The sequence below is a fragment of the Haemaphysalis longicornis genome, unplaced genomic scaffold, assembly GCF_048455015.1.
Source record: "Haemaphysalis longicornis isolate Haplotype H1 unplaced genomic scaffold, Haemaphysalis longicornis Haplotype H1 scaffold_7, whole genome shotgun sequence".
Lineage (NCBI taxonomy): Eukaryota > Metazoa > Arthropoda > Arachnida > Ixodida > Ixodidae > Haemaphysalis > Haemaphysalis longicornis.
The window spans coordinates 59,941,804-60,220,070 of NW_027526422.1; the positions used below are offsets into that span (position 1 = coordinate 59,941,804).

Sequence of the window (278,267 nt, forward strand, 5' to 3'; positions counted from 1 at the left end):
CTTCTGCAACCGTCATATCTTTGGTATATATTGAGTGAGGCATACGCAAAAAGGTTGCTTCTGGTGGTAGCCACGATGATGGCGTACTGCTACCCACGATGTTGGGAGGCGTCTGTGTAGATAACTGCATTATCCACGCCAGGGGTGGTGCTGAGCGCTTGTGCCCGCGCTTGTCGGCGACCCTCGTGGTGTGAGGAGACCATATTTTTAGGTAAAGGGGGGATCATCTTAGTTCTTGTCGCCAAGAGTCCGGGAGTACATCACGCAGAGTGACATTTTGTGCTGCCCAGCCAATCTGGTGAAGGATGCGGCGACCCAGCACAGTTCTGCTCAATAGCGGCTTCTGGTTAGAAAGATGGCTCTCTATGAGCGCTTCCACCGTGTAGTGGAGCCCCATCCTAAGCAGCCTCTTCGTGGACGCAATCATGGAAAGGCCAATGGCCCGCTTAACCGCCTTTATAATCATTATATCAAGCATCTTTATGTCCTCTTTGCCAAGAAGAAGATAGAGCGTGACGTAAGTGATTCTCAAGAGGACAAAAGCTTGAGTTAATCGAAGGGTATTGACTTCCTGGAGGCCTCGCGTCTTGGTGGAAACTCGCCTGATCGTGTATGATTTGATTGGTGCTGTGTTTGAGGCGCTGCAAGGATCGTCACTCTTGGTGTTGGACTGGAGATGTAGGTCCAGGATCTTGATGATGGGGCTTGGGGTGATGGCCTGGCCATCAAGGAGTATTTGAGTGTCTTCCTTGATGTGTCGTTTGACGTGAGGGCGACGAAAAGGAGCTCAGATTTTTTAGGTGAACAATGGAGGCCAGAGGTATTAGCATATTGGCGTATACTGGAAGTGGGATTGCATGCGTTGGTGTGAGCTTCCTTTAATTTTTGCAAGTCCTAGCGCATATTCAAGTTGCGGAAACGGCCACGAGCCGCGTACGGAGTTCACAGCAGCGAGAGGGGTCGAGTGACGCTATCACATGGCATTGAGCGAGAACCCAGGGAGTAAACCCGCAGATGTGCTTGGTGAGCGCACCGCCGGTCTTCCCCGTTTCCTGGTCGGCTCGTAGCTCAATCGGTAAGGCAACGGGCTCACGCTCCGTTACGGTATTAGTTCCAGGTTAGATTCCTGACGGTGCCCGTAACTTCTTTTATTTGTTCGCGGGAGTTTTCTGTTGACACCAACGGTCGCGAAAGAACCCTTGGGGGTAGAGGTAAAAAGCTTTGCTTTAAAGTGCGCGCCAATCCACCCTGTGAATGTGCTTGGAAAGCAAAGCTGTAAGCGGCACCCACAACGATTACCCATGCGACATCACTTCAATTCACTCACGTGGCTTTACAAACAGTGAAACCAGAGACAAGTGAAATGCACTTAACCACACCCTTTATTACTTCAGAGAGATATTCTTGGCTAAGGTTAAATCAATGCATGGTCCATAAACCATAGTTGGTTGAGTTGTTTTGGTGTAGCACATGAGTGGCAACATTTTTAAGAAATTAAAGGAAGCTCAGACCCGGTGTTAGACTATCTCTCTTCGTTGTCTCTCCCTCCGCCGACAAAGGCGACCAAATCGGCGAGAGATGGAGGGGGGAGGAGTAGGAGGAGGAGGGAATACTTTTATTCAGATTCCTCAACGGCCCAGAGGGCGGGAGAGGGGAGTGGTTGCTTTTTCACTGGAGCCCATTAGAGTTCCTGTATATGCTCCCTACATATACAGGAACTCTAGAGCCCATATGCGTCCCGCGCCACCTGTGCTTCGTCCACCAGCTGAAGCTGGGTAGGCAGAGAGAGCTGGACAGTAACATCTCCCACTGCTGTTGTTGGGTGGTTGACGGGAAGAGAGGTGGGTGCTCAGTGATGAAGCCGCACACCTCGATTATATGGCAGAGTGTTTCTACTTCTGAGCAAAATTTACATTCAGCGTCGTTGGGCTGCATTGATTGAAGACGCGTCGGATGGTATGAACCGTAGGGTAGGTGTTCCGTGGAAAGTTCAGGGTGCGGTGAGGGTAGGGTCTGTCTCTGAAGGCGATAATGCTGGGTTATGTACCTGAACGTGACAAGCGGGTGAAGCGGGTGACTGTCCTCGTGCAGCTCCATAGCATAGGGGGGGGGGTACAAGCGCAGGCCTGTTGGTGGGCGAAATCGTTGCCCTCCATGGGAGCGTGAGCAGGCGTCTATAGATTAGCTCAATGGAACCGGTTGGGCAGTGTTTTTTTAGCACACGCAGTGCAGCTCGGGACACCCACTCTGACTGGTATTTCTGCTAGGCTTGTTGGGAATCGGTGACTACCTTTCGAACCCATGGTTCAGCGAAAGCTATAGCGATGGCTGCCTCTTCTGCACCCGTCATGTCTTTGGTATTGAGTGAGGCACACACAATGAGGTTGCTTCTGGTAGTAGCCACGACGATGGCGTATTGCTGCCCTCGATGTTGGGAGGGGTCTGTGTAGATAACTGCATTATCCACGCCAGGGGTGGTGCTGAGCGCTTGTGTCCGCGCTTATCGGCGACCCTCGTGGTGTGAGGAGTCCATATTTTTACGTAAAGGGGGGATCATCTTAGTTCTTGTCGCCAAGAGTCCGGGAGTATACATACATCACGTGGAGTGACATTTTGTGCTGCCCAGCCAGCCTGGTGAAGGATGCGGCGACCCAATACAGTTCTGCTCAATAGTAGCTTCTGGTTAGAAAGATGGCTCTCTATGAGCGCTTCCACCGTGTAGTGGAGCCCCATCCTAAGCAGCGTCTTCGTGGACGCAATCATGGGAAGGCCAATGGCCCGCTTAACCGCATTTATAATCATTATATCAAGCATCTTTATGTCCTCTTTGTCGAGAAGAAGATAGAGGGTGACGTCAGTGATCCTCAAGAGGACAAAAGCTTGAATTAATCGAAAGGTATTCGCTTCCTGGAGGCCTCGCGTCTTGGTGGAAACTCGCCTGATCATGTGTATGATTTGATTGGAGCTGTGTTTGAGGCGCTGCAAGGATCGCACTCTTGGTGTTCGGCTGGAGATGTAGGTCCAGGATCTTGATGATAGGACTTGGGGTGATGGCCTGGCCATCAAGGAGTATTTGAGTGTCTTCCTTGATGTGTCGTTTGACGTGAGGGCGGACGACAAGGAGCTCAGATTTTTTAGGTGAACACTGGAGGCCACAGGCATTAGCATATTGGCGTACTGGAAGTGGGATTGCATGCGTTGGTGTGAGCTTCCTTTAATTTTTGTAAGTCCTAGCGCATGTTTAAGTTGAGGAAACGGCCGCTACACGAGCCGCGTGCAGAGCTCACAGCAGCGAGAGGGGTCGAGTGACGCTATCACATGGCATTCAGCGAGAACTCAGGGTGTAAACCCGCAGATGTGCTTGGTGAGTGCACCGCCGGTCTTCCCCGTTTCCACGTCGGCTCGTAACTCAATCGGTAAGACAACAGGCTCACGCTCCGTTACTGTATTAGTTCCAGGTTCTATTCCTGACGGTGCCAGTAACATCTTTTGTTTGTTCGCGGGAGTTCTCTGTTGACACCAACGGTCGCGAAAGAACCCTTGGGGGTAGAGGTAAAAAGCTTTGTTTTAAAAGAATGTGCCCTAAATTTAAGCGCAAATAGCCCGTTCGGCAAGCTTATAAGTCCTGCCTAATTTGCGTTTGCTTTTCCCGGCCTCAGCCAGTCGCAGAGCTGGCACATATGACATCATAGGTTCTGTTGCGGGAAATGAGCTAATGGGTCGCGTAGCATTTCCTTTTTGTTCCCTAATTATATACCCTATTTGAGCGAAGTGTGCGTTAAAAGTTGGGTCAGTATGATTCTAACGTGGCAATCTTTCGAATGAACCAAACTTATTGTGTTTTGTCTGCATGGCCCCTTTAACTTCAGTTTCCGGCTTTGCGCATGCTCGCCGAAACATTCGCGCGGTTTCGCCTCGGACAGCTGAACACCCTGGCTGGTGAGACAGACTGCTAGACATTTAGCGCACGTTAAAAATCCCCAGCACTGCCCTTCAATACGGCCACTTCGGCACGCCCCATAGCTCGGGTGTAGATTCAGCTGATACCCCTCCCAGTCTGTCCGCTGGAGCAGTGTGCAGTTGCCCCGCGCGTCACAGGGCAATTCCCACCTGGTACGCGAGCCCAGCTGGGATGCAGTGCTCAGTGGCTCCCCTGGAGCACCCCAGGGCGGACGACCCGGGACACCCTTTCCAAAGCGACAGTCATACGACGGAGAAAACAAGACTTTCTGGCCCGCGGAGCCCGCTCAAGTGACCAGTTTTAAGCTCCGCCCCTCGGCGGGGATCGGCCGCGGTTGGTCCGGTAAAGAAAATGCCGCCGTATCTTTTCGGTCGACCGCGGCGGACCTCCGCCCAAGCAACCACCGGAAGTCCGTCGGCCGCCCAACGTACGGTATGTCCATTCCAGCTTTAGTGGGCATCCGCAGGGTTTCAGGACAGGTGGACATACCACGTATGTCCGTGGGATGTCCGGATTCAAAATTTCCGTACGTCCATTCGGACGTCCGAAATGGGATGTATTTTGGATGTTCAGAAAAAATTACGGAAGCACAAATGTTTCATTAACGAGAAGCTTGTGCTTATGCGACGAATAGTACACCGCACAACACCAACGCATTACCGGGAAAACAGGATACATGAACAACGTGAATTTGCTTCACATGTTTCGTCAGTGATTCTCAATGCTTATATGCCCCTCCCGAAAAAGATAATCGTTTAAGTCAGTGAGGTTCTTCAAAAAATTGGGTTTCATTTTAATAATAAACAGATGAAACTTGCAATATACAAGCCATGGCGTCGATGTACAAAATGTTAATTGAAAACCAGAGTAGCGTTTTTGTTGTTGCTTTTATATTCCATTTACGCCATTATTTGAAGTTTTGTGGTAACTTTGTGCGTGCAAGGGCCGATGTCCGTCGAACATGCGCGAATGTACATCCTTGTGCGTTCGTTGCTGCATGTTCACTGTACGTCCGCAAATGCACATCCGAACATGGACGCACAGGGCCGTCCAAACTTGGCATTGGATGTCCGTCTGTTTTTCAGACGGCCCACGAACGTCCGTGGTTGCTTGGGCGCGGGGAATGAAACCTGCAGGGACAGCGGAGGCAACCTAACTGTAACATGCGCAAGACAGAAACGTGTCTCTCGGTGTGTGCGTGTGTGGGCGTCACTCTCAGCGCCATGGTTTCTGGGAATGGTGCGTTCCAGGCAACAGCAGAGAGAAAGGGAAAAGGGGACAGACACTACTAGTTTATTGAATCACGTGTGCGCAGGAGAGCACTTCCTATTCTCCGAGATCAAGATTAAATACTCGTACATAAAGTTTTCTTCTTTTCAACTTCGTCCTCATGACTGCCCCGGCACGGCACCAACCACGGTCCACTTCGACCACGCTACCCCGGTCCGCAACAGTGGATGGCAGCTCGGCGAGATCGGCCAGCGTCAACAACCTTGGTGGGGTGAGTGCCTGAAGATTACCTCTCGTATTGCCAGACCTTGCTGGTGCAGGGCCGTGCGTTCTGGGTATTGACTGTTCGTCACTGCTTTTCACTTCGTTGCAGCGAGTCGACGAGGGTAAAGATTTGGGGTGCAGTTTTACGATGGACAAGTTCAGAGAACCGGTCTTGTTCAGAATTTGCAAAGAGCTGGGTATTTCTGTTGGCCCCACGAGGCGAAAAAACCAGATCCTCAAGTTAATGGAGGCGGAGGAAGTGAGCGTCAAGGAAGTCGATGAGGCTCATGAGGTAATTCTAGAGAGACTAGAACGAGAATTAGCCCAAAGACTATGAGAGCGAGAGTGTAAGCTACGGGAGGAACAAAGGCACCACCAGCACGAGAAAATGCTCCGCGAGCACTATGCGAGCATGGACATTTTGTGCGCTGGGCGCGAAACAAACGCCGATCGAGTATCGCGAAAAAGGCGATTCGCGGAGTTGCAACAACTCGAACAACAGGGTTGCGAACATGAATGTGATTTGCCAGTTCTTGATGAAGGAATCGGTCATCTTAAAGGACAGATCGCAGGCAAGAAAATGCATTATGTAACCAGCAACGACGTCCCAAGCAGCGAGGAGCAAAGTGCGAATTTGGCAACGAAACCCTTGCAGGAAAGCTTGCAACGCGCAGTTTTCGTCCCACTTTCAAGTAAACGTACTGGACTTTTTTGGAGGCCATTTCTTCTCAGGCAAAGGTGTTTGCGTGGTGCCGATGAGCTCGCAGATGTGTTTACTCTCTCAGAACATAGAGTTACTCTCCCAGAACACGAAGTTCGCGTTATTAGAAGAGCCTCCCATGGAACAGGCAGAGGGCGCAGTGGCTGAACCCGTAGCCGCTCAGGAAAGTAGTGAGCCGACAGCCTCGCCGGGTCGCAAAGCGCGAGCTGAACCAGTAGTTGCGCAGATTGGTTCGGCGGATTGCGATGCCCAAGCTGTACGCGTAGCCGCTCAGGATAGGAGCGAGCTGATCGTGTCGGCAGATCGCACAGAGCGGGTTAAACCCGTAGCCATTCGAGATAGTAGCGAGTCGACTGCGTCGGCTGATCGCGAAGCGCGAGCTAAATCCGCAGCCCCGCAAACAAGTAGCGAGTCGACTGCATCGGCAAATCGCGAAGCGCCAGCTAACTCCGTAGCTGCTCAGGAAAGTAGCGAGTCGGCCGCGTCGGCATATCGCGAAACGCGAGCTAACAGCGTAGCTGCGCACAAAAGTAGCGGTGCATCGGCATGCCCACGCAAGGAGCAAGCTCGCCCAGCCACAGCCTGCCTCAAGGCAGCCTGCCGATAACAATGCAATCGTGCCAGTTGAGGTACGCCGCCAAGTGACGCGACACCGCCGAACCAGCATCATCGACTGTGCACGCAGCCTAGAACTCCCCTTAGCCGGGTGAAGCGATATCCTGGCCGGCCACGCAAGCGCCACTGAGCTGCTTCAAGCTCGGGGCAGGACGCCGCAGGAGACATCTCCCTCTTGGCGCTGTATCGACCACTGTGCAGGCGTCGAAACGCAGCGCAGCCCTCTCGACGCCGATGCAGACGACCAGGTGGTCAGTATGGACTCTGCGCCGCCCCAAAAAACGCGGCCGAGACCCCGCCGACGGTTCGGGAGAAGAACAAGAGTACGCCGAGGATAGAGCTGGTGACATTTCAGCAGTGGACCCAGAGACGGCGGCCAATTCGCGCGCCCCCACCCCTAAGCGCTGCAACCAAACCAGACCAGCGATGCTTCGCAAGGAGTGACAACGTCCCACGCTGCGCAGACCGGCAAAAAACGAAAGGCCAAGTCACGCTCTCACGTGAGCTCCCCTGCGCATTACCGGCCCCTTGCTACCTCCACTGGACAGGTTGCGATGGCAGCTGCTACGGAGGAGTTGCCTCAGCGCCCCGTTGCCTCGTCGAATGTTGCCCCCGCTACCTCGCCGAGTGGCGCCGCGCGCCGCTGAGCTGCATGAAAGAGCGGCGGCCGCGTCCGCTCTTCTGGCCGAGGAAGAAGATGGTAATGCGGCGCAATGCGTGGTCACAGCGATGGATTTTGCGGCCACAGGGGTCCGCACAGAAGGGCGATCCAACGCCGGACCTTCCTCGGTCGACGTGGAGGACCAGTGGACGCAGTAGATCTCAGAGGCACGCCGCCGCAAAGCGCGGAAGCTTGTTGCCAGGCGACCGATACACCATGCCTTCTGTCGGCACCTGCCTGTTCCGCCGCACTGACCGCTCTGCCTCCTTCCTTGCGGTATCGAGGGGGGCAGTCGCCCGTGAATTGGCCGCTGTCGCCAGTGTTTCCAAAGTCAGGATGAAAACTCGCTTAAACGTTGTTGCCGCCGATGCCGAGACTACTGAGTGCCTTTCTTCTCTGCTGGCAACAGAGCAAATATGCAGTATAGCCGTACGAGCCTACCGACCCGTCGAATGCGGCACAAGTCGTGGCCTGATCTTCGGCGCGGACCCGCAACTCACGTCGGACGAGATATTGGCCAACATTAAATCCGACTTGCCGATAAGTGAAGTGTCCCGGCAGCGCGATGGTGCAGTGGTGGTGCACTTTGCGAGACCGGTCCCACCCCCCTTCTTTGCTGTATACAAGCAGCTGCTCCCCGTGAGAACCTGCCGCCCAGAACTATCCAGTGCGGCCGATGTGGGAGACCTGACCATGTGACGGCCGGCTGCAAGGATACCGTGAGGTGTGCGCGTTGTGGGGGAGGACACAACTCACAACAGTGCACCGCATCTGTTGCCCGCTGCTCCAACTGTAGTGGCCGCCCCAGTGTGACGGACCCCCGTTGCCCCCGCTGGCATCACGAGCGCCGTGTGGCCACAGGCATGACCCAGGCGCTGCAGCCAGTGCCACATGCTGAGGTTGAGGCGTCGGTTCGACCGGTGCAGCCCAGCTACGCCGATATGGTCAGGCAGAGCAGCACCCAGCAGCAGTCACGGCTTGGTCCACAGACGTCCCAGGGACAACTGCAGCCCCGGTCTGCAGCACAGCGGAAAGCAGCCAGGCTCCCCACTGCCCAGCAGCCCGCCCCGCCCACAGCCCCAGTCGTTCCGCTTGCAGCCCCCGGCCAAGAGCAGCTGATGCCCGTGCTCGTGGCCCTGACGCGCACCTTGGTGGGCCGACTGCCCGCCGATGACCCTGCAAGGATGGCGGCCACAAATGCCCTGGCCCTCCTGAGCCCCCCCCCCTCCCCCCGCCCACCTCCACTTTGGCTAGCAGACCCTGTGGGAAAGGCCAGTGGCCACGCATCCTGCAGTGGAACTGCAATGGCGAAGGCCGTCGCAGCGCGGAGCTGATTGAGCGCCTGCTGCGGGAGTCTTTCGACATGCTGGCACTGCAGGAAATGTACATCTACAGCGACACGCCGCGCCTGCCGGGCTACGTGTGTCATCTCAGCGCCTCCGGCTGCCGCCTGAGATCTTGCAGCAGCACACCGTGCCGCGACGCCACCCACTCACCGGGAAAGTCGCGGGCAGCGGCCTCTCTGCGCGCATTCTCAACAGCGCTCCTGTTGACCTGGCCCCAGTTGCTGACGGCCCAATGGAGTGTGCCGCCGTGAGAGTACACATGGGGACAACGGACACTACCGTGGCCAGCGTCTACATCCGACCGCAGAAACCATGGGACGCCGTGGCGCTGTGCCGGCTGCGCGCAAACTTGGGCTCGGACGCTGTACTGTGCGGCGACTTCAACGCACATCACCCGGCCTGGGGGAGTCACCGAGTCACCCGAAGGGGACGAGAGCTGTTGGACGCCGCCACCTCCTGTGGACTCCACGTGGCCAACACCGTCAGCCCTACTTTTGTCCACCCTTATCGTCGTCGTGGCACGGTCCAGCAGTCATGCATCGACTTTAACCCTGGTGACGCAGCGGTGCGCCTATTCCTGGGAGACCGCCGCCAGCACGTGGGGTTCTGACCACTACCCCATCACCCCCGGGAACCACCACAAGCGAGCCGACACAAGGGTTTACGCAGTCACTAGCTGGGTCGACTTCCGCAAGGAAATGACCAAATGCACCAAAGACCCGGAAGTCGACTTCCTCGCAGCAGTCGTGCGGAGCGCCGACAGGCAACGGTACGGGGAGAGGTACCTCTTTGCACGCCACTCCCGAACATGGAGTTGCTTCGGCTTCGGGCCCGCCGGAACCAGCTACAGAGAGAGCTTTGCGAAGCAAGCGCCTAGAGGACTGGAAGGAGTACTGGCGGGCGGACGCCCGTTGCCGCCGACAGGCACGGCGGCGTCGCAGGAGGGCTGGGAGTCGGTGTGTTCGTCCATGGACTCTCGCAGGGATCCGGGCAGAGCCTCGTGTATGTTTAAGTGAAAGGACCATGTTGCTTCCGCTTGCAAGGACTGATGCCGCTAGGCTGCTTCGTCAGTTCGCGCGGAGGACCTCCAGTACTCAATGGAAACACTGGACTTTGTGCACCCGCGCCTCCACAACCAGGACCCTCTACTCCAGCGTCGTCTTCCGTGTGGGCTGACTCGATCACAGTCTACTTTACTATGTAGGCTGTGGTTGGGAGTGGCCTTCACGAAAGCCTACTCCTTCCTCGTCAGGATGGCCAGTAGTGCCCACTGCGACGCCTGCGAGGTTGAAGAGACAATCGACCATGTGCTTTGTTGTTGCCCCGAGTATTCATCGGAAAGACGCGTTTTGGCAGCCGAGCTCAGAAGATTGGACAATCAACAGTTCAAGCTAGGGACTATTCTAGGACAAAGACCCCTACAATCGACTTCGCAGATGGCAACAAAAGCCCTTCTGCGTTTTATGAAGGACACAGGTTTAGCTGAGAGACTCCAGTGCCCACGAAGGGACTAAAGTGTGTGCGCGACCCCGCTCCTATCCCCCTTTTTCGCCTGCCATCTCTTTTATCCCCTGAACACCCCTTCCCCAGTGCCGAGTAGCAATCCGGGCTCTAAGCCTGGATAACCTCTCGGCCTTTCATTTCGCTTTTCTCCTCCTCCTTAAGGCTCTGCTGGGGCCTACCACCACCAGCCGGCGTCCCCTGCTCGCGGTCGCCATATCCCTGGACATCACAGAAGGGGCTCTGGCGGAGCTGTTCGCCGAACAATTTACCAGGACCGCTCAAGCCCTGCCTCCAGTTCCTGCGGCCTCACCGGACACGGCACCAGCCGCCCCACACGACCAGAGAATGGTGTCCCTCTGCTCGACGGACATCACGCTCCGTGAGCTGCAAGCCGCCCTGAATTGCTGCCCCAAGCGGCGGAGCTCTCCTGGTATGGACCGGGTGACATACCAGATTCTGCGCAACCTGGACGTGACTCAGCTGGAGTCGCTTCTGCGACTGTTCAGTCGGGTCTGGCAGACTGGTGTCCTCCCGCCACCCTGACTCGTGGGGCTCATCTCGCCCATTCTCAAGGTCGGCAAGCCCCCGACGGAGCCAGAGTCCTAGACCCGTGTCTCTGGCGTCGGCTGCTGGGATGGTCATGGAGAGTGCAGCCCTGGCCCATCTTGAGTGGATCGCGGACCACAGCGGCGTCTTCCGGGAGCAGCAAAGGGGCTTCAGGTGGAAACGCTGCATGGCTGATTCCCTCGGGGACGTCATCTGCATGCTGGAACAGGCCCGCCACGACAGGGAGATGGCATTCCTGCTCTTCCTAAACATGCGGTCGGCATTCCACACGGTTGCCCACGGGGCCATCCTGGAGGCCTTGGATGGCATGGGCGTTGTGGGACGCCTAGGAGGCTACATCCGAGCGTTCCTGCGTGACTGGAACCTGCGGATGAAGGTCGGCCGGGCGACCAGCAGTCCGCGAGACGTCCGCTCCGGGGTGCCCCAGGGAAGCATGCTGAGCCAATTCCTTTTCAACTTGGTGCTGGCTCCTCTCCCCGACTGCATCCCTCTAGTCTTGCGACACCCAGTGGAGATGGCGGTGTACGCTGACGACGTGGCACTCTGGGCCCATGGCCCCACCAAAGACTGCCACACAGTCAAGGCGTGACTCCAGGAAGCTCTGGGAGCGGTTGCAGTCATCCTCGAGAGCCGTGGCCTGCAGCTTTGAAAGGCCAAAACGGAGGACCTTATGCCGCACCCGGGAGGATGCAGGGCTAGACGGGCAACACCGTCCATCACACTCAACGGACGGCCTCTTCCCTAGCGGCTGACCGTGAAGTACCTGGGGCTGCTCATTGTCTGGCGGCTCACATGGCTGCCAGCTGTCAAGGCCCTCCGGGCACGCAGCGTACGGGTGCTCCAAGGGGTGCTGCAGCTTCTGGCTCGAGCCAATGGCTGCTCACACCAAGTGGCGCAGTGCGTGTTCCACGGAATGGCCTCCGCAGCTCTGCTGTACGCGCTTTCACTCGCCTACCTGGGAACTCGACGCTGGCAGGAGCTGGAGATCGACCAGCGCCGCGCCATCCACCTCTGCCTGGGCCTCCCCTCCCCGTCCCTTGTGGCGGGCACTTACACAGATGCGGGAACCTAGACCATCGAGATGCGGGCCTTGCAGACGGGGCTGCGGCACATCCAGCGCCTGCTGGCCGCACGCGACGGGGCTGCGCTCCAGCGCTCCGTCCCAACTCGCACATGGGAGCGCTCCTCACTACTTTCCAGGAGGACATCGATGTTCCGAACCGACCCCGCCTGGAGCCGCCACCACCAGGCACCGGGGAGGCCCTGCAGATCACCACGACCCTACGCGCGGTCCGCAACAAGCGGACCACACCACCCAAGGCCATCCACCCTGCTGCAGGACGAGCTAAACAATTACCTGCATCTCTTCACGGATGGCTCCGTCAAGCACAGCACGTGCGAGGGGGCGGCTTCGTGCGTGGTGCCTGAGCTGGGAGGCAGCCGGAGCCGCCGCCTGCCCTTCCCCACTTCCTCCACACGAGCGGAGCTGGCAGCGCTGCACCTGGCCACCGACTTCCCCCTCGAGAGGGGGCCCCATAGCCCCACCGGGGCGGTCATCCTCACGGACTCCAGGACTGCCCTGCTGTGACTGCACGCGGCCGATCAGCCCACCAGCAGCAGCGGCTACCCGGAGCGCTCCCTTGCAACCGAGCTGCGCACTGTGGCCTCCCGAGGCCACAATGGCATCCGGGGCAATGAGGACGCCGACGCCCGAGCAAGGGAGGCCCACCAGGAGGGCACCCCAGTCTTCCACGACGTCACCGCGTTCGACGAGGCCCGCACCGCCCTGGCCCGCATGGTGTGGTGCAGACGATGCACCCCGACCCTCGGGTCGGGAGTGGCCTGGCGCCCAGACCGTTGCCCGCACGGAGCAGCAGGGACGCCCGCTGCCTGCTTCTCCGCATGCGGCTCGACTGCTGCAATGTGGCAGAGCGTCTGCACCGACACGGGTGCATGGACTCCTCTAGATGTGCGGACCATCCCCGGACTGACAGCTCTCTTTATACCTCTCTCTCTCTCTCTCTCTCTCTCTCTCTCTCTCTCTCTCTCTACTTTATCCTATCACTCCCCTCTACTTCCCTCCCCTGCACTGGGTTGTATGCAAATGAGCCCCCTGCCGAGCTCAAAATATCCCCAGTGCATCGTCTTTCCTTTTCCTGTCGCAAATCACAACCACCAACCAGTAGCGAGCCGACTGCGTCGGCAGGTCACGAAGCGCGAGCTGAACCCGTACCCGCGCAAGTTGGCAGCGAGCCGCTTTTGGGTAGCATTTCGGCTGGCGTACCCGCAAATTTTCCCGCGATTTTTTCGCGGGGCTACCATGGTTGCCACTTTTGTCGGTCGATCGCAATGTGCGAGGCAAAAGCAGGAAATCTGTTAATCGGTACGTGGAGTGTCCGAACCGTGACGAAAGCCCAGTTTTGGACCCCTCGCCGGAAACTTCCCAGCAGTTTAGCAACGCTGAGAAGGAGGCGCTTGTTACACTCTACGCTTGTCAAACAGAACACGTGTTTGACGCGAAGCGCTCTCCACGAGAACGTGGAAGGCTCAGCGGCTTCAGACAGGGGCGGGCCGAACGCGAAGGCGAGTGAAGACGTATATCTTGTAGCGCTGACGAAACAACTTGGGTCACAACCCATTAGTGTGAGCAACGGCCAGACTTTGGAGATTGCAGAAGCTAGGGATGACTCATGTCACCAAGAGGGGCTATTGCCAGGGAAATGCGGAAAAGATGCGTGCTCTCGCGATCCATACGGAAAAGAATGTTCAGCGCGAGTAGCGGCTCAGCACAGGAAAGTAAGCTATGCCAGCTTAGAACAATTTGTGGGCCCGGGTAGGCAGGAGAGCAACGGCGGCTACAGGCCACAAAAGTTGCATTGTAGGTCATCAGTGCATTGCCGCTCGAATGTACCGCGATTCCCAAGACAAGCAAAACGCAGCAGCAGCGTCGGCCACGGCCGGGACAGAGCGGCGGACGCCTCCGCTGTAGCCCGGGCGTGCGTCGGGAGAAAACGGAGAGGAGCGTCTTTCCAAGGGTGAGATAGCGGAACCTAGCCATCCTGCTGTGCTAACTCGGGGCTACACCACCATGCGACACAAGCGCAGACACCGAAAGAATCCGGCATGTGAGCTTAGTGATTCCCATTTATACCGACTAAAGCTAGTAAGTTTAGTAAGTTTGAGAATTGCGAGACAGCTGAGGGACCTTTTATAATCGCTATTTATCAGAACCAGTCGCTCCTTTGGCCTTTTGTAATAACTCTTAAAATGCAACCAAATTGGTATTCACCAATTTAGAAATAAATTGTGTTATCTGATTTTTTTTTCTTACAGGCTGTCCAGAGCTCGCCGCGTTGCAATGTTGAAAATGCCTTCGGCATATTGTCCAGCCGGTTCAGGTGTCTGCTGAACATCATCAATGCCGAGCCAGATAGAGCAAAAGCCATCGTGGACGCCGCATGTGTACTGCACAATTTCCTCTCCCAAGATGTGGTGCGTGCTCCCGAAGGAAACAAGGACGTGATAGGAGATACTACCCTGTTTGGCTTTCGTCCACGCCGTGGACGCACGAATGCATACGGGGCTGCCATACGAGAGGAAATGTGTGCATTTTTCAATGGCAGGGGTGCAGTCCCGTGGCAGCGAGAGAGCGCGCATGTGGAAATTCCCGGCAGCCGCATGCTCCGCGACCAAAGCTAAAAGCAAGCTTTCCTCGCAACAATCTGAACTGGCTGTCATAACTTAAGTGTTTTTAAACTTATTCCCCCTACTCTGCATTTGGGAGCGGGGGCATTTTTTCCTGGCTCTGAGCAGTCTGATTTCTTTTGTTCCGTCCGCTACTGTGGACGCGTATTGAACGAAAACACCAGAAATCAATAAAGAAACAACAAAGAAAGTTTATTGCCTATGTTTTAATTTTAGTTTGTATTGGCAGCACCGTAAAACCTTTTGTAAACAGCGAACACTTCCATCTGGAAGGGCACCCAGCTGGGTTCTGGCAGTTGCCTTATGTACGAAGCCAAAAGCTGACCGAACTGCTCCGGAGCACCGTTTGGCTGCCGGTCTGTTTGCATGGCGTCGGCTATTTTTTCCAGAACACCCTGCCTCTCAGACCACTCTTTTGACGGCGGAGAAGTTTTTGAGTGACTTGGCCCGGAGTCTCTGTCGGAATTCGTGGACGGAGTGCTCGATGTTGTCGCTGGACTTGCCGCGGGCTGGAGTTCTCGTCCTCGGATAGCACCGGCTCCTCGGGGCACTCTTCCGAACATGGTTCCTCTGACTACAATGCAAACGCGCGAAATAAGGAATAAAAAAGAAGGCAACAAGTAGTACAAAAGTAAACGCTTTTTAGTCATTACCTCTCCGGCCTACCTTTAGAAAATTTAGAAAAAGAAAATAAACATTCGAATGCACGTTTACACGTATTTGCAACACTTTCTAAAACAAGAGTACGCGTTGAGGTGTTGGTTGAAACGTAGCGAACTTCATAGTAGCTGTTACCATGAAATTAGCAGTTTTAGGAAATACGAGTAGCATCCTTGCTGCAAAAGTAGCATGGAAGCCACGCAGCTGTAAGAAAAAAAATCTGGCGGGTTAAAAGAATATTCTTTTAACCCGCCAGATTTTTTTAAAACTTAAAATGGGTGGTTACCTGGTCAAGATCTGGGTTCTCTTCAAAGGTTTCGCTGAACGATCGGTCAGCTGACACTATGACCGCATCCAGAAAGCGCAGACATCTGAAAAATCTCCACTTCCCGGTGTACACTTCTTTGAGGCTTTGGCCGCTCTTGACGTACTGAATTTTCTTCCTTTCGGCGCGGTAGGTGCGCCGCTTGTTGGCGAACGCACCTTTGAGTGCATCTGCAAAGCAATAAATCAGTGTTCACAAGCACCTTTGTATACATATATTATAGAAACTCATCAAGAAGAACATAGCATTTCTCTAGTAACGTGGCTTGCACGCGATTGCTGGTCGGACCATGTGGGCGCATTGTTCGCTCTTGGAAAAGTATCGTGACAAGCACTTCGCCGTTTCTTTCTGTCCCAACAATGTTAAGCTTTCGGAGAAATCGTGCACAAAATATCCTGACCCTGCAGTCTCTCCGGCACTCACCCGTCACCCCTACCTTTCACATGAATGTCATGAAAGCAGGCGCACGTTCTCGTGACTAATCTGCAGTGTTCGAAGCGCCCTTTCCTGATTTTTTTTTTTTTTTTTTCATTTTCGTTACCCCCTTACTGGCAGCCATGTGCTGGCAGCGTGGTCAGCCTCAAACATCTTTGCCCCTTTTCTTAGAAAGCCATTATTGTGTGCACGTACGAACCCACCACGAGGTGTCGAAAGAGAGAGAAAAAAAGAAAACCTGCAGCCGCTCCCTAGGCAGAGAACTGAGGGGCGCCCTTTTGTTTATTTTGCCCGAGGCGCCTGCCAAGAATGGCAGACCGGCAGACCGCGCATGCGCAGATCGTTACTGGAAAAAGGTCCGTAAGGAATGCAGAATAGAATGCGGTCGCGACGGCGGCAGCGGTCTCGCGAGCACAATAGCTGCGAGGCGCACTGCACGGAATTAAGTCTAAGCTCGAGGGGGGGGGGGGGGGGATCACCAGCCAAAACACTTTCGGTAATGTGGCTTCAATATAACGTCTGTCGATTAAACGGCATTCGGCAAACTGTCAGGGCCCCGGCGACTGTTGCGTGCATCACAAACGCGCACACACGAAAACAATTCTGGCTACGAACTGCATACGAGATCTATTACTGCAATCAAAATCGGGTTAGGTAGTAACCTAAATTTAACACAATGTGAAAGGGACTGACATACCTGTGGTGTACGATGCATAAGCCGGCCACGCTGCAGTCATCTCAGTCGCAACGCTTTCCCAAAGCGTTTGTTTAAGCTAGGTATTAGCGTAATCGTTCCGACTGAGGTCCCAAATAGTGGGGTGCTCTTCTATTAACGAGAACAAATAAAACAATGCGTTGTCGTTCATTGTGCGCTTGTGGAGACATCCGCAGCTATATCCCAAGCGGCGCCCGCACCTGTCACTTCGCCAACGTGGAGACCACACCGCTCCGAAAAAACCGCCCGCTTCAACCTGCTACGACATAAAACCACGTAACCGCAATGAGCACGCGTTGCCAGACTCCGTGCCGCCCTATGTGCCAAAAACTGGTTTCATTCCCTACGGAGGGCCACCGCCGCCGAGCGAAAACATGCGGTGGCTCCCGGAGCATCCGCGGGCGATCCCCACCGAGGGGCGGAGCCTAAAACCGGTCACGTGAGTGGCTCCTGCGGGCCAAAAAGAGAGGGGTTCTCCGTCGTTGGAATCCCGCTTTAGGGGAGGTCAGTCAGAAACCTCCAATCAACGAGGCTTGGGCAAACTGAGCTCCTTAATTCTCTTTATGACACAGACCATGCGTACATTCCTGGCCTCGTTTTCCTCACCAGAAGCTGAAGCCCTCATCACCCTCATAGACTTTGCGGCTCGCTTCCTCACTCAGTGGCTGTAGGGGTTATGTCTCCAGCCAGTACTTCTACAATGCAACAAATTCGCAATGCAGCCACAATTTTTCAGTGGAATGCGGGTGGGCTGCAGTCTCGACTACCAGATTTCCGGAGATTTGTAAACAAGCACCGTTTTCCCTGTGATCGCAATATCGGAATCACGCCTATCTGAAGACTACCGCCTATCAAGATACACATTACTGCGTTCCAAAACTGATGTGCCTTCAACAAGAGCACTTTTACCTCTCAGAAAGGACCTCACCATTATACACCATGATTTGACGCCAAGTGCACAAAACGAATACGTAGCAGCCACTGTGCAAATCGAAGGTCTGTCTTTCACCGTCATTGCCGCCTACATACCACCACGAAAGGCGTTAGATAGCGACCGTTTGGAGAGTATCCTTCATGCTACGCCGCTCCGCATATACTCACTGGTGATTTCAATGCGCATCATCCGTCAAGGGGAAGCCGCAGAACAACAATTAAAGCGCAGCACTTGCTAGATATTGCTTATCAATAAGCACAACATGACTGTACTTAATACCGGAGAACCAACATTTTTTCCGTAAAGGCGTTTCAAGCGCTCTTGACGTCACCCTCGTTTCCTCTACGCTGCTTTCCAGATTAAGCTGGTCTGTGGATTTTGAATCCCACGGCAGCGACCACCTCCCTACCTACATAACACTGGACGGTGTTCCGGATAGTTATAGAAAACATGAGGTCCGATTCACAAACTGGGAGGTATTTACCACAGCAGTCCAAGAGGGCCTGAGTTCAGTGTTATCCTACGACGACTTTGTAAGCACGATGGCTAATGCCCGCAAAACAAGCACGACGACTTTTATTTTACCCAAGTTATTTTCTGTCGCCGACGCAGAGTTTGAAAGGTTTCGTGCCATACTCCGGCGAGCAGAAAGAAGAGCGCGTAAAACGCTGGCACCTGAAGACATTCGAGAATCCGGACGAGTGCAGAAGCGCATTCAACGGCACATGGGCAAATTGGCTAAGCGAGAATGGACATCTTTCTGCTCAAAGTTGGACCCCAGGAATCCACTCACTAGTATATGGAGCCTCGTCAGAAGTATTCGCACACCACCGACGTGTCTCCACCCATGTAACTCAGTTTCATTACGTACCAATTCTACATTCTTAGACGTCGCTGAGATGTTCTGAGCAAAAATTGCGGCCACATCAACGTCACCTCCGTCACTTCCATTTTTTCACATCACACGCCCCTTACGGATGCCCCGTTTACTATACCGGAACTCGTCATGGCTTTATCTGCAGTTAACAAGTCCGCTTCCCCTGGTCCAGACGGCATAACTTATACTGCTCCGACCCATCTGGGAGAAGAGGGAAAGAGATTTTTCCTGGAAATTTTCAACTAATCCTGGAGGAATTTTCAACTTACCCTGGAGGACCGGTCGTCTGCAGCCCAGCTGGAAGACTGCTTGCATTGTGCCTATATTGAAATCAGGAAAAGATCCCACAAACATTCAATCGTATCGACCCATTGCGCTTTTGAGCTGCGTAGGCAAGCTGATGGAAAAAATGGTGCTGCTTCGGCTAGATGGGGATCTAAGTACTAGAAATATTTACCCGCCACAAATGTCCGGTTTCTGCAAAGGCAGGAGCAGTATGACAATGTATTAGCCCTTGCTAATTGCGTCAAGCGCGAAAAGGCACTGTGTTACATCGTTATAGCGGTGTTTTTGGACATCAAGGCTGCGTATGACTCTGTCACGCATGACGCTATCCGCTTTCAAATGCACTCATTGGGTACTGTTGGTCGGATGTACGATTGGCTGTCGAATAAACCTTAGTGACAGAAGCATCTTCATGACCACCTCTGATGGCAACACATCGAAGCACACCGTAACTCGTGGCGTTCCACAAGGAGGATGTGCTCAGCCCAGCGCTTTTCAATATTTCCCTTATCGGCATTGAAAAATGTTTGCCCCCTCATATCGCGATTTCCTTATATGCCGATGATATTTGCATATGGTGCTTCGGCCGCTATAGGCGTGTGCTTCGTGCGAGGCTTCAGCGGGGAATAGATTCTATCTCAGAATTCTTCGCAGTGCGTGGACTCGAAATCTCGGCAACAAAATCAGCCGCCATCGCTTTTACGAAACGAGATGTCACACGGTACGAGCTCACGGCAATGAGGATACCAATACCTTATGTCACAAATCATAAATTTCTCGGCGTCACATTCGACAGATTGTTGACATGGGCACCCCATATTCGCAGTTTGAAAGAAAAGTTCTCGTCATTTTTCAACATCTTCCGAATGCTTTCCAGCAACACTGGTGGCTGCACAGTTTACTCGATTCTTCGTCCCTACGACGCTTTTTGCGAAGGTCTTTTACGCTACAGCCTTCCTGCGTTGTTTCCCCTCTCAACAGGAAATCTCAAGACTTTCGAAAGCATGCAGGCGCGCATACTCCGGGTGTGTATCGGCGTCCCAAAAACAACATCCACCCTCGGAACTGTCATGGAATGTAGACGATTGACGCCGGTAGCGCTGCGCAAACAGGAACTGCTTTGGGCATGTTTGCGTTTTGTCACGAGACAACGTCACCATCCATTGGCTGAGACCTCTGCCTCAGATCTGCAGAACCTTTTACCGCGCATTACGAGATCCCATCTCTGCCTTCGTACCCGCTATGGTTGCTCCCACCCATAAGTATTCACACAGCCGTGCCAGGAGTGACGCGAAGAGTAAATGTTCCCGCTCCAGCTCTGATGTTTTACACTCTACAACCTCTAGACAGCAAATACACCGGCCATAAACATACATACACTGATGGCTCAGTGACAGAAGGATCTTCCACGATTGGTGTTTGGATACCTGCGTCGTGCACTACGATAACCAAAAAAAAAAAAAGAAATCAGACACAGGACGTCATCAACAGTGACTGAGCTCGCCGCCATCCGCGCTGCGCTTGAATACATCTCCACGCAGTCACCCAGCCAATGGGCTATCTTTACGGTTCCCGCGCGGCCCTTCAATGCCTTCAGTCTTTTCCTACTGACCAGCTAGTCTGGGACATTCGGTTTTTACATCACCAAGCCGTCAGTGCTTCCGATTTCGTCGAACTACAGTGGATACCGGCACATTGCGGTGTATCGGGTAATTCTACAGCAGACGCTGCAGCTTCCCACGCTCACAATTGCCAAGTGCCCACTGCGGCAATACCGTTCTATATGAAGGATGCGGCCGCACTTGCGTGTCGTGTTGCGCGGCAGGTACAGCTTTCAATATGGGGGGATCCACCACGTCGCTATACCCCGCTCTATTCTGTCGACCCAGAATGTACTTTCAAGTTGCCCTCTAATCTCACCAAACACGACGCAGCCGTAATACACCGCATACGCCTGAACGTCGCCTACACTCGCCTTTTTCGTTTCAAGCTTCAGCAGACCAGCTCACCCCTCTGTCCAGACTGTGAATGTCCCGAAGATATTCACCATGTCTTATGTGCGTGTAAACGATATGACGAACCAAGACGCTCCTTGACAGTGACTTTGGGCAGGCTACCCACATCGTGTCTTACTTTGAATGATGTGTTTGGCCCCTGGTCATGTGCAAAGATGGCTTCACGTGCGACGAGAGCCTTACTAAGCTTCCTTCGCAGTTCAGGCCTAGTTCACAGCCTTTAACAGTGCCGAGCATTGATTCGACATGTCCTACAGGACCGTCACCGTCACCTTTGCGCTCTCAAACTCTCAGTGTTGTCCCAGTGAACATTTCGGGGCTGTGATCACCGTGACTGCTAGGTTATCTTTCAACGTGCCATGATCGCTTGTGATCGCTCCGCGGTTTCCTGAACTGTGCTCAAATTAAAAATGAACCTTTCTCCAGTGCGTGTTTACCACTTCTTTTATTTTTAACCTGACCTAGTGATCTCATGACCATGTGTAGTCGCTCCGCGGTTGCCTGAACTCTACTAAAATTGAAAGCGAACATTTATCCAGTGTTTTTTAACACTTCTTTTATTTTTACCTCGAACTACTGAACTGTCTCCAGACCTCATGTCGTTTTTTTTCATTTGTGTCATTATTCACCTGACGTAGCATGTTAGGCTTTCTGCTGGACAGACCTCGTCAGCATCATTAAACTGCGTTCTCTCTCTCTCTCCCTCCCCGTAGGGCGCCAAGTGTGACTGCGGAACTCGAGCTTCAACCGCCGTGCCAGTGAGAGTTGATCCCTGGAGAAGACGATAGACCGCAGTCAGAGATGACACGGTGAAAATCAGGCTGCCATCCTTGCTGAGGCGATGAGTCAAAACTTTTTCTCGTGCCGCTGTACTGACCTCCACTGCGACGACGTTAGGGTTGGCTCTCCAGAGACTGCACCCTGTTTGTGCCGGTTTAGACACGACGGGGATTCCCGTGGTTCGCTTTTTCTTGTACGAGACAGGTGTGAAGGCCTGGTCAATTTCTTCCACGTTGTCATCAGGAGCGACAGCACCGTCCGGAGCATGGGCGATAGCACGCTTTTAGGAGGCTGGTGGACAGTCGGGGTCTGTATGGCTCGGTGTGCTGCACGACGCAGCTGAAGCAGGCTCATTCAGTCCCGGTGGAGCGGACATGCTCTGGCCGATAGAGTCCATTACAGCGGCATAGAGCGCAGGCAGTGGCGGCACCCTGCCGAGCAGCAGGGTACGCTCGCCGGCCTCAGAAAGCCGTTTGATGCGATGTTTCCGCCGCCTGGGCGTCTCCGGGAGATTAACAGGAGGCAGCGCGAAGGCGGGAAGGGGTTGAAGGCTGGGAACAGCACAAAACTCAAAGAAATTGCGGGGCAGCTAGGATAACCGGCAGCCCGAACCGACTTTACTTGTAGAAAGTAGCACAATCCGTAGGCGTCGACCCTGACGACTACGGCTCTGGAGATGCGGTGTGCGACGTGAACTTGTTGCTGTGCGTCGATTTTGCTGACATCAGCAGCTACATCGCACATGATATCAGCTTTGTTACGGGGGCATGCCTGAAAGCATACAAAAGTTTGGAATCGCAAAATTACGTGACATGTGGATGGGCGCACAAGTCATGCGTCAAAGGGCTAGTTGATGGCCGTCGCGTCGTTGCCGGCAAAGTTGTTTACGCTGTCTTCCTGCAGCTACCGCATGAAAGACGTTTACTGTGTGCTGCCAGGCGTAAGCGGTGACTAGCTCTAGCGTGACGCCTAGCTCAACAACAGAGCATGTTTTGCTGCGGCGACTAACGTCGCCCCTAGCTGACAGCAAAGCTTGGAAAAATTTCGCTTTATGTGATTGATGGATAACCATTTGCAGGTGCTAGTGATTAAAGGCATTGTATGAAACTCTATGATTAAAGGGGCCCTGAGATGAATTTCAAAGTGGTTTTGTTTGCGTTAGAAATCTACTCTCGTACTTGTAGAGGTAAGTATAAAAATTGTAGGCATATCCGCTCCCGCCAACAAAAGCTATTACTCGGACAAGACAGGACTATTTGTTGCCTCATCGATTTGCAATGACGTAGTCCTAAGCGGAGCACGAATTTGATGGTTGCCCGCCTGAATTAACCTCTATATCCGCAATTTTTGACGGCGACGTTTCAGCCCGCATTCGTTTGAAGCGTCGTCGTTACCGTGGTTACTTCATCAAGTAAATCACACATGGTACGACAACGCTTTGCAGCTTGGCATGCATCTCTCGCATTGCATCGAGACGATGAGCTAGCTTCCCGGTCCTTACTTACAGCGTCCTCGATAAACACGGGCCGGGGTTACCTCCAAAAACGGCCCGGTGCAGTGTCCCACGACGGTGCGCATCGACACGGAGCGTTAATCGAGGAAAAACTGAGCGGTTCGACACTAGCGCCATCTCTTGGGCTATCACAACAACTGATGAAAGCGTCAAAAAGTTCCAATAAAGCAGTTCAATATGAGACAGCGCTGTTACAAACTGGTATTTATTGAAATCCACCACACAACATTTACCCCTCTCACATGCCCGACAACGTATACTAAAAATCCATCTACAAGCTGCTTCTCGTCTTCTCAGAACCATACATAACGCGAGTGCCTACCGCCACGGCCTGCCCCTCAGCTACGGCAAGATACATCTAGGCCCTTCATGGTCAATGCACTCCAGTCGCTGAGATGATACGTTATTGATAATGTATTCGAACAAAACGAATGCAAAGCTTCAATATTTACTCATACTGCATGGCCATGCAGTCTAGCGTCTTTGCAGTAAGCAAAATTCCTATACTGCACATAACGCTTGCGTGCTCATATGCGCTCTCTGGCCGTTATGAGCGCCCGTCCAGAGCCCGTCGCATCGCTACCTGATGAATATGTAAGCAACTCATCCTTGTCAGCAACAATAGTCCTCCTCGATTTACCAGTCCACGATTTACCAGTCCTGGACGTCCATGGGTAGTCTGAGGACTGCGTTCGGACCAGAAGTTTCTTAGGAATACGGGCGTTTCGGGCAATCCGCGGAAGATCCGGGACTGATAATCGAGGAGCCCCATATACAGCCGTTTCTGCCTTCAAACGTGTGCGTCTATATATGCGCTGTCGCTGCAGCAGACGTCGGAGGAAGCCTCTTCCTCGGCGAGGTTCACGATGCATCTTGGGATTGCACCTAGGCTCCCCGTCGACTCTCTCGGTGCGCGACCGGGTAACCAAAAATTGCCCCACTACGCCGCGGCCCGGTTTATCGAGGATAGATGGTGTGCACAGCGTGCAATTCATCGCGGATGCTATTACATTGAGCAGGAGGTACTGCGGATACAATGATTAGGGAGCCATAGCATATTGTTACCGTGTTTGAGCGTATCGTTACCGCTACCGTGACGAATCAGTATAAAAGAAATCACGCAAAATTTTGTTCCTCAGAGATATTCGCTTTCGTTCAAAATAGCGCGAATTTCAAACTTTTCAGATTACGCGTTCCCAATACAATTATTTGTTCTGAGAATACTGTAGTCGCCTGCTGTAGAACTTTAAAAAAGAACATTGTGTTGGTGTCGCCATCTGCCCGAGACAGTTGGAATCATAAGGTGAACTAGAATTCCCGCTATACGCTAAATATTCAGGCATGAAATGAGTAAAATATGTTGTAATAATTATGTAATAACCTACACTAACTTGCCTAGAACAATGGAGGCGTAAGAGTGCTTTTTCAGCTCAGAAACTTGTCTGAAGTATTTGAGGCGGTCAAGGCTTAGAAAGAGTAGGGACGGCCATTTTGCTCGCCCATGTGAGCGAAATCGTCGCTTGTCGTACTCCTGGGCATCATACAATCGCAAAAAGGAAGGGAGTCAAAAGGGAGTCGCGCTGCAATGACTCCCTTTGACTACTGAAACGCTCTTTTACACTCCACGACTCTATTTAAAACGGGGGGGGGGAGGGGGTGTCACAGGAACCTTTGCACTTTGCAATGGGAGTCACATGTCAACAGCATTTTTATTGGCTAATTTTATTTCCACAGTGCTAGTTAGGTGTGTTGGCACCGTATAGCAAAATTTTGTGCGCTGATACAAAAACATACAGAGTAAGGGTACACAGGTGTGTGTCCCCTGGCTTTGTTCGCTTCTGCGTAAGCGGTAGAAAATTTGATTTTCTAGGGGCGCAAAGCATAAAAAATGTAACGCCTGTTTCTGGAAAAAAACATGGTTCACACAAAACACAAGTTAGCCTGAATGGGAGTTTTTTGGCTGGAATACGTCTTTTAAACTCCTCACGGCAGGCGGCCTGCACCCACGTGTGGTAGTACGATGGTGGAAAAACTGCCAGTTTACACCGTGGGCCACAAGCCGTCGTAAATATGTGCATTTACCACGATTATACCTCTTCACAAAACGCAGTATCTAGCTGTGAATGCTGCGTTTGTCCTAATGGTAGTATTAAAAAATTACACCATCTTCCCGTGGGAAACCCGGCATCGTGGCGGTTCCGTGTGGTTCCATTGTGTTGCCCTTATGTTGAGTGATCTGGTTTTTACTAGCGCCAGAGGGAATTCCGCGTCCGGGTCCACACCGGTGGCAAAGGCACGCAAGTGCTGTTGTGTTACGGTGAGTAGGCGGTGGTTCTCGAGGCGCCGAAACTCGTCCATCATGTTCTTGTCGATGTTGTCTCTGTGGTAGAATCGGTAGTCTCCGTCAGCTTTGGGGAGGTAAAGGTTGTTGACATTGGTGCACCGGCTGAGAGCAATGTACACGCCCTCCTCTTCGCAGCTTTGGTGTTGTTGTTCCTTCACTACATTGTCTTCTCGTTCTTCTTCTTCGGCGGTTCCCCTACGGGAAGATGACGACGGTGGTTGAACGCGAACCTATCTCGTGATGGATTCTTTGGTTGGACAATCCCTAGGGGCATCCTGCCACAATCAGCATCAGAGGCGCTGCGGACGGGGCTGGTCGAGCTGCAAGGCGCGTGGCGCTTCCCGCCACAGCTTTCCCACGGGAAATTCAGCATCCCCCTCTAGAGTTTTCAGTTCGTCGTTTCCGTTGACGTTCAGCTTCGCGTGCCTTCGTTGTATCAGTAGCTTCTTGACGTAGTTTGAATGAGTCAAGGACATAAGGCGCGTTCGTAGCACTTGCTCCTGTCCCGGATTTGTAGCGTAGTGGGAAGAGCACCGCGTACCTCCCGTTGCGGCCAGAGAGTCGTGGGATCGAAACCGTGCGCCTAATTATTTCTTTTTTTATAGTGTAGTATCGCGGAGCTGTGGGTGTAAGGAGGAGAGTTGCGCATGCGCAGTGAGCGTGTGGACGGCGCCGCCATCAACGACGGAGGACCAGGCGAGCCTAAGAAATGCTCCTCATTTAAAACTCCCACGCCTCCTCCATATCCTTCTCCTCCTCCTTTACCCCTTCCTTCTCTACGCCTCTTTACAAAATGGCTGCCAGTTGGTGTCGTGTGAGCTCCAGCGTCCCCGAAAATTTATTGTCGATGTGAACTTGCGGCCGCACGAACGAATGTGAAGTGCTTCCCGACAATCGAAGCTCGTTGCGAACATTGTGGAACCATCCTGCACCGACGTGCGACACACTGCAACGTCGCCTCCATGTCACCGACCTTGGAGCCGACCTGAATACGCGAGTGAGCCGACGCGAGGCCTAAATGCAGTGATCGCTGAGAGTGGCTCGTTAAAAACAACGCGGTTGTGCCTCTGCGAGGTGGTTGAAGGTAAGATTTTCACGTTGTTTATTGTACCCAACATTTTGGGAGACTTGTGCCCCTTCTAGTGTCAAATAAACTCAGCGCGTTTCCCGTGTCACTGCACGGGCGATTCTCCGCCACTGGAGGTGAGCGTTGTGCGTGAAAGTCGGCGTCATGCCCGGAACGTCATTGGGGAGGCCGAACGGTGTGAAAGCAATGCGTATTTGCGCGGGTCTCGAGCAGAATACTCACTCATTCACACTCGCGAGCAGACTGAAAACTGTCCGAACTCTGAACGGCTATTAGGTGTTTTTGTTAGGCTGTGTCTGTGGCTTACTGGCAGGTGAAGGTGAAGTTCGCCGGTCAAACGTCGCAGGGCGACCGCTTTTCTTGAGAAGTACGCCTGGGGCCAGCCGTGCCTGCTATGAGGAGGGTGACTGCCGCGTGCCGCCGGCGATTAATTGCTTTCACTGGAAAGGGAGAAGGTAGTGGCACCGTGGGAGCTCTCCGTACGCTAGGTGCGTGTAACATAACCAGCAAACGCCATTCGAGGGAGCATCCTGTAGAATCGACGGACGACTGCTTATTATTTTTTTTTTTTTGAAGGGGAGGGGCAGGCGCAGGCGTCACACCGACCGAAATTTTTCCTTACCTTTGGCTGAGGGGAGAGAGGGGCAGTGCGGGTGGACGTTCCGGACATGACGCCGACTTTCACGCACAACGCTCACCTCCAGTGGCGGAGAATCGCCCGTGCAGTGACACGGGAAACACGCTGAGTTTATTTGACACTAGAAGGGGCACAAGTCACCAAAAATGTTGGGTACAATAAACAACGTGAAAATCTTACCTTCAACCACCTCGCAGAGGCACAACCGCGTTGTTTTTAACGAGCCACTCTCAGCGATCACTGCATTTAGGCCTCGCGTCGGCTCACTCGCGTATTCAGGTCGGCTCCAAGGTCGGTGACATGGAGGCGACGTTGCAGTGTGTCGCACGTCAGGGCAGGATGGTTCCACAATGTTCGCAACGAGCTTCGATTGTCGGGAAGCACTTCACATCCGTTCGTGCGGCCGCAAGTTCACATCGACAATAAATTTTCGGGGACGCTGGAGCTCACACGACACACGACACCAACTCGCTCCCAGAACACTACACGCGAGGAAAAGAGGGAAAGGAAGCATTCTGAGAAGTTGGTTGCCACAAGGGCCGGGCTGACAAGTTCAGCGTCTTTACAGTGCCGTTTCTTTTTTTTAGATGCGACGCATCTCTTGCTCGCCGGCATGTTCCTCCATCGGCGTTGTCGTTGTCCCGGCGTTGTCCGCACGCTCACTGCACAGGCGCAACTCTCCTCCGTTCTTCTCTCTGACAGCTGTGCGCAACACTCTCACTCCGTCTCATTATCATAACAACAGTTGCGCGTGTGCGCTTCGCTGCTTGGGTGCGCGCATGTGTGCGCACTCTCACTCCGTCTCATTATCATAACAGCTGCGCGTGTGCGCTTCGCTGCTCTGGGTGCGCGCATGTGTGCGTATGCGCGCGACTCTCCCCCCCGGCTCCATTCCTTTCAAAAGCGGATATATAAGCGGGGGAGCGCACGGCGCCGGATCAGTCCAGCGCTCGCTCTCGCACTTGACTTGACTTTGCTTGACGATACCTCCGTGCAAGATCTTCCGATGAAGACGTGATGGAAGCGACAGTCCCTTCAGCGAGTGGACTGACGCAATCCAATGCCAGCGTCAGTCCAAACGCTCCCCCCTGATGCGTCGCATCACATCAGGGTTCCCTCGCGGGAAGATGGGCGTAATTTTTTTTTTCAGGTCAGATGCCCAATATGTTTCTGTATTTGTTGCCACAGATTTAAAGCGTTTTGCTATCCCTCTAAACCATGTGCTGCTGTGGCTTCCTGGAGAACGTGCCAGGAGGTGCGGCAACGCCAGCGTTTGGGAGGCAGGTGCAAGCAAACAACGCACCGACGTCATGCTGACCTCGTTGTTTGCAAATGGCTTAATTTTTTTTCGATGAGGAGTGTTCCAGTATAGATAAAGTTCTTATCAAGATACCTTGTGTTCTCGATGTAGGTGTTTTGTTGATTCAGTGTTTTTATTGTCTTATTAACGTGTTCACACGTATACCGTATTTATGTAATGTTTATGCAATAAATTGACTGTGCTGAAAACTAACTTTTCCCTTTTCGCCATTCAACGTTTGAAGCGGAAAAAGACTAGAAATTACAGAATCCTAAACCATTAAGAACACCCAAATACAGTAATAAATTCCTCTGCAGCGCTTATATCAAGCGCACACAAACAAAAACAAAACCTCGAATGTAGGTCAATACTGCTCCCAACGCGTCCCCTGAAAACTCCCAGTTGGAGGAAACAATACACTCCCAATGGTACTCCTGGAAACTCCCATTGTAGTGGCAGTAAAATGAAACTCCCATATGCTACTGAAAAAAAACTGCGGAAATATTGGGAGTAAGGCTAAACTCCCATTGGAAGGAGTTTTGGAAACTCCGAATTGGTACTGAGTTATGCAACAAGCCATTTACTCCCATTCCGGCTTATTTGTGTTCTGTGTGTTGAAACGTCAAGCTTTCTCCGATACAAATGTAAAGTCCACAATGCAAAGTGCTTAGCTAAGCAAATGTGGTGTTATGATTTTTCGTGCGTAATTGGGTCATCTGAATATGCTGCTTCGTTTAGTTCTCGTTGATTTGGACTTTGGCTGATTGAATTGTGGGCTTTGCACGAATGACGCGGGAGTTGGTCTTGGGGGTTTGTTATATAGGTGCTCCTGAGCGTTGGTAAGGGATGTGTGATCAAGGGGGATAGCGGCGCCTGGCGAGACGGTGATGCTCCGTGACTTCTTGGAGCGAGAGCAGTCGACCGCGGGCCGACCGAGCACCGCGGTAGGGCACCCCGGGTAAGTTTATGATTACAGAAAACGGCTCCAAATTTGGTGTTACTGAGTTAACAGTGAAGTTGTAATCGACACAGAAAAACTGTCCGATGTGCATAAATGGCCATCTACGGAGGGAGTTTGGTTACAGAAAACGTCCGTGACTGTTGTTTTACCGGCACTATCGGGAAATAAATTATAACGACTAGCCGCTCAGACGACTCTAACATTACACACCACAGCTCTGCTGGTCATCCTTCACAAAGTGCCGGGAAGAGCACTGAATTTTTATAACGGCGCGTGTCGAAGCATCAACTAATTAATATTTTCTGGTAACCATCAACCTAACAGCGCCAAAAGGTTTAAAAGCTCTAAAATTTTCTCTTTACAGGTGCTCGATAAAAATAACAACGTTGGTTCCCTTTACATACCGTAAAAAAAGAAAAATGTGCCAAATTTACCAAAAATGTTTTTCTCTCAATTTGTAGAGCTCCTTGTCCTGAAGAAAACGGCATCATTACTGCGATTAGATAAAATAGCTTCCTTTTATTTCTTTAACTGTGTAATTAATAACAATCTTATTTCTTTAACTGTGTAAGAAAGATTTCCTTCACATGGCTTGACACGGCACCGTTATTTCGATAAAGTAATAACGTTCTTTTATTTCGTTGTAAGTGTAAAAAAAATTGCTGGAATATGGCTTCACCGCATGGTCTCAGTGTCTTGCAAAAAAGCGCCGTCAGGGCTCCAAAATGACAGGTGACGACCATACTCGTCATCGGTAATTTTGGTAAAAAATCTCATGACGACTATACTCGTAAACGGGAGCGATAGGGTTAATGCGACAACAAAATAGGCGCCCTATGAGGTCCGCTGTAATAAAAGACGACTGTATTCATTCTTTACGGCATTCTTTAACAGAAAATTTCCACCACATGGGCATTTTGCATTTTCCCTTCTTTAGAACAGACCTGGACTAAGTGGCAGCAGTAACTTGGGGGAAACCCAAAATTTAAAAAAAAATCAGTGTTTGAAGCAGATTTTTTTTTTCCGAACAACAAACATTTCTGTGAATGTGCTTTCTAAATTGTCCAGGGCAGTTTTGTTGCCGGCTTACAATGAATTATATCGCAAGAACACGTTATGGGAAACCGCAGCTGCCTACAATTTTATGCCGTCCTTTTTTTTTTAGCGCGCAACAAGGCCCGTTTCCGAGCGCGCGTAGCTTCTACGTACGTACGTCTTACGTGAAGCGGCCAGTTTCTCGTCCGTTTTTTGCATGCGGTTGCTTCATGGACAACATATATTCCGTAAGAATTACGTGTTCGCGATATTTTATCGCGCATTTAACTGTGCGCGATGTTGCTAGGCGGGCGCGAGGTGCATCCGGGGCCGGTAGACCTGGCTTGATGCCCCGAGCACGCATGTATTTGCTTCGCTACCTTATTTAACTGAGCGCTCACTGGGGTATGATTTCAACGTGGCTAAATGAGCGTCAGATTCGGCCACGTTTGCCAACTTTCAATAAGCTTCGCTGTTGTGCGCTGTTGAGGATGGTGAAAATTATAAACCCTAACTCATATTCATGCTACCACCGCGTCCCTTTGTGGGGATACTTTTACGCGAGAGTTGTCAGAGCGCCTTGCGATGCAAGAACACAACACATTATGGTAAGAGCTCTTTATTTTCCGGTATCACACTACGGGTTTCCGAGTGATGTGGGCCCCGAGAAAAAAAAAAATGGATTGCAGCCATCAAGAGGGATGAGGGGTTACTATTTCGTGTCTCCAAGGCAACTAAAGTGTGCTCCTTTCATTTCCTCGCGACAGACTTCTACAAAAAGGTGGCAAGTGGCCATCGCCTGCTCCTGTAATCAGCCGTGCCGTCCATTTTCTCATTCCGTACGACCAAGCCTCCTAGAAGAATGAAATGCCGCATCAGTGAACTATTTGTGCCTCCACGTCGAAGAAACAAGTTCATACAGTCTGACGGCCAGCCTCCCATCTGCTTTGAATGCCGCGAAACAGGCACACCTGATAAGAACCAGCTACCACTACACGAGGTTGTTTTAGAAGACGACGAGAATCTATCTCAGCCGCGCACTTCTGCCAGCCACTGCGAGTGAAAAAAACAATTGCTGCGCTTGAGGCTCAGCTCGCCCCATCCAAAGACAGGGAGGGAAAGCTTTGGGTGGACCACGGGGGTGGACGTACAGGCACTGGCACTGGCAACGCACGCCTTCAAGCTAAGCCAGGCACGTGCTGAACTCGCTAGTGCCCAGTCAGAGCTAGCATGCAGATGTAAGAGAGAAGCTCAAAGCAAAGCGCCTGGAGCTCAACATGCTTCAAGTTGAGCTAGTCACTGCACAGCAGTGCTTGCAAAAGTTGGAGGAGGAGTGTGGGGCATTCGGAATTTAAAAATCCCAGCAAACAAATGACGACATCCAATTTTACGCTGGACTGCCTGACTACGAGACTTTTTCATTTCATTTCATTTTTATTTCCTTAAGGACCCCACTGGGGGGGTATTACATAAGGGGTGGATACACAGGAAAAGAAAACATTTGAACAGATTAATTTTCGTAAAAGATCCCCAGGTGGTCAAAATTAATCCGGAGCCCTCCACTACGGCGCGCCTCATCGCCTGCGTTGCGTCGGCGCGTTAAAACCCTACAATCAATCAATCAGATTAATTTTCGCAGCACAGGTGATTTGTAACATTTGCAATGAAGGATGATGGGCAGGTGGTTGAAACAATGGAGCAGGGAAGGTCGTTCCAATCCTTGACGGCGCGGGGGAAAAAAGGAGCGGAAAAAGTGACAGTTCTGTTGCGATAATGGGACACTTGAAGTGGATGGCTTGTGCGGTGTGAAATGTATGTCGGGGGGAGGATGTAAGGAGCTGCATTGAGGGAAGAATTAAAAAAAATTATGAAAGAGGGAAAGGGTGGCGATACGACGGCGAACAGAGAGGGGTGATAAACCGGATTGTGCTTTCAAGGATGAAACGCTGATGTCGTACGAGTACGAATGAATGAATCGAACGGCGCGATTTTGGACAGATTCGAGGTCGTTAATGAGGTATGTTTGGGGCGGGTTCCATATGGGGGAGGCATATTCGAGTTTTGATCTGATGAGGGACTGATATGCCAGCAACTTCACATGTTTTGGTGCATGACGTAGGTGACGCTTCAAGAAGCCCAGAGTTTTATTTGCCGATGAAATGACGTTAGTAATATGCGCATTCCAAGTAAGATCGCAATGCAATGTGACACCAAGATACTTGAACGATAGTTGTGACTGTACAGGGACGTTGGCGATATGATATGAAAAAATGAAAGGATTTTTACGGCGGGAAAACGTAACAAGTTTGCATTTGTTAGGGTTAAGAGACAAAAGCCAATTATCGCACCATTCTTGAATGTGGTTAAGATCTTTCTGGAGAAGAGTTTGGTTGTGAGTGTTAGTTACTGTCCGATAGATTACACAGTCATCTGCAAACATGCGGATTTTGCAGGATACGCTGAAAGGCAAGTCGTTAATATATATTAGAAACAGGAGGGGGCCAAGAACTGAACCTTGAGGTACACCTGATGTTACTTTGAGATACGCGGAATATTTATTATTGACATGCACGAACTGAGAACGGTTAGTTAGAAATGCTTTGATCCAATTTAGTACACTTGGGTCTAAGTTTAACTGGGATAGTTTTAGCATTAGTCCTTGGTGGGGTACTGTGTCGAATGCCTTTGCGTAATCAAGAAAGATTGCGTCAGTTTGTAAGTTGTCAAGGTTAGCATGCAGATCGTGTAGAAATATTGCTAGTTGTGTTTCGCAGGAGAATCCTTTCCTAAAACCATGCTGGCTGGGGTGAAAAAAGTTGTTAGAATCTAGAAAGTTCACAATCTGAGAGTAGATGACATGTTCTATGATTTTGCACGGGACGCTTGTTAAAGAAATGGGATGGTAGTTCAATGGACAGTTCTTATCACCTGATTTGTAGATGGGAACGATCTTGCCCATGTTCCAGTCATCTGGAAGAATGCATGTGGAGAGCGACTGCGCATACATCAAGCACAGAAATGGGGCGATGGTTTCATAGATGTTTTTTAACACTTCTGAATTAATATAGTCGACGCCACCTGATGAGGACAGTTTCATGTTTTGAATAACACATGAAATACCATCTGCGCAAAAAACAATTGAACACACACAGGATGTCAACAGCACCGGGGCAGGAGGGGAAGGTACGCTAGATTCGTTAGTAAATACAGATGAAAACGCGGTGTTAAAAACATCAGCGCATTGATTATCTGAAAGCACGTGACCGGAGTCATTAGTAAAGTGGATGGTGCTGGTAGACCGAGGGTTCACGATTTGCCAGAATTTTCGTGTGTTATCGGTTAGCATGTCTGGTAAATCATTGTTCAAAAACGTATATTTCGCGTTACTAATAGCGGTGGTATATTCTGTTTCGCCTGTGTGGTATTTCGCCCAAGCGTCAGGCGTTTCTTTTGCTTTTTCTTTGCGAAAAAGGCGCTTTTTTTCTATTCGCTAGTCTATTTAGTTTGTTTGTAAACCACGGTTTCTGCGGCGTGCTACGGAATATTGTGGGGATAAATTTGCCAGTTAGCTCATTCATCTTTCTTTTAAAAATCCCCCAGTTATCGTTCACAGATCGGGAATGAAAGCCATGTTCGAAGACTGGAAAGAAGTTTTCGAGCTCGTTGTTTATAACCTCATAATTACCTTTATCGTATAAGGTAATTGTTTTCTTGAGTTTGTCGCACCGCTCAAGAGGGCAGGAAAAATCTGCATGTATTACTTTGTGGTCACTAATTTCGGGTAGGTATGAAATTGACGATAAGGAAACCGGACGATCGGTTAGTATTAAATCTAGGATGTTAGCACAGCCACCTGCTATGCGCGTGGGCTCTGACACTACTTGAGATAAGTTAAAATTCAAACAAACGTCTATAAAATCTCTCGTAGACTTGCTTGAGTTCCTGGACCCTGGCGACAACGGCAAAACTATAATACGCCACCACAACACCAGCACCACACAAAATGAAGATTATAGGGGCCGACCACAGAAAGTCAACATACAGAACCAGTTGTTCATGGTTCTCTTAAAGCTCCGTATTGGCATCTTTCACCAACATCTTGGACATTTGTTTGCTGTTTCCACGAGAACAGTGTCTAGGATATTTTCTCTTTGGGTGGCTTTTATCTACTGAGAGAGCAGACCTTACGGCTGTCGCGGAAAGCAATTGACGAGGCAATATGCCTTGGGCTTTTGTGGAGAAGTACGCATCTACGCGCGTGTTGCTTGATGAAAGAGAAATAAGGTTTGCAGTGCCATCGTCATTTGTGACGCAGTCTGGCCTATACTCTCATTATAAATCAACACACATTCAAGGGACTGGCTGGAGTGGCTCGTCATGGGTACTTTACGTTTGTTTCAGAGCTCATTACAGGATGCACATCAGACAGGAAATGCGTGATACGAAGTGGCTTTCTGGAGCGACAGTTCGAGGAGGGAGACTCCATTATAGCGGACAAGGGCTTCCGGATTTATGACCTTGTGGAGGAGGTAGGTGTGAAGCTGAACAGTCCACCCTTCCTTCGACGCGAGCAATTCACAGCCGAGGAGACCCAAGAAACCCAGGATGTTGCTGCACTTAGGATACATGTGGAATGGCGGATACAGCGTATCAAGTGCTACCACATATTTGATCACCCAGTTCCTATTTCATTGGCCCCGTTGGCTAAATTTTTGCTTAAGCATGTCATCGTGCTCTAAGCCAATAACCATTTGGCCCAGTCATTCTCATCGTCCATCCTGTTTTTGTGTTCATCCCGATGCATCAACGGCCCTATCTGGCAACGTCTTAAAAGTGATAAACTTTGCTTTCATTGTTTTCAGAGCCCAGTTTGCTGTAGCGGTAACCACATGAAGCAATTTTTGCGAGGGACGCGATAGGGATCTGCAATTGCTGCTCGTCCAAATTGCTCACCGATGCAGCCACGAGGGATAGCATCAGTGATGAAGAAATGCGATCCCAATATTGCCACCCTGCGCCCAACAGGATTATCAAAGTACACTCAGCTGCAGTGTTTTTTGTGTGCATTTATCACAAAAACTGAAAATAAATGCATTTCATTAAGCACAGGGTCGCACTTTTCAAGGATGCACTGTGCCACCACTCGCCCCTTCCTCTTGTTCTCTCCCTAAGCAGGAAGCTGCACCCTTTAGCGCTCTCCTATTGGCTAGTCGCTCAGGCAACTTCCTGACGATTAGCAGGTTTTCTGGCGAGCCAAAAATGAGCGAAGCGATGAGCGATTTCCTCCGCAGGAAAAAGTAGTTTGTCGCTTGTCGCATCGTTCCCATTTCACTTGCAAAATTGCTCTATGTGGTTAGTGTTTGTCTCACTGATGGCATGTCGTGTTAAAAATGCACTGCAGGAAAGTCAACCTTTCCTGACGATGATAATTGTGGGTGAACAAAAAAGTGCTTCCCATGAGTCAGCATGGAATCTGAATCCCTTACGGCATGAAGCCGACGTCTAACTGCGCCATCCCAACATGGTCGAAGACGTTTGGTTTTCAAGAGGGGCGCATGAACGTGCACATATAGAAAAATCATGCACCATTCCATTCAATGATGATAATTGAATGCAAAGCTTTCATGTAAAATCAAATAACAAAGATTCGAAGACGAAGCCACAGTGACAAAAACTCTAAACTGCAGGCAAGTCACAGCCCTGTCTGTGAGTCCAAGTACAAATTCAGATGACAACCAAGCAATTCCCGACTAGAAAGCTTCATGTTCAACCATCATCATTAAATTGAGAGAGCGCGATTGTTTTTTCTCGCAGTAAAAGCACTACTAGCATATGTCACTCGCACGTACCCATTATGTCTGAGAGCACTTCAGCACCACTGCACATGATCAAATCATGACGCAAATAATTTGGCTTCAACTAGGCTGAAATAAATGCCCTAAACTTAACAAGTCACACTGTCACAGGAATTGAGCATTGTTTTATTGCCCTCAGTTAGGTAAGTGTTGTGATGTTAAGCAGGTCCCACTACCTATCCTGAACTGAAATCAACTGACCAATTGACTGCCACCATGTCTTCAGGACCATGCACAAGGCCACTCATGACCTGCGAGTGCAATGTGGGCAGTCCACTTCAGATCTGGGCTTTTCGTTACAACATACGGCGGCACTGAGTCAAAGCAAGATGCTCAAAGAGCCCTGATCAAGTTAATAAGTGGGCGTAGAAGCTCAGCAGGTGTCGTCCAAACACTGCAAAAATTCTTAACACTTTCACAAAGAAAATTCAATGTTGACTCTAAATATAAGCTATGCCACAGATGGTGCCACAATACCAGCATAACAATTACCATGCAGTGCGGTATTGCACATTTTAGTCCAGCAAAGAAAGGGAACTTTAGAGGATGAGATTGAGAGCACTCGTTACACCATTGCTGAAGGGGGAGCAAGAGCCTTTATTCACCTCGTGCATTCAGCATTACACTTACATTGTAAAATGTCACCACCATTCAAACCAAAACTAAGCCAGCAAGGCATGTACAGGCATATTGTTCAAGGTGCAGGATGGTCCCAAACACTCTATATGTGACAAGTAGGATTGCTGTAGCTCGCGACATCAACTAGAAATTTGACACCAGGCTTCCAGTCTCATGTAATTGGGCTTCTTTTACACCTGTTGTCATTACTACCTGTTGTAGGGTAGTGGTCACTACCCTGTTGATTATGTGGCCTGCATAAGAAGTCATCGTATTCTTTAGCAATGCAGATTCATTCAACAGGTAAAATGTAAACCACTTTATATATTGTGTCATCTGCATGGACAGTGATGATGAACAGCTTTGTATGGTATGAAAACTATGAAAGGAAGGAAGGAATGCGTGTGGGAGATCTCAGAAACACCTCCCATCCCCAAATGGCAAGCCTCTTGAGCCCAGGTGGTGCCTCGGGCACAAGAAATTTTTTAAAGTTACCATCGAGGCAGAATATACATCATGTTTTACGCTGCTCTAGTGTGATGGGTCCCCTAAAAACCACCAACAGTCATCACATTAACATTTATTCCTCCTCCTCTAGTGTGCTGAGCTGATCTGTACTCATTATGTAACTGTGGAGGGTATAGAAGATTCTCGTATATTGAGTGAAGGATGCATGGTTATGGCACCATTTACATGTCCATTATAGGTGTCAGGTCAGGGTATCTGTGAACCCAGGCTATGCGATAGGGAAAAGTACCAGCCTGCAACTGTCTCCAGGTAGTGGATTGGCACCTGTTCGGTGTGCAATGGGGCATACCCAACAATCTTGTAAGTCAAGTGGCAAGTCAGCTTTCTAGGGTGAAGAGTGTATAAGATATGAGTGGCTTAACTAGGAGACATTGACCCATCTTGGTCTAGGCCAAACATGCAGGGGTGAGACAGTTGAATCAGATTTGGGAGCAGTTTTTGGAGCAGCAATATATGAATTTTGGAGCAGAAGAACCTTGATTTGGAGCAGAACGACATTTATTATATCACCTTAGGAGCCAGAAAAATTAAATATTTGGCAACTCACGGGTGAAAAGTGCACTTTTTAATTGATTTTGAACGTACATAACACTGAAACAGCCTTTCAATAAAGTTTTTTCTACCACAGTATCACAAGGTACGAACTGCACTACCTTTTTACTAGCCATTTTTGGCTCTATGCATAGATAGCGTGGAGTTCCACTGATAATATCGAATTGAAAAACTAAGCGATCGTAAGGCATTTTTATTATCATGTGAATGCCAAAATTGTTACTTTTGTAATCCTATGCAGACTCGTTTTTATGCACAAGTGTAGAGCCACAACCAAAGCGTGGTCACAGTCGTTGCACCCCACCAGCCCTCCCATTTCAATCCCCAAGGTGCATGTTCACTACGATCGTAATCTGAGTAACGTTGGTATGTTTATCCACCTCCCTTCTTTTGGCAACAAATTTCACTTCAGATAAAAGAACCATTATTACTAGCGTGTAATAATAGCCCGTCCCACTATCGAAGACTGCTTGAACATTTCGCAGCGATGTAGCCTGTGCCGCCACTTCTGCAGCGTCGATCGTCCCATTCCCGTCGCTCGCAAGTCTGCTGGGAAAGGCATCAATAACTCAGAGTTTTATAACACCGCAATGAGTCCGAAATTTCACTTCAAGCATGTACCGGCCTCACACTCAAGGCCGAAACACGGCGAGTTCGCGGGCGCCATGTTGTTTTTGATGAGCTCCTGTCTTTTGAGTCGCGCCCCTTCCAGCAACCGGTCAAACGACTAAATGTAAACCCAGCCACCCCCATAACTAAAACCAAGGTAGATATTGGCGAAGAGTGCTCTGCCTGAACCACAATGAACTGCTTCGCCCGGCGGCCACGTTTTCATATCTTCTTCACACCAAGGTGGCGGTGCCAAGTAATGTAGTTCCGGAGATACGGCGCTCCAAAAATTGCCGTTTTTTCATCAACTTGCACAAGTGGTTTGACGGCTACGTACACCTAAGCATTTTTTCTACAGGACTTTGCAATGGTTTTCAATGGGAAAATTTTAAAAACGCACAGAATATAACATGTGCAACCAGACATTGTGACTTTCGAAAAAATCTACCACGGGGACAATTTTAAGCAGGTTTTTCATGGAATGATCAATCAATTAAACTTTTACAAACAGCATCACCTTGGGGGTGCTGGAAAATTATGCCGTCAGTAAGCATTTTTCTGCACTGGAACTGACGGGAGCGAGAGCCAGACTGTTTTGGAGCAGTTTGGCGCAATTTTTGCGATTTTCAAGCTTTTGGAGCAGCCTGGCACAGGAAAACAAATTTGTATCAAATCTGCGCAATATGCGCAGCTGCCTCACCCCTGAACATGGCATATGGGCATAGGTCTTGTAGAACTACATTGTTAAGCTGAGCACAAATGATAGGCTCCCAAAGTTTCCCTAGGCACGATGCAAGATAAATCAGGCGAATATGTTTAATACTAAGCTCCTTTCTGGGCTTTGGTATGGCAGGTCTGGCCATTTGGTTAGAATAAATTTCTCAGACCAGCACTGATTCATGTATTAGGTGGCGGTTTTGTTAAAGGGGTTGTCCACATTGAAGAGAATATTCTTTGTTACACGGCCAATGCGCAATGTAAATTCTGCACAGAGCAAAATTAGCCTCACTTTGACCAAAGTAATAGGACAGTCAAATGCATTGTTTGGGAGGCCTTGGGAGAGGGAGAGGGGAAAGTCTTCTCATACAGATGATGGAGTTCATGCAGAAATTACATGGCAAGGCCACCAAACTCGCAAATTAGAGCATGAAGGTTCTGCTGAACACTGGGGATTTCGGAGGGTTCATGTAGAATGTGGAGCATATGGCATGTATGGGCAATGCTCATTTTATGATCTGTGCTGCATGTGGGATCAAGATTCTTGGTGGTGTCCAAACCACGACCACCTATATTTTGTACGACCTGCTCAGTCCGCTGTCTACTACAGCAGTGCGCGTCCCAAGAAATGTCCCACGGGCTCACTCTGGTGTCGGGCGCCCCGCCAGGTGGCTCTCAGCTTGATCCTCAGCTTCGCTTGCTTACGCAGGGCCCGTCATGGTTTAAATACAGTTGCCGAGGTAAATATATATGTAAGTGGCATGCAATTTCTGAAAGCATACAGTGAAATCGCGTTAATTTGTATATCTAGGGAGTAAAAAATATACGAATTAGCCAAATGTTGAATTATCGGATGAACAACAAAAACAGCCTATTTACAATTCTTTTATCATACTTATCGTACCTTTACTTTGCGAAGAGGTTGGTGATGCGAGTTTGTCTACTGGCACATAGCTGGGCAGAAAGAAGTTTTCAGATGATCGGCAGCCCGTTATTGCAAGCATCCGCAGCTTTTTTTCGCAGTATGACCCGCCGGGAGTAGGGCATTGCACAGTCCTTTTCATGAGACACCTTCTTAATCTGCCACACCAAGGGCATCATTGACAATCTCATCATTCCTGAACATGGCTGGAGACACCACCACCATTACCTATGGCAACTTAATCAGAAAGCTGAACTTCAGAGGAGAACAGATCAATGATTGTCTTGTCCTCTTTTGGCGCTGTAGACTCGGGGCTTTCACGTTTTGGGCAGAACAAATCCGCCATTCTTGAAATGGTGCCACAGCTTTCGGCATATCACCCACACGTATGCCAGAATATTGCAACAATATTTATCACCGTCGGCCATTGACTGGCCGTGATGTACACTCACTGCCTCGCCACCACAAGAGGGGTGGGGTGAGTGGAGAGCAGAGCATTCAGGTTTTGAGGTGTTCATCCGAATTAAGCAGCCCATGCGTAAATTCACGCTGAAACAACAATGGACCACAGCCATAGGGCAATGTTTATTTTTCATGTAAGGGAGTAGGAACTCCCAATTATCAAAATTTCTAATATAACGAGGGCCAAATTATGAGGTTGTTTTACTGTACAAACTACCTGTCTATTAACGGGGACTCAACCTGTTAATATTCCCATGGGACCTACTAATACATGACCCACAAGCTCAAAAACCATCATGCCCCAGTACGGAAAGTTTTACAAAGCAGTACACCATTGTCAACAACCGAAGCGAGATGGCACACTGCGGTAAACTGCATTGGGCCTAACAGTACACATGGTCACATGAGGACAGGCGAAAATAGTAGTAATCAAACACTAGGGATAACACAACCATGCACGACCTATGTGAATCAATGCAACCTTCCCGGGACTTGAGGATCAAATGCAGCGCCGTGGCTTGCAGTGGCACTCCAGTGAACTAAAGTGAACCAGACAGGCAAAAACAAATTGTGCACGCGGGAAAGTGGCAGCATGAGCAGGTCGTACAAAATATACCCGGTCGTCGTCCAGACCAGGGGGTCATTAGTAAAACTTCATCTTGTGGGGCAGCCTCTAATACCAACTATGCCACAGAGGGGAGTTCTCGAAGGCCAGCAAATCAAAGGCCAGCAAATGGAAATAGAGGTACACATGCTGCTTAGTTAATGTTTCTGCTAGTGTGGAGATTATTGGTTCAATTTTACCAAGTCCAGTGCATGTGAGGCTATTATTTTCTTCAAAGGAGGGAGTTTTAGGGATTATTTGTAGTAGCATAGCAGTCACCCTGGGATTCTGCCACTGCCCAAGTGCCTCAAGTGCAAAACTGAACGAGTGCCAAAAGTGGGGACTTGACAGGAGTTGTGGAGGGTGCGCTTTGATGCGCTTGTGTCGGGTGCCTGGACTACCTCCTGCTTAAGCTGCATGGTATCCAGGCATGCCAGTCTGGGTGTATAAATACCATTGTCAGTGAGGATATCTGGGGTAGAAAGTGTTGGTCAGGTGAAAGGATGACACAACTAGCCCAGCTCACCTTGCTAAAAGTAGATGAAGAGGAGTTGTCCTGGAGGTCTTGGACGACCAGCAAACTGACAGAGGAAGATAGAAGGTACTACTGTTTTGAAGTTTCTAGACTGAAGTGTGGGTCGGTAGCATGGAAAACTCCAGCCCTGCAGACCAGAAAACAACGGGGAGGAGCCACTAGTAAACGAATCAAGACCAGCGGTGAGAGGCGTCACTGGAGCAGCGGCAATTAGTGGTGGATTGAGCATTTGTGTCACAAACTGAGGCTGCACTTGCGTCGGCATATGGGATCACCAGAAAGATGGCCTTTGCCACACAAAGCACAACCCTGTTTGCAGGTATTACCTGGTGGAGGGCTCAGGACACAGCACTGCCAGCAAGATTTGAGGGTGGTGTCGGGTCGTAAGCAAGCATCATCATGATGTCCAACTTCCCAAGCGGCAGTGGCCGATGGCCAATGGTTGGAAATTCAATGGGCTTCCGTTGGCTTCCAAGCTGTCAGCCACCCGTCACTACACTAGCTGAAAGAATTGGGCATCAAGTAAGCTCTGACTGGAAGTAGCATCACACAAAAAGCACATTGGAGGCCAAGCAATAAAAGTGGGTAATGGCCATGCGCATGCCGAACATGTCCAAACATGGTGGTTCTCAATGGTCAACAGTGCAGCAAAAATTACCAAAACCACTGCAGTACCATGTGATGAAACAAGGCCTATTTAAACTAGAATGCAATGCACTTGAAATAGTGTGCTAGATTTTAATGCAAGTTATTTACTACTCGCCCATAGAGGTACAAACTGCAAGTCAGCCTACCGTCCCGCCATCCATCTTGTTACATATGAAGATTACTAGCATTTGCAGTTCAAACACGTTTCTCTACACTGATGAGTCCCATGCTGTTCGTCACTTGGTACATGTTTACAGTGAAGCCACTGACCAAAGAACTGAGGTGCACGGTACATTGCTTGCCGGCCCAATGGGCCCGCCTCAGTGGGCCGGGTGGTGGCTCGCTGCTGTTTGGAATGCCAGATGTGAACAAACATTTTGTTTCCAGAAGTCGTCGCACGATGAGGGATTTCAGACCGAGAACAATCAGCTCCGCCATCGCAAAGCGACGGCGGGCTCATTGCTTTGCGACATCGCACGTTACAACTCGCCAGCAGGAATGTGCCTTTAGTTCACTGCACCACGACAAAACTAGATACTGTGCAGAAACAACCTGTATACTACACTGAGACCCAACCTTTGTGTCACATCAATGTTTTCTACTTGATTTGAAGGATTCCTGGTTGGTTGATTGAAAATTTCTTGAACAACAGTTGCGCATTACGGTTCCATAAAGCCCGCACCATAGCTGACCTCCTGCAACAGCACTGTTTCTGCTGCGACTGCGATTTCGCCCTGCAAGAATAGTGCTCGCCGTGTTTGTGTTTTATGTTTCACGTTAAAACCTTTGTCAGTATAGATTTCTTCTTAGCTAATAAACCTTCAATAACTCCCCTTTTTCTTTTAAATGAGCTTATATTTTCTACAAGCATTGCTGGTTGCACATGAATATGCAGTTTGCAACTCCAGGAAATTAATTGTCGCCAAAGCAAATGGCTCAATGTGTTCATGCTTCGCGTCGCCGTCATGTGACAAGGGGGTCTACCAACTCGGAAGTCAGCATCACTGTCGTGTCAGCCTAGCCAACGTGCCTCAACGAGAAGCATAGTATAAATTTAAAAAGATACAGACGAGCTTGATAGCGTTAAAGGAGCCATGAAGAGAAAATACAAGTTGGGTTTATTAGGAAGACTGCTTAGTCCCGATAACAATGATACCAATATCATCGCAATCTTCGAACAAATAATGGAGATATTAACGAAAACGTGTGAAGCCGTGGCGACCCCCTAGCCAATTTCCTGCAACTTTTCTATGACGTCACGGAACCTTGTTTGTGCAATTGGCGCCCCCCTAACTGACCTGTCGCGACGACACATGACTGGACGTCTGTAATGGGGTCTCTAGTTACATTTTACCGCATCACTTGAATGCTAACGTGCAGTTAACGGACTGAAAATTATGTTTTATTGTTGGCCCGTATGACGTCAATCTCGCTCATAACACGTCACTGTGGCGCAAAATTTGAAAGTTATTAAATACTTCTTGCTTTTTTTTCGTTAAAAAAACATCTTTTGGGGCTGCAATGGAGCTGAGTGAGATACTGTATCCTAGTTCTTTCAAATTAAACGAAGTTGTATTTTCTCTTCATGGCTCCTTTAAGCGTGCTGCAGGAAGCGCTAATTAACCACAGGCGCTGCCGTGACCCGTCAACGCTTCTTTTCAGCGGAAGTGAGAAAAAGTCATCCAAGTGCAAGATTTCTGCTCTGTGATGCACGCGGGAGAATCGATAATGTACATGTGGGAAGATGGTGGAGCCCAAAAACACGCATAAATAGGTGGGAACGCGGCAACAAACTTTGCAACGAAAGTGTGAGCTTTCCGCTGCACGTAAAAATGTTATATTTCGCACAGATGGCATTGACCACCCAACCTAACAACTGCGCTAGTTCATTTAGTGTGCTCAGAATGCCTTTCACGGCCTCTTTAATAAGTGTTTACTGTATTGTAACATTTTTGGTTCATTATCATGTTCGCATTATGTTTAACAGAATCTTGAGGGGTTTTTCGAGCAGCTGTACTTTTATACAATTCATTTTGTATTTGTAGACAAATTCTTTTAACAAACAGATTTTATTCTTCAAATTTGTACATCATTTAACTATTTTGTTATAGCAGAAAAATGGCAGATTTTGAGTGCTTCCACAAAACTTTTTTTTTCTCATGAGATATTGGACACTAAGTGCTAAGTTGGTTACTAATGAATTCATTGTACTAGCAAACATTAACACAAAGACAAGGCTAAAGGAGAGAAAACACGCTAGAACTTCAACTCAGTTTATGCAGCAGAAAAACAGAAAACATTTATATTTACATGAAACGTAAAAAGGGTGAAGACAGTGAAAACAACCAAAACAGTATCGCACACGTCCCACTTGCTTATATCACAAAACCACACAACAGTGCCGGGATGGTGCAGTGGACTGTGCCGGTATGGGAGATTAGCCACCAAGAGACGGTGCGGTGCGATAGTGGTGGATGAGAAAGAGGAAGTTGCCAATAAAGGTGTTGGTTTGACGGACGCCATGTCTCCTGCGTTACACTAGCCGACAGGATTTACCGTGCACCCCGCATTACGACAACATCCCAGAAAGCCATCATCATCCCCAAGTATTCAAAAGCAAGCGACGATGTTTCCTTTGACAAGTGGCTTTGCATGAGGACGTTCTTGACTCTCGGGAAATCGACGATCTTCTCAATGTTAGACATCATGTCGGGTTACTGGCAAGTCAAGACGCACCCAGAAGACATCCCTAAAACAGCCTTTGTCACACGTACTGGTCACTACGAATGGTTTGTCATGCCTTTTGGCCTGCGGAATGCTCCAGCCACTTTCGAGCGGGCTGTCAAGTCCACCTTGGCAAAACATCGATTAACGCACATCATGAACTATTTTGATGATATTGTGGTGCATTCGGACACGTTTTCTGACCATCTGAACCATCTCGATGCCATCCTCAATGCTTTCAAAAGTGAAAGCGTTAGGCCGAAGCTGAAGACATGTCAGTTCTCCCAGACATCCATTGAGTACCTGGGACACAGGGTCAATGGATGTCTGGGACACAGGAAATGGCAGTCAGCCCAGAACAGAGCAACGTGGAGGCGATTCTGCGGTTTCCCAGGCCAGCACACCCAAAAGAGCTACAGCATTTTCTTGGCAGCGTCAACGTCTGCCATCGGTACATCGCCCAGTTCAGTGAAATTGCTCACCCATTGACACGCCTGCTCAGCAAAGATGCTATTTGGAAATGGGACCCTGACTGCGAGCTGGCCTTCCCAAAGCTTAAAAAATGTGGAACAAAAGAGCTGATCCTCGCGATTTATGATGCCTCCAGACCTTGTGTGCTCTACTGTGATGCGTCCAGCAAAGGTATCGGTGCCGTCTTGAAGCAAGGCGATGATGAAGGCCGGGAGCACCCAGTTCCATACCACTGATGCAAGCTGCTCAAGCATGAAGTCAATTAAGCCATCACAGAGCTTGAATGGTTGGCAATTATAGATGCTATCGACAAATGGCAGCGCTATCTACTTGGAAAACCTTTTACGGTGGTTATCGACAACGCTGCACTGCAGTGGCTTAAAAACATTAAAAATCCTTGAGGCCGTCTGTTTCGATGGTCCTCGAAGCTCTCCATGTACGATGTCAATATCAAGCACCAACAGGGCACTGACAACATCGAAGCTGATGCATTATCGCGAAACACAATTATTCAGCTTCTATCGGCTGAGCAACTGCAAGAGCATCCCGAAAAATCGCCTTGCAAGCACATCGTTGAGAATGGAATGGCCATAGTGATGTGCAGAGGGATTCGAAAAGTCTACGTTCCTGCTGCTCTGCGATCTTCTCTTCTTTAAAGGCTCATGACGCTTTTGGCCATGTCAGGGTCAAGAAGACATTGAGACTTCTGTCCCCACAATTTTATTGGCCTGAATCATCACCGATGTTTCAAAATACATTCATCACTGTGACACTTGCCAGCGCTGAAAAGATGAAGACCAAGCGTTTCGGTTCCTTTGAGTCACTACCACCAGCAGAACAACCATTTGATCTTCATGCCATAGACACCATCGGAGGTTTTGTGAACTACGGTTCTCCAAAACACTCATCCACTTGGTCGTGGATCATGCCACTCATTATGTGTGGGCTTTTGCGCACCGAAATGAGACCTGTGATGCGTACATTTCGTGCCTGAAGAGCATCTTCATTGCTGGAAAGCCTCGGAAGTTCTGCTCCGACCGCGGCACAGGATTCACCGCAGGCAAATTCAAGCAGTTCCTCAAGCACAACATTCACCATCTTTTCACAAGTTCACCACGGCCGCAGTGTAATGGCCTAAACAAGCACGCTAATCAGTCCATAGTTACTCGCTTCTGCCTCAAACTCAACAATGAACCGCGAAGGTCATGGACACGCCTCCTTCCTGACGTTGTCGATGAGTGCAAGACACCTCATGAGGTCACTGGCTACCCACCATGTTTTCTCATGTATGGCACACCATCATACCCCTGCCTCCTCTCCAACTCGCGCAAATGCAGTTCCCTGGCGTATCAAGAGAAGAATAAGCTATTCTACGACAAGAAATTTTTTCCGTCAGAGCTCCAGGTGGGAGACTGTTATATGAGACATTCTGGCATCCCAATTGCGGCAAACTCTGTGCGAGTATGGAAGGGCCGTATACTGTCCTACGCAAGATCTCCGCGGTAAACTATGAGATCGACCACAGCGTGGCTCCGCTCGGTCGTCAGACTGACATTGTCCATGTGGGGAGACTAAGACGATATTATCCGCTCCTACACCGATGACTCTTGGGGGAGGGGGAAGCGTGTGATGTCCCACAGAGGGATGGTGCAGTGGACTGTGCCGGTATGGGAGATTAGCCACCACGAGATGGTACAGTGCGATAGTGGTGGACGAGGAAGAGGAAGTTGCCAATAAAGGTGTTGGTTCGACGGACGCCATGTCTCCTGCGTTACACACACACACATATAGTCTACGCTCGTTACAGTGGATCTGGCAACAATGGACTTTCGGTTACAACAGACCACTTCAGTTGGTTTTTCTGGTCCCCATGCATGTTAAAAGGAGTCCACTCCACTTGTAACGGACCTGGCTAGAGCATACTTGGCTACAACCGACTAAATTTTAGGTGAAAGTTGTTGCGACTGAATGTTTATGGCGGACTTCCACGGGGCCGGCACCCGATATGCTTTTTCTTTGTTTAGTTTGGCAAGAAAACTTATGCCTGGCAACATTGCTGGCAGCCGGGTTGTTGGCGCAGCCAAGCTAAGCCAGTGCCAGTGGCTTTTTTTTTTTGTGCGACCAGTGGCGTGAGCCGTAGGGTAGCTGATTTCACTGTCGGATAAAATAAGCGCAATTAATGCTGTCGAACATGGGGAAAAACAGGCCGACATCACCAGAAGTGCAGGCCTGTCTAAGCAGACGGTCTGCTCTACCGTCAAGGGCAAGGCTGCTGCCGATAAACGCGATTCCGGTGAGATGGAAAACCGCGCTATCGAATACCCAAAGTGGTGCACCCAGAGGCGAGTCTGCCCTCGTCAGTTTTTTTATCTAATAAAAACTCGGGTTCAGAGGAGTTCGGTCTTTATTATTCCCACGCATGCATCATTCCCGTTCCGTTCGGTGAAAAAGGTAAGAAATGCCTCAAGTAGGGGGTTGGTTCCCATCTATTTTGTGCAATCTGCCGGTAACCGTGTGCAGTTCAACTGGTTGATTGATTGATATAGGGTATTACGCGCCGACGCAACGCAGGCGATGAGGCACGCCGTAGTGGAGGGCTCCGGATTAATTTTGACCACTTGGGGATCTTTAAATTGCGCCGAAATCTCGTACACACGGGCATTTTTGCTTTTCATCTCCATCAGAAAAGCGGCTGCCGCGGCCAGGAATTGAACCCGCGACCTCATGCTCAGCAGCGCAGTCCAACGGTCTAACTTTCGATTTCACTGCTGCCCATTATCAGATTATTTCGTAACAGCTGTTTCAATGACCACACTAAAATCATTAAAAATGTGGAAGCTGCCTTAGGGGAACGTCAGGCAGCGATCCGATTTGTTTCACGAAGGGTTTCGGGAAAACTTGCCTTGTCGTGAAGGGATTTAAAAGAGCCTAGCTAATTCTAATGGCCACGACTGATGTTTTATAGCCGGTTAATAATTGCGCCTAGTTATATTCTTGCTAGTTATATTCTTGCCATCAGAAAAGCGGCTGCCGCGGCCAGGAATTGAACCCGCGACCTCATGCTCAGCAGCGCAGTCCAATGGTCTAACTTTCGATTTCACTGCTGCCCGTTATCAGATTATTTCGTAACAGCTGTTTCAATGACCACACTAAAATCATTAAAAATGTGGAAGCTGCCTTAGGGGAACGTCAGGCAGCGATCCGATTTGTTTCACGAAGGGTTTCGGGAAAACTTGCCTTGTCGTGAAGGGATTTAAAAGAGCCTAGCTAATTCTAATGGCCACGACTGATGTTTTATAGCCCGTTAATAATTGCGCCTAGTTATATTCTTGCTTTATTTTCTCAGCTTATCATGCATCTTCACACGCTTGACCGCATGCGCTAGGCCTTTTCCGAGTGCCGGTGCTAAGCTTTGGAAACGGTGTTGACACGATTCTTTGCCCTCGCGCGAACACTGTGCAGAGGTGCTGCAGGCGTGTAGAAAGAACAAAGTGCATGTACTATGTATACGCAATATCGGTCAAAGTACCACTTTAGGGCTCATAACCCCCCCCCCAACCCCCGTCGATACTGCATACTTCAGCTATAGCGGACGTTTTTTTTTTTCAGATTAAAAGGGTCCGTTGTAACGGGCGTAGACTGTACACACATACACACATGCACGCATGCACACACACACATATCACGGCACATATCTGCTGCGTCTCAAGAAGTGATCCCGTGATCAGAGAACACATGGCAGTGTGCACTACAGTCAAACCCGGCTATAACGAACCCGGATAGAGTGAATTATGCTATATATCGAACAAAAATAATTCAGTTACGGAAATACATGGGAAACATATTCCTTATAGTGAAGTTCACATCCGATATATCGAACTCTGCGCACCTAGAATGGCCGCCAAATGCATGGCCTTGGAGCGGCGATTGAGATGTGGATTGGCCGTGACCACGGAGCAAGAGTTGCAATTTAGACATTGCGCCTCGCACGACGCGACATGACACCCGACACTTTCCGTAACTGTTTCCGGCGCGCAGGACTCTCGACGGAACCCGCGCAGTCAGCGAGTCCGGACCAAGACAGCAACATCGGTGAACTGTGGGAAGAGCTCCCCCACATTCCCGATGATGTTGCCAGTGAAAGCCGTCCGACGCACTTTCGGCAGTCAATGTGCTCCGCCAATGCTTCTTAGACTTTGGAGGATGCGGAATCAAACTTGTGCAAATAATGTTTCGTGTAGAGAATGCTATGCTAGTTGAAGCCGCCAAAACGAAAGTGAAAACAAAAATCACCGCTTTTTTCTTTGCAACGTAGGCAGTTCAGGCGGAAAGTAGCTTTATTACTTGCAATAAACGGATTTTTTTGGGTACGGTAATGGCTACTTAACTGTGTTCGTGTCTGCATGTGGGGATGGTTGAGTTCGGGAGGGGGAGGGGGGTTTCTGTGGATTGCGAACTAGTAACGATAAGTTCGTTATAGGCGGGTTTGGCTATATCGAACTAATCGCGGTGCATATTGCAATTCGCTATAAACGGGTTTGAATGTACTCTGCTGTTATCTCGCAGTGCATTGCTATCGCCGGCAAGCGTCATTGCAAATCATGTTTGAACCTTCTGCGCAAATGTCACGTGGTTCAGATTAGCCATGCAAGGGAAGCAGAGAGCATGCCGTTGCGAATTGGGTTTAAACCTCCCGCGCAAGTGTTACGTGGTTTGGATTAGCGGCGAACGAAATAGCATTTGGGGAGACGGAGGGCGGCGACACCTGAAACCAGAGTGAGGGGAAGGCAGTAAGAGAAATACACCATAGCCGCGCGTGCTGCCCCCCTCCTCACCCTTTGCTAGATGCTCCTGTTTTCCTTCGGCCGTCGTTGCTACGTTCCGTCACTCGGTTACGAGGACGCCTACACTGTGTCGCCTAGGCAACAGCTGTCAGAAAGCTGGCCATGCCTGCCAAGAGCAAAACAGCGGAGAGATCAAGATGATTTGCTGTGACCATTGCCTGCAGTCGTTTCACTACAAAGAATTGCACGATCACGTTGAAAGGACCAGTAGTTTCTCTGCTCTTTCTGTGCAGGACTTGTGCTGCAGTGAAGCAAGCGGACGCAAAGAAATGGTTTTGCGGGCCCTGCTGTGACATTTAGTCCAGTCATTATAAAACTTGTAATTTCGGATGTCGCCAGACGTTGGCAACTGCAACTTTGTAATGGATCAGTGTGTCTTATCATATTCACTGCTTTTGTACACTGCACTCATAATCAGAACCTACAATTCTCTTTAAAGGAGCCGTGAAGAGAAAACACAAGTTTGGTTCATTTGAAAGATTGCCTCGTTAGAACCATACTGACACCACTTTTAACACAAACTTCACTCAAATAAGCTACATAATTAGGAAAAAAGGGAATGACCATGCGACCCACCAGCTCATTTCCCGCAACAGAACCTATGATGTCACACGAGAATGCTCTGCGATTGGCGGAGGCCGGCAAAAGCAAACGCAATAGGCAGGGCTTACCAGTTTGCATATTGAGCTATATGCCCGTTAAACATACTGCACATTTCTTCTATGACACTAAGAACGGTAGAGTAAACGGCTGAAGTTCAGAACAAACACGCAAACGTGTACGCCAATGCATACGAAACTACCGCCAGCTGAGCTCGACATCTCGCCGTCGCGCAGACGAATTTTCGGGTTCGAGGCTCTTCGGGGCCAACGAACTGTTCCAGCACGCACAGCCGCGACCTTGCTTGGTATCTTAATCCCTTGACAGGAGGTGGGCCGTCATATCGCCAACCAGCAAAGGTAAAAATAGAAACGAGGGGAGTAAGGAACAGCAAGCAGCGACGAGATAGTGCCAGTCGCCGCAGAAGTTTCAGAATGGTGTTGGCTTGCTGCTGTCGTTACGAGCTAGTTTCCAGTTTACAACCACTGAAAGCTTCAGTTTGTTCGAGTACTTCACAATGAAATTTCGTTGCTGTGTCCTGAAATGCCCATGTAGTACAGGCAAATCGTCGAGGGAGTGCGACATCCCCGTCGGGCAAGAGATCTCCTTTCATGTGCTGCCCAACGACAAACCTCGGCGAAGCAAGTCGCTACGTTTTGTGAACTTTTCAAATGGAGGAGAAAGGGAGCTAAAGAAAGTACGAGTGTGCTCGCTTCATTTCCGACGAGGTGACTACGGCAGAGACCCTTACGTTAGCTTACTCCTGGGACATGCCGCTGCTCGTCGCCGACTTCGTCAAATCGCCGTCAAAGCACTCTGAGCTTGGAAAAAAAAATACCATACACACCACCCACTGACGCTCGTATCTTTCTGGTCGGAGCAGAGAGCTCGCGCGAATGGCTTTCCATACACGACACCAGCCAACTGGCATAAGCGATACTGCTACTGAAATTGAACTATTATTAACCGTAATAAAAATACGGCACATATGTACCAATCCGTATTCGTCCGTCGCGACGGGGCTGACGAGGCAGCAGTGCCGACGGCTGGGCGTTCGTCTGTTGTGGCTATCGCGGAATGGTCGCTTTCCGGTCCATCCGCGTATCCCACAACTCCTGCCGCTCGTGTACTTAGAAGCATCGAGCGTTCAAGTGGTGTGAGGTTGTTAAATACAAGCCCGAACTCCTCGGCGAGAGTTTTGTTCTCCGGATCAGGCGATTCCATGACTAGGGCTGCGGGTGCACTAGGTTTTACTAGTATTTTTAAAATGGCCGCTGTCTCAGTTTCAGCGCGCGTTCCGGTTCCTGTCTGACTCCCGTGTGTGGGTGCTATATGGAGTCGACATACTAAGTATCTGTTTCATGGACCGGCTCGTATGACGCCATTGTTCACATCACGAAATGTGCAATTTAGCAGGAGATTTAAAATTTTGGCTTAAATTGCCTTATTTCTCAGTGAATAAAGCATCATTTGCTTCAGGGAAAGCGCTTGGGGTACTATGAAACACCTAATCTTTCGAATAAAACAAACTTTTGTTTTCTCTTTATGGCTCCTTTAAAGGAGCACTGACACCAATTTTCGGCGTTAATATTATTGCACAGTTCGCTTCCTTCACTCAACAGAATACCCTGGCTGAAATATGAGCGGCCTCCGACGCGAAGAACATAGTTTAATTGGATCTCGTTTATTGCGCCGACGGAGCAGCGCGCGCAGCGGCACTCAGCAAATGGACATCAGCGTTACATCATCCAGTGAAAGCGAAAAAGTGACGCGGCAGCACTCGCCAAAAACTCGTGACGTCACTTTATGCGTGCAGCCCCACGAGCGGCCGCAACACCCTCTCAAGCGGGCGCCGGTGACGTCCGCACAAAGCGGTGAGGTCAGTCGGGGATTCTGTCATATGCGTCGTTCGGGATGAAAGCACGGGAATTTGAAATAAACGATTTTCAGGCTGTTCAAGTAATTAACTATCGCGTGCTGAAGTATTTGAAGCGCTGTTTCAGGTTCGCCAGGCCATTAAGCATCGATAAAAGCAATAAAAGTGTAGCAAAAAATTTTTAGTCAGTGCTTCTTTAAAGAATGCAATTAAGACAACCCATTCTCGATGTGATGCAAACTAGAAAAGATTCTTGGTCAACTTTGCAACAAAGCCATTAACTGTATATGAATTAAAAACAAACCTTTCATCTCATCCTCCAGCTGTTTTCATTTTTCAATCTTCAACATGTATGTCTACTAACCAGCCCCTTGTTCACTCTACCCACCAAATTATTTTGCATGCTAAACGTTGTCACGAAAGAGCCCTATAAGGGAACATCAAATGGTGTCCATTCTATGCTGTTGCTTCCTGCCAATATGGTGCTGTGATGGATTTTTTGGGTGGTCTTCTGCGACAATCACTTCAGTTAGAAGAAAACGTTTAAGCCCCTGGAAGTGGGTAGCAAGTGAGAATTCAAAGGTATACACCAGGGGTGTAATTATGGCAAGTTGGTACTGCCTTCATGTACTTCAAAACAAACTTACAACAGAGACAAAGAACAAGAACGACCGCTTTGTCACGTCGTTCTCATTCTCTCTTAGTCGTGAGTTTCTACTCTGAAGTGCACGTAATCCTGGGTATTAGGTGGGTGAAAGTAAAGTCTAGCAAAAAGTCGCTGTACCCGCTGCCCTTTTTGTGTGGGCACTGCATTCTCCTTACCCTTGCAAGAAGAGATCTCTTCAGTGGGCTCTAATTAATTTGAAGCTGTTTGACCAGAATTTCTGGTTAATTAGAAGTGATGCGTTAACCCCATCAATTTTGCACACATTCCAATAGAAGACACTGCTTGATAAATCAAAGTAACAAACGCTTCCTTCGATGAATTCGAAGTTTATTCTTCATCGAAAGCATTGGGGTGACCGTGATGTATAAAAAATACAAGAATTTTAGGTGCAACAGCAGTGCGTGTTCTGTACTGATGTCGGCATTATCGCAGCTGAGACGAACGCTAGCTTTATAGTAAACGGCAGAAAACTTTGTTGAGGCTCGCACCAGCTGACTCATCTCTTTCTTTGTCCTCAACCCTCTGTTATGGACAGTTGGTGTGGTGGTAATCTCTGCGTACTGCCGGACACTCCTGGCTTTGATTGTAGCTAGAGCTCTAAATGATCATGACAACGCATGGCCTGTGTACACTCGACTTGACATTTTCAGCGGTACCGCAAAAAAATTGCACCGAGGTACAGCATGTAGCCTAATAGCTTTCACATTTCGTCACTAGTAAGCACTTCGTACTCGATGCTTTTAATCAAAATAAGCTTTACATGTCCCAGAAACAAATGCACACCAGCGCTCATCTGAAGCAGCAGGAGGCGCAGCTTCTTTGCATGAAAGAAAAACATGTAGAGTTCCCCTCAATAATGAGGCTGTTTTGATGAAAGCCTTGTCGCTTGCTCCATTAATGACAATCGACGACCATGGTCTACTTTTAAAGTGCCGTGCTGTCAGCTGTATTTGTGCATTCATTTAAGTGGAAGTTCACTTAATTCGAAGTGCTTGCCATGCTGACGCACATTGGTCATATCGGACAGGGCAATCACAAAGCTGTAAAGCACCCGCCTGATCATTTTGATCATCTGATGAGTGTGATCATGAACGCCTCAGAATAAATGAACGGCATCGCTTCTTTATCGATCATTTCCGATAACAGTAGGTCACACTCTCAAACGCTTTGAAAGAACTATCGCATGCGCAGTTTAGACAGTGCAGCCGGACGGTGCAGCATGCATCTGAGGCTGTGTGCTCCGTTGTTCGTATTTCTTTTAATCCCCCCTGACATAGCACAATTCTCAAATAACACTGGGGCTTTTAGATTTACAGTCGCGAACACACTGTGGAGAGTCCGCGGGTAATCCGAGGATTCCCCGAAGCCAGAGGGGGTACATGAGACAATCGAGTGCCGGACTGCTTCTCAAGGAGTCCGTGGCGAGTCCGATTCTGTAAATCGAAGAGCCCCAGTGACTCACTGGAGAGTCACTGGGCTGGGCAGTAGCAATTTGGCCGGTTGGGTGAAAACCAAGACACACTGCTCACACCGCGATTTGTGAAGCGGGCGTGACACTGTGTTACCGAGGTAGGGGAAGATTTGGCTTCTTATATGTAGAAAAACTGCGCGCACAGACAGGACTAGGACAAAGGGGGCCCGACGGGCGCAGATTCATTGCGCTCGTCCTGACCCCTTTGCCCTAGTCCTGTCTCTTACACGCGGTTCTTTTTACTCATAAGATGTAGCCCCAACTAGCCCAACAACATGCTGTACGAAGATTTGGCGACGCCAGTGCCTTTTCTATACCTTGGTTATGGAGGAGTCACTGCGCTTATGACGCCCTAGCCGACTCCTCAAGCACCCCCAAACTTGCACCCTGTCATCATGCGACCAATTTCTTGACGACCAATTTCCATAGAAATACGTCGACATACATTAGCTGCGGCGTTGGCCACACATGACATGACACACAAATGCTCTCTTCTGTCGGCGATACGGCCTCGTTGTACTATTATGAGCAATATGAAAGGGAACACAGGAACACGTAGAAAACACCCTCAGACTCAGCTACGAGTGATACGCAGCGGCCGCCGCCTGAAAAAAAAGTGGATAGGGGGACGCTGTTCTGACAACTGTTCGCAATGTTTTCGCCGTGCGTCTCATCGGCAGTCGGACGATACCATACTATCGGCGAAAGGACGTGGAATGCTGCTTTGTAGAAATGCCAGCGTGGTGGGAGTGGCGACAGTTGGTGGAAAAGCGCCCTCCTTTCCCCCTTTGTTTTTCAAAGCGCCATTCACGTATCGCCGGAGTCTGTTTGCCACGCGTTCCTGTGTTCCCTTTCATATTTATTGCTCATAATAGTACAAGCTTGGTTCCAACCGACAAATGCAAATCATAAGACAAACGCAGTTTCAAACCATGCGCACCGCAACACAGACTCACCGTGCAAGCTTGATTCCATTCTTTAACCGCAAATCGTCAAAGGGGAGGGCGACATTTTTCACAACGTACTGCACGGCCACCCATGGGCCACCACGCCCGATGACGATTCGGGCGCTCGAGCCCGATTCCTGAAGTTTTGGCGGCCCTGCTGGACGTGCGAAACCACAGATAGACCATAATTACAAAGCAGAACAGACATATTCTACGCTTAACTATACTGACCATACATGGTAAACACCGAAACAGCAGAATGCCCTGCTGCAAAGCAAAGCGGCAAAGCTCTTCAAAATAAACTACATTGCGATGTTGATGATGGTCGGTTGTAAAAATATGTTGACGCATAATTTTGCACACGGTAAAAAGAAGCATTTAAAATTTTGAGGTAATAAAGTTAATGCGACTCTCATGGCTGTTTTTTTAGTTCACTCTATATAGCTGTTTTATTTTTTGCGTTAGTTTTTGTGGTTTTAAGAACGTTGGTTCAGTTGACGCGTGATTAGGTGCGGTGGCGCTAACAGTTGCGTGCGCGAAAACAGAACTTTTTCCTCTTTCTACTGTAAAACGTAATGCAGTTCTCTTTTTTTTTTTTCAGTAAATTTATCAGATATTTTGTACACATAAAACTTGAATGAAATTTGTTGATTTCACTTCAAGCAATGTGCGAAACAGCCGCAAGTTTTCGCGGGCTCTCGTTTGCTTGTTTTTAGCTGAAATCCAGCGCGCGCATCGCTCCTTGCCTTGCTCCCTCCCTGTTCTGTGCTTGCTCGCCTCCTGCTTCTCTACGCCGCATCGACGTTAGGTGGGTTCGAACCAGCAGCACATATTTCTTGTTCCTTGGATAAGACACGTCTACGGTTCCAAATGTCTATGCAGTATGCCTTATTTAGCTGCAGAATGCGATGTTTGTCGTTGCGAACGAACGACGTGTGCTAACGTTATGACTTCGTTGATAACTCGGTGTACTTAACATCCTCCAGTCCCTTGTTTCCGGCGCCGTCCCTAGCTGATAGGTTTTGTGCCCTCCTAGTGATGTTGCTTGCCGGAGTGTTATAATTTTACAAACTTTTCCGAAATTTCGACGGACGCGCTTGTTTGAGTCATCTAATGGTATCATTGTGCGCGTTGTCGAATAAAACAAGGGCGGCCCGACGTTAGATCCGCAAGTACCGCATTGTGCTGAAGGACAAAGGCCTCGTCATGTTTGTTGCCCTTGCAACGCGAGATATTATACTAATGACTGCATCGAACGCCGACCGTCTGCACTTGAAAACGTAAATCGCGATGAGATGGTTACTTGTGCTTACTGAAAAGCTGTGTAGTCTTCCCGTTGAATGCAAAACAATCGAGTATGTCTGGAGCTTGTGGACATCTGCACAGAAAATGGATGCGTGTAGCGACCGAATTTTCAGATGGTATTACCTTGGTACCTTGCACTTGCGTAAAAAACAAATAAGGAGAGCCCTCGGCGCCAGAGGGCAGGCTGGCGAGTGACCTGCTTGAAAGGGTATTCACATACTTTGCAGTTTGCAAGGCTAGCAAGACTCCGTGTGCCAGCTGCAAACCACTGGTATATTTTCCTCATCCAGGTAAGTTGTGCAGTGTACCAAGTGCCGTTTCTTTCAAAGCAGTCATGCATACAGGGTGGAAATTAAGAGCAAGCTATGGCAGTAGTGTCCATGTTATATTGCATTAATTAGGGTCGGCGCTATAAACAAACTTGGGGGCAGGGAGAGAGCTTTTGGACAATATTCACGAAGTCGTCGTGTGCCAGCCGTTTATACCGGTTCTGCAAAGGCTCATATAGAGAAGCAAGTGCATGCCACATGCCTCTCGGCTTGTTGCCTTTGTTTTATGCGTATGCCCAAGACCTATGTATTACTTCTAAGTGCAGTAGTTGTGCCTAAGCCTGGATAAAGAAGACGAGTTGACGCAGGCAAGTGCGTTGAGTCATAATACACTGATTCTTTTCATGCCAGCAGCCATTCCTTTGTTTAGAGCGAGGTGAATTGCCATGATTGGTCAAAGAAGCAGGCTTGAGCTCCCCAAATTGAGATCCACTTGCTAAATGTAGGAGTTATAACTGGGCTAGCATGAGAAATCGCAACCTTGAAACAAAAGAAAATAGCAATACACGAGGCCATCTGGAGACAAGGCAAGAGGACTAGCTGTGAGATGAAAGTTGTGGCCCTGTAGAATGCTGAGGGAAAAAGTCAATGTTCATACCAGAAAAATGGCACTGCCTTATTGATGTCCAGTGCTAGTATTGCTAGTTCAGAAATTAAGGTGAAGCTACAAAGTGTCGCCATGCACCTTGTCAGTGAAAAGGGCCCACAGATTGTGACGTGTCTTGAAGAGAAAATTAGTTTCTGAATTGCATTGGATGAAGAGGGACATCTTGACTGCAAAGAGCCGTTGGGAGGGACGTTATTATACATAATAAAATGGAGAATAAAATCACAGAAGACGTATGCTAAGAATGTTGGATCACAAAATATGGAAACAAAACAGTCAACTTTGCAATGGCTGGCCAACTGTTTCAATCTAAAGAACACCTGATTGCATGCGAGACTAAATTACACATAAAAAACTGCCAAAAGCAAATGTGTTTCCAGCCAATGCACAGAAATGCTGGCATTACTCGCATTAGGGAAACCAGTACTTTCCCTGAAGCGAAAGTAATGTTTAAACACTTCATAGAAGCAGGCTGAGGCTGCAGGAGGCAGAAGTATCACTCGTAGCGGGGACGTCACTTCTGCATTGAAGGGCTGGTAGTGAAAAAATACCTTGAGTATTGAAAGTTTATTGTGGGTTGTATGAAGTACGGGCTCAGTAATAAACAAAAAACTGCCAAAAGCAAATGTGTTTCCAGCCAATGCACAGAAATGCTGGCATTACTCGCATTAGGGAAACCAGTACTTTCCCTGAAGCGAAAGTAATGTTTAAACACTTGGTAGAAGCAGGCTGAGGCTGCAGGAGGCAGAAGTATCACTCGTAGCGGGGACGTCACTTCTGCATTGAAGGGCTGGTAGTGAAAAAATACCTTGAGTATTGAAAGTTTATTGTGGGTTGTATGAAGTACGGGCTCAGTAATAAACATACAGGCATGTAAACTGGGCACATAGCGGTGAGGTCTATAAGGTCCTGTGTAGGACTACAGCACCCTGTTTCAGTTTAAGAATGTTGACTGTAGCACCGCCCGTGCATAGATATTCAAGCCTAGGTAGGATTCACCACTAGGGGATTTGCACGAGTCGTTGGGCCACTGTGCCGAAATAGCTGTGAATCAGCTCAACTAGCAACCTCACCACGACATCCTATGCATTAGTTATGCCAATCTGCATCAATTGAGCCCTCGCCCATCGAGGACCAACCTTGCATCAGAAAATTGGCCTTGGAATTTTGTACAATGCTGGGGCATTGCTAAACCTAGCGCACTGAACCGTCTGTAGACCGCAGCCTCTGGCAGCTGCAGACCTCGGCTATCACTACCTTGTGAAACACTGAACTTCGATTACAACAGTGGCAGGGCCTGAAAAACTCGTGAATAGCAGTGATGCACACCATTTCCAATCTCCACCACCAACAACCCACATTCTGGGTACTACTGGTTAAAAGAAAGATTGATCATAGCAAGCAATTGACTGCACACTTGACTACCTGCAGCAATGATGCCCCACGTGCACGTTTACAGGTTCACACTTCTCCGCGTCTGCACTACGTAGAGGCTATAACACCGAACCTCTGATATGACCGTCCTGCTAGCCTTAGCACCCATCACGCAAGTGACCATGTTCCGTATACTTGACAAGCTGTCCATGCAGATGGATTGGAAACTGCCTTTCTTTCTGAACTTCTTATGGTCACCTGGCATCTCATGAACTACTCATACCCAAAATCACAGCCTCCGTGAACAAGGCATGTGCTGAGTGGTACAAACCCTCCTACCCACCAAAATCACTTAGGGCATTCTATGTCAACAACCCAAAACACACTCCAAACTAGATGACCTCATCTAAAAATCACATAAAATTGCCCTCGGCCTCCCAGCCTTTATGTCTACAAAACACCTGGTCACGTTTGGCCTTTACAACACCCTCCTTGCATTAACCGAAACACAGCCACTTGCCCATCTAGCAGTTGCCACATCTGTCATTCTGACGTAACTACACTGAGCTGCACTGCACCAACTGCCAGTGAAGCTCCCACGTGCATCCCCTCAGATATTTGCTATCACATACTTGTCTTGCCTATACCTAGTCCCATGCATTCACCTGCAACATGAGAATACAAACCCAGGTCCATGTACTAAAGTCGAAATGCTACAACAAACCCAACACTTGATACCCAAAGTTCACCCAGTGTCCCCATTGAACAGCATGTACACTGGCCGTAATCAACTCGCATCACACCATCAATGTCTCACCCTTCTCAACACCACTCTGCCACTGCCAAATAGCCATCGCCCTCGCAATCACCACGGATCGTGACCATCCTTGCAGACTCGCAGCTAGCATGCTGCAAATGTTGACAGTTTGCATCTTGCTCCCAATTTTCAAACTTCCCCAGGGAAATCGGAATCTCCCCGACATAGAACTGATGTGGCCCCCTAATAACTCCTCCCCTGGAAGGAACAAAGTCGCACATGCTGCTGACGTTGCATTTCAAGTTTTCTCTGTATGAGGAAGACAACAACCCACCCCCCACCGTTTCCATCACCCTCTGCTAGGATGACCATGAGAGCAGCAGTGCTGTGTGCAGCCAAAAGGTTCCTCTTGAAGGAGTTCTGCATCATAAGTTCCATCAGGGAGTACCTTAGAGCTGGAATCCTCAAAATAACGTTGAATACTAATGTTTGAAGGGAAGACCTAATGATAACTACACATGTTGGAAGGCCACTAATGGAAACACAAAATGGTGACAACGTGCTAGAAATGGGTGTAGCTGGACAAAGAAGCTGGATATAGTAAGCACAGAGTTCTTGTGCATATTGGGCGAGTTCTACAAAGAGGATCAAATGTCTGCATCACAGGAATGCACAAATGTACTGCCATGGTGGAGAGACAAATAATGCACAGAATTACAAAAACCAAAGATGGGGATAGATTTTATGTGCGCGCGGTTTGAAACGAAGTGAAAGAAGTCGTGAGAGAAAGCAAGCAGTTGGAATTTATGCCGAGTAGATCTGCTACTAATACCACCATTAGCTGCGGCCAAGTGTTCTAGAGTTTAAAGGATGCTACGAAGAACTGCATGGTCTCACAATCTGCAAAAAAGCTTTGGAGGCAAGTTTCAAGGCGATGCAGGTGTATTTTCAGAAGGAGTGCAACTGGGTATTATGTTTCGTGAATTGAGCAAAATGCACAGAAGCAGAAAAAGTTTTCAGTTGTCACACTCAGTTTGCAGCAACCCTAGGACACCAAAAGGCTGAGGGCTTAGCCCTCCCTTTGTTAACACTGACGGATGCTATTACTAAGTTGGTTAGAGAAAGTGTATGTGCACAGTCTGCAAATGATGTTGTCTAATGTGCATGTTCAAAAAACATTCATTCTTTGTCTAACCTGTCACATAAGATGTGGCTTTGCAGACACAGCAAGCCCTGTTGGGCGTGGTATAAAGTCAGCTCTTCAAGACATTCAGTGCAGGAAAGCACGTTTTTTTTTAAGCCAAATAAGTATAACATACAGCATGTAACACTTCCATGACGAATACTTTTTTTTTACAAGAAACTATATCTATTCTTGCAGCCACTACATATGTCATCATTGAAGCAGAGGCAGCACTAAGGAAGCAAAACACTCAGGAAGGCTGATAGGTGAGATGCTTTTCCGTTTGTTGAGCACCTGTCTCGTCTATATTTTTTTCCCAGTTGTGTCTATATTCTTTCAGAGATGCACTCTAACTGACTAGTCCCATTCGCAATTATGGTACTACTCTCGTTACAGAGGCCGTTGTGTACAGATTAAAGACCCATTCCTTTGAAAAAGCTGTCTTCTTATATCACTATATTATCCCTTTCAGTTGGGAATCATAGCCTGTTGTGGGATCATAGCAAAAGACGCGATGGCAGGGGTCCAGCAGAATGGAGGTATATTTCCGTGGACCTGTAAGTGATAGCCATGCCGTTGATCAAAGCCCTGTTGAGTGGCTGACCATTACGTAAGGCGTTTTTTAAGTATTGCTTTATGCACTCCAGCCAGTGACTGCAGAAGTTATTCGACGTTACTGTAGGATTTAATTGAGTGGTAGCATTTATTCTGTTGGCAAAGCATTTTTTCTACACTACTACGTTCCATTAAACAAATCTACCTAGGGCATTTAAGGATCCACCGCTAATGGGAAGGCAATTCAACAATACCCGGGCGTAGCTCCAGGGGTTTCAACAGAAGATAACTAAATTTACGAGGTAGCTTGTTCAAATGGTAAGTTTGAAGTGAATTCAAAGGGACAAGTGAATTGCTTTGTATATAGTTCGAAACAGAAAAGCGACATCTCAAGACTTTCTGGGCATTAGAAGCTTACAGTGAGGGGGCAAAAACACATGTGCATCCGAGTGATCCAATTTCCAACACTGCATGAAAAATATCTGGCAGGTTTGACCTGGGAGCGGCCAGTCTAGGGATCTTCTGGCAGCCAAATTGGTTCCCATATTGGGAGACGCATGCACAGACTTCCGCTGATGTGTTTAAAGGGGCACTGACACAAAATTTTGAAGGCGAGATAACTTCGGAGATAGATTGGTGGGAACACATATACATCATCTGCAAAATATCAGCGGCGAATACAGCCTAGAACATATTTAAAATCAATTTTGAAGTGTGCGAAACGCAACCGAGCAGCCAGCAGAGGACCACGCGGAATTGTAAATAAACAACATCCAAACACGTCACGAGTTTGTGTTTGCCGCTTCCGCACTAACGGCGTTTTTTGCCGGCTCGCCGCTCCAATCGGAGGGCCGGAGGGCGGAGCTTCTGCTCTCGAGAACGAACGACCCGATCGTTGGCGGCGGAGGCGCCGTGATTTCGTCAGCTCATCGGGCAGCTGGCCGCTGCCAAAGTTCTACAGCGATTCCAGGCACTCTGTTTCTATTACTGGTTATTACCATTAGATGCGAAAACGCGCCGGAGGCACGAAAAGCTGACTGAGCTAGCCGCACGGTCGCTGTGCTGGCGGCGGCCACGGCCGCGAAGTGGCCCAGGCCGGCGCAGGTAGCTCGAGTGATAGCTTGTTACCGCTGCACGAAATTGTCCCCAAGTCCTGACCATGGTGGCTTACATGAGAAAGGAGTTAATGGTGCAATGGCGGGTTGCATTAAAAATTGTCATCTGCGCCGCTTACGAGAGCGGCACTCGAACATCCGCCGCAGTGCTGAGCCGAACACATCTGTAGGCGGACCTGTAGGCAGACCGGCCGGCTGCTCCCAGCGCGCGTCTTGCCACCCACCGTCTCGAGCATCGCGCGTCGTTCTTTAGCCGCGGTAGCATTTGCACTCGCAGCGCCTGCCTCACATTCACGGTCGCTTTTTAATTAAGCGCCTCACGAGATCAGTACGTGGGGGCATTTGCAGAAACTGCCGTCGATGCGGATTCGACAGTGCTACGGCGGCTCTGCTCTGTGATATCCCTCCGACGGTCACGTGGTCAGCTTTGTTCACACAAAATCCACAAAATCCATCGTTTCGCGGCACTCGCTGAAACCGAAACTGCGACTGGCCGCATTGAAAATGCCTCTAATTAAACAACCGTCGCACGCTGAAGCAAATGAGGTTTCTACAGGTGGTAAGTAGGTCACTAGCTACTTATCGCAACAAAAAAAACAAGATGCAAAATTTTTGTGTCAGTGCCCCTTTAAAGACATCCTTCAGGCTATTCAACAAGCTTGGTGTGCATTAGAAAATAACTAAATAATGGTTTGTGAACCTTTTGCGTGGTCATAAAAAGAATCAAACAGTTTTATAACAAGCAATGAGGTTCATGTGGGTTTGTACTTGTAGTTAGGCTTGCCACGGCTCTGTCAACCAACCATGAGGCCAGGACTTGCCAATTCAATTGAGGGACTGGGAAAGATGTAGAACTGAAACGAAGTGAAGCCTTTGTAATTCAAGCCAATGTCTTCAGGAAATTGTAAAAATCTGTCATGCGTTGCCCGAGCCTCAGTGACGGAAACGCTGAGTGGGGAGAATGAGAAGTGCTGTGACGAAGAAAGGAGGCATGATGTCAACATGCACTGCTCTTGTGTATTGGCGTACCACGGTGAAAGTCTGGGGCATTGCTCAGCCCACAGGTTTTTGTGTGTGTGCACAGCATTTGCGATCAGCATTGCATGGTGACAGCTTATCACGGAGGCAGTGGTGGGTGCTTGTATGGCGCCATGTAGTGTTGCGAGCGTTTGCGGGTCACTGTGTTGAACAAAGAGACATATCCATTCTTAGGCGCCTGTAATGAACCATGTGCAGCTCATCCTCTAATATTTTGGTTCGATACCCTCGTTTATACATGCCTTGCCATGAAACCCTGCAGTGGTCCATCTTATTCCACAGAAACCACATATCCATCTGCTCAGAAACTCCACACAAGCTTCGGGCAAAAACTTCCACAAAGTGTCCACAGAAAGGAGATACACATAAGCAAACGTCTTCCCCAACTACTAGCACTGGTTGCGAGGTTCATTCATATCCACAGCAAATAACCACCAAAGATAGTGCTGTTTTTTTTAATTGAAAATATGTTGGGTTGGTTTTTACAAACAAATTAAACTCATTGCATCAAAAACAACCAAGATAATTTCAAAAAACAAACAAGAAAAGGCTGCAGTGGGGCCTTTCACAAGTGGGGCCATGCCACAAAACGTAACTCCGAAGACATAGGAGCACTTGTTACAAAATGTAAGCATTACTGTTCAAGTGAACGTCACTGAGTGTCCGATTGAACGCCGCAAGGCATTCTGTGCAGTGCAGAACACCCTGGTGGTGGTGAGTGCTGCGCTGAAGCGAAACCAAAAGTAGGGCTAGTTTGCACCTACTGGAAAGTGAAAGGTGCACATTAACGGAGGACAGGAAGAAGGAACAAACACAAATGCTGCTGGATGAGAGGAGCAAAAAGATGAAGGAAGACAGGAAAGGAGTATAATTATGTCTCTCTAAGAGATTATGTATCTGTTTCATTTCTGAAAAAAATCGAGCGGCCGGTTCTTTTCCGACGCAGCGCGACTCGTGGCGCCACCTGGAAGCGCAGCGCGGAACATTTCCGGCCACCGACGTTCGAAGTAAAACATCCCCCTCGCGAGGGGCCCGATCAAATGCAGAGCATTTCCGGGGGCGCACGACGTGAAGTAGTTTGCGTTACATTAATGTTGCACTTGTGGCAACTGCTGACGAGAGAGCGCTCGTCAGCAGTAATTTGAATGAGTCAAGGATATGAGGCGCGTCCGTAGCCTCCCATTCTGTGTCGGCTTTGTGGCGCAGTGGGTAGGGCACCATGTACATTGCGTTCCGCCCGCAGGGTCGAGGGATCGAAACCAGGCAGATAGTATTTTTTTTCTATAGTAGGGAGGGGTGCGGTGCGGACTACGGACGTCAACGCGGGTGACATCGTGAGTTACTGAAATTCTCTGCATTTAAAATGGCTGTAGTGTACAGCTTAGTGGAAGAGCGGCAGCCGACAACAGCTGCTGGTGGTACTGTCACTTCACGCATTCCCAGGTGTTTCCAACCAAAGTGCGCTCATTTTTGTGTTTTATTTCCAAGGCATGCGCTGCGGAACATGTTGCAGCCAACGGGAATTCAGATGCTGTTTCGCTGCTAGCCGACAGCACTACCTCTACACCACACAGTTGAACAGTCTGCATTGGCTAATAAGTCCACACATTCTGTGAATCCCTGCCTATGAGCATGATCAGCTACTAGCCAAGTTTCTTAGCATTTTGTGATTGGTTTGCGGGTGGAACATTAAAGTTGTTACCTTGGTTTGCGGGTGGAACATTAAAGTTGTTACCTTTCGTTTTTGATGACAATGTAGCAATAGCATCAATGCCTTGGAGCTTGGATATAACTGCTTTGTTTATGTTTACCTTGTGTCCTGACATTCTGTTCTAGGTCCTGGAACGATCACTTCCCTCAATCCTGCCCAGACCATACAGACCTGGCTGGCCACTTTATATGAATGAAAAAGTGGGCCAAGGGCGGTGGAGCAGGAGCAACGCCAGCGAAAAGCTGCGCACATGTTCTGCTGCAGCCTGTGCTCGTACCAGTCATGCGGCAAGGGCCACCTTGCTGTTCATGCTTTTATAACGCACGATGTGAAGCCTGTACCATGGTACACACAGTGCGATGAGAAGTCAGCCATCTCTGTTGAGCTCAAAGACAAGTACAAGACCTCACTATTGACAAAACAGTATGTGTGTGTTACATCCGCGAACTGCAAATTTAGGTGCCTCACAGATGGAGTGTTTTGGAGGCACATGCAGGAGACCCACCGAGACTGCAGTGCCTATGTGTGCCACCTGTGTTTTGTATCAGCTGAGACCCGCCACCTCCTACTGGAGCACTATTACAGCATCCATGACTACCATTCAGTGGAGTGCCTTTACTGTGACTTTGGTGCGAATGACAACTGGCTTGTTATGGGCCACATTATGGACAGGCACCCGGAAAGGCCTTTTAAGATGCTGGTTAGGGCGGGGAACTCCATCGATGTCCTGCAGGAATTGCGGAAATTGGTAGCAAGCCACCTCACAAAATGCACTGTGCCACCAGCAAAGCTTCCAACGCAAGACGCTCCACACGTCCCGCCAATGCCAACTGTACAATCTGAACAGGAGGATGGCAGCATCCCAGTTCAGCTACATTGCACTTCCTCACCAAGCCAGAACCAATCATGTCCTTCAGGCCATGATGAACCCATGTGTGACGCAAGTGAGCAGACACCACGCTCATGTGAACCTTTGGACGAAAGTTTGGCTATGAACCCTGTGACAAGCTCTAGTGCCACTTTATCGCATTGTGACACCGATAAACTGGTAAGCTCTGGCACAGAAGGTCTTGCAACATCTTCAGTCACATGTGCACAAGGAAGCTCAGCCGTAAGGCCCAGTTGTCAGGGGCCACCTTCACCTGTCTGCAGTGTGGAAACTTCTGGTCTTGCGAACAGCCGCTTTTTTGTTTGTAACGTGCATATGTGCGGAATGCAAATAGAGGGCATCTTTGACTTCATGAATCATCTTGCAGAGTGCCATCCTTTAGAGTCATCGTTTGGCTGCCCAAAATGTGGGCTCTTTGTCACTTCTTCTGCAGATCTCCTAGCGCACCTTGTCGACAACCATAGTGGTCTTTTGTTCTGCCCCTACAAGGATTGTACATTTGGAAGTGTGCATCAGAGTGGCATTGACAGTCACATCATCCAAATGCATCAAGTGTACCAGAATGATCAGAGCAATGCTGATAGCAATCCAGCGGAAGTGGACTCTCAAGATGAATCTGATGTTTGGAGTGAACCATTGTGCTCAAGCCCTAATGCGGACTCCCCAGAAAGACTTGATGACATCCCAACAGCAGATGCATGTCCGTATGACAAAGCCATCGCTGATCAAGTGCAGTATGAAGGGAGCACTGAGCATGCCATGGATGACGTTAAGATCACCCTCCACTTTTGCAGCAAGTGTAGCTTGTATTTTAGCACAGCAGCACGCTATATCCAACACATGACTCTTGCACACATGGTGGATTTTTTCTGTGGTTACTGCCTAAAAGCATATAAAAAGTCGAGGTGCCTGTTTCTGCACACTGGTTGCGAACACCCAGGACAAATGCTGTCGGTAAAGTGCTTCAGAGATGAGAAAGTGGTCGATGTCGGTCAACAGGTTCAACCTTTGTGGATAGAGGATGCACGTCAGTACCTCCAAAAAGTTCAGACTAAATTGTTTGGTGTGCGGGGCAGAGGTATGGTACAAAAACTAAAAAACACTATTGCTTCCATGGCATCTGTCTGCAGTGACCCTGAAGTTGGACTGCGAGAGTACACTGCTACACATGACAGGGTAGCTGATCATCCAAGGCAGGTCCCCGCAACACAGCTTCCGTCAACTTTGTGCACTGCCCAGAGAACTGGCCTGAGGCACATGAAAGAACAAACTGCGGAACATTCGCTTCAAGGTCAGCCCTGGAGCAGCCGTGTACCATGTGAGAAATACGTGATTGAAGAGCATTTCAGTGGTCACTTCAGTGCCTACAAAGGCCCTGCTGCAGATTCTGTGAAACATCACCCTGATATAAGCAGAAATTCACTGCCCAGCGAACCTCCTTTCACTGCCACCTTATCCAGGAAGCTTAATCTGAAAGTGCGTGCCTCAGCATATGTGGATCCTCGCTATTGCAAAAGAGTCGACGGCAAGATTGTGGTGGACGAATTAGTCTGGCAGAATCTTCTAATGTTGAGTGCTGCAAACCGGCCCATCAGCAAGGTGTCCTTGCAGGAAGGACCCCTTGATGGAAATGAATTAGGTGAGAAGTGTCACCAGTGCTTCAAGTGCTCACTTCATTTTGCCAGCTTTGAAAAACTTGGCCAGCATATTGTGCTGCATCACAGAGACAGGGTTGCTAACCGTCGCTTTACAGGCACCCTTCTAAGGGGAAAAAGCCAGCACCTCGCCCAAGGGTTTCCTTCCAACATCAGCGAGGATATCAAGCCTTTTGCAGCTGCATCATCCTGGCTGAATAGCAGTGTGCAAGCAGAATCCTCAACCAGTGATCCAAGCTGCAAGGAAGTTCAACTTAAAACCAGGGAATGCTCAAACGACGATTCGCAGCTTTTTGTGCGTCTAGTGTCTGGCAATGTCAGGGTGCCATACAGTCAACTTGCCAGGTCTATGAATGTAAACCCGGTTGTGCAACTTTGCAAACTTCCTACGATAAAAAGGGAGCCAATGTAAGACATTCATGTGCTCATTTTGCTTGGGTGCTTGTGCAGCAAGTGATGGACAAAGCTTTGCTGTCTACTAGTTCGTCTCTGTTTAAGTTTGTATTTTTAAATATATTGTCACGATGGGATATTTAATATTAGGGCTTGAACAATCTGACGATGTTCCAGAGCTTTCTTATTTGTATGGTGGAATAATTGAATGCTGTGATGTGTTTCCAGTGTTCAGTTCCTTCTGACGGCTTTGTAGTGATCAACTAAAAGCAGAGTAGGAGCCTAAGTTGCATTTCAAACTTAAATGAAGTTTGAATTAAGTTCACAGAATGTTTGAGGGAGCAGCGAAATTTTGTACATGTGATTGCCAGCAGCATAACTGTAGAGTTGCCTTCCCGATTTAATGGATGTTAGCCCTATTGTGTAACGGTCTGGACTTCTGGCAACAGTGAAATGAGTGCAAAGGGGTACAGAGATCACATGCTTGTCTTGTGAGCATTTGCACAAAGCCAATGACAACAAATATTTTGTTTGTGAATAAATATGTTTGTCCACATTCCCTAATGGTTGCCTGCATTCAAATTATGTGCAACTGTTTCTATCACATCTTGGTTTAGAATTCAATATATTGTATCCTTTCATTGGTTTCCCAAATGTTTTGCTTGTCAGTGTAATAGTGGTGCAAAACATTTCCTGCCAAATGTTTTTAGCCAGGTGTTCCTAATCAAGAAAAGTGTTGCAGCTTAACAGCTCTTCAATAACTGTTTTTTATGCAATAAAGCAGGTGAATTTAAACTTGTCAGTTATGGTCATTCATATTTATATGAAGTGCGCTGGCATCCGCCAGAGCATGGTGTAGCAGTGGCGAATTAGTCCGTATCCTATGTTGCTTTAATGTTCTTGGCACTTTACTGACCCTAGAGGTGTGAAAGAAAGTTGTGTTACCAGATTCCTTCTGCTCAAAACAAGTATACCGAAAGCAACAGCAGTGTAAGCCCTCATTCCCACAGCCGTTTTTCACCCCGTCACGTCGCGTCTTCCGTCATGGGTGCCGTTTTTCGGCCGATTTCTCGCCGAAAACGGTGCGACGGTGACGGGAGGCCGAGCTTTACGTTTCCGTCACGTCAACGTGACGGTCAAGCAATTTGGGTTGGTGTGTTAGATTGTGAGATCATCTACAACGCAAGATGGAAATGCCTACAGCGCCATGTTTGTTCACTAGAATAAAACACCAGCTAATTCACTAGAACATATGCTCAATTGCAAATTACAAACTGCTTTGTTTCGTCCACTCTTCAAGTGGCACCCAGTTTTGTAGTCCGTCACAGAGTGGGAAGACAATTTTACTCTTATTTTCAAGAAAGCTTCTCGACAAACCCATCATGATTTGTAGTCACAAATCGTGTAACAAAATGTATGGAGCAGGATATTAGTTTCCAGGCTTTTGACATTTTTTGCTTTAAAGGAGCCATGAAGACAAAATACAAGTTTGTGTTCAAAATATTTTGTGTTTAATAGTGCCCCCAGCGCTTGTCTGAATGCAAACGATGTTTTATTCACTGAGAAATTAATTTAAGTTAAAATTTTGATTTTCCCGTAAACGTAAAACTGTGTTTTTGTGGTCTACAATGACATCACAGGAACCGAATGCTCTGCAGCTGATTGGGAAGTCATGTTTACCGTTAGTGAACGTAGATGGCACCACCATACCGTGGCAAGCCGTTTTCTGCCTTTGGTTTGTTTTTGACCGTATTTAAACCTGGCCTATTTTTGTTCAGGGAGAAAATAATCGTTCCGTGAAACATAGTGCTCGCTCGACAAATATGGTCATGTAAGACACCGTTGCTTGCGTCAGTTGGACAGTGTCGTCTGAGACAACCCCAAAGCCCCACAGTCCTGTACAGCTAAACCAAGCATAGTGCGAGCAATACCAACAGCAGTACGTATCGGTACTTCTATGTTTACGTGTGCTTTCTTAACTTCCACTGCTCGTCCCACCATTTTTACAGCTTTAAAAAGAATGTGCCCTAAATTTAAGCGCAAATAGCTCGTTCAGCAAGCTTTATAAGTTTTGCCTAATTTGCGTTAGCTTTTGCTGCCCTCCGCCAATCGCAGAGCTGGCTGGTATGACATCATAGGTTCTGTTGCGGGAAATGAGCTAGTGGGTCGCATGGCCATTCCCTTTCTTCCTAATTACGTAGTTTATTTAAGCGAAGTTGACGTTTTGAATGAGCCAAACTTGTGTTTTCTCTCCATGGCTGCTTTATTAACTTGTTGCTGTGAGTAGTGTTTCTGTATTAAAGGCACTGTAATCTATAGCATGTCTTGCATTTTAGTGAGGAGAGCTTTAGGCATATTATTATCCAGGTTAGGTCTTAGAGCGCATAGATGAGTTTTTCAGCCAACACAAGCCACCTCTATCGACTTGGTAACATACACTTGACAATACTGCTAGGGCTGCAGGCTTCATTCAGTGTTTAACCCAGTGGCGGGCTGTGTGTTTTCACTGTGTTTAACCCCGGTGACGTGCAGTGAACAAATGCACCAATAGCGACCATAAAGCTGGTGACAAGTTCAGAGGCTGCAATAGCACACATTGCAAACCAAGGACGTTAAGGTAGCTGGTGCGGTGGCTGCAAATAGTTTTCCCATCTGCCAAATACAGATAATTTAAGCTTTGGCTTCATTAAATGGCCAAATAATGGTTTTCATAGGTTAAACTTAACGGTGCAGCCCGAAATAAAACATCAACAAAGTTGCGTTTCTTGAAGGCTGCATTCGGTATCACCACCACTTGTTCAGAAATTTTTTTGCTTGGTTCCTGTCTTTTGATGAGTTGACAAGTTACAATTTTAAGCTTCGACTCCTTACTGGCCTAAAAAAATTCTGCAGAAAGACAAAAAATTGCCGCAGTTCCACTTAACGTGAAAGCTGTCAAGAAGTGCGGAGCCTGCCAAGAGGGGCTGTGGCACCCTTTAACTAGTTTCAGTATCGGCCAGGTGTTGATACCGAAAGTAGTCAAGAGAGGGCGCCGCAGCCACTGAAATAACAAACACTGGAGAGAGTTTTAAGTTCGGCGTAATGCATTAATTCATTATAGTTCCTTATTTTATAGTATTGTACACTTGTTTGCGGCCTAGCAATGGCAGAGTCTACCCAAACGGCCCAGTGCAGATAACCCCAACCCTTTGCATGAGGAATGTGTCTCTGGCACAATGGGGTTGACATCGGCTTCATAACATGAGGGACCCAGGCTCGACCATGACTGGAAAAGCGGTTTTCTTTACGCAGCCTATTCGGGTGCGCGACGCCAGGCGAGCTACAGCAAGGTGGGTTCCTGAAGTGCGCTGCAGTGAAGTTATACCCTGAACAAGTTATTCTGAAAAAAAATGAAAACGTGCACATAAAAAACCCGATTGCCGTGGGATATCCCAATAGCACCTTGAGAAGTCTGAGGGGGCGAGTAGCAATAACATAGCCTGGAACCATAGGACAAAATCATGACTACTCAGGATTCAGTTAAGATTGGCGACAGCTCGTGGTGTATCACTCCACCGAAGTGACTGACCTAGATGTCAACGCGCAGGCGTTTTGAAAGATTGCAGTTAATGTGTGGCATTGTCTACTTTTTCTCACCTAGTTTTTTTTTGTTTCTGCAGTGATTTCTCACCAGATTAAGTACAAAAATTCATGTAAACGATTCATGTTCAAAATGTTTCCTCATTAGGCACTGTGCCGGTGTGGCGGACAATGTGCATGGGCAACTTCTGTTCTTAAAGGAGTCATGAAGACAAAACACAAGTTTGGTTCATTCAAAAGATTGCCTCGTTACAATCATGCTAAAACTACTTTTAACGTAAACTTCACTCAAATAAGCTACATAATTAGGAAAAAAATTACACTATCTTCCTGGGGGGAACCATGAGGAGGATGCAAAGCATCATGGGGGTTCCGTGTAGGTTCCATTGTGTTGCTTCATTTATCAGAGCACGAATGGGAACGTAGTGTGAACCCCCATATAGAGACAGACATGTAGAGACAGCGAAGAGACCGACACCCGCGTTACCTGATCCAACACCTCCTGGTTCGTCTTTATTGCGTGCTCACGCTCGTACCCTGCTGCCCGCCCTCTTCTCCGGTTGAGCTGCAAGGCGCGTGGCGCTTCCCGCCACAGCTTTCCTACAGGAAATTCAACATCCCCCTCTAAAGTTTTCAGTTCATCGTTTCCGTTGACGTTCAGCTTTGCATGCCTTCGTTGTATCAGTAGCTTTTTGACGTAGTTTGAACGAGTGGACAAGGCGCGTTCATAGCACATGCTCCCGTCTCGGTTTGTAGCGCAGTGGGAAGAGTGCCACGTACCTCCCGTTGCGGCCCGAGTCGTGGGATCGAAACCGGGCGCCGCCTATTTCTTTTTATAGTGGACTGCGCTGACGTCAGGCCAAACGCTGACGGGGCTGAAGAGACGTGCACGCGCAGTAGTGCGGACGGCAGACAACGGAGGAAGGGACACAGCCCCTAGCATGAGATGCTTCGCATCCAAAAGGGAAATGGCCATGCAACCCACTCGCTCATTTCCCGCAACAGAAACTATGTCATACCAGGCTGCTCAGCGATTGGCAGAGGCCGGCAAAAGCAAACGCAAATTAAGCTGAGCTTATAAGCTTGCAGAATGAGCTATTTGGACTTAACTTTTGGCACCTTCTTTTCGAAGCAATAAGAATGGTAGGACAAACAGTGGAAGGTACGAAAGCACATGTAAACATAGAAGTGCTCATGCGTACTGCTGTTGGTACTGCGCGCACTATGCTTGGTTTAGCTGCACAGCACTGCGAGGCTTTGGAGTTCTCAGACGACACTGGCCGACTGACGCAAGCAACGGTGTCTTACGTGACCATATTTGTCGAGCGAGCACTACGTTTCACAAAACGATTATTTTCTCCCAGAACAAGAACAAGCCAGGTTTAAATACGGTCAAAAACAAACCGAAGGCAGAGAACGGCTTGCCAAGGTATGGTGGCGCCATCTACGTTCAGTAATGTAAACAAACACGCAAACGCCGCCACTTTAGCCCAGCTGTGCGTGATTGGCTGCAGAGCAGTTGGTTCCTGTGATGGCATTGCAGACCACGAACACACGATTCAGTGGGAAAATCAAAATTTTATCGTAAATTGATTAACTTCTGCTGGGGGCACTTTAAAACACGAAATCTTTCGAATAAAACTTGTATTTTGTCTTCATGGCTCCTTTATGTTGTACCCAACTAAAAGGCTGTACGCTGACATTAGAAGTGCCATTAGGAGGAGGAAAGGGAAACGCTACCTAACAGCCTGCTTGCCTGCCTGCGAGTAACATCGCAAGAGTGTTTTTGCACCCCTGCCACATAACCCGCCCTCCCATCTACCAATAACTTCCTTTCGAAGCACCCGTCAGGATACCCAGCCCACTTGGTAATTCCCGCTAGGGTGAGCACTTGGGCAATCAGTAACTTTCCCATTCCTTCGACATTTGACATGGAATGATGTGTTCCCCAGCAAACAAAAAGAACTTTGTTTTTATAAAAAGACTCAACTGGAGCTAGTCTAATTGTTATCCCCATAGTTTTCTAATAAAACTCAGTTGGACCACTGAACCTGATTGGTCTGAAAAAACTTTTAGGCCCAATTAAGTTTGCAGGACCATTCAAGCCCTAGTTGCATTTTTACTTACCAGTTTATCTAAGCTTGCACTGATGCAGATCCAAGTTGAATACTGCACTGAATTCAACACAAAGTGATTGCACCTGTTTATTTCATGTCTATCTACAAGTGAAAAGCACTTGGGTGATGTTGCTCATCTTGTCATCTCCATCCGTGGAAGTGCCAGTCTGCTAGGTCCTGCATATTTATGGAAAAGGGGGGAGGGTGGTTAACACAAATGCCGAGTATCACCTGTTTACATAGAAAAATTGTTCATCAGAATTCAGCATGACGCAACTATTCCACTAAACCACGCAAGAACTTAAATCTCCTCGAGAATGTACGTCTCCACCACATTTTCAACATTTGTGCCTTTTCGCTGACAGCAATACAAATGTTTCATCCCAGTGGACTAAACAGTTTTCTCGGGCTTTCCAGCTGCCAGCAACCCTTCAAGCATTATGCAAATCGCAATTTTTTTTCAAAACCTGCTAAATGGGGCCATGAAGGGATTTAAAAAGAAACTGCATTGTGCGAGTATTTAGAACTGTGAATCCTTATATACAAGCTTTGCATAGCCGTCTCGTTGCACTGTATCGGCAAATAGGAAAAAAATGCAGTTAGTTTTTTCAACGCTTTCATCCTTATGTCGCATAATGACGTCATGTTAAGAAGCCAATCACAGCTTTACCCTGTTAGCACAACATGGCGTAGAGTGGGCCTACAAAAGGTCAGATGCAGCTGCAACATTGACATCATGATGTAATCCGCACACAACTCAACAGGCAATGTCTGACTTCTGATACGACTGATTGAAATGGTCCAACTCGTAGTCAACAACTCTCACATACACAGCCAAGTCTCCGCAGACTGAAGAGACCATTTTAAGAGTAGAAGTCTTTTGCTGTTTTATTTCAGTGAAATTTTTGGCCTGCTAGACAATATTCTTGCTCAAGCTTGTTGATGTCTGTTTCACACAGCTTCTAATGTGAGCGAAGCGAACGCAAGCTTCTTGACCTGACAATATAAATGACGGAAAACTTAAAATGGGAATTTACTGCATGAACATGTTTATGGAAGGAATTTCGTGTAGCCAGAAATTAAATTCAGCCCATCTTTTACTTTCCAAGCACAAAAATGTACGAGAAACAGTGATACTGCGCATCGCAGCAGATCGATTGCTCACCTGCAATAAATAATGCTGTTAACGTATAGTCAGTTGGATATGCTTGCCTACAACTTCCTGCAGAAGCATACTACAGTAAGCTGGTGGCTGAAGCTTTGGGAGGATCACAATTTATAAAAACTAGGCCGGTGTGCTGGACTACAAATACAAACCGGCTTCTATGTCGTGTTTTTCAGTCGTGCATGCTCTTTACATTTGTAGCCAGTGGCTAAGGTTTCAAACTTATGTCAGCCGGGATGGCAGCCTGAAGTTCGAATTTCACACACAAACTTTGTTACTTGAGTGACTTTGTGCCATCTGATACAACGGAGGTAAAAGTCTGGAGAGGATTTGGCATAAGAATGCAAGCTCCAGCAGGAAAACTTGGCAAATGGCTAGCTGGGCTGAGTGCTGGGGTCCTATTCTCGACTGCATAAATTTACAGTGAATGCGCCATGTTTTTTGCGTAAGCAAAACGTAAGCAATCAGTGACGTTGCACATATAGCTATGACAACATGCAGTGCAATTTGACGCTTAGGTTATAAAGATGCCAACCAAGCTATCAAATATTGCGCATAAAAGATATAGAGGCCTGGCATGTGCTATAAAAATTTGGACGGTGGCTGAGGCTAGCAAGGGAAGCACATTTATCCAGGTTAGAATTGGCGTAAACACCACAAAGCGATCAAGTAATGTTTCATTTTCATTTTATTTCCTTAGACCCCATTGAAGGGGTATTACATAAGGGGTGGGTATATACATGAAAACGTGAAATCCATATGTTATTACAATGCAAGGTAATTTGTTCTGGTCAAAAAGTGGAAGGACATGTTATGGCGGTGATTTCATTAGAAAGGCCGTTCCAGTCCGGTGCTGCACAAGAAAAGAATGAAGACGAAAAAGTGACGGTGCGCGTACGCGGACGCGCAACTTGTTGCGGGTGACCAGTGCAATGGGAGATGCGTGCCAGAGGGAAAATGTATGGTGGCCTCCCGAGCTGTAAAAGAACTTGTGAAAAAGGCAAAGACTAGAAATGTGGCAACGAGATGCAAGCAATGATAGGCCAGATTCTGTTTTCAGTGCAGATATGCTGACGTCATAAAAGCACCCTGAATGAACAAATCACATGGCTTGATTTTGAAGCAACTAGAGTTTATTGATGAGATATACTTGATAAAAGTTCCAAATGGCTGATGCGTATTCCAACTTCGCCCTGACGAGAGATTGATAAGCAAGTAATTTGACATTGTTAGGGCCGTGACGCAAATGGCGTTTTTAAGAACCTGAGTGTTTTGTTAGCAGATGCAATGATGTGTGTAATGTGCATTGCCCAAGTTAAATCACTAAAAAGGATTACTCCAAAATATTTATAGAAGTAACCAGTTCGAGGTTTGTGTCAGCAATTTGGCACAGGAATACAATCGGATTTCGACGGCGGTAGAAGGAAACAGTTTTACATTTGTTAGGGTTTAGTTCCATTAACCAGAGGTTACACCATTCTTGCACACTTCGTAAGTCAGTTTGGAGAGATGTGCTATCGGAAACAGTGTTTATTTTACGATAAATAACACAGTCATCTGCAAACATGCGTATGATAGAAGATACATGCATTGGTAGGTCATTAATGTTGATCCAAAACAAACGAAAGGCAGGTGTTGAGCTAAAAAACATCACACTATTTTTGCCGCATCTATTCGTTTCTTTCAATCGCTTTTAGTAACATAGTTGAGCTCTCTGCTTAAATGCAAGCTTTGTTGCATTATCACCTTCCCAGCCCCCACGCTATCATCTGCTGCTATGTTTCAAGATTATGGCGTGATCCCAGAAAATGGCGGCCGTGACCATCGGTTGTATGACGCAGTAAGGATAGTGAAACGCAATGCTTGATAACATCGGAGCGTCACGATGCCAGTGATTCACTCATTCATCAAGCTCGAACCCAATCAGCACAGTAATGATTAAAACAGTCAGTTTTACTTATTATTTTTCTGTTGAATTCAATTCAATTCAATCGAACTCAATCAGACCTACCAGCATACTAAGATGAGTGTGGACAAATGGAAGGCGTTCAGTTCTTTGTAATAGAGAGGCTTGTACTGCCCTCATGCTATTATTACGCCAAACAAATAATTGCTATTTTATTGCCAAACATAAAACCAAATTATGCGCCATTATCACTAACTTGAAAACAGTCAAAGCAGTTTGTTTCTTTCCCTAGAAAAGTTTTAAATGCCACGTGCAAAACTGCGCCTGCGGCAATCCACGGGGATTTCATGGCACCGAAGATTAGTGAAATTTTTTGCCGTATTTCACTGCGACAATGCCACCATTTCCAAGCTGTTACATAACAACACGCCACTTTTAAGCAAGCTGACATGTGCGACGTAAGTGTCCCCTCTAACTGTTTATAGAACGTCACGTCTCTTCAGCCAACCACACAGGGGGTGTGAAATACAAGCCGTATTGTTGTTGAATAGCAAAGACAGGCCTACGTTGTCATGTACGCTGCATTTCATCTAGTTTTTCATTGCCAGAATTATGTGCATTAAGTAGACAGAATTAAGGCAAGCTTTAGAACTGGTGCCAGTACATGTCAGAATGTCAAAATGATGAAAGCACACACAATCGCTTTATCAACCGGACGGATGTGACCAAAATGGAAAGCCAATCAGACAAAGCTTTCGGCGAATACACAGTACGGTGAATTTACGGCGTCGAGAATAGGGCCCCTGGTATAATGGCTACCAATAGCAAGCGGTTGCGCCACCGGTCACTTGCACAAAAAATTATGAAAATCAATACAGGATGCATTTTCTTAAATATGTCGTTTTCAGCCTTGCAAAATAATATACTTGAAGGGAATTTCTCTCCGCTCTTCTTAACATGTCACTGCTACTTGTGCTGCTGACTGACAGCGTCGCATGGTCTCTTGAGATGCACCCGAAAAGGAGCATTTTAAGGATGTCTCGTAAAATCTTGAAGGAATGAACTGCTAAAATATTTTAGAGTTAAGTTCTTAAAAAGTTGTTCAAATAGATAAAATTACACAAAAGCAAATGCATCTTTAAACGCAGAGCTGTTTAAGCTTGAGCTTGGTCCATTGGCATTCGCAAAAAAAAATATTAAGAAAAAGCTCCCCCTGCATTAGGCACCTGGCACAACCTTTGTGCAGTGGTTTAGCAAAAGGAAATACTAAGTGCATGTGAGCGTGCACCACTTGCAGTGCACCTAGCACGGCCCAGGCTTGCGCATGGGCTTGCGCCACGTGAGGCACTCCCACCTCGGTCGTCATATATCGACCGACGTGCCATGGGTTCGCTGTGCCAAATACGACAATGACAAATCATCAAGCCATCCCATCACAATCCACACATGGCAACTGCCATCGGACCAGAAGACAAAGTGGAGGTCTACTGACGGGAGGACGTGATACAGAGGATTTGCTCTTCGCGGCTGTGCCATCGGACGACAGCAGCAAAAGCAAAAGGGACGATGATGATTGCTATTGAAGGAAACACTGTGCATAGTATGCAACAACATTGCACCAACATTTAATACAGAAGGAGGTCCCAAAGTTACAAAACTGTCACGGGGACCTCCTATTAATACATAAAACAGATGAAAAGTAGTTTTATAGGCAGTGGAAATAATGCATTAGTAAATCAGAATAAATTCGTCTGTAATCATGCTTACACAGCATGAGTGAGAACATAAGGCAAGAAAAAGAAATCAACAAAAGAAATATACTGCAAAAAGAATTGTACAACGCAAAGGATCATCAAAACACATCACTAAAATTTACATCATTAAAACAGAACAGCAACATAAGCAATATGTACTTATTTAGGTAGCGTTCATGCTATTGATGAATCATCAAGTGTGGTAACTAGGTGGTGTTTGACATGTTTTATAAATGAATAAGATGAAGTAGAAGTTTTGATGTTAGTTGGTTCCAGAATGTAATTCCTATGAAATACAGTGTAAATTTTCTGTAGTTTTAAGCTTGGCTAATAGCAGATTGTTATTTTCAGAGAATCTTGTGGGGTTGAGGTTGAGCAGGTTAGATTGTGTTAAGGTACCAAGGGATATTTTGTTACCTACATGGTAAATAATTGTCAGCTTTTGCTTGAAAAGGTTGTGCAATGGTAGTACATTGAGAGTCCTGAATATTGCATTTGCTTCTGAAAAATGACTTAAAGGTAATTACTGTATTTTCTGGTCTATAAGTCGCACCCCCTCAAAATGACAGCTTTTCCGAAAAAAAAAAAACGTATATAAGTCGCACCGGTGTATAAGACGCACTTGTTAATGAGGTAAATTCATAGTGAATCATATCGTTAGAAAGTGCGGTGAAAGTACATGGTTGCGGTGGCCATCGCCTATGAACGCATCCCCCGGTAAGGATGGCTAGACATGTGCATATACCGTCCAAAGTCAAGACAGAGCTTCTCAAAAATGGTTTATTGATACACACAGATGGCATGTACTTACAGATGGCGTTAAGGCAAAACCATCGAAGTCTTCCTCCGAATCGCTAACAAATAAACAATTCAGCAACTTCAAGTGGGTGTTCCACCAGCGCATCGCTGTAGTCCTCCGACTCACTGATGTCTTCTTCGCCAACATCGTCACCATTCGCGGACCGGATTACTCCAGCCTTTATCAACCCGGCTACAACTGTTTTTGTAGAAATGGAGTTCCAAGAGACAAAGACCCATTTGGCCACCTCTCCGAACATCGCACGTCTCTTGCGTGCTGTCGTAAATCAGCGCAACAAAGGTGTCATGGCAGTAGGAAGTGACACGAACGGAAGCGGTCCGAAAATCAAAACTTAACAGCAAGCTGTCATTTTAAAAATTAGAAGAATGTTTACCTCCTTCAGAGTAACTCTGTGTAATAATTTATAAGCTGCATTTTGTTTTTGCAACCCAGTTTGATGTTACTCTGAATTTATTCTGAACTGTAGTAACTGCGCGTGGCCGAAAGTGGTGCGCGGTTGTCGCAGGCCATTATCATTATTTTTGACTAGAAAAAGCTGCAAATTCTTTGGTTTAACGTTCCGAAGCGACTTATGGGCTACGAAAACCGCCGTAGTGGTGCACTTCGGATTCATTAAGACCATAGAGCTGTGTCTCAACGTGTGCTGGCCACGCCCAACTGCTGCAAACCGGATTTATTCCATACATAAGTCGCACCGGTGGATAAGACGCACCAACGAAAATTTCAGAAAAAAAAAACGCGACTTATACACCGGAAAATACGGTAGTTTTACTGCTCATCTCTAGATGCTGTAAATGGGACACATGAGTTAAGTGAGTCCCCATGATGAAAGACAGTATTGTAGGTGGCTATGTATGAATGAGTAATATAAGGACAATATAATGCGGCTGGAAAGTAGCGTCTTGTTTTTCTTATTACTCATACCCCGAAACCAATTTTTTTCGATACCATATTATTAAGTCGATGAAATTTGAGATGAGTGTCTATCAGTACACCCAGAAATAGGACAGCAGGTGATGTATGCATGACACAGTTTTGCAACTTTATTGATGGTGTAGGATCAATATTGCGCATTGAACTATGAAAAAGCATTAAATGGGTTTTCGCAGGGTTGATATAGATTTAAGTTTTCACCATATCATATTATCTAGGTCTGAATTTAACAAGGATAAGACTTCAGTTAGAGATTTTTTGTGAGCAAATATAGTATCATCAGCATATAAGACGGTATTTCTAAAGTTAAATTGGGAAGATCTTTTATATATACTAAAAATAACAGTGGGCCTAGAACAGAACCTTCTGGAACACCTTTTATTATTAATTTGATTTGTGAAAGCCAACCGTTAAATTTCTACGACCTGGGACCTATTTGTTAAGTAATTGCGGATTAAAGAGCCAGGAGGACCCCGAATTCCAAGTGCATCAAGCTTGTGAAAAAGAATGGTGTGATTTATCGTATCAAATGCTTTATAGGAAAATCTACAAAAATAGCCCCCAAAATACGATTGATGTCTATAGTGTGTTTTATGACATCCGTAAAAGAAATGAGGGCAAGTTCTGTCGAAAATCCTGTACGAAAACCAAACTGATGAGGGGAGAGAAGATTGAATTTGTCGAAATATTTCGTGAGGCATGTTACAATAAGCTTTTCAACAATTTTACTGAAACATGGTAAAATACAAATAGGTCCATTGTTTTGAACCACTTCCACGTTGCCTTTTTTAGCACCGGGGTAATTTTACCTGCTTTTATCTGGTCAGGAAATGTTCCTTCTTTAAACATACAGTTAATAATATGACAGAGGAATGGAGACGTGGCTGCCAATTATTTCGATTGAAGACGGGAGCTCTCCATCAAGCCCGGGGCCCGTGGATTTCAGATAAGATATTCCACTGCTGATTTCAGAGGGATTCGTAGGGTAAATATAAAATGACTGTGACGACTGTACACTGTACGTAGGAGAGGCATCGGAGGTGGTAGTCATTTCATTACCGGTAAAAAACTCGTTAAATTCATTTGAAATATTTTTTAGCTCCGTGCACTTTCGCGATGTAGTGCTGATTTTAGAAATTGTGTGCCTAGTTGGTGGCTGATTAAGAAATGACTTTATCAGTTCCCACGTTTTCCTTGAATTGTTTTGGCGCCTCAATTTTCTCTTCAAAATATTTACGCTTGGCATCTTTCGGTAGTGTCGTGAGAGTATTTGAATAGTTACTGTATCGTAGTTTGAGGTTTAGACTGAATAGTTGGAGCTTAGTTTTCTTATACAGGTTGTGTCTTTTAGTCATGCTACGCAAGAAACCACATGTTATCCAAGGATTTCATGGGGTCGAAAACCATCGGGCTACCTTGATAGGAGAACTAGATTGCTGGTACGCTCGCTCCATAATGGTATTGAACTTTCAAAGGCAATACAGGGATGTTTCAGATAAAACCGGAGACCAGAGTTGGAAATTGACGCAACAAACTTCTTCTTATCAAAGTTTTGTTTTCATTTTGTTGGGATGTCCTGGGGTTGCTAGATTCAATCAATGCGAAGACTGAGTAATGATCAGTTATAAAAACATTTACTACACCAGAAAGTTGCTCAATGGTTAGGTTGGATAAGATGTGGTTTAATAGACCAAAATAGGTCTTTTCTTTACAAAGCTGTCCAAAACGGCTTTGCACTGCTGGGATGTGGCTGCTCCCTCTCTCCTGAGATCCGCTGTCTGTGGGGAGAAGCTAGGTCAACCCCCAGCTCTGCTGTTTCTCCAGCCTTGCACTAGTTCAAGCTGCACCAATTTTGTCTACGATTCCTTTAAATTCAAATCAAATATATTTATTATGATGAATTGTTGTTCCCTGCTTTAAAAGAAAGCAACCCTATAACACACACTGGTTATCTGTAGATGTATACACAGTGAATTTGAGATATCCTGCATATGCAGTCAATTAGCTTGCAGCTAGCATACCCAAGTTCCAAGGCATCAAGGAAAATTTTTTCAGGTGCTCTAGGTAGTGCAGGTAGTGCTTCACTGGAAATAAAAAACAAGTGTAAAGCAGAAAATTAAACTGCATAGCAGAAATGCACCCTATACAAATCAACTATATTTATAGAAGTGAGTCAAAAAATCAGGGCACCAAAGTTAAAGAGCACCAGTTCTAGTTGAGAGGTGTGTCAGTGGGTAAAATATACTAGGATGAAGGTGAAATAGATAAAAATTAAAAAATGAGTAGTAAGTGGGTGTAAAAGGACCTCATTCGAAAACGTGAAGATTGTCGTAATGAGAGATGAGAATGATGTCAAGGAGTAAAGAGTACCAGGAACCTAAAACATACCCCTCGCTTTTGCAAGAAATATGAGGCCCCAGCTCTTACTAGGGAACCCCCAGAATCACCCTCATTATGGAGGAAGTCTGACATCACTTACGGTAGGATATGAATTAAAAATCCGACATCGGGAAGGTAAGAAAAAGGCTGTTCGAGGATAACACACGCTCATCTAAAAATAGTGATGGGTGTAAGGGAATTGTATACGTGTAAATCTCGAGAAAGTGTCGGCTGGTGCCTTGCATTCTCAAATGCTGACACTCGACGTGGAGGAAGCCATCCTCCACAACAGCCGAGTGAGTGCCATCGTCCCCTTTATATGCATACTTGGTGTCACAATACCAGCCAACTGCGGCATCTCACTCACCTTTCAACGAATTAAATTTTGGCACCACAGCAACATGGAGCGCAAGCAACTTCAGCTGCTTTATGCTTTGTAATGAGTAGTTTCATGTACCATCCCTCATACAGTAGGCTCACATAACCGACAAAGGGAAACCAGACTGCCTTCTCCACTAGGCTTATAGGGCTGCTCTTTTTCTCCCACCCAATACCCCCAGCAAATGCCTGCTTTTGCCTGGTGTCCATAACATCAGGTCCGAGTTCATCGAAGCAAACCACACCGTCCAAATCCACTTAATAGCCCATACACGCACTGGGTGCTCCACCTCACTCGCCTATCCATACTAAGCCCTATCCTAACTCCCAACTCCGTCCCCAACAGCTTCACCAACTTATATGGACTACACCACGACTGCGCACCCCACTTCCCAAGCAACCCCGGATGGCCGAAAAGCAGCCGAACATCCAGTGTGAATTTTGGATGGCCACAGTACGTCTATGTTTGGACGCACATTTGCCGACGTACAGCGGACATGCAGCAACGGATGTACAAAGGATATACATTTTCGTATGTCCGAAGAACATGTGGCAGTGGACGTATGAAAGTGCTGCTATTAGAAACATTCATGACTCAATGCCTGTCCTACGCATGGGTGCTTACACAAAACGAAGAGCTTGAGTCGGGATGACTGCGGAGGGGTGCAGCCCCAAAAGTGATGGCGCCTTTGGGTAAGCTCAGCGCACGGGGCACCAAAGGTGTGCATTGTGTCCCTTTGTGTGTGACATGTCGCCACGTGGAGAATAATTGGCTTACTGAGTCGTTCTCAGCAGAGGAGATTGACTCGTCACAGTATGGCCAAGGAACCAAGGAGTGGTACGCACGAACTCATGGCAGAAAAGAAGAGGGACCGCCGACCATTGGTGGGCGGAGACTCGTACGATGAAGGCCCGAAAGGGAACAAACAATATTTGTATGTTAAAGATGTTGTGCCACCAAATTTTAACTCTGTAAAAAGCCTGCTGTAAGCTTCCTCTGCATGCAACGACCCTCAACACAAAGTGCTGGGTACAGCAAGTGCTTAATATATATTTTAATTCACTTCTAAAAATTACCTAAATGCTCTTCTGGAAATTGGAACCCATCGCTAGCGCCACTAACCATGACATCAGTGAATTGCCAGCATAACAAAGTTTGTGACGTCATACAACGTTAGCAACTCGAGCGACGTCAACGTGAACTCCAGTTACCACAGTTTGTTTGGTCGCTTGGTCGTATCAGACACACTATGCCGACACGACGGCGACGCGACGCCGACGAGTCGCCAAACCATCGGCCAACTGCCGAATTGTCAGACCGCGTTGTCACACTACGCCAACGGCGACACAAACACGTCGGCCGATGGAAAGTCGCTGTAGTATGACTGACTCACCGACCGAAGACGCCAACGAAACCGGTCGCCTGACTGATCGCCCGACGCGTCGTCGGGAATCGACCGAGAAGCGAAAACTGCGCCCCGACAACATTCGTGCCGCAATGAACACGGCTCTATTTTGTTAGTTTCTGGAGTGTAATAAACTCAGTAAGTTCCATGAAGCCCATACAACTCAACACTAGCGCTAATGCGATCCGTATTTTGGCGTTCGACGCTTCGGCCGTGCTCTTCGGCGACGCCGTTACCCCGGAATGCGTGTGCGATCGGCTCGCCTGTAGAAAATATACGGTCAGTTTCGTGCAGAAGAAGAGTTACGTAGGGTAATTTGGGTAATAAGAGATCAGTATCGGCAAAGGTTTTTAACGTAAAACGTAAAACCAAAGTACGGCAAGCACTATCCCTTCAGTGCAAAATCGCAGTCGCAGCCTGGCACACTTATTTTTGCGAGCACTTTCGCAAAAGAGCAGAGTTGATGGCGATAAGATGTTGCGGCGGCTTCGCGGAACCTTGCTGCGCTTAAGTAATTTGAGTTTACAAGTCAGGAATTCTGTAAACTAGCTAGTAAACACCGACGTACGACTCCAAGGATAGGCCTCCATCTAGTACACCAACTATACCGCGGTGTGAAACCGTATGTTCAGTGGCTCAGTGGTCTCGCGCTTTGCGCCTGCCTGGTCAACGTTGCTGGTTCGATTCGCGGTGGGGGCAACTTTTTTTCTGCGTTTTTTTTTACCATTTTTATGGTTTGCATATCCATGGTTTTTATTTGTCTGCATCCGAGGCTGCAGACAAAGAATCCGTGTCGGAGCTGTCGCGGCTTGACGTGACGAGTCGGCGTGTTTACTTCCGTGGTGAAGCACGTATGTGGGGGAGCAGACGCCGCAGTAAAGTCGCAACGTACCGCAGCGCCGAATGGTAGACACACGTAGCAGAGCGCCCTCGCAACACTGTGACGTCACTGCTTAAATCGGAGCCCAGAAACCGAAACCGAATCCTGTTCACATGAATCGTGCGATAATAATTTTTTTACTCAGAATATGTGCATGTGAGAGCATGTATCATGCTTTCTAACGAAATATAAAACGTTTGCAACAATGCACAAGCAACAAATTTGGTGGCACAACACCTTTAAGCAGAACATGCAAGCAGCAGTGGCAGACTGCGGCCGCTCCATCTCCCTAAAAGGGGGAGATGGAGCGTAATATCGTAATATCGCTTATAAAGAAATTTTTGCTGTCTTGCTGGCTTCATTATAACGAGGGATTACTGTATTTGCATTTAAATTGGTCGATGAAAAGCGCCCACGGTGAAGCAGATAGGTGACTTTGTGAAAAGAAAATGTAAATTCAACTCACATAAATGCCTAAATATTTTATGATGCACAAAGTTGGAGAGGGTTACTCAGGGTGTATCAGGACAGCGTTAGTATCAGTACATAAAGAGTTCAGAATATATTGGTTCTCGCTGCAGTTTTAGTAGTTTGCTTTTACAGGTGCACAACTCCATGTAAGGTAGCTGCATCGCATGGTGGAATGCACTAAATGCACCAAGGGAATGCCTAAACTGTGCCATTACTGTCCCTTTCATGCTGAAACACAGTGGTCTGTAGCATTTATGTATGCAGGGCCATGCCATTACATATGCTTTCTGGTACACTCCGGGAAACAAAATGCTGACTTGTTGCGTGCATTTGCGCCATGCCCAAAGGTCAAGCTGGTTCTGTGCAACTTACCCAATGCTCCATTTGCTGGCGGACCAAGGAGCTTCCCAACATAATGTCCATTTCCCGTGTCTGAAACGAAAAGTATTGATTGATTGTAGAGTTTAACATGCCGACGCAATGCAGGCGATGAGGCGTGTCGTAGTGAAGGGCTCCAGATTAATTTTGACAACCTGGGATCTTTAACGTGCGCCGAAATCTCGTACACACAAGCGTTTTTGCTTTTTGCCCCCATCAGAAAGGCAGCTGCCGCGGCTGGGAATCGAACCCGCGACCTCGTGCTCAGCAGCGCAACGCCTTAGCCTGAAATGAAAAGTACAAAATTCCTCTGTGCCTTCTACATTCCAGAGCTGCCCATGCTCATACACTGCAAAGACTGTTTTATAGTTTAGCTTTAAAACCGGCATTGTGTACTCGGCTGAACAATGGCAGCGTATGCGTCAGCTGAAAAGTATGTGCCTTCATTAAAGTTTGAAACCAAAATGGTAGGACCTCATTATAACTTCTGCCATCTTTGCATTATTTTTTCTTGCTAAATTTAAAGTTTGATACAGCACTGAATAGTCAACTTCGCAGTGACTTGCTCTACCTGATCCAGGAGGTACCTGCACCTAAAGGGGGTGGCCGCACCAGAAAAGTTACCGGACAGTACATGCCTGCAGGCAGATTATAGGGCATTTATGCATAGAGCATTGAAAACTTGACAGAGAATAACGCCAGAATTTCAGAACACCACGGGGGAGCTCATTACAGCAGACTCGAAATTTGGGCTGTGCTGAAATGTCAACCAGATTCACCATGTTACAAAGCACCAGCTTCTCATGTCTGCCCGGAGTCCTGATAGAAGCTACAAGATGGACTGCGCTAGAGACTCAAAACAGAAGCGGAAATTTTAGCTTGCATGGCTTAACAAATACCGATGGCTGAATTATTTCGCTTCGCGCGAGGGCCTGCCATGTTTGTATAATTTTCGCCGTTAACAGCGCTGTTCTTGTACGTGATGTCTGTGTGTGGTTGGGATTTGCTGAAATCATTGCTAGTGATATAACACTTCTTGTATGCATGATTCACAGCCTCTCGTCTTTTTTTTTTTAAGATAATACCTGCACTACACATAACGTAAGTGCATAGATTCGACGTAGACAGCGCAGAATGAGCTCCATTGACCTTACATGGGAAGCTGCTGTATGGGATTAGAATGCTATATGCAAAAAAATTTTCTTCTGCATTTTGGATAAGAACAACTAAACAAAAAAATCTCATACTTACAGCCTATGTCATTTTATTGCGGATGTCACACTCATCGTACCCCACATGTTGAAACAAAGCAAGTAATCACATGAAACTATGGCCATTTAATGCAATGCCAGCACAAGGTGCCCGTGCATGCGTATACGTCCCATGTCATGGGCACAGATTTACACCGTGCGGTCTGTGGATTTTCGCCCAGTTTACAACTTCACCTGGCACAAATACTATCATAATCAACACCAATATTCTGAGAGACCTTAAAGGGGCCATATGAGGACAAAATACAACCTTGTTCAATTTGATAGAACTAGCCTTTGGTAACTCACACAACTCCCTGCCAGTCACAGACGTTTTTCAACCGAAGCAATGCAACAAATATAAAAATTTTTCAAATTTAGTGCTGCAGTGCGTAATATGGGCTGGAGTGATGCATACAGACCCACACTAAAACGTAGTCATGAGTGTGTTAACTGCAGATTAGAATTCAAATGATAGGATCAATGGAGGCCCTCTATATTTGCGCAATCATGTTCCTTGGCGGTGGGTTAGGTCATTGGGCACTAATCATACAGAGAAGATCCTGTGATGTCACAGTGTAATCGCCGAAAAGTGGGGAGGGAGTCTCCACTGCTTCATATGTTTTTTTTTAATATCTCCATTATTCTTTTGAGTTTGCGATAAAAGTAGTGTCATTGTTATCGGAACAATGCAGTGTTTTTAATGAACCAAACATGTACTTAATCTTGATAGCCTTTAAGGGCGCTTGTAAACTACCACGCTTTTCCTTTCGGGGGGAGGGGCTTGAAAACAATTTCAGCTCCCCCCCCCCCCCCCCCCCTTCCGAAAAAAATTCCTGGCAACGCGCCTGGAGGGCACCGCTACATTTAACATGTTAACCGACCGGCTCATTACGCACCAGGAAACACAGACTCATCGCCTCACAACTTCTAAACAAGGTTGTGCCCTACTAGAGCTTGTCCCAACACTACCAACCTATCCCTCATACCACCCGACACACCACCATGGGACGCCACTCCGTACATCAATGTAAAACCTATACCCAAGCATATGCACCCTGAAGAAGACGCTGCACGCAAGAGGCACGCAGCCGCATACAGCAACACACCGATCCGCTTCCTCACCATGTCGACGCCAGCTTTAGCGCCAGCAAAGTAGTTCAGGCAACGCAGTAGTTAACCATCACCACGACGCCCTTCTGCTATAGTGCCTAGAATATACTATACTCCTGCTGAGACAGCAATGCGCCATCCATCACTGAACCGACTGAACTGTCTGGGAACCGTGGCGTGACCTCTTTTGACGCACACGGCATGCTAGGATGATGCTAGGCAACAGGGCAAACTGCGCTACGCGGGTAACTTTTTTTTTCAGTCGTAACATAATTAATTCTGAAATATAGACACACACATATGCTAATGATCTGAACAGGAAAAATTGACCCGGCTTCGAAGGATCAGACACGTTACCACAGCCCCACTCACGTATCAGAGGCCGCTCCCGATGACGCAGACGCCACCTGAATCATATTTTCAGTGTTATAACATCCCCGTCGCCGCTCTTCATGCTCTTGCGTACTTCAGGTGCAATGAATTTGAGGACTATAAAAATTCGGGTGGCACCACACTAACCACGTGCAAGAACCTATGCAAGAACTATGCACAATACATGGAAGAAAAAAACATGCAAACTGCGTCTGTGGGTTGGATTGAATTGGATCGCGATTGGATTTTGTATTTTTTTAATAATGCCAGAGAGTTCTAACCAACGTTTGGTTCTAACTTCTTATCTTAATATTATATTTGAATAATAAAATAAAAAACCCCGTCACTAGATAGAGATTTGAACGTCCAATGGCCTTTTTCGACAGGGTCAGCAACTCGCTACTGGTTGTCACTGTCACACCACGGAGCAAGATAAACTCCGTGGTCACCACTACTCTGATTGTCAAAACACGTCAAAAGAGCACGAGCCCTTGGCCCCTTGACCTCACAAAGATTCTTTCCTTCATGCCATGGAGGAGCGAAAAATCGCCTGCCGCGCAGGAGAGCCTTGATCTTGACTGCGCTCGATCGGTCAACCTGAAGTCCCTTCAAAACTCTGTGCTCATGCATGGCTCATGCGGACTCCGGCGGCTTGTTTGTATATTATCGCAAACGTATCGCTTTGCATATTACTGTGTCCACCTGTTCCTTCTCCCCTCTTGTTCCTCAGGAGATAAGGTGAGGCGTACGTTTTTCTCTACACCACGAAGACAATAGTAAAATTTTTCTGCTCAACAACCAAAACCGAAACCGAAATCTATTATTGCGATTACCGCGTCATTATTGTGCTGCGGTGGAAACAGTAAGCTAGCCCTTCCTTGGCGCCAAATCCGCCGAAGTGGCCAAATTCTCCCTGTTCTGTGGTTGCTGTGGTGCGGCAGCGTCCAAATGTTGGAAAGTTGAAGCGTTGTGTGACACCTCGTTAATTCGTGTTGAAAACATCGTGCACTTACCTGAGTAGGGAGCAGCCATGAAGACGAAGAAAAAGGTGCTCGTTCAAAACCTCCCTTACTTTATTTGCGCGCCGCGAACGCTGAAGCCAGTGGTCGTTTACACTGTCTTCAGTGGTAGTAAATTAGGCAACCCGTTTTCGGTAGTCACATTGAATAACTTGAGAAGTTGATTGATATAGTTACCGAGATTCGCTCGTTGCACCTCTGTAGTAACCAGTTGAAATCGGGGAATGTACTGTCGACATATCATCAAAAAGAAAAAAAAACATCGAAATACATATTCGGGCAAGTTGGTGCGTGTTATAAATACCAGAGCGCGACGCAGAAGAAAGCACGACGGGAGCGCTTGTCCCATCGTGTCTCACCTGGTCGCGTTTGTCGTGCTCTAATTTTTTTAGAACTAGTAAAAAAGTGAACTCGCGCAACTGCGACTTTAATTCATTGTCTATTCGTATTCCCATTTCTCTTATATATCCAACTTTTTAGTTGTTTCCCGCAGTCAGCTTGCTTATCACTGGTTTTATCCTTGCGTATTTCAGTCGGCGTTGTGCAGCGGACAACAGTTGCTGTCTGGCTACTTCCGCAAGGTATATATAAACACAGAACGTCGCATGCACCCTTTTTTTTTTTTGTCTCCTTTTAACTGCTGCAACGTTAAATTTCATGCAACCTATGCGCTTGCGATCATGTGACGTTGGTTTCCATTCCCTCAGTTTGAGAAAATCAGAATCAGTGTCTAGGAGATGTTGACGCGTATTATTTACAGGGGTTGCAAATTGCCCCGCATCCCCCAATTTATGCTTTCGCCTTTGCGCAACGCAACTCCTTTCGAGCAGCCATGCGTTATCAAAGTGCCCTCCGTATGAGCATGGTTTTTAGTTAAAACCGAATTTTGTGATAACGAATGTGGCATCCTGTAAAGGTTACAAGGAAACCTCGTTGCAGTGGGTTATGTCTTCATGGGCTTCTGTTTGCTTCTGTTCTGTATGCCAGTGCCTGAAATCTCCAGCCATTATTATTGACCCATTAACGTGCGCCGACATGTAATCTGATAAGGCCAGCAAGAATTCAGGGGGCGAAGGAAGAGGCCTGTAGACAGCACACAATGTTAGTTCATGACCAGAGCAGTTTATTTAAAAAAAAAGCAGAACCTTTGTGGACCTTTGAAACCTTCTCCCCTGGGACATATACCTTTACTTTTGAAACGCTGAGGTTTTGCTGGCAAGGTGCAGCAAACGGGTTTTGTGTTGTGTGGGATTCACAAAATCAGTCCTTAAAAGGAATTTAACTGTTAGGGTTGTGCATAGTCCCACCAATTTAAAACCGAATTTTACAAGGCTGATAATAAAGTACTTCACAAAGTACAAAACATTAGAGCACACTCCTGTAGATAATGTGAATGACTAGCGAAGCTGACGAGTTTAAGAGCTTGACGAGTTTAAGAGCTGACGAGTCTAAGATCTAAAATTATTTCGATGATTTCGTGAACTTGTTTGCTGGGGCACTAACTGTCCAAATGAATCTGACAAGCAATACAATAGACAGTTCTGAGCTTGGGATTTGGCATGCTTCTCAGTTAAATAGCGTAATGAATCTTAGAAGGTGATTATTCTAGAACACAAGCATGGGATTGTTGTGATGTTTCGCAGTGGTCTTGCCAAATTTTATGATGCTGCTTAAATGGCTTGGGAGGCAGTGGCTGGCTGGCATTTGTATTAAAACTGTGACTGGTTATTAATTCTGGGTGAAATAAAACTTCCCATGGTAACAGAGTCATCTGAGCAGTCAAACCTCATATAGTGTGCTTTGGGATAGTCCTGGTAAAACATACCTCACAGCTGCTTTCTGTAATCATACTTCTGCTCACAGAAGACGAGAACTCTGAAATGTCTACAACTCCACTATGAACTGTCTAATCAAGAAGTCAAACTTGAACGTAAAGTCTTATCAGCCAACTGTACCATTTTTTCCAAGTTAACTACATTAGGTGGAGAGTGAAAGAGCTTTTATGAGATATTAGCTTTGCCATAAAATTTATTGTTTATGAACAACGAGGCCACTGTAGGTCCCGGCACAAGTGGCACTAACAGCTACACTGTCAAACATTAATCCTTGTGTTTTGACCAGGGAATTAGTGCTTGTATGGGAAACAGGTGTTCGCAGAATCAGGCTGTGTAAAATCCGATTTTAACTGTATATGCATTGTCCATGCCCACCTGTAACACTCGCTGAGAAAAACCTGTTCCAAATGAAAATTCTTTGGGGTATTTAAGTCTACTTACATGGCTTACATTGGGGCAGGGCACCTGACTCGCATCCCAAAGGCCCTGTTCAATTACTCCCTGATTCAAATGTACTGAAATGTTTTTCACAGCCATTCCTTAATGTTTTTACAAGAACCGCCTTTGAGAAATTCTCTGCCAATTTGAGCTTCTCGACATGTTTTATTTTCATATGCGCTGTCAGCTATTTTTGGTTATGTATATTGCTGCATCACTATGACGATGCGCAATTTCCGTGTAAATTTGTTTCACCTGCATCACGTGAACCAGTCCAGGCGGTGCAGCACTTCGCCATTCATTTCAGTGGTGCAGCTCGAAGCACCTGAAACGTGCCATTCAATTCACCGGTGGTGTCGACGGGTGCAAGACAAGTTCATGGCTTTGCCTGCACTCCCTGCCGACGAGGTGCAGAAGCAGACGAAAAAAGTGCAGGTCTGTTTCCGCCAATGGCGGAACCAACTTTGCACCGCTGTGAACTGGTTCAAGAGGTGCAGGCTGAATCGAATAGACCCATTGCTTTCACATTAAGAATGGCATAGATTCACTGGAACAATAGGAGTGTCTGTTATGAAGTATGAGTACTAAGAAGGCTTTGCGTGTTTATTTTTTCAAAACTATACATGCACTGTACCATGAAAAATCATGTGCACAGATTAAGTGTTGCCTAATTACTTGTAACGGTGCTCTGCTAAAAAAACGTGTGCGGGGTAATTGATGCACGTTATGAGCCATCAGTGATGTGTTTGATTTGTAGCCCTTTGCTTTGCCATTATTTGGAACTGAAATGTCTTTTAGCATGGAGTGGAAATTTTGGCTTTTAGGTTTTGAAGTGCGTTCTGATTATCAACAATTATGCTGAAAATTTGCACGTTCTCTTAAAGACCTTGCTCATATTTTTCAGAACCTGAAGCAAGTTAGCCAAAATGAAGCAACAGATGAAAAGAAATCAGCATCCACATTGGTTCGTGACACTGTTGATTTGAGTGATGACGACATAGTGCCACCCACGCAACGACACGATATCCAGACTCCTGTGTTCTCAAAATGTGCTTTCAGTGCTGCACCTAGGTCGTTAAGGACTAGGAGCTCCCCACTGAAGCACCCACCAAAGGGACCATCGGCACGATTAGGGCTGACACTGTGGCCCCCCAAAAGAAAATTTGAGGATGACGTCGACAGCTGTGCAGCTGTTGCAGCCAAACCTCTTTCATCCATCCAAACCTCTAACACTCTGAGCAGCAGCAAAACACTTCTGCATTCTCCGCAAGTATTCAAAAGAAAAGAGAACATCCCCTGGAAAGAGCCACCGGTGCCTTTGGAAAAGAGTGAAGAAAAACAGACTGCCAAAGAGGCGCATGCCAGTGTTGCAGTTGTGGACGACGTGACATGGTTTGATCTTGACAGCAGCAAAGATCTTGATTTTGGGGATGACTGGGGAATGGATGACATTGGACTCAAGCATGAAAGGTCAGTTGACTTGTGTCTTTTCCTTTTCTCGGTGAACCAATTTACATCTTTAACTGCGCGCTCCATACAAATTGGGTTCTGCCCAGAAACACACTATGGAGCACTTGCACATACTTGATTAACATTTACGACCAGTTCTAGCTGCCCCTGGAAACATGATATATATAAAAAAATTACTCTAGTGATATTGCTCAGCTTACGGATGTTACCTAAGGACTATAATGTTTTGGGTTAAATTTTTGATCACAGCTACAGCACGTCATCAAGGGAAGCCTAGTGTTTCATCGCATTGTGTTAGGTGTGGTCCCATAGAGTCAGTGCGGCTGGTGCACCCGCTTTTTGACAAATTTGTGCACTATTAACTCTCACTCATATTAAAGCAGTAAAAATGAACTTGTAAGGGGTGCTGTTTGCCCAGAGATTGAACAAAGTTGGCCCCTGGCGGCGAAGAAATGAATCGCTTCGAGTGTGGATGTTGCCCTCACGTCAGCTGCACGTTTTACGTGCATGATGCAAGGCGCACACTAAACACACTAAAAGATGAACATGTGTACTTGTCAGGCAGTAAGCAATGGCATAGTTACCTCTGCATGCGGATTTCATCTAGCAGCACCATAACTAGCGGCCGTTGTGGGATAACATGCTAGTTTAGTTCCATGAAACATCACCATAGTCATTGCTTGAGGGTGAAACGTGTTAATAACATTGTTTTGTCAGTTTTAACTTTTCTTACCAATGAGTACAGTCATCTGCCGTCTTGGCATTGTCAGATGCTTTGTTGAAGGTGGCATGGTGGTTATTTAAGGGACACAAGTTAACTACATGAAAGGGGCAAGAGACGATGAGACCCGTGCATACCAACTAGCCCAGCTCGCCATTATGCTACAGTGTACCCATCACACTATTTCAACTAGCACCTGCCACACCATTTGAAAATTCTGCTGTGCCTTTTTAGAAATATGAAACGAACAAAAACAATTATTCTGCTCATGACCCGACCTCTTTCGTCCATGCATTAATGGAGACGTCATTTACGCACGCTAAAGAGCCTGTGTCAAGGAATTCTCCATGTTCCTCTTCAAACTACTGTTTTTGGAATGTCATTGCTGAAACTGACATTCTTGCAAGTTTTTATGGGTAATTTAATGTATATTTTTTATGTATGTGCCCGATTTCAGGCGGATCTTTTGGTAGAATTAAGCAGTTGTGAGTTTGCATCTGTCCAGTTGCCTTTTGTGTCTCATTTTCATGTATCCTATTTTTTAATTGCGACAGGAATCACCTCACTCAAAACCATGTTTTGCTCAGCATAACCATATGCTTAAAATAGTAAGGTCTAAGCCCCTTAAAAGTCAAAACCGAAGTTGGTCAAAATAGATATATTGTCGTTCCCAGAAAATGAATATGTCAGTATTTGGGGCAGTACCTTTTAAATAGTCTCGTAAATAAAAAAAATGAAGCTTTTAGTTACCTAGTGGAAATGACATAAATGGTGACTGAGTGGATGTGACCAGAGTCACTTGAGTAGAAGCAACAAGAAGCATGCGTACAATCTCTCAAAGAAACAGGTAAAATCTTTCTTTGCGTGTTAACTTTTATAAATCATAAACAATTATAAGTGGCCGCATATAATTCAACCCATGTCAACATTTACAAGCTGCCAAATCGTAGTGCCAGTGCTGGTTGCGATGGTTATTGCAGGTTTGGCGTAGTCGCATGCCTGTTACCTTGAACTGTACGTATGCCAGGGCTGCACTGCGTGAGCCCATTTGTCGAGCCGTATATTCGAATGTCTTTTTCGAGTTTTTGAATGAAAGTGCTCATGCACACCTGCATTGAAAGAGCATGGTAGTGCGGACTTGTTTGTACATAACAGTTGGACAACAGCACTTAAGCGGGCCATAATATTGTCAGGCAAGAGTGCTGATTAGCAACAAGGTTTATTTCGTCGTGGCAGAATATATACCCTCGAAGAAAAATGCAGAAGAGACAGGAACAGATAAAGAAACTCTAAAAAACTTATATCTACACACAGACACACATGCAAAGAAAGTTGTCATTGATCAAGGTATTTGTGCTCCTTTTGTAGCAAGTCAATAGATGGCTAGCTGACGGATGAATCCTCAGAGATATCTCTTGTGCACTGACGTTCATATTTTCGATGCACAGGTGTCTGGTCGAATTTAAGTGTGCACTTGCACTTGGTGCAATGTACGGCAGGATCGCTGCCTGTTCCTTTCTTGAAAGTGTCATGTTCCTGCTGCCGGTCATTCAAACAACGCCCTGTTTAACCCGTGTAGGACTTCCCGCACGGTAGCGGAATGTCGTAGACGACGCCCGACTTGCATTCCACGAATGGCTGGTCATGTTTTTTTGAACAGCGTCTCACGGTAGTTCCTTCCCTGTTCACTCAGCTGCATAGGTGACCTAATTTGTTGGGAGCGCTAAACATCACAGTGACTCTGGCTCGAGCAGCAACTTTTTGCAGTGGATGAGCAGTCATCCCGTGAACATACGGGATGACTGCTATGTTTCTTTTTTTCTGTCCCATTGCGCTCTTTGTGGATTATAATATCCACAAGCTGTTTTTCACCGTCATTAGGCCACACTGTCGTCTACTTTCCATTCTAATGTTTGCTATTGTTCTTTTGCCATCGCTGCTACTACCAACATCCTCACTGCATGCTCAATTTCGACCGCCCGTTATCACAAAAGACAAAAAGTTGAGCAACGGTCGTGGCCATTCCCCGAGCACCAGGGCATTGTTTGGGCAGCGGGAGCTCTGGTAAAAAATTAAAGGAGTTCCACTCAACGTGAAAGCGGTCAGAAGTGCGGAGCAGTCATTTACTGGTGTTCTCTTGTGTCATTTTAGATGCGACTGCATCTCATTCACTCACCTTGTCCCTCCATACGGCATTGTTGTTGTCCGTCCACACCCCTCCCTCATTCTCCTTGCCGCGCGAGCTGCGCTCTCCGCCGCTCACCCCCTCTCCTCTCCGATAGCAAACACTCTCACGAGGGGCATTGGACTGGATTCGATTGGGTTGGCTTGGCTTGGATTGGATTGGATTAAAGTGAATTGTGTTAGATTGTGTTGCGTCATAGTCGCGCCGCGTTGCGTCATAGCCGCGGTCGTTCCAGCACCGGCGTTCCGATTTCCATCGATGCGTTGAATGGAGCCTAACAATTCTGCTATCGCCCGCGCAACCGTAACAAGCACCGATCACTGTGATAACAGGAATGCTAGCGCCACTGAAGACAAGGCTGCGAAGCGGTGTGAACGTGATGCTGAACGCTAACTATTGAAGCGAGCAGCCGATTCCGAACTTCGTAAACGTGATACCGAACGCAAACGGTTGAAGCGAGCAGCGGATGCTCAACTTCGTCGACGTGAAGCCGCTGCCGTACGCGAGAAGCGAGCGGCCGATGCTGAACTTCATCAGCGTGAAGCCGCTGCTGTACGCGAGAAGCGAGCAGCCGATGCTGAACTTCGTCAGCGTGAAGCCGCTGCTAAACGCCAATGCCGAGCTGCTGATCCAAGTACCGTTCGTCAGACTGAAGCCGCTGCTCAACGTAAACGGTGGGCAGCGAAGCCTGATGCCGTTCGGAAGGCCGAAGCTTCGGCTAAACGCCGTCAACGCGACCTAACGGAAACACCAAGTGAACCCCCAAGAGGCGTCGCATCTCCACAGCGTTCCCCTCGCGGGAAGGTGGGGTAATTTTTTTGAGTACTTGTGCTTGTGTTGTTTATTGCAACGCCGCCTGTGTGAAATTGCCTGATACATGTGGCGTTGCTCCTACTCTCCCGCGAAGGGGGGCTGTGGCGCCCTCTCTTGACTAGTTTCAGTATCAGCCTGACATTGATACGGACGGTAGTCAAGAGAGGGCACCGCAGCCCCTGAAAAAGCCAATAACGAGACACTGGATTGAGTTTTCAACAATTTGGGGTAATAAATGTGCAAGTTCATGTTGTTTTTATTTTATGTTGTTGTGTGCTTATTTGCAACCTAGCAACGGCAGTGTCCGTGGCAACAGCACAGTGCAAACATTTCCCACAACACTTTGCACATATGTAACGTGTGCCTCTGTGGCTCGCCGGGATAGAGAGAGAGAAAGAAACATCTTTATTTGCCTTTCTATAAAAGCTTCTGCATTGCTGGGGGGGGGGGGGGGCTGTTACCAGTCGCCTGCAAGAACTGCTTGGAGGAGGGCCTCCCAGTGCTCCTGTTCTGTCAGTCTTAATGAGGAGGTGGTCAAGTGTCTGACTGAGGGTGGGTACCGGCCAGTGCTTTTCATGCGCTCGCGGAGAGGGAGTTTGATCTGTTTTGGGGGATCCTCTGGCGGGTCGAGCCACTCTGCCCAAGTGCCAGGAGAAGGGGACAGGGAGTCTGTGTGTATGTTCCTTGTCTGTATAATCTACGCAGTCCCACATGTAGTGCTGGTTGTTAGGGCACCCGTGACCGCAGCGTGCGCTAGGGTGGCCAGGTTTATTTTCTATGTAGTGGATGATATGTGGGGTACTTAGGACACGTGCTTGAGCTCGGCGGATGCAACTTGTCTTCGATCGCGGCTAAGAGATGGGGGAATGCAATGTGTCTTGATCTGTGCGCAGCTCAACCAAAAAAAAAACCACTTTTGGTGCCTGGCTTTTCTTTCTTTGACGCGGCTGGTGTGGCAGTCGTATTCCTCCGGGAGCACAATTGGAGGCTCAGCCTCACGGAAGAGAGTTTCGCGTGCAAGTTGGTGAGCTGCCACATTCCCTGGTACTATTCCTTGATGACCTGGAATCCAGCGGAGTTCAACCGAAAGGTCTGGTGGGGAGGCTAGATGCACTTCGAGGATGTTGCGTATGTGTGTGGCTATTTCGTTGTGGCAGAAGAAGTGGATCGCATCCTGGCTTTTAGTCAGTATGAGTAGTTTCCGTCGGTCAGTGAAGTTTGTGATGGCATCTGCTATTGATAATGCTTCAACATGACCGGGATCACTAATAACCAGGAAGCGACGAGTACTTTGTTCCCAGAGTATGTGGCAGTAGCAATCTCATGGAATGGGGTGTAATTTGGGAGTCCCAGGGCAACACTAATAGGCTTGTGCAGTTGCGTTTCTAATTTGTCTGAGTGCATATCAGCCACATGTACATGATGGGAAATGATGAACGCCTTGAAAATTCATAGTTCATGCTCTTTTATTCCATGTCGCTTGCTTGAAATCCGTTTCATTATGTGCGTGGTACGATTGATCTTAGTCGAAATTTTTTTAACCCAAGTGTCTGCTTTGCCTTGTTGGTGAAGCCAAATGCCGAGCACTCGAATTTCTTCTTTCCTTGCTATGGTGGTGCCGTCTACAGTAAAATTCCGAGCAAGCGCCCCCCCTCAGCAAGGCGGAATTACCGGCAAAGTGAAGGGGGGGCGCTCTCCCGGAACGGCACCAAAATTCAAGATGGCGGCGACAATTGTTTTTACGAAAAAAAAAAAAACGCAGTGCGCGTGGTTTTAAACTTTCATTAGGAAGATGAACTTTATTACGCAAAAGATGTTACTGTTAGTTACTTTGGAAACCATTGGAAAACTTAGCAGCAAAAGAAAAAGTTTGCAGCACTCTGCTGCCTCAGTCTTCGGGTGCCACGGCTTGATCTTACTGCTGTTCGTCACTTTCGAAACCATCGAAAGGCTCCTCAGAGTCTGTAGCGAAAAACAGTTCAGCGCACTCGTCTTCCAGTCCGCCCCGGTCTTCTGGCACCACGGCTTCGATATCTGCCAGCCCGCCGTGCAGGTCGCCGTCCTCGGAGCCATCGATTGCGTTTGCAATGCCGCACCTCTTGAAGCAGCGCGCCACAAGGACCTGCTGCCGCGACGGCTTCTTAAAGTTGCCTTTTGACGTCATTTCGCCATCGCAGGAAGTTCACGGAAGTCCGGAAGGCGCTTAATGCCTCCGCAGATTCCTCGGGCGTCCTCTGGCTCTCGTTCATGGCGTGGCACATTGCAACGCCGAACCGCTGCTTCCAAACCTGCTTATGTAGTGGCTGGAAGCTACAAAGTTACCTAACTGCATGCTGTTTGCTATTTTCACAGCCTCTTCAGACAGCAGCCAGTTGCTAACGGCGTGTCCCGCGCTTCTTTCGCGCTCTAAGAACTCGAACAGCGTATCGTCCACGTACTCGCTGAACACTGGGGCGCCGTTGCTTAGCTTCCATCAAAGTTTTGCTTTTCCGAAGTTTTGCTGCAGGAGATTGTCGAAATTCTTCACCTATTCACGTATGCGCTTTCGGTCGAGCTTGAACTGTCGAGAGGTCTGGTGCACGTTTTTCCCGTGCTCTCGGTGCCATCGGATCACCTCGATTTTCTTTGCAACTGTGTAGGAATGCATGACCTACCACCGCCAAAACAAAGAAACAAATGGCGTGTAGCGTTCGGTTGAAGCAGATTGGATTGGATTCTTAGACTGGCTCCAGCAAGCCAGTGTTGCCTGCACGTGGGTTCCTGCACGTGGTGCGTGATAACTGCGTGGAGGGAGGGGGGGGGCGCTTTCTCGGAATGGCGCGGAAATTTGAAATTAGCACTGAAGTGGTGGGGGGGCGCTTGCTTGGAATTTTACGGTAGTATTAATTTGATCATATTGTGACCATGGTCAGAGCGGCTGGCTGGACCATCCTCCACGACGATGTTTCGTTCTTAGAAGGGGAGCAGCTGAGACCGTCTTTCATGTATGCAGTGACGACATCAATCGCTTCCTGCAGTTGGTGCTCCTGGTGCCCGTGGGAGTCCTGACAGCACCAAGTCAGATCATCAGCATATATGTTGAAGTGAACGTTGGCGGGCAGGTCTTTGAGGACTATGTTAAAACGAGTTGAGGAAAGGGCCTTGCGGTACTCCTTTACTTGATTTGAAAGGGCCTACCAAGTGGCCGTCTACAAGAATCTCCGTGGTTCGGTCGCTTAAAATGTTCCGTATGTAATTATGCAATCGCTCACCGCATTGGATGCTTTCAAGCTTTTCCAAGATGGCTTTATGGCTTGCATTGTCGAATGCCTTGTAGATATTGAGGCAATTGTCCTTAGTTGTGCGCTGCTAGGGGAGTCGTAAACATCGTGCTTGAGGCGGAGCATGCAGTCTTGAGTCGACATGTGCCGCCTAAATCCTGTCATGTCTTGGTGCAGTACTGAGGTGCTCTAGAATGATCATGAATGATGATATTGGGCGGAGATGCTCAAGGCAATTGGATAGTTTTCCTGGTTTTGGTGTGGGTGTCATTATTGTCTCTTTCCATTCTTTAGGACGTACGCCGGATATCCATGCTTTGTTTATGTACCAAAGTAGTTCATTTATGGCGTTTTCTGGCAAGTTTTTGATGCGTTTACACGTGATTTGGTCCTTTCCCTGGGCTGCATTTTTCTTTATTTTACTTAGGCAGTTGTCCAATTCTTGCTTGGAGAACGGTGCATTGATATCTTCCTCCAGTGATTCTTTAGGAGTGGGAATGTAATCAGAAGAGTTTCTAGCTTGTAGCTGTCACGATGTATCATTCAGTGGGACTCCTTAGCGAAGTCTTCGTCTGAAAGCCCCATGGCCATCTGGATCTTTGTTGTGTGCCTAGGTCTGGCCTGTCCCAGCAGACCACGCAAAATTTGCCGCGCTTGCTTCGTGTCCAGTGATTTGTTGATTTTGGTGTGGCAGAAATCCATCCACTGTTTCTAGGCCAGTGCATTTGCGGAGTGTACCATATCCTCTGTAATGTTTTGCACAATCTTTTTGAGTTTTTCTCTTTTATTCCTGCTGCACTTCTTATTTAGTTTCTTTTGCTTTTGCTTTGCTAGAAGGTTTAACAAGTGCCAGTCTGGAACGGCCTCCTTGAATTCATCAGGGCAAGTTGTAGTGTGCTTTTTGGGAGCCTCTAGGACCAGTTGGGTCCAGTCGCAATAAGAAAGGTTTGCTGTCTGTGTGTTTCCTATGGTCTCTCGGAATTTATCCAAGTCAGTGTGTTTTATTTTGGTTGTATTCCTCTTTGCTGTCATTCCCAGGTATAAATCCGCAAGAAGTACGCAGTGATCGCTGCCTAAAGTTTTTAAGGTGTTGCTCCATAAGATTTCTTCTTGTCCCCCTGGATTGGACATCTTAAACACTGGCAGCGCCACATTTGTCCGTGGTAAAACATCGAGTGCCTTGAATGTGACGCTGATATCTACATCCCTGCTGTTATCTGCGTCGTGGTTTGTTGGCGTAGAAAGCTTTGGAAGTGACCATTTGCCCACATATACAAGCATCAAAGGAACCTGTGGACGTCCACAAAAACTCAGGGTGCACGACACAAATTGGGAGAAGTTCAGAGATTTTCTGGAGGACAGCAGTGCCACTCTTAGCACGCACAAGAAGTTTGCTGACGCTGTTCCGAACGCGAGAGCTGCATCTGAAAGGCGCCGTTTGCTCCCCCAGGAGGCATCAGCAGTAGACATCGAGCGACTTCGGGCAGTTCGCAGGAGAGCAGAGCGGCGAGCACGAAAAACAGCGTCTCCGGATGATATTCGAGACGCTACATGGGCGCAGAAACACATCCAAAAACACATTCGTAAGCTCGCCAGACAGCGCTGGAGTCAGTTCTGCTCTCGACTGGATCCCCGCAAACCACTCGCGCGTATCTGGAAAAATGTTTCGCACCTTGAGAGCACCACCAAGCCCACTTCACCCATTCTCAGCCTTGGGTGTCTTGAGGCCTGCTGGAAGATTGCCCGGATCGTGGCGATTCTCAAACCAGGGAAACCAGCAACGGATATAGACTCGTATCAGCCAATTGCACTACTAAGTTGTATTGGCAAGGTAATGGAGAAGATGGGGCTGGAACAGCTTGTTTGGGTCCTGGAGAATTGAGACATTTATCCATTGCAAATGTCTGGATTAAGGAGAGGACGTAGTAGCGTAGACAACATCCTTTCCTTGGTGTCAGATATTACCCGGCAAAAATCAGCCGGAAACATCACTATAGCTGTATTCTCTGACATCAAAGCAGCATTCGACAGCGTCGCACATGAAGCCATCCGAAGAGAGATGACATGCATAGGGCTTCGAGGACGCATGTTCCAGTGGCTATGTGACTAGTACTTGCAAGACCGGTACGTCTACGTGGCCACCAGTGATGGCGAAACGGCCAAACATCCCGTCACGCAAGGAGTTCCTCAGGGTGGCGTCTTGAGCCCGACGCTTTTTAGCATGTCTCATATGGCTCCCAACAGTCCTGCCCAAAGATGTTAACATTTCACTCTACACAGACATCTGCATCTGGGCTTCAGTCGGGAACCGTCGAAACATTCGCGCCACCCTCCAGAAGGCAATTCTGAAGATGAGGAAATATCTCGGATGCTGTGGTCTCATATTTTCCCCTGAGAAGTGTGCTGTGATAGCATTCACGCGGCGCGATGTTTCACATTATGCACTCACCGTAGAAGGTACTCCAATACCTTATGTCAAGTCCCACAAGTTTCTCGGAGTGACGTTTGACCGCTCAATTTAATGGGCCCCACATATTTGGCGACTGAAGGAGTGACTTCTGTGTTTTGTGTGCATTCTGCATATGCTCAGTGGAAATTTGTGGGGCAGCTCTGTGTCCACCCTCTTTTGCCTATATAAAGCCCTTTTTGTCGGCCTCTTGCGTTACAGCCTGCTGGCCCTACATCAGCTATCGCCTACAAGCCTGAAGGTCATAGACTCAGTGCTGGCAAAAGCTATGCGCTCCTGCTTGGGTCTGCCTAAATGCACATCGACGGTTGGAACTCTGTGCGAAGCTCGGTGCTTTTCCGCCACAGTGCTACAACGCCAAGAGGTGCTTCGAACGTCTTTCCGCCATTTGACTCGGTGTCATACGCATCCTTTGGCAGACATCTCAGCACAGCATGTTAGACGCCTGCTTCCGGTGAAGTTTCAAAGACCTCAAAAGTCGATAGCAGCACCGTGGATACTGGCACCATGGAAAATTTGCATGACAATACCCGGAATCAGCAAAAAGTCTGCCATGCCCGTGGCCGTGCTCAAGTTCTTCACACTCGAGTATATCTCCAGTACCTTTGAAGGCTACACACATGTTTATGCAGATGGCTTGGTTTGCCCGGACTCATCCGCCATCGGCGTGTGGATCCCGTCAGCCCGGTGCACTATCGAAAGAAAACTTGGCGACGAAACATCCTCCACCGACGACTGCTACCGAACTGGCAGCTGTAAGGGCTGCACTTCACTACACCTGCGGACATCATGCCCAACAATGGGTAATATTCCTCGACTCGCACAGTGCCTTACAAGCCCTCCGAAAGCTTCACAACAACCACAGTCAGCTTGTATGTGAAATTGGCGAAATTCACATAATGGCAGTGCTCGAAAGTCATGACATCATTCTTCAGTGGCTGCCTGGTCACTCGGGCATACAAGGCAATATTAGATATGATGCAGCCGCCAGCGCAGACCACTTTATGAGCAACACAACCAAGCTTCCTTTCTCCCGAGAGGACAGCAACGCCCTTTCCTCGCAGGTGGATGGACTGCACAAATGTCGGAGTGGCAGGACCCTCACCACAGGTATCCACCGCTGCACGCTATTGACCCGCACTGTAACTTCCGCTTTCCACACAGCATCAACAAGCGGTGTGAAGGAGTGTTGCACCGACTGCGCCTGAATGTAGCGTTTACTTGGAGTTTTAAGTTCAAGATAGGTTGGGACGATTCTCCCCTGTGCTGGACTTGGGCTGTGTGTGAGACTGTAGATCACTTGCTGTGTGTCTGCCCTCGATACGCTGCTGTGCGAAAAACTGCAGCGAGCTCCCTCTCTCGTGTACGCCATGGAGGCAGTCTGGAACTTCGCCATTTTCTTGGGCCCTGGGCCAATAGTGCGACAGTACCTTAAGTACAAAAGTTCTACTCAGTTCCTACGAGACACTGAACTAGACAAATTTCTCTAGATCACAGACAGAGCAAGTGTGTCACGATATCTACTCTTTCGCACTGTGGCATTCATCGCACTGTGGCATTCATCATCACTGTGGCGTTCATCTATTTATTTTTCTTGGGTTGGTGTTGTTACTCATCTTTTTTCGCGTCGTTTACTTTTCATTTTGTTTCAGCGTTTCCATGAACAATTTTCTTTTAATTTGTATTTTTATGTTCGGACTCTGCTGCCAGCATTCACATTTTTCTTTTTTTTTAACGTCTCTTGTTTGTCTTCTTCCTGCTGTACCCCATGTCTAATATTTACCACTCATCAACGTCCCTAGCAGGGCTGACCTCACCAGTGCACATTAAAGAGCATTCTCTCTCTCTCTCTCTCTCTCTCTCTCTCTCTCTCTCTCTCTCTCTCTCTCTCTCTCTCCCTCTCACACCCTCTTGTGCCAAGTAAGGTCGGGATTAGTCCTGTACACTGTTCCCGGATCTGGTGGGCAGCATTAGGTCATTCACAAGAGTCCTTTGGTGCTGTTTCATGGCATGTTCTAAGAGCCGCCCAGGTTTTGATGTTGAGGCGTAGCGCCAGGCTACGTGCGGGCTGTTAAAATCACCTGCAATGACTACGTCTGTCTGTATGCTTCTGTAGCAACCCATGAAGCCAATTGTTGGGGCTGTCATGCGGTCCTCCCGGGAGCCAATGAGTGTTAACTTGGATTACATGGTGATCTGAAAATCCTGGATGTACTTCTACGTTGACATGCTCTTAGTTGTTGTAATGCGTTGAATCATGCTGAATGGCTGCCAGGGATTTGTGAACCAGCGTGGCACACATTCTTGGGGTGCTTTTTTCCTCCCAATTGACTTTCTTCGTCTTTTGTACGATACTCTTTTGGGAGAAGGTTTCATAACCTGAGAGTCCATATTCCCCCTGTGTTTCTTGCAGGAGCATAATTTGTGGTTTTTTCTTTAATGTATCCAAATATTTTGCCAGCAGATTCGTTTTACGCTTGAGGCGATGACAGTTCCATTGCAGTATGGTCAGGGTTGGTCTAGGGAGGGGCTGTCGTGGTACTGAGAGATCATTCGGGTGGGAACCTGGACGTGCTGTTGTCATGGGCGTAGCTCCTTGCACACTTTGCTGTGTATCGGTCACACAGTCCTGGTCACTCATCATTGGGTGAGTGACTGGCTTCTGGTGGAGATAATTCTATGGCTCATCTTTTAGGCATGATACCTATACGGGACTCAATGTCACTTGTGTTCTTTGAAGCGTTCGGAGAGCCTGGCGACTACAGTATCTATTGCGTGCAGTGCAATGGTGTCTATTGTAGTCTCAATTAGGCGACGGTGGGTTGCCTCTATAATTGCCTCGATTGTGCGTAACTGCTCCTCCTTTACAGCGTTCATTTCAGAGCGTAGTTCTTGGAGCATGGTGAAAACATTGCTTATGGGGGTGACGGGCGATCCGCTAGCAGCATCAGTTTCCATTTGAATGGGTGGCGGTACACATTGGTTGGTTTCTTAGACTGGCTCAATAATCGATAAAAGGTGCGAGTCTGTCTAGTCCTAATGCTTGCTTGTATGTTTTGGTGGGATGTGTTTTTTGTTTGTTTAGGTTCTTGCCCTGTAGGGGAGCGGAGTAAGGACGGAGTGGCTCGCTCACCTCAAATCCGGCACCAGACTCTTGCAACCAATGCGGCGCCGTCATTAGTGATGGTCTGGTGGGGGGTACCCGTATTTCCTTTGGATGCTGCACCAGTGCTCGTCTCGGCTTGTTTGAGATGGGACCCCTCGGGGGGGGTCTCACTGATTGATCAACCGCAGTTCCCTGAAAGTTACCGCTGGCTGCACCTCCTGGTGGCTGTTGCAGTTGGACACGTCATGGCAGGCGAGGTTCTTGTGCGTCAGGCTTTATGTTCCTGCGCGAAAGGCTAGGGCTTTGCCAAGAGTCCGGGGGATGCTTGAGCCATTGTCCCGAAAATTCATGAGTCTGGGCTGGTTTATCTTCTCTCTCGCGGGCGTTATTAGCGGCAACAAGGTGCTTTCGACGTGTGTTTGCCAGTCTTCTTGCATTCTCATCCGCGGCAGTTCTCACTTTGCAGTTGTGGTCTGTAGCAGGATGTTCACCTTAGCAGTGTGTCTTGCAAGAGTGGGCCACCTCCAGCCCCGGGTTGGCTGCAAAGATGCCTCTGCAGTTGGGACAGGCCACAGTAATGCCTTTTTTGGGGCATACCTGGGATTTGTGTCCGATAACCACGCAATTCAGGCATAGCATGCTTCTCGGGCGATGAGGATAGCAGTACATGGCGGTACGGTGAAATAGCACGCACTGGGCACCCTGAGGCCGTCAAATGTGACAAGAATGGTCTTGGACCGACCCATAGAAAGGGCAAACAGAATGCGGGCTTGTTCTGATTCCAGGTGTTGCCGCAACTCTTGTTCAGTTGTTTCAGCAGATTCCATGTACGACACCCTTGCAAGAGTTCTCGGGCGTGGCAGTGTAAGCCGAAAACGGATGTGGGCTGTCTTCTAGAGACGCTTGATGGCTATAATTTTATCCTTGGCGGGCTTGCGGTAGGTGTCAATCACCGTCAGGTTCTGTTTGGGGCGAGGCTTGAAGTAGGTGTCACGTCGTTCCGCCGAGTTTAGTCCCGCAGCATTCATGACGGCATTGGCGAGAACTCCGCGTGGGACAGATTATGTGTGTTCTGTCGGTTAACTTTGCGATAATTGTAGAGCTGGTGGCATCTTTCTCTTGTCTATAGGAGACTGTGACCCAGTTGTCGCCCATCTTCGTGAGGAGAGAGCCGGCGCTAGGACAGGTGTTCGAAGAAGGCAAAAGGGCTCGCGCCCTGGCCGCCACTATATGGGCAGCCCAGGATCACGTTAGGCTTAATGACGTAGATGAGGAAATGGGCCAAAAAGCGAGAAAAGGGACTTGCTGTTGCTGAATTTACGGTGTCCAGAAGTGCAGGAGGATGAAATCGGTGTTTGAATCCCAAAATTGACGGCAAGGGAAGCGTTGGCACGGAAGAAACCAATTTGCAGAGCGGCGTGAACATGCAGCAGATCGAACAAGAAGCCGAAGAAGCATCCTCACTGGGATAATAAGCATTAGCTTTAAGCATTAACTTTCCAACGTGAGAGACCAAGGTTTGATCCAGACCAGGGAAAGCGGTCTTCTTTACGGAGCCTCTGTTACGGAGCCTCTGTCGCCATGACCCTGGGCAAGCTACGACAACAACCTGGGTCCCTGAAGTGCTCCGCACTTAACTGCTTCCGCCAGTGCCCATGGTTTTATTTGTTCAAGCAGAATGAATGGCCTTGTTAGCAGCCACATCTTTTCAACCTGGAATATTCAAGGGTAAGTAAGTTCTTGCTTTTTTGTTGTCGCGTTGCCCTTTATTGAACACATGTTTGTTTCTTTCCTTGTAGCTCTACCAGTATGCTGCCCCTGGACGTCCATCTGCTTGCTGCATGGCAAGTCTCGGTATCAAACAACCAGGGCAGCTGCTACCAAAGAGCAAATGGCTGCACGGTTTTGCCATGGAAGACTGGCATAAATGCTTGCATCTGGTCAGTTGCGTATTGGTCAAAAGATAGGTGGCATGTAAGATATAATTCGAATGTTAAGGAGTGACAGTTTTTTTGGTGTACATGTAAGCATGCAAAAAAAGTGCAAAAGACTGCATGGACCCAGCAAGTCTTGTACAGAGAGTGGACAGAAGCTTGACACATGGAACAGCAATTGCCCTTTGGTGTAAATGTGTCCATCCGCGAGCTTCCTGTATAATTACATATAACAAAGAGCATAGTACCTGTTCATTTTAAAAAATTCCGCAGCTAGTTGCAGTGAACTTTGAAAGACAGCAGACACTCTGGTACAAGGTTGGCTGTGGGAAAATTGCATTTAGTATATCTAGCCTAAACTGCTTCGGGAGATCTTTTTACGAGAAATTTGGGGAACGACCGGGCTGGGACCACTATAATTTTGCCGAGTTGACCAAAAAATTTAGTGGAGCAAGATTGGAATATGTAGGTTAGGCATTATGCCCTTATAAATATTTGAATTTGTCTAAGTTAATAAATTCAAAACTAACCTAGGTTAAAATAGCCAGCGATTTTTGGTAAAACACTTGGGGAAGTGTTATAGTAAAGTCTTTTAAGTTGTTCTGGTAACATACAGAACAATTCTTGCAGATGGATTTTAGGTGTTTTTACAAAATGTTCTTTTATGTAGAAAATGATGCTGACAAGTGTTGAAGTGGTCTTCAAAATGTGGCCCGTTTGTGTTTAACTTGGCCCATCTCTCTAATGTGTGCCATCAGTGCTTTGGTTGTAAATAAGACTGCTGAGTTTTGTGTTTGTTAGTGTTCGTAATAACCTGCTTTTTACATTCCATCACCCGATCCCCTCGAAGATGTGTGCACGTGAAGCTATTGGCTCTACAGACATCTTGCTGACATGATGATAAACATGTAATAGCATTTTAGAATTTTTAGTGCAATGATGCGTTCAACTGAACTGCATCCCATTCAGTTGTGTGGAATACATTTTGCCGAGAGGCTTGTAATGTTTTACTATTTAAGTTACCTGCTATAGGGCACTTGCTGCCATTGACCAGAAAATGAAAAATAGGTCCGCAATTTACTGCAGAAACTTTGATAGGAATACGACCTTTCAGAGAATTCGCTTTTGTAGCAACTCACAGTGCAGGTGTATTACCTCTGCAGTTAAAGGCCAACCGCACCCAACTTTCGCTTCGGCCAGATTTACTTTGAACATACTGTATGTACCCCCAAAAGTAACTGGGACGTGACTGGTAGCCCCATGAAATACATTTTTAATTAGAGACGTTTAAAATAGCTTTGCTGCAGGTGGCGCTGCACCTGGCGGCGAATTATGCAAACAGCCATGAAGCGGAAGTGACATTGCAGCTGGCCCTGCACTTTTTCCTACGGCCAGCTGGAGAACCAGTCGAGGCGATCAAGCTCCGCTGGGTGCGCTTCCCTTAGGAATGCGGCGAGGGTGAAGCGTTGTGTGCAGGTTTGTTCTCGGCGGCCGACCACATGCGGCCGCTCGATTACCAGCTGGGCCAGCTGGAATATTTTTCTGTATTATTATTTGTAATCGTCGTAATGGCTGCCCTCTTCTGAATTTCAGTTTGGAGATCTCTGATTTTTGGTGGTCGTTTACGCCGTGGATATGCATATTTCAGCTGTCATGTTTTGTATCTTGCAGTTTTTTAGGCGGACTGCTATATATGGAAATAACGTTTCAAAGAAATTTTGAGTGCGGTTGGCCTTTAATTCCACGAGAGAACTGCACAGCGCCGTGAAGCATGAAGTAGTGTATCTTTTTTTCACGTGTGGAATTTAACTGTCTAAAAAAGAAATTAAAGGGCAGCATTTTCTGTGGGTCTCAAATGTGAAAATTTTTGTAAGCATGCATACAGGGACTAAGGCCACATTCTGGTAAGACATATGTGGAGGTGCCGCAGCCCTAATAAAAACTGTGATAGAATTTTTGCACTTCATTCTGCTCTTCAGTGGCATTACATATAAAAGGTAAATACATTTATGTAAAATTAATTGTGTAATCTCTTAATTGCTATTACAACCACTGCTGCAGAGTTCACACGCAAGAAATTTACAGTATTGAAAGAGCAACCTGCCTATTTATCAAACATGCCGTTTGTGGCGTGGTGTGGTGCAATTGTTATTGATGAAATTTCTGCAGGGGAAAATACTAAACTGGAATTTTTTTGTTATAAACATAACACTGAGCACTTGCATATCTGCAATGTTTTTTTTTGTGTGCTTCTGTTGGACCTTTCACCCTTAAAAATATCTTTGCTAGCATAAGTGTACCTGTACACGTAAATAAGGCTGGTGAAAACCTTTAGGCACCAAATCCGCACATTGACTACCAGCCTCTCAAATGCTCATTTGTGAAGATAGTTCCTCCCAGGCCACCATTGGAGCAGAGGAGCATGCATTTGCCTTCAGGCCCTGTGGTCAGTCACTAGAAAGCAAGATTTGAAGTCGAATTTGAGTGTTGGTTTTGGTTTTTGGGTGTTATGAATTTTTACTGCCTCTCTTTTTCACTAGTTACTATTGCTATGTGTCCCACCTTTTTAACCTATTTCTTTTTATTGCATGTTACTGTACTGCACCTGACAGTTTTATCGCATTTTGAGTCCTATTCATATTGACCGAGCAGGGCATGATGTTCTAAAAGGACTATTCTAGTGATTTCAGGCTTGGCAAAACATCTTTGATAGCTTTACTATTCAGATAGCTTTATGTGTAGTGTGTTACATCTATAAATGGAAGTCTTTAAAAAAAATTTCTGAGCGAACCGTTGCTCTGTTTGCGCAACTTTGCTCAAAGGTCACATTTTGTGGCCTATGTTGTTTAACACCGTAAACAAAGGCGGCAATTACCTGTTTGATCTGAAAATCAATAAAAGCTATTTTTGCCTATGAGAAAATGGCAGCCAATTTGAACGTGTAAGCTGATCGTGAAACGATGGCGCCACCTGGGTTATTGCAAAATAAAAGAAGCAATGGTGATTAATGGTAGAAAGGAGCCAAATAAAGCTGCAGACTATCAGAAAAACCTCTTTTGTTGATAGTTCATGATGGCCACAAATAGTTACGAAAGAGCTCATACGAATCAAAGTGTTCCCTCGGTTCGTCGTTGTCAATACCAGTCATCTGGTTTCAGATCGTCTGTCGTCTGCTGTGCCAAGTTACCCCATTTTACAAAATGAGACTCACGATTCTGTTCACGTTTGTTTTGTTCTCTTTTTTTTTTTGTTCTGTCTGTACGTGTCTGTGCTTGTAATGTGTCTTTATGAGATCATCCACTGCAGACGAAAAGGCAGCTCATTCATCTGCAATTAGTGATCCCATGAGGCCATGTCACGCACAGACACAAACGCACAGAATAACAAAAGTAAAACGAGAACAAAGCAATAAACGTGAACAAAGAATCGTAAGCCTTATTTTGGAAAGCGGGCAGCAGACGTCAGATGATCTGAAACCTGGTGACTGGTATTACTACAAGGAACCGCAGGAATACTATTTGTGGACATCATAAACTATCGACAAAAGAGGTTTTCTGATCGTCGGCAGCCTCATTTGGCTCCTTTGCACTATGAATCGGCATCTCGCGTTTCGTTTTGCATATCCCAGGTGGCGCCGTTGTTCCAAGATGAGCTTGCATGTCCAAATCGGCCGCCATTTTCCATAGCCTAGGTGAAATCTTTTATTTATTTTCAGAGTAAACAGGTAAGTGCCGTCATTGTTTCCAATGTCAAACAAATTAGGTCACAAAATGTGACCTTTGTGTGAAGTTTGAGCGCGATTGGAGCAGTGGTTCACCCAGGAAAAAAAATTTAGACTTCCATTTATCAATGTAACACTCTGCATATAAAAAAGTGGGCCCCTGATATGCCTTCTGTCTGCTTCATTACAAAAGTGGTAGCATATTGCAGTTGGGACAAGTCATATCTGTACTACACGAAATAAATGCCCGCTTGCGTAAATGTGGAAGTGTCTGGTTTCCTAAGTGTTGCAGTAGGTGTTACTTTAAGTGGCTACTCTTCCTAATAAAGATGATAGGACCTTTGCATTGGTTCATTGAGGTGCCCCACATGTTCTAAGATGTTATATCACAGCTGGCCCAATTGTTCGACTGCTGTAAGGTGGAGAAGTGGCTGTCAACATTTGCAGTACAAGTGTTTATGGGGAATGGAAGCCTTTGGCTCCAAGCCAATTTAACACCTGTCAAAAAATACCCTATTTTTGCATATAACCCAACCGCCTTGTAGTGCCCGCTAAAAAAAAAATCTCCCGCTAAAAAAAAAATCTCGTATTGAGACAGGGTTACTAGGGGCCCTTCGCAGTCTAGTTTCATGTTAGCTCCCTTTTTTGCTCACTTCCGAGACAGACCTGTGTTCACCACCTTAGCACAAACGTGCGCATCATCTTTGTGAAGTAATCTACGAAACGTAGAAGCCTTTCGTCAACCTGAGTGCTCAATGGCAACCGAGCCAAGACCACCAAAGCTGCTCCCGTGCTAGTGCCCACTGACCTAGCCTCCATAATTAACACTGACACATCCAAAATCATGCACTTCGATGATAATAGCAGCCATACTTCCCAAAAACAGGTCTCTAGACTGGCGCTGTCCAATTACGAAAATGTGGGAAGGCCTAGCTTCCCATCAAGAACCTGCTTGCAGCCCATACTGCCGCACCCACCATTGCCATTCCCATGCGTTTTAATTGTGTGCACTGTACCGCCAAGTTTTCAGTCACTGGCACGATGAGTACACGATCATGTATTGTGTCTGCCACGGAGGTGGTTTTGCCAAGTGTATCGCCAATGCTATTGCACAAACCCTAGAAACAGTCTATCTACTCATGCCTTATGTTCAATCAGTCTACAAACCAAAATCACCAAAATCTGTTGGTTGCCAACACAGCGGCAAAGACCATACGTTTATGCTCAGTGACAATGACTCAATCACCCAGCCATATAACTGAAAATTTCTCCCTATATCAAGCATCTGCTGGGCATTGTTTGTGTTGATGCTCACTGTCCAGACACTGACGTGACATTACAGTGTACTGGAAGAGAGGTGTGTCGTTCGGGGCCGATGAAAATTTCTGTTGAACTCTTGTATACTCGGTTACAACTCAAGAACAGCACCACCTCATGTAGTGTATCACTCCGCCAAAACGCCAGACCCGTGACGTCAGTGCGCACGCGTTTTGAAAGGGGTTTGCTATGAATGCATGATATCGTCTGCCTTGTCTCACGCAGTTTGTTTGTCGTCACTGGAGTTGTTTATAAGCATATTAAGTCCAAAAAATCACGGGAACGGCTCACGCCATGCTCAAAATATTCCCAGTAACGCCCTACTTGCGCCGCGCGGAGAAACATCCGGCTGCGGTGATAAGGCACAGCGGCAACTTCCGGTGCCGTTCTTAAGTTGTCACCGAGTATAGTAAGCAACGCCCCTGGCGGCTGTTGCTTACCAGTTGGTTTCAGAAGTTTTGTTTGTTAAATTAATCCTTATTTAATGCCCTAAATAGTCTTATTTCTTCATTTCTAGGTATAAAGTTTTATAAAAACCGTCAAATAACTGTTCAGTTTGATTGAAAAACTTATAGGTGGCGCTGGCTACAACAGGAGTTCTCTGGGGAATGCCTGTGCTCCATACAATTTTTTCATCGCAAAAGGGGCCCGCGCTCTCCATTGGTTTCCCCCCCCGCACGACACACCTTATCCTCTAGTACACTGTAACGACATCACCTGCCTACTGGCAAGCCAATAGCCTGCAACTTCACCGTGCTCAGGTGCAAGGCATCCACCTTCGTGATGTTTGGTTCACCTCTACGTCAAGGTGGGCCGTCTGCATACTCGTTGCTACTGGTATCGCGAAACAGAGCAATTAGGTGCATTTTAGGTTAGCAAGTGGCTGCGCCTTCGGGGACCAGCTTGACTTGCTGCTCCAAGACCGTTTCGTCTGGGGATAAACGACCCCCGCCATGCAGATGCACCTCCTGGAGCTTCCTGGCCCCTCGCTGGACGACGACGTGAAGGCAGCGCTGGCAATTGATGCTGCGGCCAAGGGTGCAGGCGAAATAGCACGTGCTATTTCACCATCGATGGAAATCGCAGTGAAAAAGATGGCGACACGGTATCACAGGTGCAGTCGTTGCGGTGGTGACCACCCCCCCATCACAGCGACAGTTCGCGCAAGCAGAGTGCTTCGTATTGGGAGAACTGGGCACATTGGTTGGGCGTGCCGAGGGGGAATGGCGAACGGGCAGAAGCAGCAGCCTAAGTAAAGCACGTTCCATGCAAGCCCACGGCCAAGGGAGCCGGCACAAGGGTAGGCTGCGGGGACGTGCGGCAGCAGCTGCGGGTTCCTCCATGGCTGGGCTCCACGTCGTGGCCAAAGACTTGACAATTTTCGACTTTTGGCACACGGGCATAGTTTAGTCATCTATGCCACCGTATATGCTGACCGTCGAAGTCTGCAGGCAATTCATTTTTATAGAGCTGGACATGGGCCAGCGTGTCAGTCATGGCAGGGAAACTCTGCAAGCGCACCTTTCCAGCATATCCATTGAGGCTTCGGGCGTAATGCTGCACAGGTACTCTGCACAGTTCACCCAGGTCGACGGTCAGGCCCAGGTCAGCGTTCGCCTTGGCGACAGGGAGGCAACCCTGCCCCTTTACCTGACCAAGGGATTGTCCCCTACACTGCTGGGTCTGAGCTGGATCCAGGCATTGAGTGTGCACATGCCGGAGTACCAGGAAGCAATACACGTGGTGAAAGATGTCCCAAGCCTCCTGACTGAGTTCGGCTCCCTGTTCCAGCCTGGGGTGGGCACATTCACCGGCACCGCGGCTAGCATCCATGTCCTGGAGGAAGCCCGGCCACGGTTATTCAAGCCTCACACGCTGCCATTTGCCCTGAAGGATGGGGCCACCCAGAAGCTGCAGTGGGTGCAGTGAGAGGAGATCCTGGTGCCAGTCAAATCATCAGAGTGGGCCGCTGCAATCGTGCCAGTCCTCATGTCAGACTGCAGTGTCAGGATCTGCGGGGACTTCAAGATTACCATCAACCTCGTCGCTATTGTAGACACCTGCTGCACCGGATTGAAGATCTCTGGTCGGTGTTGTTCGGGGGACAGAAGTTCACAAAACTCAACCTCAGAGATGCTTACCAGCAGCTGGTGCTCCAGGAGTCGTCCCGGAAGTATGTCACTATATTGACAACATTGCGGATTTTCCAGTACACACACTTACCATTCGGCGTGGCCTCAGCACCTGCCATTTTCCAGAGAGAGATGGACAACCTGTTCAGGGGAATGAGGCATGGGATGGTGTACTTGGATGATATCCTGGTGACCGGCACAGACGATGGGGACCGCCTGCAGAACCTGCACAACGTCCTGGCACAATTGCAGGACGCCGGGCTGAAGCTCAAACTAAAAGTGCATTTTCCTGGCCCCCAGTGTTGACTACCTGGTTTCACAGGCAAGTTCATGTGCTCAAGATGCCCAAACCCCAGAACAAGAAGGAGCTGCAGAGCTACCTCAGCCTCATCAACCTCTACAGGAGTTTCCTGCAGGAGCTGTAGTTGCATCTACAGTCGCGCCATCGTCTGCTTCGAGACGGACGGCAGTGGGCCTGGAAGAAGGAACAGGATGTGGCCTTCCGGCACAGCAAGGAGCTCATCACCAAGGCTCCGGTGCTGGTACACTTTGATCTGGCCAAACCTGTCGTCCTAACCGTAGATGTGTCGCCCTATGGCGTGGGAGCCGTCCTTGCACACCGGGAGAAGAATGGCCAGGAACGCCCTGTGTCATTTGCGTCCCGTTGCCTTCATACTGCAGAACAGCGGTACAGCCAGCTGGACAAGGAAGGCATGGCCTTCATATTCGGGGTCGAGCAGTTCCACCAGTACCTGTGGGGCTGGAAATTCGAGGCGGTCACTATCCACAGGCCGCTGCTGGGACTGCTGGGGCCTGACAAGGCAGTTCCAAGGCAGGCATCACCTCGGTTGGTGCGCTGGGCCTTAAGGCTTGCAGCCTACAACTACCAGCTGGTCTACCTACCCGGTAAAGGACCTGGCACCTGCTGACACCCTGAGCCAACTGCCCCTGCCGGAGGTGCCTGCTGCGGTTCCTGAGCCTGCTGAAGTGTTCATGCTAGAGCACTCATACTTGGAAGTGCTGTCCAGATCTGCGGTGTCCCAGGCGACCAGCCGAGATCCTGAGGTGGTGTAGCGAGGCGGTGTCCGAAGGGGAGGAGTTGGTGGAGAGGACGTACAGCCACAAGGCTGCTGAACTGAGCCTGCAGCAGGGCTGCCTGCTGTGCGGTTCCAGGATGGGGATTGCACAGAGCCTGCAGTCAAGGGTCTTGCAGTTGCTGCACACAGGTCATCCCGGTGTGGAAACCAAGATGGTGGCCCGGTTTCATTTTTTGGTGGCCTGGCCTGGACCAGGACACTGCTCGCATGGTGCAGAGCTGCCGAATCTGCCAGGAGAACCAGCGGACCTCGCGTCGTGTGGAGATCACCCCCTGGCCATTCCCAGAAAGACCCTGGTCCTGCCTGCACATGGATTTCGGGGGCTCCTTCAAAGGCCACTAGTTTCTGGCAGTGGTGGATGTCTTCCCGAAGTGGGTGGAGGTACTGCCAGTCATTACTCCATTGGCAGGAGCAACCGCTGCGGTGCTGCGGCAAGTCTTCACAGCCCAGGGGTTTCCAGACATCATTGTGTCCAACAACAGTCCCGCTTTCACCAGCGCAAAGTACCTGGCCTGGCGAACAAAGAACGGAATCCGCCGGATGCCACCCTTTCAGGAAGCCAGCAGGCAGGGGAGCCAACAACTACACCAGCTGCTGCCAGTGAAGCACCAAGGGCTGATGCTACTCGTGCCACTTTAGTGCCACTCGCAAGTTCGGTGCCACCTGCAAGGCAGGCCGCTACAGACCTTTCGGATGGCGCGAGAGTGGCACAGGCAGCACCCGACGCTGCCACACTCAGATCGACACCCGTGCGCAGAGGGAGTACGAGACTGTGGAGACCGCTGGACCGTTACTCACTGGGGTAACAGGCGTTAGCTTACCACCGTACCACCAGGCTTACCACCCATTGCGACGTAGGCCTGACGAACATCTCCGATGCTGCCAGGCAAGCCCGGTGTCTGCCTGACAAGCGAGGGGTGTATCGGTGGTGCAGAGCATGTACAGCGAGGCCTTGTTCCGGGGTAGGCCTATGCTTTCCTGCTGCTAGCCATTAACCCCCGCCTTGTCCCTCACCGGGGGACCGTCATCCCAATGTTGAGCTTCCCTGCCTACAGAGCTCGTCAATCCCGCGGACAAACTGTTACCGCCCATCGACCAACCATAGCAGCAGCCCACCTCTGCTTGTCTGGACTGCTTTGAATGCCTGCCTCAAACAAATGTAGAGCTGCATTTTCCTCTACATTTATGTATATAGTCCTTTGCGTTATCACTTTTATCGTGCCGTAGCTAAGCTCCATCCGGTCTTCTGAGTATATATTGAGTGTTATCAGGTTTGGGACCATAATGAATAGGAGAATTATAAACTTTCAACGAGACTAAGTTCTACTGCTCAAAAGCAGTTAAAATACACGCAAAAAATGCGGATACAGAGATGAAAGAATAACAAAAAGTAAGCGTGGCCGGGCCTCGGCCACGCTTACTAAAAGAAAGAAAGTACATGGTTGTCACCGTCATGGGTCCGTCGCACCTCACTTCCCTTGGGCGCAGTCATGGCGTGACATCTTGTAGCTGATGGTTGTGCAACGTGCTCTGAGCTCCAGTTGCCAAACACCCAACGCAGCTCTCTTGGAACGTTGCTGCCTTCTGCCGATGTCCGACGAAACCACTTGCTTGCCGGAGAGCGTGTCAGGTTTTCCTTTGTGAAGGACCTCTTGGATGTGGCCCGAATCAGGGCTCCCAGCCACTAGCGTTCCGGTCTCACTTCACAGCCATCTCCCTGTTCACCACGGGATCGCCTACTCTGCTGGCCACTGTAGCTGGCACCTTCTCATTGGCTGGCGCCTTGCCCGAGCTCATGTTCTCAGCTCGAGCGCTGACGTCAACGACCTTGGCACCACGTGCTTTCATCGTCGGCATTCGTCTTATGTTTATAGGCATGCATTGTAGTCTTGATTCCTTCTCATCACAGTGTGTGGGCTGAAACCATGACGTCAGGCTCGGGACTCCCTGTGCAGTCCGGCCCATCATTCCTTCATAATTGCATCCCTTCCAACGGCTGCCGGCAGATAACTGCTTCACCCATCCATCAATCATGTGCATCCCATTCATCACCAAGGCCACCAATAAGCTCGTGCCATTTACCTATGCTGCAAGTATGACTCCTGCTCAGACACGTTCTGAGTACTCTACCAGCCCAGCACATTGCTTTTGTTGACTCCAAGGGCAGCCTTCCCTCTTCACTCACCCTCAAGATAGCCAACATTGAAGCTGCCGAGGAGGCTATTGTGGCCATACTTCACTATCCTGACTGACTCGAATTTAGCATGTTGCCACTATGGCTCTGTGCAGGTGATGACATTTTTAGGCTTGCGTGCAACTGTCATCCCTGCAAGGTTTCACCTGCATAAAATGAGGTGATGCTTACACTGTTTACTTGCATTTACGACATATCAACCCCCTAGTTTGCACTGAGATTTCACTTCTTGGCCAGGTGCTGGGCTGTTTGCTTGTTTTTTTGAGGGTCGTGTTTTTGTCCTTGATCTTTTGGAAGAAAGAAAAAAGGATAAAGCTTGTGCAGCAGGATGTTAATGGTGTGTTCATTATTACCGCTTTTCTGTCCAGAGACTTCTCTTTGGCTTGGCGTTCTGTTACTCATTATGTTCGTACGAGCAAGAGGAAGTATAAAAGTTTTATCAAAACGAGCAAGTTTGGTGCCAGATGACAGGGTCACCAGCCCTGTTACAGGCATCCTTAGTCCGGAATGCCGTGGTCCTTACTGGCAGTCCGGACTCTAGTGATGACTTCTTGTTACGCCGCATTTCTTTTATTTTGTGCATTCTTGCGTTAGTAAGGCACCTGAAAAGTGATTTGGCAAGTGCTTAGCTGTATTGCCACAGGACAGTTTCATTGTTGATCAACCCCATGTCTCTTTTCTTTTTCACCTTGTCATGTACAATGATTACAACAAATCTGTTGCATAAATTTATCTAACCGTTATCATTTATATAGCAGTTACTTTTTCTCACCTAATATGTTGGCTTTCTATTGCCCCAAATCATGGCCAATCATTCGCAGTGGTTATTTGCTACTTTGTGAGAGCTGAGAAACTCTCGTTATGGAAGTCTTTACAAACATTGCGTTGAAACCTTTGCTAAATGCTACAGGTCCTAAGAGGTGGCTTTTTATGGTTTATTGAAAGTTTTGTATTGAAAAATGTGTAACTTTCAAGTCTATATTCAGCCAGTACCAGTACTGGTTAACAAGCTACTCTGTCATGAACCTCACTGTTTTCTGCCTCCCTTGAAGCATCTGTGTGTAAGTTGTGCTTGTGATTTCGTAGTGCAAAGAACAACAGGAAAAAAACCTCCAGATTTATAAGTTGTGCTAAATGCCGGAGTATTTTGAAAATTTTCTGTTATGACAGCACTTAATTGTCCTTGCAGCTGTTACATCGATGCCAAAGCTCCGCCCATATTTCAAAGTTTAAAGGGCACTGTGAAGGCCATTGACAAAACTACACCAGGATGTGTTCGGCTAAGCGTGGAAAAAGTAGACTCAAAGGAAGTGTTCACCTGCACTTTGAAAGGGTCTTGGTGAGTGTTTGCTGCATTTGGTTTCACTTTTGATTACAGTATTTTTTGTTCAGGTTACTCTTATTTGAAGAGATGTGTGTGTTGAGCCAATAAATTATTACGCAAAGGAACGTCCAGTATATAGAAAAAAATTAAAGCTGTTTCACTCAATGTGAAAGCTGTCGAAAGTGCAAAGCAGTGATTCGCTATAATAAGCTGTAGCGCCGTTATCCTCTCACTGCTACCACCCAACGCATTTCAAATTTCCCGCCTTTGCAGTGCTCATGCCCCCTGCCTGAAACTGCGGCAGCGGCAGTTCTGTTTTTTCGTTGTTGTTTTTTGTGCTTGCTTTTCTTCCCGCACGTCCTAGCGTTGCACTGCCACTTTTTTTTTTTCTCTTGCTGTCGTCAAAACTAACCCAACGAGCGTTCCTAACTAAATGAATGCGGGCGCTGCCGGTTAATTACGTGTATTTTGCCTCAAATGTACCTACAGTTTTCTTTGTTCTAAACAACGGGGAGATGTATGACAAGCGCCAGTGGTTCACAAGTTTCAAATGCTTATGACTATATAAACCGGTTGACTTTCGAAGCCTCTGGGTTGCGCCGCGATGACGGAATGCCATGTGGCTCTTAGAACTTGGGTCCAGCGAGTGAGCTACGATGACAAGGCGAGCCCCTAAAGTTGTCTGCACTTAAAATTGTCTCGTACCCTAATGTTATCATTATGAGCCATTGATGCATTCCGATCGTAGCATTGCTTCAAGTGATAGAAGCAAAAGTGCATCATTTCAATTCAGCTAGAACTATGTATCTAAAATGTGTGCCTAAAATTCAAGTGAAGGATATTTGTTTTGAAAGTGGTGAAAAGTGTTTGCAGGGGCAGTAGTATTTCTTGCCATTAGAGAAGCTTTCTTTGTGCAGAATAACTGTTTTATTTATTTAAAGGGAGAGGTCCAACTTTTCGCAGTGGGGAACATGGTGTGGACCACCAAGAACATGTCTCCTCTGAAAGAAAAACTGGCAATAGAGTAGAGTTTTAATTGTTTAATTGGGTGTTTTATTTTGGCACCACCAGACTGCTTTGCTGGCCAAACCCACTTTCTTGTTCTGGCCAAATATATAAAGTTGGATGTCCCTGATACCTGGCAGTGCTTGCCTGGTGCTTTCGGACCTTACTTACCAGGATTCCTATTTAGAATGTCAGAATTTTAGTTAGCAACAACCATAATGAGCAAGGTGATGCTTGATGAAATGTGAATGAAGCTAGACATGCTGTTTTACAGTGTAGGATATCTCAAAACCTAGCTTACAGAAAATGCTAGTTCTGCTTGGTTCACATGGCACCAAGAATGGAATGGGTAGCGTGAGGTGGTTTTTTTTATGTACTGTCATTTCCTTTAATGTTTACTCTGCTGTATCCATTATCCCACAATCTTTGCTCTTTATCTTTGCCTGTCTGTCTCGAATTCTTTTGGCATTGTTGACAGTATGCAGTCTTTGATTTGAAACCATGCCACAGGAGCCACATGTCATGAAAGTGAAAGTAAAAAAAGCGCACATGATAACTGTGGACTAAGATGGCGCAAATTATTCCAAAGTTTGCATGTTGTTGCCGAGATGTAACTTGAGCTTAGTAGTTTAAACCCTGTTTGCAATTCTCAGAAGCTATGTGCAATCGCAGGTTATTTTCAATACAGAGATCTTATAAACTATTTTTCATACTGCACTTTGAATTTACACAAGCAGCTGTTTCTCAATGTAATGGAAGCCGTAAAATCAAGTGCCATATGCAATCCAAACTAAATTTCATGGGAGAAAAAATGCTGGTAAATTTTTACAAATTGTGTCCGGAAATATGCACAGAAACGTAGTTTTCTGCACATAGGTTGTATTGCCTAGTGATATGCTGACTTTGTACTTTGCCCGTGACAACTTTGTATGGGGCACGGTACTGCATTTACCTTAAAATTATCGGTTGTCTTTTTTTTTTTTTTGAAACTAGGCTCAACGAGAAGCTCAACGTGGGCGACGTGGTCTATATGCACTCCAAGTTCAGTGGGAACTGCACGACTTTGGAAAGTGACGACGGTCTCATTATAGTGCACCCCGACATCCTTGTGAACAGTACAACGATAGTGTCGTCTTTGTTCTGCACCCGCAAGAGTGTACTTGCCACCAAGTTCCGGGACATTGACAGCTCTAATCTCTCTATGCTCATCGGCAGCATAGCACATGAACTGTTTCAAAAGGTGAACAAGGAGCAATCTGTCGTCTTGTGATTTTGCAGAGTTGACTGCACAGTGCTATGATCAGTAGAGAAACCTTGTTGTACATGAAGGAAATCAGGCTGTCGTCTGGCTAGGGAAACTTTCTGATATAACTGTAAGGTTTGAAATGCAGCCCTTGTCGCGAATAGTTCTGAAATGGATAATGGTGACGATGAGTAAGCTGACGAGACTAGCAAAAAAAAAGTAATGATTTTAGGAAGGGACGAAAGGTTGCACTGAAATATTTGGAAGGAGGGTAATAATCAACGTTTGACGAGAATGGGAACAAAAAGTTGGTAACATTTTGAATACACTGGTAGCATTTCAAATGCCTTCGAACTGAACTTTTTTGAACTCCATTGCAAATGTGTTGGCGCTGCGAATGTTCAATGCCATTTAGGTATACATGACGTTGTCAAATACCTTCGAACCAAATTTTCGTCCCTTGATGAGCAGTGTCAAATGTAAGCATTCGAAATTGAGTGCTTGACCGGGATTTTGTACCTCAAAAGAATGAGTTTCTTACAATTAGTATCTGGGCTGCAGGCATGTGTCTCTTGTGTGCCATAGGCGTGCCCAATCTAGACGTGCTGTCGGCTGCTCTAGGTTTTTCTTCCATCCATGTAGATCACACGTTCTCCTGTCTGCCACAGTTTTTAATGAGACTCTTCCCGCACCCTTCCCTTCAGTGATGGGACTCTGGGTAACAGCTGCAAACACAGTTCTGGGTCCTTCCAGTTTAGGAAGCTGCTTTGCCTCATGGTCTGGCCTGTTGCATCTTTTGGGAATTGCATGAAAGCACCTAAGCCCCTGGTATCTGTTTCCCAGTAGCTCTGCTCTTAGTGTTCAGTGCTAAAATCGCCTGCTATCAGCAAGTGGTCCTGCTGTTGCTAGCACTGCCAGGGATCTGTCAATCTTCGAACCTTGCCAAGAACATCTAGGTTTGTGTCGGCTTTTGTAGGGCACCGTGTTGTCTGCTTTTGCTTAGAGCGCAATAATCAACCACTACATTCTGTGCGGGCATACACTAGGCCATCGTGTTGATTTGTGCTGCAGGATGTCCTATCACAAGCTTTGCCATCAGAGGGCACTGGGTCTACAAGTCAATTCCTTGGTATTATTTGCGAGGAAGGATCAATGCATACAAAAAAATTTGGTACATGCAATTCGCTATTTGAAGCCTGTAAAAAAAGAGACGGGACATTTTTAATGCTTGCGCGGTTTTTTGCAGGCACTAGCTGGAAGAGCAAGCAAGGAAGTGATGGTGGAAATTGTGAACACACTCCTCCAGCGGAGTGACATATTGCACGACATGTAAGTAATTGCCCATTACTCTTGTGGTCTAGCGTGCTCATGGTGGATTTTGCTGAGTGATTGCATGTTCTGAGGACTGCATTTTCGGAATTGAGAAAGGCTTTAGAGGTCAGTACCTAGTTTGGGGGGCCTTGCTTTGCTGTGGTAGCTCATTGCTTGCTTTAATGCAGTGAAAAATGCAAACTAAAATGATACCAGCAGCAGGTAGAATCAACAAGTGCCATCTGAAGGCACCATTCAGAAGCCACTCAGATGGCGTAGATTTCTGACGGTGGCTGCGAAAGCTAGCTTCCCTTTTCACTGCCAGCAGGCAGCGGCAAAACTTCAAAATTATTAGGGCAGTCATCTACGTCACTGGGCAAGCTGTCATCTTTACTGTTTGCAGTAGTACTAGCCTATTGTGGGTGTATTTTTGCACCCTCTCTTAGGTAGCACCACTCAACAGGCTTTTCTTGTTTGACACTGAGCCAGTGCTTGGTTTGTGATGCGCTCTTGTTCATCACAAAAAAAGGGAGATGTGACACAAATCCTAGCTTTGTTTCTAAACTATGCATGGTTTATCCCCAAACAACAGCAGACAGCTTCAAAAAGTGTGATCGTTTAGGTCAGGGGTTCTCAAGCATGTTGGTCCCAGGGAACCCTGCTAAGTTCCGTTAAGTGCCAAAGAACCCCTCCCGCCATTTTTCATTCCGTTCATGCTACATTAACGTGCAATAAATTCAAAAGCAAGCAATTTACGCGAATGCGTACGCTAGCGGCACCTATCTCCAAACAGGAGAAATGCGCATGGGGGTAATATAAGACCGAGATTCAAGAGTTTAACCACGTGGCTCGTTTTCGTAGTCTGGCTGGCTACAAGCTGCTGGCGAAATTTATTGCGCAGCTCGCGCGTTTCTGTTATGTGCCGAGATGTGCTTACTGACACTTGGGCATGAGTAATGGAGGTTCCTTAGATCGATCGCACCTCAAGTTCACCATATAAGACTTTGCAACTGCGGAACCAGGGAAAATTTATCAGTGGCTCGCGGAACCCTGAGGAGGGGCCTGCGGAACCCCTAGGTTCCGCGGAACCCACTTTGAGTTTTTCATTTATGCGGTTTTTCATTCTGATTGTAGATATAAAATTTGTTTTTGTGCAAAACGACCATATTCAAATTTATACAGCTTTTTATATTTGATTTTGTGACAGCTTTGTAAAAGAACTGCTGGAGGGATGCAGCTAAACAAGGCACCAGTGAACTGTTCACAAATAAAGAAGTGCAATAAGACTAACATCATTCTATCTGGTCTGTAGCAGAAGTTATGACCGTTTGAAGTTTAAGCCTGGAAAACAAAACCGGTTTTTCTGGTGCCCACTTCCAGACCCAAACTTCAGACGGTTGTAACTGTCGTCAGCTACAATTTCTTGCGGGAATTCGGGACAAGTTCTAACTTTCAGCAGGACTCTGCTGACAGTTTGGACTGTTTGCAGGGGCACTACCATTTGTGGCTTTGGAGACCCTTGTAGGAAGTGTCACTTGCTGCCTTCAGTGGCTTCAAGTGAACACATTTAAAGAAAGGGGCCAAGGAGAATAAGCTGTGCTACTGTAAGATGTCAAAATTCAATATCTTGGGCCATCTTCGTGACATAACTAGTGCCGCGTATAAAGCAGCTCATGTGGTACGCTGAAAGCCAGTGGCAACTAGGGAACTGTAGGTGGTGGCAGCTTCAATTTCTTGCGACTGCACCCAGGTACAGCCTCAAGGCCAACGAAGTCGAGGTGAGAGAGCAGCTGCTGAAGCTCCTGCCCAACATAATGCGGTGGATGGCGGAGTACATGAGCACGCAGCTCTCCACAAACCCAAAGCTTGGCCTGTCAGTGACGGAGGTGCGGGACATCGAGGACAACTACTGGTGCCCCCGCCTCGGGGTCAAGGGCAAAGTGGATGCCACACTGGAGGTCAAGATTCACGACCGACAGAGGCTGCTACCTCTGGAGCTCAAGACTGGGAGGCACACCTTCTCTGCAGAGCACAAGGGGCAGGTGAAATGAGCACGCCCTTGTTTTTTTCTGTAGAGGGGAAGTACGTTTTATCAGAGAATGTGATGTGTGTCAAGCACCAAGCGAAAATTTGTCACTGCTTCTCAATTGTCATTGTTTAGTTTCGTTTCGTTTGTTTGCCAAATTAGGCATTAAAGCAAAATATGCAATGTTAGCCGCCTGACATCAATGTCGTTTTGTATTTGGGATCTATTTTATATGCCAAGAAAATGTTGGGATATCCATATCCCATACAGAGGTTTTGGTCTCTGTGCTTGCAAGTCGCAGTGGTGACTTGGGGTACTCCTGCGGCCGTTTTTTTAATGGTAGCAGAAAGAGCAACTACTTTGACCTTGCTTTTTTCCCCTGAGATTTCAGCTCACATCAAACAACTTTATGTTGTTTGAAGTGGTCTATATCTTTCCACTGCAATGCACTTATGCCACAGGCTTCTTCAGAGCAGTAATGCTAATTGTAGAGATACCTATGCAGTAGTTAAGGCACTGCATCACTGCATGAGTTTGGGAGTTTTCCCAGTTTCAAGATCTTATGGTAAATAGAGGCAATGCACAACACTTGTGTATACAATATTTGCGTGCACAGTAAAGGTAGAAATAAAAGCATAGACTCCTCTGTGGCTTGCCTTATAGCTCTGGTGTGAGTTGGGTTGGGGAAGATCCCATTAAGTGTTTCTGAATCAGTTGTGGCGTCTGCATGGTACTTTGTTGTATGGTTATCTCGAGCGTGTTTTTTACTTGATAAGCCCAGTAGCTATGGAACACACATGGAAAAAAAACTGCTGTTTGGCTCCGGAGTTCCTCACAGTGTATCCGTCCTTGGTCTAGGTGTAGGAATTAATGTTTTCCTTCATCTTCACATAGCATTGCTGAAGAACTTCATTAGCTTCTTGTAAAACCTTGATTTTGAAGCACATATGGCTGAAACATTTTAAATTGAAAGTAATGCACAGAACATGTTTCAGTTGTAGAACGTAAACCCTTTTGGTTATTGGTCAGTGCTTAGCTGGACACATCACTGTATTCTGGAAAAATGAATGTTTTGTTCCAGTGGATCACTGAAGACACCACTCAAAGAATATAAAGGCCTCCAACATTTTTCAGACCATCTCGAAGGCGTATTGGGAAGACTGCAATATGACTTACTGGTGAAGGTTGTCACACGGGTGAGAGGTCATGGACTTCTGTGTATGACAGAAGCTAAGCCAAACAGTCCGATAAACCTCAAAGCTTTAGGCAATGGTTAAGTAGATTTCATTTTCTGCTTGTGCTGGTGATGGCCCTGCCATCGTTGGTGAACATAAACCGTACTGTGCGGATGACGATTCTGCTGTTTGTGGAGAACATGGTTAATCTTAATCGTCTCTGCTACAAGATGCCTAACTTATTCCCACGGCCTCACGGCACCTGGGGATTGCGTTGCCTGCAGGTGATCCTGTACACACTTATGATGGCTGAGCGGCAGGCCACAGATGTGGACGAGGGCCTACTGCTCTACATTCGCGATGGTGTGGACATGCAGAAGGTTGCATCGAGGCATGCGGAGCGCCGAGATTTGGTGCAGAGGCGTAATGAACTGGCAGCCCACCTGGCCAGCACCTCTTGTGCACTGCCTGACCCCTTGGACAGCGAGCGCTTTTGCCCCAAGTGCCCCTACTCCACAACCTGCTCTATCTACAGGAGGTCAGAGCTCTCTCTTTCATCAGTTGTATTGTTTCTTGACATTTTGCCCGTGTGTTTTGTTTACGGCTTGTCGAAATGCTGCGACCATCCGCCACGAAAGCAGGTTTCTTACTTGTAGTTTGGAAGGTGCAATAAGGGCCACATTTCTACACGTGACTCACTATGACATGGACTCCTTAAAACCAGTTTCTGTAAATATTGGTACATGGTAATGTAATGGGGAGATGTCGGGATGAAGGTGTACGTACAAAATGTGAAATGTAGGCAGAGAACACAGTGGCAGCTTGAAGGCATGGTGCCTGCCTAACCAATCTCGGAGTGTTCTCCTCGTTCGCTTCTTCCCGCCAGTTTCCTCTTAGCTCCCCAAGCATGGTAGCATGTATCCACAGAGAGAGAGGTTGGACATACTATCTAGAGGTGGGTATGCTTGGCAGGATAGGTTGCGATATTGCCTGAACTTCTAGCGAAAAACTGCTCAAGTTCTGTGAGCATGCAAGATTTGATATTGATCTACAAAGAAATTGTCCAAGGGCACCATATCTAAAGTAGCACTGCAAATCTTGCGGAAGCAGCCCCCCACCCAACCCGTGTCGCTGCTGTGGACCCCGGCCCACACTGGCATAGTCGGTAATGAGGCGGCCCACCATCAAGCTCGAGCACTGACCACCCGAGCAGGCCTCTCTCTTCCGCCTAACAACGGTGTCCCGGCGGCTTCTCGGTATGCACTTCTAACATATCGAGAAGTAGCCCAGCACTACCGACTCCTTCGCAGGCACTATCCCCCACTGCACCCGTCGCTATAGCACGCTGATGCCAACATGTGGCGCATCCTGCAAACTCACTGCTTCCCCCCCAGAACCACGCTCACACACACGCACCCACACAAGTTTCTAACACCACACTGCCCTCATTGCCACCAACGTGATACCCACTTTCATTCGCTGTGTGAGTGTCCACACGACCCATTTCCCTCCTACCCCACGCCCCACCGCTGGGAACAGGCCTTGGGGAGCTCGGACCTGGCGGTTCAGGAAACTCTAACCGCACAGGCCCTTGCGGTCGCTGAAGCCGTATAGACTTCGGCCATCCCTCCCCCCCTAAATCTCAGTTGTAAATTAAAGTCTCTCTCTCTCTCTCTCTCTCTCTCTCTCTCTCTCTCTCTCTCTCTCTCTCTCTCTCTCTCTCTCTCTCTCTCTCTCCCCACACACACAGGCTTCCCATAACTTTATCCAGTGGTTCTTTGCATCATAGATTTTAGCTGGGCTGCTATATTTTAAAACCAAGAATTATGTATGCAATATGGAAGTATGACTGTGTGTGCTTTGAAGTAGATGATGCGCATGAACATGCTTCTCCAGTGCCTCTTGTGTAGTGGTCTTTCTGACGTTTTTGTTTACTTACTTCAGAAGCCCATCAAGTGAAGAAACTAAGCTGGAGGCGGGGACACAGCCAGAGCCGAAGTTTGTGGAGGAGAGTGTGAAGCACTTGACAAGCGAGCACATGCAGTATTTCATGGAGTGGTGTGCAATGTTGGACACAGAGATGCAGCATGCGAAGCATGATCTCCAAGACTGCTTCTGGGTCGAAGACGCTGTAAAGAGGTGAGTGGCCTTAGTCTTCATCTGCACGCAAATCTCATTGTCAGCTACATTCTAGTAGCATGTGGTGTTGAGCTAGCTGGTTCCTCTAGCAGATGAACTCAAGCACTGCAGTTGGGCACCGGGGATGTACGTTATCGCCTGTCAGTTCAATCTGCCTGTCATCTTTGTTTTGATGTGCTAGGTGAAGCTATGCAACTGTTGTATTCAGTGGCTATTTGCTAGCTCTTGTAGCAGTGCTCTTTGAATGTTTTTCTTTTGAAGTTCAAGTGAAAACCTGCCACTGTGGATTTTTGTTGTCAATAGTGAATAGCAAAATTTAGTGACTCTTAATTTCTGCACCAACAGATGTCACTTTGGACATTTGCTGCTGAAATTAATGCATTCGCGATAAGTGCTGGCACCATCATCGTATGACCTGTTCGCTGTCATCATCCTATTGGCCAGCCTTGTGTGGTGAAGGAAAAAGCACTGAACCCTGTGTTCCGGCTAGGGCCAGGCCTGGTACTGCACGCGAGGTTCTCAGCTGTAACATGCACCCTTAGCCACCATGTGACTGGGACGACACCACAGCCACGGTACCGCACCATGTGCCACCACCAGGCATACAATTGCTTGTAAGACTAGCAACTTCATTTTTGCTACTGTATGCACTCGTGACTTGTCCTTGTAAAAATGCGTGTTGCCACAACCTCAGCGTCGTGAATCCGTTTCTCCCACATTTTGAGTGTGCAAGTTTGGATCGTTGGCTAACCAGCCAACAACCACCCCAATACTCTCGAGAACTGCAGGCCTGAGTTGTGATTTGTTTCCGCCTGGTACTTTTGTATATAGTAATCTCTTTATACAGTTGTACTCCCAGCGTACGGAAGTGTGATGCTGGTGAAGTGATTTGCTAGGGCGACTCCTAAATTCCCGTGAGCTGCGATGCGTTCCGTAGCGCGTGCCTAAAAAGAAACACAAAACAAAAGGAGCACGCCTTCGGTTGCTACGCATTCTATAGCATGTGCCTCAGAAATAAAACAAAAGGAAGCGCGCCCATTGGCTGTCACATGTTCTATGCCTCAGAAGTAAAACTGAAAAAGGGCACATGGCTCATAAATAAATACAAGGGGGCATGAGCGTCGCAGGAAATTGTCTTGAGGGGGGCAAACCCGTTGCATTGTGGGTTGAGAAGGCAGGGGAAGGGGGAAATAGTTCTTGTATGGCTTGGGGGGGGGCAAGTCTTCCTTTTGCACCCCTGTACGGATCCCTATGCAAGGGGCATGCAGGTATGCGCAAAGCCTTGTGGAACAGCTTCTGGGTTAACTGGTCGTATTTCAAGAATGGCGCAAGCTAACCCTTGTACTTTAGCTTCCTGTGCTTCTCTTGCCCGGAGGCACAGCAGTCACCGGGGAGCCAGGTTTCCCTGCACCTTGCGGCATTCAGTCGGGCTCTCGTTGGTTTCCAATTAGACAGTAATGCTTCCACATTCACAACTCACAAAAAGTGCTTAAACGTCTAGCATTTTAGAACTCCTCTTTCAGTTTGTCACGTGTATCTGTCTTCTCTTTGTTCCTTTCTATTCCCTCTGTCCCTGTAGGGAAAGCAAAGGCCTCTGCTTCAGCGACATGCAGCTTGTGAAGAGCCAGGGAAAGAGCGCTCTCGACGCACGTGGCCAGGCCGTGTTTCAGCACACGTTCCGGAGAAAGATGCACCACGAGCACCCTGCAGACGCGCGTTCTTCCGCTTCGGGAAGCTTCACGAGATGCGCTGGCCTTGCCGTCGGGGATCGGGTCGCCATCAGCGAACAAGGTAGCCTGACCTGCGTTGCCCTGGCCCTAGGGTCGGTGGCTGCTGTGGCCGACGACGAAGTGACCCTGCATCTAGAGAGGCAAGTCTGGTGCATCCACAGAACTTGTATTGTAAAACTTGTCGGAGAAACACAACGGTTGGAACAAGAGTCTTAAAGTTCTTTTTAGTAAGAAAGTGCTACCAACGGCCTAGCAAACTGAATTTCACCTCTGTTTGTATGAAGCATCTTCTGAGCTAGTAAAAAAAGGGAAAAAATGCTGCCAGGGCCAGCCTCAAACCTGCGTCCTTGGTTGCAAAGCCAGCACCTCACTGACTATGCCGCGCCTAATGTTTCTTCTTAAACAAAGGGCTGCTTACTACAGGTGCTGCCACCTGATTTTGTGTGCAATGGTGCCTGCTTGCATATGTGCAAAACAAATATTGCAGTGAAGAGAGATTCCTTGCACCAGACCTATGACAGCACACAGGGCACATACCGTACTTACCCGATTCTAACGCGCCCCCGATTTTCCTGGCAAAAAAAAAAAAAAAGAAAAAACTTGCACCTCCGATTGTAACACGCACGGGACTTTGTGACCCAGACAAACGAATGCGAGAGAAACGGGCGATTTATTTCCCAAAGTAATCTCAGTCCTCGTCACTCTCCGCTGACCACAACTGCTCGTCCTCGGTGCCGTCAAGCGCATTCACGATGCCACACTTTTGAACGAATGTTCAACCATGGTGGATGGGATCGGGGCCCACGCCTCGCACGCCCATCCCGCGAGCTTCTCCAGAGGCGCACGCTTCAGCCGACCGCTCGTTTAGAACACGTGAGAGCTGCTGCTGCCATTGCTATTATCAAGCGCGCAAGTGGAACGATTTGACGATTTGTGAGAATGCCGATAGAAAAGCCTAGGCGCCTATGCTTCCTGCATCCGAAAAGTCGTTGCTAAAAGGTTTGGCGCCATCTTCAGATGGCGATGGGTGGGGTGAAATTTCCGCTGTTTCAGCAGTTTCAGTTTCGTATCCGATTCTAACGCACATGCGATTTTTCGAGCTATTCTTCCGGAAAAAAAGTGCGCGTTAGAATCGGGTAAATACGGTATCTGCATAAGAGATTGATTGAAAAGCATACCGGTATCATTAAGGACATTCACACTGAGACCGATACCCACATATAGATGCATGGCACATGCCCATGCACAAAGGCCATTGTGACTGCGAAGCAGTCAGTTAGCTACCAGTCGTAATGGCAACCTTCCAATGCCTGAGTTGGTGCAAGAAAATGACTGATTTGATCTAAGAAAATAAGCTTTCTTACTTACAATTGGTTATGGTTGGCTCAGCCAAACCGACGAATTTTACAGCGAAGCTTTGTATATTTTGGTGTCCTCATACAAGGTGCATTAACAGAAGTCGCATTAACAATGAATCGCTTGCGCTTGTACCAGGGCCGTTGCACTTGCTGGGGTGGAACTGCTGCGTCATGCTGCGCAGAAACGGCAATTTGCATGATTATTGTCCATTGAGAGCATACGATGCCAAATTTAGCCGAGTCTTGTCGTCGTCCGGGCAACGCTGAGCGCTGGCTACACAATAGACGCAGCGCCATCCACGCCGCATACATAGCCACGGCAGTTCGGTGCGCTCATGGTTCCCTCATGGCTGATCAACGAGAAGTCGAGCTTCCAAAATCAACTGTCGTCTCTCAAAGCTCTACCTGCAAGTTCACAAGAGCTTATAAGCAAAGGTCTGGCTGCCAAAATGGAGAGTGGCAATATTTTGCTGGGGGATGTGAACTTTAAACTGCCCTATGTGCTTGAGCGAATCAAAACAGTTGACTTGGCTCTTCAGTCTATGAAGGCGAACTGAATCCTTGTTAAAGTGGTGTTTGTGTGCAGATCTCATTACGTGGCTGTGTTATGTTTTTGTGTTTAGCGGCAAGGTGCTGCAAGCCAATTGCCACCTGCGGTTCTTTTGGCACTGGTGTTTACTCTTGCACATTGTCGTAGTGATCTAAGGGGTGTTGCAGTGAAGTGCAATAGTTAAGTACACATAAAGCTTTTCCCCCATTATGTTGTGCTTTCCATCTGTTTTCAACTGAAATTATTAGCCTATCTAAGGCAACTACTGTTTCTAGTATCTGCCATTTTATTTTTATTTCATGAAGTTGAGCAAAAAAATTTTCGATTTATTGCGCTCCTTCTGAATAATTCTGGCCAATTCTATTTTTCATGCAGTTTTTGGATTAGTTGCTATTAAAAGTGTGCTCAACCGCATTATTTAAGGGTTACTATATCGACCTGTAGTATTTACCGTACTTGCCCGATTCTAACGTGCACCCGATTTTCCAGGCAAAAAACCAAAAAAACTTGCACCTCCGATTGTAACGCACATGGAACTTTGTGAGCAAGAAAAACGAATGCGAGAGAAACGGGCGATTTAGTTCCTGAAGTAATCTCACCCATCTCGCTCCTCGTCGCTCTCTGAGAGCTTCTTGTCGCCTTCCGCTGACCGTGACATCTCGTCCTCGGTGCCATCAAGCGCGTTCGCGATGCCACACTTCTGAACGAACGTTTAACCATGGTCGATGGGATCGTGGCCCACGCCTCGCACACCCATCTCGCGAGCTTCTCCAGAGGCGCACACTTCAGCGAACCGCTCATTATGAACGCGTGGGAGCCGCTCATAAGCCGTGGAACCGGCGCACCTTCGTTGCCGCTGCTCCCATTGCTGTTATCAAGCGCGCAAGTGGAATAATTTGATGATTTGCGTGAACGCCGATAGAAAAGCCTAGACGCCTGGATCTGAAAAATTGTTGCTAAAAGCTTTGGCGCCATCGTGAGATGGCGATGGCGATGGGTGGGACGAAATTTCAGCAGTTTCGGTTTCGTATCCGATTCTAACGCGTATATGCGATTTTTCGGCCTGTTTTTCCGGAAAAAAAGTGCGCATTAGAATCGAGTAATTACGGTATTTTCTGTTTGGCATGATGTGCAACAGTCTTACTCCGAGAGTGAAAGCAATATTCGTTCTTCTTTAGAAGAGGCAATCACGGGCAAATTTGCAGTTTGCGGTTATAAGAAAAAACAGCACCGCAATTTTCTTAGCATCAGGTATGTCATATAGATATTTACACCTACCTATACACATAGATTTTTATACAGATATTATTGTATGAAACTCTATGCCTACACATGCTTTTGTTGTATGCAACATTACATTTGCTGAATTTTCACCCGATAAGTGTGTGGTAATGCAGTGAGATGCTAGTCTGAGCTCGGCAGCGCTTTTCACCAAACATGAAAAATAGAGTGTAGATTAGGAGAAGAAACATGCGATTTGGCGAACTACTGCGCTACCGGTGCATATTTTAGCCCAGGAGACTATTCACTCCACCTTTCGTTTTTAACATTTATGCTCTGTCTTCGAGCCACAGGGTGAATTATTTTCCATGCAACGGCTCCGCGTCACAGAAGTTTGTGTAGTAGATGACGCAAGAGTTTTTGCGAGCCGTTGCACGGCGGCGGCGCCATCGCAAGAATGCAGGGAATTCCTCTTCACTTTCACAGTAGTAATAATAAATACCATTTATTTATGTAAATAAATATTTGCTTGTTTGTATTTTTATATAATTTTATAATTATTGGTTTGTTTGTTGGTTAGTTTTTAAATTATCCATGGAGAAGCTTTAGTTGTCACTGACCACCTCGTGGCGTCGAGACAATCGCAAGTCTTCAGGGGATTCCCCTTTCGTAACCCCGTTTTTGCTTCATTTTTGGCAGCTCGTTTGAACCACTCTGTGTTCTAGTTCACTCTAGTTCAGCTGGATAACTAGAAAGTATGCTCAATCGAAATTTTTAAACAAATGTGTTTTGTTTCGTGTACTCCTTGGGCTGCGCCCGACTTCGCTCTCCATCCTTCACAGAGTGGAAAGGCACCGAATTTTGTAACGCCAGTGCATTTAAGCCCCCACGCAGATTGCACCTCCATTCAAAGCAGGCACAGATGCAGTGACATTTCCTCATTCAGAAAAAAAGCACTTTGCATGTGCTGAATGGTACATTTGACTTGTTAATTTGACCCTCGTAGCAACGCTAAGCTGTGGTTAAATTCCTGAAAATCAATGACTTTGGTCGAACTACATTGCGTTATGCCCTAACAGGACTCTTTAATACAGTTAAGCGAAGTGATTGAATCAAATAAATTGAGGTCATACCAATAGAAAAAATGTCCTGCCACATGCATTTTTTTTTTTTTTTTCCACCGGTCAGTAAAATTATAAATATAGATCCAGAGAGAGGAAAGAAGTTATAAGGAAATTTATTTATTTCCTTTATTATCGCTGTCCATCTGAAAAGGATTGTATAAGTGCATCCGCATCCCGCTTTGGGCACCCCAGGATTGGTTGCAGCCATTGGGGATAGACTGAAGGAAAAAAAGCTGGAGGCGATTGCACCAGAGCCTCGGGCAGTTTCCCATCCTTTTACCCACAAACAGACCAAAGCTGCATGTAGTAGCGCAACACTATTTCATGGGGCACTGACCACCACTTTGGAGCCTTATATCGATCTTCCTTTCATTCCTTTAGGGACATGCGTCTTCATCCAGAGTGGCAGGCAAAGACGTTCCGCATTGACAAAACCCACTCTGCTGCTGCCTTCACAATCAGCTACTCAAACCTGGCAAAGCTGATGAGCACCGAGCCTGCATCGGCCAAGCTGCGGTCACTGGTCATCGACCGAGTCCTGCCCTGTTACCGCAAGACTTTAGCTAAGGAGACTGCAGTTGCGTGCCACAGTGTTCTCAAGCCGCTCAACAACTTCCAGCGTCGAGCCATACTCAAGTTCCTGATGAGTGACGACTACGTTCTCTTCAAGGGCTTGCCAGGGACAGGTGCTTGTCTCTTTTTTTAAGTGCAGAGCACTTTGGGGGCTCACCTTGTCATCGTAGCTCGCTCTCTGGACCCAAGTAGAACCACACAGTGTTCCGTCATCGCCGCTGTTGTCGCGGCGTAGCCCAGAGGCTTCGAAAGCTGAGCAGTTTATAAAGTCGTAAGCGTTCGAAACTCGTGAACCGCTGGCGCTTGTCATACAGCGCAAAGAAAACTGCAGGTACATTTGAGACAAATTATACGTAATTAACCGGCAGCGCCTGCGTTCATTTAGTTAGGAACGCTCGTTGAATTGGCTTTTATAATAGTAAGTGAAAAAAAGTGGCAGTGCAACACCGGCACGTGCAGGAGGAAAAGCAAGCACAAAAAGAACAGAACTCCCACTGGCGCAGCTTCAGGCAGGGGGCACACGAGCACTGCGACGGCGGGAAATTTGAATTGCATTGGGTGGTAGCAGTGAGTGGATAACAGCGCTACAGCCCATTATGGCGAATCGCTGCTCTGCACTTCCGACAGCTTTGACATTGAGTGGAACAGCTTTAATTTTTTGTTGTTAGCTGGTATAACTTATTTTTAATTCATTGACTTGACCCTTTCACTGCCACTCCCGAGATAACTCGGGCAACCATACATGCCTGCGTATGCTCTTGTTGCCTGTTTACCTAACTCCCTGCCACTTCCGAGACGCTCGTGTAAAAAGAAATGATTGAGGGCTTGTTGAGCCATCTATTCAAATGCGATGTAAATGCATAGATCATGTAGGACAAACTTTAGACGAGAGATAGAGTGCAAGTTTCTTCATCCGTCTTGCCTCGTCTTATCTCAGCAGCACAGCCATGTTGGCCGTGGCAAATCAGATGCTAGGAAAGCAGGGAAGAGAGTCTTACTATCTGCACATTAGCTGCCAGCTGCCACTTCCTTTGGTGCATCATTTTAAGAATATTATTGCAAAAAGTTTTCCAAACAGCTGGACATCCTAACTCTTGTTACTAGTGAAGTGTTATTTTTGTTTTTATTGCAGGAAGCCGTTTTTATTGGGTGAGGTAATCCTCAATAAGGTGTTTACACGTCCAACAGCGCATTGCAGTGCTTTACTAGCATAAAATTTCCACCAAACGAACATGAAAAAAAAAAAAAAAAAACGCTGGGGAGTGAGGACCACCCATAAAAAACCTGGCAGTGAAAGGGTTGAAGAGTCCTGAATAAACCCCCTTTGATGCGGTGGGGACGTACCATTACAAAACAGCTAGAGTAACCTGTGAGAATTGCAGTAATGTGGCCAATATTAACTTGAGTTAGCGTGTAACAAAAGAATGCATATTTAGTATTTCATTCTTCACGCTGTTTGTAACGCTGTGGAAGGTACTTTTAGTTGCTGTTTCTGTTTTCTCATGCAACACTTTTGTCATTTAAAAAATGTTTTCTCAAAATATGGTGGTGTTTGCAGAGGAGCGTGCCAAGCTGCACGAAGGCTGAAAAGAATTTACCCATCAGTGCACCTTCTTAACGTGGTGCTCCCTTTTTAGATGCACAGAGGAGCTTTAAAGCAGAGTTGTTTAGATGCAATGGGAAGACCTCGACAGTGTTTGTTGAATAGTCTGCTTTAGCTTTTACGTGCAGAGAAAGACAAATACTGTTGCATTTAAAGCTCACTTGGTCACCACCAGTGTGAAGCCACGGCAGTTCTGCATGTTTTCTATGCATTCGTGGATGGACATTTTGGGATGACAAATTATTTCAATGACAGCAGTCTTCCTGGGCTACCTAAACGAAAAATTTCAATCTGTCACTCAAATCAGCCATAGATGTTACTGGTGAGCTGGCTGCTGTATTGGTGATGGGCAGCGGGGGTGTAGGGGTGGAAGGAAAGGGTGAGTGAGGGTAGTAGAGGGGGCAGGAGAAAGAATAGTGGGAAGGACAATGATGCTGCCGCTGCGCCAATTGCGCCAAACTGCGCCCAAGTGCTCTGGCTGCTACATCCTGCTACATTTCCTCTAAATTTGGCGATTCTGCGCCCAACCTGCGCCCAAGGGTGTATGCCGACTTTCAGAAGCAAAACTACTTGAGGTTCCCCACTGAAAGTGACATTGCGGTGCACCTGTTTTCAGGATGCAATCCGAGCCAAGTCAAGGCAAACTGGCCCTTGTAGCGGTAACTGCAATGATGCGTTTTGCGGCTGGCACCTCATAGGCGTTGTGAAATCCCCCCCCCCCCCCCCCCCTTCCCCTACCCGAGACTGTTAATTCCCTTCACACCTATTGGATTCGCGACACTGGCTGCTGACGTCGCGACCGTCCGGGTCTTCGGGCCGCGATATGCGTCGTGATATGCGTGCCGTAGTAGTGAAGTTCGGCAACAACGTCAGGCCTCGTGAAATTGCCGTACTCACTCGCCAACGCACCCTGACAGCGCACGCGTCTACCGGATCCTGCGGAGTTGTGCTGGAAGAAAAGTAGGCAAGAGATGAGGACGCAGGAGTTGCAGTTACAGTGGAATCTGGATGATACAATTCTGGGTGATACGAATTTCTGATGAGTGTCGGAGAAATTGCACTGTTTGAAATGGGGAAAATTTCGGCTCTTACGAACGGACCTGCGGTGCCCGGCGGATGATAAGAACGCGTCGGCAAGGTGCCCGACTGCCGAGTGAGCAAGCTACGGCGACGTAGGGGCTCTCTGTCCACTTTGCCGCTCTTCCTTCAGGAACGGCCAAGCTATAAAACGCTTCGTGCACTCCACAGGCATGCTGACGCCGCCGCGAAACCACCGCGAAACCGCTGCGCAGGGCGCGGCTGGCCGCGGTAACATAGCGGCAGTTTCGGTCACCAAGTGGTGCGGGACGCTCAAGAGACCGCTTCTAACCGCTCTTTAAAATGCTGCTCAAAGCACACACGAAGTTCCTTGTGCAGTAAATGAGCTAATAATATAAACGAAAACGGTGCTATAAAACATCATCCGCGCCGCTAGTGAAAGCGCCCATGAAATATCTGTCGGGGTGCTAAGCCTAAACATCTCTGGCGGAGCCAGCCATCTGTCTCAAGTGCTTCGTAACTGGCGCCATGAGGCGCATGCCTTCCCGTTGGCGCAAATCGTCAGGCTCCTCCCACTACCACACGCGTCGCACGTAATTTTCTGACCGCGGGCGTGACAATTGCGCGCACAACGCCGTCGCACATGAATCGCGTGCAAAAACGCCCCTGTAGTGAGTGAGCTTGGGCACCGCAAGTGAGGAGATGAAAGTACAGAAAGGACCGCTCGGCGACATAGAGGTTAAAAAAAAAAGCAGAAAAACGTCACGGATTTCGTCACGCGAAAGTAAGAAAAGAAATATTCGAAAACTTGTTTTAGTACTTAATTTTTTGGTCTGTGTTGTTCACACGAATTTCGGATGATACGAATATTTTTCGCGGTGCCGTGAGATTCGTATCATCGAGATTTTACTGTAAATAGATGAGAATTTACAAAGTGCAGGCGGAGAAAATAGTATGCAAGGGCAGGAAACGGTGTCATAGTTCGAGCCGCGCGCCGGCGAGTGAGTACGGCAATTTCACGACGCCTGACTTTGTTTCAGAGCTTCACGAGTACGGCACGCATATGACAACGCCCGTCTTAGATTTCACATGGAGTTCATAGAGGCATAGAATTTACATACGGGGAAATTGAAGGTGAAATGCGCACATGTGGCCTCGCAGGCAAACGTGTCGTAAAGGGGCAAAGTTCAGCCTGGTGCTGCATGTTGGTTGCCAGAAATGGCTGCCCTCTGCCTTTGTAAACAATAGGGCTGCTATCGGTGGCTTGTCGTTTTAGACCCTTACGGTGGCAGTGCTCATGCTGCTAAATAGTGATGCATGTGGAACACGGGGAGGAGCGTGATGTTCAATTATGCAGTCAAAGCCATGGCGCTACTGATGTTATTGGTCAGTGCTCCCACGATAGCCTTCCAATAGTGCTCGATTTTACATAGCATGTTCGTTGTGACGAGCAATTTTTGGTCAGTGCTCCCACGATAGCCTTCCAATAGTGCTCGATTTTACGTAGCATGTTCGTTGTGACGAGCAATTTTTAGTTTGTTCATAGTAAATCTGCTATTGTGTAAAAATGAGAGCTTGTTTTTTAATTTTTGCTGTGCAGGCCGCTGCACAAAGTTCAATGCAGAAAAATGGGAACAAAATATCCATGTTCTGGGTTCTTTTAATTTTTTATTATCGTTGAAGGGTGTGCTTTTAGCGATTATCTATCAAGAATGCAATACGTGTCTTAAGATTGCTTCTATCAACACCTGCTCCAAAGGCTGGTTTTGCTGCTCCGAAACGAATTTTTGCCTGCTCCAAAAGCTGCTCCAAAGTGGCCTAAGCCGGTAGCATCACTGGAAGGAGATAGGAATAGGAGAGAAGGAGTTTTTTAGATGGGGATGGTTCCTGGTCCCTCAGGCACTGTTCAGCTGTCCCATATTGACATTGCCCTTGTTTCCTGCGGTGTGCCTACACCTGGGAAACCACCACCAGCACCCGGGGGTCGGACCACTACCCCATCCTGGTCACCCCTAGGAGTGACCGCAGGTGAGCAGACACGAGGGTCTACGCCGTCACCAACTGGAACAACTACCGCAAGAAGATGGCAAGGTGTCTGGAGGACCCAGAGCCTGATTTCCTGGCAGCTGTCGTGCGGAGCGCCAACAAGGCCATGGTACAGGGGGAGGTACCCCTCTACACGGCACTGCCGGACCAGGAGCTCCTGAGACTACAGATCAGGCGCAACCAGCTGCAAAGGTGGGCCATCCGGAGCAGGCATCCGGAAGACTGGACAGCGTACCGGCAGGTGGATGCACAGTGCAGAAGGAGAGCTAAGCAGTGGCGGAGGCATAGCTGGGAGTCACTCTGCTCCACCATGGACTCGCGTAGGGACCCAGCCAAAGCCTGGAGAGTTTTACGGGCCTTGCTCCAGCATGCCATCACCAACCGGCGCCCTCTGCAAGCCTCTGCCATTTCCTTGGGCATCACCGAGGAGGCCTTGGCAGAGCGGCTAGCCGACCAGTTCACCCCGGCTTCACCTGCCACTGCGGCCCAGCTGTACGTGCTGCCGGCGATCACCCAGGACCCGCAAGTGGTGGCCATTTGTGGTGGCGACATCACACTCCGGGAGCTGCGGGCTGCCCTGGATCGATGCCCCAAGCAGCGGAGCACCCCTGGCATTGACAGGGTGACGTATCAGATGCTCCGGAACCTGGACGTGACAGCTGCAGCCGCTTCTACAGCTCTTCAGCCGGGTGTGGAGGGAGGGCAGCCTTCCACCTACTTGCCGGGTGGCACTAGTCAGGCCGATGCTTAAGGTCGGTAAGCCGCCCACTGAGCCTGCATCGTACCGGCCAGTTGCCCTGACGTCCGCATCGGGGAGAAGCTGATGGAGAGCATGGTCCTGGCCCGCCTGCAGTGGATTGCTGAACGACGGGGTGTCTTCCAAGAGCAGCAAAGCGGCTTCAGGCACCACCGCTGCGCGGCGGACTCCCTAGGGGATGTGGTGTCTATGCTGGAGCAGGCCCGCCATGACAAGGAGGTGGCCTTCTTACTCCTGCTGGATATGAGGTGGGCCTTCGACTCCGTCCCCCACACGGCCATCCTGGAGGCCCTGGACGGCATGGGCGTTGTGGGGCACCTCCGGAGTTACGTGAGGGCGTTCCTGGCCAACTGGACCCTTCGAGTCAAGGTGGGCCGAGCAACCAGCAGCCCACGAGACATCAGCTCTGGGGTTCCTCAGGGGAGTGTGCGCAGCCCATTCCTCTTCAACCTCGTCCTGGCTCCACTCTTGGACTGCATCCCGGCTGGGCTTGCGTTTCCAGTGGGGATGGCAGTCTATGCCGACGACATCGCCATCTGGGCACACGGACCAACGAGGCTACTCTCCAAGGTGAAGGCGTGCCTCCAGGGGGTGCTGTGGGCGGTCGCCACCTTCCTGACAAGCCGTGGCCTGCAGCTGTCCGAGTCGAAAGCGCAGGCCTTGGTCTTCCACCCGAGGGGCTACAGAGCACGTAAGGCGACACCGCCGATCACCTTGAACAGCCAGTCCCTTCCGTGGTGCACCAGGGCCAAGTATCTGGGGCTTCTGGTCGGCTGCCAGTTGTCCTGGCTACCTGCGGTGAAGGCGCTCCGGCAACGCACAATGAAGGTCCTCCAGGGCGTCCGGAGGTTGCTGGCGCGTGGCCAGGCCTGCACACACACCGTGTCCCTGCGGGTGTTCCACGGGATGGCATCATCTGCCGTCCTCTATGCTCTGTCTCTGGTGCAACTCAAGCCGCGCCGGTAGGAGGAGCTGGAGGTGGATCAGCGCCGGGCTGTCCGCCTTTGCCTGGGCCTTCCGAGCACATCTCCAGTGGCGGCGACGTACACAGAGGCAGGCTCCTGGCCTATCCAGATGCGGGCCCTGCAGGTGGGGCTCCACCACATCCACCGCCTACAGGGCGCATCGGACGGCGCAGCACTCCAGCGCTACCGCAGCCAGCCCAACTCTCGGATGGGCATGCTGCTCAGTACCTACAAGGGCCATATCGCGTTGCCGCAGTGGCCCCCAGGCACGGGGCAGGCTCTACGCATCCCCATCACACTGCCGGGGGTCCGTAGCAAGAGGTCCATCCACCTCAAGCCGTCTACCAAGAGGTGGCCGCCCTGCTGCAGGACGACACTGCCGGACTTCTGCAGGTGTACACGGATGGCTCCGTGCAACAGTCGACGGGCAGAGCCAGGTTGTTTGAGGGTGAACTCCTCGTTGAGTTCAACAATATCCCCAGGTCTTTTCTCTTCCCTGCCTTCTTAATAAATCACCACCACCACCATACTGGAGTTTGAGTTGAGAGAGAGGAGGGGAGTAAAGGGTGGTAAAAGTAGCATAAAAGTGTGGGCTTAGAGGAAAAACATGAGGGTGGCAAAAGGGCCTGTGAGGAGGGGATGTGGAGGACTCGGAAGGGGATCAAGAGACTCAAGGGGGGAACGATTGCGATTGGAGGAGAAATATGACTGGAGAATGCGCAACGTGATTGGCTAAGAGGATAGAGGTGGGAGGCTGTGTGGTGGGACGGGAATGGGGAGAGAAAAGGTAGGAGAAGAGGGGGAAAGTGCAGCAGAAGGGGTGGAGGAAGAAAAGTGCTGAACAGTGGAAGAGAGAGGATGCGGTATTAAGTTGTGGGACACCTGAAACGCAATTGTATTTCGACGACATTTGCATCAAAGCAGGCAGATACACGGCCAATTGTCAATGCGTGATCACATTAAGGCACGTTCTTCAGCTGTATTTGCTTTGTCTTTCAGGAAAGACAACCACCATCGCAGCCCTGATTCAGGCCCTGGTGTTGCTGAAAAAGCGCGTCTTGCTGACGAGCTACACGCACAGCGGTGTTGACAGTGTGTTGCTGAAGCTGAAGTCACGCAGTGTGCCCTTTGTGAGGCTTGGGGCCGCAGACAGGGCCCACCCGGCTGTCAAGGAATTCAGCGCAGGCAACCTGACGGCATCCATCAAGACCCTTAAGGAACTGCAGGAGTTTTATGAGAGCCAGGTGAGTTGCGCCGCTCTCGCTTTCGGATAGATGCGTGCATGCCTGCAGGTTTGAAATTTTGGTGCGGTCATTTTATAGCTCAACACTCGGCTCTGTGGAACCTCCACTTGGGGCATTTATTCATTGAATATTTTGGAGGGTTCATTAACATTGTTGTGCCTTGGCCAAAGAGAATAGAAATTGCATTGGAACAAGAACTGTCATTTTTGCTGCTTACCTGCAGGCTTTAACCTACTGAGGAATAATCTACTGTGATGTATTCGGTAATAAAATGTGCAATCAGATTACACTCCACGGGCTACTGCTGCGTTCTCATCATCCTGCAAGGCGGCTGTCAGGTTCCAGCCAAGTGAACCTGCGGCTTCTCTTTTTATTCTCGGCTGCTGTCTCGCTTGCTGCTTTCTCTTGTGTAGCGATTGCTTGCTTTCCGTAGTGTAGCAACAAGCACTGCTAGTGTGGAGGGCTCTTGTCTTCTTGTATAGAATTCGACAGTCAACTGCCCTTGCTGAAGGATGTGATCCTTGAGCTGTAGAAGCAGTGGCAATGAACTTGGTAGATATGGATTTGTAGCCACACTATTGGCGGTAAGCAACTGCAGCAAGTTGTGTCGCTAAACTGGTTGTGAGCCGATACAGCTCAAGATTCCCACCCCATTCATTCCTGCTAGGCACAGCATGAAGCTCCTGCAAGCCGTGTCATTAGAAAAGCTGCACTGAAAAGCAGTGCTACAGGTAATGTAAGCAGCCAGAGCAGGGGTGGTCAGCCAATTCCTTCCTGCGGAATAAAATGAACGTTTCTCTGTTCAGTTGTGTTAACAGCATGAAGTAGCATGTATAGATGTAAGAGGTGTCTACTGGTCTTTTTTCTGTTATGCAGTGTGCCGACGATAGGTAACAGCAACTAAGGCAGTGCAAATTTTATTAGCAGCTTTAAAATATATGCAACAGTAATATTTTCTCACACCTATCATTCTAACGTTACCTCAAAGTTTTTTGTTAAAGTTCTAGACTTTACGGTTTTGGTTTTGTTTGCCTTTTTGCGTCACCAAAGTTGGTATAAAAAGGGGGTGGAGTAACAATGACTAATCATACGTCAGCCTATCATTACGTGCGTTTTTAACATGCTACCGTCTTTGCCTGTATCTGTGGAGGAACAGAAGAAAGCTATACATACAGTTAAACACGGATATATCGAATTATTGTCTATATCGAGCAGCGCAAACACTTTTGAAAATCCCATGCAAAAGTATAGCGCTGTTTTACGCGCGCCCAGTCAGGGGCACATTCAATATATCGAATTCCGTGCCGCAAGTGCCCCTGAAAGTTTGCTTATACTGATAAGGTGGAGGTGGTTACACGTCACGGGCACTGCTGGTTTGGTGAGGCAAGAGGCGGCTACTGCGACATCGTGTTGCTTCGATGGCCTACAACAGCTTTTTGCCCGCTAGTGCGAGGGGCAACCCCACGGTAGCAAGAACGCGGACAGTGATTGAGACCGAATGACAATAAAAAAAGAGGGAAATTGAACTGAGGTGCTCGGTTTGTGTGCTTGAGCTGTTTCGTGGCTCGCGCAGCTAGGGGGATCAATGTGGCGTGGTGCATATTTGTTTTGTCCGAGGCATGCATTTCGGAGTAACGAAGGCGGGCATTCGACGGATATGGGCTACTGAAAAGATGTTGGTTGAAGAGGCGCTCGAAATTTTTTGCAGTAGTTTTGAGCGCGATACTACGCATCAAAGTTCACGTAAAGGCGAAGGCAGCGCAACCCGCCCCGGCCATTCCGGAGCACGTGTGTAAAGCGACTTCTTTGCACAGCTCCAGACGGGAGGTGTTTGGTTTGGATACCGAAGACGACGGCACCGAGTGCCTCGAAAGTGAATTTAGAGAACTTTCAGCATTCTGATGCGCCATCCCTCATGACGCAATGGCACACGAGTCCGTAAGTGCTAACCACGATGTGCAGGCTGTGGCGGACATCACCGATGCCAAGGATGCAGGATGCGGACCCTACTAGCGGTCCTGACAGCATTCCCAACCGCCTACTGCAGCCAAGCTTGCATCAGCGTTATTTGCCTCTGTTGTGGCACAGTGGACAGTGTCGTATTTTCTAATTTGTGCCGTGTTTGTAATCTTGAAGACACAAACTTTATGACGCAGAAGAAGAAGCAAGCGAATCTCAGACATTTTCCTGCTAATTATAGTGCGGTGGTCATCAAGTGGTGGTTCGAATTTTCCGTGCTTTGAGGGACAAAACAGTAAGCTACGGCTTTCCGCGATTTCCAAGAACTCTCGGTGATGTGCGAAGTTGTCAGATAATGTTCAGATAGGCGGTTTTTATATATCGAATTATCGATATATCAAACTAGTTCGCGATCTCCTTGGAGTTCGATATATCCGTGTTCGACTGTAGTAAGGGCGCTGCTGGTTCCAACCAAGTTGCAATCTGCTCCCGTACTCGCTGGTGTGACCTTTGGGGCGAAAGCGAAACCCTGCACCGAGTACTTCACAGCTGGTAAGTTGAAGCTGTAGTGCTTATGCTGTAGTGCAACTGTTCGCAGTTAGCTGTACACATTTGGTTTAAAACTGTTTGCAGATGCTTTTTGTGAAGAGCATGGGCCTACACTGCTGCGAAAATGTAAGTGTGCCCAGCTACCTTTGCTGCCCTCAGTGGAAGCCATGCTCACAAAAGTGGCCCAACGATGAACCAGTCTCGTCTGGTGGATGACCGGTCTTGTTACTGAGGTAAGCCTTTTAGCCATCCTTGCTCGGCAACATTTACTAATGCCACTGAGTGCTTAATTGTTGTCATGTGGCCACTTGTCAGTAGTGCTCGCCGTTTCAAAGGGTAATACCCGTATTCGTAGTTTATTGATTTTATTTGTTAAGCTTTCTCTCTCTGCATACATTATATTGTAAGGCTAATTTAGCTTGTAAGCATGTTTCATGCATGTTTATTTTGTCTTGTTCCCATTTGGCATTGCAAGGAAATGTCAGCTTAAATGTGAGTGCAGCAACACTAGATTTTTTATATTGCACACACAAAACAAGTCGAACACGTAAAGGGCCTCACTAAACATTGTCTCCCATATGAAAGCCACTGCGTTACACTTGATGCTTGATAGTAAGCTGAAAAGACAATATACATGGTGTCGTCTTGAAATGCTTCTACTAACATTGAAGAAACGCATTTGACACAACACAAATGCACCAGCTGTTCTTATTGTGTAACATCATAAATTTTACCTTATTTTACCTTCGTGTTTTATTGCAGCGAAATGTATTTTGTCACTCAAGCATTGAGACATAAAAAAATACATTTCAGCCATTTCAGTCTACGAATTACTCTGCCACTCCCATTTAATAGAAGAACATTCGGAGTGGTCTACTTGGAAGCGCAGTTTCAGCTGCCAGCCAGTACAGTGCTGTAGAGGAGGAGGTGCAGCACTTCAAGTGGAACATGGCACTTGTCTCTTCAACAAAACTGTGGTTGGTGCGACGCTATTCTCTGATGAGTTTGTACAGACTATTTTCCAGTAAGGGTTTTTTTTACGGCAAAATTATTGTGGATGGAAATGAAAAAGTTTTGGGATGATGATCCGCCATGACATAAATTGCTCTTTGTATTTCATGGTACGCAGTGTCTAGAGTGCTGTCCGACGGCACTCTAGCTGGTCCCTGCAGGCATTGCTAGAGCGCCGTCTGACGCCATTTGAATATGAAAGACTAAGCTAGCACCAGTCAAAGCGCCTGCCGTGGTTCGAGACGGTGGTTCGAGACCGGTTTGTGGAACTTTTGTTTTTTATTTCATCTCTAAATTGAACTATAATTTTTATGTCTTGGTTAGTTTTTGTCTTTTAAACGATTTCTTTGTGTGCGTTAGATTATGTTATGTTATGTTGAGGTTAGGTTGCTATTCTTTTTGTTATCTAGAGGGATGTAGTGCCAGACGCAGCAATTTTGTTACAAAACGCTGGTGGACGTCGATATAGTGGAGTGCTTATAATACCGTTAGACGGCACTCTAGACACGGCCGTCATGGTAAACTCTCTGGGGTAAACTCTCATGGTCTTTGTATTTCATGGTAAACTCTCTGCATTGTGTCAACATTCTACTGCCTTAAGCTTTGCACAGAAGTAGGAAAGCTAATGCAAACAATCCGAAATTTAACAGGAATGGCTCATCACCATGATTTAATTCAAATAAAGCCATGAGAAACTGCCTGACTGCAGCAGTTGCATCACCTCGTGAGTGGCATTGTAGAAAATTGCACTCATAATTGAGACGTTTTGTTGTGAGCTGTAGTTTGTCAAAAGCACGTTTCGCATAAGTTGCACATTTCACATGCCTTGCTAGTGGCTTTTTGATAGCTACAAAGGCAACAGTCATAAGGCAGACTGGTTTCTTTCTAAATGCTTGGTTTGCATGACAAAACGCGAAAGAAACAGCACAGGCTCGACTTGGCAGGCACAGATTGCCATTATCTTTGAAGCTTTCTTTCTTGTATGGATATTTGTGTTTTTTTATTATTATATGTGAAACAACTAGTTCAAAGCATGAAGAGGTTAGTATTACATGGCCGTTGGGGTTAGCAACTACAATTATTAGTTATGTCAGTACAAAGCCTGACAAGCATTCAATTGTGTGTTTTGCTTTTTGCTTTCAAATTGCAGAGCTGCCAAAAAGGAAGCTGCAGTTGCGGAAACAGGGGTGAGACAGCTGTGCATATTGCACAGTTTTGATACAAATTTGTTTTTCTGCGCCATGCTGCTCCAAAAGCTTGAAAATTGCAAAAATTGCGCCAAATTGCTCCAAAACAGTCTGGGAGCCAAGGATTTTAACGCTCCCGCCAGTTTCACTGAGAAAAACTACTTATGAACGGCAGAATTTTCCAGCACCGCCAAGGTGATGCTGTACGTAAACGTTTAATTGATTGACCATTCAATAAAAAACCCGCATAAAATTTTTCCCGAGATAGTTTTTCCGAAAGTCACAATGTCGGGTTGTGGAAGTTATATTCTGAGTCTTTTTTTTTTTTTTTTTTTTTAACTTTTTCCATCGAAAGCCATTGCAAAAAAAAAACTTGTAGAAAAAATACTCTTGTGTACTGAGGCGCCAAACTACTTGTGTAAGTTGATGAAAAAACAGCAATTTTCGGAGTCGTTTGATGTGTTGCGGGAGGTTGCGCGCCTCGAAAGACAGGAGTTCACCAAAAACAATGTGGTGTCCGCGAATGCACCGTGTTTCGGCCTTGAGTGTGAGGCGCGGTGCTGCGCGCTTGAAGTGAAATTTCGGACTCATTGCGGTGTTATAATAAAACGCTGAGTTATTGCTGCCTTTGACAGCGAGCGAGCGGCGGGAATGGGACGGTTGACATTGCAGAAGTGGCGCCGCAGGCTGCATCGCCGTGAAATGTTCAAGCAGTGTCCGATAGCGGGACGGGCTATTATTGCACGCTATTAATAATGGTTCATCTATCTGAAATGAAATTTAATGCCAAGCGGGAGGTGGCTAAACATACCAACGTTACTCAAATTACGATCGTAGTGAACGGCCACCTTGGGGATTGAAATGGGAGGGCTGGTGGGGTGCGACGACTGTCACCTCGCTTTGCACAACTTTTGCCGTGGCTCTACACTTGGGCGTAAAGCCGAGTCTGGGATTACAAAAATAAAAATTTCGGCATTCACGTGATAATAAAAATGCCTTACGATTGCTTGGTTTTTCAATTCGATATTTTCAATGGTGCTCCATGCTACGTATGCATTGAGCCTGAGAATTTAAAAATGGTTTGTAAAAAGGTTGTGCAGTTCGTACCTTGTGATACTCTGTTATAAAAAACTATTGAAGGGCTGTTTCAGTGATATGTACGTTCAAAATCGATTAAAAAATGCACCCCCCCCCCCCGAGTTGCCAAAAATTTGATTTTTTAGGCTCCTAAGATGACATAATAAATGCCGGTCTTCTGCTCCAAATCAAGGTTCTTCTGCTCCAAAATCGTGATTTCGCAGCTCCAGGAACTGCTCCCAAATCTGATTCAGCTGTCTCACCCCTGGGAAACCAAATGCTCACACACCAAACGATGCTCTGCTTGAAGAAGATTGGTCTGGAATTTTAAAAAATAAAAATACTTGCTGCCTCTTTGTTGTCTCCGAGTGCCAATTCAAATTATTATTACCTGCACCTTTAAGGAATACAGTGAGAGTTGGGCTGAATAACAACATATGGCTTATTTGCCTTATATGTCCAGCTGCTCCTATGCAGTTGTATATATTGATGGCAAAGAAGTTATGGCCATTTTTGGCCTGTATCCGCTTTTAGTGACTGCCACGTTTCGCCATGGATAGAACCCAACTTTCTTAATGGCCAACCCCCTTTCAGTTTGTCATTGTATTGTATTGGCTGCATCGCACTGCTGCAATTTTATCATAAAATAGACTAAAATAATTCTTTTGTGCTGCTTCGCTTCATTACATCATGGAAGTCGCTGACCATCATGCAACGTTTTAGTTGCGAAACTTTCAGCATGACTTCTTTACACAAACCATTAATAATGGTGCAATCCATTCCTAAAGTGCGCTTGCTTTAGCAACTGAAAATTTATGTATTAAAACCTAATTGTGAACTGAATTTTTCTAATGAAAGGCTGTGACTCTTTTGTGAAAATGCGTCAACGAATTCAAAGGGTTGGCCCTGTAAATACTAATATTTCACATGACGCATGCTTGTGCATAAATCCGAAGTTTCATATTTTCTGTCCGTCGCTTAGCCAATTCTTACCCAGAGCCATCTTGTCTTGACAAGACATGCCACAGCAGAATGCAGCATGCCTCGTCCTAGGGACATGTATGGTAAAACAGCTGCCATGACACCAACGTACATGTCACCAGGTACAGGTGTACCGAAGGTGTCGTGCTGTTGAAACACCTGTTCAATGTGTCTCTGTATTCATTTGGCAATCTATCGTCGCTTCCAAACTAGCACTGGTCATTTAGATTTTCATTACTCTGCGTGGCTTTTCTATAAACGGCCTCATAGCGTTCACACAAAATAATTTTTCAGTGTGAGATTGGTAGATTTGTTTTTTTTTCATGTACAGTAAAGGCTCGTTAATTCGAACTCCAAGGGGACACCACCTCAGTTCGGATGAATGAAATTTCGAACTAACGAAAGTGAAGCACAAAAGCTGTACAATGCGATTGTGGAGCAGTAGAGCATGTCAGCAATCGAATGCTTAAAAAAGGCCGTGATTGAAACCTGCCTTTCGTTCGAAGGCGAAAGCTAGAACTTCTTTCTCTAACGAGCGAATGTAGCGGAAGTTCCCTTTTCGTGTGCTCCAAAACTGAAGAAGAGACAGGTAGCATTCCATCCTGTCAATAAACCCGAGTGATGGCTGCACTTGTGCTTCGTCCGCAACCTGCTCTTGGTCACCGGCAGCGACAGGTTCTTCACTACTGACCTAAGAAATGATACCATCTGTCAGCACACCACATACCCTAGTCCACAAAAAACCTCCTTCCAAAACGTGTGCTATGGAAGTTTTAAGATATGCTTTTACCCGATTTACTTCTCTCTCTGGTTTTCCTCCTTTCCGGAGGCAACGCAGCCTCATGTGTAGGCAGCGGGTTCGTTTCTCTCGCCGTGCGCCAGGCCCGACTGGTGGTGCATAGTTTTAATTACAGTAGAATCTCGATGATACGATTCTGGGTGATACGAATTTCGGGATGATACGAATTTCTGAAAAGTCCCGGCAAAATTGCATTGTTTGCAATGGGAAAAATTTCGGCTGTTACGAACGGACCTGCGCGGCCCGGCGGATGATACGAACGAGCCGGCGAGGCGCCCGACTGCCGAACAAGCAAGTGACGGCTCTCTCTCCCCATTTGTCACTCTTTTTTCTGCAGAAACGGCCGGGCTGTTGTTTTCTGCTCGCGAAAACGCGCCCCCACGCCCCATGTGCGCCGCGAAACCTCTCGCACGCTGCGCGCGCCGCGGCCGGCGGCGGCAACATGGCGGCGGCTTCGGTCGCGAAGTGGCACGGCCGCTTGAGCGACTGCTTCTAGCCGCTCTTTAAAATGCCGCTCAAGGCAGACACGAAGTTTCTTGTGCAGTAAAGGAGCTGATAACGTTGGCGAAAACGGTACTATAAAACACCATCCGCGCCGCTAGTGAAAGCGCCCATAAAATATCTGCCGGAGTGCTAAGCCTAAACATCTCGGGCGGAGCCAGCGGGCTGTCTCGAGCGTTTCGCAAGTCGTCAGCGTCTTTTTCTGACCGAGGTAGGAGATACCGCGGGCGCTAAATCGTCAATGTGGCCGTGAAAATACAGCGCGCGCAAAGCCGAGGCGTGCGAATCGCGTGCAAAAACGCACCATGCGGTTCACGCTTGACTGTTGCGGCGTGTAGCGAGCTTGGACACCGGGAGTGAGGAGACAAGCGCGAAGCTAGGCGAAGCGTTACGCGCGCCAGAAAGGACTGCTTTGTGACGTGGGGGTTTAAAAAAAGCAGAAAAAATCACGGATTTGTTCACGCGAAAGTAAGAAAAGAAATAAACGAAAACTTTTTTCAGCGCTCAATTTTTTGGTCTGTGTTGGTTCATACGAATATTTTTCGCGGTCCCGCGAGATTCGTATCATCGAGATTCTACTGTATTTGTGGCGGGGGCCCCTCGAGTTCGAAATAATGGGCTTTTCATTACATAGGCTTCTATGGAGGCTTGGCCGGACCAAATCATATAGTTCGAATTAACGAGCTTTCACTGTGCTATGAAAATTGTCCGCTGAGGTGGTTCTCCTGCTTGTGCGTGCAGCCCGTGGTGGCGTGCACGTGCCTGGGCTCTGGCCAGGGGGTGCTGCAGCGGCTGCGCTTTGACGCCTGCATCGTGGACGAGGCGTCGCAGGCCCTGCAGCCGTCCTGCCTGGGCCCCCTCTTCCTGGCACGCTCCTTCGTGCTCGTCGGGGACACCCAGCAGCTGCCGCCCGTCGTGCAGAGCCCAGAGGCCAGGTGCGCTGCCGCCGCTGCTCGGATTGCGCTCCCACCCAGCACTGCGTGATGGCGATATGGCATACAAGTGACACGATCAAACGGAGCTAGAGGCCCCACTACCATTGCCAGTCATGTATTTTGATGGCTTACATCAGGGGCCACCAATTGCACAAAAAATATTCTGTGACATAGACATTCTTGCCAGCTGTCCCGAATTTTCTGTAAAGTGTACGAATTCCGATTTGTCTTATGATTCTACGAATCTTGCCTGAAAGTGTACGGATTTTTGAAAACAATAGCAGGAACATCTATTAACGATCAGAGTTACTGGATATAGACAGTTGCGAAACTCCCCATAGGCCCCATGTATCGAAAGCCGGTCTTCGGTTGCCCCCCTGCGCCGGGGCAAGCACGGGGCAAGTTGACTAGCCTGTCGTCTGTCGGCAGGACGTTGAAGCAGTACTCAAGTGCTTGCGGCTGCTGCCGTAAGTCATAAAAAGAAAAGCCGCAAAAACACAAGTAAGTTTTACGTAATTATTGTGTTTTAATTTAAAAAGCAGTCGTTATTTTACAGAAGAATTTTGAATAATAATAGTTTAGCGAAGTTCCATTTTCATCTCCTAGGTGCCGCGCGCGTCGACTTGCCCCTCAGCTTCCACGGAGTGGGGGGGCTAGCGCCGCCCGGATTCTGAAGCGGAGTTTCGCAACTGTCTATATTGAGTAACTCTGATTAACGATACTGTGGTACCTTGCGCCGCCACGAGAGGGCAATACGTACTCTTGTTATCATCATCAACGGAAGCTGCAACTTCTTTCGTCTTTTTAGAGTGGGGTACACACCCATATCCAGAACTTGCTACCACATCAGCAAGCCTGTTCATAGCATGTTGCTTGCGGGCCATTTAGGACTTCAATGTTTGCGTCACTTTTTGTATGACTGCCGTGTCCGATGCAGTACGACCTGTGGTCTGACTGTGGTAATTGTTTCGCAGTGCAATGGTGGGCTCAAAGCCGTGACGGTACTACTAAGTGTTTTTGAAATCGTACACGTCCGAATGTCCTCGTCCTGACCACTGGGGTTGTTGCTCATTGCTCCTGAAGACTGGCGGTTGTCACTTGAGATTGTAAAAACGTTAAAACGCTTGTCACAGGATGTTATTCCTTTTAAACTTAAAAATTAAAGTGTGCTGCCCATCCCCTGTGGGTTTTACAAATTTCCAAGTCAACAGGTTTGCTGGTATGCATAGAGACGTCGCCACAAAGTGGCTGCAGTATCGCCACTGTTGGCTACGTTTTCTTTTACATCTAGACTATTCGTTCAAAGTTTGCAATAAAATTGGTGCCATTGTTATAAGGAAAAGCGGTTTTTTTAATAACCCAAGCTTGTAATTGTCTTCATGGCCTCTTTAAGTAAAATTACAAAAATTATTTGCTTGCTTTCCGCAGCAATGTGATCATGGCCAGAAAGGACGCAAAGCTTCCTGAGCCTAAGGACATTATGCTGGGCTGACTGGAGCCCTTAAACTTGAAGAGAAAAATTGCAGAGTCACGGAGAAAAGCAAGAACGTCCATGTGTCGAGTTTTGGTGCACGGGAACGATCTACAGGTGGTTAAAAAAATCGAGAGCCATTCACTATGGCACGCCTCATAGCTGAGGTGTAGCTTCAGCACATTAAACTCCTACAATTTGATTTTTTAGAAATTGCTGAATCTACTGGTCTGAGAGTAGCAATGTTGTAGCAGTCACAAAATTGAGGATGTCGAGTGGGCGGCTTTATACAACAATGGTAATGCTAGATTTTAATGATGCCAAGCTCACAGAGATTTGGTCATAGTAGTCACCTGGTAGCATTGGTAGTGTTCAGTATTGGTGACATTGCAGGACATTCCTAATCGATGGGGCAATACAGTAATCCCTCGTTATAACAAACTCGCTGTACTCAAAATACTGCTTTAATTTAAATTTCTTCTGGTCCCAACCCAAATGCATGCATTTTAGACCGCATTATTCGAAGCGCACAAAGAGCTGGACCCGCTTAGAGTCAAGTGTGGCGAGCAGAGGCGTCGCCGAGCGGCGGCGACCCAGCGGCGAGTCAGATGGTCAACATGGTGGGTTAATAAGCTAGTGTTTCGAGGGCGATTTTCTCGAGCGAGTCACGCTCTATTCGCCCTCCGACTTCAGAGAAACAGCCCAAAAGCGTGGTAGGGTGATTGAATTTTGTTCCTTGACATTGGTCAATCGCGTGGACGCGAAGGTGCGCGACCACTGACACTCGAAGCGCAGAATTATTAGTGTCGTCAACAGCAGGGTGAGGAAAAACTCTTGTTTCGCAGACTTCACAGCTGTACACCTAGGGAAAAAATCGCCCAGTGATCATGCAAGGTCCCTAATGCAAAACCGGTCAGTTTTCATGATTCCGTTGTGTACCCACAACGAGCGGTAAATCGCTTTTTTTGAGCTGAACAAACACAACCTCTGACTCCAGCCACAGCATTTGCGGCACTTTCCAGCGCAAAACTCTCGTAGCGTTCCGTGACGCCCGCACCTGCCCCCTGTAAAAGTGGCCACTGCCTTCCCCTCCTCACGCGCTTAGCAGTCTGCGAGGCGTTCGGTTGCCCGTCACTGCTTGGGCCAATTGAAGCAGGGGTTGCTCGCGCTCGGCAAAAACATAAAACAGCCAAAGCTCACTGCCTTTTTTGCACCTGAGTAAAGTTTTGCTTCGTTGAATACGTGGGTTTTTATTCTTCGCACTTGTGGCGCAGTTTATTCTCAGCTACTTTAGCTTTTCTTGAGTGGTCGCTTATATCGAAATACCACTTATGAAATTTTTCGCCATCCCGCTGACTTCGTTACAACGAGGGATTACTGTATTTGCATTGGCTGAGGGACGCTTGTGTATCTAATGAACAGCTCTTGCCACTCGCAGCCACCACCTTACAGCATGGTCACGCCAGCTGCTCCTGTCTGACTTTAATTTTATTATTTTCCTAAATTTATATTTAGCTCAAATTTATTGTTAAAAGAACTTGAGCTCTTATTCTCTGGTTTTATTTTTCAAACCTAGCCTACTCAGGATTAGGAGTGTTTGCACTCAAGCATTTGGAATGAAAAATTGCACTGAAAAATTTTGTGTGATGCAAGCTACTCTTTGTTTGTTTTTCAGAAAAAAGGGTATGGACGTCAGCTTGTTTGCAAGATTAGAACATCCTGACAATACAATGGTGCTACCAGTTCAATACCGGATGAACAGGTATGCGATATTGTATCAAAAAATTCTAACGGCCTCCCATGGGCTGTAAATCCGTGATATGTAGTTGATGAGGGAATCGTAGTCATTGAAATTCTCATGAATGGTTTAAACATGTAAAGATGTATGTTTTTACCTCAATCTTTCATGCTTGCTATGCGAGGCGCACAAATCGCAGGCTTCAAATTGCTTGTATATACATTCGGCTGTTTTTACAAAATGCAATAACTTTACTACATGCAGTTTGATGCTGACCTGCTTTGTGTGTCAGTGATAAAGAGATGAACATTGCAGCTGATTCGATTGCCAGTCGCGAGCGCACGATCAGCAATTTTTCAGCTTGCCAATTTGTTAAAACAGCAAATGCTGCAAAAGTAGTGCCCCTTGTCTTATCAAATCATGCAGTTCAGTTAATTTGAGCAGCATCAGTTAATTTGGTTGATGCAGGAGTGCCAATTTTTTTTCTTTTTTCTCTCTCTAAGCTTTATGTAGCTTTTGACTTTAAACTTTTCTCACTGAAACTAAGCACCACGCAATACAGGGTGTAGATCAAAAACGTATGTGATATACAGGCGTCAAACCTCGTCTAGCCCCTTGGCACTTTGGTAAAAAAAACTTAGACAAATCACTCAGACAGCAAACCGAAATGGTACAGCATGAAGAGTGATGACTAAGATGAGCCGAAGGGAGGAGTTATAAACATAGAATGTTCCAGTGTTCCCTGGCCTGTTTACAGTTCTCTTTGTGCTTAAAAATTCAATGATGAATCATTGAATGCGCAAACTCTTCAACAGGTGTTTTAGGATGTATATTGTGTATATTATGGTTGGCAGTGTGGGTTGGTGCTTAGTTACACAGAAGATGCTGTAATTAATTACCAGGCTATGAAAAATTGAGCTAGGTTAACTAGATCCATGGTCACGACACAAAATGGAGAACACACACAAAATGGAGAACACACGGCAGTGCCCCTTTCTTTTGCGTCTTTTCTGTTTTGTGCAGTGACCATGAAACAATGCAACTTACCTGCAGGGGTAAGTTTTTAGCCCGTGATTAATTTTATGGGAAACCTATTGGTGAACAAAAAGTAAAACGTAGTCTACCACTGAGATCGGACTGAATTGTCCCTTGTTTTCTAATGTGCTTCAGCAGTTGGCAAGCAGGTGAGGAAATGCCCTACCTCATGAGTTTGAGCAGGACAAGAGTGACAGTTAAGATTAAGTGCAAGCCCACCTTCTGATTACAGGGAGATCACCGCAGTGTGCAATGGCCTGACCTACGCCGGTCAACTTCAGTGTGGCTCCGAAGATGTGGCCAATGCCAGCCTCTCGCTGCCAAACCTTTCGACAATGTTGGGTCAAGAATTGTCTGAAGACAGCTGGATGCTGAAGGCTGTAAGCAGTGAACTGGACAAGGCGGTGATGTTTGTGTGCACTGATGCGCTGACAACTTCCCAAGAGGACCGTAGCAGCACGAACGGCGACTGTAACAACAACAAAAACAACAACAGCAGTAGCGACGAAGCAAAGATCGTGAGGCAGCTGGTTCACGTTTTGCTCAAGGTGGGTTTTGCGCAGTATTGGTGCACACGTGACCGATCCCAAGTGTCTGTTGCTTTTCTCCTCTTGTGGATATATTTGAGGGTTATTTCTCAAGAACAGTGCAGTCCTGGTCGCCTTGCTTTTGGGTTTCATACTCGGGTTATGGTACACAAAATGGCAAGTTGCCGCAACAGGAGTGTTTTAATGGAGGTGAAGTACATAAACGCCTGTGTGCATAAATTCCAGGCATGAGCAAGGGGCCCTGCATTTTCCCGTAATCCTGGACTAATTGAATCCTGGCCCAAACAGCGGTGGCATTTAAGTCACCTGCTTTAGGGGGTGGGGGGAACACTTCCCAAATATAGGTAAAAAATAGCCAAAAGGTTGCTCTTACCTGTACGCTATTAGATCATAGAACTGCATGTCTTCAAAATTCGTTTTTACACTTTCCTCACTAGCTGGCCTACGTGTATAGAGGGACTGCAAATAGCAGGTATCCAAAAATAATTGAAACACATTTCAATGTACCTCGCGTTGGTCCTGCAAATATTGAGCCTTTGTTAATCCACCCAGCTGCAGGTTTTAGTGCTGGATGCCATGAAGAATTCTTTCTTGATTCACTATGAAGTCAACCTAGCATCCTTGGAAAAGCGCAAAAGAGACAAGGATGAGATGTAGATGGGGACAGGCACTGTCCTGTCTACATCTCGTTTTTGTCCCTTTTGCGCTTTTCCAAGGATGTTGTACCAACACGTCCAAGCTTATACCGTAGTTAAACTTCGTAATTTGGAAATCTGCTTTCAGCAGTTCATACACAAGTTTGTTTTACCTGTGCGTTATGGTCAGGTATTTAGTACAAGAATGATGGCTTGGCAGATGACTGGACTTGCGCACTTGTGACAAGAGTATGTGCCACTTGCTGTTGAACTGTGTGTTTTATCAGGGTGGAAGCCTTTTTGTTTTTTGTGTGTGTGTTGTGCGTGTGTGTGTGTGTGTGTGTGTGTGTGTGTGTGTGTGTGCACGCGTGTGTGTGTTGCGCACGGAGGTTACTGACCTTAAACTGCGTGGCGTCGACATAAATGGTACCTAACCTGGTGGGAAAATGTCATGGCAACCATGAAGGCCAGAAGCGGACCAAAGCATGCCAGCCGTCTATGAGAGAGGATTAATGATTACCAAACTTAAATAATTGTTTATTCGTGATTGAAAACAATAATTAGTAATGTTATAAAGATGGATTAAGGTGGATTAAAGTGACTATATGTTTGGGTGAGTAGACGTCGATGTTGAACTGAGACAGTAAAATGGCGCGACTGCTGCTTTAAGTATAGAAAAGGTACCTGTCACAATTGTACAGCTGGAACCAGAACCGCCGTGTCGGTGATGAAAGTGACAGTACCGCCACGCTTTCGCCTTCAAAGCAGACTTCAGTGCCCCAGGAAATTTTTCTGTCTGCATTGCAAAAGTTAGCTTGGGAAAGCGTGGAAAGCACACACTTACATGTTCATTCAATCTTGCTAAGGCTGAGTGAAGTTTCTGAAATGAGGGTCAGCAGGCTTGTTGGGCTCTCCTAAAGCACTCCCAGCGTTCACAGCGCCCTCATTTAGAAGTTTCTATTTTTTTTTTTTTTTTTTTTTTTTCCCCTTTCTCTTCACTGGCTTTTATTTTTGTCGACTCCTAGAAGCAATGCAAAAAAGCGCACTCTTGTGTCTTCTATGCATGGCAAAAGTATTAATTTGCTTCTCCACATAACGGCAAGGTTGTGTCAAAAAAAAAAAAAGCGTGCGTGAAATGGACGAGCGACACCTTAATAAACACAAACAAAGCATTTGTGTACAATGCATAGCATGTCACTATTCGTCGCTTCTTTTTCTGCATGTGATTGCCATCACTTCCACTCTTTTCCAACACAGGCGTTGTTAAGAACCACAGCATAGATGCAAACAGTAGGCAGTCGGGGTGTAAGGTCCCTCACCTTGTATTCCCTTCAGGACTTCCAACCATTTGTAGGCCTGCCCATTCTCATTTATCTTTTGAATTCAGCTGTGGGGGATTTTAAATAGAAACTGACCTTTTGTTTTTTGCTGCGTTTGCACGGCAGGCTGGTGTGGCTCCAGAAGAAGTGGGTGTGATAGCGCCCTTTCGAAACCAAGTGCGGCTACTCAAGCAAGAGTGCAGCAGCGTGCCACAGGTGGACATCAGCACAGTGGACCAGTTTCAGGGAAAGGAGAAGAGCGTGGTGCTTTTTTCCTGCGTCAAGAAGTACACGGGAGACAGCAAGGTACGCCAGGGTGCATAACGACTTTGGGATTTGTGAAAGAATGGCTTCTTAATAATCACGAAGCTAAAAAAATTACAAGACAGTCCCGTGGGACTCCTCTTTCAAATAGCTGGCCTACTCATATTCTCAATCGACCAGTTTAAAGGGGCCGGGCAGACAAAATACAAGTTTGTTTTATTCGAAAGATTTTGTGTTTTGTAGTGCCCCCAGCGCTTGACCGGAAGCAAACAATGCTTTATTCACTGACAAATTAATCGATTTAAGTTAGAATTTTTATTCTCCCGTTAAATCGTGGGTTTTCGCGATGTCTGCATTGACATCATATGTGACAATTAATTGAAGTGCAGGACAACTGGACAAGCGAGTCGACACACACAAGGCACTTGTCCCGTTGTCCTGCGCTTCAATTCTCTGTCATTTTCTACCAACAGGCCCAAACCAGCACCCTTCTGAACATCATATGTGCTGGGGAGCCTTGTTTACCGTTAGTCAACCTAGGTGGCGCCACCGTACCGCAGCGGGCCGTCTTCTGCATTTTTTTTAACTGTATTTGGCTTGTTTTTGTTAAGGTAGAAAATGATTGTTTCATTAAACATGGTGTTTGCTCGAAAAATATGGTCACGTAAGACAGGCTGGTGTGGCTCCAGAAGAAGTGGGTGTGATAGCGCTTACGCCAATCAGCCAGTGTCGTCTGAGACAACCCCGAAGCGCCGCAGTGCTGTGCAGCTAAAACAGCATAGTGCGCGCAGTATCAACAGCAGTACACATCGGTGCTTCTATGTTGACGTTTACTTTCGTACCTTCCACTGTCTACCCCACCATTCTTATAGCTTTAAAACGAATGTGCCCTAAATGTAAGCGCAAATATCTTGTTCAGCAAGCTTATAAGCCCTGCCAATTGGCGTTTGCTTTTGCCAGCCTCAGCCAATCACAGAGCTGGCACATATGACATCATAGGTTCTGTTACGGGAAATGAGCTAGTGGGTCACATGGCCATTCCCTTTTTTCCTAATTATATAGCTTATTTGAGCGAAGTGTGTGTTAAAAGTGGTGTCAGTATGATTCTAACGAGGCAATCTTTCGCATGAACCAAACTTGCGTTTTCTCTGCATGGCCCCTTCAAGGAAAACACCTAAGGTGGAGTAAGTTTCTGCTAAGGGAAAATTTCACATCCACTTGAAATGTAGCTGAAAAGCTTTCTCGGAAATTTCGCAGTTGAAGAAGCATTCATCCTGGTTCAGGGTTCAAACCTGGAACCACTTCCTAACTAGGGCAGTTGCTCTACCAACTAGTTCTCAAATTTTTGCATACTTTCTAGGCTTGTTCGCATAAAATGTTGCTGGAATTCTCTGAGAGAATTTGTTTAAATATACTATCGTGTGGTCATTGTTGGGGTGTATTTGTACGCAGCTAAATGTTCATTGTGTGTTTGGGCTCTCCATTCGACGTTTGTTTGTCCTGTACACTTTCAAGAGTTTGGCGTTGGTTATTTAGTCTGACTTTGTGGCATTTTTTTTTTACTTAGGTTTGTAATCTCATGTTGAAAGATGTGTTTATTTGTTTCTTGTTTTGTTTATTTTGGCCTTCTCATTTAAGCTAACTTTTACACCTTGCCAGGGTTAGACTAGCACCAATTGGCTGCAGTACATTGTTGGCTCATCGGGGATGAAAGAGAAAAAGCAAGCCGGATATGTTTTGCCCAATGTAAATTAAATCAACAGATGTCCTGCTTCGTGCCTGTGAATCAGCACTTGCATGCTGTTGTTTCTGCTTTAATCACCTCGATAGGGAAATGCCTTCCCATTTTTTACATTTTTTTCTTGTGCATTGCAGGATGCAGAAATACTCAACGACCAAAGGCGCCTCACTGTTGCTGTGAGCAGGGCAAAGCACAAGTTAATCATCATTGGCAGCAGCTTGACAGTGAAGAAATACAAGCCTTTCGAGAAGCTCCTGAGCTTGCTACGGGAGGACCAGTTCATAAAACTTCAAGCTGGAGACGAATCTCGTTGCGAATAAATTGTTCTGCAAGCATGACAGACATATATGAGACCAAACAGGACATGTTTGTGTGATTTAGTTTTGCAGAGATGTGTAATTGCAACTTTAATTTGTGTTGTGCAGGAGCCAATAAACTCTTCTTTTTTATTTTTGCTAAATTTAGTCTCCTGTTGCCTTGATTACAGGTCGTAATTACAAGCAGTAATTTTTAAGAATTGGCACATGATTTGTCATTGTTTTCTTGTGTTAAAGCAGAGGAGTACTGCTTGCTGCCTGCGGCCTGTGGAGAGTTTGGAGGTGGAAAATGGCCATTCATTTCGCAAGCCAGAAAATCTTGAGCTTGCAAGCATAATGAATGCCATCTTTTCACGCGTAGTAAGAATTCTTTGGGGAAATGGGAAGAAAACTGCAGGGAATCTGCCCAGCATGGGAAGGAAACTAGTAACGGATGTGCGAGAGGTTTTCTGTACTTTGTAGTAGTACAAATGTGCTTTTTTTGAAGTTAGCAGTGCAGTTAAATTATCGCAATTTGCCGAGTACGTCAAAGTTTTCATTTGTCCTTAGTATTTTTGTGTATTCATTCGAAAAGCAGTCGGCGCAGCCTCCTGGTGACATTTTCTTGGCTCCCGCGGTGAACAATGGCATGCGCATGCAAATTCTGCAACGCTTGCCAAAGTAAAAAGAAATGCAAGAGGCTATGATGCAAGCAGAGATTTGATATTGGGAAAAACTGGATGACAGTGAGAACTAGTTTCGGTTTCGGATCCGACGTGAGGAAGGTAGCAAAGAGTCGCTGTGTATTTAGTTTTAAAATCCAGTAGTAATATCTTTTTTAAAAAAATGTTTTGTTCACCGTGGCAAATAAGTAAGGAGTAAGGGCACTGCCTTTTTTGAGGGACGTTTAGAACTGCGGTCTAGAACCAAGAGACTGCCGGTACGACATGCCAGAAGCTGCATCGGTATCGGCATCACCGTCATGGCGTCTTGATGTGGCTCGGTAAGTGGAGTTTCATTTACGGCGAGCTTTTTCAGTTCGTTTTTGGGGCGACAGGCCCGTGAGAATGCAGTGTTTGGAGTATTTTTATACAGACTAACGATGTTGCAGGCTATTACAGTCATAATATTCATAGGCGAGTGCTGGGGCGTGACAGACTTTCGGTGGTGCGTCTCCTTTCCCTCTGCTCACACACCCTGAACCACGCCGCCCGATGGAGCAGTTTGTTTTGGCTGGAGTCTCGTCAACCAAAACAGTCGGGTGGTCACACCGCTCTGTTTTCAAAGAACGCTAATCAAGACGGCCCTAAATATAGCCCAGTGCCTTACTGGGCTTGTCCGTGTTTGGGAAACTGGTCCCAACAATGCGTCGTATTACCACTGAATAAGTATCCGTGAACGCCGTCTTGTAGCATTACTTTCTCTCTTTTTTTTTTGGTCTGAAATCACTGTTTATTACCTTCTGTACTAACAGCGGCAGGGCACGTTCACATCATCCGCACTGGTTAATTTTAGTTTTTTTTAATATATATATATATATACACTGAACTGAACATAAAAAATAACTACGTTCGGTCGATCGGTAAACAAAACGAGCTAAAATTCATTAAACGCGTTTCTTTTTTTCAGTGTGCAGGCGCGGGTTTAGCTTAACCAGTTCGTGTGAAACGCGCATTGAGTGTTTTCAACAGGGACCTGCGCAAAATATCGCGGTCGGAGAAAGCCGGCAAAATCAACCGACCCCGCGCTCAGTTACGACTCGGGCGAGACTTGTTTTTGTTCACCAATTCCGACAGTAATTGCCGGTCTCTCACGCCACCGTCTTGGAGTGCTATAATCGTTCCCCGCGGCGCGACTTCACTTTCAGCGGCCTTGCGCAATGGAATACCACTGCCAAGGTCTCGCCCTCTCCCTACGCGCCCTGAGGTGATGTGAGGGCTGTGACAGTATATATTGTCCTTTCATTCGAGCTCCTGAAGCCGCCGCTGCCTCGTCTCGCAATACGGTCAGGGGCGCTCGCGTTCATTTTCCTCGCCGAGTTTGAGTGGCGGTTCTTTCTCCGCTCCTTCGTGCATTACGCGATGCTTATCCTTATCGCGTCGCCCCAACTAGCCCCTGGGAGGAAATGATTCTTGCGTAAGTTTCGGTATGTGGCGCACCAGTTTTGTGAAGGCCCTTCCAACGCAGACGATTCGTATTGGCGCGGTGGCATTGCGGCCGCATTAGTCAGTGACAGTTTTGAAACTGCTGTACCATGCTACAGAAACAACCTCGCAGGTATTCATGCGTGTTGATGGCCCTGCTGCAGGTACACCAGTTGAACCTTCTTTTGAACTTTTGTTTGAGGTGATGGCGATGTTAAGATGAGTGCAGCCGTGCGTCCGCTTTACCTTGACTTGTATGCAGTCAATACATTCTTGGTAGACATTAAAGGGACACAAAGCAACTAGCAAGTTGGTCTCAAACGAAAGTTTGATCTTCCTATAATAATTTTAGCATCAATTCGGTGCCAAAAGGTGCCTTGATTGCTGAGAAATCGCTAATCAAACGTGACGCAAACAGCAACTGCAGTCGCTGTTTGTGTCATGATAAACCAGAAGGAAGGGAAGCGGAGGGGATGTATAGTGGTAAGGAGCAACCAAATACAGCGCTACCACGTACCGAGCGGTTTGTTAGTTTCGGTCAAATCTGTTATTCCTTCCTGAACTCCCACATCCTTTACAGCTCCGCACCACCAAGCAAAATTGCTCCTTCATGGACCCCGTGATCAGTATTGACGCGTTGTTGAAAAAAAAACGTAGTTCTTTTGAGGCCCCGCAAATGCTGGAGTGGAACTGACCACTCGTGCTAAGCTCGCACACTCCCTCAAGAAGCAGTACCGCCGCCCCATGTATTGACAAGTAGTGCCATCCAGCGTCAGCCAGGAAAGACATTTTACACGGCAGACAATTTATGCCCTTCCGGTGAAAGTTGTGCTGTATAGCCAGCGGCAGCGGCCATCTTCATGTTTTTGTTACTTTCTGCCTTACTTTAAAAAAAAGAAACTAAGTGTAAGCGTTATATTCAGGTTCTCCGTTAGCTAATCTATCTAGAGCAATGGTATTTTGGCTTCAGTGTCCCTTTAACCTCCTTTGGGGTTAATTTAACTGCCCTACGTATAAGATAGTCTGTATGCATAAAGTGTCACTATTGATCTTACTTTATGGTGGTTTGATCTTCAAGGTAAATTATCGCCACCAAGTTGTCACAGTTTTTTTTTTTTTGGCTCTTTTTTTTTTTTTGGAAAGTATATTTACTGCCTAGCACTACAATACTAGCCCTTTCATTCTGGAAAAACAAAGCTCCAATTATGCTGAAGTGAGAATCATTGACTGCATTTGATGCCCACTGCTTTAGTATATTAAAGTATGTAGCCAATATGGGACCCTTTCTAAGTTATTTCTCAATGGCAATAAATGTAATTGCCAACCTAGGACTGTTTCCAGTGTGATTAGTATCATGCAATTAGCATTTACTTTTCAATACCTAATGATTTTGTAGTTCAGCACAGACTTGCTTGAAGAAAGCAACTGTAGTGGTTACTTTCAATGCCCAGCTCTAACTGAGGTGCTGTGTGGTTCGTTTTAAGCTTTTATTGTATCATTCAATCTCTATATGGTCTTTTCAATAACCTACTGACATAAAACACTACCTCTCATGTAGTTTCTCCTCACATAAAATGCAATGAGTGCTGGAGGCAGGTACTCTTTGTCCATTCCCTGATGCTCTTTGCTCTGCACTATTTCATCTAAGCCCTGCACTGCTTGTTTTTGTTTTGTTTTTTCTTATGGAAACAAGCTTTCAACAAAAAAACTACGCAAGAAAAGGTCCCTAACAGTTTGCTGTAGACTGAAGGTATGTCTGAAGTTATTCCGCTTTTCTTTCCTGATGATGATTCAGTTGTAGTACTAGCTTTGTTGTTGAATATACATTGCTGTTCCGTTTCCGCTAATTTGTGCAGGCATCCCTGAAATGAGTACTTTGTAACAAGGTGTCGGTACAAAATGTTTTTTGTTGTGGTTTCTGTTTCGTTCCATAAATAAAAATTCCGTTCCGGTTCAGTTCCTGGATGAAGAAAATAACGGTTCGGAAGGGTTGATAGCAGTTTGTGTTTGTGCGCAAGGAAAATTGAGATTTGTAAAATTATGCTAAACAATTAGTGCCCTTCCAGCACTGTGAAGGATGACCTGCGAAGCTGGGTGCAGGCCAAGGACAACGTAAAACAAAACATGTGTTTGTTGTTTGCGATTTAGCATGCTTCCTAGCAATTAGCTGAATGAAACTTGGAGGGACTCGAGCATTAAAGTGGCAAACATGGAGCTGTCTGTTTCACTCCCACGTCGTAGGCATCTTGCTGTTTGTGTAACACATTAGCCCAATCCACTCTTCCACTTAGGACACAGTACAGGTAGCATTGGGCCATCTGACATCCACGTTTAAACCTCTCGCCAGCACAACGGAGTGTTCATCGCCGACAACCAGTTATGTGCACATGCTGAGAAGTGAATTAAACCATCGAAAATGTCGCTCTGAAAGCCCTTTAAGCTGAACAAGTAATATTTGTGCACTTCAGCGTTCCAAGCGGGCAAGTTGCCGTTCATTCGGAGAGATTCACAGAAGAGCTAGAACTTGAGCAGGCAACGGCGGCGGCCTATTTGCACTTCTGTTCGGGCTGGCCCTTGCGTCTGCCCCATAGCGAGTTAAGCTCAGCTCAACACAATTGACGAGCTCATAAACCAACGCCGAGCTGTGCGACTGTCAAAGTATGCATGTCTGCAGAACGGCCATGCACTGTACGACCACTTCAACCCGGGCAACTTGGCACCTCCAGAAAGTCAGGATGAGCTTCCACCCTGGGGCTATACCATTATAACCTCCAACAAAACAAGCCATCTGCAGAGAAGGCGGACCAAGGAGGGTAAAGCGCAGCTCTCTCCCCTCCCAAATTACCCGGGACCAGACGATCAATGCCTCCTCTACACCGACGCTTCATGCACAGGAACGCATGGAGTCACTGCGTGGACCAGCCCCACTCATCCCAGCATCGAAGGCCGTATTCCCTACGCCTCTGCCACATGCACCCCAATCCTGCTGGAATTGCAGGCTATACACGACATCCTACTATGTGCAGCCGCTTCCAATGAAGTCTTGAATACCATCAATCTTCGTACCGACTCTACGCAAGTGATCCACTATTTGAAACATGTTGCGCAGACCCCTATCATCTGCCAACGCATCCACCAGCTCCACAGCAAAATACCATCCAAAGTGGTTGTGTCATGGGTTCCCGGTCACACCAGTATTGCAGGAAATGAACGGGCTGACTTCCTGTCACACAACTGCCCGGCCCCATCATCCCCCACCCAGCTCCCAAGTGACCCATGGGCCACAAGAATGGCTGCAAAGGAGGATCTTCGACGCCGAACGCGTGCTCTCATACCTCCGTGTTCGGTTCTCCTCCCCCTCAATCTTACCAGGATGGAGGAGATTGTACTACGAAGGATCCGACTGGGCGTGGCTCTTACTCCTGCCCGCACGAGTGGATGAAAAGGGGACTACCGAGGACATGTGAAATGTCCAACCTGCTGTGAGGAAACGGTTCCGGCAGACCTTCACCACCTACTATGGACATGCCCTGGAACTAAGGACATTCGAAGAAAATGTTTGATGGCAGCAGGCCTAAATTTGCAGCAAGACACGCATTACCATCGGTGGCTCCATGGTCCTGCCTACCGTTTCCTACTGGACTATATCCGGGAGGCCAACCTAGTTTCCTGGATATAGATCGGACCCGTTTGGTGTCTACTAAGCCTTGAGGCTATTAAATAAACGAACAAACAACAACAACAAACCTCGAAGGCCTCAGGCTTTATTCTGGTGCACAAACGTGAGTGTCCTTTGCCCTCCCTTGTCGTAGGCATCTTACTGTCTGTAACACCAACCCAGACCCAAACCACTCGGTTAAGGAGGACAGCCGACAGGGCGTATGAGCCACGAGTCATCCACGTTTAAATATCCCACCAGCACAACAGGCATGTCATCGGTAGTGCGTGCACGCCCCCCCCCCCCCCCCCCCCCCTCCTCCTCCCACTCCAACCCGTGCACGCATGAACTGGCAACCGGTGGTGGGCTCACACTTAGGCGTTAAATACACCGGCGAAAATGTCGCTCGGAAAGCCTTTTAAGTTGAAGAATTATGAGCTCACACCGGCGTTTGCATCGGGAAAGTGGATCGTCAACCGGAAGGTTATTCACACCTACTATGCGAGGTGGCATTTGAGGCGGCGACGGCTTTCGGTCGTTTTTACACCCATTCGCGCTTCTGTGTATTCTCCGCAATCATCTGATAACGGCGCTTCCGCCGTTGTCAGCCGATTGCAACTCGTGAAAGGGACATGGGTGTTGGCGAGGGGAATAACAGTTGTGATTGGGGGTCAGCGGTGGCGAGGAGGAGCCCCGGAGCGCCGCCGTGTAAAGCGGCTTCACCGGAATAAAAAAACTTACGGGGTTAGACATATACTGCTTCGCAGTAAAAAGAGCGTTTAGCTTTTTTTCTGAAGCATGCAGTTCAAATCTCAGGAGGAACCAGCCATGGAGGATTCTTGGTTTCTTGTTTTGCAAAGTCCCTTCCCGATTCAACCGAGCAACCAGTAACTATTGTGCTGTGGATTTATACGACAATCAGGGCGGCCCATCACTGTCCTCTCTTTCGTATATTGCCAAAGCATGGCTCGCAAACGATGCACGCAGTGGCATGCGTTCCATTCAAGCGCGCACATACGGCCCACGTGCAACACCATGGAACAGTGGGTTCGCGTGCTCTCGGAGCCACCTACTAGCATGCGGCCCGTTCGCTGCCTGTTTTCCTCGAAATGCGGAGGAAAGGGGTTGTGTGTATAGTCCGTTCGGGAACCGCATCGTTAGGTGCGGAATCGATTCAAAATACCGTAACGTTACGGCGATGATGCGGCCATTCTTTGTTGTCGCGTGTCATGGATAGCCAGCCGCTCTGCAGCTGCTGTGCGCGGGAGCATTCGCACGTGTACACTTTTTTTTTTCATCCCCGAGCGCTGCATTTCCGCGGCCCATTCTTCGCCGGCCCTGGATCTTCGATCGCCGTGTCCTTGGGGCCAGACGCCGTATTCGTAACGATTGCGCGACTTCCTTGGCGCACTTGTGGCGGCTGCCGCTTCCGCTGTAGTCATCACGCCGCACGCCCCCTTCGATTGGTATGTCCTCCAACGCCGGAAAATCTTGCATATGCTGCCGGGAAATGCGGCTTAAACGCAAGCTACTGCAATTCCGTGTTTTTTTTTTTTTTTTTTTTTTGTCAGTAGGATAAGAACCCAATTCCGTTTGGGGACACAGGCCTGTTTGGTTTAGGAGCACCGACAAGTGGGCAAGTTGGTATGGAGACATACTAAATAAAAGCGCAGAAAAACGCGGGACGAAGAGAAGAACTAACAGGACGAGCGCTCGTCCTGTGTAGTTCTTCTGTTTGTCCCGCGTTTTTCTGCGCTTTTATTTAGTATGCCTGTTTGGTTATTTCTTTCTACGGGAGAAAAATAAATATGGTGAAGTAGGCCCTTATGGGCCCAACAGGCTTACAATCGGCTGCGAAAGAACCCCTAGATACTTTGCCTGTGTTGTTTATGAACAAAACCGACTTAAAGTCTGGCCTTTGGGTGAAATTGAGGCGCAAAGAAGCCCGCGCTTTGTCGAAAAAAAAATTGTTCAAAAGTGATTCATTTTGTTGCGACACGCTTGCACGTGGGGTGCCCTTGGTCGAAATGACGTAGAGCACGTTGTGTGCGGGAACCCCACAGTCCTGATCCAACTACGAGCACACCTTGAGGGCGGTGAGGGTTTCCACCGCACCCCCTAGCACAGAAGAATCTCTCCCCAAGGGACGAAGTTGTAGGAGAGATGGGGTACAGCGTTTTCGGGACGACCACGTACGCGCATTCATTTTTTAGCGTCCAAAGCCGAAGCCGCTGCGTTCCGACCCGTTTGGTTTGCTGGCCGGTTTCTAGATGCGTTCATTCAAAATTCGAGCACCGCCGAGCCGTAGCGCGTGATTGAAGTTCCATGTAGAGTTCCTGTATATAGCTCCCCTAGGGGAGCAGAGTTGCGCGTCCATCCGCCATCTTGAGTTCCAGGTCGTGCGGGAAAGCCACCCGTCCCACACGTAGGAGCTGCCGCCGGGCCACCGCGCGAGTGGCAGTAGCGAGAAGCGGCCGGTCGAAAACTCCTCACGATATTCGGCCGCTTCCACAACCGCCGATGCACAGTTGAGCAGAACTGACTGAAAACGGGGTCTTGTGCGCAACACTGAAAGCTGGCTTTCTGTCGAACTGGAACCCGCGGCATGTGGCAATCAGACGCGCAACTCGTGCGCTACGCGATATACAGGAACTCTAAGTTCACTGCGCCCTTGATATTGGTAGGTTTCTGGTCGTGCTGGCATTCGTACGACACCGAAATACGTAAAGCGAAAGTAAAGGCAAAGTTGGGACCGACGTCGTTCTGTCAAAAAACTAATGCATTTCCCCATATACCGGCTGATCGACTGAAAAGCTGATTAGATCTCTGGACGCACGACGCGCATGCATGAAACCGGGCTTCCATTGTGTCAAAATGGTTACTTGAAAATTGCAAAAAGGGCACGGTTCTAGATAAGACAATACACACTCATCGATCATAAAGAAGGAGTACAATGGTATACCTTTTTCTCACATACCAGGTATAGGGTCACGTCTAGATCGTTCGCAGATGCGTTCAGTGCGCGAGAAATCGTAGCGTGGTTCCGTTCTTCGTTTGCGATTTGGGTCTTCCAAGGTTTGGCAATCGATTGGACGCACTTTCAGCGAAGGTTGGACGCACTTTCAGCTTTCGCGCTTCTCTCAGCTTTTTTGGGGAAGGGGTGGTGAGTTTAAAAAAAAAACATTTCCCTATTCGGCAGCGGCCGTGAGTATCGAGACACACATTGCTCCGAGATAACGGACCAGCTCGTCAGCAGGAATTACATACGCAGTTGATAAACAGCTAGGCCGACCGAAGCAGAGTGGCACACCTTATCAATCGGATTGCCGAAGAACGGAAGGATTCCAACTGCTGACTCGTTCGACTGAACGGATGTGTCGTGCGCACCCAAGAAATAACTGTGTTCCTGCTAACGCGCCTATCAGGCAAACGTCGTGTTTGCATGTGACGTCACGGGCGACCGTTACTGAGTGCCGTTAGCCGCTTACCTTGCAGAGACCGTCAGCGCCGGCAGATAAGGCTCGAGTCGGGGGCTTCACCGTGTTTATGCGTGGCTCAGACAGCGTCTGGACTTTGCTGAGCGTCTGAAAGATCTACGCTCCTCGGTCGTTCTGCGCATATGGATTTATTTATTTAGAGTGAGAGAGAATTATTTGGACGACCGTTTATTCAGGCGCTGGGGCGAAGGAACAGCCCCAGATGGTGATGATTATTACGTACAGGCGATTATGATGGCAGGAGTCAAGAGTTAGTACTGATGATAATGTACAGATGGTGAGGAAGTTCTTTTGTAAGGTTCGAAACACTGGCAGCGTGGTCAAAAGGGCTTACAATAGCTTATTCGAAATACCTTACAGCTAGGCCCAGCAGGTCATTGGGCAAGGGGGGCTTGTAGATTAATAAACTAACGGTGCAAATGACCTCACCACCGCCCTTACCGGTGCACTTCTCTGAGCTTTCTATTGCCAAACTTTTCATAAATACACTTGGTGAGCCAAGTAAGATGTTCCGTGCAAAAAAGACATCGTCACAGCAAGCGTATTTGAAATTTAAACAAGAACAACAAACGTTAAGCAAAAACACTATGCAAACCCGCCACGAAAAAGAAAACGTTATGCAGTTTGTAGTAACGGTAAAAAATAAGAATAAATTGTGTTCACGCAAAAGAGCGCAATAAGTTTTGCTGTTTTCCGGTGTTGAAAAAAAAATTGTTCTTGTAGATGATGACGGATTGCTTCCAGGTTAGTCACGGGCGCAATATTATCAAGAACATGGTTCCACAGGCGGGCAGTGCGTGAGGCGAATCAAGTGGAACGCGCTCTTCTCAACCTGCCCTGAAGGGGCTTAGCGAGAAGGCTCGCGAGTACTTCGGCAAGAGCGCGTGGATGGTGGACCGGTCACCTCGTGACGGGATCGCTTTGGCCAGACAGCAGAACATAGTAGTAGCCGTGTCCTCGTGTGTGTCATGTCGCTGTAGAAACTTCGTGTCTCTACTAAAAAAATAGCAGTGGCTTAGCTCGGCTATGCCAGGATATACGTAGCGTGAGCTAAAGTTCAGCTGTTTATTCTTAGCTTGCCTGGTTGTCTAGGATTAGCTTGATTATCATGCTTACTGCTACTTCAATGACACACACACGGAATACGCATAATGTTATTCTGATCTTAATTTATCAAGCGGCTCCGGCGCAGCGTCACCAATCGCCCCAGAGCTAAGCTGGTTCCACAGGCGCCCGCCGGTGTTGCTGCGACGCACGAGCCTTCGATTCCACAGCCGGCCACACCTCGCATGATCAAGTGGACCGGGCCGCCACGTGCGGAACGGAGGTCGGCGAAGACGCTGGGCGCGTGGGGTGCGTGAGAGACGCCGGGCAGCGAGCAACGTTCTGTGCCCCGTGTGAAGTCACTGCTGCTCGGGCATGCGCAGCACGGCTCTCCAGGAGCCACGCGAAACTGCTCAACTTCGGCCAGTGTAGCGTGCACGCTACAAAAGGTGGCTGCATATCAGCTCACTTTGCTGCAAATGTCGTCGAAAGGCGATTCTTCCCCTCCCGTCTCGCTCCCTCCACGATAAAAACACGGAGGAGGTTTTCTAAAGTCAAATTTTCCGCCTTCCACTGCTCGCACCATCTACTGGAATCATTTGTTATTGTTGAACTTGGAACGCTGCCACAAGGTCCAGGCTCGCGCGAGCTGTATTTTGTTTTTTGTATTTTGGAGTCAAAATATTTTCCACGGCGAAGCTGTTTAGATAGTCGTAATTGTTTTGTGTCCGCAGTTAAAACTACCAAGAAATTGCCGAGCGCGCGCACGTGAGGACGGGCCTCGCGGCGTCAGCCCGGCGGTTAACAAAACCGAGAAAATGCCTAGCCCTCGCGTGTGCGTGCCTCGCGACGACCGCCCAGCGTCCCCTGCGCACGTTTGTCAAGCCAAGCATAACCACTTAGGGAGACTGGCCAAGATTGCGGCGACCGCACTGCAGTTAGCAAAAACGAGAGAAAAATGCCGAGCGCTCGTGTGTGCGTGCACCACGCGACGACCGCCCAGCGTCCCCTGCGCACGTTTGTCAAGCCAAGCATACCCGCTTAGGGAGATTGGCCAATGTTGCGGCGGCCGCACTGCAGTTAGCAAAAACGAGAAAAATGCCGAGCGCTCGTGTGTGCGTGCACCACGCGACGACCGCCCAGCGTCCCCTGCGCACGTTTGTCAAGCCAAGCATACCCGCTTAGGGAGATTGGCCAATGTTGCGGCGGCCGCACTGCAGTTAGCAAAAACGAGAAAAATGCCGAGCGCTCGTGTGTGCGTGCACCACGCGACGACCGCCCAGCGTCCCCTGCGCACGTTTGTCAAGCCAAGCATAACCACTTAGGGAGACTGGCCAAGATTGCGGCGACCGCACTGCAGTTAGCAAAAACGAGAAAAATGCCGAGCGCTCGTGTGTGCGTGCACCACGCGACGACCGCCCAGCGTCCCCTGCGCACGTTTGTCAAGCCAAGCATAACCACTTAGGGAGATTAATAAAAAAAAAACTCCAGTGTTCGACCTAATCGTGGCAGCACTTGCTCGGAACGAGAAAGACACGTCATAGCGTACGCCCCTCCAAGGTGATGGCCAATGATTATCACTGCCAAAAAAATTGAAGTAAGCTCAAACTTATAGCAAGAGTGATAGAGTAAAGGTCGTTGCGGCAGCGAAGAAGAAGCAAGTCGACTGCAACGTTGACTTCATGATAGTCGTGCAGGTTGCGTACAGCTTTGCTACTTTCAAGTCTTACGCGTTAGTGTGAGCTGACTTCATTTTTTTTTCCAACGCGTATTTTTTTATTTGCTATAGCAGATATCCAGCAGCCATGCATACTTAATTAAAAGACCACAGCGAGTACCAGTTGTGCATTGATGTTCTGCCTAAAAAATGGCTAATGTTTTCTCGCTGAACAATGTTGAAAAGCATGAAGTGAGTTTCCATATGTAGAGATTTAAAATGTTTTTTTTTTATAAATAAACCTTTTATTCAAGTACTCTTTCAACTTTGGTCGGAAGGCTGAATCGAGGGACGGACAGACAGACAGACCATAATTTTCTCGTTACGTACTCAAGAAAGATAATCCATTATATCTCTAACTGCCTTCTTGCACTCGCGATAAGAATGCAGGGAAGACAGGTGTTGCGGTATTTTTATTTTGTACCACTTGTTCGTGCACCGTGGAACTCCCAATGTTGCGTCGTCTACTTTTGTCTTCCACTCCATATGCACCGGACGACACAGGTGGCCAGAGGGCGCCGACCTTGCTGGCACAAATAAATTAATAATGAGCTTTTTCAAATGTTGTTGTCAATCTTTAAAGTCAGGTCTAGCTCAATCGTGAACACCGGAAGAGAACACGCGAAAACTGCGTTTGTGAAAACCACCCCTTCCCTTTCTTTCTGTAACTTCTCGGCTGATTTTGGCTTCACACTTTCGCGTCAGTCTGCGTTGATGAGAGAACATTGTTTCTCGCTGTGGTGTCGTTCAATACCGTGAATCATAGCAAGAAACGTAGTGCGTTTACGCCAGACCGGACGACTCCCTCCAAGCGTACGCCGAAAAAAAGGTGCGTCAGCGACTCACACACGATAACGGTGCCTCCAGACACGGCGTGGGTGCAGCGAGCGCGGTGACGTTGAAAGCGAGGCTTGGGGCCGCCATTGAGCTTTCCATTCACTATGTCTCGTGCGTATGCGGGATCGGGCCGCCGTCGAACGAGAGGTGCCAGGTTTAGCTTTCCGTTCCAAGAACAGACACAGTTCACGCAACGCGACTTTTGTGTTTGTTTCCTCGTCGGACTTTTGTTTGTTTTCTAGTCGTCGCGCGAATGAGGCAATTAGCCGGGCCGAGTTGCGCAACGAAGCACCAGGCTCGGCGCCGTGTGCTTGCAACTTGGGGGACGTGGGGGTCGGGGTCGCGCAACATATATGCGTCTTCTCCTGCGTGCGCATGTGCCACCTGTCACGTTCGCCAGCCGACGCTGCTTTCCGAAAACGTTGCGGCTGGAGCCACTAAATAAAGGCTTTATTTAGCGGCTCTGGTGTGGGCCTATCTACAGGACTACTGGATAGACAACCTGCCTTCTGCGCGCAACGGGACGCCGTGCTTGCTGGCGCATGGTGGCTGCAGGGGGAACATGTTGGGGAGGCGGAAGATTCTGTGGACTTTTTTTTTTTTTTTAATCGAGAGCGGTTGTAAACTGCACTCATTGCAGCTTGCCAAAAAACGTGGCGCGCTCATGCATCATCAAAGTTTGAGGCTTGCAGTTCCGAATGTCTGGTGCAGGTGACTCTGAGGCTAGAGACGAAAAATGCGGGCCCTTTCGCTTTATTGATTGATTGATTGATTATGGGGTTTAACGCGCCGACGCTACACGGGCGATGAGGCGCGCCGTAGTGGAGGGCTCCGGATTAATTTTGACTACCTGGAGGACTTTAACGTGCGCCGAAATCGCGAACACACGGACGTTCTCGCTTTTCGCCTCCATCAGAAAAGCGGGCGCCGCGGCCGGGAATCGAACCCGCGTCCTTGGGCTCGGCACTGAGCCACCGCGGCGGGCCCTTTCACTTTAGCGGCCGCTTCCCGGGCTTTGTATGTTCATGGACCGCGTCCTAATAGCGGTAGTCCTTGGTTTACCAGTTCTGTATGGATCCGCGGGAAGTTCCGAGGACTGTCGCCTCGGTACCGGAAGTCCCATAGGAATGCAGTTGAAAATAGAGGGCCGGATCGTGTTCTGGGCAGGCCCCGGACGGTCCGGGATTGATAATCGAAGACGTTCAGTGTAAATTTGCCGTGTGTGATCCCTCCAGAAAACCGCGCTGGTCTGGTCTCGAACCACGGTTTCTTCCGTCACGTTACTGTTGCGTCATTCAGAAAAAGGAAATCGTATTAGATGCCAGTTCTGGACGGCGCAGGCGTTCTGAACGGCGCAGGCGCAGTCGGGTTCCAGTGAACACAGTACGAACGGAACTAACGGAGCATACGGAGTGCTAAACTCTAATAACAGAAAAAGGAAGAACTGGAGGCCTAGAAAAAGAAAGTAGCAGTGTCTTGTTTTTGAAAATACCGTGTTTTTTTTTGTTGTTGTTGTTAATTGATGCGAGAGAATAACATGCGTTCGTAGATTAGGTCCAAACGGGCCGCCGTTACGCGCTATTGCACAACTGGCCGCCCCCAACAAGACAGTTGCGCTGGCCTCACTTGGCATAGTGCACCTTCCCGGCAAGCGGCCGCGGGGTGGCTGGAGCGTTGCGTGCGATGAGCGAACAAGCGTGCGCATCGTTCGACAAGTGGCGTTATCGAGGCTTGACCATCGAGGTGCTCCGTGGTTTTGTTCGCGAGATCGAACACGCGAGTGCGGTCTACACGCCGCTCTTGAAGGGGCGATATGATTTCTCCGCTCGCGCACGGCGCTCATTCGATGCTCCCCCCTCCCCTGTTCCCCCTCCAGATGGGCGTGTCCGGGAAGCCTCCTTATCGGCTGGTGTTACGCCATCGAGCCCCCCTAGGCGACGCGAAAAGGCGTTGCAAACGGAGCCTACAATAAAGCGTAGATGTTATGCACGCAGTATTAGGGGCGAAGCCCCTTAGGTGCTCGGGCTGTCGGCCTCTCCTGTCGTCTCATGTAGTCACGGTACTAAAACACCGGGACACTCATTTTCCAACGCCTCGCGTCAGAACGTTTCATCTCCGTGAGCAAAAAAAAATGCGTACTGAAAGAACACCGGGACACACGTTTTCCAACGCCTCGCGCTACTTGGCATTCTTCTTAGCATGCTGCGGCGTGCGACACGAAGACAACTCACGGCCACTCTGTCTCTCACTTAATTACTTAAATCCGGTTCAACGCCAAGAGATGGCGCCACCGCCTCAGCAAGCGCGCGATTGCTCCTCCAACCGGCGCTTCTCCGGCGTCCAATCAGCCCTGGCCATGTGACAAGAGAGAGACTTGAAATCTTTGAATACACTGTACACCGCATGCTTCGTCCGTCCCCATGTTTGACGTCAGTAGAGATGGCCTTTTTTTTTTTTTTTTTTTTTTTTTTTGCGAGGCTTTATAGGGGCCATGAAGACAAGATACAACTTTGCTCAGTTTGTAAGAACTAGTTTTAGTAGCTTACTCAGCTCCGTTACAGCCACGAAAGACGTTTTTTTATTGAGGAAACGCAAGATATTTCGAAAGAGTTTCGAATTTCGCTCTACAGTGACTACAGGAATACGGGCAGCTAGGACGCAATAGGCAGGCACTGAAAACATGTATAGTTGCCAGTGTGTTACTGCACTTTAGCATTCAATTGATACGATCAAACGGAACTAGAGGTCCCACTACAATCGCCCAATCATGTTTTTTACTTATTTTTATTTTTTCCTGGGCGGGGGGGGGGGGGGGGTGTCGGCGGCCGCCAGTCGCACAAACAAGGTTCTCTAGAAATCGCCGGGAAGTGGCTCGACCTTTTCCGAGCGCGGAAAGGAGTCGAGTCCGGCGGCGTCGCAATTGGCTGCAGAGCGGTCGGTTCCTGTGATGTCGTTGCAGACCACGAAAACACGCTATTTAGAGGGAAAATCAAAATTTTAACTTAAATTGATTCATTTCTCAGTGAATAAAGCATCGTTTGCTTCCGGTCAAGTGCTGGGGGCACTATAAAACACGAAATCTTTCGAGATTTTGTCTGCATGGCCCCTTTAATGAACCCAACTTGAATTTTGTCCTCGCGGCCCCTTTAAGTGCGGGACCGGGCGGAAGAATTGTCTATGCTTTCATCGTGGTGCGGGTTGTGGGTGCGGGACGCCGAAGATAGGCGGGGTACCGAAGTTTCGAGTCGAGAGCCATTGAGAATTAGTGGCGCTGGGGCGAAGCATTGCGAAATGTGGGCCCCAGCTGCGGCGGTTTTTCGGCCGAACGCGCAGCCGCTGATAACGGTTGCTGCTCGTGTGGGGCGTCGCACTGCGTCCTTCTGAGCCGCGCGACGGCAGATACGTTCCACCCTGCAGCTGCTGGCCGTTTGAACTCGGCGCGTTTTCTGCAGAGCGTTAAAATGGGCAGCCTCGATTTAGCAGTTGTGGACGGTCAGCGGGCAGTCACAGGGCTGCGTGCGGACCGGAAGTCCCATAGAAATACCTGGGAAAAATCGAGCACCGGATCGTGTCTCGGGCAGTCCGCGGACGATCCGGGACTGATAATCAAGGAGGCCCAAGGTGTGAAAATTTTTTTGCGATAACCGCTGTGTTCGGCTGTGTTCGGAGTTTCTTTTTAAGGCTCTAGAAGTGTACTGTTGTAATATTTCGGCTGGATTGACGCGTTAAAGAGGGGGGCCCTGGAGGCAAAATACAAGTTTCGTTTACCAAGTTTCGTGATACCAATTTTGTCCACAAATTCAAATTGGTCGAGGTATCAAAGCGTACTGATGAAGCAGTGGCGACTCCCCATGATGTCACAGGACGTGCTTGTGCGAATGGCGGCCACCGATAAAAGCAGTACTATATTAACTCTATGGACCAAAGCGACTGCCGAGAAGCATTACTGGGCGTCGGCGATATTAGTGCGGCCTCTAATTCCGCTTGACCGAATCATTTCAATAGCCCATATTACGTCACAGTAGCGTGGAATTTGGAAGTTTTACAATGTGTCGCGTTTTTTCTTCTAAAAAACGTCTTTCGTGGCTGGAATGGAGCTGAGAAAGTTACCTAAGACTGGTTATTTCAAATTGAACGAAGTTGGATTTGTCGTCGTGGCCGCAATTATTTTATCGTAACGAGCGTAACTAATTTCTCCGTTACTCGGTTTGATAACGAAGAGGGACGGTGTGGCGTTGCGTCGTCGGCACAATAGCTGCGACTGTTTTTGATGAAGTTTTAATTAAATGTTTTCAGGTGTTGTTTCTTTCACTGGGGGGGAGGGGGTGCACAGAATATTCTACTATGGGAGCAATGACGTTCCTTGTAGTACGGGATGCCATGGCCGTTTCCATAAGCCGCAGTTGTTGGTTGGGCAATGTGGTACTTCGGTGCCCGTGCGCTTCCACACCGTTAGTTAGGAATGGCAGGCATATCTTTCTGTTACATCGCATATAATAAGGTTCCCTTGTTCGTTTGTAATTCCTGTAAATGTGAAAAGAGATAGTTGTGCCGTTGAGTGGCTCTTATCTGTGCCAGTGCGCTGGGTACGGATACGGACAGGCGAGAAATACGGTGTGTCTTGTATTTCTTCTCCGCCTGTGTTGGTCCCGACTTCGAGTTGCTTTCCCGCCAAAAGTTGTGCTTGTCACGATAAGGAAACCGAAGGAGTATCCATGCGCAAAAATGTAAGCACTCGATGTCTGTCGTCGTTTTCGTACCGCAATTTTTTTTTTTGCGCCGTTTCCTTGTAGAAAAACAAAAACAAAGAGTAAGTGCGCAGATGTTCAGACTGGGCCACGCCACTCATCTTGACTTACCTCCTACGATAACGTTTCAGGCTGCAGTGGGCGCCATGGTGACGATGCCTCTCCACCTCCTAAGCAAGAAGTGTTCCTGAATATAGGACAAATAGTTGCAAAACCCACGATTCAGCCCCGACACAACCTGGCGGTGTTCTCTAGTCGTCTGAGGTTCTGTGCGATTGCGCTGACGTTACCAACAACGTTCCTTTAGAGTTCGCCTGTAGAGCTCTGTGGTGTCCAGAGTCAACAGAGGCAGCAGTGCGGTTTATATTGCTCCCTTTGTCCGCGCGGGTCATAAACATGATTTACAACACTCGATTCGAGCATTGTAAATTAAGGAACATTCCCGGCGGCAGACTCTGGTTTCGACCTCCCGCCACGTCGAGTGTAGTAAATTAAGAAGCTTATCTGGCTGGCAGACGCGTCCTCGTGAGGTTGCCCACGCCTGCTGCGGTCAAATTTCGATAAAGGGACATTACAAAAAGCGATTCCTCACGAGGCATTTCGCTCGGTGTGATAGCAAATAGTGATAGCGCTCGGCGTGATAGCGAAATGCATTGGGGAGTGCCTTGTGACTCGCCCGAAACGCCGCGGCCATGTACCGCCGCTTCGTGCGGCTCTAGGGGATTACCGTCCCCGATATTCGCCAGCCGAGGCCAATGTAGTACGACGCCGGCCCCCCTTTTTTCCGCTTGTTTATTTCGGCGGTACGCTGAACCCCGCGCCATCGATCCACTCTAGGGACTGACCACGCTCCATGCCCGGCGTCCGAGTTCGGCGTAAATCATCGCTGCGCCGTCCCCAGCGTTGATCCGCGCTGCTCGGACGAAAATAGTGTCCGCTCGAGCGCGCTGGACTCGGGTCTCGGTGGCGAGAAAGAACTCGAGAGTGTGCGGAGGAAAAGCCAAGCCGCACCGACGGGCGGAAAATAGCTCCTCGTGTTGGGTGCAGATCATGACGAGGAAAAGAACAAACGCTGTTCCTCCGGGGACGGGCTGTGCGGAAAGAAGGCGAGTGCGCTGATTTAACAATGCAAAACTGCAGGGGAAATTCGTATTGTTTTCTTTAGAAACGCTATTCGGCGTTCAAATATATTCTAAATATATCGATTGAGCAACAGCTAAGCATCCTTTTCGTTTTCTCATTTCTTTTTTTAATTTCATTTTTGTAGCCATCCAGCTGGTCTCTTGGCAGCAAGTGGGCTCACTGTCTTTGATATCTTTCTTTTTTTTTTAATATTACAGCTGTTGTCATTTTAAATCTGTATTTTTCAACTATTGTCATAAAAATTGGCGGACGTGTTGCAGCATGCTGATGAAAATGTGAAATAGATTTTTACATAAAATGAATAGTTAACACATGCACATCTTTTTTACATTTTTTTTTCCAGTTATTTAGAAAAAATACAATTTATAATGGGTGCTTACAAAATATGTGCAATGATAACGTAGAGCAACATATGAGTGCTGCGATGGTTCTTTTGTGCTTCTTGCTCTGTTGCTGCGGAAATTATGCAGCCACAAAGTTAGTCATTGAAAAGCAGTAATTAAGAAGGGCATCTTTCTTAAATGATGAACTTAAGAGTCGAATAAGGTTGAAGTGTTATTAAAAACAGATGTGTTATTAAACGACAATTATTACACTCCTTGTTTGTTTAGAATAATAGTTGCATACAGATTACAGGCATCCAGTATGCAGTTTTCTCGATAAATTTGACAAAACTTTTACAAGAGAAATTAACATGTGTTTAACCTGTTCTATGTAAAAAACTTGTTTCATATATCTGATCAGCATACTGCAACAAACGTGTCATAATTGTTCTGACAATATCTGAAATAATAAAAATCATTGGCTCATGAGCCCTGTAAAATGCACATTGTATGGGTGGCATTGTAAAAAAAAAAAATGGGTCCAATTTTTCAAGGGATGAAAAGCAGCTGTTACGTTGCCATACAGACACAACAGTTGTGCATGAGTTGTATGGACAGCTGTGATATTTTGTCTTCGACAGCAGGCGATGTCTTGGAGAAGTGCCATTGACCCTGCATTCACTGACAGCAAGCGACCCTACGTTGAGCACTCTTTTATCGCAAGCATTTCTTCCTACGGACTTCTCCCAGCTTCACTTGCCAGTATCTCTTTCGTATTTACTTTCCCCTCCTCTTCGCTTTCTATTTCATTGTCTTGGCAAAGGAGATATGATCTGCTCAGGGATCATGGGGTTGTGAGGCAGGTTACGTGTCTGATCATACAAACATCTTTTGAACGTGGTATAATCTGGTTTGTTTGCCTGGAATGATTTTTTTTTATAAGACAAAGCAGTGCTATTACCACAAGGTGCGGATTAAGAAAATGTCCCTTGAGGGTTGCAAGATCTGAGGCCTTGTGTGTACTGTTTCATCAGGAAGCCATACGTATATTTTGGGAGAGATGGGAAGCTTGTTTCAGTTGTGTGTTTTTTATTATTCCCCCTCACCCCCGTCTCTCTCTCTCTCTCTCTCTGCAGCTTTTGTAAGATCGGGGATTACTTATTTCATTCATGTGTGTGACAAAATGATACCAGTGTCATTCGTTACTGCCCACCCCCACTGTAACGCTGCTCCAAGTAAAACACTCACTTTTTCCTGTTAAACGAGCTTAGTAAATGTGATCACCTGGCACTGTCTGCCCCCACGCAGCCAAGCTGCAGCAGCCATAGTTGTGGAGGAGGAGCGGGAGAGTGGCGCGTGACCACCGACCCTGCGGAGAAGCAGCATGTGGCTGTCACACCAGAGCCTGCCGCTGCTGCTGCTGACCACGCAGCGCGGTGGGGGACCCTGGCTCGGAGGGGGATGCCCGCAGGACGGCGCTGCCTGCCGATCCGCAGCCTCCTCCCCGCTGGTCTCGTCGCCGTGGCTACGCACAGTGCCTCCTTCTGCAAGCCTGCCCAACTGCTCAGGACGCCCCAGGCACATGGCCACCCGTGAGTGTTGGGGAGGGATGGGAGGGAGGTGCAAGCGATACATCAACTCTGTGGGGTACCCGCGGTGTCACAGTGCTTCTCAGTGCTGCGTTGTGCTGCTGAGCACGAGGACGCCGCTTTTCTGATGGAGGCGAAGAGCAAAAATTCCCGTGTGCACGAGATTTCAGCGCCCGTTAAAGATCCCCAGGTAATCAAAATTAATCCGGAGCCCTCCACTATGGCGCGCCTCATCGCCTGCGTTGCGTCGGCGCGTTAAACCCTACAACCAATCAATTGACTCTGTGGGGTGAAGTGACCACAGTTGAGCACACTTAGTGGCACATTGTTGCACGGACGGTTGTACTCCGGCCACCGGGATGAAGTTGAAATTTTAACCTGCCTTCTGAGCGTTTCATGGCCTGCATCCCTAAGTTTAACACATGCCACAGCTGCCAATGCCAGAAACTCTTAACGCATTAATAGCTACGGCTATTCGGAGTTTAGACAGCTGATCGCTGGTTTTTATCTTTGCTGTTTCGTCATTGCTAAATACAGTACCTCACCTGCTGAAACGTTGGTTCTGTGCTGTCTTTCGTGGCTAGACTCTCGACTAAGTCCTACGACATAGTGTAGGTTTCCTCTTTATGTTGTACTCTAGCTTATCAAAGTAAGAAATATGTTTCACACACTCTAAAAACAGCATGCGGATGGCCTTCCCTCATAATTTGTCATCAAAATTCTGCCACCCCCTTTCCCCTTTCCTTCCCCAACAAATGTCTTCAGTGTAGCGATGACAGTACTATAAAGCTGTGCAATATAAAGCCAGTGATGTTATGTAAAAACATGATCCCCGCATGTTTTATGAGCATGCAATTAGCACATTCTGTGAAAGTACATGAGAGAAATCTCTGCATGAGATAAAATCAGCTTGGCCTTGTACTTCTGCCAGCATGCCCAGCCAAGCGGTTCATGCCCAACCTTATCAGCTATCGAGCGGTTCCGGCCAACCCACTTGAAGATTGGCTGAAATGTGTGTTCAGCGTGGAGGAGGCTTTCCATTGATCTTCTCATTGGCCACCCACAGTGCTGTAATTGTTCCGTGTGGTGTGCTTCTATTTTGCATCTATTTTTATGCACTGAAGCTAAATTGCAGCAGAATGGCGTCATTTGAGTTGTGCAGTTTCTTGTTTTCTTTAAGCTTGGAACTTGTCTTAATTAAAGGGACACTGAAGTGAATTTGTCACGCTCCTGTTTTGGCACTGCGCAGACTGGCTCAAATAAGCACACTTTTCATCGTTTATGCGGGCGATAAGGCGGTATTTATTTTATAAAGCCTGAAAGAACTGCCATGCACGGTCTACAGTGGCCGCACCAACTAAAGCAGCGACGTCCATACGAGGTGCTACATGATTGGAAGATGCCCAAGATGAGAAAAACCAGTTTCAGTTTCGGTTCTATGAAACAACATGCTTGGCTTCCGACGTTATCGTTGCCCGGGTAATCTCGATAGCTCAGTAATCGGCATACTGTGCTTCTGCCGTGTTGTCAGCTGTAAAATGCGCCGGATAAGCCTACCAACACGGCTTGAAATAGTAACAATCACTAGACGAGTCGTACGCAGTGGTGAACGCCCTCCATGCCACCGGAGATGCTCAAATGCGATGCGCTTTCCCCCCACATTTGGAGCTGGCCTGGCTCGTACCTGTATTGCAAGAAGCATGTTCACACCAGGCCAAGGGTTCGCTGATTTGGGACTATGCCCGCAAGCAGTCAGTGCTTATGGCGACACGACGCCAATGAGAACTCGCCAGCGCGTCAGTGTCATTGTGCACATGTTCTGCGAACTCGCTCGTGGAGCAATGAACGTTGCAGTGCAAAAATGGTGAATTCAGTATAGAAGACATTGCCCAGAAACAATTAAATCAATTTAAAGGGAAAAGAAAACATGTGCTATCAAGGATTTTAACTTTTGAATTGCAAAGCAACATGCCTAGTGCTCCAGACCACTCGGCTATAAGTCAGCACTACCAGTGGCGCAAATATAAAGTATGTATGTAATATATGGCGAGTTTACATTTTTATTTATTTCTAGCATTCCAAGCAGCTTAGGTGACTATTCCTTGAATAGCGCTCGTGCAGTAAGCGTTCCTTAAAATGCTTTCCACACCATGGTTTTGCGCTGTACGATGAAAGTTTCAGTTGATTTTAATTCCTTAGTACCTGTGTCAACTGCGCTGACTCTTCTCCTGCCTTCAATTGTCCTTAGATTTTTCTACTAGCGTACCAGTCGGCGAAGCGTCGCTTGTGTGTAGTAACTTGGATTTAGAGCTTGATACAGTCTACAGACAAACAAACCAAAGGCACTATCTTCCATGCACAAACATCTTGTGGCTTAGTTTCAACTGATTGCGACGACCCGCCGGCAGCCGGTGGACTTAACGCTGGGCCGACTGATTCTGTCGGAGGATTGGCGAGCCATGCAGTAGGACTGTAGCGCAGTCAAGCCGAGCCATCGTGTTTTGTCGTCATACGAAACGTCATAGGAAATCGGCAAGGAAGATGCAGAGAGGAGGCCAGCATTTACGAATTGATTTTTATGCTGAATAAGCTGAATAAAGTCGTGTAAACGCACAGAGAGTGGTCGAAACATGGCCTAGAGACTCCAGACTACAATTTGCACTAGTAATCCCGCAATGTTTACAAATCACTTCAGTGTCCGTTTAAGGTTCCTCCTAGTGATAGTCGTAATGTATTTAGAAACATATTTTTTGTGTGGATATTTCATTGTTGTGACAAGTTTCTGACACTTACTAAAAACCAAGCAGCGTTGTTGTTTTGCTTCAAACATTTAGCTAAACATTGTGCCCACATAGAAGCTAACAGTTGTGGTTTTCTGGGATAAAAATGGGTCAGTCTGGGTGGAAACAAGCTAATGTAGGAGATAAATGCTGCATAGTGAGCAGATTGAAAGCTGCAATTTTATTTCTTAGGATTTTATTGCTTAAATTAAAAAATACAGGAGTCTCCCATTTTAGTGTTGGTGAACAAGTTGCTTTCTTTTTCTTTAATCAAAAAGCCTGTACAGTCTAGTTCATTTTGAATTACGCTGAACATTTCATGAAGGGCTTCCCGCATGGGCTTCTGCACATCTTTCTGGAACCACACTCCATGTAGGATTTTGAGGTTCACAATTAGCATAGCACATGTTTTTCCCCCCAAGCACCACCGACACCAATACCAACAGCACTCCTGATCCCTCCTCTCTTTGGCCAAGTACACATTTGCCAGAAGAAATAAAACCTGAAAGAGCGCTTGCTGCCATCTGTCACGATGAACGCCACCCCTCCCCTCGGGAGGCCTGCTGACAACATTACGAAAGGCTCGTCCGGCTTATCAGGCAGCTCGAATGGTTCGCACGTCAGGAAGTGAGATAAGGCCGCCGTGATTGGCAGCCCTCCAGCCCCGTGCCCCCCTTCTTCTTCTGGGAGCGTCGTCAGTGCTCGCTCAGTCGTAGCAACACTGCCAATCCTTACACAACCCTTCCCCCCCTCCTCCTCCTCGTCCAAACACTTCACGCTGACAGTTCTTCAAACGGCTGTCACCCCACGATATTTTGCATTGGGTGCGTGCCGCCGCTCTAGATAACAGTACAGGCCGACAGCAGCACTGGCTTCGTCTTTCGGAACTATCGGGGTTTTGCTTTATCAGCCCCGCGCACGCCTGACGCGAGTCTTTTGGACGCTGCGCTCCGGCCGAGTGTGTCACGTCGGTTTGAATGACGGAGGAAGCTCTCGCGCGGCCAGTTTTTCCTGCTTTCGGTTTCGGTTCGGTGCGCCCGTCGTTGCGGTTGTGTGAGAGTGATGTTGCTGGGTCACGCGTTGGTGGAGTTGTTCCGCATTGTGGCGGTGACGGGGCTGCTGATATCGAAGCGGTCGTTCGACCTGGTCCACCAGCTGCCGGCGAAGCGGTCGTTCCTGTGCACCACTGTCGGCCTGTGGTTGGTGCTGTTGTTGAGCCAAGGTAGTACGTCGTTTAGCACTTCCGACTTTTGTGGTGCCTTTGTTTTATGTGCATTTTGTGGTGTGCTTGCGTTTGAGGTCTACTTTGAATGTATTGGGATGCGAGGACGGTGTCTAATACTTCCTGCTATTAATCGCATATATACCATAGCCCATCTACATTACCTACATTGTGGGTACACTTTAATGCTGGATGCAGTGTTAACCCTTCACAGATCAAGCCACAGACGAAGCAGGTTTTGTTGCTTGCATCTAAGGCTAACACCCCAAGTGATTACTCTCTACGGCCTATCCTGTCAAACCTGGATGACATATGTATTTCCAGTTGCGTGTATGAGCGGACTGTTAGTCTCTTTCCATACACACCTTTCATTAAAGCTGGATTTTTGTTATTACATGCTCCTTAGAGACGGTATCTGAAGGGTAAAGTTTATTGTAATAACAATATGCCTTGCTAGTCGTTTTGCGCAAATTTTGGCCTTCCAAAATACCGCAGTGAATGTACCCCGTTTTTATTTTTTTATTTTTTGCATTTTATAGCGGAGCATCAAATGGGCCGTACTTTTTGTTATTGTTATTATTACTGCAATGATAATGCTTATTTGTCTCTGCCACATTACAGTGCTGAGGGACCATTAAAAGCAGAGAATCCTACTTGTTTCAAACTTCGATTATAGAAAGCATAGCCAATGGTTTTATTATCAGAGGACTCAACCACAAAAGCGAAGAACATGGCGAAGTTACTGTTCCTTCCGACCAGTTGTGAAGCAGCTGTAAAGGAGCAATATTCTGATGCCCAACAAAGCGTGTGAATGAGCCTACTGGATTAATCCCATTGTACTGTAATGGGTGCTGATCACAAAGTTATAGGGGTGATCTCAGAGCGAGGTGTTTTCTTTTTTTCTTTTCCCCAAGTAATGGCAAGGGTCAATGTGAAATCTGATAAAGTGCTGGCGGGAACCCGGTGTGTCTTTATCTTTTGAAGGGCAAAGTACGTACATTGCTTACGTTCTGGTGGCTGTTGCTATCACCCATTGAACACTCTGCAACGTTTACTTCTCTTGCAAGTTAATCTTTTGCAATAATCTGAGATGGCACACTGGACTTTACTTATTTGATTTTTATACAATGCGCTGTACATATTTCCATGTCACTGGAGCTTTAAAAAGGGTTGAGGCAATTTATTAAATTGTAAATTGGATGCAATTTCTCTGTCACTAGGTAGCTTATCAAATCTTATTGATGGCTTATTTTCAAGGTGGCTTATCATGAAGGTAGCTTATCAAATTGGTAAGCTACCTGTATGAATGGATGTTTGAATAGTAGGCCTAAAAGAGGGATGATAAAGTGCCGGATGTGGCGATGATGTTTTTAAAAATACAAATGAAAGGCAAAGCTACCAAACAGTAATGCACTTGTGGAATATACGACAAATGGATGTTATTCGGTAAAGGTAGCGCCTAGGTCACGTGGTTTAGCCCAATCGCTTTGGTGCTGAATTGTGTAGACGAAGAATCCTTCTATTTTTGTGATAAACACATCGGTTAGAGCAGCTTCTTGTCACTCACAGACGTTTTTTTCTGCCATTTTGAGGGGATAAATTTGTAGGGGTGTGCAAATAGTGATTTTTGGTTTCAAAGCAAATACGATGAAAATAATGATATTGTTTGAATAGCTTCAAATTGAAACTACTATTTTCTAATCGGAGAGAGTATTGAGTGTTTTTCATAAAGAAAACTGAAATTTTTTATTTCTCAAGCATGTGTTTCAGTAACTATAGCCTGTAGAAAAATTAAAGGCTCATTTAAAAGGGTTTGCACATTTTTCTGTGACATAAAACAAACATACAGGAGCTATCTTGCTGCTGTAAGCTTTATTTTATATTATATATATTTTATATGGGGGGAACATTCATCCCATGTGGTGACCTCAATTGCAAGTGTTTCAGTTTCAGTCTAATGAGTTTATGTATTCTGACAAGCTGAGACAAGTGCATTTGTGTTGAAAGAAAAACGCAAACATGTCACTTCTAGGAACAAACCTTGGTGTATAGGGCCATGCAAAGTATGAAAAATTTAACTGCTTTTTAAAAAAACCCGTTAGTGGCTTCATTGTGGGGTGGAGTAATTCCAGCCTTGCACTTGATTTGAGGGGATAAATTTGTATTTTCCTAGTGGTTTCCTAGCACCAACATTGCATGGCTTTTATTTTTAAGGAGCTGTTGGGCTGTAAATGGTCCCCTATGCATGCACAAAAATCCTAAATATTGGGTCTGCAGAGGAAATGCCATGACATACGGTATGTAACCGTATAAAAAGAGTTGAGACCGAAGTTGGCCCAAGTGTTTTGATAAAAAGAAACGTTTGTTTGATAAAAACATATGTTTGATAAAAACGAACAAACTGTGTCAACGCCTTCTTGTCAAAAGAGTTTAGCAGCGCGAAGCTATCAAAGTTCATAATTTTTCTATGTCACATACTATAGAAAAAAATAGAACATTACCAGAGGACCAACTTTGTGCATCATTTTTTCAGAAAAGTGGGTACTTTGGCACTGTGCTGGTACATAGTTGGGCTTTCTTATCTAGAGGGTGTTGGCCAGGGCAGCTGGAGCTCGGCCACATTGTCACAGTGGGAAAAGAGAAGCAGGAGGTTGTAGTTGGACCAGTGCCAAAGAAAAAGAACCAGCTTCTTTTTGCGATTAGCCGCACATCACAGGAGCAGTGCAGGAAAGCCTGTTACGGCTAGCGGCATATGCCAGTGCATTAACTTCAAATACTTCAAAAATTTATAAAAAAATTTTGAAGCGGGATAACTCCTACAGCAGATTGAAAAAGCCTGGAGGTGCATAGCTGTAGCTCTCCCTTACCGAGGGCTTCATAGCCTTTTCATGCTTCATTTTTGTAGCATAAGCTACACTGGCCGAGGTTGAGCGGTTTCGTGTGTGCCGTGAAGGGCCGTTCTGCGCAAGCGCGAGAAGCATTCGATTGGATTAAATTGGATTGTGTTGGATTAAAATACAATCCAATTGGAGTACGGGTGCTGAACCTTAGCTTACGCTACGTGTATCCTGGCATAGCTTAGCTAAGCCACTGCTAATTTTTTCACAGTGCCTGTCCTTGCACCCTAATAGGCATCTAAATTTATACAGTCCAACCCACTTATAACAATACCGGTTATAACGATATACTGGATATAACAATGAACAGTCGAACCATCAACATTGCTATATGTTATACGGTAAAATAAATTGCTTATTACTATGTTCTTTTCCTTATTATTGGGTATAACAATTGAGCCCAATGGTATGAGCCTACGTAAAATATAGTATTTGGATATCTGTGAGAGATCATGGGTGCATTGGGGGTGACTAGGCATCGTCAAATAAGTTGCAACATCTTCTGTCTTTCTAACCCTCAGAAAAAGTTGGTGCCTTTCATGTAGCCATGCTATCCCTGAAAGAAGAGACCTCCTGATTGCTCCTCTTATCTCCTGCTGTCAGCTGGCCCAGAAAATAGATAGAGGCAGGGGGTACCTCTTCATCACTGTCTAGATTAAAAATAAAACTGCAGCGGGGTAAAGAGGATCCTCTTGGCTACTGTCGATTACTAATGGTAAGAAAAGACGGAAAAGAATGCCACTTCAGTAACGTGCAATCTGCCAATTAGTGAAGGGATTGATGGGGAGACTTTCTACTTTGCCTTTCCTAGGGGCACTGTGAAGTCGGTTGGCACACAGATGGCTAAGCTAAGTCTGGGTGGTCGGCCATGCAGTTACATTTCCATTTTGCAAATATTGGGTGAAAACCACTAAATGCTCACAAAAGTGACTCTTTCTGCCCAACCCTGTTATAACAATTACTGGTTATAACAATGACTTTTTTTTGCACTTTAATGTTGTTATCAATCAATCAGTTTTATTTTCACTCCATAAAGTGCAGTGAAAAGGGGGTGCCGGAGAAAAAGCCGCTCATTTGTGGCTTGATGGGGCTCCGGACACCCACCGGCAGTGGTTGCAATGCAGTCACACAAGCAAACATGCATTAAAGCATTAAAACATACATTTGAAAACATATGTAAGCGTTTTGATATGGCATTGAAATAAAACACACTAAAAACAAAAGCAATTCACAAGCACTATTTAAACGAACATTCGACAGTTTTCTTTTGCTTCAGTTTCATAATGTCGACTTCTTTTGAGTGGCAATAATTTGATATTGTAGGCAATGCATGCTCTAATCTTTCTTTCCCGTAATTTGTGTGGGAAAAGGGAACTTTCTGTGGTGACTGTTGACAAAACGGATATGTTAATTCTAGTTTGCAAAAGAGAGGCAGTGGGTTAGACTGTAGTTGTTCCACATTACGTTTTTGCACTCTGCTGTCTCCCCAAACTTGAATCTTGTTGGACTTGCAGTGCGCAGGCCATGGTCAGAAACAAAGCACCTTCTAAAAGCAATGCTACACGAGCCCAAATGAGCTGTTTAGAGAAAGAAATCAAACAGCAGAAATGATAATACGAGCTTACGCCAAGGATATCCTAGCTCAAACTGAGAAAGGTGGAGTAGTGAAGAGGTTGGTAACTGGCGGTGTACTACATTGACTGAGAGGACACAGCAGAGTGAAGCAGAGAGCCAGACTAGGGAGGTAAGATTGGAATTTTTCAGAGGCCAAGGGAAGTGTTAGTCCCCAATGCCGGATGAATTGATTGTTGTTGGGCAGGCTTGGGGTTGACGTTGAGTGCTTGTGACGCGAGAGGCCGACGGCAAACTGTCTCCTTGTTGACAGATGGAGGCGAGCCCCCGTCCCCACGGCCCTCCTGGGAGCCCAGCAGTTCCGGTGGTCCAGGCCGGTACCTGCGTAGCCTCCGCTGGATGCCCATACCCCTGGGGCTGGGCTTTGCCTACCTGGCCTACCTGAGGACCTTTCGGAGCCCCCAGAAGGACGGCACCGATGGCGCTCCACAGCCGGTGGCCTCCGGCCTCCAAGTGCGTCTCGCTGTGCTGCCACTCGCTGCATGCACCGTGTCACTCACCACTAGATACTGCTGAGCAGATTTAGAGAAAGGCAGAAAGGAACAGGAGGCATTTTTGAGCCGGGCAGCTGAAGTGCCTTAGCACGGGCTAGCTTTGAGGAGGGGAAATTTGGCACCTTAAATAGCTCCTGCGTGGTAAAATAAATGGGGAAATGCATTTCATATCCTCCTAGGAGCAAGGAGAAGTGCAGCTTGTGCAAGTCGAACATGTGGTAATTTTTGGTGTCTTGCGTATTCCATTCATCCTTGCTTCAGTAACCTACAGTCCTGCGTAATTGTTTGCCTTTCCCTGCACAGTTACCTTTTTCATATGCTGAAGCCATTACTGGGGTACTTGTCGAAAACTTTGATGCGTGCTTCTGCAGTGTCTCAATGCCGGTTTGTACAATCCAGCAAACGTATGGGGGACACAAGAGGCCCGCGCAAATGGGTTGACTTGCGCTGTGAGCCCTGGGTACACTAAGTAAGCTATGCTAGTAGTGACAACGCTCCCATTTTTGTGCATTTGGTGCAGTGATTTTTTTCACAACGCTCTCACTCAGGTGCCAACAAAGGCATAACACGTCAAACTGCAAATGGCTGCCCAAACACACACCGCTGACTTCGGAATTTACTTTGGAGTACGTTGAGCCCTGTAAGGGGGCACCAAAATGGCCGCAAGTGTCTTAGCTCCAAAGCCAGGACCTAAATTTAGTCCCCCTTCTTCTGGCAGGTGTCCTTCTACCGGATGCTGCCCCTGCGCATGGCCTCCCGATGGTGGGGCTGGGCCAACGACATTGAGCTGCCCGTGTGGCTGCGACAGCCCGTGCTGGGCCTCTTCGCCTGGGCCTTCGGCTGCGACGTGCACGAGGCCGAGGTCGAGGACCTGCGCCAGTACCGCAACCTGGGCGAGTTCTTCCGCCGATCGCTCAAGCCGGGCCTCAGGCCCCTCTGCCCAGGGGACTGCGTGGTGCGTGCTCTCACTCCGTTAGAAAATCCATAATTGCATTCGGCGGCAGTTTAGAGAGTTTGTGGCCAAGTGTAAAAAAAGAAGAAAACTGAATAGATCGCAGTTGAGAGGCCATCAGATCAGCAGGTGTTTACTGGCACATAGGCGAAGTAAAGAAAAAGAAAATTGCACATGCAGTCAGCCTATTTTAGCAGGCAGTTTGTTGAACATTCTTCCATGTAGGTATGTGCTGTGATCTGAAGCCACCAACCATCCAACCAACTGTACTTCTTTTTCAAACTCAAGCATTGTATGCGTGGCCTGTTTTGATCTGCGAACGCTTCCCATTCCTGAAGCAGCCAGGGCATGCTGACTGCGCTGCCATGTAAGCATTGCCTTGCCCTGTACAGAACTGAAATGTGCGTGCCTACCACACAGTTTACTTGGAACTGTTCAGGATACCGTCGAACCCCGCAATAACGAAATCTCGCGAGTACGAAATTCCCGTGGCAACGAAATATTTTCGGATCCCCGCTGAAGATCCGAAGACAACCATGTAGTTCATATCTCATGGCAACAAAATGTTTTTTTGAAAGCGATGTCGCGCTACTGAAATTCGCTGCAAGACCGGTCGGCATTTTATCCACCCATTTGAGGCTAACAGTGCCCAAAAAGTGTTCAACTGCTTTTTTTGCTTCACAAATGCTTCACATAAGTGCATGAACTTATGTCACAGCGGGCTTGCATGGCCGCTGCCATATTGGTTTACATAAAAGACCGTGCAACAGGCGGCCGTAGAGGCAGCCTCGCAGCGACACCACCAGGGGGCTACACGTGGTGACTCACGGAACGGCTGTGGCTTGGGCTACGCTAGCCGTCTCTTGGTGATCAGCGCACATGCGCGCATTCATTGTGCGTGCAGCAATTGGAACATTCGCTGTCAAGCAAAAGCGGAAGTTTTTATCGCTACGAGATAAGGCAGCCCTCATTGCCAAAGTCAGTGGCCCAAGTGGAAGAAGAGAAGATGGCGCCGACGAGTTTGGAACAAACCGCCTGCAGCTCGCTCTAGCATTTTGAAAAGCAAGGACGCCACTCTTTGCTGACGTACGTGTGCGAAACGCAACACTGACCGCTGAGGTCTTTCTGGACATCAACAAAGTGGTGCTTGCTTACTTTTATGGACAGAATTGGAACAGAGAGGTGCACAAGAACATGGGTTCGATTCCCGGCTGCCGCGGCTGCTTTTCTGATGGAGGCGAAAAGCAAAAACGCGCATGTGTACAAGATTTTGACGCACTTTAAAGATCCCCAGGTGGTCAAAATTAATCTGCAGCCCTCCACTATGGCTAGAGCCCCTTACTTTTTGCGGTGGAACATTTCAAATTCTGCGATTCTAGATAGGGGAATCTGCAAAATTCCGCGACAACATTGAAACGGCATAAGGTACATGTAACAGTTCATTTATTACGTAGACACTTCAGACTCCTAACATGCTAGATTTTATTTACAACTGAAGAAAGCTGTTGTGGCTGAGCATCTGGAATGCTTTGTGCTTTCTTCACCAAGAGAATAGCACGATGTCACCATAGCGACTGAATGGCTTTTCTCCGTCTACAGAGTTGATTCCACCGACAGGTATTTAAGGGCAATGGAAGAAAGTGTTGGAGTCAGGTGTTCCATCCTAGCCCAGAAAGCCAGGACATCAAAATCTCCACCTGGCTTTTCTTGTTTAGAAAGAAGTGGTGCCAAGTCCCTGTCACTAGACTTGAGGTCTTGGGCAGACTCCAGGTACACTTGCCATTTAGCAGCTAGGGCTATAAATCCAGGAACGGCCCCAAACTCTGATCTCTACTCTGAGAGACACCCAACTTGCTGGGGATCCAAGCACCTCACACTCTTTAAGAACTCCCAAGTGTAAGAGTTCTCCAAGTATACTAGAGCTTTGCTAGCCGCTTTACTCATTGCACCCTTAATTTGTTTTTATAATCTGACGGGCCTTGTCGTGTGCAATGTTCTCTTTCTGTGGCTATGGCTAAGCCCCTTGATTCGGGTGGAGGCTGCGCCACCTAGACACTTTTATTATTTGATAAGGTAGGAATACGCAGATGCAAATTTAAATTTTCAACAGTAAAAACGTTGCAGACAATTAATAGAAACCATTTTGCTATTACTAATAGAAAATACCACTTTTCCGCCACATTTCACCGAATATATTGGTTTGGGGATGTAGCACCACACTATTGACGTTTTTTTTTATATATATATAATTCCGCGAAAACACTTTAATTCCGCGATTTTTCGCGGAATTGCGGAATCGCGGAAAGCTAGGGGCTCTAACTATGGCACACCTCATCGCCTGCGTTGCGTCGACGCGTTAGACCCCAGAATCAATCAATCAATGGTACGAAAAGGTGTCGCTGCAGGCAAAGTTCATCAACACAACAGCTGGACTTGCATGCTCGGACATACTCGGTGCTGAGGGCCAGGGGGAATAACGTGCAGAGAAGGCGAACCCGCAGGGTATTTCGGACACAATTGACATGACTTCATCGTTCTTAGGCGCGCACAGCTAGCAATAAACCACTTCTAGTGTGTGAGCTGAGCTGTGAAGTTACAGCAAGGTAAGGCTCACAGTGTTATAACTGACTTTCAGAAATAAATTTTAGGTTTGCAGGCGATTTTCCTGTCGTTTGTTTCATTCTCGTGGCAACGAAATTCCTGCAAAAGCGAATTTTTTGGCTCTTCCCGGCGGATTCGTTATTGCGGGTTTTGACTGCATTCAGAATAACGGACACGTGTACGCACATGTGCGAGGGGTACCTACTGCTGGCAAGGCCTCCGCAACTGTCTCGCTGCCACCTGGTCATAGCGAGTCGTCTCCTGAGTCTCCCCTTTGTGGGCATGCTTGCAGGTGAGCCCAGCGGACGGCACGGTGCTACATTTTGGCCGCATAGAGAAGGGCTTCGCCGAGCAGGTCAAGGGCATCACGTACTCGCTGCCCAGGTTCCTCGGCCCGCACCCCTGGGACCCGCACTGTTTACACACCAATGTGAGTGGGAGAACCCCGACCATGGCGCCTTTCCTAGTCTTCCCTTTTTTCCAATTGATGTGGTTATTTCCCAAGAGTGCCAAAATTTATGAAGCAGGATTTTTTTTATCAGTCTTCGGATATTGTCTTTCTAAGGAGACTGAAGTTGAATTTTCAATTATATAAACACCCATCCATAGGTAAGAAATGCACCTTTCGCAAATCGTGCGAATTGAGATTTACTCATTCAGCACATTTTATCATATAGTTTAGCAGCTAAAGACTAAAATACTTAACATCCTTTTGTGCCCTAGAAGGACTAGGGAGTGTAACTATACCCCGCCAGTAGTTCTTAGCCTTATCACTGCGAAAGCTGTAACCATGTCAAATGTGAGGTCAGAAAATACTGATATCTTCGTAAACTGCACAAAATTTTGCCTCGGCAAGAGTAAGTGTTATATTCTTGGGGTTTTATTGCATTGTTGAATTCACTGTGCAGCAAGAATTATGGTAATCTGGCCAATACATCCCAAGAAATTGTGGGCAACAGTTGACGTCTCGGAAAACAAAAAAACAAAAGAAGTCTGAGAGAACAAGGGTGGAAGTTTGTAAACATACACAAAAATGGACTTTGATAAAGTGCAGCAAATTGCTGTATGAGCTCACTCCTGTGCATGCAGTGCGACATCTATTTTAGCTGTGAATCAAGTGCAAATAGATAGTGTCACTGATTACTTCCAAAACTTGCGAATAGGTGCTTAGAATCACAAGTATGCTAAGAATGAATTTCTTATTGGAACGAAATTTCAATATAACGGAGTGAAATGCTGATTTCTAGGAAATCCTTATATCTAGGTTCAACTGTATCCTCTGTTGTGTAAAGTGCACAGTATGACAGTTTTTTTGAAGATGGGATTTTTCGGGGTTTTTTTTTATATATATATATATATATATAATCTGGCTACACGTCGTGTCTGACACCATGGCCTTGGGGAGTGTTTTTGCCAGCTTGCCTAGAAGAGTTCTCACTCAGCTCACTGCACATGCACGCAGGGTGAGGAGGAGTACCAGCAGAAGCTTCTGCAGCAGACCGGTACAGAGCTGTACCACTGCGTGGTGTACCTTGCCCCCGGTGACTACCATCGGTTCCACTCGCCCGTCCAGTGGGAGGTCCAGCACCGAAGGCACTTCCCAGGTACACACGGGGTGGTATCGTTGAACGTTGGCGTGACGATTGTGTGTGGTCTGGGAACTTCAAAGTAGATGGTTAGCACTGCACACTGTTTCGCGTCCCTGTCGTCATCAGGTGTCGGATGCCTAGTGCAGGTCCGAAGGCCCCTACTAGTTTCTTGTAATTGTTCCTGTCTGGAATTTGTCCAGAATTTGTTTTTATCAGATGACTTGCCCACCTAGTTATCGGCTTGCTGCACATTGCTGTCGAGTCTTGGGCGTACTTTCTTGGGTGTTCACAATTGGCAATCTTACAAATTCTTATGAACCAGAGCTGCTGGTTGGGGGAAGACGAAGACTTAAGGACCAGTGGAACAACTGAACTGTTCTGGATAACAGAGACACTGGATAATTTGTGGGGGAATTAATTGAGCCCTACGTTTCTTCCTTTTAGCTCTCACACATGGGGCAGCTAGTTATAACTATTGTGAGGCTACGTCCAGCACACTGTCGCATTCACCAGCAGGGAATATCACCTATAGAGCTAGAAAGAGATGTTTGGCAGACATCTGTGAGGAGTGTGGGGCCCGTGTGGTGGAAACCGAACGGCAGCATTGTCAGTTGAAGCCTCATCCCTGATTGTCTGCTCCGATGTGCTACAACAGCTGATCGGAAATTGGTTGTGCAGGCACCCTCCTGAGTGTGCGACCGGGTGTGGTCAACTGGATAGCTGGCCTGTTCAACATGAACGAGCGCGTGGTCTACATGGGCCGATGGCGGCACGGTTTCTTCAGCATGACCGCTGTGGGCGCCACCAATGTTGGCTCCATCAAGGTTTACTTCGACAATGTGAGTGAGCTTCATCACAAGTAACATGCTCAACTTCAAACAGGATAGCCTTGGAATGTCTCGCGTGCTTCTGTGGGTTTTAATGTTAAAACACCAGCGATGTTGTTTTCAGCTTGTGTGAGCACCTTCATCTCCATGTATATGACAAACTAGCGAGCTTGCTTTCTATGGGCGATACGTCATAGGGCTCTTACTGTAAGCTGGGTTTGTTTTTGTACGTGAATGAAAGCAGTGCATACGCACGCAGCTTGGCACTCAATAGCATGTTTAGCAAAAACTACCTTTCGGCTAAACCTTGGTTTATTCAGTCGAGTCTATGCAAAGGTCACACTTGACTGGTGCATGCTCTTTTGTGATGCCTTTTTCGAGCATTACGAAGTATATTCTGAAGGCTAACAATAGTGCAGCTATGCAAAAGCTTTTGCCAAGACTTCCTTTCTTTTTGCACGTTTCAGCACCGCCTGAGCCTCCCTTTGTTTCCCAGTTTGTTTCCTCCTTCCTTTCTCTATTTAAACGTAGGTGGCTGCATGCCTACGTAGCAACTTATTTTCACGTGTACTATTCCAACTCCCCCGAATTGTAATTTTTATCGATATGAACAAAATGATTGGCTCCCTCCTTCAGCCCTGCTGATCAAATCCCAGCTGTTGTACTTTTGCACTTTGGCGTCATCTGCAAAACCGGGTGCTGCTAATTACCTCTGTCATTTTCTTTTACCAACCGCTGTAAAGGCCCATTCACATTGCAACAAAAGCGACGCAATTTCTGTTGGAGTGGAAAAAATTTGTCGAGTCCAAACGACAGAAGCAATCGCCGGGGGGCTAGAGCGACAGAAATCACGTTGCATCTATCGCACCAATCGCAAGTGTGAATGGGCCTGAAGTCTCGCGCAGCGTTTACAAGTGCCTCTGTGCTTCCCTCCTCCCCCTCCCCTTCCCCGCTGGGGAATCCAACAGAACCTGGTGACCAACCGGCGCAAGTACAAGAAGCACAACTTCAACGACCACTGCTTCCAGTCGAACCACAACTCGGAGGGCATCCGTGTGGAGAAGGGCGAGCCCTTCGGGGAGTTCAACCTGGGCTCCACCATAGTGCTCATCTTTGAGGCCCCCCGGGACTTCTCCCTCGAGCTGAGGGAAGGGCAGCGCATCCGCTATGGCGAGCTCATCTGCCAGCTCTGCCCCGACCAGAAGGCGAGGAGCCAGGAAGGCAAGCGTTCGTCGTAGTCGGCTTCGTCGGTGAACTCCTTTTCTTACGGCGGAAAGACGGTGCAGCGGTGGGGTTGTTGCAATTGTTCGGACGTCTCTGTTTCTCGAGATCTGTGTTTGTTCGGGTTTGTTTTCGTTCTTTATACATTTTCTTTTTTAATCGGTGGTGCACGAGTTAGAGGCCTGTCGTAGGACATTAGCGGGGAGTCCTACAACGCACCAAGTTGGAACCAAAGCTGCGTGTTGTGATTGCTGCATTTGGTGGTGTCGTATAAGCTGTTGCTGTTGTGGTCATTGGTTGGAGCTGTCCTGAGAAAAGGAACAGGTCAGACCGGTGATCTCTCTCTCTCTCTCTCTCTCTCTCTCTCTCTCTCTCTCTCTCTCTCTCTCTCTCTCTCTCTCTCTCTCTCTCTCTCTCTCTCTCTCTCTCTCTCTCTCTCTCTCTCTCTCTCTTTTTGTGGCAGAAGCCATTGCTGTTTTATATCTTGCCAGACGATATTGGCTAATATTGTCGCGTTGAATCCCCGAGATCATTGCTAGTAATCATTGCTAGCATGTCAGCATTTTAGTTCATCCACTTGCGACGTCAACGGCGACTGCGTGGCGATGCTGTGGACTTCTGTTGTAGGTCTGGCAGACCGCAGCTAATTTTTGTGGACAGTATAGAAATGCAGCTCTGTATGTCTTTATGCTTCCAGATACAACGTAGTGAGTTTTTTTGCAATGCACATTGTGGTTCAGAATAGGGACTGTAGCTGTGCTCTCTCTGGCCTATTTTCACACCTTTTTTTTCCCCCTTGATTCTAGGGAAATGACAGGAGAAGGGACAATCTCTGAACTGTCTGTGATATGACGGTGACTTTTGAGCTTCCTTAGCTTTCGCACAATTGCGTTTCGAAGTTCCCTTTCCTTCTTTCTTTCATTTTGCTAGGTTTCGTATGCACTATGTGCTTTTTCGCAGTAACTTTGTTCATTATTTACTGGCCAGGTACAGTTCATCTACTGGCCAGGTACAGTTCATCTTTTATGTGAAAGGTGCACACTTATTTGCTGTAGTGGCAAGTTGTTCTGTTTTAGTTCGTTTTAGCACGAATACGCATGCACGGGTGCACCTGACCATGTTTTTCTAGCTACGATTGAGCAAAGTCAAGTTTTGCATCTTTTTTCATTTACAATTTTTTTTTTCTTTGTTTAATGCCTGAATGTCAAAACAAAAGCTCTTGTAGGGAAGAGATCACTACTTTTTTATCTTCACTTGCTGAATACTTTCTTAGCAGAGAAGTAAGTCATGCTCTGCCCTCCATTCTGTCATGCTTTGCCTTCTGGTTTTAGTAGTGGAAACACAACTCAGTTTGACCATGACAAACAACTTTTTTGAATTTTGTAGTGGATTATTCTTCTAAGTGACACTTAGTTGGCTATTATACCGCATTTCATCCTGATCTTTGTCGACAATCGGAACCTTTCCCACATTCTCCAATGCTGCATCTAGGGACAGTCACATTGATTTGGGGAGTTTAGTCGCGTGGCTTTCTGCCTGCCATGAGTTCGAAAAAGGAAGCCCTTTTCAATAACTTCGTCTTTGGGTTTTGAAGACGTAGCGAGCATTTTCTTTTGTTTACTTTTTACGCATGTTACGCAGTTCGATGGTTTCGTTTTCATTGTTATTTAACAAGTGTTGTCCCCCTCCTAGTTTTTGATCATTGAACTTAATTTGTGCCTGACGGGAATGACTCCAAATTATAAAACCTTAACTCTGCCTCTCATGCCCTTATGATGCGTGGGACTTGCCGTTTTTTTGTGACGTATTTGCTGTGGCTATAACAGACAGATCTTATCACACCTTAACTTGTTTACTAGTCTCTGGGAATCGTACCAATCAGATCAGTGATGGTTTTGTTGCCCTGTCAAGCAAAAGGACTGTGAACCACTTTTCAGAAAGAGACTTCTTAGTGAGCAGTTTGCACAGATGTTGGTGTTTTGATTTGACGACTTTGTATCCGACATGCTTTTGTCTTTGTTGATTGTTGCTGCTGTTCACAGCTGTTTTAGGCACATGTGTTGCAGTGCTGACACCATCTGAACATGCGAAATTTTTCAATATTGGACTTTTTCCAGTAGCGCTGCAATTCAGTGACAGGTAGAACACAAACGGAAAATTCAAAACCGGAATGCCTGAATTTCAAGATTTTCGTTCACAAAGACAAAATAGTGATGCCATCTCTTTGGGTATGTTCATTTAGTGGGTGACCATACCTTGCTGATACAAACTTTCAGTGACACTGAACACACCCATAAAGCGAAGTGTTGAAATTTATCTCTTCAGGTCCACATTTTCTCTTCGTGTTTCATTTGCTGCCAGCTGCACACTTGAAATCGCGTTTTTGTACTGCCACATAGGGTGTCACACGTGAATGACATGGTGGTAAGTGGAGAGAGTTGTTAGGTGGTTTTGTCAGCCAGAGCCAACTTTCTCAGCTAGAGCAAAGGAATGGAAATGTTGTATGTCGAACGAAGCTGGTGTTTTGGAAGGATATTGTGTATATTCTCGTCAAAATGCCGGAGACACTAACCCGGAGAACTGTATCCTGGAAGCTCAGAACCGTCCACCTTGGACCCTGGGTACGTGGCCATAGTGATTTCCTTTGTTTGTTTGTACGCGAGACGTACAAGTGCCACCGTTCTTGTGCTTTCAAAGAAGGGCATTTTTGGTTTGTTATGCCGGGACATGCATTGCATGCATTGGAGTGTCCGGTTCGTGGGAAACACGTATTGTGTCTTTGTCGTTGTTCCAGCAGGCGTTTGTGCATGATGCCTGTTAAAGTCAGCTGTTGTAATGTTTGGAGGGCTTCGGTGTGGGAGGGAGGTGCTCTGTGGCGTCCTGAGCCTCTGCCACTGTAACAACCTGTTCATGGTGAACTTGCCACGTAGCTACGAAGAACAAAAAAGTGCCAGTGTGCAATTTGTTCCAGCTGTGTATGCAGCATGGGATTGTTTGTTGCCACGGGCCCTTTTTTTCCTTTAGGAATTTTCTGAACGCAACTTTCTCTGGATGCATTTGCCTCACTTTTTTGTACCTAGTGTGCTGTCTGAACAGCCATTTTTGCAGGAACTGCCGACTTGTGGGAGCCAAAACGGCGGGGTATATACCATGCTTGAAAGTAACCAGTGCTGTCGTACGTCGGTGAAAAGAAGTACAGGAAAGTTTAGTGCATACACAGGGTTACCAGATCTCTCGCGGCCAAGATTGAGATGTTTCATAGCGAGCATGTTATATAAGGAGAGGTGTTGGGCGCTTGCAAAAAAGCAGCAAGAAACACATTCTCACAGATAACTTTTTCTTTTTATTCAGAGACTTCATATACCACTACATATAGGACGTAGGTGTACACGGTCACATTTTTGTGCACTTCACTCGGTAACAATTTGGAAATTTCACTTCTATTTCTGATGTTTGGGTGAAATAGGGACAGAAAGCACGATTATGTAAACCCTGTTCCGGCCAAATTAAGGCATTTGGCCGCCCTGCGAGGAAAAACACTTTTCCGGACGCTTGCCTCATCACGTTTTGTGTCGTGCAAAATCTCGGTGATTTGAAGTCATTGCAAGAGTTCCTGTAGTTGACACCTCTGCGTGGGAGGTGGCAGGAAAGTGCTGCTGCGAAGTGCCTCTCTGTCGTCCTTTTTTGTATACATGTATAGCCGGTGTTTACATTCGTGAAATCCGAGGTGGCGGGGGGGACGTTGTTACGTTCGCTCGGAGAACGCCCAGTTCGGATCATTGTACACAGTATTGCTTATCACGTATGGTGTCGTCTGGCTGGAAGAGATGTCTGTGGCTGCTGCCAGCCTTGTTTCTACGCGGTGTTTTAGTAGCATTTTAATAAAAGTGATGTTTTCTTTTTTTCCACATACGATGACTGTGCTTTGATTTCTGTACAGGTAAAAAAAGCTGGGCACGCAGCTTTTCATTCCTTGTGTTGTGCCTCTCTACAACATCCAGCTTAGAAAATCTGTAGTGACTAGCAGCCGGGTTTCCATGCTCTGACAGTGTAAAGTGCAGTGCGCTAGCTTGGTTATTTACTACTTCGATGCGGTGTTATCTCTAAACTATTTGTCAGCTTGTGAACATTATTTGCGAGCCCAACTTATGCTTTCATTGGTAGTGTAGCATTTATTTTGGTACTAAACTGCCAGGAACAAAAATCATAAAAGCTTGCTGTCAAACCTTCGTGAAAAGTCAGCCAGCTTTATTGCTCCGCAAGTTGCCACTCCAGCTGAGCCAATGTGTATGTTTTAAAACTTTTGAATGATCTCTGTTGCTCCCATCTTGTATAAAGGTAAAAAATTCTACTTGGCGACAGTGTATAAAGGTAAAAAATTCTATGGCAACTGCTGCTAAGGGTGCAGAGGCTTTGTAGGCAACAGTGTATAAAGGTAAAAAGTTTATGGCAATTGCTGCTAAGGGTGCAGAGGCTTTGTTGGCGACAGTTGTTTATGGTTAGCCATTCTTGGTCATTGGTGCCTCGAAAATTAGGGATTCTCCTCAAGCCAAATGAAGGTTTGGCTGTTTGTTTTGGAAAAAGGATCTCTCTATATGTTTTCCTGTTATATTTTATGCTGCTAGCACAGTTCACAGAGGTACTGAACACTCAATGCAGACTTCAGTGACAGCTGGTGATCGCATTTACTACATTTCAATGTGCACAGCCGCAGACTATCACATTTCATTTGTCAATTCTCATTACATTAATCCACACTTTTGCAACAAATTGTTTAGGTTATTGCTTTGGGGGTTGAGGGCCGTATGTACCATTGGAACGTTTTGTTTTAAACAAATGTTGCAATGGTTTTATTGAAGTTGCCTTGGTTTGCCTTCAGTTCCATTGCGCCTCCCTTTTGAAGTTGGCTTTCCCGCATTAAGCACATGCTTACAGTGAAGCATTCTTTGCAGGCATCAAATAATTTCTGGCTCGCACGCAGGTGGGCACCAAGCCCTGAGACGTCTACCATTAGCAGTTGTCGCCACATAACAGTGCAGGTGTAGCTAAATCTCTAGGCTTGTGAGTACGGCGCATTCCAAGGGCTTGCGGAAAATGCACACCTCCACGTGATCAGCGTGAAGGCCATGTATGCGAGCGCTGCCAGCTGAATGCCTCCTAGCGCGTAATACAGCACCCAACCTCCTCGCGCACCAGATCCCATTCCAAATGTCGCGTACGGACTCGAACTTGTCGTCGTAAACTGGAGAAAGATCCAGAAAAGGGCATCAAACATTGTGAGCTCTGAGTTGGCAGAGGCAGCCATTGCGCCCGCACCAAAGATGACATAGAGGAGGAAAAAAGCACACAGCGCCACAAAAGCCGCAGCCAAGGGCTTCTGATGGACTATTATGGCCGTGCCCTGTGGAGTGCCGACACTTACTACACGAACATTGCGCTCGGTCGGAATGAGCTGCGCATAACTCAAATGACCGGCAATGACGGAGACTTCAGGGCGAATGAGGTTTGTCATCAGTGTTTGCGGCACTGCTGGTTGGTCGAGTTGTTTGTCGTCTTCAACATCTGCACTGCTGGGGCTGACGGTGCGGAAGCGCTTTCCGAGACCGGCGAGTATGCGGTAGCTGTTGACGCACACGAGTAGCCAAGTGTGCGCAACCGTCTTCCCATGGAGCAGAAGCCACCAAGCAATGAGTGGGAGACCGAGGCAGATGTAGATCATGATGGTGGCCTTGACGGCTGTAGATGTCTTAGTGTAGTCATAGCCACCTGTCGAATGGGCCACATGAAGCAGTGTGAGGTTTAAGGAGGGAGCAACGTAATCTTGTTTATGGCACTTCTTAAAATGCTAGAAGATATGCTAGGTATATGTAGGATTGTTCGTTTTCGGTTTTTATATTTCTTTACAATCGGTGTAAAAATTGGGTGCTATTTTGCAAGCTGATAATTGGGGAGAAATCGGGTTTTTTGTAAAACTATTCTGAAATTCTGTTTTTTTGAGGGGCTAAATCTAGAGGTGTACTTTGTAATACACTCAGTTTATTTTCGCACAAGTTATCACGAGCTTCTTAACTTTAATGCATTAAAACTGGTGTTTCTTTCAAGCTGGTAACTGGCGGGACATCAAGGTTTTCTAGCAAATACTGTCCGAAATTAGGCGTTTGTTTGCAATAAATCGGTGATGATGACAGTAAAGAGCATTGATAACCTCCAAGAAATGAAACATTTTATTCAGTTAAAGCTGGACATTGATTTTTAAAATATCCTTATTTATATACATTATCTGCATGCACAACATGTCGGTCTTCATTCAAGACCTGTCCGATTGCTGAACGTATCTCACTCAGGAGAAATTTCTCGACATCGCAGCTTTCATTAGGTAGGCACAGCAAAGTCAGTGCGGCATTTGCCAGCCTGCAGTAGCCAGCGGTAAAGTCATGCAAATACTCAATGAGTTAGGTGTGTGAAAAGGTTCGCGCCTGTTGAAACATGTTCCAAGCTGTAGAATAGGGCTAATTGAGAATTTTTTTCCCTGGCAGCGGGTATCTTTAACGCAGTGTCTAGAGTGTCGTCCGACGACATTCGAATATTTAAGACTAGGCTAGCACCGTCCAAAGCGTCTGTCGTTGTACTGTGCAGGATCCCTCTTAACTTCTTGATCCCAAGGACGGTGGTTCGAGACCGGCTTACCTTGAATTTATTCCAAAAAGTAAATTAGCTACTATGGTTTCGGTTTGTTTGCAATGATTTAAATCCCAGTTGAAATGTCGCTAAAATCTAAATTCAGTTTGTGCGACGTTTAAACGGGAACTAGGAGCGCAATTCTAGCTCAATTTTAGTTTACTTTTTTTAATATTATTTCTTTAACGAGGGTGATGCACCATATGGCGTGTTCCACATAAATAAAACTGTACTTACCCGATGTCGTCAGAAGCACCAGACTGAAAAGCATTGCGTCTGAAAATGTCCAAGACTCGCTGCCCGCCTCGTAGCATTCCTTGGTGTCAACTCCCATGATGATCTTGTCATATGTCGCGAGGTGGTTGACTATCGCGTAGCTCCACATTGTTTCAGGCTTCGACGATAGTTCCTTCAGCTTGACGATGATTCTCTCGGCGGTGCGATTTCTCAACTCCGCAACTGTAGACATTTTCCCACCTTCTGCAGCGCTGTTCAGGACAATGAACAGAGACGCTCCCAGGCTCAAGTAGAGAACCACTACTAAGCTGACTGTCACGCGAACGAAAAGCGGAGCGAAATAAGGATTCTCGCGAATCCATAACGAAAGTTTGTTCCTCCAGGGGCGCATAATAGTGCTAGCTAAGCATTATGCCAGAAACACACTAGCCGTCGAGATGCAGCAACTGCAAATTTTCACGTGGCGTGCGGCCGGTGTGCGACAATCTCTAGCAGACGACGCCGCGCTTCCGCGAGCGTCGTCTGCTTTCTCGCTTCTGTCGGAACTAGAGCGCAACGAACTCACGCCCCCATGCGCACTTCGAGATCTTTTTGTTGCCACCAGCTATGTATTGAAGCACCAGGGAAACCCTAGCGGAGTAATCAATAAGTCAACCTGTTAACCAAGGCGCGTGATCTGGCAAAGCAATCAGCGGGGTCATTGACCAGTGACATATGCTTGGCTGCAGTGCCACCCGAAAGTTTTTGCTGTTCAACCCAACCAACATCGGTTGGCTCAAGCGGAACCCCGGCCCTTTTTGTCTGATGAACTTCGCGGATGAGCTTTCTATACTTTTCTAATCAATTGTACGTTCATTTTTTTCATCATAGCTAAAAGTTGAAGAAAGTGTCATAATAAATTATAATACTGCTGAAAGGTTTTTTTTTTACGGTGGGTTTAAGATGAGGGTCAACGTTCAATTTTGTAATTATTTTCAGTGCGGCAAATGTTAAGTGCAGTAGTGTTTATTGTGTCACGAATTCGTTTTGATTGTTGTAGTCGCTGTATAAAATGTGTTGCTCTAGGTTTGATCATTGGTTGCTCACAATCACCGCGCGACATTGCCTTTGTGTTGTGCATCACAGCGCTTTCCCGCTAAAGAAACAATCCGGATGTTTGTCGTTTGATAACGGAACGCACGGAGCACGGAACGGAACGACAAAACGGGACATAAGTGACGCAACGGCGTTGCCAAGCAACTGGCGTCGCGTTTTCTCTCACTCATTTCCTCTGCTCCGAGACATAGAGATAATATACTCTAGAGGGAAAGCGCGCCGCTGAGCCAATGCATTGGAACCGTACGACACACGGTGGCAGACATGATACAACGATTTGAAGGTTTCCAGCTGAGTTTTTGCTTACTAAAAACGGCGAAAGCGATGGGTTGTAATCTGGCAACGTGCTACTGTGGCATTTCCGGGAAGCACTTGATCCAGCTGCGCAATCAATGGGCGGAGCCACGAAGACCCGTGACGTCATAAATAAAAAATAAAATCCGCTTTTACTGGGCGGAGCCACAAAAGCCCGTGACGTCATAACAAAAATAAGAAAAAAAAATCAGACCGGGGGAACGCCACAAAATTTTGCTTTTTGTTTTTTTATTATTTTTATTTTTACGAAAAGCAGCGTGAGCCGATGTTGTGGCTGGGAGTTCGGTGGCATGCTCGGCGTTTGTTTTACGAGAATCGGCGGCGCGGAATCGTGGAGGAATCTCGAGATGATGGCTCGATGCATTGCGGGCTCCACCAAGTTCCAAAATGTGTTTGTGTGTCCGCCTTGTTTCAGCTGATCAGTTGGGGATTTCCGTCGATGTCAACATACGTGCGTGAAGTGGGTGGTGCGTTAGGGCCCGGTGGACAGCACTTGTGTTCGATGATACGTTTGTGTGCGTGTCCGTTTTGTTATTTGATCAGTTGGTGCGTGCTTGGAGTGCACATGGGGGATGCGCCAGGGCATTGCAACCGCTTTGAACGTTTCAAAGCAAAGCTTTTTACCTCTACCCCCCAAGGGTTCTTTCGCGACCGTTGGTGTCAACAGAAAACTCCCGCGAACCAATAAAAGAATTCACTGGCACCGCCAGGAATCGAAAGCCATAGCCGGTTGTCCCACGCACAGACGGGGAGAACAAGTGGTGCACTCACCAAGCACATCTACGGGTTTAACCCCTGCGTTCTCGTTGAACGCCACGCGATAGCGGTTAAAGGAAGCTCACACCAACCCGTGGCACCTCTCTTCTAGTACACCAATGTGCTAAATCCTGTGGCTTTCAGTGTTCACGTTAAAAAGTCTCAGCTCCTTGTCGTCTGCCCTCACGTGAAACGACACCTCAAGGAACACATTCAAATACTCCTTGATGGCCAGGCCATCACTCCAAGCCCCAGCATCAAGATCCTGGACCTACATCTTCAGGGCAACACCAAGAGTGACGTATCCTTGCAGCACCTCAAACTGAGCACGAATAAAATCATGCACATGGTCAGGCGAGTTGCCACCAAGAAGCGAGGCCTCAAGGAATCCGATAACTTTCGATTAGTTCAAGCTTTTGTCCTCACGAGAATCACTTACGTGAACCCCCCTGTCTTCTTCTCGGCAAGGAGGACATAACGATGCTTTATATAATGATTAGAAAAGCGGTTGAGCAAGCCATTGGTATTCCAATGAGTGTGTCCACAGAGAGGCTGCTTAAGTACAGGGCTCTACAGCATGCTGGAAAAGCTGATACGGGACCATCGTTCTATCCATAAGATCCAATTGAGCAGAACTGCGGCGGGTCGCCGCATCCTTCACCAGATTGGCTGGGCAGCATGTCATTCCGCTTGATGTACTCCTGGACTTTTGGCGACAAGAACTAAAGATGCTCCCTTTGCTTAGAAATATGAACCCCTCACACGACGAGGGTCCCCGACAAGCACTGGCTTAAGCGCTCAACACCACCCTCGGTGGGGATCATGCAGTTACTTACACAGACGCCTCCCAACATCGAGGGCAGCAGTACGGCATCATCGTGGCTACCTCCTTGCTTGCGCCTCACTCAAGACCGAAGACATGACGGATGCTGAAGAGGCAGCCATCGCCTTGGTTTTCACTGAACCATGGGTTCTTAGGTAGTCACTGATTCCCAACAAGCCTACCAGAATTACCAGTTGGGTGTCCCGATGTGCACTGCGTGTGCTAAAAACCCACTCCCCAAATGGTTCCATTCAGCTCATCTGGACACCCGCTCACGCTTCCATGCAGGGCCACGAATACGCCCACCAAGCCTGCACTTTCACCCCCGGTTTAATGGAGCTGCACGAGGACAGTCACCCGCTTGTCTCAAACAGGGACATCACCCAGAATTATCGCCTTACCCTGACCTTTCCATAGAACAACAAACTACCCTACGGCTCATAAAATCCGGCTCCTTCCCACACCCGACACGTCTTCACTTAATGCACCCGAATCGCTACGACGTTGAATATAAATTTTGCTCAGAAGCCATATAATCGGGGTGTGTGAATTTAGCCCTTAGCACCCCTCTCTTTCCATCAACTACCCAACAAGAGCAATGGGAGATGCTGCTGTCCAGCCCCACTCAGCCTACCCAGCTTCAGCTGGTGGACAGAGCACAGGCGGCGCGGACTGAATACGGGCTACAGTGAAGAAGGAACCACTTCCCTGTGCCGCACTCTGGCCGTTCAGAAATCTGAATAGAAGTATTTCCTCCTGCTCCTCCTCCAGCTCCGCCTGCGTCTCTGCCGTCATCTCGTCGCCTCCGTTCAAGACGGCAGAGACGGAGAAGTGAGATCGTCTAACACCGGGTTTGAGCTTTACTTTTATTAAAAAAGAGTTTCCACTCATGTGCTACACCAATACAACTCAACCAACCACCGTTCATGCATCATGCATTAATTTAACCTCACCAAGAATACCCCTTTGAAGTAATAGAGGTGTGGTTAAGTGGATTTCACTTCTCTGGTTTCACTATTTGTAGAGTGGCGTGAGTGAATTTAAGTGATGTCGCATGGGTAATCGTCGTGGGCGCCATTTACAGCTTTGCTTTCCCATCACAATCACAGGGTGGATTGGCGCAAATTTTTTTTGGCATGCTGCTCATAATTTTGTTGATTTCTGAAGCAACCAATAACGACACCCCCACATCTATCTCAGCCACTCTTGTACCACCTCGTGTAGGAACGCCTAACGTTACTGGGAATGCCCATACCACCCGCCCTTCCCCATTCGCGAAGCAATGTGAGTGCGAGCTGATCAGCTCGCGGCCTGAAATTCAAGAAAATTTGGCCGCACGAGCCGAGCAGCAACAACTCACGGCTTTCTGAAAAAGAAAAATGCCACACACGGTTTTTTTATTTTATTTTGCTCAACTACGTTTTTTTCTCACTCACTCAAATACACTACCTAATAATCATGGATCCCGATGTGGATAACGATCCACAGGAGACCAAATTTACAAGATTTTATGAAAGATGGCGATAACCTAATTTCTAGCTTTCGATAAGGACCTCCAGAAGTCGTTCAAGACTGGAAAGTGCACACAGTTTGATACCGAGTTGTGAAAAAATCACAAATCTGGACAACTTTACCAAACGCCACAGCACTGATTATTTATACAACAGAGATGGAATCACGCGAAATTAAAATCTGACCACAGCCATTTATCAGGTGGAGTACATAAGCATTCAAGAATTCTGAAGTGGACGGCTTAAGAACACACCACACACCAGTTTGTTGTGCGCCTCTAATTTCCAAAGTTCTCGCCAATTAAACTCCGTCATTACTTTTGAGGCACGGTTCCCTGTATTTTTTCCTGCTAATAAATGAAATAAATGGACAAACCAAATTAAATCAAGAATATTTTTCATGAGGAATACCAAATACTAAAACCAGCTTCATGCCTCAAGGGCTACTAATATGTTACACATTGCCGCTTCTTTTGTTCATTGTAAACACGTCACTTGGATACTTGACCTTTGGTGCTTTTGTCACAGTTCGAGACAAGAACCTGCGAACCTAAAGCCCTTAAAGTGTTCGGGAAATAGAATACTGACTTCTGTGCTGAATATTCGATGGTGACTACACTCAAGCTGAAACAAATGCTTTGAACGAGCGCTTTCCGGAACGCAAAGTTGTCCTATGCGACTTCCACCGGGAGCAAGCTTCGCACCAATGGCTGAAAAAGACAGACTGCTATGTGCAGTTAAAGGATGCTGTACTTATTTGTCTGAGAACTGAAATCGCAAATTTATCTTTCAGAGACCTTCAATGATTGCAACATTGCTGGAACAGCAAGCTGAGGTCGTAGATAGAATGCGAATGGCTGGTTGTCAGACATGTAGGTAAGAGCATATATACAGGCTTGACTTCAATGTAGTCATTACCACAAATAATGGTACAGAGGGCCAAAACAAAGTTTTGAAGAATAAATATCATAACACCAACCGGGGGAAACAGAAATCGTTGACTACTTTTATCTCTGCTCGTGCAAAGAAATTACCAGACAGGCCATGAGATTACAGCAAGTATGTGATGCGGTCACCATACCCTTAGGGGGCGTATAGTGGCAATACCCAAGTCTGCTTGCATGACAGGCCAGCTGACGATGCAGAGAATGAACACTGCACTGCAGTACGAGGAGGTGATGTGTATGCTGCAGGTACAGCTAGACAGTACCAAGTGTGCTTACAAGCATCTAGCTTGCACACAGTGGACATGTTGCCGCAAGAATGCACCAACATGGCCTCCAATGTAATGAAAATTTTCTGTAAACATTTTTGCACTGTCTTTTAGGCACGGTGACACTTCATTCCTACAGCGTCCTGTAAGTTAGCTCAATGGACCTTTTGTATCTATGATGTGCGTGCCCAACACTTATGCAGGAGAAATCAGACTAGGGCCCACTGAAGCACAGCCAGAACCTCACGATGCCACAACTACAATAAGCATATCTCAAAGCTCATCAGCTTTAACCGCAGCCCCACAGAAAAAGTTTAGAGTTTTGTCTACTACTGCACAGGCCTTTTGGCTCTGGATTACGCTATCAAGCGGCTTGAGGCCTGTGTCATTTTAAGAGAGCTGATTACTTTGTGCAGTAGATTGCTGCTAAGAAATTCCCTTACAACAGCTGCTCAAGCGAAAGGCCCTGGCCATTGGTAAGAAAAGCCATCAGGTCATCAGGAAACACCTTGCTTCTGACTGTGAACAAACAGCACTGCATTTTGAACAGTGCTAAGAAGACGAGGCACAATACAGGCACGTCTTTCTGCTGCTCAAGATGCAACCTGACCGATTAGCGCAGCTTCCTTTACAAAGGAGCACTGGTGTACTAGAAGGCGTGCTGGGAAACTTTTGTTAAACCCTCTTTGTCAAGCCACGTGGCGAATGAGAGTGCAGAAACTGTGACAATGCACTTGAAAGATATAAGCGCTGCCATCACAGTTAGCACGAATGGTAATCCAAGACTAATGAGAGATTCTTTTCGTTTTACTTCACAACAAAAGCTGTGTTCATTAGCCAACTTGCTTGTTTTGTTCAAAGCCTGCATATAAACATCCACACTGTCTGTGTATACGTACCCCTCCCCCATTTTCTGCTAAAATGTTTCAGAACTGCCTGTAGTTCCTTTCAATGTCAAGAGCCCTATGGCACTTTAAATGTCACACACTAATTTGCCAACTCACTTTTGTTAAAGTATGCCTAGGCTCACGGTATTCCTCATAACATGGCGATTCTGTCATTATATAAATGCCTCATCCCGTTCACTTTTTCATCCCTTCATAGTAACACACAATGATATTAAATACGGAGTTAAATGAACCCTTGTTTCAAATGCGTCACACGTTTTAAAGCTAACCTCCTGACATCGTCATGATTTCAGGCATGGTACACACGTTAGACATTGCTGAAAGTGACACTTCTAAAATGCACATAATTTGTTTCCGTTAATGTCAGTATTTAAGTGCTATGCATATCCACATGAATGCAGCGTTCACATTGCTACTTTCCCTTAACGGTTTTCTGTGTGCATTGCAGTCACCCTGTTAATGACCACTAGGCTAATTTCTAACAAAAGAGAAACGCTGATTGTTTTAATTCTGGAGATTAGCTGAATATGCGCATTGTACTTGTGTTACGTTAACATTTAGGTTATTGATTGCTTCAGAAATCAAGAAAATTATGAGCAGCATGCCAACAATGCTATCTAAGGGCTATGCAATTGTACTTATTACCCTTCGACGTTCCACGTATAGGTGAAGTGGATCTGACGGATTTGAATTGTGATCTGTACCCAAGAGTAAATATCAGCTGGTACGATCTCGTTGATGGTTAAATTCGCTGCTGTTCCCAGCGAACCGTACCAGCGGAGAACAGCTGTGAATTTAACCATAAAGCAGCTGGTGCTAGCACACATTTTCTCTCGGGTATGCATTTCTGAACGATGTCATTACTGCACCAAATGAACCTAAAGTTGTAGATCGAACTAGTGCTAGGTCATAAGGGAGTGTTTCCTTTTAGCATATTGTTTCAACATAGTCGCATCCTCGCCGGTTGCTAACAGCGGGTATGACGACATTTACCGCACAAAGGAAACTCTAGTGTAACGATTTTGTCATTGACTTCAGTCTACTGACGATATTGTACGTAAACAAACCACCGCGTACAGTTTTTATCAAACCAACAGCGCACGTACGTAGTCCTTCACAGGACAAAGGGTAGTAATCATAATTGCACACTGCTGGAGCAAGCTTCGCATCACTTCTCAAGGGAGTTTAAAAAATTGAAGCGGTGCCTTAGCGCATCACCCAGTTTGAAAGCACCAATTTGATGAGCTGAAACGGGGCAGACGTAGAAACACACGTCATAGCTGCGGCACAACACCGCAGAACTTCCACAGAAAAAAAAAGCAAAACGTTCAAAGCAGTTGCCCTGGCGCATCACTTGTGCACTCCAAGCACGCACCAACTGATCAAATAACAAAACGGACACGCACACAAACGTATCATCGAACACAAGTGCTGTCCACCGGTCCCTAACGCATCACCCACTTCACGCACGTATGTTGACATCGACGGAAATCCCCAACTGATCAGCTGAAACAAGGCGGACACACAAACACATTTTGGAACTTGGTGGAGCCCGCAATGCATCGAGCCATCATCTCGAGATTCCTCCACGATTCCGCGCCGCCGATTCTCGTAAAACAAACGCCGAGCATGCCACCGAACTCCCAGCCACAACATCGGCTCACGCTGCTTTTCGTAAAAATAAAAATAATAAAAAAACAAAAAGCAAAATTTTGTGGCGTTCACCCGGTCTGTTTTCTTTCTTATTTTTGTTATGACGTCACGGGCTTTTGTGGCTCCGCCTAGTAAAAGCGGATTTTATTTTTTATTTATGACGTCACGGGTCTTCGTGGCTCCGCCCATTGATTGCGCCGCTGGATCAAGTGCTTCCCGGCATTTCCGCGTCCGGCTAGCAAAGCATGCCGGGATTAATTGTAACATGGCGGACCGCTGGCCAGGCGGATTTTGTGTAGGCGGCGTCGACAGCATCAACAGCATTGCGTAGTTTATCTCCTGTGGGTAGGTAACCGACGTGTTTTCGGTTTAGCGTACGTGTGACTCATATGTACTGAGACTATTTGAGCAAGATGTGGCAACGCTCAAACAACACTTGCGCGCAAGCTCGAATGCGACTGATCGCATGCGCGAGGACGCCAAGGAGCCTGCTGATCCGTACTGGGCGCACAGAAAAATGAATCTCCGTATGATCTCCGTGCATGTTTGCGCTGTGCCGCTTTTTTTGCCATTCTGTGACATTTTGCGAGTCGCTCAATGCTTTTCAAACAACGTGAAGTGAACTGTCGCTTTAGCTCAATGTAAAACCTTTATTTACACACACACACACAAAAAAAAAAAAACATCGCATATGGGCCAACGCTGGTATTGCCGGTGAGTCGCGGCGAAGCACAGGATCGAAAGAGCGCGGTCGATCGCAGGCCAACAGACTGGAAGAATGCATGCCAAGGGAGTATGCGGAATACAGTCCGCGGCGTGTCCCGTTTTCCTTTCTGTCTGTATTCGTCAAGTTCTAGCTGCTTTCCACCACTTCAAAGGGAAAGCTTGCGGGACTGAATGCGAGTGTTGAATGGGCAGTAATTTACCGCACAGAGCGCGTGAGAAGACAAGACTGACTTGTTGATTTATTGTGACTGATTAAAAAAGAAACCGCATTTTGTTACCTATTTTTTCGTTCTACCTTCACGAGCGATTGCGCGAAAGTTCGAAGCACGAAGGGCTGTAAGAAGTTCCATTAATAAAACAACTGGAACCGAGCGATTATAAAAGCTCTTTTTATTTCTCTTCGAACGGGAACCATCGCTGGCTGCCACTCCGTAGCCTGTAGTGAACTTGCGGTAGTCAAGGTCAAATCGGAATCGCTGTTCTGGCGTCAGTTCAGGGCCAATAGATAAGGTGCTTAACGTGAAGAAACGAATGACGGCTTCGCAAGCGCCCGGGGAGGCAGTTGCTCAGCGCGTGCATCCGAGTTGTATAACTTGTATACGTTTTGCACGCACGCAGATCTGAGCCGGAGACTGCACACACACACTGCGCAAGTCAGGCGCCAGGGACTCGCCACCTCCTAGCACACTTAAAAAAATCGAAACCAAAACTGAAGTACGAACTTACTCTTTCTCCACTAATTAGAGCTTAATTACACTAAACAGTTTTTATGAAGCTAGTTTTAATTACTGAGGCAATTATTTGTAACTATTTTGCTTCAGTTCTTTGTTTTAGTTAAATAATTACGGCAGAAGTTTTTAGAAGGCTGAATACAATTGATCTGGCAACCATGAGAATTGTATCATGTCAGCGCCCACGATTCGTACGGTCTCGGAGCTCGCTTTACCCCCCTGCTCCGAGACGACGACTGACGACGAGATTTCGCGAGAAGTTCGGGTGGCCGAGGACGTGAAATGGGAAGATGGCGAGTCTGTGCGGCATCAAGCGTTTTCTAGCGCCTTCTTCGCTGTCGCTAGGATCCCATATTGCAAGGTAGGAAGCGACCGGCGAGATTTAGCCAAATCGGTCGCAAACTCCCCAATCACGCGAGAACTTGGCCTGCTGTTGTCACCCCAACGAAGTATGGCGGCGGTGCTTTTTTCTTTCCGCTGTGCTCGGTGCGATGTGTTCGCTTGCAGAGGTGACCTACCACGGATTTTCACTAACCGGTCGCCGCGACTTGTACAGAGTTGTTGACTCTTATGACGTGGCGACAAAAAACACGCAGGAGCTTATTCGCCGCGTGGAGTCGGCCGACGAAGCAATAAACACTCCGCATTTTATAACTAGTTCAGGGTTCGTTAACACCAGGTTAACGTAACCAGCCGGAGAGCAGCCTCTTTTCGGGCGATGACCGTAACGGCGTGACTTATCTCAACGTGTCGGCGTCGTTTTCAAGTTGTACAAATTTCGCACGCAAATTTTATTTATTGGTAAGCGAAGAGCGCTCGGAAACACGATCCGTCCGTCGCTCCATTCACCGGATCCCCTTTTATTTCATTATTTTTTTCTCAATGTTTACAGTTTAGATTAAGTGATCTAATTACTCGATCGATGACTGCGCAAGTTTTTCAAATGCGCGCCCAGTTCGGGGTCAATTCCAGCTAATAATTTTGCTTTTGTTTTCTGTTGTCTACGCGTGTAGGGCCTTGGGCACGAGCTCGTGCCGGCAGGCGAACAGCTCCGATGGGTGGCTAAGCAAGCTGCTGCACGTGCGGAAAATAGAGCCCGGCAAAGACTCCCATTCCCGGCTCCTGTCCGACACCGAAGTCGTGTACGAACTGCAGAGTGAGTGCTTGCTGCTTTTTGTTCAAACTTTTGTCCCGTCCGTATTCTCCGCAACATTTTCTTACGGCCGTTCCTCGATTTCTTGACATGCAGTTCATGACGTCAAGCCGGACGGTGTCCAGCCGTACCTCAAGGGATAGTAAGTGCTGCTTGGTTACTTCGTTCGTTCTTTTTTTCTTATTTGGGCCATGCCAATGTTGTGTAACTGCGTGCGCACGTTCGTAAACGATGAACGAATCTAGGAAGGTGCATTTTATTTTCCTTATTTATTTATTTTTTCACAGTGAAACATACTGTCAACTTCTCGCAAGCAAAGCACCCGATTGCGAGCTGGTTGGCAGCTGGCAGGTGGTCATTGGAGACCAGGATCAGTACCGTAAGTAAAGCGTCTTCTACAAATTTTTACACGAAAAGCCCCCACTAAGTAGAATTCACCTTAGCTGAATCCTTTTCATTGTGAAAACACTGGCATCGTCTGCTTGGTTTCCTTTACAAACTCTGTCATGTGTATCTGCTTGTAGTAAAACCCCAGCTATGGTATAATTGTAAAGGAGACAACCACAGAAGCGTTCGAACATGCAGTATGAACAGTGAATTCTTGTAAAAGTAATTTACAGCTGTGCTTGTAGTATTTCTATTCCATCTGTTTGGAAGTTTAATACAGTGAGCCCACCGGAACTGCTGTGCTAATTATAATAAACATTGGCAGTACCAGTGAAGGCAATCTTTGCCTGAAAATTGGTCCTGCTGAATAGTCTAGAAAACAGATTGCCAAGCAACTAAACGAAAGCTTTCTTTGAGTGTGTCAGTGATCAGGAAATTTAATTCATTTGAATGCGTGTTCAATTTCCCGCCCGCGCGGCCGCTTTTCTGATGGAGGCGAAAAGTGAAAATGCCCATCTGTTTTAAATTTTGATGCGTGGTGGCCAAATTAATCTGGAGCCCTCCACTACGGCACGCCTCATCGCCTGTGTAGCGTCGGCACTTTAAACCTGATAATCAATCAAATGTTATTGATTTCATTCAGGGGCATTGCTGGACACAACTATTATTATTGTGTGTATTTGCTGTGACGTGCAGTAATTGAAGCCTTTCACTGCCAAGCACCTCAGACCCCAGGTGCAACTACGGGAGTAAAACACAAATTTTTGTAGCGTGATCTACACTGGCCGAGGTTGAGCAGTTTCGCGTAGCTCCTGGAAAGCCGTGCTGCACATGCGCGAGGAGCAGTGACGTCACACGGCGCACAGAACGTTGCTCGCTCTCGGCGTCTCTCACGCACCCCACTCGCCCAGCGTCTTCGCCGACCTCCGTTCGCACGTGACGGCCCGGTCCACTCGATGATCATGCGAGGGGTGGCCGGGTGTGGAACCGATGGCTCGTGCGTCGCACCAACGCCGGCATGCGCCTGTGGAACCAGCTTAGCTCTGGGGCGATTGGTGACGCTGCACCAGAGCCGCTTGATAAATATACACGTCACATAATGCGTATACCGTGTGTGTGTCGTTGAAGCAGCAGCAAGCATGATAATCAAGTTAATCTTAGACAGCCAGGAAAGCTAAGAATAACCATCTGAACCTTAGCTCACGCTACGTATATCCTGGCATAGCCGAGTGAAGGCACTGCTAATTTTTTTTTTCATCAGCCATGGATGTTTTTGTGCTTGTTAGTGTTTTATGAGGGTCATGCAAAGACAAACGAAATTCGGTGATGTAATGTGAGATCTAGCTATGCAGTCACACTGCTCAATTTCAGCCCAATAAGAAAACTATTTTTAGTGTGTTTTTCTAGTTGTTGCTCATATTGTTAAGCGGCTCAGGCTGCTTGAAATGGGGTCAGGTTGCTAGTCGATCTATTTGCTGTGGAGCAGGTTGTAATACTGTACATACACCCAGCAGCAAAATCGTGGCAAAATGCATCGCTACATCATCTGACGTTGCACTTCTTGTCGAGACATTAATGTGCACGTGCGCATCCCACCACGCTCGCTACCCTGTCTTTTCCTTCGCTTCAAAGCGGCAAAGCTGATCGCATGCAGCGTTTGGCGCTAGGGCTCACTTTCATTTTACAGTACTTGCTGTCACTTTTGTTCTTTTTTGTCAAGCCCACGCCGATCACTGCTCGGGCATATCTCCCTTTCCATACATGTTTTAGCAGATGGCAAGGTGACCGTTCATCACACTTGCCTCAGCTTTTTTTTTTTTTCATTTGAGTGCGCTCATTCCAAGTTAAAAACCAACTGCATGTTTTAGGCAAAAAGTACGAAGACACGGTGAAGTATATGTGGCACATAGTTGTCACCGAGACAGGCAAGATATGCTATCTGTTGGATCGGGGCAGAGCAAGCCACGCTTCATCTCGCCGTCTGTCGTTGATGTGTGTGCGAGCTAGAAGCTCTGAGCAGAGAAGATGGCCCGTAGCGCCAAACGCTGAATTTGATCAGCTTCGCTGCTTGAAGTGAAGGAAAAGGCAAGGGTAGCGAGTGCGGTAGGATGCACACGCGCTCATCGATGTCTCGACTCCAGAAGAGCAACGTCAGATGGTGCGGCGATGCGTTTTAACACATGCTCACGTGGCCCAGCTCATTTTGCTTTTGGGTGTACATTTCAAACAATACAAGCACCTTTCCAGTAAATTCAGCTTCATGGGGACGTTTCCAATGTCCCTATTATCGGGTGGGTGCTGCAGAGTACAAAGCAGCAATTCAGGAGCAAAACCAATGAGCGAAAACAGTGGATCTACGTACTCTGCAGACACGAATCCCACCCAGTGTGGAATGTCCTTAAAATATACCGAGCTGATTTTCTATCAGCAAAGTCATCTTCTAAATGGAACTGCGAAGATGTTGACTCTTCAAAACACTGCACCGTATCGTTTCAAGCATGACTTGCAAGCGTGAAGATTGGGAGCCAGTTCTAGGAAAACAGAGTTGGTGAAAATGTGGACCACTTGACCATGGTATGCGGCATGTTGCCAAGAACAGAGTTCTTCAAGATACACCAGTTGTAAAACTCTGCTTCAGAGTCCGAGCCGTGCACTCCTGCTTTGTTGCAAACTGAGGGGCAAAAGCACTGGCATGGCACCCAGGGGACGAAAACTGAACTTTGCAAAACATTCACTTAATCGCACAACTTAGGAAATAAATAATGCTTGCTTTTCAAACTAGGTAATTTCTGACTCACCTTTCCATGGTTTTTCTTTATGACTTAAAGAAGCAGCCGCAAGCGCTTGCGAACTACTTCAACTTTGCGTTGACAGATGGCAGACTAATCCACTTGCCTTTGTTTGCCCCAGCGCAGGGTGGCCAACTGTGGACCACTTTTAAGTGCAGAGCACTTTAGGGGCTCGCCTTGTCGTCTTTGCTCGATTGCTGGACCCAAGTAGAGCCACACAGCATTTTGTCGTCGTGGCATAACCCAGAGGCTTGAAAGCCAAGCGGTTTATATAGTCATGAACGTTCCAAACTCGTGAACTGCTGGCGCTTGTCATACATCTCCCCGTTGTTTAGCGCAAAGAAAACTGTAGGTACATTTGAGGTAAAATATACGTAATTAACCGGCAGCGCCCGCTTTCATTTAGTTGGGAACGCTCGTTGGGTTGGTTTTTACGGTACAGTAGAGGGGAAAAAAGTGGCGGTGCAATGCCGGCACGTGCGGGAGGAAAAGCAAGCATAAAAAGAGCAGATTTGCCGCTAGCGCAGTTTCAGGCAGGGGGATTGCGAGCACTGTGAAGGCGGGAAATTTGAATTACATTGGATGGTAGTGGTGGTGAATCACAGCTCTGCACTTCCGACAGCTTTCACATTGAGTGGAACGGCCTGTATGGATATTTAAATTTCATCGTGGCCTGTTTATGCGTATGTCTCCAAGCGAATTGAGTTGATGTCACTCCATTGTTTTTATTGCATTGTATGTTTTATTGCATTATATGTGCGTGTACAGTCCTTTTGTCTTGCCCATCCTGCTTGGACCATTTACTTGGTCTGCAGTATTATGTAAATAAAATTAAAAAAATATTTTTTGATGCATGGCCCCTATGGGGAGTTTCACAACTAGTGCATGTTGTGTAACTCTGGCTAAGGCTGCAGTCATCACTCGCTGTTGGGTTAGTTTTTCAAGCGAGTGGTGTGTAAGACTATTGCGATGTTTTTGTTGTAACAAGCAAGTGAAAGTGAATGCCCCTCATTCATTTCACGGCAAAGTTGCTTCATTTCCTAGTCGCTGTCTGGCAGCACAGTACTGGTCCAGAGTAGACGTGTGTGTGGGGAGGAGCCGACCTCGAGTTCTCCCCCTCTGCTCCCTGCTCTTGCAGTGCACATCTGGCGCTTCAAGCAGGGCTGGCGGTCAGCGCACTCCTCGATCCACCTGTGCAACACGGACGACGACCTGGTGAAGCTGCAGACGGACGAGTCCAAGTATCTGAGGGCGCGTCAGAACCAGTACATGCTGCCCTTCAGCTTCTGGGGGAACCCCGAGCCCAAGCACCACGGGGGCATGTACGAGATTCGCTCCTACGTCCTCAAGGTCAGTGGCTCGCTCTGCCGACTGTGCCTCTAGGGGGTTGTTGCGCGAGAAGCTACCTAATGACTTACAGTGAAGATAGTCACAAAGCATATGGCTGTATTGGGCATAGTTGCGACTACCATTGCACAAGGCATTTTTTGAGCCGCTGCCGTCAAATGACTAGTGTCCTTGATTTGACCGGAAGTTTTGTTGACTTGTGATGCCAGAGTTGCTAGGTGCTTTCCTTTGGAGGCCGCAGTCCAGGGGTGAGACAGCTGTGCATATTGCGCAGATTTGATACAAATTTGTTTTCCTGCGCCAGTATGCTCCAGAAGCTTGAAAATTGCAACAATTGCGCCAAACTGCTCCAAAACAGTCTGAGAGCCAATGATTTTAACGCTCCCGTCAGTTTCACTGAGGGAAAATGCTTACTGACGGCATAATTTTCCAGCCTCCCAAGGGGATGCTGCTTTCAAAGGTTTAATTGATTGATCATTCAATAAAAACCTGCATGAAAGTGTCCCCGAGATAGTTTTTTCGAAAGTCACAATGTTGGGTTGTACATGTTATATTCTGTCCGTTTTTAAAGTTTTCCCATCGAAAACCATTGCAAAGTCCCGTAGAAAAAGTACTTATGTGTGCTGAGGCGTAAAACTACTTCTGCAAGTTGATGAAAAAACGGAAAGTTTTGGAGCGCCGTATCTCGGGAACGACATTACGGGGCGCCGCCATCTTGGTGTGGTGAAGATATGAAAACGTGGCCACTGGGCGAAGCAGTGTTCTTGTGGATCAGGCAGAGTGCTCTTCGCCGACTTCTACCTTGGTTTTAGTTATGATGGTGGCTGGGTTTACATTTAGTCGTTTGATCTGTTGCGGGAAGTTGCGGGACTCCAAGGACGGGAGTTTATCAAAAACAACATGGCGCCTTACGAATTCGCTGTGTTTCGGCCTTGAATGTGAGGGCGGTGCGTGGTTGAAATGAAATTGCGGACTCATTGCGGTGCTTTATAAAACGCTGAGTTATTGCTGCCTTTGACAGTGAGCTTGCGAGGTGCGGTACGATCGACGCTGCAGAAGTAGCGGCGCAGGCTACATCGCTGCAAAATGTTCAAGCAGTGTCCGGTAGCGGGACGGGCTATTATTTCACTCTAGTAGTAATGGTTCATTTATCTGAAGTGAAATTTAATGCCAAGAGGGAGACGGCTAAACATATACCAACGTTACTCAAATTACGATCGTAGAGAATGTGCGCCTTGGGGATTGAAATGGGAGGGCTGGTGGGGTGCGACGATTGTCACCTCGCTTTGCGCAACTCTTGTCGTGGCTCTACACTTGTGCGTAAAGCTGAGTCTGGTATTACAAAAATAACAATTTCGGCATTCACATGATAATAAAAATGCCTTATGATTGCTTACTTTTTCAATTATATATTTTCAGCGGCCCTCCACGCTATCTATGCATAGAGCCTAAAAAGTTAAAAATGGTTTGTAAAAGCTAGTGCAGTTGATACCTTGTGATACTCTGGTAGAAAAAAACTTTCTTGAAAGGCTGTTTCAGTGTTATGTACACTCAAAACCTATTAAAAATGCACTTTTTTCCCATGCATTGCCAAAAATTTGATTTTTTAGGTTCATAAGGTGACTAATAAATGTTGCTCTTCTGCTCCAAATCAAGGTTCCTCTGCTCCGAAATTGAAATTTCGCTGCTCCAAAAACTGCTCCCAAATCTGATTCAGCTGTGTCACCCCTGGCAGTCACTTATCAGTGCCTTTCTACGTCAGGCTACCCTATGCTAACACCGGATACATTTGCCTCCACGTATTGCCTTTGGCTTTAAGTTGGCCCGTGCTGTTCGATGCAGTTGTTATAGCCAGTAAACGAAAGAGCGGCATTTTAAGGGGTGGTTTGTTTTGCTGTGTAGCGTAATAGTGGTTGTGAGCACTATATAGTATACTATGTGTATTGATGATATGCTCTCTTGGTCTTTTTATTCATCTTATTTTTCCCCCCCCCCCCCCCTTTTCCCCCCTAGCCCGGGACAATGATTGAGTGGGGCAACAACTGGTAAGCATACTGCAGTGCATTTATGTGGTCCCTTACCTTGTTTCCAGTCATACGCTAAGCGTAATATCGTCTCGGACTATGAGAAAAGAGTAAAAGCACAGTAGGTTTGTGGCATTTCATGTACACTTTGATTTTTTTTTTTTTTATGAATTTAATCAAGTCTTAAGGCCACGGTTGACATTGTTCTGTATCTTGAAAACACACTGCTGTTTTCTGCCATTTTAAATGCCACATCGCAAAATTTTCTGATACAATAAAATGAACCTGCTTCGTATCTTAGCCTGAATCTGCATGGTAACAAGGTGTTCTTCTATTCATGGTTCCCGAGTCACGACCAAATGTTCATGCGCACAGGTTGTCATTATAAGCTAAGAGGGCTGCCACTTCTTTCTGGCCGTAAAATGAACCCGTTTTCTCACATTGTGAACTAAATCACTACAGGAAGAGAGTAAAACACCTATCGACACAAGGGATATTTACTGCTGGGCATTACTTGTGTTGGAGGCTGTGTGCGTAAGCAGCAGAATGCGCTTCAAAGACACCTTCATTGTGTCTGTAATGGTGCTGAAAATTTCATCCTAGAAACCACTCTTCTGTTCTTTGTGCTGTAGTGAGCTTGTCATGCAGTTGGTACCGCGGCTTGGAGGCATAACGTGTGTACACAAAGTTTGCCTTGTGTAAAAGAGTGGGGAGTGGGTGCAGGTTGGTGGCATTCACAAATTCTGACAGGGGTCAAGTATATCTTACTTGGCAAAGTATCCCTTTTGCACATGTGTTGATTCCTTTGCAATGACAAGAGTTTCATTTTCTTTTGAAATTAGAAATACCGTTCTGTAATAAATTCCTCATTTCTGTTGTATGCGGTGCTTTCTGGGCAAAATAGTTTTATTAGGGCCTATTGTTTTATAGCAAAATGACTGTTGAACTGGGTGGCAATCAAGAAGAGTGCACAGACTATCATTCGAATTGCATGTGCGTGCCGCCTTTAAAAAACATACCGTATTTATTCAAATATAAGGCGAGGGTGCAGATTGGAGAGTTATACCTGAATAGATTCCTGAAGAAGACTTGTCTCAAGTTGAAACGTCGAATTAAACCCTCCACTGTTGCTGTTACCGAGGTTTCTTACTTTATATATATATATATATATATATATGTGGCAACTCGAGGAAATAAAAACGCCGAGCCACAGAACACACATATTAGGAACACGTCAGCAGCTGACGGGCCAGCGGCAGCTATGCCTGGCCGAACGCTCAGAGTTCCCCGGGAGCACTGACTGCTCGCGCCACGAGGCTTGCGCAGTGAGCCCCAAAGTGGTGCTTCGTCGTCTTCGCTGCGTTGATGCTGCTACATATATATATATTTGATATAAGGTGGGGTGTGACTTTGAGACGACGTATTTTGGAAAAAGAAAACCTCGCCTTGTATTCGAATAAATCCGGTAGTTCATGGTTCACAGTTGAGCATTGGTCAATAAAATTTATTTTGTTGTTTAAAACCAGTGGAGTGACTATCAGTTCTCTCAGTGGCCTTGAAATATTGATGCAGCGGCAAGCTTGCTTCACGTAACATCTCGTATCGTACCGTACGCCATGCGTCGGGTATCCACACTTACTAAGGCTGACTGCTCCTGTTCACTCCAGCAAAACAGAATGGCTGGTTTATTTAACACCGTGATTTTATTTGTGATTTTAATTGTTTGTGTGCCGCGTGCTTTCTCCCTGTGTAGGGCGCGAGGCATCACGTTCAGGAAAGCCAATGCGGTGGCCGGATTCTTTTCCCAGATCGGCCAGCTCTACATGGTTCACCATGTCTGGAGTGAGTGTGGATCGGTGTTGCCTGATCGCCATGTGGTTCTACCCCCCCCCCCCCCTTCCCCCCCAGACACACACATTTGGAGAGAAAAATTTCCCCTTTCGTTACCACCATGCAAAGAGATTTATTAAATGCCAGGAGGTTCTAGTGAAATTCGTAATTATTTCAAATATGAAAAGGGGCTTATAAAGCATCCACAAATACATTTGTGTCACGGGCTAAAAGCAAGTGGGACCATTCTTGGGCAGAACACTTTGAACGTACAAGACGTTGGATTCAGTTGTCTATGTACTTACCGGGCAGGCTACACAGGTCAAAACTCTGTTGTGTTGTTTGCAGTATCTTTATTATAAAGCTCTTGTTTGTACATCTTATATGCAGGGCATTTGTGGTGAGCTATCACACTTTTTTTTTATTTATTTAAACAATACTGCGGGCCACGAACGTGCCCAAGCAGGAGTGGTGGTGTTACATTGTGTTAAGACCAATAAAATTCAAATTCTTATTTTCTTCTTCATAAAACAGAATAGTTATAAATAGTAGTCAGTCAGGCAATGTATTCCGTGAGCAGCCATGCTTTGATGTAGGCTTGTTGAAAACGGCCATGTAAGCCCGTCAAGATTGATCATAGTTACCTGCCAAAAGAAAACCCTTTTTACTCAAAAAGCAATGAAGAAAAGGCCAGAATGGCATTTTCAGCCTGACCACACTAAAAGCCAACTGCACTCAAATTTAACCTCAGCCAAATTTATTTTGAACATACAGTACGTGCCACCAAACCAACTGGGACATGACTGGTAGTCCCGTGAGGTCGTTTATTAGTTAGTTGGATAGTTATTAGTTAGTTAACAAGCTTAAAATTAGAAACATTTGCAATAGTTCCTATCTCGTGACGCTGCACCTGCCTGCGGATTGTGCGAACAGCCATGGAGCGGAAGTGACATTGATTCCGGACAAGTGCTTAGACCTCTGGTCAGCCAGGAGAACCAGTCAAGCTCTGCTGGGCGAGCTTCTCCTAGAGCTGCTGCGAGTGCGAAGTGTTGCACACAGGTTTGCTCCGGCCGGGGGTCCAGCCGCCCACTTGCCGGCTGCAACGTCACGTCAATCTGGCCATAATGGCCGCACTCTTCTCAATTTCGGTTTCAAAATTGCAGATTTTTTTTTATGGTCGTTTGCACCGTGCATATACGTATTTCAGCTGTCATATTTTGTATCTTGCAGCCTTTTTAGGCAGAGTATACGGAAATAAGGTCTTCAAGAGGTCAAAATTTTGAGTGCAGTTGGCCTTTAATTGCATGCCCTTGTGCTGTACGCCTCTGTCTGTGTTTTTTTTTTCTTTCTTTTTTTCCCTTCCAAGATGTGGGAAACAGTACATCAAAACAGTACATCAAAATTGTATGCAGTACAGTACAACAGTACATCAAAATTGCAACAGTACATCAAAATTGTATGCAGGGTGTTCTTTTACAACTTGAGAAAAAAATTATAAGTTTAGTAATGGGAAAAGAAGTGGGCAGAGTAAGAAAAAGTTCTTATTAATGGACATGTTAGCACCTCCGGTCATGTCCATGAAATGACTGCACGTTCCCAACCCTTTCCTTGTTGCAGCGTACAAGGATCTTCAGGCTAGGAAAGAAATCCGCGAAGATAACTGGAGGAAACCTGGCTGGGACGAGTGTGTTGCCTACACAGGTGAGGCACTCGGAGACAGGAGCAGGGCAGTTGTTGCGTCGCCCAGTGTTGCTGGAAAGTTGCATAAATGACATTGACAAAATGAAAGTTGCACAAATGACATTGGCTGCAAATGTTGTTTACCTGAAGGGACTCTGAATTTGTCCCTGTTAATGGGGGAGATTTGTTACACATGCGTGGTGATTGTAAGTTTTCTTTTAAGCCTTGTTGATGCATTTCTATAAACTTGTTGCTGATCTATATTAGCATCGCACTGGACGTCACCTCAATGAGCCTGTTGGTGGAAACGGTAGTTACAGGAAGGATGTCAGTGTTTAGTCAGGATAATTCTAATGTGATCGCATCTTACAATGACTGCATTGGTACATCTGGGTGAAATTTTTTGCCTGTAAAACATGAAATCAAATGCTACCATCTTACCAAAGTGACACAAGACCATCAGATTGATTTTCCCTCCTTTGGAGCATTTGCCCGTAGAACTGTGCTGGTATAGCAACAGCCAAAGAGACCAGTGAAAATTGGAAGAATGTCATGCTGAACAAAGCAGTGCTGGGTACGTGACGAAAAAGTTGCAAACATCACATGCCCTAACATAGCCTTGGTTGCTTTGTTTTGCATGAAATGAGAGCTGGGTTTGTTGCTTTACTGTGCTGTACTGTAGACAAGGGAGTAAGAAAAGGAACAGAGTAGTTTTCTCTTAATAAATTACAAATAAATAAGAACGTCGGAAAATTCAAGCAAAACCTAAGCTTGCGGCGTGGCTCTAAATACGTACTTTTCAATTGCAACCTGCACAGATGTGCTTACCCATTGTGCCCTGTCGTTCTCTTTTTTGTGGCATGCTTGACCTCTTCAGTAGTTTCCATCCCCTTCCTGCAAAAGAAGCAGGTGCTTGTGTTAACGGAGAACATCACCAGCCTTGCTGTCAGTTCTTGATTGTGTGTAACAAACCCAAAGGCAGCTAGTGGTAAAATACAAGTGTAATTCGTTAATTAAAAAGACTGCTTTGTCGCAATAGCAGTGATACCAATTTTTATCGCAAACTTCAATGAACTAATGGAGATATTAAGGAAAAGAGATGAGGCAGTGGTGACTCCCCGACCACTTCCTGGTGATGTCTCTATTCGTCGCAAAATATTGCACGTAGGACTGGCGGCTACCAAGCAAAGCCCGACCGCCAAAAAACGGCTGGGACAACCTAGTGGGTCCTCTAGTTCCATTTGATTGTATCGTTCATTTGAATTGTAGTTTCATTTGAATTGTTTCTACCAAAACTGATAGGCCAGCTCTGGCAGGCCTTGCACATGAATATTTTGCTTTAAAATTGCGTTTTTTTATATCAGGTAATTTAGCTGACAGGGCACTTAGTCAATTTTTTTAAACATTTGTGGCTGCTTGGTGTAGCTCAGTTCATCATGAGCCTGGTCTAGGGCCGAGAGCCTAGAGAAGTCTAGTTTTTTCCCTTTAAGTGCGGCAGATGAGAAGGCACCAAGTGTTTTTCATGGCCGCCTAGCAAACTACCTTAGTGACGTCATGCCGGTTTGCAATGTGTATAGACGCTACTACATTGTCTAATAAAAGTATCTGTAAGTTCAGGGTAAATTTGTTTAAAAAGGTACACCCGCGTTAAGTTAACTGCTGCCTGCAGAGTGAGTCACCATGGCTCACATTACCAGTAGGCGAGAAGAAAAGCAAAAAAATAACTACAGTTTTCTAAAAATAATGCGTGCATAAGTTAGACGAGAAAAATTTGAAGCATGGGTCACACAGACTACGAGATTTTTCCTGATAAAAAAACGAGACAGTGGTTAAAGCTCTTTTCGGGGCTTCTTTTGTTTGTTTGTTTGTTAATTTAGTGTGCGGGAGGGATGTTTAAATGTGCAACTTCTGTCCACTAAAAATACTCTCATGGAAAGCATTCACACAACCGTAATTGGGGTCTTGTTTCAAAGGTTGCATTGCAAAGTGTGTGTCAAGATAATATGCAGCGCAGTTGTAAGGAGAGAGTTTTATACTAATATACAATCAAGGGAAATCTGTTGCTGCAATCATGGGTTGCCATGGGAGCCACCATAGCAGCTGGAAGCGCCTGGCCCTTACTTGGCTCGGCTTGCAAAGATGCCTTTCCTTTCTTTCTTTCTTTTTTTTTTTTTTTTTTTTTTTTTTTGCCTTCTGTAACAGCAAAGGCAACATTTTTTTTTTCTTCACATTGCACAAAGCTTTTGAAAATTCCTGATGAAAAAGTCTTTTGTTAGCGATACATTATACTGATCAAATAACTTCAAACAGTCTTTTAAGAATGATAATTGCTGTACTTGCAGCTGCAGGCAACTTTTGAGCTTGTTCACGAGTCATGCCAAGTAAGAGTGGAATGCATCTCTGCAGTATGTGACAGCACACTCCTTGATGTGCTGCTCAGCTAGGTGCTAGCACCACATTTTTCTGCAGCACATATAATGAGTATGAAACTCTATGGTTGCAACGAAAAGTGCATTTGAGCTATACACATAGCCAAGGGCTTCTAAGTTAAGGCGGCAAAGAAGAAACAATGTTTCGAAGTATGTGAAAACGGCGTTCTGGCAAAATTAGATTGTCTATTAACATCAACTCTTTCAATAAAGATCACCATTAAGCCGCAAGTGGAACGTTCGATTGTTTAATAAAAAAAATATTCAGGAGAACTTTCCAAGCCTTTTCTCACAGCGTGCCACACAGCGAAAAAAAAAAGAACGAGTTGAAGTGTTTGGCATCTAAAGTCACTGGTGCAGGCAGGCTGTGTTGAAAAGAGCTGTATTGTGATCACTCTCCGATTAAAAAAATAGCTCGCTGTTATCAGTATAAATCGTTTTGCTTTCATTTGGCTAATTAAATTTACGCACTGCACATTTGTATGTGTACTTTTTTTTGTTTCACCTTTTTCAGTTCCCCTCATTCGCGAAATGCGATCACGGTGGATGCGGCCAACATATTTCTCGCCCATGAATTAAGAAACAAGCCGGATCGTTGTCGAAGTGGAAGAGAAGACTGCAGCGCTGGGAATGGAATAGGACTTCGTATATGGTTGCTAGTTACAATTTCTAATTTTTTTGTGTAGATGGTTACGTAGCTTTCAATGTAAAATGAGCCCTGGTCTATGAAGTTTTGATGCAATTATGCACCTACGAGTGCACTAATTTCATGATTATTTTGACCAACTTTTTTTTACATTATGCTCACGCTACTGTTAATTACATGCGAACTTGAAAGAATGCTTTTTAATGGCGCCTTTTGCAAAGCTTTACACCCTGAACGTAGTTGCTAAATGCGATTTCTTGTTGTTTGGCATTGTTGGGAGACATTGTTGCGGGTGTTGTTTGCCACGAATGATTGTTAAGCAAAAGCACAGAAAAGGTTTTATTAAGTTGCTATTTAAAGCAGCCTAGTAACTGGTTTGTTTTTGCAGTCTTAAGTTCTTCGTCATGATCGACTGGCACTGTCTGACTGTTGACTCAAAGGAACAGCACTGCGGGGGATGGTTTTGTAAATATTCTGTAGAAATATACAGTGTTAGTTTATAAATAAACTGCCCTGCAGATGACTGTTGCACTTGTGTTGTTGTTTTACTCTGGTCCTGCCGCAAAACAGGTCGTTGGGTGGCGTTGTTACTAATTTTGCGAGCTCTTGATTCGTGTCTATAAGTTGACAGGCCCCGCCATCCACGCCGCATGACTGTATTTTTAGTTGGCCGGACCTGTGATCCCAAACGACGATGCAAGTTTGATATAGAGAAATCTGGTAGGCTTGAACGCCCTTCGAGGGGTTGGCGTGTGTAAGTAAGCTGGCGTGCGACGCTGAGTCATTAAACCGGCGAAAGGGTAAATGTAACAGACATGGCGTCGCAGGGGATGGGAGCCGGGGCGCACCTCCGCTGAAGCTTTATGCATTCGGCCTTCTGCTTCTATATATAAACGCATGCAATGCAAGGGAGGGGAAAGTAGGTCCTCCCCACGCCCGGTTTTGGGAGTGGGCGGTCGGAATAACGTGTTCAGGGCCGGCTCCAACCCCCGCTCCCAAGTTTCGCTTTTGTCGGAGGCGCCGCCACCTAGCGGTCAATGGCGCGAAGGCGCTCCCTCCTCCCCGCCCTCCGTTTCCGCGCAGACGACTGTGTCGCCTAGCAGACGACGCTCCCGCGCCGCCTGCAGTTCGATAGAAGGGCGCACTGTCGAATCGGCGCGCGATATTTTCCAGTTCGTTTGTGTGTGCTCGGTGGGTTGTTTAGTTCTTATTTTTGTAGAAGCACGCTGACGGTTTACGGATCAGTGGTTGGAGTTGGGGTTCTTGAACTCGGTGTGCGAGCGGCTTCAAGATGATGGAAGGAACGCTTTCCGAATATGCCTTCTATCTACTGTTTCCGTGTTCTCTACTGGTCGGACTGCTCTGTTTGGCCAAGCACATCATTCGAAGGACCGAGTTTTTCCACAGCGACGACTCTCTTGAAGGCAAGACGATCGTTGTGACAGGTAAGTTACTTTTCTGACCTCTACGTGGTTCTTTCCTTAATGGAAACGCGTGGAAACTAATTTAGCATAGTTGCGCGGAAGTTTACCCGCTAACTTACGACGTTTAGGGTGTTCGCAGGCAGTAAATTTAAACGAAAGTCGGCGTTGTCCTCTAAAGAAATGACCTAGCCATCTAAACTACGATGTTACTGCATGAGCACCTGAGAAAACTAAAAATATCTGGATGCACCTGTGGATAGCGTTTTCAGAAAGCGAGTAATAGCTTTTTTGTGGGCACCGAAAAAGGTGCCAGTTATTTTCTCATTTGCTGTGCATGCATTTCTTCTTTGCTTTATTTTATGCCCGATTTTAACGTATGAATAAAAAGAAGTGGTTAATTTAACGCCCACTAAAAATCGTCCGTCTAAATTAGTCTGGGACCCACTACTACTACTGTTTGTTTGCCCCATGGAAGGAGCATAGAATTAGGAAGTAGTCTGTTATGGTGGCGTTTTCCTCTGATAAAAAGAGTTCTTGGTCAAAGTAAACCACCGTTAGTTTTTTGTAATGATTGTACAAACGCTTGTATGTACACTTGGGACGACATTTTCAAAAAAATCATAAAGCGGCCCTTGTGTCAGCTTCTTTAGCTCGCTCTTCTGAAGTGAAATTAGCTTATCTAATTTTCAGGTGTTGGTGAAGGGCACCAGTATGCTGGTGCTTTTTATTTTCATGTTTCCGTTCAGAAACAGAGCCAGACTTGTTTTCAACCGCGTTGGCTAGTGACAATACTATAATAAAAAAAAAAATATTTTGTTTCTATGAGACGCAGGAAGCCCCAGTTTTCAGAAAACCCGTTTGATGTAGCACAGCGAACACTCGGTTGTCAGCTGCGTATAACTACGAATTACCAAGATACAGCGTGTAATGCAACGCATTTTCTTGTGCTTGGTGCCAAAGGTCGAAGCTAGCTGCGAGCGTTAAGATAATTCAACCAGGTCACCGAGAAACGAAGTCAATAATGGCCGCACCCGGTTGACTTCGGTACGTTTCACAGAAAATGCATGTGTGCTTGCGTGTAAAGCGATCGTGCATGTCGTGGCAACTGGAGTGATGAAGAACGCGTGAACGCGAACCAGTGAGGTCAATAAATAGGACGAATAATAAATTATCCAGCAATAAACACTTAGCATTCTTCGAACAGTCAACTTTGTCCCTCTCAGCTTTGGTATGTAGACGCGAGTGTTCCCATCTTTCGTGAAGGTTGCGTTCTGCTCCTTTAAACAGCGTTTGAGCTGCGGTCATGCCAACGAAAGAACTGGCATTACTGGTACAACGAAAGATCGGTCATTACTTGCGCAAACGCATGGTCTCGCGTGCATGCATTCTTGGCATCAAGTGCTCAAGGTAGTGCTCAAGATTCGTCTTGGCCATGGACTCGGCAAAGAAAAGCTTTTTACTACCTTGAGCACTTGATGCCAAAAACGCGTGCTTGCGAAACCACGTGTGTTTGCGCAAGCAAAAACCGCTCATTTGTTGTGCCCGGGATGTCAGTTCTTTTGCTGGGACTCCTCACTGAAAATGGGAACACCCGCTTCCACATGCGAAAGCTGCCAGTGCACTTAGCGCAGGAGTATTTCCACCAGCAGAAGTAAGTGTTAGCTTGGCCATTGCAAAAGCTTGGCCGTCGCAAGCGGCAATGCACTACAGCAGTAGGCCTCTGGATGGTTTACAGAAACCGGCTAGCGCAGCATTGAGAACCGCTTAATGACTGACGATTATATTTTTCAATCGGCCGAGTTCGGCAAAGGGAATAGACATAGGCCGCTAACGTGGTTGACTATTGAAAACACCGTAAGCTTTTTGCCGTCGTCCAATAAAAAGTAAGGTGGTCCGTACTAGCAAACGCTCACTTTGACCGGCCCCGTCGGCTTAGGCCAAGCCCAGGCTGGGTTAATAATATATTGCAGCTTCGATTCACGTCTATGGCTCACGGGTATACGGCCCGGCCCGAAGAACTCGTGTTTCCTTGGTGCTTTGAAGCTCTAATTTACTCCTACGGTGATTCCTTGGACATAGACACAACCTTAAAGGCTGGACGATGATCGCATGGAATGCGCTTTAATCTACTCCTACTGTGAAAGTTTCCTGTGACCACAGATAATCTTCAGAGGCTCAGTCACCGACTACTTACTCTGCGTGATCACCAACCTCATCAACATTGTGTCGCCGCAAAGGACCTGGTTATAAAAGATCCATCTTTAGTGTACCGCATCCGAAAATGCTCAGCGAAGTCTACAGCTTGGCGGTGGGCCTCGTGCAATCGCCTCTTTGTTTGTAATGAGCGGTGGTAGGAGATGTGCAACACTAGTGTACTGCCAGAGGGGACAACATTGTTCTCGGCGATGCGGAAGCCAGCAGCCCCACTGCCGGCATATCTTGCCAAGCTAGCAGTGCATGCCTGTTCCACCACCAACCAATCAGCCAACCCAACTTAACGCGCAAAACAGGTGAACGTGCCAGGCACGTATACAGGGCGGCTCCATCTGATGGTAAACGAGCAGCCAGCCATCCGGAGGACGGGCCGCATTGCGCAAGCCTAGGCGTCTTCTGCACCGCCGGGCGTGGGCGCGTGTGTAGCTCTCTCGGGGAGCCGGTTGTGCGAGCAGCGGGGCCACCGCTTGTGTACTCTGCTTCTTGCGCTTCTTCAAGGGGAGCTGCTGCGAGACGACGGAGGACGACACATTTAGCAGCGCCGGGCCAGGCGCGCCGCGGTTTGAGTTTCAGCTTCCCGCAGCACGGTCTATTTCGGGTCATCCGCCGCCTGCAGACTCTGTCCGCGGCACCAGGACGCCCGGCGCGCCGCAAGCCGCGGGACGACACCGCTTTTGAGTTGTCCACACTAATCCTGCGGCGAGCAGCAGTTAAGGGATTACTCGAAACTTAGAATTGATTACCCAAAGCGCTCTTGAGGATGGTCTATTCAAACTGGTGTAGCGGTCTGACTGAATCCCCTAGAGCGCACCGTGCACGCTCCATCTCCCGGTTATCAACCTTGTGTGATTTAGCGAAACATTGAGTAAAATATGAGACTTTGCCTGAACAGAAAACTTTGTGTGAACAGTGAACACCTGCCGAACTGCTCTTTCCCCTACACACTGAACTTTTGTACACCATCATTGGCCAAAAAGGGTGTAAAAATCTTGTCCCATGGCGCGCACCTTTAAAAAATGTTCTGGCTAAAAAAGGGTGTGCTTGCGAACACCCTAAAATAAGGGTGTGGGCAGCGCAGCTGCGCCCGTGGCAAGCTGGATCGGCTGAGCGCGACATACACATTCAACACGCACAAGTCGCACTTGGACGACAAATGAATTGAGCAAGAAAACCAATGGGATGCACGGGGAGAGCGAGTATATATGTAGTACCTACTTTCCCTACGTATACACGTGCTCTTGATTTTAAAGTCAGCAGAGGAAAGTCATCTGATAAAGTCGGTGGGCTTGTCGCAAGAGAGAGAGAGAGAGAGTAAACTTTATTCAATTTGCCAGCTGTGTAGCGTAGTCGTCGGCCGTGAGCCCTTCGGCTCTGGCAGCGTCCTCAGCCAGCTGGACGGCCCAGAGTTGATCTTCCGGGCTGGAGCTGAGCAGCACGGTCTCCCACTGCTCACTGTTAGTGATGGTGCTGCCATTTGTGATCGCCTGCGGACACTACCATAGCATGTGCGCCAGGTCCGCTCGTTCCTGACATCTATGACACTGGGGGGAATAGCGCCCTGGGTAGCAATAGCTATACACTAGGGGATTTGGGTACGAGTAGATCTGTAGCAGTCGCCAGACCACCGAATGCAGTAAAGTCAAATATTTTAGCGCTCATTTTGGAATTATGCATTTTAATGCCGGCATATGCAGCAGCATGATGATTTGCAGAGACATTTTAATCGTGAGGCTGAATGGGAAAGTGGTGTGGTTATGTTCAATATGATGGAATTTTATCAACTATACTTAACACCTATTCCAGACCCTGTAAACACCCTCCAAGAAGGGTGTTCAATTTCACCACCCTTTTCTATGTGTAAGACGCTGTTGGCACAACAACAACAACAACAACGAAAACAGGTGTGACCACCTTGAAGCAGTTTTCGCAGCTTGTGGAGAGGACCACAGTCAAACCCGGCTAGAGCGAATTATGCTATATATCGAACAAAAATAATTCAGTTACGGAAATACATGGGAAACATATTCCTTTTAACGAAGTTCACATCCGATATATCGAACTCTGCGCGCCTAGAATGGCCGCCGAAATGTATGGTCTCGGAGCGGCGATTGAGATGTGGATTGGCCGCGACCACGGAGCAAGAGCCGCGACTGACGTTGCGCCTCGTATGGAGCGACGTGACGCCCGACACTTTCCGTAACTGTTTCCGACGCGCGGGACTCATGACGGAACCCACCCAGTCAACGAGTCCGGACCAAGACAGCAGCATTGGTGAACTGTGGGAAGAGCTCGCCAATGTTCCCGATGATGTCGAGAGTGAAAGCCGTCCGACGCTTATAATGAAGCGCTTTCGGCAGTCCATGTGCTCCGCCAATGCTTCTTCGATTTTGGAGGACGCGGAATCGAACTGGTGCAAACAATGTTTCGTGTAGAGAATGCTATGCTAGTTGAAGCCGCCAAAACGAAAGTGAAAACTAAAATCACCGTTTTTTTCTTTGCAAAGTAGGCAGTTCAAGCGGAAAGTAGCTTTATTACTTGCAATAAATGGACTATTTTGGGTATGGTAATGGCTACTTTACTGTGTTCGTTTCTGCATGCGGGGATGGTGGAGTTGGGGAGGGAGAGGAGGGGGAGGGGGCGATTGCGAACTCCCGCGGATTGCGAACTCGTAACAATAAGCTCGTTATAGGCGGGTTCGGCTATATCGAACTATTGGATATATCGAACTAATCGCGGTGCATATTGCAATTCGCTATAAACGGGTTTGACTGTAGAATACAAGGAATTTTTGTGTGTATTCATGGTACTCAATTTTCAATACCTTTAAAACAAACTCTGTTTTATTGATTCGAGCAAACCATAATAGACTGTGCAATTATCGTATCGTACTTGATTTGCGACAATTTTTAGTCTCATCAGTACTAACCAGAAAAGAATGTCCAGGTGACTAACACTGCATGGTGCGTCGTATAATTATCGCGTAGCAACTGTTAATATAAAAACGGTAATTTTATCCAGATATGTGGGGCAAACTCGGATGGAGGATATCGCGGTCCAGGTAAAAAAAAAAGAAATGGACTTGGGCTGGCCATGTGGTACGACGAACTGACAACAGGTGGATCACAAGGGCATCAGAATGCACACCGAGAGACGAGACTAGAAGAAGCGGAAGGCCATTAACTCGATGGAGGGATGACATAAGAAAATTTGTAGGCAAAGAATGGACCCGGGCAGCCCATAACAGAAGCGGGTGGAGGTCAATGGGGGAGGCCTTTGTCCTACAGTGAAGGCCTAAACAGGCTGTTGTTGTTGATGATGATTATGTTGATGATGATGATGATGTGGGGAGCCGTACTGCTTTGAAAAGAGAAGCTACGGGAGTTGGACTTGACATTTAGATGCGACTGCATCTCATTCACTCGCCTTGTCCCTCCATACGGCGTTCTTGTCCGTCCACACCCCTCCCCCTACACTATAAAAAAAATAATAGTTAGCGGCGCCCAGTTTCGATCCCACGACCAATATAGCCGGTCGTGGTACATGGTGCTCTTCCCACTGCGCCACGAAACCGAGACAGAATCAAGTGCTACGAACGCGCCTTATATCCTTGACTCATTCAAACTACGTCAAGAAGCTACTGATACAACGCATGATGGGGCAATGATTAACACTTGCAATAAAAGAAAAGAAGCTCCCACTTACAGCAACAATGATGGAGTAAAGGTCGTTGCGACAGCGAAGCCCCAAGCATACCACTTAGAAAGATTGACCGAGATTGGCCAATAAAACATAATAATAATCATGAAACATAATAATCATAAAACATAATAATCATACGCGTTCCCGACACGTTTCACGCGATTTCAGAATCAATCCAACGGAAACACCAAGTGAACCCCACGATGTGTCGCATCTACACAGGGTTCCCCTCGCGGGGAGGTGGGCGCAATTTTCTACAAGCGGGGGTATTATGTTGTGTATACCTTACGGTGTTTAGAACGATATGAATGGGCATAAGTTATTTAGAACTGAACACCGATTTCACGACCTTTGAACACCCAACAAATATTGAGGATGTTCAGTAGGTGCAATTACACCCATAACTAAAAAAAGGTGTGGGAACACAAAGAAAAAATGTGTAACCACCCCCCACCACCCTAGTCACGCCTATGCAACACCTTTTTAGAGCATTAGGGTGCACCCAGAGAAAGTGCAAAAGGTATAATCACCTTGCAACACTTTTCCCGGCTTTGTGAGAGGATAAGAGGATGCAAAAAGTTTATAGTTTGTTCAGTTTGTGCATTAGCGTCCTTTCAAACGATGCTCATTCGTATTGATAGGATCAAACCATATACGCGTTGCGCTGTTGAGCACGAGGTCGCGGGTTCGATTCCCGGCCGCGGCGGCCGCTTTTCTGATGGAGGCGAAAAGCAAAAACGCCCGTGTGTACGAGATTTCGGCGCACGATAAAGATCCCCAGGTGGTCAAAATTAATCCGGAGCCCTCCACTACGGCGCGCCTCATCGCCTGCGTTACGTCGGCGCATTAAACCCCACAATCAATCAATCAATCAATCAAACCATATACACAATATGCAAAAAAAATTAAAATCGTGCTATTATTCTGTTTGACTCACGACCATTAGTAACAAGAATAGAGTATTCAGGGACTACCACTGATTGGTGTGGTGTATAATTATTGTGTGAAAACTGGTAACACCATAGCAATACTTTTATTCGGATACGAAGGGGGCCGTACGTACTGCTTCGAAAAGACAAGCTATGGTGGTGGACTTACACAACTTCCGCAATCGGTGAGGTGGGATTGTTGAAAACTACCGTATTGACTCGATCCTAAGCACCCCTTTTTTTCCACTATCGCGATGCCCAAAGTTAGGGGGGATGCTTAGATTCGAAAAATCTAAATTACCCCCCCCCCCCACACACACACACACACTTTTCTTGGCGGCCGTATCACGACGAGACGGGCGCAACGAATAATGTTTCATTTGGCGAACATTTAAGAGAAAAATAGGTACAGACGGTGAACCCACCGCTGACGTATGATACTCCGTGTCTACCATTCGAGTCCGTTGTGCCGCTTGGGCCGCCGCTGTCAGTATTTCCCAGCAGGTCGTCTTCTGTTCCGTTAAGTGGTTTTTAAATGAAAACTTCATAAATGATTAGAATCGGGGGGTGCTGAGAATCGTAAAAATACGGTAGGTATATGGCCTTAGTAGTGATCGCTGTAATCAAATAACAAACACCCATTTCACACCCTTTCAACACTCTACAGAAAACCGAAGGTGTTGCAGTCTTTCAGCACCCTTTCTGCCACACCAAAAGAATGTAAAGCTACAATTTAGGGTGTTGTGACCTAAGAAAAAAAGGTGCAAAGACCTCCCAACACCCTTATTACACCTATACTACTCCTTTTATAGGCGATAAGAGTGTAAAAAAAAGCTCAATGTGTTCTTTTTTACCCCATCTCCCCCAGGACATCTGGCTTCGTTACCTCAATAAAGTAACTCTCCCTCTTCTGCTACCCTCGGTCCAGTGCAAAATTACTTTTTAGAGGGAGGATGTTGGAGTTGCTTTGCTTTCATGCATCCGACTAATATTCGTTAAGCGTTAAATGTGCACATATGTTTAAAGTGCGTGCTCCAACTTGTGAACTTTCCTCGGCGACATCCACGCAACAGGTGTAGCCTTCCGGCTTTTTTACCCGCCCAGCTTCGCTTCGCTGGTCATCCTTCTCCAGGCAGAGTGGAAGGACACTGAAATTTTGATTTAATAGAGCGCCGCACAGTGGGAAAAAAGTGGGGTGGCTGTCCTTCCAAGCATTCTGTTCTTTAATGTTTGCATACCCAATCTCTATCTCGACCCCCCTTTGACCGCCCCCGTTTTTTATGACACCGCCTTTCCTCGTCCCGTGTAGTCAGATTCTTCCCACAACTCCGTTTATCGAAACTCTCGTAACTAGAATGACGCTTATATGGAACCGTTTGACGTGGCTAACAGTGAAGCCGGCTCGATAGCGTTGGCAGTACACAGCTGGCGGCCAGTTCTTGACCTGTACAGCCGCGCCTGGCCGCGGTTTTGTCGCCGCCGCGGCGGCCCACATTTCGGTGCTCGTTCGAGGGCGCGCAGGGCGTGGGATTGTCTGCATGCGTAATGCATTGGAGCTGCTGTGACCACTACGCGCTGTCGTTTTCTGGCACTGGAGGGACGCGCGTGCGGAATGAACACGAATCGCTGCGTGAGCTGCTCGTACGTTTGTCGTGTAGCCTGTAGGTGACTAGTCGACTGTACTTGAGCGAATGAAGCTACTCTGGAAGGAGAGCCCCAATCCGTCGTGTTCGAAGGGCAAGGGGATGTATAAATTGTAGAGGCTTCTTGAACTGGTTGGTCAGATTCGCAATTGTTCAGCACTCGTCATACCCTGTACGGGCAGTAAGTCGGAGGATGTCCACCCCTCAGTATACGGACACTTCGTGTTAGCTTAATTTTCTTGTCCGCCGCTTTGACGGAGGGTCGGATTGTAGAGGGAATCCATGGTTATATGCTTTGGGGTAGGTTCGTGGACACCTGCCACAGTACAATGTAGTGGGATTTTCAGGCGTTTTCGAGCGTTTGAAACAGAGACCGTATACAGACGAAGATGACTTGGTAAAATATTATTCGTAATTGCTCATTCTTTTTTTACCAAATTCGCCTGCCCACCAGCGTACATGTGAAGCTTTCCGGCTCATCGCAATTCTTTGAGAAGTAATTACTCTACAGTTATTTCGCGTAATTCAAAGAATTTTGGCACTGCTAATACTGAGGGTGGCAGCTTGCATTGTGCGGAGTTTCAAGTTTTGCGCCAAACTCTACTACGTTCCAGAGCCAAGGAAACTATACCATTGAAATGTATGAGCCCCAACTTTTGACAGCGAGTAACGCAAAAACCATTTAGAGTTCTGGAAAATATCTTTAGAGCGTTCATCATGTCCAAGTCGACTCCCTGGTCCATGCGAAATATCGATTTCCTGCAGTGTTCCTCTGAGAATACGGAATTTTGAGCGAGAAAGCTGGGGATATTTCCAAATATACTTCTCTGCCAACGCACCCATGATATCAAGTGAATAAAATAAGCTTTTCCATTCACTCGATATCCTCAATCAGCGCTTGTTTCTCTCTCGATGCATCCCTAAAATAACTGCTGTACTCTGAATTATTCGGCCACAATCGAATATTCGAAAACACCGAATATTCGTTTACTCAACTGAAATCTAACTAACCCTGTTTATAGCGAACTCAGATATATTTTTAAATTTCTTTTTATACAGCACTATCCGGATATATCCTTGAAAATTACCGCGGAGCGTACTAGCTTAGATCTATCGAACTGTGGTTTCCCCTAACATTAAATATTAAGCAGCGACGCGGACACCTCAAAGTGAGCTTTTATACCGAAAGTAAGTGTTGCTGCATTGCAGATAAACTGAAGCCTGCGAAACAGGGAAAGTATTTGCATGATTTTGACTGTTGCCAATTCAGGCAATCGCAGCAGTTAGTCTGTTCGACCAGCAGGCTACTTGAGTGAAACAACTTCAGAGGAAAGGGGGAAAAGGCGACCGCAGTGATTCGTCGATACGGGTATTTAGACGTAGCCTCCTCCCCCTGATACTTGTGCAAGATATTGTCTGTTACCAACAGCGGGTTTGTTTGTTTCTAAAGTTTCTTTTAAATTTGATATCCACGCCCGCCGTTGATTTTTCGCTTCTCTAACCCAATGATCTCACGCAGCCATTGCAGCTTTTTTTTTTTATCCTTTAACACTATTTCATCCGACATTGGCCGTTTCCTAGTCGTTTTGGCGACAGATAGCGGACGGCATTTCCATGCGAGGATAAATTCTGAGCCCCTCGAACCACATCAACGCCTCAACCGCAACGTTGACGCACTGTGACCCTGCGCGCCTGCAGTGCTGCTGACAATTCCTCGGACTATCCCTCATCGTTGTGCTTCGCAGCTCTTTGGAGTTTGCCGAAGTAACGAAACATTGCCATTGCCACGCGGGTGTTTCGAACGGCGACATTTTGGGTATCGAATAGCCGACATATTGGCCTATCTTTAATTCACTTGCCAGTTACAGACTATCAAATATAGCATTGACGATAACCATGACTCTTCGTAAAACCGCGTATATCTTTTGTTTGCAGAGAACACATGGGGGATGGGGGGGGGGGGGGATAGTTCAGCAGAGCAGTAGCTTGGGCGAGTTGGTACATGACCGGCGATGTTTAAAAGCACTACACAGGACGAAGAACCAAAGCATAAAGAAGACACACAGCGCACTGTACGTCCAATTTATGTTTTGGTCCCTCGTCCTGTGCAGCGCTTTTAAACATCGGTAATAGTTCATTGTAAGGGGCCTACAAAAGTCGCTGGTGTCGACCTCACGTTGGTCGTTATCGCCAGCCGCACGTGCGCGCGCAGCGCTACGCGGCGTTGTCTCAAGGTCGCCGAAAGACTGCTGCCACGTCGTTTGAGCCCCCAGATGGGCTCAAAATTATCCCCAGTCCATTTCTTTTCCGTTTCAAACCGAACCACTACCTACCTGTGGAGAGGATGGTTAGCTGATAGCGGCTTGTTAGGTGAGGGTCTATAAGGCGTGATGTGTGACCACATACAACTTTGTCGGCATGCAGCGGGTGCTCTTCGATTGGCGCGGCATATTTTTGCGCGAAAGCATGAGATTACCTGTTCCTAAAAAAATTAAGCCCAGTTACACCCAGTTTTAAATCTACTGAAACAGCTGTGCTGGGGTTCTCTTGTGTCGGCTGGAACGTCAACGGGCGCTCGCCCAAGAACGGCAGCGCCGTGGCCACGCAAATTCTACGGTTCGCGCAGGGAATCGGCGGCTATCTGCGGCGGGAGGCTTGCGGGAGGAAGCAACACGTTCCTGCAGTTGATGATAATGATGAATGCTAGTGGTATCCCCTTTGTAGCGGGGTGATGACGTGTCATCTTACAAAAAAAAAACTAATATTTTTTTATACTCTTCGTTTAGTACTAGCGCTGCTCTTAAGGCAGGCGCAGAATACTTAATAGGCACAAAAAACTTAATTTTTCTGTTACTGGTAGTAGCTATCCTAGGCAATATTCGCCTCTGCTTTTCATCCACCAGCATTCTAAACTTCTTTTTGTCGCCTCGACAACCCTGAAATTAACTCCCTCTGTGCTACCGTTAAATCCTAGGCTTCTGGAAGCCGAATATTTCCTGGATGGATACACTCGCATTCTAATACTATGTGCCGCATAGTTTCTGTTTCTTTTCCGCAGACCACGCATACCCCATCATTTTGTGTATACTTCCCCCCAAAGCTCTTAGTTCGCGAGTAACCTGCTCCAGCCTCAAAAAGCAAAGCACCGCCCTGGGAATTATCGCAGAAATTTTCCTTTCTGATGTCCAACTTCTCAGCCCTGTACATCTGTAACGGAGAAGGAGGAGATAGCCTTTATTACACCAGGAAGACGCTAGGTCAAGTGGGGGAAGTGGGAGTAGAGGGTGGGATATTCGAGGCTTGGGTCATCTTGAAAATAAACCGTTCAAGTTGAAGCTGGTTGGCTCCTTACGAAGGCGGAAGAGGCCACGTGGGGTGAGGAGAGCAGGCTCACGGCTCTAAACTGCTCGCGCTAGACCGCTTTCTAGAGAGTAGTGCGCAATTAAAGTCAGCGTGGAGGGTTCCAGTGTTCGAGGGTCAATGTATGAGGAGGAGGCGTTTGGAGGAGGCTTGAAGTTTCTGTAACGCGTAAATTTCGGACAGTGCCAAATTAGGTGCTGGAGATTGGCGGGTGTGAGGGAGGCGCAGAAGGGACATCGAGGCGGCAGGGATGGGGTGTGCCATTTACGGAATGTCTCTGGGGTTAAGCTAGCATTTGCAAAATATTTGTTCATAAAAATTTCGGCTGATCTTGGGAGCGGGGGTAGAGCAGATAAAAAGCCGGTTGGAGTGATCGGTCTTTTTTGTCTAACGGCGTTTTAGCTTCCATGTTTTCTCTCCATTTATCCGTTTCGATCTGCCTTTCCTCTTTTTGGTTACCTTTTTGTCTTGGATTCTCCACTGTTCTTTCTCTATTTCATCTTTAGCCTTCTAGTCTTCCTTAGCCACTGCGTATCCACGCTTTTCATGCATAGGTACCTAAAAACTTTAGCTGTTCACCTACGTTGATCCCGTTGTCTCAACCTCCTTTCAAAACATATTTTACTCTAAGCTTCTCGAACTTCAAACGACGCCCAGCCCATATCTCCCTGCACTGCTTCGTTAGTTGTTCTACCATGCGCTCATAATTCCAAACGGCCTACAGTTCTCTGGTTCACTTCAAGGTATGCTAGAGCGTCTGATTTTTGCTTAAGCAGACTACTTCATTCTCAAATGTGAGGCCCCGAATCATTGCTCCTTTCCACACTCCTCTCACTACTTCATGTTTGTTATACCCCCACAGAGCTCTATGCTGCATTGTAGCTGCGTTTCGCTTCCCCTTACCCTTAAGTTGCTCCTGGCGAGTTCTTCAGTAGTTATCCCCTTCATTTACCGACACTCCCAGATATTTATATTCCTTGACTCAGGGTAATTCGCCTTGCTGGATAGACACTGCGTCAGTGGTAGCGTCATTTAAAACCATTATTCCCGATTTTTCTGCGCTAAAATGTAACCCGAGGTCTGTGGCTTCCTGACCACTAATATTTATGAGCCGTTGCATATCGGTCTGGTTATCAGCTAAAACAACAATGTCGTCTGCGTAAAACAATCCTGGAATACGCTGTTGTACAACTTCGCCTTTCAACATATGCGTTAGGTTGAACCCTAATTGACTTCTAGTTTCTTTTCTAACCCGTCCATGTGAAGCATAAACAGTATTGGGCTCAAAGGGCATTCCTGTTTCAGCCCCGATGGGTGTTGACCTGCTGGGCGCATTTCTGTTCTTTCCATGTAAGGTGCACTCTATTGTCTTTGTAGATTGCTATAAGGAATTGTATTAACTCGTCATCTAATCCCTGGAGTTTCAGCACCCTCCACACCAGTTCTCTGTTTACGTTGCCATATGCCCTTTTAATATTCAAGAACGTAATCCATAATGGTCTATTTTGAGCTCCCGCAATTTCAATGCGCTGTGTTATCACAAAGAAATTATCATCCAAGCGCCTGTCTTGTCTAAATCCATTCTGGAATTCCCCAAGTATTTCATTTTTTTCATACTTGAATTTCTGATTTCATCGCCTGCAATACGAATCTATACACCACTGACATTACTGTGAGTGGTCTGCATTAATCAACACTGGCTTTGATGCCTCTGCCTTTATATATTAAATTCGTCCTACTTTCTAGCCAGTCCTCCGGTATTTGTTTGGTTTCTATCCCCTTATCTATTGCCCTCATAAACGGTGCCTGACTTTTTGGTGCAACAGGTCTATCAGCTGCATTGGTATTCCTTCCGGGCCAATACTGCTGTGTGGGGGGAAACCCTTTGTTCTGGTTTTTTCCAATCAAGGTTGCTCAAACTTGTTTTCCTTTCCGTAGCCTTCTGTGGCGCTGATGTTATCGGTGCAGGCTTCCGTACACCTCTATTTCCCTAAACTTCTCACTAATCACTCGATGAATATGCGCCAACGCGTGCTCTCCTTCTAAATGTTTCTCCTCCTCATCGATCAAGAATTTTTGCTGGATATCGTTTTTTGAGCTTAGTGATTTTACATGGTTCCAAAACTTCTTGCATGCGCTTTTGTCATTCTTCCGTATTTCTGTCATCCATTGTTCGCTTTTCCGCTTTATCTTTGCTTGCACCATTTTCTGTGCTTCTGGTTTTTTTCCCGGTAGATATCCTATTTTTCCTTCACAACCTCCGGTCCCATACCAATTCTTTTTGCCTCGTTATGTTCTCTCGACGCCTTTTTTCCGCTGGTCAATCTAACCTCTTTTATTTCCTTGTTTCACCAGCTTCCCGGCTTTCTCTTCCCTTTCCATCGGTTTCTTTGCTTGGCTTCATCCATCTTATGCTTTATGAACGCGATCATTTCATCGCAATCTTAATTTTTGTCTGGGTACTCATTGATTTCGTTTTCCATTGTATCAGCGATGATCTTGAACAGTTCATTGTTCGAGTTAGTTGCTCCGTTTGTACCGATTTCTAGATTTGTCCGGCTTGCGCCTCCAAAGTGCATGCATAGGTCGCTTGTGGTCGCTTCCTAAGTTGTCTGTTCCGTTTTCATCTATCCTAATTTCCCGCAACCTCTCGTATACTATCTCGGAGACTAGATTATAGTCTATGCTGGACATGTCTGCTACCGCTTTCCCACGTTATTCGTCCGTCACACTTGTTTATAGCCGGTTTTCAGTGTCACCTGAGAGCTCCTGCGAGACCACTGCACACTCTATCGGTGGTCTGGGAACCTGATTCTACCCCTGTGCATGGCGTAAGAACAAGACACGGAGGGGAAACTGCGCTTCCTATGATAACTTCCCAAGCTCTTGGCCTAGGTTAATCTAGGCACATTTCGCGGTAAACAGCGCGACCGCCGCGATCGGCGTTTCACTGCGCAGCGCCGGAGTAAATTGAGGCCGCTATAGCTTCATCTAACAGATGCCGCTACCCTCTCCTTCGCCGTCACAGCTACGAAGATTTGTAGTCCGCGTTCATTTTCATTGTGACATTATCTGGGCGCTCGCCCTGCGCTTGCCGCAATGGGCCGTTTCGCCTCCTATATAATGTTCTTGCTCCGTGCCCCTGCGTGACGCACGACTTACAGCAGACGGGCGGAAAGGCTGGGCCTACAGCTCCACTGTAGGCCCAGCCGCGATTCTTGAGCCTCTTGAGAGAAAGACTGGAATCGGCAAGAAAGAGAAGCGCTCGTCTCTGTTGCAAGGCAGCGCCTAGGCGTGGTGCGCATGCGCAGAGCCGCTCGCCTGGCGCCAACGGAGACACGCCCTCATCTTCCTGTCCTTTCCTCTTCCGCCTCGTCCGGCTGTCTCTGCTCGCTGCTGTCGAAGCCCCTGCGCCAGGACACATGCGCTCGATCGCTTCCGCACTACCACAGCAGTCACCGGTGGAACGGCTTTCAATTTTTACAGCGAAGTTGTCTATGGTTAGAGCAAACCGTCTGCGCGTATATAACAAGCGAGCAGAAAATCTTCCGATGCATGCAGTACGCATGCGCGAGAGAAATCGAGTGCGAGGAGTGCCAACGCGCCCTGGCCACCCGTTTGTAACGTAGTTGGCGAGCCACACAGGAAAAGGGAACACTCTCGCAGCGAATCGCGTTGGTACGAGCACCGCGAGAAGCGGCGGGAATGCGACCTTCGCCGTCGGGACGATCCAGCAGCCCGAGATGCAGAACGGGGCCGCGACGCCGAGCGCAAGCGCCAACGTCGAGCCGATCCGGCGGTGCGGGCAGAAAAGCGCGGGCCCTTGACACCGAGCGCAAGAGACGGTGACGGCGCTGCGGGCGAAAAATCTTCTTAAATGTGATGTAAATGTTGTACTGCCGTACCGTCTTGTCGGATACGAATCACCTGTCGACGAACCACCTTCCCAGAGTGGAAAGCTGGTGAATTTTTTGTGCATTTTTTTGTCTGGCGTGGAGCTGTGTGTTACAGGCGAGTGCTCGGGTGCTGTGTGCGTTGCTTGTAATTGATTTCGGGTGTTAACCTTTAAAGTGATGGGCTGAATAACTCGAGAAAGAAAGTGCTCGCTTTCAGAGAGTTGGTGCGAAAGGTTGCATCAATTCTGCGTTGTTATTTTTGCAGCAAACAGCCGTAGAGCCGAGGCATTGGTATTGTTGCTGTTGTTGTTGGAATCATATATTAATCGTGGGAAGGCCGTGCGGCCAAAAATGGGTAGGGGGAAGTGGTGGAAGGGAGGAGTTGAAGAAATGATGTGTCAATGAAGGCCACACAGGAGTTCTCTTAAAGGGGCACTGACACAAAAATTTTGCATCTTGTTTTTTTTTTTTTTTTGTTGCGATAAGTAGCTAGTGACCTACTTATAACCTGTAGAAACCTCATTTGCTTCAGCGAGCGACGGCTGTTTAATTAGAGGCATTTTCAGTGCAGCCAGTCGCAGTTTCGGTTTCAGCGGGTGCCGCGAAACGATGGATTTTGTGTGAACAAAGCTGACCACGTGACCGTCGGAGGGATATCACAGAGCAGAGCTGCCATACAGCACTGTCGAATCCGCATCGCCGGCAGTTTCTGCGAATACCCCCACGTATTGATCTCGCTATCCGCTTAATTAAAATGCGACCGTGGACGTGACGCAGGCGCTGAGAGTGCAAATGCTACCGCGGCTAAAGAACGATGCGCGACGCTCGAGACAGTGGGTGGCAAGACGCGCGCTGGGAGCAGCCGGCCGTGTGCCTACAGGTCCGCCTACAGATGTGTTCGGCTTAGCACTGCGGCGGATATTCGATTGCCGCTCTCGTAAGCGGCGCAGATGACAATTTTTAATGCAACCCATGGTTGGGAGTTGGGTGCAATTTCGTGCACCGATAACAAGCTATCACTCGAGCTACCTGCGCCGGCCTGCGCCACTTCGCGGCCGTGGCCGACGCCTGCACAGCGACCGTGCGGCTCTCTCAGTGGGCTTTTCGTGTCTCCGGTGCGTTTTCGCATCCAATGTAAATAAAAAGTAATAGAAACAGAGTGCCTGGAATCACTGTAGAACTTTGGTCGCGGCCAGCTGCAGCCGACGATCTGACGAAATCACGGCGCCTCCACCGCCAACGATCGGGTCGTTCGTTCTCGAGAGCAGAAGCTCCGCCCTCCGGCCCTCCGATTGGAACGGCGAGCCGGCGAAAAACGCCGGCAGTGCGGAAGCGGCAAACACAAACTCGTGACGTGTTTGGATGTTGCTTATTTACACAATATCCACGGGATGTCGATTGCGCGTGGTCCTCTGCTGGCTGCCCGGTTGCGTTTCGCACACTTTAAAATTGATTTTAAATATGTTCTAGGCTGTATCCGCCGCTGATATTTTGCAGATGATGTATGTGTGTTTGCACCAATCTATCTCCGAAGTTATCTCGCCTTCGAAATTTCTTGTCAGTACCCCTTTAAGACTGCGCAGGCCAGGCTAAAGTGAAGATCATATATCTCATAAGAGAATGTTCACGATCTGGGTAGACCCCAGTCTACACTAATCTTAAGAGACCATTCTCTACTCCGAACAACCCAAGGGCTGTGAGAAAATTGGTGTCTTCAAATGGAGGGTCATCCTGAGAGGCATCACGGGGCATAGCGTTGGTGAGGATAGACCGGTACAGACACAACGCGAATCAGTGACAGATTGGGTGGTCGATAATGGCGAACAAGGTCATCCGGCAGAGGGGACAGTAAGAAGGTGAAGATCATGATGTGGCGTGTGAGGGTTGCGCTAGCCCTAGCTTTGTTGACGAATATTTCCGCAGAGCGAGGCATCGGGGGGGAGCGAGGTAACGGGGGGGGGGGGTAACGGGAGAATGACGGGACTTTTGTGCCTGGCGTTTGCAATTGGTATACGGTGACGAGTCATGCAACATCTTACCACTCGTTACCCTGCATGCAGCGGCAAGCGTCAGCCAAACCTGATTCGTCGGCAATATGGGCCTGGCGTGGCGCTGCCCAGCATGACCTGACCTGGACGGCTGGCTCCCTCACACGTCACGCTTTTAACTTATGTCCTCGTATGAAAGCGGAACTCCAGAGCATCATTAGCGCACTAGATCATTTGGCCTTCACTATCTTATGGACTCTCACCAAGCCCTTCAAGAGCTGTGCAAGCCCTTCACCGACCATTCAACTGTGCACGGAATCCAACAACATATGGCCACCATTGTGGCATCGTCATGGGACCGCTACCCGTTTGTAATGGGTTCACGAGCGTGCCCCAGGGAAAGTAGCTGTGTTGAATTCACCCCCAGGCGGCCGCTCATCTCGGGTTAGGGGAGGGAAGTGTTCCAGGCAGTGCAGGTTGGCAACTTTGATGATATCAATAAGTGCTTACAACAACAACAACAACAATAATAATAATAATCTTTAATAGCAAAAATAGTTGGCTCTGGATGACACGCAAGGCTAGACAGAAAAGCTAAAGCTACCGTCTGCTAGCCGACCAACTAGAGCAGGTGATGCATAAGCCAATACCCAAGCAGTCAGAGGTTGTATTGACCACCAGATGGAGTGGCCTTCAGGAAGCCTTGAGTCTGGGCTAGAGTGAGCCCATATTCTAGTTCACTCTGGTCTGGGCGGCCTGTCTCGCCCGGTCCACCAGATGTTGGTGAATCGGGCTTGATGGTCAGCTGACCCTACCATTACTCACTGGGATTCAGGGGTTGGAATATGGAGAAGTGGTTGGTGCGCGTTGGCACACCCTGATCAAGTGACAGCTAATGCGTGGCTCGAGGCAGAATTTTCACTTATAGAGTTCTAGGCATAAATTTCACTTATAGACAGAATTTTCTCGTTTGGAGTCAAGAGTGTGTAGCCAGTGACGCCTGTATAACATTGTCTGACACGTTAGCCGCCTTCCATTGCAGTAGGGACGCCTGAGCCACGTCCGCCGGCGCGCGCCATACCACGGATCAGCGGAGAAACTACGCGTCCTAGGGAGTACCCTCCTGTGACTGTGCCTAGGGGCCCTAATCATGGAGGTGTCGAAGTGCCGCCTGGGGAACGCTACACAAACATTGTGAATCGTTTCGTACAGTTTCAGTGAAGCGGCGCTGCCCGACGGACAGTACACAGGCCGGCAGCACGCGGGAAGGCTACCCATGGTGGTCAGGGTAGGAGGGAGCAACGGGAAAGTGGCTGTTGCGCCATTCTCAGTTGACGCGATATATAGACATGTGTACAGGCGGCGTTGGTGTAGCATAATACCATGTGGGAATGCGTTTGTGCGGAGCTGTTGATAGCTGACCATGTCCTCGCGAGAGACCTTGAGATGTGGAGGCGGAAGTGTGCTTTATAGAAATAAAACGCATAAATAAGAGAAATCATGGACTATCACCCAAATTCAGTACAACCTATAGGTGGTATTCACTGAAAAGTTTAGAGGCGATTTCTTCGCTTGGCAACACTGAAAATAAGCGCCATGTCCGTGGCCACCGTGCCTGCGCATGCGCTTTGCGCCCGCATCTCGCAGAAAAAAAAAACACCAGCGTGCATCGTATGCCGCGTTTTAAGTTATCGGCAGTGGTGTCAACAGATATATTATTATTCGCACTCACATTGTGAGGTGGCGCTCTACTTGCCCTCGAGCACTTCGCATCCGTCGTCTCGGCCGTGGCGTCAACAGATATGAATATTAGCAGAGACATTTTGAAGTGATGTTAGGATAGGATAGAGAAAAGTAAGGATTAGAAAGGCGAGGAAAGAGTAGAGAAGAGTAGTTCCACTGTGGTTGATCCCGTCGCACACAACAAGCCGCTAACACAGCTGACTGGCGTCATGCTGCGCCCTGGAGACGAGAAGCCTCGAAGGGAACGGTGAAGCGTAGAGGCGAGCGAGCTTGCTGTGACAAGGAGCGAAGTCTGCGGCGGTTATAACCACTTCGGAGTTCGCTGGAATGGAGTGCGGCCGCCAGGCGGTTACTGGGGAGCGGGTGCTTACACTCGACGGCCCATACACCACCAGCGCGAAAGCCGGGCGACATCTGAATGCAGAGCGGCAGCCCGCGTGGACAACGGGCCGCCAAAACGAAGTCCCCCCGAGAGCGCCGTGGCGAAAACAACGCTACGCGATTTTTAGCATAGCGGGCTCCATCCGCTAACGCTACGGCGGCGGGTAGCGGGGCCCGCCTGGGCAGGCGCAAATTCGTTCCGGTAGGGGGTATTAGTTCCGAGAGCCAGCCTTCGCCATGCCCGCGCATTCTTCCTCATCCTCCTCAACCTCCTCACCCTCCCCGCGCGCGCATGCGCAGTAGGGTCCCGCTATCCCGCCGCCGTAGCATGAGCCTCCGCTAGCCGCTATGCTAAAACTCTCTGGCTCGGCGGAACCACGGGAGAACTGAAGGCGCATTGCGCCGCGGAGAGGAACACTTGTCACTTGTGGTACGTCGCTTAGAGTGAAAGGAATAGACCCATGTTTCTCCACAAGGCAATGCTTTTGATCTCGGTGGGACGGCCTGATGCGTGCGCCGCCATGACGGTGGCCGTGTGTCCCCGTTGCTAAGGCGACACACACGGTCCCCGGCATGCGCGCCACGTCAGTGAATACAACCTATAGTGGCAGATGCTTACATACAGCCCAGGGATGACAATAACTCTCCAAGGACAATATTTTATGCGGTATGTCCTGTAGTTGTAACTTAAAAACGAAAAAAGAATGCGCGTGTGTTGAGTGAGTGAAACACTTTACTAGACGAGAGGCCATGGGCCCCTGGGGGGAGCAAGGACGAGGGGAGAAGGGGAAGGTCACAACTCGCACAATGAACACGGTTGCAGTCAATACGGTTCACGCTGAAAACAGTGCCCGCTGCAGACAGTTCACATTGTAGACAGAACGGGGAAGTCGCCAAGGCACGCTGCAGACAGATCACATTGTAGACAGAACGGGGAAGTCGCCCAGGCTGTTACACTAATTTGTAGAGTCCGTTTTCAAGGGCGTGCTCGGTGATTTCTTCTAGTGTAGTGGGATCGTCACGGACCCGACTAGCATGTTCCTGTTAAGTCGCAGGGGCGGGACCTAGAGTTAAAAGCTGGCGACGATTACGGTCGAATAATGGTTTGTGCCTCGGGTTTTACTCTCCAGAGCAGCACTCTATTCCTCAGAGTGTCAAGTTAAGCACTTCCTGTGTACACCTCCTTATCTACTCGTTTTGAACACTCCCTCTATTAACTCAAGTAAATGCTAAAGACGCCCGCTGTTTTTCCTGCGTGGCCTATATCACGAGTCGTTACTTCTGACACTGACGCCCTGTGTTCGAGCCCCGGCAGTTCTGCCTTATACTTATTTTATTTGAAACATGTTTTTTTAAGATCAGTTTAATTCTACGCATTTTCCTTTTCCCTAAAAAAGGTGGTATACTTTATGTCGGCTTAAGTGCGTGGAGCAGCATATGACGACGTGTAATTAACGTTCTGCGTCGCCAGAAAAGGGCGGGCTTGTGCCTTTCGGGGGACGGAATGACGCTTGTCCGGATATTGGCGTTCTCCAATCCTCCTTGTGATGTGTGCGTGGGCATGGGAATGGATCAGAAACGGCTGTGTGTTCTAATCTCCAGTGGAGCCGAAATAAGCAGGCCACGATGAATTTTGATGTGTTTGAAGCTGAACAAATGCGCGCTGCATATAACGGAAATGAATAATTTTGTTTCCAAACTTATTGCCAAGCAAACCAGTACTTACTGGATAGTGGGTGGTAATTATCAATACCGAAGTGTCTCCAACAAACTTCCATATACTCACCGCAACTTATTGCCGATTGTTAAGTTAAGTACCTCATCCGCTACGCTCTCCGAGACCCGTCGTCTGCAGGAACAGATGAAACGTGTACTCGTATTTCTGCCTTTCCACCTGGACGACCACGCAAAGGGGACGCAAGAAATCTCTTACGCGTTCCACTGCCGCCCTCGAGCCTTTGTGTGGCGGCAATAACTTTGTACTCGGAATGTTGCGATCAGAAACGGGAGCGGCAAAATCTGCGCCAGACGCGCGTCAGGCAGAGGAAAGCAGGGGAAGACCTGCTTGAAGCGACCCAAGCGCAGTTGCCCGCGTTGCCCGCCAGGTGCAAGAAAACACACGAAGTTGCTGCGAATATATCGTGGTGTAGTACGTATAGGCGAATTTTTATGGTGGCAGCCGTCAATTGTTTACGGGGAAAGGGGGGGGGGGCGGTGTCCTGGTGGGAGAAGAAGCGGGACAGCGTGCTTGATTTCATGTCGATATCACGGCGCCATGTAAATGTTGACGTGCATGAGCCGAGCCACCCGAGCCCGTATTGGAAAGGTTCTGCTTACACGCATAAATACTTCGTGCTCATGCTGCCTGTCGAACCCAGGATTCCTGCCCAAGCGCCTCCGCGGAGAGCAGCGCCTTCTGTCGGCGTGTGGCGGCGCGACGCTCCGTAACTGAAGGGAGCGAAAAATGAAAAATCAATAGCTCCTCACCCAAACCAGTGAGCTAATTGCTCTCCCGGTTGTATGCAGAACAGCTTTCACTCTCCATTACTGTATATTTTCAATCATGTAACTCGAACGATGCGTGTTACCTGGGCATATAACTTTTTGTCAATGGCGTCTATGGGCAGTCTCTGAAAAATGGACCACTTGGCTCTCCTAAATCGAGCACTGTGTCGCTGCAAGATCAGATATCCAATTGCTCTCCCGGATTTGAGTACTACAGTATGTTAACTTCAAGACGCCATAAAATTCCACGTGATTGGTTCACAGAAAAATGTTACTGGGCACTTTTTGTCTGGAGTTTGATGCCAGGTTAGAGAGTGGGAACGTGTGGTGCCCTCTCTCGTAGTGGCCGGCATCCTCTACAGCCCCCATAGCCTCCGCGGTTGGCTCCGGTCTTTTTGGTGCAGGACGTTTAGGTACAGTGCGTTTCGGTACGCTCTTTCCGGCGCACAGACCTTTCGGGACACGCGCGTTTCGGGACACGGACCTTTCGGGACACGGGTGTTTCGGTACAAAGGCGAATTCCGGCATGCGTTGTAGGCTGCGCGCGTTGTTTACGTGGTGGTTGCGAGCACGCAATTCGTACCTAATTATTACAGATGTTCTTGTTCGCAGTTCTGCGTTATTTCAGGCCAGCAGTTGGTTGTGCGGCCTTGCCAAAAAAAAAACTTCCGTTTATTTGTTGAATATTAGCTGGGATATTTGTAGCATTTATAAAACCTAATTGTTCATTATTCTTTTTGTAGCGACTTATAAAGTATTTTATATAACAAATCAGTGACGGTATCACCGTATTTCCTCGGTCGTGTTGTGACGACTTATTATCGCTTTTTTTTTCAAAAATCAGTGAGAGTAACCATTTTATTTTCACACTTTGCGGATCCCCTACGACAAAGGCTGCGGAAATGAGGGCCACTGCGCGGGAAAAGGAACCTGTGCCTTTTTAGACCGCTAAATGATGTAGGGCAATTTCTCGGCATTCCACATTTGTATGCGTTTTTTTTTATAACGCAAGTGCTTAATAAGGCGTTTTTAGAAATGCATTACGGAAGGTACCTATTATATTCGTCATACCTGTCACCCTTTCCATCTTTGCTCTTTCCCCCTTGCCCACCCACACACAAAGTAGCAGGTCAGAGACTATACGATCAGGCCGACCTCTCTGTGTTTTCTTTCCATGCAATAAATTACTCTCTCTCTCTCTCTCTCTCTCTCTTTTTATCGCCGCACACTTCCGTCCCGGCTTCGTTGTTAGCAGGGGCTGCGGCGGGTTTGCATTGTTTGTTTTATCAGAAGTTGGAAATGCTTTGTAATAATGTTTTCTGCAGCATACGTACAGATAATTAACTTCTCAAGGACTACTCATTTGAAATTTTTCTAAGGAACAATGCAAATATATGTTATGTATTGGTGTTTTACTTCAAATATGCCTAATGTTTTGTTTCGGCTCAACAATAATCACAAGTATTGACATTGCCAGCGGACTTAATTGTTTAGAACTCTCCTCTGCATTAACTTTGACCGGGCGGCTGAATCGAAGAACAGAAAGACAGGCTGACAAACAGACCAGGAGAGAGACCAAACTTTCCGCGTTTAATGAGCCCCTCAACCGTCACGAAAAAAATAGAAAGGAAAGAAACCAAAGTGCCTTTTAATTAAAGCACGTGTACATTCGCCTTTCCTGATATTCTCTATCCCCCCGTCGTCGTTGCATTCGGTGTATTGAAGGACTCTGGTTCTACTAAAAAATAATCAGCGATCGCAGTTACAGTGGCGTTGCTAAGGGGATTGACCAGAAACTGTTGCAGCTCTCGCCACACCAGCCGATTAAAAGTTCCTTCCTATTATACTGGGAGCAGGCGAGGAGACGTCTGCATCCAACAATGTCGGAAGTGTTATTATACCCGGCTTGAAGCCGCGGAGGCCAACGGGGCGAAAAAGGAGCGATTCCTGGAAAGGGGCGCCATCGGTATGACTAAGGCCCTTAGTTATGACGGCGACGCGCGGAAGGGTGCAGGGAGCAAGCCTGTTCCTTGAGATGGGCGACACTGGGGCGAATGAGACTGGTCATTGTGTCCTCGGGGGCTTCTTCCGTGGCTCTTTGTTGTGCAGTAAAGAGATTATGTCTGCTCATGGTGCATGTATAGCTATAGCACTGCCATGCACCCGGCCACAGAAACGACTTCGTCGGGACGGCCATCGTCGAGAACGAAAACTTGGTGGCACAACGTCACGATACCTTAATCGCTACCTTGGGACTCTCACTTTTGTGTACACGCATGGCCTGCGCTAGACAGCCTGCGCATGGCCTGCGCTTTGTGAGATACCTAACGCGTTGAAAGGCTATCGGACGCGGCAGCAGGCTGACCCCAGTCACCCCTGAGAAAGAAAGCTGGTTGTGAAACGTCGGCTTCTCCATTTATTGTACCATTGTTTGCAGTGTAATTATAGCTTTTCATTTGTAGCCTCCCAACCAGACAGGTCGCAGCCAAAAGTTTACCTTCACTGCATGTTGTGTGGGTCCTACAGAGGAACCAATTGGTAATGGGCCTACCCAATTTTCCATTGATTCCGCTGAATTACGATCATTTGCGACCCCACAAGCACGTGTGCATACGAACTTTTAGAGATATTCGAAGGCACGTCATCCCGCGGCTCACAAAACTTGCACAACATAGGCAGTTTTTTTTTTCGTACCACTGGTGTTGGGAGTCTAAGCTACTTTCTAGTAGTCGACCAAGTGATAGTAAACAAAAACAAAAGAAAAGTGATTATGAGCGAGCTCTTTAATAACAAAGTTTTACTCGCAAATAATTGCAAATCGGCACTAACAAACTGGGTGCGAGAGTACAAGCTTTCGCGTTTCAAAGGCCTTGGAGATTTTTAAAGGTCGATAGTCGTGCTCTTTTGTCTCAAACGGCATTTCAATCAAATGGTTTTGAAAAACGTTGTGTGTCAGCTCAAAGGTGGCATTTTAGTCAAATGGGGATCCGGACATTTCAATGTAGGACATTTCGGCGCAGACAATTCGGTGGACAAACATTTCGGTACACGGACATTTCGGGGGTCTAGGTCTTTTCGGTACAGGGCGTTTCGGTACGGTCTTTTCGGTACACCGACATTTCGGTGCACGGACATTTCGGGGGTCCTGGTCGTTTCGGTACAGGGCGTTTCGGTGCGGTCTTTTCGGTACACGGACGTTTCGGTACAGGACATTTTGGTACAGGGCGGTTCGGTACAGGTCGTTTCGGTACGAAAACGAATTCGAGCGAGCGTTTGAGGCAGCAAAATCCGCGCCCGTTGTTAACATGGGAGTTGCAAGCACGCAAATCGAACGTGTTTATTACAACTGTTGTTGCTCGTAATTTTACGTTATTTTAGGCCAGTAAAAAGATAAAAGAAAGGACGCCAAACAGGCGCTGAAAGTTTATTGACGAAACCACCATGTATATATAATACATCCATGGAACGGAAACAAAAGCCCACATATATGACATACTTTTCATGATGTCATACCTTTCACTTTTTTTTTTGGAAACTCGCAGATACTGCAGATGCTCGTTTTTGGCGAGGACTTGTTTAAAGCGGTAGACACGTGAACGACCGGCGGATGCGATTCGCATGCGACTGATCGTTACGACTGATTGTTAGGACGGGTTTTGGCGGATCAGTCGCATGCGAATCGCATGCGCCGGTCGTACTTAGCGCCTGTCTTGCGTTTTTCTTTCTGTCCTTGTCGTCTGAGCTGTGGAATCATGACGACGACAGTTGAGTGCTGTTGCGGCCGTTTTCTCGATTTCCCTGGGAAGGCCGATATGAGTGCCCTTGTATTAAAACACGAAGGTTCAGGGTCTTTTATTTTTACAATTTTCGCATGCAGGAAAGTCTGGCACATCCTGCACCCCAGACGGACAGAAGGGTTTGCGTGTTGAGTCCACACAGAAAAGCTACACTTTTAAAATGTTTTGAGCGGGTTTCCAAGTTATCCGATGTAAAAGGGTTGAGATTTGGGCGAGTTGGTAATAATGCATCTAAAAAAAAACTGCGCGGAAATTAACGGGGTTTTCTGTGCTGTCTTCGTGTGTTTTTGTCCCCGTTAATTTGCGCGCAGTTTTTTTTTTAGATTATCCGATATGCCTTGAGTGGTAATATTACTGCGTAAGAATGTATGTCTGCAGCAACAATAAGTGTCCAATTGGTCACGCTGGAACATGTAAGTGTTATAGTAGATTAAATGTAGATTGATAGCTCCCAATTTTGTGAGGAATAATCGAAAAGAAAAATCACGAGACATTCCAGGTGAATGTGGATTACCAGCGAAGCTTGTCTTGGTACGTGACACGCAGGTGGCGCCAAATTTACCGGAAAGGTGTAAACAAATTTAATTTCTGTTGAAAGTTGACGATGGGCATCCTCAAGGAAGACATATACATTTATCCACGCACTTTTATTTTGACTCTAGCGAACGAGCAGACGGTGCATCATATTAACTAGTTTACTGATGGTGCGGATCGAGTGCTGAGGCGCATAAGCTTGAGGTCAAGAACGGCGAGTGACATTGGTGGTGACCGTGTACTGACAATGCCTACACCGGGACATTTTTTTTCGAACGCCCCACGGTAAAGAACACCCCACTCTTCAGATACGTAACTTTTTGTTTGCATACATGCAAAATGCAAAAAAAGCACTATATATTCAAATAAGCTTCGCCTAAGAAATGTATTTGTCATGAGGCGGCTCGCTGTCGTTGTTTCGGAAGCCGGTTCCGAAAAGAGAGGGTGTGGGTAAAGCGGGGCTTAGGCGTTGCGCTGCTAAGCACAAGGACGCGGGTTCGATTCCCTGCTGCGGCGGCCGCTTTTCTGGTGGAGGCGAACAGCAAGAACGACCGTGTGTCCGGAATTTCGGCGCACTTTAAAGATCCCCAGGTGTTCAAAATTAATCCGGAGGAATCCACTGTGGTGCGCCTCATAAAACGTGAAGCGGGGATTTCCCCCTTTTGACCTAACGCTATTGCTCGTGACCCCCGCACTTCTTTATGTGTATCCAACATGAATGTTTACCAATTCACTCCAATTCGCGGATTGTATTCGGCCTTGTAACTGGAGTACACATATTCGGTGTGATTTAAATTCAGAATTTTTCTACAATACGTTTCGGAGTTCATATACAGTGAGCACTCATGTTAGCGCAGTGTCCTTGTTATTCTTATATCGCCTGTGGTAAATGGTGTGTTGGCAACGGGAATTCTTATTTCTAGAAAAACAAGAAAAACGGAAAAGAAAACAGTATATGTGAATACATTTAAAACGAATAATTCTCGCAATTACCACGGGCTTGGAGGGCGACCGACAACATAAATTAATGAAGCCACCTAAGGTTAGGAGTCTTCATGCGATCGACATCGTTTGCAGGAAATGCAGTAAAATTTAATGTTCATCAGACGCGATATCCGTGCAGTGAATTGCAGTTTTTGTTCTGCCATGAGGTGAGATCCTCATTTATGTGTAGGTTTGTTTTATGCGTTTCTTATGTTTAGCGTTCATTTTTATATACCCGTTCACGCATTACTTGTCACACATGTTAAAACTTGTACTTGTGTCTTTTTTAGCTTACCTTACTCAATGCCTTATCGAGGAAACTGAGAGATAGTTATCAATAAATAAATAAATATATGTAGAATATTACTCTTACGGAAGCTAAGCCCTTAGTTGAAACACTAGTTACAAATCTTTATCTCTAGTGGTGTGTCCGTGAGTTCGCATCGTGCGGAAAGGTAATAATGAGCAGTGACAGAGGAATTCTAAAACTAATTATTGATACGTCACGATGTCATAAAATGAATCAATTCCAGAACTTCATTTAAGTAGCTAAGGTGACGCACCGGGAACATCGCTCGCAGGTACTGTTTTGAACGCGTTTTGAAATTTCATGCTTTCTGCTCACGTAATTAGATGCGTCCCTGCAATTTGAATTTTCTCAAAATCCATTCAAGAATACCAAACTTCGGAAGAGAGAAACGGCGGCTGCTGCCGTAGCATTTTTTTACTCGAAAATATCGTTCCGCAGTTGTAGCTGTCCGAAATAAGTAATTATTATCGAATGCTTTTTTTTTTTTTTCTGGTGGTATGAAATGTGCGATAAACAGAAAAATAGCGTCGTAGATAGACATAAGCCGTATATCTAGTAGTTCTCGTGAATTACTTCGCAGCGGACAACATTTCCAAGCTCCGCCAAAATCCTAACGCAGAGTGCATCCGATTTAAGACTAGAGGGCAGCGCAATGAACGGGACGAAGCGAAGACGAGACAAGCACAAAGCGCTTGTGTGTGTCTCGTCTTCGCTTCGTCCCAACTTTTGCACCAACCGGCTCAAGCTTCAACTATTCTGAGGCATCCTCTTGCCATCCCACAATAGTCGCGGGGGAACTCTATTGAAGTGACTCCCCGCTCACAGACGAACAATTAACTTGAGGAGAAGGAGTTGACCGCGCCGTCGCACTTGACAGTCAAACCGGTCGAACGCCGCGACCGCCCCGAGAAGAATGAGGGAAAATAGCCCGTGTAGGCAAAATTCCATTCTGCTACGGCACGTGGTGGCAGCTTTGAGAACTAGGGGCGCTTGGGCAGGAATCCTGGACTCGTACGGCAGGAATGCTTTTGTAACGGGCGCTGAAAACACCTTCAAAGGAAAGGGGCGATGCCAAAAGGGTGACGTAAAAAAAAGAAACATCGAGGCCAAAAACCTGCCGTCATTTGCCACAACACGTTTTGCATCAACACAAAACAAAAACGCTGACGAGTGTAAATTAACCCGTAGACCAACATGGGAATGCAGCCTTTGGCGGGTAAAATCGCCATTCGGTAAAAGATAATTACCTTTTACCGAATGGCGATAATTATCTTTTACCGAACTCAAGGACGCGTCGTACGTGCACGCATCACAAAGAGACGCGTGAGCAGGCAAAAAATATTGGGGACGGAGAGACGCCACGTGTTCGACCCACGGGACGCCGGTCGAAAACCCGACGATCTTGTTTACCTTCCACTCCGTCAAATGCCAATAATAGCCGGCTGACGCACGCTGCTTCCGAGAAGCAAGACAGCACATGGGGCCTAGATGACGACTGCGGGAACACGCGACCGCGGACAAGACGTGCACACCGCGCACGCACGTCACCCCAGCTGCTGTCCGGAGCATCGGGTTATGCCTCTGTGTAATATTTTGGGTGGCAGCGACTTCTTTGCGCGTCGATTGCTTGCTTCGTATGCTGCTCGCTGTCTCATCCCCACGCACGCCGTCGGGGCTGCAGCCTTGAGACCGGGCCGCACCCACAGCCACGCGCCCTGCATTGGCGCCCTGCCACGCACCTCAAACGTGCAGAGTCGAGGCATCTTGGCCTGCTTCCGCGTCTTGTGAATGTATAATGATGCCGCCGCGGCTGGAGCCGTCCTTGTCCGTGTTTGTTTCCGTTATAAGAACGTGTCGTTCGAAGAAGGTAAACGCGGCATTCTTGCGCTGAAGACGATAAATCTAACCTCTTACCACTTTGTGGATCCGCCTTGCGGCGGAAAAGAGGGGGAGAGTAGCTCGAGTATGATTTAAAAAGAGTGGCTGTATTCTAAGCGTAACAGTTCCTTTCTCAGGTTGTGTTGAGCGGGTACTGCCGTGCCCGGCTTTCTGTCTTTTATGCCCAATCTGCGGGCTCTGGTGAGGGTGATGTCAAATGCCATGGCCGCAGTAACACACGGCGGTAGAATGTCGTTGCAGTAAGTAGCTGTTTATCGGCATCCGACTCCTAGTGTTAGTGGCTGCCAGGTCTTGAAGGCCAGCCAGACGTTGGAGGCCTCACTGAGCATTAGTGCGGAACCGCTCATGCGAAACCATTACTCCACAAAACGAGAAGCGCGTATGCGGGAAGACGCCTTTTCGGGTGGCTTTTCGATACGCCGCATTCTGCCACTCATGATCTGGCACCACGAACATAACCTTTTCTCAAGATAAGGTGCCATACGGTTCGCCATCCTTGAAGACATCATCGCCTTAGCGTTCCTGTGGCTGCCGGCACTCTGCTGCGCCGCCAGTAATGATGCAGCAGTGCGGGCCCCTGCCTCGACACAGCCATCGGTGCTTGCAGTGCCGACAGGCGGCGCCCGCGGGAAAGGTGCGAAACAGGCGGACAGAAATACCGCGGTCTGTGATCCTTTCAAGAAGGCAAGGGTGGGCGAGGGAGCAACAAAGACTTAAGCGCCGCCAAACTAAGCTGCAAGGCTCCGGGGAGGACTGCGAGGCAATTAGGCCTGCCTCACCAAAGGCTGTGGGGCGGGCCTTTATGCAGGTGCCAAGCCACGGGGAATGTAGGAGGGGGAAAGGATCCCCGTGGGAGGCGGTGTGTGCGCAAGGCCACGTAACCATGGCGGAAAAAGGACGGCGGCGGCGTGCCTTACGCACCGAGGGCGATTCATCACCGCTGCTTTTGTGCCCACGGCTTGCCTCTGTGAGGTGCACGCCTCATCGTCTGATGCTTTTTTAGCCCGGTGGATATTGGACCTCTCTCGGAACATGGATGGCTTTCCTCACGCGGTGCGCGCTTGCATACAGGGATCGCGGGCGTGTCGTTTAACTGAGCATTTGTACCTCTGTATCCGTCCGCAAGAATGCTGCCAGAACTCCGCTTCCACTCCAGCCAGGTTGCGACTGGCGGAGGTTCTCGTTGTAGACGTAAAATGGGCAGTCGCTCCACTCTGTGAAGGTGGTTGACCAGCGAAGCTGTGGCACATCACACAGGGTCAGACAATGCTACATGCGTCTATTTTCGTCAAATGGTAATGGTAGTGATAACGTGATTACTAGTGTGATATACTCTGATTGGGTCGGTTATGTATAGGTTCTTTCATTTCATTTCATTTCATTTATTGTATCCTTAAAGGCCCGAGGGCATTACAGAAAGGGGGGGGGTGCAACAAATACTCTGTGAGGGTGTAATATTACACTCTTTGAGGGTGTAATATTTTTGGCCAAATGTAATAATACAGGACTGTTGTTGAACAGTTGACAGGCTTGGAATGGTGTGGCGCTTGAAACCAATTGGCTCCACAAGCTCAATGAAACATTTTATGCCTGTTTTTCAAGTGTCAAATTCTCCAACAATGACCACAGCGGGCACTAGATCGCTGTGAGTGGAAAACTCGTCTATTCTGCGCGGCCTCCTCAGCGAAAGGGCGCCAAGCCCGCAAGAAAGATAACGCGCATCTCCGTTGCCAGGCAACGCCTGGGCGTTCGAAGAGTGGCTGACCTGCTGAACCAAAGAATGCCATGCCAGCAAAAAAATGAAGGGCGCGTCTTTCTCGCAAGGAGAAAGATTCCTGGCACTGCGCCGCCTCTCTCGGCTGTCTCCGCTCGATTAGAACTGCATTTGTGGCGTCTGTATGTACATTTAGTGGTGTTCTCGGCGTAGAAGAAGCAGGACCAGTTGACCGTGCGGCAGAACGCTGTGAGAAACCTGGGTTAAATGTGAAAATCTAGCTTTCACGTCGTTTAACTTACAGCATCGCTTCGTATGCAACTAATTCAATGTTCGTTTAACTTGCGCGTTGCTAGCTTCGTTCAATTGCTGATAATATTCTAGGATTGTGTGGAAATAAAGCTGCATAGAGCAGCACCAGCTCACGCGCTAATAAAGTTTATTACTACAAGGTTAAACGTTAAACGACGCTACAGTTTGCTCTTTAGCAGAACTCAGTTTGCTGCAGATAATGATCCTAAGCTGACATACTGTCAGTTCTTTACTCTTTTTATTTAGGTTATAAAATGACGTGCTTAACTCTACAACATTTTCTGTTGGATCGTTCGCAGATGGCAGCGCATTATGTCGAGTAATACGTTCTAGTTGCGACTACAATACTTCCGAACTTAAACTTGATCATAACGGTGTTCTTCATTCATGCAAAAAATGTAAGCTACATGGTACCTGAAAAGGGAAGGTTGTCCTAGCACGCAGTCACTGCAAGGAAAGTGGTTTGTATAAGGTTTTTACAAACCTGTATAGGGACGCGCCGTGTTCACGACAAAGTGTGCGTTTTGTGTGTCAATTTCGGTGAAAAGTCCTTAGCCAAACCCTTTAAAAAGTTGTTCCAGGAACTTGCCCAACACCAAGCATTAATTAATTAAAGGAAGTGCGATGCGAAAAACACACATGTGCACGTGGTTACAGGTTCAAGAATCCCAAGTAGCCTAAACTGAACCCGAGATCTCCAACACACTCGCAGCCCAAGGGTAGCTCGAGGCAAGCTTAATTTGTGAATTATTTATGGATTTATGAGTTATGGGTAACTTCGTGCCATCAAAAGCGTGAAAATCACCCGCTCCAGTTTTATTCTCCGTTGTTCATTCTGCGTGTGTGAGTGCGTTCGTGTGTGTGTGTGTGTGTGTGTGTGTGTGTGCGCGCGTGTGCGTGCGTGCGCGTGTATGTGTGTGCGTGCGCGTGCACGAGCACGTAGGCGTACGTGCACGCCGCGTCACTTCCTCCTTCGCCCGTGTGTGCAGGCGGCTCCAATGGCCTGGGCCGCACTCTGTGCCTGGAACTTGCCCGTCGGGGCGCGCGAGTGGTGATCGCGTGCCGCACCCGTCTTCGGCGAGACTCGACCGCCTTCTTCCTGCGCGAGAAGACGGGCAGCTTCAACGTGCGCGTCATGTACATGGACCTCACGAACCTCGAGTCCGTGCGGGAGTTCGCCAAGGAGCTCATCGCCTCCGAGGAGCGCCTCGACTGCATCGTCAACAACGCCGGTAACAACATCGCCACTCACGTGCTCGGAGTAGTGCGCCACGAAGTGTGCGCACGGTATAACACGCAGCTCGCTAAGCTGTATGTACGGATCGCGATTGTAGCAGGATGTATACTACCACCACCCGCACAAAGGAATGATGTGGAAGACATGTCTAGAACATTTGTTGACCCGATAAACAGAATCACGTTAAAAATTTCAGAACTGCCAGTTTTCCTTTACCTTTCAAATGCATAAAAAAGCACTTGTACTTGTAGTATTCGCATTCATACCAAGCGCCATCTGCAATAAAAAAACATACAAGAAGGTCTATACCATAAGCCCCCTTCGATGATCTGCCCTGGACAGCCCCAGATATTTTCTTGAGGCGCAATGTGGCAATCGTTTTCATGGCAGCTATCCTGTGAGGACCAGTCGTCGGACGACTTTCCAGGTGGGCTATCCAGGCACTGTATAAACCAAGGAAGTCCAGTAGGTATGCACGTATCCGCATGGTCACATAGACCGGTGCAATCACTCACGGAGCACACTCATTCTTACTCGTTTGCACTCAAACCGACCCCGTGAGTGTAATACTGAGTGAGCACAGGCCCACGCAAAAAAAAAAAAGAGTTTGATACAGACTTATGTTATTACCCATGATGAGTACGCGCTCACTCGCGAGTGCGTGCCCATGAGTGCGAGTACGCATCGCACGTAGATATATATATGCATGGCGTGCGTGCAGCGATCCTGACGGGGCGCGACTTCACGGCGGACGGCATCGACCTGATGATGGGCGTGAACTACGTGGGCCACTTCTTCCTCACCACGCTGCTGATCGACAAGCTGCGCTCCACGCCCGGAGGCATCGCGCGCGTCATCAACGTGGTGTGCGGCGGCTTCCGCCAGGGACACATGACCGACCTCGAGGACATGGAGGACAAGCGCGTGCGCAACGAGTACGACAACCGCAGCGTCTACAGGAGCTCCAAGCTGGGACTCTACCTCTTCAACAAGGAGCTCGCCAGGAGGTATGCGCATTTACGTGCACTACATGTATAGGTGCACGTGGCTCCTCAAAGTTTTGCCTGATAATAGGTACAGCTGGTCATGAATCAATTGCCCGAGAACGGCGTCGAATGATTTGTGAAATCAGGAATTCTACATTCGACAAAGTAGAATAGTTACTTTAGGCGAATACAAAGGGGATCCGTTAGATCAGAAAATCTGTAAAACCAGGTTTTCGTAAAATTATATGTCAGTTCCAGTACGAGCACCGGTCCAGGCCAGGATCGCCTCTTCGGAAAATGCCTGTACTACTCGTAAAGAAATGGAAATTACCTGTACTTGTGCAGAAGGATCGCCTCGTGGGAAATTCCTGTACTTCTAAAGAAAAAATAATCCCGGGCCCTCTCCGCTAACGTGAAACATGGGGAGGGGCGAAGCATGCAGTGCATATGCAAGTGTATTCTTGGCGCCTTGGCTTTTTTGCCAACGGAGATGAGACCGTTGGGGGGTAGAGGTATACAGCTTTTCTGTAAAAGCCACGTGTCTTTTAAGCACAAAGCGTTCTAGCGCGAGGCGTAAACGAGTGTTCCGCTGTTTTTTAGATGCGGAGCATCTCTTGCTCGGGGGTATGTCCCGCGGCGTCGGCGTCCGCACTCACACTACGCATGCGCAACTCTCCTCCCTTCTCGCTCTCCAACAGCTGCGCGTTACTCTCTCCACTTATCTCCTACCACCTGCTTGCGCTTCTCCTGCGTTCTCGCTTCTGCTCTCGCGGCGCATGCGCTACTCTCCTCCTCTAGTCTCTTCTCCTTCAAGTGTGAATATAATGCGGGTAGAGTGCTGCGCGCGTTCAGTGCAGCGCTTGCTTCGGTTGACTCCGTTGATGCTTCCGATGAAGTGTGATGGAAGCAACAGTCCCGTCAGTGAGTGGGCTGACGCAAGCACACGTCAGCATCAGCCCAAACACTAATAGCAACGTTACGTCCACTCAAGACAAAGCTGCGAAGTGAAGGGCACGCGACGCTGAACGCAAACGCTTGAAGCGAGCGGCGGACCCTGAACTTCGTCAGCGCGAAGCAGCTTCGAAGCGTCAACGTCGAGCAGCGGATCCTGGGCTTCGGCAACGTCAAGCAGCGTCGGTTCGAGAACGTCGATCGGCGGTACCGGAACTTCGACAATTTCCCCCAAACCCAACTACTAGCACAACGGAACGCAACGGAACTCCCCGATTCTCCGCATCCTACTCAGGGTTCCCCTCGGGAAGATGGGGTAATTTTTTAGCACGCGTTACGAAGGGTTCCAGCGTGAGGCGTTAACGAGTGTCCTGGTGTTTCAGTACCGTGACTACATGAGACGACGGTTACGACGACGACATGCAAAGCCGACAGCCGAAGGCCCTAAGGGGCTTCGCTCCTAAAAAAAACAATTCGTCGGATAGGCGCAATGGAATATGCGGGGGGTCTGGATCTCACAAGAAAAGCGAACCATGCACCTTACGTAGGAGGATCGAAGCTATAGAATCGTACACGTCAACCTAGAGGCGGGATCGGCACAACCTCCGCAGGAAAAAGAATCAAGCACCACGCTTGTCCTTTTGACCTTTCTCCTCTGTACTTGCAACGCACGCTTTTATTAAAGGTGCCCGTGACGCCGAACTCCTCCCGCAGGTACCGTTCGTTCGACGTGGCCGCCTTCTGCGTGGACCCCGGCCTGATCGCCAGCAGCCTGTACAAGAACCTCCCGGGCTTCCAGGGCCGCTTCATGCACACTTTCGCCCGCATCATGTTCCGCACCACCGAAGAGGCCGTCCAGTCGGTCCTCTACGCCATCATGGCTCGCAAGATCGAGACAGACTCCGGAAAGGTACACCCACACTGGGCGGACCAGTTGCGCCTATTAGATAAACGTTACTCATAAGGTGCGCCTCACGGAACACTAGCCAGGTTGAGACAAGAAAACCATATGACACTGAGCACTAGTAATTGGATGTCCAGACAAGTTCAATACACTCTTATAACATTTATTTCAACTCTAAGCATTGCACGCGCACCTCGCGAATACTATAAGTACTAATCGACCAGATTTAGGGGAAATCCCTAAGGTGGGTTAAGTTTCTGTGAGGGAAAGTTTGACATCCACCTAAATGCAGCCATAATGCAGCCATATGCATTTAGGTGGATGTCAAACTTTCCTTCACAGAAACTTACTCCACCTTGGGGATTTCCCCTAAATCTGGTCGATTAACACCTGTCCTTCACTTCGAGTTGTTGATCAATTCGCTTTCGCGCTACTAACGACTAGCCTCCTGGTTAGCTCAGTTGGTAGAGCGACTGCTCCGGTTAAGCAGTGGTCCCGGGTTCGAATCCTGGACCAGGACGAATTTTTCTTCAACTGCGAAGTTTCTGAGAAAGCTGTATAGCTTTCCTTTGTAGCCGTATGGCTGCATTTAGGTGGATGTCAAACTTTAATTCACTAGAAGTACTAATAAGTCAGACACACATAACAAAGCTATACGTAGCTCAGCCATGCTTTTTGGATGCCCAAGGGAGCCCACGAATTTGAGAGAGGTGGAAACTGCACACACGGTAGCAAGTGGATGGACATCCTTGTGTGCTCAGTTGAACGCAACTCGGGCTAACTAAATGTAAGTGCAGCTGATTGCTGTACTGCGCGGTCTTGCGGCGCTGAATCGCCTTTTTCAAGCTGTACCGTGCATGAGCATTGACCATATGGCGACATATTTCCGTGCATCATCCGGTCGAGTAGACGTCCCACATCATTGGTCCTCCCTTCATTGAATGCGTTGTTGTGAGAACTTCTGTATACAACCGTTCACAGAGTGTACGTGAAAAGAAAAGAAGAATGAAATCAAGGGCTGGACGGAAGCCCGTCTGGTCGGGTAAACGCATGTCACAACAATAAAAACTGGCACCGACCAAGAACGGGAACCGAAACGTCTTTTTTGGGGGGGATTTTATGAACATTCTTGGTCGGTGTCAGTTGTTATTGTTGACAGGAAAGAGGATCGTTTCGAAGTAAAAGCGATGTGAGTTTCCTTTCTAAACGTTTCAAAATATTTTTTCAGCGTAAAAAAAAACCCAAAAAATCTAAACAATGAACATTCTAGAGGACTCTGGAATATAACCGAAAGGTTCGTGCGCTTGGGCCTTCCTAATGTTTGACCAGTACCGGCATTGCACAGAACGCTTGAATCCACAGTGCTTATATTGTATTTATTTTATGTTGTCTCTTTATGCATAATTCTTTGCACTTTTTACGACCAGTTGTATCGAGAGAAGTGTAGCGTCGCTACTTCGAACAAAACTGCATCACGATTTCGCCGGATGAGCTGGCCCATGACTGTGCACTTGCTGACAGTTTACATTTGAGGTTCCCGAAAGCAGTTTACTTGCATGTTACTCACAGAGAGGTTTTCAGACGTATATGTTCAGAGCAAGGGTACGATTCCTTCTGCAAAGATGTTCGCTCAGTCGTGCACGGTGGGCGTGTGCCATGCCCTTCAGTTGAGCGACATATCGCTCAATGTTCACTGGATCGTCTGTTCGCGGTCCGTGCAGGTGATCAAGGACTTGCGCGCGTACGACGCCCGCAGCTCCGAGTGGACCGAAGACGCCACCCGCAGCCTGTGGGAGCGCACGGAGGAACTGATCCGCTCCAAGGGCATCCCCTTCTCGCTGGCAGAGGAAGCCGAGGAAGAGGACCTCGGCGGGGGCATCGCGGCCGCCAAGATCAACCTCGAGGCCTTCGCCCAGCGGATGCAGCAGGGTGTCCAGCAGGTGCCGGCCCGCGGAGAAGAGGAAGAAGAAGAGGAGGAGGAGGAAGAGGAGGAGGCCTAGGGACCGACCCACTCAGAGACGGGCTCGCTACTGCGCATGCCAGGCACTTGGGGCACAGAGAGGCGAGGCCGCTGCTGCGGTGACAGGCCGCGGTGCGAGCTACGTAATACGCTTCTCACCGAAGCGAGGGCCCAGGTTCTGCCAAATCTCTTTCTACCGCTGCAAACGCTGGCCGCAGTTAAACTTCGTCGTAAAACGTGCTCGTCACGGAGTCAGTCAATGCCAATGAATGCAATAGTGAGATTTTGTTGTGAGACCTTAGTACAAAGACCACTGGAGTTTGTTACCCACTGTTGACGTCATCCATAGGTGTCAGGTCCCATGTACAGTCTCGGCTGCCTAGAAGGGGGTTCAAGGTTTTTGCATGGCGCCCGCGAGGCCAGGCCCGTAGCGTTCAATTCTCTGATTGGAAGGGAGTGGGAGAGGCGCCGCGGTAGGCGCCTGCTTCGTCGTTTTGAACGACAGTTCAGAGTTCGTAAGATTCTGATATTTTAGTCGCAAAATAATGTTGTGCCTACAGATCACTGTCAGAAAATCCGGTGCCTGTTCGGTGCCTATAGTTTCGTTTTAAATGTATCCGCTTGAGAGGACCTCGAACATTTGCAAGGCCGCTGAAAAAAACATGGGGGTAGCTTGGTTGTGCTAGCTCCCACAACATTAGGCGTGTCTTCCCGAAGCTTAGCGACTATATTAAAAAAAAAGAACCTAATCACAGCATAAGTAAAATCTTATATGAGTAGATCTGTGGCTGTCAACTCGGAAAGTTTACGAATTTCGACCGTGGTTTTTGCGCTACCATATAAGCAACCTGTGGCCAATGTCCTGTGCTCACTGATTGGCGACGACTTTAGGCGACAAAGCACGCGTGCTTTTGTGCTCCCAGCTCCAAACCTCACTGCCGGAGCTACGACAGAACAGTGATCCCATGAAGCTGGTAGGACGTGTGATACTACACCCCTTGTTCTCGTTATGAAGATCTGCAATGCCATGCAGATTTCTTTTGGCTTTAGGCAAGACCATGGAGGTCAAATTCTATGAGTGTCTTCATTAATGCACCTAACGTTTGTAGCCTACGTCTTCTGTACAAGAACTCGCCGTCCAATGTTCAAGCACGTAGCTGTTAAAATGAGTCCTGCAACAGCTGTAGCGAGCCTCTCTGTGATGGAAGGTGCCATAGGTTCCTCGAAGCACTTAATATGCAACCATTCACGCCAGAGCCGTCACAAACGGCTGGGCGTTCGAGGCGACCATTTCCAGAGTTTACGTATTTGCATCATCATGACGCCGCCGCAATGTCTTTCTGGAACGAAAGAAAAAAAAAAACTGCAAGCAGCGTTGTCTTACCGTGAGTTCCATGTCCGAAACAGAATAAAATCCTCAGCTGCACTCACGTAGGCGGCAAAAAAGAAAAAAACCTCATGAATGCAATGTTACTCTTAGCTGTCAATTATGGGATTTTATCGTTTGTGACGTTGTAGTGATTGATCGCTGCGGGATCCGCACGCCTGTATTTCCCAGGTCGTCATCTGGTCTGGAGATGGAGCTCACGGTAAAGACGCGACGTTCGTGTGTGCGCAATCGTCCTCTGTTATCTTGTTTCTTATCCTTCCTTTTCCTCAATCTTCCTGTGTACAATACGTTTCTGTGTGTCCTGTTTGCTCCGTGTTCTTTATTATTTTCTACCTAGTTCTATTTTTCCCGTTAGTGCCGTCATACGGGTGGCTGTGTATTGTCCCACCACCAGTAAGTGCCCACGGATTTGCATTTTCTTGTCGTCGCGTGCGTTGAATATGCGCAGTACCGAATTGAATGATAGTTTGTACATAGCCAATTTAGTAGGCTGTGTGCCACGGGGGAACATATAACTGCAAGAAGTCAGTACTTGGGAGCTTTATCAGGACGTGACCACGGCACCATCGCTTTTCTGAAAAATGTCGCTGAAACGTTCTCAGCTGTCAAGTATCACGCCTCCGCTGAAGCGCTAGAAAAACGCTGTATCCGTCTTTGCACGGCCTTAGTATCATGCTCACGCACTGAAAAAAACGCTATAGGTTGTATTCCCTGGCGTGGCACGCATGCGAGCAACCATGTGTGTTCGCCTTCACTGGTTACGTCGGGCTCCGCGAGATGGCGGTACTTGTTCACCGCTAAGCGCACGACGTGTGTTTGATGTTCCAAACTATCCACCACCGAGCGCAAAGTAATGTCTCGACTCCAATGTGAGTGCGATTAATAACATATCTGTTCACACCACCGTTCAGAATCGGGTTGAGACGACGCACGCCGGTGTTATTTTTTCTGCAATGTGCGGGCGCAGTGGCACAAGCCGCGCCATGTCTGTGAGGCACAGACATCGCCGATTCCAGTGTTTCCAAGCGAAGGAATTGACAGATAAACTTTTCAGTGAATACCATCTATAAGGAACTGGTTAAGAGCCATGAAGGAAGACAACGATGTAAAGTCAATGAAAATCGCTTTTGAACCAAGCTCTAACCATGACCATAGCGATTTCTGTGTTTATTACATGGTCCCAGCGGCCGAAGCACTGCTTATCTCGAGTCGGCGATGTCTCTTTCCGCCTACATTATGCTCGTTATACTCCGTTTTCTGATATGACTCCGCTTTATGACAACAGTGCGCGGACTAACATATCTGTTCTAGAAAAGGTACCAACTATTTTTCCCCAGTACGTCTGCTTCGATCTCGCCTTGACTGATTATTGCATATGGTTAAAGAAAAGGTTTTCTTTATAATTTTTATTTATAGTGACCTCCATAAAAAATATGTAATAAATCCCTAACTAATTACCAAATTATTATCACCTCCTCATTTATGACGCACAAGCTTCTCTGTATCTCATCAGATAATGTTACACCATTCGGCTCGTTGGATTTTTAAATCGAGCACTCAATAAATCTCCCCCGGTCGAGTAAGCCGGTCATATTCATCCTGCGAAAAGAGCTCCATATTCAAATTATTTAGCCAATAATTTTCGGTAGCTAATCATTTCTAAACTGAAAGTATTTCTTGATTCGAGGTGTCCGCGTGTCTCAGTGCTGATTCGAAAATACGCCCAAAGGTTATAGTATTGAAAGTCTACACGAAGAGGCCCTATATTATTCTTTAAAAAATTTTCCAGACTTTACCCTGCAGACATTGCCGACTGACAGTCTAGTGAAGCCGAAAAGTGTGGATTAGTGTAATAATGCTTTGCAATTATTAACTAGACTACTACTATGTCGCAGACGACGTCTATTTGTGTAAACGTGCGTCCAGGGTCATTTCACTTGCGTGTTATTACGACGTGAATATTACTGTTCATGCCCATCTGTTTGCTCCTACTATTCCACTGTAGAGTATTTCTTATTCCTCCTTTTTGGCGTGATGTGTGACAAGATTGGCTGGTGCCCAGACGGCCCCACAGAACTCTTCTTTTGTGACACCTGCCTAAAAGATATATCCGTCGTAAGTGCAGCTCATGGTCGTTTCAGTGTCCATGTGAGCAGGAACGAAAACAAAGTGAAATCCGTTCAGGTTTCTGAACTACCAGCTCATTGGCTGTGGCGAGGCACCATGCCCCAACAATTGTAGAGCAGCAGAGACGGCGCAAGTAAAGCGTCTTCCGAGACCCAGTGTATCCAAAAGAAGTCCGCATGGAATGAACATGTCGTGCATGTTTCAATAAAAACCCGAACAACATGCGTTTTTTTTTGTGCCATGTCTTCGACAAATGAAGTGCACCGCAACGTCCCCACAATCAATCGAGGCTAAACGGTAAGTACGCACGAAGCTTCATTTCTTGACTCCGAATGACTCCTGAGCAGCAGTATTTCTATTGCGATAACGTTACTGGTCCATTGAGCAAAAAGAAAAAAAAACATCAGTTGAGAGAAGCGAGAACATCAAAAGTACGTCAAAAGTGCGCCAACACCTTCTCTGGAAGTGCATTCAATAAGTGCGTCCAATCGATCGTGAAACCTTCCAAGATCCAAGTCGCAAACGAAGATCGAACCCATGCGATGGTTTTTCGCGCGCTGAGGAGGAGGAAACTTTATTAACAGTAAAGGTGAGCGGGTTCGTGGGCGGTGTCCTCAGTACAGGACTCTGCTAGTGCGACCTGCCGCCTTCGCCCTCTCAGCGAGCCAAAGATACTCAGGTCTGAGCTGGCAAGCTCACTCTCCCACTGCTCGTGAGTTGCATTAGGGATTGGATCGAGTTCTGGGTTTGACTGGCATGCCCAAACCATATGGTAGAGCGTGGCTGGGCTGCCGCAGTGTTTGCACAGGGGGTATTATAATGTGGGGTGGATGGTGTGTAGCCGCATGGGGTTTGGAAATGTGTTTGAAGCCGTCGAAGGGTGACTTGTTCTTTTGTTAGCTGGTTGGCCGGCGGCGGGAAGGTGCGTCGTGTGAGCATGTAGTGCTGGGACCCTCCGCGGAGGCTCAGTGGCTAAGGCGTTGTGCTGCTGAGCACGAGGTCGAGGGTTCGATTCCCGGCCGCGGCGGCCGCTTTTCTGAGGGAGTCGAAAAGCAAAAATGCCCGTGTTCGAGATTTCGGCGCACGTTAAAGATTCCCAGATGGTCAAAATTAATCTGTAGCCCTCCACTACGGCGCGCCTCATCGCCTGCGTTGCGTCGGCGCGTTAAACCCCACAATCAGTTTAGGATATAGGAGGTTAGTAACTCGCGGAATTTCGAAGGATTTGCTCTGCAACGACGGATTCTGGGAGGGAGTTCCATTGTTCTATTGCTACGGGAAGGAAAGATTTGTTGAAAGCGTTAGTGGAACCGTGAAGTCTTTGAATTCTCCAAGAATTGAAGAGGCCATGTGATGAGCGCACGGGTGGAAATAAAAGCCTAGAACGAAGGTCAGGGAAGTTATAGTATAGGCAGAGCAGTGAAATTTTGCGTCTTAATGAAAAGAGGGGAAGTCCGGAAGATGCTTTTAAGTCGACGACGCTCATAGTGTAGCCATATTTGGATGAGATGAACCGGGTAGCGCGGTTTTGGACAGCTTCTAATATGTCAGCCAGGTACGTTTGCTGCGGGTTCCAAATGGAGGAGGCATATTCCAGTTTAGTGCAGATGAAAGTTTCATATGCTATTTTACGGATTGGTGGAGGGGAGAGGTATAACGATCTGCTAAGGTAGTTCAGGGGCTTCGAGGCATCGGCTGTTAGTTTTAGAACGTGGTTCGACCAGTTTTGTTTGTTAGTGATGGTAACACCAAGGTAGTGGTAGCTATCGACCTCAGATAAATTAACTGTGCCTAAACAGTATGAGAATGTAGTTATGGAGCGTTTCCGGGTAACATGCATGAACTTACATTTGCTAACATTTAGATTCATCATCCAGCGTGAGCACCATTTGCCAATTGAGGTTAGGTCATTTTGGAGAACGGATTGGTCGTCACTGATTGTGACACCGCGGTAAATTACACAATAATCGGCGAAAAGACGGATTGAAGATGAAATGCCAGTTGGGAGGTCGTTTATAAATATAAGGAAAAGAAGTGGACCGAGCACTGATCCCTGAGGAACAGCGGTAGTTTCTGAGCAGCGATCTCCAACACAAGTCAACTGAACGCGATCTGTTAGGAAACAGGTGATCCATGACAGGATTAGCGGGTCGAGATGAAGACACGAAGGTTTTGACACTAATTGTATATGGGGTACGCAGTCAAAGTCCTTTGAAAAATCTAAGTAATTACGTCTGTCTGGAATGAAGAATCTAAGTTTAGGTGAAGGTCTGTGGGGAATTCTAAAAGTTGAGTTTCGCATGACAGGCCTGGACGAAAGCCATGCTGATTGCCGAAGAAAAAAGAATTCCCTTCGGGGTGGTTTGCTATGTGTGAACATGTGATATGTTCCAAACGTTTACAGGCAATACGTGTAAGTGAGATCGGGCGATAATTGGCTGGCTCGGAGCGCTTACCAGGCGTGAAAACAGGGACTACTTTGTTTATTTTTCAGTCTTTCGGGTATAGACTGGAACCCTCGCGTTAGTCGCATATATACTGGGTAAAAATTATTTGTAAGATCTGGTTGGAAATGACATCGGTAGCTTTTAGTATTTTCACTGGTATGTTGTCAGGACCGGGGGAGCTAGAAGTTTTAAGCTTTTTTATTAGGTTCATGATACCTTCAGCAGTTACTTCAATGGCAGGTATCTCAGTGAAGTCAAATCTTGGTAAAACAGGAATGTTGGTCGAAGGTTCACAGGCAAAAACGGAAGAAGAATAGAAATTTAGGACGTCAGAGCGTTCTGCGGCTGGGACGTGTGACCCATCAGGATTGGTTAAGGTGATGTTATGCGACTGATGTCGATTGGGAGTGAGTATTTTCCAGAATTTCTGGGTATTACCATGGAGGATATCGAGAAGGTCCTGGTGAAATTTTTTTTTCTTTGAGCACTTCAAGAGGCTGTTGTACTCTCGCAAGCAGTTGAAGTGGTTCTTCCAATTTCGGAGCAGTACCAGGTTTTTTTTGCCACTCTGAAGAGGCGCTTTTTCTTTTGAGCTAGTTTTTTTAACAGGTTTGTGTACCAAGGCCTTCCCATTACACCACGGATGCAAACGAGGGGTACGTACTGATTAGGCTGAGTAGTTTTTGTTTATTCAACCGCCAGTTTTCGTCTACAGGCCTTCTATAAGCAGTTTCATTTAGGTACTCAAAGAAGGGTTTAAGTTCACTGTTATTTCTGGAAATGTCAGCTTTACTGTAGTCTCGAATTCAGGGGTTTCCCCAGGCATCGAATCAAGGGGGGGTGTCTCAATGGCTCTGGGAGGGGGGGGGGGGGGTTCATAAACTAGAAAAGCTGTTTTTTTATCCCACTAGTTAAATAATAGACGTCTGTTAACCAAACGCTCATCCCCGTGACGTACGTTTTTTATTTTCTATATATATATATATATATATATATATATATATATATATATATATATATATATATATATATATATATATATATATATATATATATATATATATATACACCTGAGAGGCGGTGCTTTCTATTCAATCTAAGAAAAAAACAAATTTAGAGAAATTCATTTTTTACCATGAAAGGTCCGTATTCAGTTTTTTTTTTAATTTCTCGCCATTTTTCAACGTATAAGGACATTTTCGAACTTGTTACCAGGGCCAGTGACGAAATTTGAGTTCTGAAACAATGTTTAGGTAGTACACGAATTATGCAGCACCGATTGTACGCTCCAGATTTATTAAAACGGCAGGATTAGCTTCCGTAGCGCTTCGCCTCGCCAAATTGCCCATTTTAAATGTACATGCTGAAAGAGCTTCTGCAAAGATTACGGTTGTAAACGAAGAACGCCACTTTGCCCCTTTCCTTTGAAAGCCTTTTTTTGTGTGCACATACGAACTTGCCACGAGCTGTCGAAAAAAAATTCCCCCGCATTTCCCCGAGGGGGAGAATGTGAAAGTGCGAATGCACGGTTGTCGGCCCGCTTGCGGCGCTTGCGCTCGGCCCCCGCAGCCCACCGCCTCGCCGCCTCGCCGCCTTCTCTTCCATCTCTTCCATCGGGTTTGTAGTATCACGTGTACACCACGCAGTTATCAAGCCGCTATAACGCCGCTGAGTCGCCAACGCACGCCGCTGACGACGTAGTTTGAATGCGTTAAAGATATAAGGCGCGTCACTAACATTGATATCAGCGTCGCCTCCGTGGCTTGGTCGGTAGGGCGTCGAGCTGCGGCCGCAAAGTCCTCGGATCGAAACCTGGCGCCGGATGCTGTTTCTTTTTTAAATATAGAGGAGCACTGCGGACGCCGACGCCGCCGCCGCCGCCGGCGGTGGATGGTTTGGGGTCGCTTATAAAGTGCATTCGCACTTAAAAAAAGGAAATAAATACTTGCAACGCTAACAGCAAGCTCGGGGGGCGCACTTTTGTTTATTTTTTCCCGAAGCTACTTCCAAGAATAGCAGACGGGCAGCCCGCGCATGCGCAGATCGATACTGAAAAAGGTCCATACAAGGACCTTTAAGAGTGAAATTTGGGGATTCAAGGGGGGGGGGGGGGTGTCCAGAAAAACTAGGGGGGGTCTACACACCCTCTAGGGGGGGGTGTAGGGAAATCACTGCTCGAATTAATTTTATTGAACGCTGTCTGATCGGATATGTAATAATCAAATTGAATAGAACAATACTGTGACCCCTCAGCCCGTCTACAGAAGATAACGACTCAATGTTTTCGGGGCGAGAAGTCAAAACCAGGTTAAGAGTGTTTGTGCCACGGGTTGGAAAATTTACGGTTTGCGTAAGGTTGAAGTTTAGTGCTAAGTCAAGGAAATCTTTTGACTGGCGCGATGATGCTGTTAGATTTACACAGTTTATTTCTGGAAAGTTAAAATCCCCACAAAGAATGTAGCTGGCACGGGGAAATTTAGAGGTTATATCTAGAAGGACGGAGTTAAGTTCATTGGTGAAGGAAGAGTCGGAATCTGGCGGGCGATAACAAGATGTCGTGTGTGGAATTGTTCGGGAGCTGGTAGGAAGGAAATGTTGCTTTTGGTGAATACGAGGACACCACCACCCTTTCGTCCATTCCTATCGCGTCGGAAAGCAGTGTAGGGGGAATTGGCTTGCAGTAGCTCAGTGTTGTTGATGTCAGAAGATAACCAATACTCAGTGAAGATGGCTATGTCTGTGTTGTTGTCATCGAGAATAGATTCCACGGTATTTTTTTTTACATGTAGCTCCGAACGCTAGCCCTAATGACTGATATTATGTGTTTCCATGATGCATGAATCTGGGTTAGTAGTGGCTGCTGGGGAAGGGAAAGTGGGGTCGGGCAAGCCTGCTGTGATCGCTAAGATTTTCACTAATAGTTGTTAGAGTGCGCTGGTCCTTGTTTTTTCTTCCTTGTTCT

The 278,267-nt window shown here is 47.4% G+C and overlaps 6 protein-coding genes and 2 long non-coding RNA genes across 24 annotated transcripts; 5 read left to right on the forward strand and 3 right to left on the reverse strand.

The window, feature by feature from the left end:
• Nucleotides 1-30,741: 30,741 nt before the first annotated feature.
• On the reverse strand, nucleotides 30,742-57,652 carry LOC144145764 (uncharacterized). 15 transcript variants are annotated; one of them, XM_077677487.1, is made up of 5 exons: nucleotides 56,358-56,466; nucleotides 56,136-56,283; nucleotides 41,870-42,005; nucleotides 33,405-33,446; nucleotides 30,746-31,330 (listed from the first exon to the last, which is right to left on the reverse strand). In XM_077677487.1, exons 1-3 carry the CDS (start codon nucleotides 56,362-56,364, stop codon nucleotides 41,948-41,950), a joined length of 213 nt encoding a protein of 70 aa, XP_077533613.1. In that variant the 5' UTR covers nucleotides 56,365-56,466; the 3' UTR covers nucleotides 30,746-31,330; nucleotides 33,405-33,446; nucleotides 41,870-41,947. The 15 variants fall into 15 exon arrangements, 11 of the variants coding, with proteins under 11 accessions (XP_077533616.1, XP_077533613.1, XP_077533617.1 ...); XM_077677490.1 differs by lacking the exons at nucleotides 33,405-33,446; nucleotides 41,870-42,005 and adding an exon at nucleotides 50,557-50,671 and having other exon boundaries at nucleotides 30,742-31,330; XM_077677485.1 differs by lacking the exon at nucleotides 33,405-33,446 and having other exon boundaries at nucleotides 30,787-31,330.
• On the forward strand, nucleotides 56,656-69,593 carry LOC144145766 (uncharacterized). The gene is made up of 4 exons (XR_013317586.1): nucleotides 56,656-56,934; nucleotides 57,659-57,721; nucleotides 61,880-61,947; nucleotides 66,226-69,593. It is a non-coding gene; the product is annotated as an uncharacterized LOC144145766 (long non-coding RNA).
• A 5,211-nt stretch (nucleotides 69,594-74,804) lies between these two features.
• Nucleotides 74,805-90,091, reverse strand: LOC144145767 (uncharacterized). Its single transcript, XR_013317587.1, has 4 exons — nucleotides 89,939-90,091; nucleotides 87,198-87,257; nucleotides 83,333-83,395; nucleotides 74,805-74,910 (listed from the first exon to the last, which is right to left on the reverse strand). It is a non-coding gene; the product is annotated as an uncharacterized LOC144145767 (long non-coding RNA).
• A 725-nt stretch (nucleotides 90,092-90,816) lies between these two features.
• Dna2 (DNA replication helicase/nuclease 2) lies at nucleotides 90,817-162,289 on the forward strand. Its single transcript, XM_077677492.1, has 17 exons — nucleotides 90,817-90,986; nucleotides 91,491-91,538; nucleotides 94,135-94,700; nucleotides 120,837-120,986; nucleotides 122,970-123,216; nucleotides 124,466-124,548; nucleotides 126,281-126,572; nucleotides 128,016-128,269; nucleotides 129,676-129,870; nucleotides 131,450-131,740; nucleotides 136,235-136,539; nucleotides 143,835-144,079; nucleotides 152,885-153,078; nucleotides 156,225-156,311; nucleotides 157,555-157,870; nucleotides 159,951-160,130; nucleotides 161,964-162,289. The coding sequence occupies exons 1-17, from the start codon at nucleotides 90,969-90,971 to the stop codon at nucleotides 162,147-162,149; spliced, it is 3,657 nt and encodes a 1,218-aa protein (XP_077533618.1). The 5' UTR covers nucleotides 90,817-90,968; the 3' UTR covers nucleotides 162,150-162,289.
• Nucleotides 162,290-163,092: 803 nt separating this feature from the next.
• Pisd (phosphatidylserine decarboxylase) lies at nucleotides 163,093-202,950 on the forward strand. Of its 3 annotated transcripts, XM_077677494.1 has the most exons (9): nucleotides 163,093-163,128; nucleotides 165,963-166,019; nucleotides 182,545-182,828; nucleotides 191,610-191,809; nucleotides 192,569-192,805; nucleotides 195,696-195,833; nucleotides 196,866-197,007; nucleotides 197,671-197,831; nucleotides 198,788-202,950. In XM_077677494.1, the coding sequence occupies exons 3-9, from the start codon at nucleotides 182,621-182,623 to the stop codon at nucleotides 199,055-199,057; spliced, it is 1,356 nt and encodes a 451-aa protein (XP_077533620.1). In that variant the 5' UTR covers nucleotides 163,093-163,128; nucleotides 165,963-166,019; nucleotides 182,545-182,620; the 3' UTR covers nucleotides 199,058-202,950. The 3 variants fall into 3 exon arrangements, with proteins under 3 accessions (XP_077533620.1, XP_077533621.1, XP_077533622.1); XM_077677495.1 differs by lacking the exon at nucleotides 165,963-166,019; XM_077677496.1 differs by lacking the exons at nucleotides 163,093-163,128; nucleotides 165,963-166,019; nucleotides 182,545-182,828 and adding an exon at nucleotides 186,511-186,827.
• On the reverse strand, nucleotides 202,938-207,239 carry LOC144145770 (uncharacterized). Its single transcript, XM_077677497.1, has 2 exons — nucleotides 205,956-207,239; nucleotides 202,938-204,806 (listed from the first exon to the last, which is right to left on the reverse strand). Exons 1-2 carry the CDS (start codon nucleotides 206,344-206,346, stop codon nucleotides 204,094-204,096), a joined length of 1,104 nt encoding a protein of 367 aa, XP_077533623.1. The 5' UTR covers nucleotides 206,347-207,239; the 3' UTR covers nucleotides 202,938-204,093.
• Nucleotides 207,240-215,888: 8,649 nt separating this feature from the next.
• Nucleotides 215,889-230,502, forward strand: Nipsnap (protein nipsnap). The gene is made up of 9 exons (XM_077677499.1): nucleotides 215,889-216,047; nucleotides 216,700-216,842; nucleotides 216,936-216,981; nucleotides 217,127-217,218; nucleotides 221,154-221,365; nucleotides 223,376-223,407; nucleotides 225,140-225,228; nucleotides 226,834-226,917; nucleotides 229,840-230,502. Exons 1-9 carry the CDS (start codon nucleotides 215,977-215,979, stop codon nucleotides 229,902-229,904), a joined length of 834 nt encoding a protein of 277 aa, XP_077533625.1. The 5' UTR covers nucleotides 215,889-215,976; the 3' UTR covers nucleotides 229,905-230,502.
• Nucleotides 230,503-231,039: 537 nt separating this feature from the next.
• On the forward strand, nucleotides 231,040-273,080 carry LOC144145771 (retinol dehydrogenase 13-like). The gene is made up of 5 exons (XM_077677498.1): nucleotides 231,040-231,416; nucleotides 264,293-264,535; nucleotides 265,262-265,547; nucleotides 267,192-267,387; nucleotides 269,103-273,080. The coding sequence occupies exons 1-5, from the start codon at nucleotides 231,263-231,265 to the stop codon at nucleotides 269,379-269,381; spliced, it is 1,158 nt and encodes a 385-aa protein (XP_077533624.1). The 5' UTR covers nucleotides 231,040-231,262; the 3' UTR covers nucleotides 269,382-273,080.
• The last annotated feature ends 5,187 nt before the right edge of the window (nucleotides 273,081-278,267 follow it).

Coding starts and splice junctions, on each gene's coding strand:
- LOC144145764 (XM_077677480.1), bottom strand. Junction 55,142..56,135: donor AATGGAATCAAGCTTGCACG/GTGAGTCTGTGT, acceptor TTCGATTTACAG/AATCGGACTCGCCACGGACT.
- Dna2 (XM_077677492.1), top strand. Junction 94,701..120,836: donor ATTGGACTCAAGCATGAAAG/GTCAGTTGACTT, acceptor TTGTCCTTGCAG/CTGTTACATCGATGCCAAAG. Junction 131,741..136,234: donor GTGACCCTGCATCTAGAGAG/GCAAGTCTGGTG, acceptor TCATTCCTTTAG/GGACATGCGTCTTCATCCAG.
- Pisd (XM_077677494.1), top strand. CDS start 182,621: ATGTGGCTGTCACACCAGAGCCTGCCGCTGCTGCTGCTGACCACGCAG. Junction 182,829..191,609: donor CCCCAGGCACATGGCCACCC/GTGAGTGTTGGG, acceptor CCTTGTTGACAG/ATGGAGGCGAGCCCCCGTCC. Junction 191,810..192,568: donor CGGTGGCCTCCGGCCTCCAA/GTGCGTCTCGCT, acceptor TTCTTCTGGCAG/GTGTCCTTCTACCGGATGCT.
- LOC144145770 (XM_077677497.1), bottom strand. CDS start 206,346: ATGCGCCCCTGGAGGAACAAACTTTCGTTATGGATTCGCGAGAATCCT. Junction 204,807..205,955: donor GGTGCTTCTGACGACATCGG/GTAAGTACAGTT, acceptor CCCATTCGACAG/GTGGCTATGACTACACTAAG.
- Nipsnap (XM_077677499.1), top strand. CDS start 215,977: ATGGCGAGTCTGTGCGGCATCAAGCGTTTTCTAGCGCCTTCTTCGCTG. Junction 217,219..221,153: donor TGGAGACCAGGATCAGTACC/GTAAGTAAAGCG, acceptor CTGCTCTTGCAG/TGCACATCTGGCGCTTCAAG. Junction 223,408..225,139: donor ATTGAGTGGGGCAACAACTG/GTAAGCATACTG, acceptor CTCCCTGTGTAG/GGCGCGAGGCATCACGTTCA.
- LOC144145771 (XM_077677498.1), top strand. CDS start 231,263: ATGATGGAAGGAACGCTTTCCGAATATGCCTTCTATCTACTGTTTCCG. Junction 231,417..264,292: donor CAAGACGATCGTTGTGACAG/GTAAGTTACTTT, acceptor CCGTGTGTGCAG/GCGGCTCCAATGGCCTGGGC. Junction 264,536..265,261: donor CTGCATCGTCAACAACGCCG/GTAACAACATCG, acceptor GCGTGCGTGCAG/CGATCCTGACGGGGCGCGAC.